We start from the raw sequence: 265,590 nt of genomic DNA on the forward strand, positions 1-265,590 counted from the left end.
CTGCGAGGCGCGGAGCCGCTCTGTGCCGCACGCGGAGCCCTGCCCGTCCCCGGGGGGTATTAAATAAAACCACCGCCTTTATTTTGGGAGTGTGACGGCGCGGCGCGGGGCACGTGGCTGCGGGAGGAAGGAGGGAAAGGCGCTCCCGGGGCCTCGAGTGGCAAGGGCGCGGGGCCGCGTTCCTACGGGGCGCCGCGCCCCACGCGGGCCGCGTCACGGCGGTGGCGCATCGACGCGGGGACGGCGGCGGGGCACCTCCGGGCCGGCCGAGGTGGTCCCGTCGGGTCGCAGGGCGGTGCCGCCGGGCAGCGGGGCGCGGGGCGGCGCCCGACGCGGGGCCGGGCTGCGTCTTGCCGTGATCCCGCCGTGCCCACCTGCGGTCACCGTCGGCGGTCGGGACGCCCGGCCGTAGCGAGCCCCGCGGCCTCGGGAAGGAAGCGCAGCGCCGAGCGGCCCCGCAGCCCCTGCCCGGTCGGGAAACAAAGGGCAGCGGCGCGGGCGTGGGGGGGGCCAGCGCCGCACCGCGCCGAGCCCCGCGGCGGCGGCACGCGGCCCGGGCAGCACCGCCCCGGTGTGTGCCACAGCCCCGCGCTGCCCTCGGCCGCTGCCCCCCGCCCCGCGCCGTGCCGTGCTGAGCCGTGCCGTGCGGTGCCGTGGCGCGGCGCCCGGACCCGCGCGGCTCGTGGCGGAGCCCCCGGCCTCAGCTGGAGGGAGCGACGGAGCTGCCGCCACCACCGCTCGGGGGACGCCGCCGGTGTGCGGGGAGGGGCGGCCCGGGGCCGGCGGCGGGACGGGTGGGAGCGCGGCGCGGCGGGGCCCGACGAGGACGCGGCCGCCGGTTCCCCGCGGGCGAGGCCGTGCCCGGCGGTGCGCGGGCGAGCGGTGGGGAGCCGGGGAAGGGAGCGGGCGGCGGACAATGGTCGGGGCAGCGCGCGGGGCCGAGCCGGGCTCGGTGCCCGCGGGGTCCGAACGCCTCCATTTTGTTGGCGCCCGCGGGCCCGACACCCGCCCGTAGGCCCCGCGCGGCGGCTGGGTGCGGTGGGGCCCGCAGGTGAGGCGCGGCACGGGCCGTGCCTGCGGGGCCGGGGCGGCCGCTGGGGGTGCGGGCCCGCAGGCCGCCATGTGCGCGGGTCGGGCCGGGCCGGGCCGGGCCGCAGGTGGGAGCGGGGCCGGGCCGGGCCGCGTCGGGGGGGGGCAGCACTGAGCGACCCGGCTCCGTGGTCGGGGGGGAGAAGGGGGGGCGCCCGCCGCGGGGTGTGTGTGGGGGAGGGGAGGGGGGAAAGCTGGGGGGGGGGGGGGCGCGCGAGCGCGCGCTGATTGGCCACCGCCGAACCCCAAGAGCGGGCGCGGGGGGCGCGCGCGCAGGCGCGGGGGGCGCGCGCCCGGCGGGATGGCGGCGGCGTCGGGCGCGCGCATGCGGGGGAGGGAGGAGGGAGGCGGCGGAGGAGCGCTGGCGGGGCCTGGCCGGGCCGGGTCGGCGCGTCTCCTTTTCGGGCCGCAGCGGGGGCAGGCGGCGGCGAGCCGGCCGCGGCGGCCGCAGGTGAGCGCTGCCCGGCGGGCGCCGCCTCTCGCCGAGCGGGCCGCGCGAGCGGAGCGGGAGCGGAGCCGAGGAGCGGAGCGAGGCCGGGCGGAGGGGCCGCGGCCCGGGCCTAGCGGCGCGGCGGCCGCCTCCGTTCTTCCCTCCCTCTCGCCCTCCCTCCTTCTCGCCCGCGCGGGGCCGCGGAGCGCAGCGGGCCCCGGGGCGCGGCTGCCATTTTGTCGCGGGCGGCCGGGCTGACCCCATTGTGCTGTCGCCCGCAGGTGGATGCCCGCCGCCCGGCATGGAGCAGGCCTGCGAAGTGAGCCGCCGCAGCTGCCTCGTCCCGTTCGGCACCTCGCTGCCGGCTGCCGAGCGCAAGGGCGGTCCGTTCGGCGAGCCCCGCGGCCCCGAGCCGCCCGCCATGCAGCTGGCGGCCGCCAAGCCCGGCTTCGGGCAGGACCCGTCCTCCTGCTACATCCCGCTGCGCCGGCTGCAGGACCTGGCCTCCATGATCAGCGCCGAGTACCTCGGCGGCCCCGCCGACGGCGCTGAGGCCCTGCCCGACCCCGGCTCGCCGCCCCCCCGCGCCCCCGCGCCGCAGGAGCCGCCGGGCGGAGCCGGGCCGCAACCCGCCGCGCTGGGCTTCCCGCTGCTGCTGCGGGACGGAGGGGACGAGGACGAGGAGGAGGAGGAAGAAGAGGAGGAGGAGGAGGAGGAGGAGGGCAACGAGACACCCGAGGAGGACGACGAGGACGAGGAGGAGGAGGACGACGACGACGACGACGACGACGAAGAGGAGCTCGAGCAGAGCCGCGGGGCCGGCAGCCCGGAGCCGCCCCGCCTGCAGCCGGCGGAGCTGCCCGGGTCGGACGGCGGCCCCGGGGAGAGCGCGGAGCCCTCCGGCAGCGCCGCGCTGCAGCTCGTAAGCGGCGCCGGGGCGGGGAGAGCGGGGGGACGGCCGGCCGCACCGGGCGGGGGGAGCGGCGCGGCTCCATCTTGCGGGCCCGGCCGGGCCGCGGCTGGCAGCTGACATCGCGGCGGCCTGCTGGCAGCCATCTTGCCGAGGGACAGATTTGACACCAGCGCTGCCGTCGTTGGGAGCCGCTGTGCCGGGCCGCGGCCTCGTCCGTCTGTCCGGCCGCCTTCACGTGCGCGGTGCGGACGCAGCTGTCACCGCCGGGCGGGCCGTGCCTTTATCGCACGGCGCTCTCACCACACGCGTTTTATTATTTTTTCCTAACGTAGGCATCGTTGCCGTCATTGCTGCAAAATTAGTTTGCTGGGATTCCCTCCCCCCCTTTTTTTTTTCTTCCCTCACTCTGCTCTCAGGGTGTTTTTTGGCAAGGTGATGGGTCAGCAGGGGACCTCTCGCATCTCTTAGCACCTGCATTGTCAGAGCTTTGTTTGGGTGTGAGGTCCCGAGCTGCAGGGCTGTCCCCCCACGTTTCCTCACCACACATTACTGTTTTTTAAATCTCTTTGTAAATGTTGCTTGCATTCCATCAGGTTCTTTCCAGACGTGCTCAACGAGCAGAAATGCTGCAGCTCCGAGTTCTGACAGCACTTGAGTGCACATGACGTATATGGAGCTCATTTTTGAAAGCGAGTAAAACTTTGGGATGGGTTTCAGCATTCCTCAGCTGAGCTCCCGGAGTTATTTATAGGCGCATACATCCGTTATGCAGCAGTTCTTAGAGATCTTCGGTGTTTTCCTCGAGTGCTTTGTTTTTAAATGCGATTTTGTTGATTTCAGCTTGCTTCACACCAGGTTTGAGGTATGATTTGATGCCAGGTGTGGAATGTAACCCATGTGACAGCACTGATCCTGCAACCGTTTTGCTCTTTCTCATTTCAGCGTGACTGCTGCTGCCAGACAGATGCTACTGCAGTATTTGTAGGGGTGCTCTCGCCCTCGTTCATTGGGGAACCTGTTGTGTTTTTGCTGCGGGAGTTGCTCTGGGGCGCTGCAGGGCACGACCCCACTGCGTGCGCCTTTGGGAGCAGCGGTGTTGTGTGCAAAGCTCAGACCCGGTGCTCTGAGGCAGAGGCTGCTGTCAGGCTGAGGTCGGTGCGTAGCTTTGTTGAGCGAAGCGGGGATCTCAGACATGTGCTCAGTGATGCGGTTGTGGGAGGGTCTCACGTTGTAAACAGAAGCGAGCAGAGGTACTTCCACTACGCTTTGCTTCTATCGGTGGCTTTGCTGCGTGCACTGCGGCGCTGCAGCCTGAATGGTGAGAATGCTTGGTGATGGAGCCCGTTATTTGGGCCTGGAGTGAAGGGCCGATTTTCAGTCCAGCTGCCGTCCTGCATGCCCTGGTGTGCCATTAACCTCACAGAACTGTTAAAAACTTTTTTTGTTGTTGTTGGCAACTTGAGATCCTTCCTCTTCATCTTCCTTCTGATAAGAGCAGGTTGTCAGAGAGGTCATTCATTTGAGCCCTGCTGTTTGTGCGGTGGGGGGGCTTTTTGCCTGTGCCAGGTTACCACTGAGAAAGAGTTCACATTTTTTATTTTGAATGTGACACAGTAGCTATAGGAATAGCCAGGCTTGCCCTCAGATGCTCTATTCATTCAGGCATTGAATTCCTGTCCCCTTTAGTTTTGGGTGTCTCTAGCAATCTTTCTCTGAGATCCTGCTACAACTTACCAGAACCACCCAAACAAACCTAACAACGAAACAAAACTCAGGAGCTCCACACCACTATTTTTAGGGCAGCCTGTCTGGCGGGGCCGCTCTGATAACCCCATTTACCCACTTTCTCCTTCGCTTTGCAGCTGGTCTTGGTCAGAACCGCTATTCCCAAACCCACTGCCCCTTCAGCTTTGCCAGCGGGACAGCATGCAAACAGCAGCTTTCGGACTGTTCCAAGCTTTCAGGATTCGCTGGCTCGTTGGGAACTCTGAAAAGGCCGATTTCCCAAGTGCCAAGGGTGCTTCCCGCAGAAGGGACAGCACTTGACTCGGTCTTTGTGGGACGCATCCCGGGTGGGCAGGCAGGCATTGTGTTGCAGGGGGCTGTTAATAGCGCTTGGCACGCCCGGCCCAGGTAGCATTCAGGTGTTAAGAGGGATGTGCATATTCCGAAGTTATCTTAACAGCCGCCTTAATCACGGTTAAGGTTTGCTGAAACTCAAAGCCGAGCGCCGGGTTTTGAGCCGAATGACAGAAGCCGTTGTTGGGCCATTGTTGGTGTGACAATGGGGCGACTGGGGGCAGCTGATGGCTCCTCCGTGGTACTGTCGGATCGTGGCTATTTACACCGCAATGGATGGACGCTTTGTACATTTTTCTGTTATCAGCCTGATGCCAGTCTGTCTACTGCAGTTTCCTGGCCTTGCAGGTTGTCCCGCGGTGGTGTTTTGCAGTCGGGTGGGCGCTGGGGCCCGAGGCTGTCCCTGTGCCCTGCTGCCAGAGCTCCAGTGCTGCGGTGTTGGAGAGGCGGTTTGCTCCTGGTGTAATTCTCATGTTGAAGTTTTGCTTTTTTACAAACGTAAGTGTTGTACCTAATTACCTTTTGCTTTGCCAGCTCGTTGTTTTCTAATTGCTGCCCACAAAGTATGTTGGATCTGCTTAGTTCGTGGTATACAGTGCTTGAAACTGAGGTATTGCACGGCGTGCAGCCTTGTGCCGTGCATTCGTGTGCAGGAGCCCATGCACACGGGGTTGGAGCTGCTGGGGTTTGGTTCTCCAGAACCGAACGGTGTGTAGCATGCTCAGGGTGCTTAAAAAACGAAGGGCCGGCGAAGTGATCTCTTTAAGCCTGGGATTAATCCTAATACGCTGAAGGGTTCTGTTGCGTTCTGTAGCCGCGGCTCCGTGCTCCTGTTACAAAGTGTCTGTCCTGCCGTTACTGTCCTGTGCGTTACTGTGGCTCTCCGTTTGTCGGCAGGCTGGAGGTGAAGGAACCCTTGCCGTTCTGTACACGATTCTGAGGGCACTGTCCTGTGCCGGCGCTCTTTCCCAGAACCCTCACTGCTGAGGCTTGTGCTGCTGGGATGATGTTGTTTCCTAGAAGCTGCAGAGCTGGACCTCACAAGGCTGTGAAACCTGCTGGGCCCTGGGTTGGGAGTGACTGCTGTCGTTCAGAAGTGCCTCCATGCTTTGTGCAGAGCTAAACTTACCCGCAGAGGGGTTCAACCATGGTGGGCATCCAGGAGAACATGGATGTTTCCATGGTTTGGGCACGGTCTTAGGCTCCGTCACAGCTTGGCCGTGCATGTTGATTTCTGCATGCCTGTGGCTGTCAGGCTGTGATGGCACAGCGTGCCCTGTGTGCGGCGTGCTGAAGGCTGTGTGCTGCAGGGCCAGGTGACAGCCGTGCCGTCCCTGTGGGCTGAACGCTGGCTCCTGGGAGCATTTATCCCAGCATTTGGCAGCGATGGCTCTTTTTGTTTCGCTTGTATTTGTTCTCTAATCTACTATTTCTGATTAGGTTCTGCTTATTCATGTGATGTTACCAAAAATAATGTGGTTTCTTGGTAAGCAGCGCGGTGTGGAATGTGTGTGATCGATGCCTTTGCAGTCCTTACAGGGCCAGGCGGGTCTCTGCAAACAGCATGACCAGGGGTTTGGTTTGGACAGTCTCAAAGGTGTGGTTTTGTGGAATAAAATGTCAAAAACCTGTCACTTCTGCTTTCGAAATTCAAATGGAAAGTTCAAGCTTAGGTAAGAGAGACTTCATTCAAGGCACGTCCTGGTTAATATGCTGTCCATAGTCATAAGTAATTAGTCATCCCTTGGTCAAGCCTTTCGTGTAGGGCTGTTGCCAGAGGAGCACAGACTTCACTCAGCATTTCGGTTCTGGTCTGTAGATGTGGTGAGCCTGGTGCGTCCTGCTGCTGCGGGAGGGGAGCAGCCAGTGGTGGCACAGGATGGGCTTTGAGATCCCGCACCCCTCCGCTTTCTGTTTGCTCGCTGGTGACCTTGGGGCTTTTGTAACGTTTTGTGTTGTTGAGAGAATGATGGTGTTACAGTTTCCTCCACAGCCTTGCTGAAACTTGTGGCGGTGGCTGGGTGCGATATTGTTACGGCAGTTCCTGACCCCAGGGCAAAATGCTTCTGTTGTGCTTGCCGTTTGTAGCCTTGCCTCCTTCGAGGGGAGCCTGCCTCCTTGCTTGAGCCTCGCCTCCTGTTGTGGAGCAGCTTCTTTAGACCTCAGTGCTTCCTGGCCCGGGAGTGGAGTTGAGCAGAGCCACATGGAAAGGTTTCGTTTTCAAAATGTCCTCACGTTAACTGAACAAATCTGTATCTCATCCAAGAGCTGTCAGCTCTGAAGGTGGGTGATAAGCTACTTAAGCCTCAGGAAAAGAAGCGGTGTTATTTGAATTATTGTTGAGATTGTGTATGTTAAAAACACCTTATTAACTTAAAAATCAGTGTTGAGGGCAGCGATTAACTCTCATTGTTGTTGCTTAGAACATAAATCAGCTTTTCCTGCCTGCGATTGACAACTTCTTGTGTACAGCCATTGGGAATGGCACGGGGACCAGAAGCACCTGAAGGAAGAAACTCAAGTTCCTGGCAAGGGCTGGGCAGTCCATCAGGAGTCTGTGAAAACATCACGTTAATGTCACTTCTGATACCAGGAAAAGGTGACAGATGTTTTGTTGTGTCTGCGCAGAGCCATCTGTGCTGCACAGCGCAGTCCTTGCCCAGTAAAATGGGGTTAAGTCCTTTATGGTGGTTAAGGCATTGCCAGGATTTCCACGTTAATGGTTGGAAAAAGGTCTGTGAGAGAATCTGCTTTGAATTAGAGCGGCAGTTTTCAACCTCTGGTGATTTGTGGACCCCTAAACACTTGCCAGGTGCAGACTCTTGTATTGTGAATTTAGACCTATCAACAATAGCATTGCTTTCTTTTGTGTAATTCTATGGCTTCGGAGCATTTTTCCATGGAGGTGAGCGTGCAGAGTGTGGAGCTGCAGAACACACTGCAGGCATTGGATTTGGTGTGCGACCATCCCGAATTTGGTGCGCAGCAAAACCTGACAGGCACCTCAGGCTCCAATGCTGGGTGTGGGCACAGCGTGCCTGCATGGAACGTTTACTGGAAGTTACGGTGTTCCTTCTCTGTTGCTGCACTGCTTGTGAGAAGGCCACTCTGGGGTTGGAACTCATGTGCAGTTGGTGCAGCACAGGTCATAGGGCTCCTTGGTGGGGTGTGCGGCAGCGCTGAGGCTGGGGATGTGCATCCCATCTGCTGGCTCTGCCCTGTCTGGGAGTGCTGTTGTGGTTCAGCTGGTCCTTGGGCGCTCCTGGCCATGCGCTGCCCAGCAGAGCGTGAGATGCTGCTGCATTGCTATCTCTCTTCTCTTTGTTTTTATCAAATTAGAAAACTGTTTCAGAGCAGCTGCTCACGGCGGCTTCTGCAGCAGTGATTGAGTGTTCCACAGAGATAAGGCTGGACTTGGTGCACAGCAATCTCTTCTGTGTCCGAAAGCGTTGATGAATCCAGGAGTGTGCTTTGCCTCTCTTGAGGGATGGGAAAGCGCTCATTGGGGCTGCCGTGTTGACTTTGTGCAGTTACCATTGAGATTGCATCGAGCTTCACTTTGTGCTTCTTTCAGAAGAACAGCAACAATAATGAGGAGAAAAGTCCTTGTGTGCCACCTTGTCCTCGTGTGCCAGCACTTGGCAGAGAGCTGCCCTGGTCATGAAGCCCGTCATGCACATCCCTAGCACAGTCTGAGCGGCCTTTTACTAATTTGACCACAGCTGCTTTGAGGTCCAGCTACAAACGAGTGGCAGGACTGATGGCCCCAAATGTCCATTCATCTGCCAGCCCCCCCAGTGCTGCATTGCAGCCATGGCACTGCTTGGATGTGCATGGGGTGGCACTTCAGGGAGTGTTCCCAGTGCTGAGCCCAGCTGGGGAAGGCAGCTGCCTCCCACTGCTGCCCCTGTCCAACCCTGGTGTGAGCAGGTGGGGTGCTCATCTGAGGAAGCAGCCTGCTTGTTGCTTAGCAAGGCTCTTTTGCATTAATTCTTGATAGGGAACTTGTTCTGTGGGTTACATATGGTGTAAGATGGTCCTGAGTGCTCTTGGAGACTGCACACGGACACTGCACGGGTCTTTAGGGAGGAAGAAGCACAACAGTTTTATTGGTAATAAAATAGCAGAATAGTTGCTGTTAACTTTCAGGTGCCTATTGAAGCACTGCACTGGGCACTTAGTTTTCACTTTTAGATATGCAGAATCAGGTTTTTGTGCACGCAAAACCCGAAGTGTTGAGCTGGAGAGCTGGAGACAGCAACCCAACACCCAGAAGATGGTGTGGGTGTTTTTAGGAAGAAATGGAGATTTTGTTTTTGTTTTGGGATAGGGAGTGCATTACTGAGTTACCTTCCCACTGCTGGTGGAGAGGCGCAAACCTTCCTGTTAGCTGATGCAAGAAGGGTGTGGAGCAGGATGGTTATCTGCTTTTAATGTTCCTTCTTTTGTCCTGGTGCTGGTCTGTTTGGTTTTCCCAAACACCTGTTCGGACTGCTTACTATTTTGGATAATGTGATGACTGCCCACAGATTTCTGATTACCAGTGAATCAATCAGGTGCTTCTTAGCTTGTTGGCTGTGCTCAATATGAGGGTGAGGGCATACAAAGCAGGATTCCCAAAGGAAGGGTTAAGAACCTTCTCAAATGCAAGTTTGCAGGACCTGACTGAAGCGTGAACTTTCCTTGGGATGTAGCTCAAAGTGCTGTGCTGGTAACAAGAGGTAATTAAGTGTAAGTCCATGTTACTGCTCGTGTTCAAAGACCGATTTCATTCTAGTAGGGAAATCTCAGCAAAAGCAACTGAAATCTTAAAATCTTCTTTTGAGTGTTACGTTTATCATCTTTCTTTGTTGTTGTTGCTTGGAAAAATGCTTCTATGGAGTTCCATGAGGATACCTGCTGGCTTTGGGGAGGTCATGGTCCTGTCTCAGCGCTGTCAGTGCGCTGTGATTATCAATGTGGGATCTCACCCCCCATCGCCTGGGGAGAATCGTAATTTCTGCACAAAAGGAAACTTGCAAGCCCCAATTAAGAGTTCATTGCTTTAAAGAAGCCCCTGGGATTAAATTAAGAAACAAAAGTGTGAGTGGTTGCACGTACACTGTGCCCCAACTGCTAGTTCTCGGTTGCTGAGTTTCAAATAGACATTCACTCCTTGCAGTGCGCACATGCTGTTCTCTGGGTCTGCATCTTCCTGGTTGCAGCCAAAGTCACAGTGAATATTTTTGTGCAGTTTGTGTACGGCTCTCATTTCGTGGGTTTTGAAATGTTGTTTCTGAAAGCGATCGCTGCGTTTATCAGATGCCTTGCTTGTAAATGGTTTGGTAGAATAAAGGAACACAGAAATACGGTTGAAAATCAGGCGTATCTGACAACCTGGTTTCATTTCAGTTGTTCACCAGTTCATGGATTGCAAGAGAATATTTGTTGGCAGTGTCTTTGTGAAGCTTAGTGAGATTCTGGTAATGCCTGCAGTTCCTCCCGTTCTTGAAACAATTAGTGTGGATTAAAGAACCCGGCTTTAAAGGAAACTTAGTTTATCATTGGAAATGCACGCGGATAAGCAAGCACATGTGGGCAGTGCCAGGCATAGTTCATCCTGTGTCAGTGCCCTGTGTCTGTGGATTTTAATTCGTTGGGTGTTGGGAGAAGTCTGTTCCCTTTCCCACCCGCTTCCTCCTCCCTTCTGCCTCTCATCTTGCTGTTGTTTGTTTCTGGTTACTGCGATGCCGAAGTCCCAAAGCTTCATAACACACTGCTGTTCTGTTCAGTTCCTAAGCAAACGTTGTCACCGTTAAGAAAGCAGTGAAAACAGATGCTGTTACCTGGTTGTCTTTCTGTCTGAGACTCCTGAACTTGAAACAGTTGCTTCAGGAAATACTCAGTGTAATGCAACCAACTCTCTTCATTTCAACCTTTTACAGCATTGCTTACATGCGTAGCAGCCTTTCCATTTATAGGCTGTACAGCCTGGGCCAGGGTATGTAAAAGCCAGCCAGAGGACACGTATCAAGGCACACACGGAGAACAGGAAGTCACCATCTCTGCAGTGTGTTCTACAAGTGAGCGCTGAATGAGCAAGTATCGAGCGTTTGTCTGTGGTGGCGTCCCAGATAAGGTCATGTGTGCTGTGGGGTGGATGTAGGTCAGGCTGCCGGAGGGCAGGCCGGGCCCTGGCTGCTGAGGTCGGTCCCCAGGGATCCTCCTGTGGGAGGACAAGCGCATCCATCGTCCCGGTGACGTGGGCTGGTTGTGGCTCCCCAGCAGGCCTCTGGTTTCCATCTTTGCGTCACCGCCTGCCGGCACGCTTGGTGCGGTGATTTCACCACGCAGGTGTTGTGGTTTGCGTGTTGTTGTGGTGCTGGTAGGTTGGTTTTGTCTTTGCAATGCTCAGCCTTCCCGTGCAGGGCTGGCCCTTCCTCTGGGCGTTCTCCAGCGCAGCTCTACCTGCACGGGTGCACTTTGACCTCTTTGTGCTTCATTCCAAACACTGCTTAAGCTTTGAAGCAGATATAATTTAATATTCCTCTTTTTTTTGGTCAGGTTTGGTTTTGATTAAGCAGAAGCTTATTTAAAAGAATCTTTTCTAATGTCGATTTTATTTTTTTTTTTACTTCATTGCAAGCAGTCATTAATTTCCATTCTTAATCTTGCTTCATCGTTGTTCTTCATTTCATCTTTTGATCTTTTCACACAACATATTCACGAGCACGGATCCTTTCCCAAGTCCCGTCTTCTCCCGTCTGCATTCATTCATTTCTCGGGGCACAGGTGCTGGAGCTGAGTGAAGTAATGAAGTTGGAGTGGATCCCATCAGGATGGGAGGCTGGAGGGAAGAGGAGGACTCTGGTAGGAGTCTTATTTTTAAACTACGTAAGAAGCAGACATCGCATAGGAATTCTGTGTGCCAGGTTTGTCCTGGTAGTGTTTCTTTGCTGGGATGATGAGCTTCAGATTCAGCAACACCAAATTCTGGTTAGAATCGGGGGAACTCGCTGCCATTCTTTTCCTCGTGTTTGGGAAAATGCTCCTGATCAGTGAGCCTTAAGGAGGAGAATCAGGGTGGGAGACAGGAGACTGACTCTCACCAAAGCTTCAGAGAGAGGCTGCTCCAGCAAGGGAGGCTCAGCGAGAGCCCTGGGTGTTGCTTCCAGCGTTGCCGTGTGCTCCAACTCAGGTCAGGGTTTCACTACTACCTGGCAGCTGCTCCTGCTATGAGATCTGCTCACAGATACCCCAGGCTGCTGCTGCAGCACCTTCGGCAGGCATCTGCTGTGCTTCAAGGAAACACGCGAGGAAATGCGCAGTCTTGCCCTGCCTGCTGTTAGTGTCATTGTTGGTACTCTGTTGTTTAACTGTTGTCTGGATCTGCCTTCTTGTGAGTTCTTCCCTGCTTTTGTCCTGTACGCTCTCACCGGTGCCAGGCCAGGCAGCATCTGTTTTTGCTGTGGGTCTGGGCTTCCTTCTTTCTTTTCAACATCTTCTTTGCATCGCCTGTCCTGCTGCCCCAGCCTTTCCAATAGCATTTTCTGTCAGTTGTCTTACTCAATAAATAACGTTGTGCTTATAGTTAAGAAATAAGCCACAGAAGGGTTCTTCTGGCCTTGGTTTTCCATGACGGCTTTCCAAAGGAGGTCTGAATGACCAGAGTGCAGGGCCGTGCTGGGTGCAGCCCTGTCAGGCTGAGCTGTTGGGGTGCACAGCACAGAAAATCTCGCCTTGTGGGCTGAGCGTACAGTTGGGTGTCCCTGCACTTTGCTGGGATGGCAGCTTCCCACTCCCACTGCTGGGACACGTGGTGCCTTTGGCTGTGCCGTGCTGGAGGTGGCAGCACAGTCGAGCTGCTCCAGGGATGGTGGGTGCTGCAGGAGGGTGCAGCCTGCAGCTTGTGTGTTCCTGTGCTTTGCACTGCTTTTTCCAGCAAGATTAATGGGTTGAACAGCAGTGTGAGGTGACAGAGCTGAGAGCGGGCATAGGACAAGCTTTGTTTTTGTTGCTGTTTAATGATGTGGTTATTTTAAAGGGAGGAAGATTGCTGAAAGACAGTTGAGGACTTAGAATATTAGAATATGTCATGAAATGCGAGCTGACGCTCAGCTTCGCTCAGCAAGTTACCGAGGCTGATGTGTTTTTGCATAATACAAATTCTGGAGATGGCTGTCAAGGCAGAAGTCTTGGTGCTGTCCTGTCATGCACCTCACTCAGGGTGGCTTTCTCGGCAGTCGGTGCTTTTCCTGAGGGTCTAGTATGGTGGAGAGGGTTTGTTTAAAGAACACCCACAATATATGCTCTTGTTCTCTCCAAAAATAACACGAAACGGTCTGAAATACTGCACATAATCTGAAGTTTAGACTGTAGCTTGTCTCATCTGAACGGCAAATGAATGCCAGACAGCTGATAAGAGAGCAGACAGCGCTCACTCCCTTTGGGAGAACGGCTGAGAACACAGACTGTAACGGTGAGTGCAGATGGTGCAGGTCGCTGTGCTGTCCTTCCTCCTGCCCGCTCACCTCCTTCAGATCTCTGCAGTGCATTTCCACTGGTGTCACAGCACGGCTCCTGCCCTCAGTGCAGCCACTCGCTGGTTTTGTTCTTCAAACATGTGAACGTTTTAATGCCCTGTGGATAAACGTTAATTATTCTGAGCACGTGTAACATCTGAAGTTGGGTACTTTGGTTATGAGTTCAGAAAACGTGGGGCTTTCTCTAGTTCATGGAAAAGTCATCCTTGCTGCAGGGCTGCAGTTCTGGACATTGGAATTTATTACCAGTTTAATCTTGGTGTAATTGTACTTAGAGGGGAATTTGTTGTCTCCTTCTGACCAAAGGAATGCATGCTTTGAGGGTTGCAGTCATCCATGGCACTGCAGTCTAACGAAGAAGACTTATACCTGGAAATAACTACTACTTTTAGGGAGGGGAGGAGCAGTGTAAGAATTCAGCCTGCATCCTCTTGATGCTTTCTGTAGCTGCCAGGGAAGGGACAAGGCAGGCATGAGAATGGCTGCGGACAGACTGACGCTGAAAAGCCTGCTGAATGCTTGGGAAGAGAGTTAAGTGCTGAAGCATTGTCTTTGAATAGCTTCTTGAAAGCCAAGTTTTCCTTGGGCGGCTGTGTTTGGTATGGGAGGGTGACAAAGCGTTGATTTAAATGCAGACTTGCCTCCAGGCGGGGCTGGGGGCGTCGCTCAGGTGAAATCAGTGTGAATGACTTGGCAAATCCGCACATAGCTGTGCTGCTGGCCTAGCTGACTGCACTGCGATTACAGTTTTGGGATGCAGGTGCCTTGTGTGCACTCTGCAGCAGGTTGCAGTTTCGTTTTGTTACAGTATGTATGCACACCTTGAAACCTGGCTTTGAAAAATGCGTAAAATATCTTGGGTAATCTTCCTTTACAAGAAGAGCATGTGCACTGATAAGGAGAAAAAGTGGGTTTGCATCTGAAAAAGCATCAATGTCTGAAGTGCCATCAGGTCTGCACCTCTGCCTCCCGTGCTCAGCAGCCCCCGCCCCGTGCCTGTTCCCACTGCCTGCCTGTTCCCACTGCCCTCCCGAGCTCTTGCTCAGAAATAAGTTATTGCATGGCTTTTGATGGCTGAGTGAGAGGAATTTCAGCAATGGCGTCTATAGGGTAATTACCTGCTTTATTTCATGTAACAGAGAACTGTATCCTTTTGTAGTCTCTATAACCACGTGGAGAGATCCCATAAAACTTGACCTGCGGTGGGATATGCTTTTTATTGGAGAGATCTGTTGTGGTTTAGCCACTAGGATGTTGAACTGTGAATTGCAGGAGATGTGCCTTAAAGAGTGGCGAGCACAATGGAAATGTGAAGTGAGAAGAAGGTGCATATTTGTGCCATGACAGCTGTAATGGGAAGCACATTGCTGATGCTTGCTGGCTAAAAAACCTGCAGCACTGCTCAGAGCTCTTATAGTACTGAAACCACCCGGGACAGGTCATCAGCAAGTGCTGGCAAACAGGAGCAGATCTGTGGGAACCTCCAGCGCTCCGTCCCGGCTCAGGGCGGCTCCAGGATCCCCAGCCCAGCCCCAGTGCTGCTGGTGCCATGGTGTCCAACCAGAAGGTTGGGAAGCAGAGGGATCTGCTCTCTGCTTGGTGATGGTGAGGCAGGAATGGCAGTAAGCAGTGTTAGGTGTGTGTTGGGTGTTTGCGTTGTGAGGTTTTGGTGTTCTCCTGATTGCTGCAGTGCCCGCAGACTTGAAGTGCTTTTGGGTGTCTGCACAGAGCTGCTCCTTGCAGGAAACAGATGGGTCTGTGTTTCACGGGGGATGACTGCACTTTTGCTGCTCTTAGGGCAGAGCAGTGGCAGTTCTGGTCATGTAAACCCAACATTAGAACAAAAGCTTTTTTTTTTTTCCTCTGTAGTTACATGAGATTTCAAATATTTTATGAGAAAGGTTTTTTTTTCCTGAGCATATGTAAGAAGTGAGACAGTCATTAGCATTGTACATACCTGCTCTTTTATTTGCTCTTCTCATCACCTCATTCCAGTCAGGAATAGGTCATTGTCTTTCATTACTTTTTCTGTACATCACAACCTCTGAAATTAAGCAGTTTGTGGTAGTGAAGTCATCGGAGCTGGTTGTGACTCAAGGTATTGCCCTGCTCTGGCAAATGGATGAACTCTGAGTGCAGTCCTTTACCAGCTTACATTCCTCACTGGAAGGGGGAAAAAAAAACCCAAGAGAAGAAAACCCAATCCAATAAAATCAAACCCTAGTTTATTGTTTTGTTCTCTCAGAAGGATCAGAAGAATGATGGTATTCTTTGAAGGTGTAGGAGCCACTAAGTAAAATCAGGACTTGCTTTTTCATGTAAATATCTCTGGTGGCCAGATGTAATCTGCATACAGGGAAGGGGGAGGCAAGGCTCTTTAGAAGCATCTGGAGCTTTAGTGATTTCTTGTGTTCTGATTTTTCCCCAAAGATCCGAGCCAAGAAGAAACCTACTCCAGTGAAGTATGAAGTTGGGGATCTTGTTTGGGCCAAGTTCAACAGACGCCCGTGGTGGCCATGCACAATTTGTCATGACCCAGTGCTGGACTGTCACTCAAAAATGAAAGGTACTGTATCTACTCAGACTGCAAGGTAGGGGAGTTGTATAGTTCTTTATTAATGAAAATAAAAAAAAGGAAGACCTTGATCTGTGAAGCAGAACTACACCAGGGAGGTGAGAGGAGGATGGGGCTAAAGCTGAGGAAGTGGCACAGGCAGCTGTTGAATGTGTAGGCTTTGGTTTCCATGGCATAAGAGGGCTGAATATCCAGAATGAGTGCAGGCCAGTGCAGGAGAAAGAGCAGCTTCCTGACAAAGATATGGAGAGGAAGGTGGATCAGAGAAGTGAGGGCAGAGTAGAGCAGTATGAAAAGGGCGGGCACACAGAGCTGGGCGGGCTCGAGTGGGGAGTGAAGCTTATGAGCAGGAGCTCCTGATTTTTTGCATGGTCTCATGGCGATAGGGCAAGAGAGAATGGCTAAAACTGAAAGGGGAGATTTAGGTGAGACGTTGGGTAAAAATTACTTACTCAGCTTGGTGTGGCACTGGCAGTGCTGGCCAGAGCTGTGGGTGCCCCATCCCAGGGGGTGCTCAGGATAAGCATCAGGATGAGCGGGATGGGATCCTGCACAGCCTGATCTGGTGGGGGGCAGCCAGCCCACAGCAAGGGTTGGGATAGATGGGTGTTAAGGTCCCTTCCAACCCAAGCCCTTCTGTTACTCGGAGAGTTGGCCAGGCTGGGGATGGGGAGGCAGGAGGGGCTTTGAAGTGGAGTTGGAGTGAAACAGCGTATCTGCTGAATGCCTTAAGGTGTTACATGGACGTGTGAGAGGAAGTGATTTTGTTGGCTCTGTTCAGCACTGGGAAGAGGGGGCTGTTTATGGGGTTATATCAGGAAAACCTTGTGATGGAGCCACATGTGTGAAAGCTTAGGACATAGTGTGTTAGTGAGACTAAGAGCCAGCTGAGTGTGAGGGAAAGGCGTGGAAGGAAATAAGACTGAGCTGCACGTTTGTGAGCGCAGGGAAGAAGAGGGTAGAGTCCAGAAAGGATGGGAGTCACACAGTATGAAGATGGAGGAGCATAGATATGTGATGAAGAGAACAGAGGAGAAGTAATTGTTTGGGAATTGCTCTTTAGTTGAAAGCTCTCACACTGCTTTTAGGATCATGTTGGCTACCATGGGGAGACTGCCACAAATTGAAAGGCTTATTTATTTCTTCCGGTTTTCCCTTTCTGGTTTGTTTTGTACTGTGAGTAATGGGAAATCCCTAGAGAATGGTGCCTTCTGCATCTGACAGCTCCCCAGCCCAGCCTAAGAACCAACTGCTGGGAATGAATAGACCTTTCTGCTGACCACAGACTCGGAACTGTCTGCTATTTCTCTAGAGGCATGAAGTAGCTTTTCCTCTATTGTGCTCACGTCGACTGCAGGTTTGGTTGCCGTAGTCTTTCTTACTGGTTTTCCAGTTTCTTCTTTATCTTCTGGGAAGCATTCATCCTATTGTAGATAATACTGAGTGTGCAGGTGTAAACAGTCCCTTTTGAGCTTTCAAATTACCATAAAGGATGTTGCCTGAATCCACCTATGTTGTCCTGTGTCCTACCACCCACCATGACATTATGGACAGGATTTAATACGTACATCTGTCCAGCAATCCCCTCTCAGCCTGTGCACAGTAATTTCTAATAAAGGAATTCTGCAGGGAGGGAACATGCTATTAACAAATTCCAGCACAGTCTACTCTCCAGCTATGTAATAGAATCTCCCGTTGTGTTTTATCTATGTTGAGATGAAGAAAGCTCCGAGGAAAAATTTCCAGTTGTCATTCTTTGTAACCTATTCATCTCACCTCCCTGAGTGGTGCATGGCAGAACAGGTGGATCTGAACTCAGGTGCTCTGGGGAGCGGGGAGCTGTGGGGTTCTGCACACACTGTAGGAAGCATGGTCCTTCTGCCTTAGTTCTATCTCGTTGTCATGGGAACAAGCCCTTCAAAATAAGGCAGGTTGCTTCAAACTCATCACTTGTGCAAAAAGCTCCTCTCTTCCTCGTTTGAGGCGTGGTGTTGTGTTTAAAGCAGCTTGCCTTTTCTTGACAAGCTCTTGAGTGATGTAGAGATGTTTGGAGCTGGAAAACCTGAAGCTCAGACAGGGGCTTGAGTCCCAGTTCTGCAGATGGATTTGGTATGTCATCTTTGTCCTTGGATTGATTTTTGCCCCAGTCAGCATTCGTCATCCTTTACCTGTTCTTGGTCAGAGTGTCAGGGCTGGCATTGCTGGGTGCCATTGCGGGCGCCCCGGGAGGAGGCAGCACAGACAAAAGGGGCTGCAAAGCTGGGGCTGCACGTTGAGCTGGTGAAGGTATTCCCAGGACAGCAGGAAGCACACGTGGCAGAGAGAGGTTTATATCTCGTGTTCAAGCCTTGTTGGTGCTGTTCCAGCTCCTGAAACGTGTCCTCTTTCACCAGAGTACCTTGTACCGGTTCAGTTCTTCATTGCTTCATGCCCATGAAGTGCTCTTGCTCCGGAAACGCCTCTGAAAAATCTTGGAAGTTGTTGTGATTGTGCCCTTATGGTTTTCTTCCGTGGCTGTGCATCACAGTGCCCACAGCAGAGAATTAACTTTTTATAAATGACTCTTTGTCACGATGCACGTACTGCTTGCAGTGTGCAAGTGCGTGCATCTGGGCGTTTATTTAAACACTACTGTTAATGTCTTATGTCCAAAATAAGGGTTTGTATGGTAACAAAGTATGGAGCAAGATGTGGAGGGGGAGGTACGGCCTGCACGGGTAAATGCTATCCAGCAGGATCCTATTTCTGGGAGTTGCTGGTGCACCATTTCCTCTTCCCAGCGGCCAAGCGGATGGGCTGTGCAGTCATTCATCAGAGAGGAGCACAAGAAGTGGGCTGCCTCGTGTGTTACCTCTGTCGAGGAAAAAAAAAAAAAAGCATTTGGATATTTTCCCATTTTATTTTGCAGCCAGACTGCAGTCTTTGCTGTAGGGAAGCAGATCATCTTAGCCCTGCTAGTCACTGTCAGAAAGCGATGAATTGAGCAATGCAGAAGGATCTCCCTGAGTTCTGACCAGGAACTGCCAGAACTGGCATTCCCGTGGAAATGTTACTAAGCAAAAAGCTTTGTGCAAATAACTGATAGACTGCTACTGCTTTCTGTGATTGATTTTTGCCTTTGTTTTGCTGTGTGCAAGGGGTTAATTCTGTTACATTTTTTGGAATAGTTTCCAATCGGAGGCCATACCGCGAGTACTACGTGGATGCCTTAGGAGAGCCTTCAGAGAAAGCCTGGGTTGCTGGAAAAGCTATCGTTTTGTTTGAAGGAAAACATCAGTTTGAAGAGCTGCCTGTTCTTCGGAGAAGAGGAAAGCAAAAGGAAAAAGGCTACAAGCATAAGGTGAAAGATCTGCTTTCTCTGTTTTTGATTTCCTGAATCTGCACAATAAAGATCATTCCTTTGTGCCTGGAGTTGCACTTTGACAGTTTGCTTTTGTGACAGTGACTGCTGCAGCAGGGCCAGAGAGCGGTTCTTTGCATCCTTGTAGCCAGCAGAGCGGACCAGCAGCTGGGAGTTTCTAGGCTATCTTTTATGTTTATGTAGGGGTGTGGCCTGTTGCTTTTGTTGCCCTGCAGAGCTCTGAGAGGCAGAGGAGTCAGGTCCCTGTCAGCATGAGGTTTGTTCTGCAGTAAGCCCTCTCCTCATGCCAATTACGGTCTGCTTTCAAGTAACTTCCTTTGTTCTCTTGCAGTGTCTTTTGGCTGATCTGAGGTAGAGGTGGAGTTATGTACTTCAACTAGATCATGGACGGAGATAAAGCAGTGGGGGTTTTAGTCCTGCTTCTCTTTATGGAAACCTGTTAGGACTTATAATTTAACTTGGAAAACATTTTGTCAGTGAGCCTGTAGGAATGAGTTTTGTGGCTCGTTGCATCATCTCCATTTCCAAGCATAACAGCCCTGAGCAATTGTAGCCAGCGTAACGTAACATGACACAGAGTTCCCTGTCTTTAGAATCATAACTGGAGAAATTCACATTTAAAAATGGTTGAAATGAAGCGAGCAGACTGAGCATTCCTGTGAGAGCAGGTAGGCACACAGTACTAACAGTGTCCTTGCCTTTTTTCTAACAGCACTTAAGTGTTAGTGAGAAGCCGTTGCATTAAACGCGCTCTTGCACATGTGAGCTTCCTGGGTGTAGTGCTCTCTTTCTGGCTTGTCTGCTTCCAAGGGAATGCTCAGTAGCTTTTCTGAGGGCTTTGTTACCTGTATTCCCACCTTCCCCTGCACTTAGTCACATGCAACCAAGAAATGTTTCTGCTCCCAGAAATTAAAATGCTTCCCTGCTAGAATCTCCCCCTGTATGTAAATTGCAGCACCGGTGTGGCTGCAGCAGAGGAAACCAAACATGTGTAGCTTGCATAAATATCCAGGCTTGTGTACCTGGAAGCCAAGACCTGCTGCAAAGCTGGGAGTATTTTGCTGCTTTGCTACTGGACCCTGTAAAATTGTGTTAATCTGCTAAGACAATCATTTGTTGCTTTGCTGTGGATTTAATTTTTTTTTTTAAGGGACAAGAATCAGAAATTTGAGTTGTTCCTGCTGCTGTGGAATAGATTTTGGTTTTTAGGAGTGTTGTGAATCCTCTGTTTTTCTGTTGTGCAGCCAAGAACGGTGTGTGCAGATAAAAATCAAGTTTGTGGCTTTGTTGTTTTTAGATGTTTAGCAGGGGTTCCCGTCTGGTATGCAGCATGCCCTTCGTTTTATGCTAAGGGTGGAGTTGAAGCTGTGAGAGTTCTCTGTAAAGGACACGTTGAACCTGTTACAGTGTAATGTGGTACAGATTTTATGTTTGTACCAAGGTAAGTTGATGAGAGGGAGGGTGGAGTTGTGCCCCAATTCAAGGGATGCAGGAAGAAGCAAAGAACAAGCAAAGCAAACGTGGCTGTTCAAATATTTTGAGAAAATGATGTTGCAGTTGTGTTGAGAGGCCTGTTGGCTGTTAACGTGCATTTCTGTGCCAGGGATCCATACCATGTACGTTCCCCACACACACGTCGTGTTTGGGATGCGCTGACGTGCTGGGATGTTCGGTCACCAGGACGCCAGTGTTTGCAGGGACTGTTGTGGTGTTTGGGGAATGCACGAGGATTTTCACTAGGCTTGATAGGAGTGCAGGCTGCTTACCCAGGAGAGCTGTTTGCTGCATCTCTGGGCACAGCCTCTGTCAATCTGTTGTCTTGGAGGTGCAGAATGCAGGGCTGTCACTCTGTTCCGTGCCTGCTCTGTCTCTATCTCGCTTTTTATCCTGTTGGTTACCCCCTCATTTTTTTTCTTTCTTTCTTTTTTTTTTTTTTTGTCTCCACCAACTTTAAGGTTCCCCAGAGGTTTATGGCTAAATGGGAAGTCAGTGTTGGACAGGCAGAAGACATGCTTCTCGGGGGGCCAGAGGATCAAAAGTGCAGCCAGAACTCCAGCGAGCTGGACAGCGAGAAGGAAGCGCAGCCGGAATACTGTTCCAATGGCCCTGGAGCCAAAAAGGACAGGCAGCTGAACGGCTGTTTTAAATCCTTGGCATTTGACTCCAAACACTCAGCCAATGAAAAAGGAAAATCGCACATTAAGCCACACGTGAAAAAGAGCTCAGAGAGCAGAAAAAGGACTAGAGTAAAAAAGAGTGGCATGAGAGAAGAAGCTTCCAAGGGAGAAATCAAAGAAGAAACACCAGAGAGCATAGTTAACAGTATGATTGTCGGGGACCTACCAGAGAAGCATGCATCTCATGAACTTCGCCGGATTGCAAAGAGCATAACAGCATCCAACAGCACCAGGGAAAACCATTTGCTCTCCTCCTTTGGAGAAAGGCGTTTTGAAAATATAACTTTAAAGTCGGACTATGGGAGTCATAAAAGCGATGCCCTGAAGAACGTGCTCCAAGGGGATTTGTTTTCCAACTCATCTTTGGAGAGAGAGAAAAGCTCCCTGGGCATTCTGTGCAGTTCCAAGCTACAAATACACTATTCTGCATCTGAGGCTGGTGTTGAGAAAAAGCAAACTGAATCGGATTCATCCTCTTCCCTCTCAGATGGTGGGAACAGTGATGTAGATACCGTGGACCAAAGTTCAGAGAGAGCCTCTAGCACTCTTGAAGTTAGTGATTCTTCAGATAAAATGGAGAAGGAATTTCCTATGACGTCAAGTGGAAACATTAAGCTTTCCATGTATTTTTCCCAGAAAAGCAGCAGGAGGGCCAGGAAGAAGTCATACAGAGATCGCAAACCTCTGGGAGGTTCGGTGACCAGCAGACTCGATGCTGAATTTGCACACGGGGAACTTGAAGGAGGCTCCTCTGATGCTGAGATGTCACTGACAGCTCTTGAGTGCTCTTCAGATGTGAGAAATGACAATCTTTCCCTAGCAAACAAGCACGCTACTCCCCAAAGTGTTTCCAAGGACGGTTCCTGGTCTGCTGTTGCAAATCAAACAACCTTAAAACTGAAAAACATGAAATTGCCTCGGATCAGGAGTATAAAATGCAAACATAAAGAAAAGGTTGCTGGGTTGGAGCCTTCTCTTGCAGAAGAGGAGGGCGGCCTGAATCACCGTTCTTCTGATACCAAAGGTTTCTCTGGCCTTCAGAGAGATTCTCTTCCGAGAAGCGGAAAAGTTGATGGTCAGAAACTGTTAAACAACGTGCACGAGAAACCCAGGGATTCTGCTGAGATAGAAACAGCTGTGGTGAAACACGTCCTGTCAGAGCTGAAGGAGCTCTCCTATCGATCCATCAACGATGATGTCAGCGACTCTGGCGCGCCAAAGGCCACAGTACCCTTACTTTTCTCTTCCGCCTCTGGTCACGGTCGTTTGCCCATTGAGCCAAATTACAGATTCAGCACCTTGTTGATGATGTTGAAGGATATTCATGACAGTAAGGCGAAAGAGCAGCAACTGATGACTGGTCAGAACATAGTCCCGTATCGAAATACCAGCACAGCAGATGGTTCTGGAGGCAATCCTGCGAGCGGCCTGACATCCCTGTCTATCGTAGGCCCCCCGTTTAAAATAGAAAAGAATGGAGATTGTGCCCAGGAAACGGTCAATCCGAACTCCTCCAGTATAAGCAACTCCTCATTTGCACGCAATCCTCCGACCAAGTTACCGGGGATTGGTACTGGCAAAAGGGAGCCCGCCAATGCCGCTGGTCCTGGGACAAATGGCACGAATTGTGTGCCCAAACGCAACTGTTCAAAATCTAAGCAGTCATCAAAGCTTGGAGATAAAACAGTTTCAAACAGAAAGGACTTAAAACCAGGAGGGCCAAGTAAGTTGTTAAGTCGGTTATCCAGAGATTCAGGAGAACATGCATTCCGCGTGCACGGTTCGGTTCCCAGTCCTCTAGGTAATGAAGCAGAAGATACTGGGAGGAAAGAGTCTGTTGATTTAACAGAACATTCAACTGATGAAGACTCTGCCTGTTTATCTGATGACAATTTAGGTCGTATTGGAAGGAGACCCGAAGCTGGTAGAAATACTGAGAGATGCACTTCTGCTGAAAATGGGGAGAGTCCAGACTTGGATTCAGAGGCAAATAGTGAGAGCTCTCTTGGTGATGAGGCTAATGATGTAAATCACGTAGCACCTAAAAAGCGATGGCAGCGTTTTAACCAAAGCAGTGCTAGATCTAATAAGCACATCAGTAGATCTAGGGAAAAAGGAAACTTGGAGAGTGCCTTTGGCCTGAATTCTCATGGCTTTTCACTGAAGGGAAATGAGTGCTTGGGACGTAGGCATTCCCCTCATTCAAAGGTGCTTGAGGCAGACCTAACAGTTCAGGACTATGAGAATCGTTTAGACTTAGTTGAGAAACGTTTGAATGTATGTGGTAAGCCAAACAACAGTGTGATGGACTCAGAAACAAAGCTTGGCAACTTTGCTCCCCAGTCTGAATTCTCTACACAAGGTAAGGGAGCTGGACTTGCGCCAGAATGTGTATTTGTATACATTTTATAATTTTCCATTTAAAGTATAAGTGTACAGAATTGGGGGCTGTTTGACAACGTGGAGGTGTATATGTTTCTGTGAGCTGAAGAAAAAGAGATGCGGTGGCTTTTTTGGGGGGACTTTTCAAGCACAGAGAATGAAAGATGGAGTGATGGCGGAATGTTGCTCAGCTTTTGGTTAGAGTTTAAATACATAACATCAGTAGTTCCCCCACAGTGAAAGGTAAAACTATCAGAAGGATTTTTTTCCTTCACTGTATCCCTTCATACAGCTGTTTTTTTGTTTGGTCCTAGCCAGATAAATCAGCTCTAGGAAGTTTTGATTGAGAGCGTAGGATTTCGTTAAGACAGCACTTTTCTTTTTGCTGTTTGTTTTGTTTTGTGTTTTAGTATGGAAGTTTATTAGCTGCTAATAATGAAGTGAGGAACCCCACACGTTCTGTAACTCGTGGCACTGGTGGGGCTGTCTGAGGGTAAAGGGGAGAAGACGGGGACGGCTGCAGGGAGCCTGGGGTGCAGGGGAGGCAACCTCATCCAAAGGGAGGTGGCTGTGGAAGAAAGAAGTGAGGGTGCACAGGGTCAGCCTCTTCCACAGAGATGTGGGTGAGTTTCTTATGGGTACTGAATCTGGAAATTTGTTTGGAAAGCAAAAACAAACAAACAAAAGCGCAATGAAAACTACTTCCCCCCGCCCCCCCTCAACAAAACAAACAAAACAGTGAACACAGTGAGGGAGAGGACTAGGTCAAGCAGGACCACATTTAACACGTGCCATTCTCAAAGAATCTAGGGGGGCAAGCCTTCGTGAAAACACTAACGTGATTTTTTTTACAAAGGTTTTGCCAAACAAAATTGAATTGTTTACCAGTAAACGAGTGATGGGCCTCATGCAGAACCTGGGCGTGCTTTGTCACTGCTGTTCCCTGTGTGCCCATTCCGATGCGTTGTGCCATTAGCAAGTGGTTGCTGCACACCTGTTTCAGTACAAGGAAGTCAGCATCTGGCTTTCATGGTCACAGGACCAAGGCATGTCACAGCAGGCACAGAAAATGAACCCACAGGGTGTAACACCCCGGGTAAAAATCCTGTTTTGAAATCATGGCAAGCTTAATCATTTACTGACTACTCTGGCCATGGCTGTGTGTTTTTGAGGACTCAATGCTTTAGAAAGGCAATGGGAAGTGTGCTTCGTTCTGGGATGGAGCTGCATGGAGGAGCTGTGCCCCCTGGAGTGAGCTCCTGGTGTGCACGAAGGCACAGCTGTGTTCTGGTGGCTTCCAGGTAGTTTGGAGTTGAAGCATCCCTGCACGCTGGTGAGAGGTGAAAAGTGCGAGTCTGTAGAGAGCTGGAGGAGAGCTGCTAAGAGGCAGCAGCAGCACTAAGAGAAAAGGAGAGGAACTGCTGCAGAAGACAGGTGGCTCCCATTGCAGCACAGAACGGCTGGGGCTGCTTGCAGGAATGGCAGGTCAGCAGCTGTGGTGCAATCTGTGCCCCTGCCCTCAGCACACCTGTGAGGAGCTGCTGTGACATCCCCGAGGCAGGGCTGACGGAGCAAGTGAATGCTGTGTGTTTCCCTGGGTGGAAACGTGTCTTCCTCCTTTTGTTTTGGACAAGGCCTGTTATGTGGGGAGCAGGGAGGGCAATGCAGACGTTAGAAGTGCTGCTCACAGAAGAGAGTGGCTTTCCTCCCTGTGCCAGCACTGTGAGGAGACATGACTAATCCTCCTCCTACGCAGGCAGGCGTGGAAGGGGCCACAAAAGATCGCATTCACGACTGTGTAATTTGTACTGAGCTCCATCAATGCAAGTCCTCGTCGCAGCTGAAAGCAACATCCGGCGTATTTTTGATGCGGAATTGGTAGTGGGGCTTAGACTAAATAAGGCAGAAGCGAGGGCTGCTCGCGTCTGCTGACTGAGAACTTGCACAGTGACAGCCTCTGAAAGGTGCCTGGTTTGCCACTGCCGTTCAGGCTGTTTTGTACAGGAATCATTTGAGGGGAAGAACAACGCAGTCAAGCCTCACTTTCTGCAGTGCTGTGTGTGCTGCTGGTTGGTTCTGGGATGCTCAGTAGTCACTAATGAAGATGCTAGGCCTAGAACTGGCTGTGTGTGCCAACGTGGGTTGCACCTGGACACCTGTGCAGGGGGTTATTAGCAGCTGAAATTAGTTGTGTTTGGGTAAGGTGGTTCCTTTCTTCTCTTTTGGCCAACTTTGCCATTTTCCTACTTGTTTAACCACAAAGCCACAATAAGGTGTAGCAATCTTGTCCAACATCCCAAGTGTTGCACTGGAATGCTTTTTTTTTTTTTAATAAAATGTTTCTGCTCAAAAAAGAAAAATCCACCTCCTGCATGGGGAAAGGAAGTAAAGAGTAGAAAACTTACTGTAACCTTCCAGGAGACCACAAATGTTGGTGTGGCTAGGAGGAGTCTTCTGGAGTAAGGCAGAATAATTGTGAAAACCAATAAAGAAGAAAAGTCACAGGTATTTGAGAAAGTTAAATAAGCATCATCTTGCTTCTGCAGCTTGCTGAGTAGAGGTGACAATGCCAGGGCCCTTCCTTGGAGCTCTCTCTGGTTCTGTTTGTGTTGGGGAAATAGATGGTGCCAGGCTTCTCCCTTGCAATGGTGCAGTGCTGTGCAAGTGTAAAGAAAAAGATGTCTGAGCCCTGAGGATCTTGCAGCCTCCTCGGAGGACAGTTAGCTCCCTCATCACGTCCTGATCTGAGCACAGAACCTGTTGTTGGGAAGCAAAAGGAATAAATAGGCTTGCAGTAGCAGATGGGGAATTCAGGGCTCTTGAAGTACATGAGAAAATGTGGTAGGGAGGAGGGAAGTGAAGGAGCTGGACGGACACGGCGCTGGTAGAGCCAGCAACCAAAGTGTGTGAGAGAGAGCAGCATTTTCCCATGTCCCTGCACGTAAACCCATGGGAGTTTGGATTAACAGGAAAAGTAGAGTGACAAATCTGAGTTTCTAACAGATGTAGGTTTTGGGGAAAGTACTACTAGATGGCTAAGTGTACGTAGTGTGAGGTGATGTTGGGTCACAGTGCTAGGAGCCTGTCAGGTGTCTGAAATGCTTGAGGTCGCCATGGTGCTTAGCAATCCCACCTGCCACGTCAGGGCTGGGGAAATAGGGAGCACGAATATTACAAGACTGTATTAGGGATCTTCCTGTATGGAGTCTGAAGGAGAAGGCAGGAGCAGCTCTTACCTGCGGGTCATGAGGAGGATTTTTTGTTGTAATAATCTCAGAAACACAGTCTTGAAGCTGCTTTCCTTTTTCTTAGTACATTCAGAGAGGAAACGCCTTAGAAAGCCAAGTAAACGGCTTCTGGAATATGCAGAAGAATATGATCACTTATTTGCACCCAAGAAAAAGTCAAGGAAAAGCCAGGAGCAATTGCAAAAGGTAGGTTAAGGCAAATGTGCTCTTCATGGCTATTACTGTTGTGCTCCAGTTTACATGCCTTTGCCTGGTCTTGCTTGCTGAGCGCTCGTGCTGCATGCAAGGCTGTGCAGGGTGAACGTTTTCACCAACGTGTTTTGCTGTGTTAGGTGAATTCTGTTGCAAGGTCTGGATTTGAAGGAGGTCTTCCTGCACAGCGCAGTCCTGACAGAGAGACGCAGCGGGGGCCCAGTCCTTTGGTTTCAACTCCATTTTCAACCAAAGAGTCCCCTCCCATCCTTGAAGCTGAGTGCTCCTTCTCAGAACTGGAGCCCCATGCCTCTGATCCTGCTGAGCAGCTCTTAGAAGGACAGTCCAATTTCCCAGAGCTTGTGCTGTCTTCCTCTGGCGTTTCCGAAGTTTCTGCTTCTCCAGATGCAGAGGAGAGATTCCTGAAATCAGGTAAGTGGGAGGTTGTGTTGTTCTGCTCCCACAAGTGAGCGTGTCAGGAGTTCACTTGAAATGTTTCTTCAGCCGAAGTAAAAAGGTTAGTAGCTGCTGATCTCCGTTTTGTTTGCTTTGCTTTATTCAGAGGCCATTACTGGTGCTAGGAGAAAAGAGGGGCAGGTGAGATGTGTGACCTGGTGAAGTGGCTCATTGTGATTCTGCAGTTACTGTTCTGTCTAAAGGCTTGTCCAAGGTCAAAGCTCCAATGCTTTGGCTATGTAAGCTTGTAGAGAACGCTGTTTCTGTTCTGAGAGGCCAGTCATTTTGTTTCATTGTTTAAAACGTGTATTTGTAAATATTTATGTAATTATAAATGTAGATAGATAATATATGTAGGCACACTTATGTGCGTGTAATAATAGACCTGCGCTCAGCGAGAGGTCAGAGTCTGTTCTTTGTGGGGCACAGGGGTGACAGGTAGAAGCAAAAAACCTGCAATGACTGAAGGAGGGAAGCTGAGCTTGGAGATGCAGTGCAGCAGTGGTTGCAGATGTGCAGTGCGCAGAGGCAGAGCATCTCTTCCCACTGCTGGGGCCCACAGAGCTGTGGCAGGGAGCAGTGATGTGCTGTCCCTCCGCAAGGTGGCTGAAGTCTTTGTTGCTGCGTGCAGAGCTGTGTGTTGTAGGGAGGACAAGGCCAAGCTGATTAAGGGTGCGAATGAACAGGGTAGGATGGGTAACAGGCTGTTTCCATGGAGCGCCTTGCACACGGCACATCACAGTTTCCTGGTTGTTTTAAGGGTTTACTGCTGCCCACCTCTTGCACCTTGTCTCCCCCCTTGTCTCCCAATGGCTAGCACAAAGTTTGAGCTGGAGGCTGACTCCTGCAGCTGGATTCCTTGGGGCATTTTGTCCCAGGAGGTTCTGTCTGAGAGCACGCCTTTCAGGCTGTTCACTGTGTGCAGCGTGAATGCTGATGTGGGTGCTGTGGGAATGGGAGCAGGAAGAGGCAGGGATGTGTTTGTCATTATGGAAGGGCTGGGTTATGCTGGAAAAGCAGTTGTGAAATCACGATGTGAATTGCACTGCCGGGATGGTTGCCTACTGGCTTTAAGTTCATGGTCTCTATTCCATGGATGGATTTTTTAATACTATATAATTGAGGTATGCCTGAAGGTGGTCCAAATGGAGGTCTGTTTCTGTGCAGGTTGTAGAGGTAATTGTTTCTTTTCCCTGGGGAGCTTGTGCTCCAAAAGACAAGGTGAATTTGATTGTTCAGAACCGCTGGCTGGCGTTTTCTTAATGGTCTTAGTGTGACTGAAGCTAAGAAAATCCCCATTTATCTAACAAGAATTTTATTGCAGGAAACTTTGAGAGCAAGCGTCAAAGGAAGCCCACTAAAAAGCTCTTGGAATCCAATGATTTGGACACTGCCTTTATGCCAAAGAAGGAGGAGTGGACTCCCCCAAAGAAGGTATTTTTCTTCCAGTGCTTCTGGAAGTCAGATAGAAATGAGCCTGGGCAGCAGGCCCTGCTGAGCAGGAGGCATGGAGCAGTGAGCTGCGTGTTGCTGGCTGTGGCCCAGGAGTGAAGGTCCACCCTTCCCAAAGGTGCTGGTTGCTGCGTTATGGTGAAGAAATCTGCTAAATACAGAGGTGTTCCCCACCCTTTCCCACTCGTAATGGGGACTGGGGAGTTTTGGCTGTGAGGTCTCCTCTCTCCATTGATTTATATGGAAAAATGAGTCATCTGGATACAGGCTGGGAAGCTGTGGGCAGAGCTTTTCTGTCACAGGGAATTGCTGTTATGTTACACTGTAACTTGAACCTAAGGCTTTCTCCTTTTCTGTCAGATGCTCTCCGAATAGTATTTCATTTGTTACATTCCCAAGTTGGCTGATGGGTGGTAAGTAAGCATAGAACTTGTAGCAGGGTAGAGGCTGGAGTTGTAACACATGTAGCATGCAGGTCTGGACTCAGGTTTGGTTTTTTTTAAATAAATTGCCGATCTTTTCTGCTAAATGCTCAAAACCCAGTGACATGATCTGGAAAAAGCAGGTAACAGACTAATGTTGGGCATTGTACATGCACAAGACATAGCAACGCTATTTCTGAGGTTGGTTAATAACAGTTTTCTTGCCTTTCTCATTCTCTCTTTCTCCATGGCAGTCTTAATACAATCATTGTGCTTGAATAATACAGAGACCAGATCAATTCAATCATAGGCTTCATAAAAATGTAAAACCAGAAGAGAGTCTCTATTCCCAGCAGCTTTTGGGGTGTCAGTAGCCTTTTGGGAAGCGCTCAGGAAGCAGTGAGGGATGCTGGAGAGCACGAGACCTGGCAAACTCAGCATTCGTTCCTCCTTGCCTGACTTTTCTGTGTGGGATCTGTCAGACAGACAAACCAAATGTCTTGTTGAGAAGTTGCTAACTATTGATGAATTCATGCTGTGAAGTAGTTGTTGAGGTCATTTGTAAGGAGGCTTAGTGGCTGAGGAGTGTGCACCTCTGATTTGCAAGTGGTGAACTGTGATTTGTGTTTGTAGGGCACTGGCCCTTCGGAGAGCGACAGCTCGGAGCTGTACTCACCGGCCCACTTCCCAGACCTGGGAGAAGGTAAGAGAATGCAGGGCAGCGGAGGTGCATTGATGTGATCTGCATCAGTGCCTGTGGCTTTAGAAGGAGTTGTGTGTGTAAGGCTTTATATGTCCTGGGCCTTAGCTGAGGCAGTGGCAGAAGAAATAGGTACGATCGTTTATCTGGAAGTACTGTTAGATATATTTTCTTACTTCCCTATGGAAAATGGAGGTATTGGGTCCGTATTTCCATGGGAAGATATTCACTTTCCATTCTTAGTCTGAATGGTTGTAGGAAAGTCGTCACCGTGTACCAGTGTGCCTGATGGCATGCTTTGACCAGCTCAACACTGCCTGCTCTGCCTAGTGGACAGTTGTGCAGTTGCTCTGTATTCCCTTTTCCACGTGCCTTTATGTCACATTGGTGTCAACACGAGGGAATTTGTATTGCATAATGACAGGAGGAGGTAATTAGCAGCATTTGAATAGCAATGTAAGCTTTGTGTTGACAGCATTTCTTCTTTTCTGCTGGGGGGCTGTCTCAGGAAACTGACAATGACGACGATTGCAGATCAACAAAAGAATTCATACTTGGAACCATTATGAGTCAATGTTATCCAGGCTCTCTGATGGCTGCAGGACAAAGGGCAGACCTGTCTTGGAGGCTTGCATTGCCCCAGGCTTTATGCCCTCAAAGAAAAAAGGAGCCAGACTGAAGCAGTCAGGGTGTGGAAGTGGTAGCAGGCCAATTGTTATTTCTGCATTTTTCTTGAATGGTCTTTCTGTTGCATCCCAGCTTCTGAAAAGCTCTTGGAGAAGCAGCGCAAACGGAAGAGGCCGCGCCATTCCTCTGCTGCAATACATTCCAAGAAGGAGAAAAACGGGGAGAGGCTGGGGGAGACCCCACGCTCTGAGGTACCGTCGAGTTTTCCTACACTGTCATTCCTTCAACCTGTCTGCTACTTCCCAGGGTGCTGTGCACAGCCTAAGCCAAGTAGTCTTTGGCTGGCTGAATGCAAGATTAGTGTCTCGGCTGGGACTTTGTCTCCCTGATGCAGCTGCATGAGCTGGGGTTGAAGCTGGAGGTATCACCTTGATTAGTAATTATTTTGTGATGGCTGCTTAACTCAGGCTCAGTTTTTCAGCTGCTGCTCTGCTAGTTCTCCAGGAGAAAGGCTGTTCTGATATGACAGAACAAAGATTTGACTGGCATTTTGCTTTGCATGTCAGGAGGCCTAACTGCTGTGAAAGGTCTTGTCTTCTGGTGGTGGGTATTTTGCCCTTTTGCACACCACTATGAAGTGCAAGCACTAGATGTGGACTTCAAACTCTTCTTCTATTTGCCCCGCATGCCAGGGTGAGCTCAGAGCCATGTCAGAGGGGATGGAGGGGGAAACTGTTCACAGGAGCCTGATTACTTTCTGCCATCCAGCAGAAAGGGGTAATCGGGGCAACTCCTTCTACTACACCATAGCGAAGCTGGCATACAAATATCTCTGACAAGCACGTTTTGCCTTTTAGGAGTGAGCCAGGTATCACCAAGTGTAGGGGAAGCAAGACTTTTCCTGAGAGAGGCGGGACGCCTCTGGGCCTCTCACAGCATCGCCTCTCACTTCCAGTGGCCCAGGTTCAGCAGCAGGCTGTTCTGTCAGGATAGTCAGTATGTATTTCAGGAGCCAATTATAGACGTATACTGTTATATTTGTTATTGTTATACAGCTTCCAGCAGAGCACAAACACCACACCGGTTGTCTGAGCAGTGCCAGCTACCCTGAGGTCTGCTGCCACTGGTTTTTGAAAAGCATTTCTAATGGGGGTGATAAAGTTTGGGGTAATGCCCCTGGGCCCTATAAACCTTCCTGTGCCTTTTTAAGAGCACCGGTCAGTTGTTTCTGAAGTGTGCTCACCTGGAATCGTGTTTCAAAGAAGCCTGTACAAATACATCTGCCAGTGCTGGAGGGTAGTTAACACTGTCTGTTGTTAGGCACCCTCTGAGAGGCTGGCTCAATCTGGAGCTAGTAAATTCTCTGCACATCTTTTATAGCAAAGAAACGAGGAGGCAGTTCAGAGCAGCAAGGCAGGTAGGCCACAGCTCTGAATGTCACACACTGCTCACTGCAGAGGAAGCCTAGGGAGTCTTAACTGCCTCCAGCCTTAGATATATGTTGAGTGAAGTTATGTCAATACTTGGCACCTTTCACCAATGTCCCTTTTTCTGTGATTGTGTTTCTTGAGATGCTGAGGTGTGTGTTCACCCCTTGGCTTTGGTGAGTGAATGGATACCGGTGAGTATTGGGCTGCTGTAGAGATGTGATTACACTTTCACTTGGCATTCACACCACACTGGTCCTTAAGTGACTGTCCACATACCAGGCAGGAACCTCATTTTCTTCTGAGTGGTGCTAGAAGAAATAGATGTTTGGATGATTCAGCACAATAAAACCTTGGATCCAGCTGCTTTCAGAGGGCAGAGGAAAGCCTGTCTCCCTGGGCTGAACTAGGCAGCTTTCTCTGCCCTTCCATTTATCTGGAGTCAGGAATGCAAGTTCACAACATCGGGGCAGCAAGACACCAAGAAAAGGGATGGAAAATGCTGTTGAAATGGTTGTCAAGGTTGTGAGCCAAGGTCAGGCTGTGCCAAAGAACCGGCCAGGCTTTTAAGGATGTGCCAGATACAACAGCAGAAATAGCTCTGGAAGAAGACCGGCGATGAGACCTGCCCCCTGTAGGAGGTATGTTGCTTCACAGTGCTCATTCTGGCAAGGGGAAGTAGAGAGAATGGTGTGATTGATCCTTCTGAGTGATGGTCTTGTAGGGTGATTCCCCTTCTCCCTGTTCACCAGGCATAAATAATCTGGCCTTGCCCACCCTGTCCAGCTCTGACATTCCTTTCTCTTTGTGTTTCTGGGAGGACTGATTAAAAATACACTAAAATCCTTGACGTGTGAAATGCATGGCTTGGCCAGGTACCTGTGTAATTAAAAAGGATATCTTGAGGCTGAAAAGATAAGGCCTGGAGCATGCTGTGCCACTCTGGATGGTGTGGGCCCAGCTGTTAAGATTTTTGCTAACAGCAAGTATTTGCAGCTCTGAGAAGAGGTCCATGGTATGTAACTTAAGATGCACTTTAGACTGTCATTCCAGATAGCCCGTGAAACATGGTCTGAGTTCACTACAAGCAGTTCTAGCAGCTATGGTAGAAAGACAGAGGGACCAGTTCTAAATTGCTCTTACCTCTAGCAAATCTAGCAAATCTCCTTCCAAAACTCTTGACATTTTTTATACAGTAGGAGGGTAGTCATTAACCATAGGAGTGGTGCTTGTTAACCAGTGCCTTGCCCCTCTGGAGGGATCCTCAGTGACCGTGAGAGGGACAAAGCTTGCTTTGTGTTGTAGCACTGGGGTCCCAGCGCAAGGTAGGAGCTGTAACTGACATTGTTTGTCCACACCGGTAGTTGATTAACTCTGCTCTTGTTCTTCCTTACAGTGACCCCTGCAACCCTGAGGTCACTGCTGAGCTGAGCAGAAGAGTGAGCACCTATGTGATAGGAATAGGAGGATCTGAGCTGTAACCAGTCCCTGGAGCACTGTTACTGGTGCTGCTCCTGGAGCATTCCAGGAGGCCTTTCTTGTGGCAGACTACAGCATTCTTAGCAGAAATTAGCTGCAGACCAGAAGTATCAGAGGTAGCACTTAAGATGCCATTGTATGCAGAGGCAAAGGCATCTGTTATGTTGTAGCTGATGGTTACCAACGCTGCAGAGACCTTTCCATCCCCTCTGCCTGGGCTGTAGTGGCAGGAAATGATGTGCTCCATCTCAGTATTCCTGCAGGCTGCATCACTGCCAGCCCTCCAGCATGTATGTGATGGTAGTCTGCAAGGCTGTACACTAAATGGTATGTTGGATTGTCACTAGTTTGTAGCCGGGAGTTTTCTTTTTTGTGCTCAATAAAGCAAACTTACACCATTCATATTTGTATTGTGTGCTTTAATATTCTGTCAGTGCATTTGTGCATGGTTGCTCTACATGGTTTTAAAAGGTTCCCAAACGAAAACATGCCGGTGCATTCAGTGAATGAAGAATTAAGCAAAGGAAGCATCATCATTACCTGATCAGAATGCTGGCTTCATGTTCTTCCAACTTAAGGACGTAAAGCTTTCCCGGAACTTCTTTTGCCCACACTAATAAGGTGTGCAGAGTGCATTCAGTTGACATTAGGAACTTGAGTGGCACCACAACTCAGATGGGTGTTCTCGCATACAGAATGTAACTCAGAGCTCCCTCTCCTGCCTGTTAGTTGGACACCTGGCCCTGAGCAGGCTCCAGGATATGAGTGGTGGCTGCTGCTTCTTCTAGGAGTCTAAATTCCTAACAAGGTCTTGAAAGTGTACTGCCTTTTTTTCTGGGCATACAGTAGGGATGGCTTTTTGACCCAAGGAAGAGCTGTGTGCTGAGATCATTCAGCTGCCTGCAGTCAGCCAAGATTTCAAAAACAAATAAGGCAGAGTATTCAAGTTCTTGCTTGAAGCATCTGGTTGGTTCCTAAAAGCAGTGTGTTGGTGCAGCATGAATGGCTCATAGGCCTATGTGCTCTGGAGAGGCAGCTGGGCTCCCTAGTTTGCTGCTTGCTAGCTAGCAGCTGCTAGTTGCCCGTCCTGACAACTGTGAAGTCTACAAGTGCATGCTGTGAAGAGCATAAAGAGAACTCTGACTTACTTGCTAAATGAAGACTACAATGAGGATTGCTTGCAATCTTTCTCTAGTATTGTCAGTGCAAGCAGACATCAGCATTCAGGATGCTTCTCTGGCACTGGTGGACATGATTTTCAGAGTATGCAATCTTGCCTGATGCATTTCTATGAATAACAATACTGTTCTTTCTCAGCTCTGACTTTCCTTCCTCAAAGAGGGGTTATGCACAGGAAAAAAAAAAAAAGTGTTCAGTGTGTATTTATAATGATCTAATAAACTGAGGTGTTCTTCCTTTCCTTCCTTGTAAACCTTTTGGTGGAGCCGTATGAGAGCTGGTTCTCTCCAGGGTGGGTAACACTGGCTGCCAAACTTTGATGCGCTTGATGGCTGGATTTGTGATCTGCAGGTCAGGATGGGAAGCACCAACAGCCCCTAATTTTGAATTTCCTTTTAAAGGGGGAGGCATTGGTTCATGGGACTTCTACAAGCCCCAAAGGGGGACACGAAGAGGGGTCTGAGAATGACCATGGAGTGCCTTCATCCAAAAAGATCCAGGGGGAGCGTGGAGGAGGAGCAGCTCTCAAGGAGAACGTGTGTCAGGTACCCTTTTGAGGAGATCTCTTGATAACTTTGCTTTTCTAAGTATTTCTAATGTTAATATTAGTATGCACCTGTAGTAGCCCAGGTGGCTACTAGGTGTTCTTTGGGGGCTGTGTGATTCTGAGGGTTTTGACAGCAATTAACTAGTAGCCTAATTGAACTGAGTCTTACCTGTGCGATTGCCTCTTATCCTGCTGGAGTTTAAGGATGTTGGGAAGACGTGACCAACATACAATTCATTTTAACTGATGTATGGTAGCAGGGATGGGGTAGCAGACGGCAGTGGTGACGTGCTAATCGCCTGATCTTACTGACATGAGGAGAATGCTCATCTTTTTTTCTTCAGGGGCTTGCTGACAGTTATTTGGGCTGGGTTGGAAAAGGGGTTGCTCAGAGCTGATGGTGTCCTTCCTTCCCCACAGATCTGTGAGAAGCCAGGGGAATTGCTGCTGTGCGAAGCTCAGTGCTGTGGTGCTTTCCACCTGCAGTGCCTTGGGCTCTCTGAGATGCCGACAGGCAAATTCATCTGCAATGAGTGTTCCACAGGTATGGAGCTTTCCTGAGCGCCTCCTTAACTGGCACTCCTTTTGCTGGAATGATACACCTGCTGTAAGGCTGCTACCTGGCTGTCACTTCTCAGTTTGACGATCGTTTTCTAATTAACTGATTTTACTGTTTTGAGGCAGGGTGGGAATGTTCAGACCGTGATGGGCAAGAAATGGGTGCTTTTTCAGTCTAGACTTACAGTGAAACTCTAGGGCTGCAGAGACCTGTGGTTTGGGTTATGTGTGGCAGGCTGGGGCTTGTAGTGTGCTGATACGTCTCCTGACAGAAGCGACGTGTTTTTATTTGGCCGTTCTGTGTGCTGCTCTTTCTCTAGGAGTCCATACCTGCTTTGTGTGCAAGAGCTGCGGGCAAGATGTAAAACGGTGCTTGCTGCCCCTCTGTGGGAAATATTACCATGAGGAGTGCATTCAGAAGTATCCACCCACGGTCACTCAGAACAAGGGCTTCCGATGCTCCCTGCACATATGCATGACTTGTCATGCTGCCAACCCAACAAACATCTCTGCATCTAAAGGTACTGGAATCTTCTCACATGGTCCCAGGGAAGCATTTAGAAGCCTTTTTTGGTTTCGTGCCCACCTGCAGTGACCTGGTCCTCTAGTTCTTTGTTTCTCTGTCCTTTCCACAGCCTTGATGCAACATTTGTTTCTCTCAGGGTGGGAAGGGTGCTGTGGGTGGGCAGGGCTGCTGCTCATCAGCACTCCTGATGGTCAGACTGAGCAACTAAAGTGTTCCTGCCTGGCCACGCACTCAGATGCCTGAAAGTCGAGCAAGGCCACGTTCCTCTCAGTAGAGCTGCATGAACACTGGTTTCTCCTACATGCCTCTCGCTGGCTGCAGCCAGTGCCTGCTTAGCAGCAGTGGCTATCGAGGCAATGGCATAGAGAGCAGTGTAGTAAAAACTGTAATTGCTTTATTTCTTTTCTTTTTCTTTTTTTTTTTTCTTTTCTTTTTTTTTAAATTTGAACTCTCATGATTTGCTTTTAAAACTGCTTTTTTATTACTTATGTTTTAAATCTTCGGTATCTCAGGGTGAGCGATGATGGTATCAGCTGTATTCTTACCCTCAGGCTGTGTGTTAAAGTCATCTTGCACATGTCGGTGCTTGAAACAGAAGAAGCTGTTGGGGCATAAAGCCTGCAGCTGACCCCTTCTGAGCTGAACATTTGCCTTATGGACCCCCTCTGGTGGTTGTTTTTCAGTGGTCATATTTACTCCTTTCTTTCCACCTCTTCTCCCTGTCAGCAGTTTCCTGGGAGGAACTGAAAAGGTGCTGAGCAATCTTGGACGAAGTAAAGCCTTCAGGCAATTCTGAGTTCTCCTTTCTGGAATTTCAGAGTAAACTCTGATACAGTGGAGAGGCAAGCACCGTTGTTTCCAGAAACTTCCTGGATTGTTTTCATTGCATTCAGTTACGCACCTGGAATACCCACTCTCTAATTACTGTTTGCACTGATTTACTTGTTATCTGTGTATGATGCAAAGCAGTCCTGATCTGTGAACTCTTGAACTGTTTCTGAACAGGGTGCAGGTTTTTCACTTGCAAATAATTTGATTTCCTATATACTACCTACAAAGGCAGATCTATTTTTGTATGTATTTTCTTGTATTAACTCGATAGAAACACAGGCATTATGCTGCAGATGGTCCGTAGAAATGAAAAGTCAATTTCCATTTCCGAAGATCACCCATGGCTAGTTGTTTTCAGCTCAGATACCAATAGAGAAAGGACTGAGAGGAAGTGGAGGCTCGTTCTTCTCTGGAATTCACCACCGTTCTGACGTGTTCCTGTGGCAGGTCGCTTGATGCGCTGTGTGCGGTGTCCGGTCGCGTACCATTCCAATGACTTCTGCCTCGCTGCTGGCTCTGTGGTCCTCGCCTCCAACAGTATCATCTGCCCCAATCACTTCACGGCGCGGAGGGGCTGCCGCAACCACGAGCACGTCAACGTCAGCTGGTGCTTCGTCTGCTCGGAAGGTGAGACAGCGTGCGCAGGGTCCCCGGCGCTGTGTGAGGCCCTGACAGAAGAGCAACAGATGTGCTATGGGAAGAGATCATTGCAGCAGGCTTTGTCTGCGTGGAGTGTGCCAGTGAGAACTGCTCAGAACAGCTTGCCTTCCTATCCGTCCCCACTTAGATCCCAGGCTAGGGCTTTTTCTGGTTCTTTGTGCTGCGTAGGTAGAGCATGGGCTGTCAGAAAAAAGGTTGTAAAAGAGCACTGTGCTGTTTGCCCAGCTGTTAGTGTTTGGAATTGTGAAGTCCAGGGCTTCTGCATAGGGACCCTGATAAATTCCTTCCTTCTTTGCAGGGGGCAGCCTTTTATGCTGCGAGTCGTGCCCGGCTGCATTTCACCGTGAGTGTCTGAACATTGAGATGCCAGAGGGAAGCTGGTATTGTAATGATTGCAAGGCAGGCAAAAAGCCACACTACAAGGAAGTCGTCTGGGTGAAAGTTGGGCGCTACAGGTAGGTGAAGGTAGAACAGAGTTGTCCCTGTTCCCTCTTCAAGTGATGATCGTGGTGATTGAGATGAGAAGCTGCTTCTCTCTGCAGGATACAGTGAAGCAGCTTCTGATATTTTTGCATGCATGTAGCAGCTGAAGCGCATGCCTTCCTCTTCTTCCTCCAGCCTTACTGGGAGCCTTCACAATTTTCCCCATCTCTATGCAGCATTGTGCTTCTGGGAGCATGGGAACTGGGGAGTCAGATTTTTCATCTGCCTTTCCCTCTGCTGTGTAGGTGGTGGCCAGCTGAGATCTGCCATCCCAGGACAATTCCTGTCAACATCCAGAAAATGAAACACGACATCGGCGAGTTCCCTGTGCTGTTCTTTGGCTCCAAAGATTACCTGTGGACCCACCAGGCCCGTGTGTTCCCATACATGGAAGGTGATGTCAGCAGCAAAGACAAGATGGGGAAGGGCGTAGATGGCATATACAAGAAAGGTAATTTGTCTTCATCTGGGAAGGTACATGTTCTGTTTCTCTCTTCCTGTCTAGAGAAGATATTCTTGTAACAGAGGAAAATATCATTTTGGAGTTAAAGCTGAATTAAATTTGAAGAATGAATAGCTATTGATCTATCTTCTTGCACACCTGGAATGTTGATTGGTCTGAGTTTACATAGATGGACACAGGTGTGCATATCCTGAATACTTTTCAGCTCCAGCGTAGCTCCTCTGCTGCTGTCAGCTTCCTTGTACCCAGTACAGTCATTATCTGTGTATAAAAATACTCTTAAGAGTTATGAATTCACCTCTTCCCAAAAGCAAGGTGAAGCTAGCTGACTGGGTGTTTCCAAAACGTTTCACCTGCAGTCATTGTTGTTGGCTGTGACTGCTCTGTTGCTTTATCACAGTTCTCTTTATGAATCTCTGCCTCTAAAAGTATTCTGCTAATGATGTTTGCTTGTGGAGCTGTGACTGCTGGATGTACTCTGGCAGCCCAGCTCTGTGTAAGCAGAGTGAATTCCTCATAACACACCCTGTTATTTCACTTAGCTCTTCACGAAGCTGCAGTAAGGTTTGAAGAACTGAAGGCACAGAAGGAACTGAGACAGCTTCAGGAAGACAAGAAGAATGACAAGAAACCTCCCCCCTACAAACACATCAAGGTGAGGGCAGGTTGGGGGGAGAGGAGAAGGGTGGGTACAGAAGTCTTGAGCTATCAGTGCAGGTGAATTACAGATATACAGAAACATTTCTACCCTTGGGACATCTGGCTGTATTCAGTCATCCTCCACAGAAACAATTCATGTGTCTGTAGAACTGTGTGGAAGCTGAACACCAGTACTCAGGTGTTCTGCAGCAGACCTGGATTGTCTCTGTGCTGTTCCGTGTCAGCTGTGTGATGTGAAAGAAGAGTCTCTGCCTGTCTGGGGGTTTGTGGGAGAGAGCTGGCATCACCCAGTGTGCTCAGATGTCGAGCGCTGCTGGTGGCAACTTAGTGTGGGATAGACAGTCAAGATACAGCAGAGCAGAGAGGAGGATGGTAACCCACAGTGGAGCATGGCAGTCTTTCACTTCTGTTTTTATTTTGTTTGTGTTTTGTATCGATTGAACGAAAGTATGAAATTTAGATATGTGTGCTAGAATATCAAACTTTTTGTGGAGCTTTGAGGATCTCCTCAGGCTTAGGGCTGTCTTTGAGGTAGAATTGGAGCACTATTTTTTTCAAGGATCTCCAGCAGGTGTGAGGTGATCCGAGTGAAGAGCTTGGGCCAAGTGGGTGCATAGGACAGAGCTGTGGGCCCAGAGGGATCAGAAACCAGTGACTCAAGGACTGTGTTCCTCTTTTTCATTGCTTCCCTCTGCTCCTTCCCATTTTTATGTTTCCAGCTATGAAAGCTTAGCTGATTGCTGGCACTTTGTAGCTAGGATTTTAAGGTAGGACCACCTGAGCTCTGTGTAGTCACAGTGATACAGGAGAGGGACCCTTTGCAGCCTTTCCCTCACTCAGTGGATGCAGAATACACAAGGTGGTGCTGTTGGGGGGGATCTGTCTTCCTTAACTCTCTCACCTAGGCGCTTACCTCTTCCAGTGGTGTGCTCAGAAGCACACAGGTGCCTGTAGGCCTCTTTTACCCCTTCCTGTCACCAGCTTGCACTGCAGCCTGTCAGCTCGTAGGCAATGATGGGGCATAGGAGTGTTGTTTGTTGACCTGTTCTTAAGCAGCTGACGTCCTTCTCATGCATTCAAGGTGAACCGGCCGGTGGGCAAGGTGCAGATCTTCACTGCAGATCTGTCTGAGATACCACGCTGTAACTGTAAGCCAACAGATGAAAACCCATGTGGCCTGGACTCTGAATGCATCAATCGTATGCTGCTCTATGAGTGCCACCCCCTGGTCTGCCCGGCAGGAGAGCGCTGTCAGAACCAGTGCTTCTCCAAGCGGCAGTATCCCGAGGTTCAGATCTTCCGCACGCTGGCACGAGGCTGGGGCTTACAGGCCAAAACAGACATCAGGAAGGTACGTGCTCTCTTTTACATCAGGTTTCCTCCTGCTGCTTCTCTCTTGCTCATTGTCTGTTTTCATAGATGTGAAAAATTGCCTTCTGTAATTTGGAAGGCTTTCTTGCCACTGAATGCCGTTTAGGAAAGAAATGGATGAATGTGACTTTTGTAGTCTTGACAAGCACGTTTTGGCTCAGCTAAAATGCCTTGTATGTTAATGATCCACAGGATAAAAAAGGTGATTGCTTGGTCTGCCTGCACGGGTGGTTGGCTTTATGAATTCACCAGAATACTGAGGTAGGAGACAGGGCTCAGGTTTTCCAGACAGGGATCAGTGGTTATGCCCACCACCTCCATTCTTGAGTAGCATGAGTTCTCTAGCATGAGAATCTTGTATCAGAAACTGAGGTCAGGCTTGAATCTTACAAAACATAGCATCTTAGAGATGGCTGTGATTACTGTGGGAAGTACTACCTTGGAGACAGCTAAAATGCTTGCAGATAAGTTTCAGATCCAGAGAGTAGTTATGGCGTGGGCACAGATAATGCTGAATGAAGAAAAAAGCATTGCAGCTAAGAAGAACCTCAGAGCTAAGAAAGAGTGAAGTGAAACAGAAAATTAGATGGCATAGTAGGAGAAGAGTTTCTGAGAAAAACCATGGAGACAACATACTGTTGGGGGGGTTGATATCTAGGAAAATTGCAAGCCTGTCCTTTTTAGGCTTCACTGCCTGCTGTGTATAAGTTAAAGGATTTCTTTGCCATTTTATGCACCTTATGTTTGACTTTTAACAGACAGACTGGAAAGAGCAGAACTCGATTATTTAATGGAGGCACCTGTTGCTCCCAGGGAAGCAGAGCTGTGGTTCCCTCGGATGGTCTCTGTAGTGCTTTCACCACAGGTGAACTCCAGAAATACATTGCAGAAGCAGGTGCTCTGGGTGCGTCGTGCTGCTCAGTGTGGTTGGTCCCTAGAGGGATCCTTTTCCTTCTGGAACACAGCTGTGCAGTGCTTTGAGCTTTGCAGTGAAGAACTACCCTTATGCTTTAGCTGTGCTGTTCCGGAACATTGGTTCTTCCCACCGTGCAAAGAATGATCTGATAGCTGTTGTTGATGTATTTAATTTATGTCAAGTGATTTGTTGTGTGTGCTAAACAGAATTATAATTAAGGACTGTTAATAGAATGATAGCTCGAGCTGACTGCAAAGCAGAGGGAGGTTTTTTTGAAGAAGTTTCCACAAAGAAAACAGGAACCATATTGTAGCACAAAGGTCTTGGAGGGAATTTGTCACGTCCTAGCAGCCTGGTTTTGTTTTTCTTCTTTGATGCAGGGTGAATTTGTTAATGAGTATGTTGGGGAGCTAATTGATGAAGAGGAGTGCCGAGCCCGAATCCGTTACGCCCAGGAGCATGATATCACCAATTTCTACATGTTGACACTGGATAAGGTATATGGAAGGAAATTCTTTTGTCAGGAGTGAAGACAGAGGTAAAATGATTGTAACGAAGGCACAGCGGTGTTCTTCTCCACAAAGCAAAGAAATGTTAGCTTCTGTTGAGCTGGTCTGCATTTCCATTGAAGTGAAGACTAAAAGAGTAACTAGAATGTGCCTTGGAGAAGCTTTGGGCTGGATTTTAGGATTAGAAACAAAGTTTGAGCCAACTTCTTTGGAGTTTATTCAGAAGAAGCCAGGCAATAGTTTGTCTGAGGGCAATTGACTGAGAATCAAACGTTGCCCTTCCACATAACACAGTAGATTTTGTAACCTTAGGATCCCTCCCAGCACCTGAGCCACACAGGGTCCTGAGGTGGGCTGGTGTGTGCCATAGTGGGCAACAGCCTTCAAGTGTAGAAGCAGCAGGCACAATGAGACTGTCATTGAAGTTGAAATCTCAGGTCTTGCAGATCTGTGTAGAGAGGTGAGGTTTGTGACACTACAGGCTCCTCAGTGGATTCTGGAGGCCAAGGTGGTATAAGCTCCTGACTCCCAGAGGTAAGTAGTTTTGTCAGTGTCTTCTGATACCTTGTATCTCAACCTTGGAAAGACTTGAAGGGAAACCATTAGGAAAGGCATAAGAAAAAAACAATGCATGGAACAGCATAATGGTATGGCTGCTTTCTGAGCTTCCCTTCATCTTGCTGGAAATGATCACTGGCTGTATCTTGTTCTTGTATCTCCCTTGTTGTGACAAAACCAAATGTCAGTTGCAGCTTCCCTCTTCTCTCCAAAAGTCGACAAAAGCCAGTATACTGTAGAGCAGTGCACCTCAGGTTATGTTTTGTTCCTGTTTTCCAGTTATACATTGAAGCGTAAGAAATAGGAACTGATATTTTATGGCCTCACGTTACCCCAGGGAACATTCAGGTTGGATTTACGAAGTACTGCTCTGAAAGAGTGGTCAGGCAGTGGAATGGACTGCCCAGGGAGCTGGTGGAGTCACCAAACCTGGAGGTGTTGTGATGTGGGACATGGTTTAGTGAGAACTATTGTAGGCAGATGGTTGGACTGGATGATCTTGTAGGTCTTTTCCAACCTTGGTGATTCTAGGATTCTCTAATTTTGCTCTTAAGCAGAAGTCGGGGTCTGGAATTGCAAGTGCCACCTTTGGGGTGTGCTGACGTGGTTCCAATACCAACTTACAGAAGGAGCTGATTTCCTGCCTGCACTGAGCAGAGATACCAGCGTGTGGAAATGGATGAGCTGTTTGTTGATTGTCCAGGCAACACAGTGACACCTGGACTTAACGCTTGGTTAAAACATAAACTCACATTCTGGTGCTTTGCAGGATGTCCTGATGTCCAGCGATGAGATGCTACTACCAAAAAAATGCTTTCTTGGCGTGCTGGTACCTCTGCTTGTGTGGGCTGTGATGGTTACTAGATGTAGTTTGTTGCTTTAATTTCTTTTTTCAATTCTAGGATCGAATCATTGATGCTGGTCCCAAGGGCAATTACGCTCGGTTCATGAACCATTGCTGCCAGCCGAACTGTGAGACTCAGAAATGGTGTGTGAACGGCGACACGCGGGTCGGGCTCTTCGCAATTGTAAATATCAAAGCTGGTAAGGAACCCAGTTCTCTCAGTACTTGCAGTTAAAAGCATGGGAGCCTTTCTGTAAGGAAGAGAGGGATGGATGGTTTGCAGCCCACGGGAGGGAGATGCTTCATTTTTCTATTTCCACATTTAAATTCTTCTCATTTCACGTTGGCTGCAACATCAGCGCTGCCGTAGTGAAACAAGGTCTGTGCTATAGATAGAGCTTTGTGGATCTAACTCACGGGGTCCAGGAAAGGAACTAAGCGTCCTAAAGCATGGAGTGGAGTGCGCTGTTTGTGGATGTACTGTGTGTGGAGTGGAGCTGAGATACATTCTCAGTCCTCACAGGTCTCTGGGGGAGTAATAGGGTACCCGTATGAGTTGGGGCAGCCATTTGGGTTACTTTCAAAAGTGCTTCGACTCTGGCAGTAGCAATAAAGGCGTTCTACCGCGTAGTTTGTTACAGCTTGTTTGGTTATTGTCTGCTTTTGTGCCAGGGACTGAGCTGACTTTCAACTACAATCTGGAGTGTTTGGGAAATGGAAAGACAGTCTGCAAATGTGGTGCTCCAAATTGCAGTGGCTTCCTAGGAGTGCGGCCAAAGGTACGATGCCTCCCGTAAGCTTTCGTTCTTCCAGATGAGCTCTTTGCATAAGTGTGATACGTCTGTTGCAGAGACTTGAGGAAGGGCAGTTCACTTTCAGCGTGGCCATAGGAACATTGCTGGTTGGATTTAGGCCAACATTCAAATGGAGTGTGCAGATTTTAGATCTGAATTTACTAAAGAATTGCTACAAATCTTGACAGGAAATCGTATTTTCCAACTGAGGGATAAATACAAGATTTTTTCCAGAATTTTCTGCTCATCATGGCGATTTCCATCTTCATAGAGTGCCAAAGGATGAGTGCATGGGAAAGCCTTCTGTCAGATCACCAAGAAACTTCAGCTCAGCCCATTTCTTTGTGAAGGCCTGATTAAACTTTGAGAATGTGGAAGGCCAGCAAACTGCATTCCTTTAGATCAGAGTTGCTTTAGAGCTAAGGCTCCTGCATCTTCCCTGCAATAAGAGGAAAGTTGCTGTTTTTTCCCCATTTTTTGTTTAAGCAACTGATAAGTGCACATCAGACAGAAGTAATAAATTTGCCACGTCTGTAGTAGAGAAATCACTGCCTGTTAGAACTCACTGACTTCTGAAAACTTTGGTTTGTAACTGCGGTGTTTCAGTAACAGGAATTGATTTCAATTACGTCCTTGTGTGAGCCGGTTCTCAGGGGGAAAAGGAACTAAGAGAAGCAGTTGGCTGAGTTCCCAGCTGTCAGCAGCTAAATTTCAGCTGTTAGTTTGTTTCCAGAGTTTCACCACATCAGTATAGAACCCCTTTGCTCTGGTGTGTGGACACGGCTGTCTGCAGTTAGGGGTTAACAGCTCCAGTAGCACAGTTATGAAGGCCTGTCAATGTGTGGGGGAAGTTCTGTGAAATTTCCAGAGAGCTGAGTTCTGCAGATGAATTAGCTTTTAAAAAATGGATGTCTTCAGAGGTTGAGAAGTGAGGTGAATTATGAGGTGAGGTGAAGGCACCTGGTGCATTCAAGTTCTTTTTTTTTTTTTTTGGTTGCAATTTAAAGTTCGATATATTACATGCTGCTCCTCTGTTATACATGGTTTGACTACCATCGTTTTTGCCCTGAAATTACAGGCTGCATGATGGAAATCAAAGAAAAGTGCCCTTAAGTTGACATTAATGTGATGGATGAGGTGATTCATTCCATCCTGATGAGATGGGCTAAGAAATAAATACCCAAGCAAACGGTGCCTTTATTTTTGGCGAATTCATCCCACAAAGTATGCATTTTTAAATCTTCCTGAAGATGCAGGAAATCAAAGTGTCACTGGTCAGGCAGCCTGATCTAGCTGTGGTGTCCCTGTTCATTGCAGGGCACTTGGACTAGATGGCCCTCAGACGTCCCTTCCAACTCTAGGAATTGTAAGATTCTACACTCACGTTGTCCCATATTAGTAATCTTTCTAACTGAGAGTCCTTAAGAGAGCTTGGGAGACTGTTTTGTTGCAGTGAAAAACAGAAATGCTAAGGTTGCTCAGATAATTCAAATGATCTGTGAAAGGTCTTTCTTGTTCTCTTTTAATTAGGTGGCCAAAGTGCTAGACAGTGAGAATAGATGGAATAGTTTAGGTGTGGCTTCTGGATTCAGTGATTTCATTACCTGTGTTTACAATGATAAGACGGGTCTGACTTGTGGAAAGGATGGTGTAAAAACAAATATGTGAAAGGGAAGCAAACATCAAGAAGCTGGCGCCCTGCTGAGACACAGTGAGCGAGTCAACACTGCAGAATTCTGAAATTGTAGCCTGGAGACCAAGAGTTTTAAATGCCTTTGGTTTGATCTTGGTGGAAGAATGACAAAGATGGTGCCTGATATTTATGCAGTGCTAAAGCCACCACATCTCAGCATGCATCTCAGCAGCCTGCAGAACACGCTTTTGGACACAGAGATTAATGGAAAACTGTAAAATTTAGCTTGTGTCTGTTTATGTCAGCTGTACTGGTCGTTCATTGATGAGGCTGCTGGCTGGGCATGGGAGGTGCCATTGCTGGGTATCTGGTACACTGGGAGGCTTATCCTGGGCTGGGTGAGCTCTGGGGATTAGGAGGGCCTGGCCTGAAAGGCTGTGGGGGGATGTGCAAAGAGGACACCTTATGCCAAGGCCAAGGCTTGGCAATTTAGATGCCAATCTTTGGGACCCGTGGCAGAACTGCCTTTAAGACAGCTGTTGAGAGCATTGTAGCTTAAGCTTCCTGTGGTAACAAAAAGATGTCTGGTGCCATCAGTGCTGAGAGGATCAGCAATTGCAGAGGAGTAGCTGGGTGCTGGGAATGGGCTCTGGTGTAGCGACTGGAGTCAGTACAGGAACAAATCTGCAATAAGATCATCAGTGTGCAGCAGTTGTGTTGAGAAGGGGCTGCTGTGTCCAGCGCCAGCATGCAGCTGGGAACGCAGAAACAGGTCAGGTGCGCTGTGAGGTGTGAATGTCAGCGTGCAGGGGCCTCTGAGACACCATCTGCAAGTCGTGTTGGGGAGAAATGACCTCAGCAGAGGCAGAAGACCTGTATGTAGCCCGGCGGTGAGCACAGGGAGGGAGAACCGCTTCTGCAGGGAGAGAATGGCCTCGCCACAAAGCGATCCCCGCGTTAACGCCTTGTCTTTCCCACAGAGCCAGCCTGCCCTCAGCGAGGAGAAGTCCAAGAAGCTGAAGAGAAGGCCGCAGATGAAGCGCAGGTCGCAGGCGGAGGTGATGAAGGAGAGGGAGGATGAGTGTTTCAGCTGCGGGGACGGAGGGCAGCTGGTTTCCTGCAAGAAGGCGGGCTGCCCCAAGGTGTACCATGCTGACTGCCTCAACCTGACCAAGAGGCCCGCAGGTCAGTGCAGCGCAGCGTGCAGGCAGGGATCCCAGGTCTGCTCTCCTTGTGCCATCTACGCGTTTAGGTTTAACTCCAAGTCAGAAAGGTAAAAGCCTGACTCGTGTCTTGTAGGCTAGTTAGGCTGACTTCTGCCAGACAAGGAGGATGGAAAAACCAGTATGGGATTGAGTACCAAAGAACTGAATGATAAGAACGTAAGCAATACCAGATAATTTTTTAAGTGGAATAACTCAGCAAAACACTAAATTAGGTTTGACGAGATTATGAATTCGGTTAATAAAGACAACTGCATTGAACTGATTGGCTTAGGGAGCTGTAACTCTTTACTACTGTCATGGTTACAAATTCTCTGTGCAGCATTCTCTGACATGCTTGAAGTGAGCTGGGCGTGTGTAACAGGAGGGCTCTGGAAGTGGCTGTTAGTGTGACAGAGCTTCTGCCAGAGCTCCTGGGGAGCAGAACTGAGGGTTCAGCACCTATAGCTGCAGCTTGACAGAAAGTACACAAGTGCTGGAAGCATATTTTGTAGATGGCAGAAAGCATGTGTTAAATGTAGGAAGGAGAATCCAGCATTTAACCTGTTCTCTGGCTTCCTCTTTGAAAAGCTTCTCCTAACAGCCTGACTTGAAACAGCAAACAGCACTTCTGATACCATTCTTTTACATTCTGGAGGAATGCCATCTCCTTAGTTCTTTTCCAGATGAAACAGCCTTTTCTTCTGCTCTTATTTTCTAGAATTATTCTTGGTCTGTACTGAAATGTGTTCCATTTGCCTGCATATATTTTAGAGTGTGGTAAGGGGTATTTTTAACATTGTTGCAAGTGAGGCCTAATTAAGATCGACAGAACAGAATAATTATATTTTGAGTTTTACATAAAATTTCTCAGGAAATGAGATCAGATTTGCTCTGTAAAAGTAACTTCTACTTAAAGTCATTTTGTATTTGCCCTGTCGTCGCTGAGTCCTCTTGTCTTGTGCATCTTCCCATACTTATTTTATTTCTTCCTCCTAGGGTCCTTCTTTGCCCTGGCCGTGCTTTATTTGACTGCACCTTGTTGGTACCAGCATTTGTGCAGTGTATCAGTGTCTTATCAGTGTCACTGTGAGCTCCGAGCCTCTCTAACCAGATACTTGCAGTTGCTCACAGCCTTGTGTTATCTGTGGTTCTGTAAGAGGACTTGCTATTCTGCTTCAGATATTACAATAATAACTAAAACAGACTTCTGAAGGACCTCGTTTGAAAAACCCCTCAGTTTGGCGGAAGATCTTTAATAGCTGGATCTTGAGAATGATTTGCAGCCAGTTGTGGCCATTTAACTGTTCTTTGTGTAGGCTGTTAATTTCGTAGCTTGCTCCTTTAGAATATCATGCAGGACATCAAAGGTACGCCAATCTTTACTTCAAGTATTTCTTCTGTCATGGGCATTGCCGTTCAGTAATTGGAATTTCCTGCTTGTTTGCACGTTACTGATGGTGTGATCCCTCTTCCAAGAGCTCCTCAGCTCAGGGCTGTCCCTGGAGAGTCGGCTTGTTCGTTAGCCCTTTTATTCTGTCAAAGACCGTTAGAGTGGTTTGATGTGATTTATCCTTCCTGAAACATACTGGCAGGTTTCACTGACTTTATTTTCCATCTGTACGAGTGACCTCTCTAATAACAGGCCCAGAATCTTTCCACTGGGCAAAGTGGCTGCTCAGAGCAGCTGTTCTGCTTCAGCAGCAGTGCACCAGGAGAGCTCACCGCGTGCTGGGTGGGAAGGGGCTCGAGATGCAGGACCGTAGGGAAACGGGGAGCAGTGGTAACTTGGGCTGCAGCACTGTGAGCCTGTGACGGGGGAGAACGCATGTGGTTTTAAACAACCATGCCCTGAAAATGATGCCAGAAAATTGGAAAAGCACAAAAAAATCTATGTATGTATTTTGAGACCGAAACAGAAGCCTTGGACTGGCTTCAAAGCAGGGGAAAAACTTACTGCATGTTCTCTTCAGCCCAGGGGAAAAAGCAGCATGAGAAATTGGGGGTGGAAAGCTGATGTTGCACAAGAGCGTGGAGAAATGACCACAGCTGCTCAGCACAGAACTGCAGTCTTCTGCCTGTCTGGAAAGAAGCTGCTAACCAAAACCACAGATGAGTGGGCTTGGTTCAGGGAGGTAGGAAGGGCTGTGGCCTGGCTGGCGCCCACGGCTGCCCTCCAGCATTGCCTGTGCAGATGTCTGTTTCTCCATTTGAGGTGCTGGGGGTGCTGCCCTGCAAGGAGCTGCTCTGAGCAGCGGCCCCAGGAGTGTGGGGCACCGTGGGGAGCACAGATGCAGGAAAAGCATCTTTGGAAAAGCAGCCACGTTGATCCTGTAGTGTGAGCTCAGAGCCTCTGTGTTGTGTACTCTGGATGCAAGTGGTTCTCTGTGGCTTTAATGCTATGAACTGTCATGTTGACTTCAGTTTTTTTTTGTTCTGTTTTGTTTGTCCATGATGGTCTTCATACTGTGATAGCATTATAGGTTCAGTGTGGATACTGAGCTCCTCAAGGCACAGCTTGGTTTTATGATAGGCATTTTTATCACAGCTGTACACAAAGTAAGGAAGATGCCTCTATTTACAGAGACAAAAGAAATATACTCCCTGATGTCCACTGCCCTCTTCTACTTTCTGATAAACAGGAAGGGAGGATGTTGGCTTAGAACTAACAAAGGCTTAGATGAACCTGAAACATCTACTTAAACAGTCTGTTGTGCATTTCTGCTCTGCAATTCCTGCTCTTGCCTGGAAGTAAGAGAGACAAAGGTGTGCAAACCAGGGTGTTTACTCTTCTCTAGAAACTTGTACAGGTTAGTGTCACACTTGAGCCAAATGGACTTTTTGGTATGACCTGACACACCACAATTATGACAAATATAAGCTGCTTCATGTTGCTTCCAAGGATGCAGCTTCCTGTTAACTGCCCTTCAAGCCTAGAAGCTATGGCGGGTACTGAGAAGAACATGTAGGATTACACAGGAGTATTACAGAGGTGTTACCTCTGTACGGGAGGGATTCATCAAGAAGCATGCATCTTCTCTTTACACCATTCGTAAGTTATCTTGTCTTTTCTTCTCTGTTTGTACTGTAGGAAAATGGGAGTGCCCGTGGCATCAGTGTGATATGTGTGGTAAGGAAGCAGCTTCCTTCTGTGAGATGTGCCCCAGATCCTTCTGCAAGCAGCACCGGGAAGGCATGCTCTTCATCTCCAAGCTGGACGGGCGTTTAAGCTGCACAGAGCACGATCCCTGCGGGCCTAACCCTCTAGAGCCAGGAGAAATCCGTGAGTATGTCCCTCCCATGGGAGCACTGACTAACGGCGATGACACCCAGCCACCAGAGCAGCCGCCCGCAGATACAGACCCGAGTATTCAGCCTTTGGACAGGCTGCCTCAGTCTGTGGCCTTCAAACTGCAGTCACCAGAAAAGCCCCCCGCAACACTAGCGCTGAGGCTGCCACCGTCAGAAAAACCCCCCACCACCTTAGCCCTGAGGGTGCAGCCCTCAAACAAGCCCCCCACCACCCTGGCCCTGAGACTGCCTCCACCGGACAAGCCGCCTGCTGCCCTGGCACTGAGGCTGCCACCGTCAAATAAGCCCCCCACGACCTTGTCACTGAGGCTGAAGCCATCCAACAAACCCCCCACCACCCTGTCGCTCCGGCTGCAGCCCTCGGACAAACCTCCCACTACGCTGTCACTCCGCCTGCAGCCGTCAGACAGGCCCCAGGCTGCCCTGTCCCTACGGCTGCAGCCGGAGAAGCAGCCCATCATTTTAGCGCTGAAGCCTGAGCAGCCTGACAAACCCCCCACCAACGCGGTGCTGTGGCCTCTGGATGAGTCTTCTGGCGATGTCTCGGAGCCTCATCTGCAGAGCAAATCTCCTCCAGGAACTCCGCATTCATTGGACGGGTCGCTGGTTCCTGCTGGTGCCCTGCTCCAGCTGTCAGATGAACCTCCAGCCATCGCTGAAGTTTTGGAGTTATCGGACAAGTCTCTCATTGACACCGAGACCCAGGAGATAGAGCTGCTGGATGAGTTTCCTGCAAAATGCCTGCATCCGCAGCTGTCAGACAGACTTCTCGCCGCGGCGGGGACCCTGCAGTCCCAGCCGGTGGATGAGCCTCCTGTGGCCGAGCAGCCTCAGCTGCTGAGCAAAGCTTCTGCCCAGAGTCCGCAGCCTCAGCCCGTGGAAGAGTCTCCCGGCTCTGCAATGCCGCACATCCCAGCATCAGAGGAGATTCTCAGCCCTGATGTTGAGGTGCTGTGGCCTCTGCCCATTGAAAACGTCCCCACCTCCCCAGTGTCACGAATCCTGCCCATGGAGAACGCTCCTGGATTAGGTGTGTTACGACTCCCATCTCCAGAGAAAGCTTCCTTCTCTGGGGCAGTGCGAGTCTCGGCCGTGGAGAAGGCTCCCAGTTCTGGGGCACTCCATGCCTTCGCTCCAGAGAAGGCTCCCGCCTCAGGGATGCCACGGATCCTGCCCACAGACAAGGCTTCCAGCTTAGGGGTGTCGTGGGCACTGCCTCTGGAGAAGGCCCATGGCTCCCGGTCGCCGCATGTGCTGCCCTCAGACAAGGCTCTGGGCTCGGGGGCTCTGCGGATCCCACTCATGCAGAAGGTTCTCAGCCCCGGGGTGCTGCGGCCCCTGCCTCTGGAGAAGGCTGCCGATTCTGGGGCCCTGCGGCCCCTGCCTCTGGAGAAGGCGCTCGGCTCTGGGGTGGCCCGGCCTCAGCTCTTGGAGAGGCCCCCGTCTCTCACAGCCACGTGGCCTCAGGCATCAGACAAGCTGGCCGCTGCTGTGGCTCCTCGGCCTCAAGTTTTGGACAAAGCCCCGGCTGCCTCAGCTCCGAGGCTGTTGCTGTCGGAGAAGGCGCTGCGGCCCGTCGACCAGAACGCCCAGCCCAAGGAGAGGGGAGCCCCTGCTGCAGAGCTGAGCCCCCAGCAGAAGGAGAGGACCATGTTAGCTGGCGAGCAGATCTCTTGGTCTGCTGGAAAGGCTGTGGCGCATGTTGGACAGGTACCTTGGCCCACAGAGAAACTACAGACACACGAGCAAACCCACTGGCCCGCTGCAAAAGTCCTGACACCTGCAGAGCAGTCTCCCCGGACAGCAGAGAAGCTACCAGAGCCGACACTTCAGCCTAGCTGGGAAGTGGCCTCGGTCCCCACAGAGCAAACCCCTTGGACATCAGAGAGATTGTGCGTGTTTGAGCAGACTCCACGGCCTGCCAGGGAAGCACCAGTACCCCAGGAGCAGACACAGTGGATTGTCACGAACATTCAGACAATTGAGCAGATTTCTTGGCTGTCTGGAAAAGTACGTATTCCTCGGGGGCAGGACCCTTTGCCTGAACAAAACACAGCGCTAGCTCATAACCAGGATTCTGTCTGTCACGAATTGGCCGACTCAGAGCCAAAGTGAGGTTGGTGAACGTGGGAGGCAGGTTCCAATCTTTTAATGTTTAGGGAGGGGGAAATTCTTTGTTTCGTTTTTTTTAATCACTTCCCAGAGCCCAGCCCGTAACCCGTGCACATCCCATCCGTATTCTCTCGTGACATGAGCAAGGACATTCACTTAAGTCTGAGTGTGGCCCAGCCAAAGGGAGAGAGCATCCGTGACCTTTTCCTCTTCCTTATGCAAATGGTAAAGCTGAAATAAAGAGTCCACTCTGGGTAAAATCTCAAATTCCACTGAAATGGTCACGTTACTGATCCAGCGTGTTCAAGCTCCAGGTCCAATTCATAGGCAGGTTCCCCAGAACAGCGAGGGGCCTCGCTCTTGTTGCTTAGAGGAAGCAGATCAGTGAGGCTGCCCTGGGGCCGGAGATGCCACAGGGATGGGTGAGCAGTCACGTGTACTCTTGCCAGACTCTGTAGAAGCAGGGACAAGGTTTACGTGCTGTCTGCCCTGCAGGTTTTGCTGTGTGAGGTTTGTCCGTGTGTTCGCTGGGCTGTGCCACGTGTGCAGTTCACTGGAGGACAAGCATCGTCTCCAGCTGATGTTCGGAGAGGAGCCTGCTGCACCTGGCCAGTGCAGTTTTCCAGCAATATGCAATATCCACGTAGGCTCCTTTACACGACTGCCCAGGTCCAAGAAACAGGGAATCTGAAGGAAGTTAGGGAGAAAAGAGATCTTGGAAGAAGCCATCTGGCAGTTTTTTCCTTCTTGCGTCTTAATCCCTTAGCACAGGACATGCAGAGTGCTTCCTGTACTTGGCAAACATCGCGACCTATAAAGCAGCAATAGCAGTCAGGCAGAGCGAATTCCCCCTGGTGCTGTGCATGGCCTGCACAGGGTGCCGCTGCTCCCTGCGAAATTTCCATCCGCTCTCAACTGGTCACCGTGAGCCAGCAGATTTCACAGTCTTCTCTCTCCTTGCCTCAGATGTGTGCAGGAGGTGCTTGCGTCACACCAGGTCTTCCAGCAGCACCATGCGCTGCGGAGCTGCGAGCGAAGCCTGTGTTGTTTGCTCTGCAGCACAGAGGCGAAGGGGCCGTGTCTGTACCGGGATCCACCTCAACACCTTCCCCTGGGTGACTTCTGGCTTAACTCGCCTACAACCAAAGGAGACTTGAATTAACTGGATTATGTTGGTGTGTGTGTGTGTGTGCGTGTCCTTCCGACCCAATCGTAGTTCTCACACTGGAACACAGTGGGCTCTAGCAGCTGGCTGGCTTGCTTCTCGACTCTTCTTCCTTTTCCAGTTGAGGAGCTGTTTTGTCACCTGGTGGGTGCCCAGACTAGGCCTGCTGTGAAAACAGCTTTCTCAAGCATTAAGGCAGCAGAGCGGCCGTGTGCAGGAGCGTCCCGGTGCACGCTGGAGCAGTGTGTGGTGGGCAGTGCTGCTGAGGGAGCCTTGCTGAGCCTGTGTGCCCTCCTGCTCTCCATCACCTGACCTCTGCTATGCCTGAGCTCTCTGGTCAGGTAGCACCGCCGCTCCGCGGATCCTTCTCGTTGGGGCAGGTCTGCAGGGCGCTCAGGAAGGGGAGGCTTCTGCTCCGGCCTGACCCTTTCCTGCTGACGTGGAAGCAGGTCCTTGGTCGCTCTTGGTGTGCCGGTGCTTGCTGCTCCCAAAGCGTGCGGTCACAAGCTTTGCAGTTTTCTTTGAGGGGAGGAGGCAGATGCTTGTGCTGAGACAAATCCTGACCCGTTCTCCTTTGCTGATGCGTGCGCCCCACAGCAATGCCCTGCTGCCAAGGCCAGGCCTGCCTGGCAGAGCGGGACGTTACCAGTGAGTGGTGCATCTCTTCTCTAGTCCGAATCATTTCAGATCCTTTATAGAATAGCTAGCAACTTCAAAAAGCTTTATGGCTTATGGAAACTTAATGTTTAATGATGTTTTTTTCCGGGAAGACTGGCAGGTCCATTCCTGCTTGCTGCTGAAACGGGAAATGCAAGCAGCTCGTGTTTCTGCACGACTCCTGCACAAAGGGAATCAGGACAACTCCTCAGAGCCATTGAGAGAGAAGATAATCTAAGGGCATTCAACTTTTCTAAACAAAATTAAAAAAAAATGGTCATGAGGATAAGTATATTAAGTATTTATCTTGTGTGAGAAGGAAAATAAACCTTGAATTCGCATTTATAGGCCTTCCCATGAGCTGGACGTAGTCATGTAGATTGTGTGAGTAGGGTTACCTCCGTGCCAGCCGCCCCGCCAGCTCCAGCTGTAACCATGCAGGTATCTGCGCTGCTCTGTCCGACTCCGCTTTGCTTTGTCACGTGTTAACTAGTTATTTGTTTCATGAAAAATAAACTGTGAATATTTTTGGTGCAGGCTTTTTTAAATCTGTAAAATGGAGGAGTTCTCGATGAATTCTCACAAGCGCAGGTTTGAAAAGAATCACTTCTGTGAATCGTGTGCTCCAACAGTAGGGTGAGGGCCGCCGCAGCAGCGCCTTTCCCGCAGCGAGCAGTGTTCTCCAAGCTTGTTTTTCAGCAATGAATGCAGACTGAACTGTTGCATGGCATTTCAAAACCACGGCCTTACTCCTTGCAGCAGACTGCACCCTGCCTCTCTTCTTCTCTCCCTTAATGCCTTTTCCACGAAGATCCAAGCTCCCACCTTACTGCCTTCCATCTACATCGGAACATTGACTTCAGTGAGCTCCCTTCCCTCAGCCCAGACGGTGATGCGTCAGATCAGCAGTGCTTCTCAGACATCCACAGGGCTCTGGATGTTCGTGCTTTTGGGAGTGACTGTGCTGAGTCACCCCATAAAATATCCTGACCAAGCATGGGGAAAGGTCCCCTGCTGCTCCCAGCCTGTCCTCACCTGGAGGTGGTAGGAGGTGGTGGTTGGTAGGAGGAGGTGCCTCTCGCTGGTGGTGGCAGCTGGTAGCACAGCTTTGGAGGCGTGTACTGAAGCAGCCGGGTTCATTTCCTGCAATTCTTTGCTGCCTTGCAGAGTTTAGCCAGTTTGAATCATGGAGTTAGGAAAACACGTAGCCCTGGTTGGCTGCTCATGCAGGAGGAATGGCTGAAAGTCTGCTCCAGCCTCCCGTGATGCTGCAGGTAGAGGCTGGCCAGCTTTGCTGCAGCGTGGCAGCTCCTGTGGTCTAACAACTGCACTTTTTTTAGTGAGAGAGATCTGATAATGAGGTGAATCCGGGGCAGCTGCTCCTTCTGTGTTCCAGGATGGAGCTCCGTGGCAGCGCATTGTAGGTTTGGCCTCACTTCCCATTGCGCAAGGGGCTGGAATCTTTGGCAGCCTTGCACGTGCTTTGCCTGTGTGCTTGCTGGTGGGCTGGGCTGCCCCTGCTCCAAGCAGAGCATTGGGGGCAGCTGCTGTGGCCTTGATCTCACAGCATGGCCCCATTCAGTGCCCCGCAGTGGGCTGGTGAAGGAGCTCCTGTGGGCAGGATCCGCCTGCTGCGCGGTGCTGGAGGCAGTGAGCAACCTCCTGCTGGGCTCAGCCCTTGAGCTCCGGGTGGTGGGGCTGCGCTGTCTGCCAGGGCTCTGCTGAAGCTGGTGGGAAAGCAATGCCATAAGGGATCACTCCATACCATCCTTCAATGCCTGCTAGCTCAGGTAGCTTTCCGTATTGCTGCTTTCAGCTTAAACCTTTTGCTCTTTACAAAACAAAACAAAACCAGAATGACTTCCATGCACAAACTATCCAGCTTGTACTGTGGGTGCATGCATTACAATGTGGCATTAACCCCCCCAGGCACAGGCACAGCTTTACAGGTGTGCCCACAATCTGGGAGGTGAGATGTGCGATTAAAGCTTCAGAACAGTCCTGTATCGGGGGGTGAGGAGATGCAGCTTAGGATGCTGGAGGAGCTGCAGCCGTGTTGCATGGGGGAGAAGAAGAAAAAAGCAGACTTAAATGTAATGCCTGGTCAGCTACTTTAACCCGAGCACGCCGTGGTGTGAGCTGCTTGTGCTGATGGTGTTACAGCAGGGTGTTGGTGTGAGCAACCTCAGACCTTCAACGCTTTGTTTATTTTTAATTTCAGCCTTAACTTGATTTTGCTTGGTGTTTGGAATAACCGTACTTGTAACCTGCTTGTAATGTGCTTTGCCCTAAACTACCGATGAGTCTTTGCCAGCGAGTGAATGTTGAAGCAAAGTGGCAAAACGTGCAGCAGCTCTGAAAGGAAGCGACGGAGGCGGCCGCCCGCGTCCTGCGAGCGCTTGTGCTGTGCTTTGGCCACCAAGGCTCCGTGCTGATGGTTCCTGCAGCAGCGATGCCAACAGGGGCTGCCGGGGGCCGTGGGGTTGGGGCCGCCCCTCAGGCAGCTTGAGGGGGGAAGTTTCTCCAACAGCCATCCCGTGGGGGCCCGAGGGCGGTGGGATGGCGTGCGCCTGGGCTGGGAAGCGGCAGTGATGGACAGTCCCTACAGCACTGAATCTACCTCCTAGGGAAATCTGAGAAATGGGTGTTGCTATGTCCTATTTCAAGGTAAAGTTTTAATCAGTTTGCCCTTGGTTAAGCTCTTGGGCTATCGTGGTGCTATTGTAAATCGTTCGGCAGCTTAGCACAGTAGGGCTGAACTCACGGCTCCCAGCCCGTGGGCCGGAGGCTGTCGCTGGGGCTGGGCTTTGGTGTGTGCGACCAAAACAGGACAAGGCACGTCTCCTGTGCTGGGGGACACCGCGTTCCTCCCATTTGTGGTGGCTCTGAGGCTCGCAGCACTGAGCCCCGTGAGTGCAGGGAGCGAGTGGAGCCGCGTGAAGCAGCCAGGCGTCCGCCAACTGCATGTTCTGTGTGTCCGTTTGGTACTGAGCTGGTTTCAGTTTTTGTTTTTCTGATGTTTCCGAGTTGTTGACTTCAAGGAACTGGGTTTTGTGTTGGTTTTTTTTTTGTTTTGTTTTGTTTTGTTTTTTAAGACACTGGGAACTTCTGAGGAGAAGCAGCAGCAGCAGCGGGGAGCTCAAGGGGAAGCTGGGCTGGAGCTGGGGGTGGCCCTGGCAGGTCGGGATGAGAGTGGCTGTGTCAGATACTGTGTTTGGTTCCTAGCATGCTCTGTCATTAGCTGGTGCTCCCGGGGAGTGCGGCCCCATGCCAGCTCCGAGGGGATAGCCCTGGGCATGCAGAACCAAGGGAGAGGATGCCCTTGCTACCTGTCCCCATCCCTTGCTGTCAGGGAGGGTACGAGGGGTGGTGGTGGGCTCAAGGCCGGGCTCTGCTGCCTGTGGGCTGCTGGTGGATAGAGGTCTGCGGCCCTCAGGCCCCGCTGAAGGGAGCAGTGGCTGCAGTGGGGGTGCCCGTGTGGGGGGCTTTGGGGTCGCGTGGTCACACTGAGCTGCCCGGGTCTCACGTGTCAGTTCGAAGCGGGAATGCCAGAGCGGGTGAGAGAAACCTACATATTTCCAGCATGTATATTATTTTTAGAAGAGGGAGAGGGGAGAGTCTTGGACCATTGATTACTTTCATTTTGCTCCCCTTAGACTGTTGGCTGTGTATGTGAAACTTATAATGAAAAGAGGGTTGCCCTGCCCAGGTGCTCCCAGAACATGTACTGTAATTCTTTGTATATAGAAGAAAAATTACTGTAAAGTAAAGTTTAACTTTACTCTCGATGTCCTCCTGTGTTTTGTCTTGATGAGTTTGGGCAGCAGGTGAGAGCGGCTGGGCCGCAGCCACCAGACCCGGCGCCGGCATCACGCCTGTGACCCGGTCTCAGACCACAATGCATTTTATTTACATTGTACACCGTGATAGAAGACGCTTAAATAATCCGCAAAGAATCGGGCGACATCTCCAAGAAAATAAGTTATGGATGCTGCTGGGTCTCTGCCAACAGGCAGCAGGGGCACCTCGGTGGGCACCTGCGGCTCCCAGCACCGCGCAGCTCCATACACCGAGGCCAGGGAGCAGAGTGATCCGTGGGGCTGCGCTTCCCTTGCACACAGCTTCTCACACAGCTAAAATACAGCAGGTAAAAAACAGACGGAGTCCAAAGAGCGGCGGGCAGGCAGCCCGCACCAGCAGTTCCCTTTTGGCTGAAGATCTCAGTGGTGGCAGCAGCTGTACAGGTAGGAACTGCTTTTCTGGCCCAGGTCAACACCTTTCTCCTCTGGAAGAGAACGGAGCAGGAGGCTGCTGACAGTTCTGTGCAGTGATGCTGAATGTAGCCCACCCAAAAGCCCAGAGAGAACATCCTTCCCAACAAAGCTTACAGAGACAGCAAAGGAGAAAGGGACCTGTGAGCCCCCCGTTTGTTCTCTGAACCTTTCTTGCGAGTCCCCCTGCAGTGGGTGCTCACCTGTCATCTCCTGGAAAGCAGTGAAGTGGACGTAGTCCTCAGCCACCTTCTGGAACAGCTCATCTGCAGGGATCAAGGAGCAGTGTGGGTGCCCACAGTTCCCCACACACGGCCACTCATGGCACTGCTACGGCATGGGGCTACTCACCCACGTTCTGTCCTGTCTTGCTGGAGGTCTCAAACAGCTCTGCCTTGACCTCTGAAATAGAGGTCCAGATTAGCTGTTGCTGTGGGCACAGCACATGCCCGCAGCTCAGCTGTCACCAGGGCCACCCCTCAGCTGTGGCTGCTGCCAGTGCACTGGCAGGGGCCCAGGACACAACTGTGCACTTCCCCAGGCTCAGCTGGCACCAGCCCTGGCCCGCACGCCGGGCCATGCCATGCTGAGGAGGCTCCTGGCAGAGCCAAAGCCCCATTGCCCAGGGAGCCCCCACAGCCCCCAGAGAGGGGCGGATGCAGCATCTGGGCCCTGTGGGATCTGGGCGGTGGGAAAGGCCCTACCATCGGCATAGTCCTGCACGTCGTGGAAGTCAACGTCTCGCTTCCTCCGGTCCTCCTCCAGCAAGTCACTCTTGGTGCCACACAGGTAGATCCGGCAGCCCTACAGTAGCACAAGGGCAGCAGGCACTGCCACCACTCCCTGTCCCCAGCCTCTCCATGAGCCCCCACCCAGAAAACAACCCCAACACGGAACTCATCCTCAGTGTTACCTCCTCGCAGTTCTGCAGCTCGTTCACCCAGAACTTGGCGCGCTGGAAGCTGCTGCTGTTGGTGAGGTCTGGGAGAGAGGTGTCAGGCCCTGCCCCAGGCCCCAGTGTCCCCCCCAGACCCACTGTCGCTGTCACCAACCCCGAGCCCTCACCGTAGCAGACGACGGCCGCTCGCGCCCCACGATAGTAGATGCGGCTCATGGCCTCGTAGCGCTCGGAGCCCGCTGTGTCCTGGGGGAACAAGGGGGAACGGTCAGCAGTGGGGGGTCAGGGAGTGAGCGGGGACGGTGCTCTGTGCTCAGCACTCACCCAGATCCCCAGTGTCACCGTCTGCTCCCCCACAGACAGCACCTTCGCCACGAACGCAGCCCCGATCGTCTGCAAAAGTGGTGGAAGTACGGTGAGGCCGGGGGGGGCACAGAAGGGTCTGAAATGGGGACAAAAGGGGAACCCACGAGTTGGGGATGCGGAGGAACACGGCACTGGGGTGGGGACACGAGGACTCGGCGGAGGCCGGCACAGAGGCACGGGGGGTATTTGGCCGACGGAGGTGTGAGAGACGCTCCGGGGACGGCAGGGTGACAATGGGGGATATAGAGGCGCGCGGGGAGAGCGGAGGCGTGGGGGCACCGCGGGGACCCGACTCGGGGGGACCGGCCCGGGGACGTGGAGGGGAAGGAGAGGGCAGGAGCACACGGCGGGGAGGCCCTGGGACACCCGACCCGGGGACCGCCGGGGGACGCGGAGGGGACAGTCGGGCCGCAGCCGCGCCGCGGATCCTCACGTTCTGATAGGGCCCGGCGCGGAAGCGGCGGTGCACGCAGCGCTCCACCAGGCTGCTCTTGCCCACGCCCTCCTGGCCCAGCAGCACCACTTTGGCGTCCACCCGCCGCCCGCTCATCCTCGCCCCGCGCCGGGCCGGGGCGGGGCCGAGGCGGCGGAAGTGGCGGCGCGAGGGGGCGGGGCCTAAGGCGGAAGTGCACGGGGGCGGGGCTTAACGGCGGAAGTACGTGCGAGCGAGGAGGAACTGCGCGGCGAGGGTAGGGGCCGCATGGCGGCCGCCCAGCAGGCGCGGGCCGGAACGGGCGCGGCGGCGCGGCCCTGAGCCCGAGCCCATGGGGAAGTACTGCGCCAGCCTGGGCGTCCTCAAAGGGCCCTGGGACCAGGTCTTCGCCGCCTTCTGGCAGCGCTACCCCAACCCCTACAGGTGCGCCGCAGCCCCCGGAGGTCCTCCTTCATCCCCCGGAGAGGCCCCGAGGAATCCCTGTCCCGGGGCCCCGCAGGCCCAGCGCCCTCCGCTCCCCCCAGCTGGTCCCGACGTGCCGCCTCCCGCGCCGGGTGGGGCCCGGATGGCCGGGAGCGGACTTTGACCATCGTTTCCCCTCTCTCCGTTTCAGCAAACATGTCCTGACCGAGGACATCGTGCACCGGGAGGTGACGGCGGACCACAAGCTGCTCTCCCGGCGGCTTCTGACCAAGACCAACCGCATGCCGCGCTGGGCCGAACGCTTCTTCCCGGCCAACGTCGCCCACTCCGTCTACATCCTGGAGGACTCAATCGTGGACCCCAAGAACCGAACCATGACCACGTTCACCTGGAACATCAATCACGCGCGCCTGATGGTGGGTGTAGGTGGGTGGGGGTGGGTGCGGGTGGCCGCCGGGCAGCGCTCACAGCTGCGCTGTGCTCTCTACAGGCAGTGGAGGAGCGCTGCGTCTACCGGGTGAACCCTGAGAACAGCAGCTGGACAGAAGTGAAGCGCGAGGCCTGGGTCTCCTCCAGCCTCTTTGGCGTCTCACGGGCAGTCCAGGTGAGTGCTGCATAGAGCCCCTGCTGTGCTATCTCTTTCAAGAGCTCAGTCACTGCTGTACCCATGCCCTGTGCTGGTTTTCCCCCTTTCCCAATCTTCATCACTTCCCAATCTTTGTGACCTCTTGGGGAGTCCAGAGCCACCAAATATTTGGGATTGCTCAGCCTGGGACAGAGCCTGAGGAAGGATCGCTGGTTGCACCTCCATAAGTTTTTCTGTTGCAGGAGTTTGGTCTGGCCAGGTTCAAAAGCAACGTGACCAAGAGCACTAAAGGATTTGAATACGTGCTAGCAAGGATGCAAGGTAAACAGCCGAGGGTAGGGCAGGGATGGATAGGACAAGTCTCTGGGAGATGCTGGTCATGCTGGCATCACTCCAGTCCATGCGTAGGCCCCAGCTTGAGCTAAACTGACTGTGACATCTTTGCCCCTTGCCTTTGCCCTCACAAGAACAACTGCTCTTCCGGAGTGGAGCTGCCAGGCAGTACAGCCAGGCCCAGGCTGTGCTGTGCGGAGGCTGGGCAGGGGTGGAGCATGGACAGAAGGGGGAGCAGAGCAGCAGTTGTCACGTGCCTGGAACTCACTGGGACGTGCTGTAATGCATGTGGGTTGGGAACACAGGGCTGGGTTTCTCCTGTGTGGAGGAGAAGGCAGGACATGGTTCACCCAGCTTGTTTCAGCTGGGGCAGTGCAGAGGCAACTGGGGTCGGGTCAACAACTTGTGTGTTTCAGGAGAAGCTCCATCTAAAACCCTGGTGGAGACAGCAAAGGAAGCAACCGAGAAAGCAAAGGAGACAGCTCTGGCTGCTACAGAAAAAGCCAAGGACCTAGCAAGCAAGGCAGCCACCAAGAAGAAGCAGTTCGTGTGAGGAGCTGGACACAGGCAAGAGCTGGGCTACACCAGAACAGATAGGAGCATCCTTAGATTTTATATTTTTAACTGTAAAAGTCTGACAATCAGCTGCTGTTAGATCCTAAGATGTAATTATCATTAAAGAGTCGACTTCCACCTCTGACTTGGCTGAGGGCTGGGCTTTTGGAGCAGAGCTCTGGGGCTGGATGCAGGCAGTGAGTCCTGTCGGCCGCAGGCAAGAAGCAGACACAGTTTAACCAAGTGCCTTTACTGCAATAATAGTGTCGGTATATACAAGAGAGAGGAGTCGGGGTATGGTGGGGGCACGAAGCATTGCTAAGCATGCTTACTTCCCCTTCCTGGCTCCAGCAGGGCTAGCCTGTAGCTGCATCTGGGGGGTGGGCACTGCCCTGCGTCCACTGTACACAATCACAGCACGTCCCCACTGGGGCCAGGCTGTTTGCCAGTGCCTTCCACGCCCCCCAGTACTTTGCTGTGCAGAGTGGGGCCCAGCACCCAGCTCTACTCAGCCACCTGGGGTAGGGATGCACCAGGCACCCGATGCCCCCCACAGCCCCGGGTCGATGTGGCGTGTGTCCTGGAGGACAGCGCTGTCAGGACCAGGGGCTGCGGGGGCTGGAGTAGCTGTGGTCTTTCCCGGTGCAGAAGCCAACCAGCGGCTCCGCACCGAGCCCTGCACCCTCGACGTCGACCTCGGCTTCCTCTGCGCAGAGGGGCAGGGTCAGCGCCCAGCGGCCGCCCAATGCCCCCCCCCATCACCCTCATACAGACCTCCGTCTGAGCCCGACTGCTCCGAGAGCTGTGACGAGTCCAGGCTGTCGGCACGGCTCCGCTCGGCCCCGCCGGGGCTCAGCAGCTGCTCCAGCCGCTGCCGCAGGCTCTGCTGCCGGCTCCGCAGGCGGTCCTTCACCCGGCGCGCTCTCACCTCCTGCTCCTGCAGCCGCTGCGGGACCCGGCGGGCGGTCAGGTTTGAGGGAGAACGGAGGGAGGCGGACCCCTCCCCTCCACCGGCGCCGGGCTGAGCTCACCTGGATGTGCAGCCGAGCGCGGTGCAGGAGGCTCAGCGTGGTGGGCCGGGCCGGCCCCGAGCCCAGCGGCACCTGCTGCTTCAGCTGCTCCAGGCAGCGCCGGAGCTGCGCCCGCCTGCGGCCGGGACGGCGGTCAGCGCAACAGGGCACGGCCCGGCCCCGCGCCCCGCTCCGTTCCCCCGCAGGTACCTGTGCTTCTCCAACGCGTTGTGCACCGACCTGCGGGAGCGCGCGGGCCGTCAGCACCGGGACCGGCACCGGGAGGCGGTGACGCTCCCCCCGCGCGCCGCTCACCTGCCGCCGTCCCCGGCCTGGCGGAGCCGCGCAGGGCACGGCGAGGCGTACCCGTGTTCGGCCTCCGCCAGGCACGGGGCGATCCGGTCGCGCCGCTCCCTCCGCTCCAGGAACTCGGCCGCCTGCAGCAGCACCTGGATGCTGGAGGCCGCGCGCTCCATGGCTGCGGCCGGGCCCCGCCGGGTGCGGGCGCCGCGGGAGGTGGCGGCGGGGCCGGGCCGGGCGGCGGGAGCGCCCATTGGTCGCGCGCGGCCCCGCGGGGCTGACGTCGGCGCGCCGGGGAAACAACTTCGGGCGGGAAAGCTCGTGCTTCAAATTTGAATCGGAGCGGGGCGGGGCCACGCCCCCTCGCGGCAGGCCACGCCCCCTCGCGTTCGGCCCCTCCCCGGCGCGTAGGAGCGCGCGGCCGTCACGTGGGTGCGCACCGGGTGCGCGTCTCTGCGAGCGTCGTGAGCGTGTGCGCGTCCGGCCCGCGCGCGTCGCAGGCGTGCGTACGTGGCGCGCGTGTGCGCTGAACGGGCGCGGATGGCACGTGCTTGCGTGCACGTGGACGCGCGGGGCGGCAGGCGCAGCCGTGCACCTTCGTGTGCGCCCCTGGCTGCGCCTGCAGGCCGCGCGCACCTCTGCAGCCGCGCTGCGTGAGCTCCCACCCGCCCCGGCGCGGCACTCGGCCCGGCCCACGCGGCTGTTCCATCTGTTTATTAAGATCCCGCCGGTGTCGGAGCCCCCCGAGGGCCCGGCCCACATCGGCCCCCGGGCGGTGCCGTCACGTGAGGGCTGCTCGCGCCCTTCTCATGACGGTCCCCGGGGGGGAGAGACTCTGCCCTGGGCCCGACAGCAGCCAAAGTTCACCTGCAAAAAAACAGAACGAAGCAAAACCGCAACAAGGCGCGTTTTCAGCCCTGGGGATGGAGCAGCGCCAGGCTCTGCGGGCACGGGGCGAGCGGTCCTGCGCCCACCTGGCCCCACGGGCACGGGGTCTGCCCAGCAGCCCCACAGCCGCGTCCCGCAGCCAGGGCCCCTCAGCGGGTACGGCTACGCCAGGACGGGAGGTGCGTGGCGTGGCAGTGCGTGCAGACACGCACAGGTCTGGGCTGGCCGTAGTGTGGCAGCGCAGCGGTGTGCGGCGAGCAGCGGGCGCAGAAGATCTGCAGAGAGAGCGGCACCGAGTAGAACCACGGCCCTGCAGCCCCGCACCCGGCCCAGCCCCCCCCCACCCCGTACCTTCCCACAACTGCGGCAGTGGTGGCGGCGGCGCAGCAGGGTGAAAGGAGCACGGCAGGCAGAGCAGTGGCTGCTGCTGCTGTCCGGCACCCATTCGGGCCGTCTGTGCGCTCCTGCTGGGGAAATGTGAAGGGGAAAGCAACGGGAGGGTTACCAGGGGTCCCTGCCCCGGTCAGAGCACAGCCACCCAGCTGGCACCGCCCTCCAGCTCCACTGCCCCTTACCTGCCCTTTGGAGCCCGGTGGCATCTCTGGGGCTGGGGCACAGGGGGCAGTCATCCACGTGGGGCACATCACCTGCACACAGCTCGCCGTCCTCATCCTCTGTGGGGACAAAGCTATTTATCTGTCTGAACCGGGGCAGGGCTCAGCCCCGCGAGTGTCCCCGTGGGTGGGACATGTTGCACGCCATGGCTGCCAGCATCCCCAGCTGGGCACTGTGGCTATGCTGTCCCCACGCTGTTATCACAGCCCCATTTCCCCGGGGACAGGAGGAGCCATGCCCCGTGCCAGCCCTGTTACGCACTACTGCCGCCTGTCTCTTCTGAGGTTTCTGCTGGTGAGGCTACGATCTTGAAGACGGTTTTCAGGATGCTGCGCAGATCACTGGCAAAGTTGGTCTGGAGCTGATCAGCCACCCCTGTATGGGGATGTGAGCTCAGGGCACTCTGTGAGCGTGGGGTCGGGAGGGGGACGCAGCACTCACTCACCAGAAATACAGACGAAGAGGGTGTGCAGCATGTCCTCAGTGCTGCTGTAGTGGGAGCGCAGCTCCGAGCAGCGGGAACCCAGCGTGGTCTCCAGCCGTGGCCCCGGGGGGTGCTGGGGGCTGTGTGTGGGGAGGTGATCGTCACCCACCGCATGGAACAAAAAAGCCCTATCCCACCAGGCAGGGATCAGCACACCCCATCCGTGCTCCCTCCCAAGCAGACCTCCACGTGCCTCTCTGTGCATGGGTTGTCCACTGCACCCAACCTCCCCATAAAACTGTGGTGTACAGGGGTGGTGTGGGGACTCTCCAGGAGACCCCACAGAGCAGGGGGTGCCACTCTGGGCACTGCTTCCCCCCAGGCTGGTGGGGTAACTGAGCTGCAGGGATCCTCTGCTTCAGCTGCACAAAGGCTCTTCTCCAGCAGGCACAGCTCCTCTGCTGACAGCACCCACAGCAGATCCCTGCAGGAAGGGGACAGCGTGACCCCATGTCATGCCCACACTGCTGCCCCCTACTCTGCTGCCCACATACCTGATCTTCATCAGCAGATTGTAGAAGGGGCTGAACACCCGTGACATCTGCTCAGGGCTGCGCTCCAGGCTGAGTGGACCCTCAGGGTAGATGAGGAGACCGCTGTGAGGGGACAGCATGGAACACAAGGTGGAGGGATCAGCACAGGGCACCCCTGGGCACTCCTGGTGGGGCAGGGGGCTGCACGCACCTGATGATGGCCAGGCGAGGGATGGTGAACATCAGCAGTGGTTCGTAGCCATCAATCATCTCCTGGGTCAGATAGCCCAAGCGCAGGGCTCTGGGGGGCACACAGCCTTACAATGGGGCTGGGGTGATGCCAGGAGGATGCCTCATGCCCTCCCCAGCACACCGTGTCCCCACCTCTCCACTGTCTCACAGAAGAGCACAATGATCTCCTGCTGCCTGTAGATCTCATCAGGGGATTTCACTGCCACCAGCGAGGACACGTAGCTGTAAAGTTGGGGGTCAGTGAGGTGCCACTGGACTCCACTGAACCCCCACAGCCTCAACACCCAGTCCCCACCTGAGCTCAAACTCAGCAAACAGGCGGTCAAACTGGATGAGTGCAGCCCGCACGGGCTCAGGGTAGGTGCTGGGATGGCTCAGGCTCTGCTCCCGCAGCAGTGCCCGCACCAGCTCCAGGCTGCACAGCAGGTTCCTGGCACGCGGCCTCAGCTGTGCCCCATCCGCCTCCTCCACCTCAAGGAAGGTCCCTGCCAGAAGACACTGCCGGGACCAGGGATGTGTCAGGAACCGGGACCAGGGGAAGCCAGGGGACAGAGCCTGGAGCTCACCCCCAGCTTGTCATCCCCTCCTCAGGGGCTGACCTCGGCAGCAAACAACATGTGGTTCCCCAGGTTGTCCACCAAGAGCTCCTCAGGGAACTTGACGAGGTAATCACGGCTGTGCCTCTGCGTGGGGATGCACTCCTCCATGATGTGCTCAATGACTGCCAGCAGCTGAGCCTGGTGGGAACAGAGACGTCACCGCGGCCACCCCAAGAGCCATGAGCCGTGCGCTGAGGTCACTGTGCCGCACCTGGCTGACGTGGAGCTGGTTGAGGAGCACCAGGTACTGCTGCGGGTCCAGCTCAGCATCCAGCCCGTTGATCTCGGCCACCACCCGCGTCACCCGCTCATCGGCGAAGAAGAACTGCGAGAGCAGCCGGGGGTCGGAGCGCTGCAGGCAGAGGACAAGCGATGGGGCTCACACACGGCGGGGCCCCAGATGGAGCCGCCCCGCTGTCCCCACCCATGGCTCAGTTTCTCCAGAGCAGAGCAGGACGAACAAGCTCGCCCTCATCCCGGCAGTGTGGGCACAGATCCATACAGGGCCGTAAACACGGCAGCGGGTGAAAGGTCTGCAGGAAGGCTGCGGGTAGGGAGTGCAGGGGCACCGGTAATTCACCCCCGCCCGACCGCTCCTCAGAACTCTCCCGTGGCGGCCGAGGCTGCGGGGCCGGGGTTGCCGAGGATCGGTTCCAGCGATCTGGGGCGGCCCCGGAGCTGCCCGGTCCTGTCGGGCTCCCCCGGCACCGCCACACTGTGAGTCACCGGCCGGGCCCGCGGCACCGCTTCCTCCTCCCGCCCTGCTCCGTGAGGGCCCGGCTCTGCTTCGCTTCCTGCGAGCGCCCGAGCCCCGCCACCCATCTCCGGTACCCCCGGGACCGCTCCACAGCGACGGGGCTCCGCCTCCCCCCCCCCGCCGATTCTCGGCGCCAGGTGCCCACCGGCAGCAGCGCGTGGGCAGCGATACTCCGGGTATGGCGGCCGCCCCGTCGGGGCTGCTCGTGCCGTACCGGGAACGGGGAACAGCCGCCGCTGCTCTCACCTTGGGCCGATGCAGCCATCTCCGGAGGGCGGCGGGCAGCATGGCGTGACCAGGAGTTCTGCCGCCGCCCGGCTCCCCGCGCCCGCCGCTCGCCAACGGGGCGGGCCGGCACCGGGCACCGCCCGGGGGCGGGTCGGGGCGGTATCTGCCCACCTCCGGGACCGCGATCGCCGAAACCCGGCGGGACGTTCCCTGCCCTCGGCGGAACCTGGGGACGGCCCGGTGCAGGGAAGCGGTCGCCACCCGACGGACCGGTTTCTCGCCGCTTTCTTACCGAGGGCGGATCCCCGTCGGGCAGGGCGCGGTGCCCGGTGTGCCCCGTGTGGGTGCGCCGTTCCCGCTTCCCTTCCCCCTCGATCCCCGGGGCTCCGTAGGTGCCAGCCCCACCGCTATCCATGGGGCGCAGCGAGTCTCTCCGTGGGACGGTTCCCGGCTGCGACACAGCAGGTCTTCCTCCTGTGCTTCTAAGCGGAGTTGCAGACGCCGATAATTCAGAAGCCTGAAAGCCTGACGGGCGATTCACGGCCAGAAAAGTCCGCTCCGTTCTGTCAGCTCCACCTCAGGGCGGAGGACGTCCCTGAGTCACGGCCGCTCCCCGGGGCCAGGGGGGCTCGGCTCGGCGGCGGCCGTGTCGGTGCTGAGAGCCGGGATTTTGTTGCTGCGGTGTGCCACAGCGCTGGGGGCAGCCCGGGGCTGCGGGACGTGGGCTGGGGAAGCCCCACTCCGAGCTCGGGGCTGACCTGCACGGGGTTCTGCGACCTCCCCCGTGCTGAGAGCAGGGCTGCACGGTCGGAAGGCCGCCAAGGGATGGGGGTAGCGCCGTCATCCCGGGAGCGGGGAGCGGACTGGGTGCGAACCCACTCGTGTCACAACACCTCGAGGAAAACCCGCGCGGCCGAGATGGATCAGCGGATCGGCAGCCTGCAGGTGGTGCAGAGCCGCGTGCCCGGCGCTGAGGATCGCCGCCGACCCCGGAGCTCCCACGCGTGGGCGCGGCGCAGGGACTCGGGGGAGCCTCCGCGCGCGGCCGCCGCGCCACCTCCGGCCGCCAGGGGGCGCCACAACGTGCGGCGCTGCCCGCTCGGAAGATGGCGGCGACGGCTTCGCCTCGCCGGGCCGCCCCCCAGGCAGGGGCCGGACGGGCCGCGCCGCCATATTGGCTGTTGTCCTGTCTGCGGCGGGCCGCGCTCGCCATGACTCGCAGGCGGAACAAGGTGGCGGTGGCCGGAGGCGCCGCGAACCGCCGAGAACGTCCGGGAGGGGCCGCCGGTCCTCCTCCCGCCCCTCCGCCGCCGCCTCCCCCGCCGCCGGAGCCGCCCGCCCCGCCCGAGGCGGTGGTAGCGGCGGGCGGCAGCGCGGAGCCGGGCAGAGCCGCCCCTCAGGTACCGGGACGACCGCGCGGCTCTGCGGGGCGGTTCCGAGGGGCGGCCGTTGGGTGCGGGGCCCGGGCTGGCAGGCAGGCGGGCCTCGCGTCGGGCCGTCCGGCTCCGCGCCGTCCCCAGGCGCACTCTCGGGTCGCGACGGGCGGGCAGGGCCGGGCCCCGTCCGCGTGGGGCGCGGGGACGGGAGCGGGCCGCGGGGCTCCGCGCTGCCGTGCCGAGTGGCTCCGTGCCGGGGCTCCCACCGGCGTGTGCGAGCGGGGGGCGCGGCCCTCATCCCGCGGCGACGAGGGAATTGCCGCGGCGGGGTCTGGGAGCCCGTCTGCCGCCGCCGCTCGCCTTGAGCCGCGGGAGATAGGGCGGCTCCGCCAGCCCCATGCCCGGCCCGCCCCGCGCTGCATCCCCGCTGCTCCGCTCGGGAGGAACCCCGTGTGCCCTCTGCAGGGCAGAGCCCCGCGCCGGGGGCTGCCGTCTCTCCCCTAAGCGCTACGGAGCGCTGCGAGGATGTGCTCCCAGACCCTGGCAGGGGATCCAGCCCCGCCGCAGGTGAGCGGAGCAGCGGCTGGGCGGGCTGCGGGGTGCTGCCCGGCACCCATCCCCGGAGCACGCTGCGGGGAGCCTGAGGCACAACCCCCCCCGTCTTCCGGGGCACGGCTCCCCCCCCGGGGCACAGCCTGCCGCTCTGCATGCTCTGGGTGTGCTGGGAAACGCCATCGCATGGAGCAGCAGCTGCACTTGCTCTTGCTGAAACATGGGATGGCCTAATAGCCCCCAGGCCGTGGCTGCCTCACTGGGCAGGGGAGCTGTGTGCCCCCCTGCACTCTCCTTGGCCTCTGACCTTTGCTTCACCTTGAGCCTAGGAGACACCATCTGTTTCATGGCAGCAGTTAAATGTGCGCTCATTGTTGTGGAGCCCACCGCAGTGGCAGACAATGGGGGCTCTCATGTCGTGCTGGGCTCGTCCTGGCTGCGGGGCCTCCGGTGAGCTGAGGGTTGGGCTCCGGTGCGTGCAGTGGCATTGGGCTGTGAGCCCTGGCCCTGCCGCTCTGTGCGGGGAGAGCACCACCCTAGTGCATCTCTGCCACCAGCTGCACAGAACAAAGAGGCGGGCGGGAGGACCTGGGATGTGTGAGCGCTGCCGTGGGGTTCTGCAGTGGATGAGCAGGGAGCGTTGTGGCTGAGGGCCCCCGTGTCAACCCTGCCTGGAGACATCTGTGGGTTGCGCTGTGCTCTAAGGGTCCTCTTGGTGCTGCTGTACCACAGGTGCACTGGGAGTTGCTGGTGGCCTCACGGGCTGTTGTGGTGCTGGCTGGTGGTTTAGCATAGCCTGGTTCTCCCAGGGGTCTGAAATTCCCACAGCTGGCACATCCTGGGCTGACAGCAGCTGGGCAACCCAAGGCTGCTCTGTTTTACTGGGAGAAGGTGCAGACCCACATACAGCCTGCAGTCAGCATCCTGAAGTCTTTCATGCACCTGCGCTGACCCGATGCCCTGCAGCAGGTCCTTCGGGTGACTTGTGGCCTGTGTGTCCCACTGCAGGTGCTGCCCACCGCCAACCAGTCCGTGCAGACGTGCTGCCTGCTCTGCCACCGCGAGCGCAAGGACTGGGGAGGCCCGTCCCACAATGGGCTGGTTTCTCCGGGTGAGAGGCTGCCACCAGACTTCGTGCCAACGCTCGTGCAGAACCTCCTGGGAGAAATGCCGCTGTGGATCTGCCAGAGCTGCCGGAAGAGTGTGGAGGAGGAAGAGCGGCGGGCAGTGCAGGAGCAGGCCCTGGCGGTACGCGGCCGGGGAGCAGTGGTTGGGAGGGCTGGGGCTCCCGGGAGCGTGGCCTTGCAGTGCTGATTGTCCTGTGGCGTGAGCTGGGTCTGCGGGCCCCTTGCTCGCTCCAACCTTAGCTCCTCGGGTGTTGCTCAGAAGGGGTAGGGGATGATGCAGAGGCTTGTCTGGCAGCCTGTGCGGTGTTGGAATTGCCTACCTGGCAGAGCTGGCAGCTCTGCTGCTTTGCCAGCCCTGCCACACTTTGCTTTGTGCTCCTCTTGCACTGGCCCTGTGGCAAGCTGCCCGCTGCCTGGCTCTGTGCTGCCACGCTGGGTCTTGCCAGAGCTGCAGTTGCCAAGGTGAAAGGGGCAGTGCATGGCAGGGCGGATCTTGCCCCTGTGCAGAGCTTGAGGGCAAAGCAGTGACTTCCTGTGTGCCTTTGTTTAACCCTGGCCCATGCTGAACACAACTGGAGCAGCACGTGGCCTTTGACATCCACCTGGCTGTTGGCTTGGGCTCTGGGAACCAGGCTGCCCATCTGCTGGATAGAGGCAGTGAGAGGAGCAGGGGCTTGGGGTCAGTGGAGAGGGTCTTGGCCCCAACATCCTGGGGCAAAGGTCTCCTGCCTCACCCCCACCCTGCTCCTACTTCACTCTGTGTTTTCCCTGCCAGGTCTCGTTATCCCATACATCCTGCAAGTCGCAGTCTTGTGGGGGTGGTTCCCACTCCTCTTCCTCTTCCACCTCCTCCTCTTCCTCCTCGTGCCACGGGAACTCAGGGGACTGGGACCCCAGCTCTTTCTTGTCTGCTCACAAGCTCTCGGGCCTCTGGAACTCGCAGCATACCAACGGGGCCACACAGGGCAGTCCCCTCGGGGCCCCCCCTGCTGCGTTAGGTGAGTTGAAGCCAGTCGTGGGGTCGAGCAGAGCTTTCTCACTGGTCTCTGGCTTAGGCTGTATCCTTACGAGCAACTTGACTGGTGGGCGGGGGCAGGCAGCAGAAGGCTTCTACTGCAGCAATGGCAAAGGGTATTGGGACATTGAAGCATTTTCTTGCTTTGCTGGGAGCGTTGCTCCAGCAGTGTCAGTATGCCACGCTGCAGGCAGGGTGGAGTGGGGTGGCTGCAGGCAGAAGTGCTGTGCTGAAGGCTGCAGTGCTTTTCCCACCGGAAATGGCCGTGAGACACTCAGCAGTAGCCAGGCCCTAGCTTTGCTTTCCTTGCAGGTGAAAAGCACTCCAGCCTGGCTCTCTCTTCAGAGTGCATCAGCCAGGCTCCTGCCATGGTGGCGGGGCTCAAGGCCTGTCCCTATGGCCATACAACCTCCCCCGCCACTGGCAGTGCTGCCCCAGGCTCGCCTCTGCCTACCTCACTTGACTTCTGCAAGACGCTGCCGAAGCAGTTCAAAAGCATGTGCCGGAGGGCCACCCCACCAGGTGCGTGTACCAGGGGTAGGGCTGGCCTCATCCTCCCGGCCCACTGCCTTCTCTGCCCCTGTGCCTTTCCCCGTGTTTTGCCCTTTTTGTCAGGGCACCTGTGGGGCAGATGAAGCTGCTGAGGCCCATTGCAAGCAGAGATGACTTTTGGCTTTTAACCTGAGTACCTGGGTGGGGAGGACAGGGTTTGTCACTGTAGAAGAAGCCCATGCAGATGTGCTGTCTGTTCTGCTTCCTCCGGAGCAACCCGATCCCCATGCATTGCCTTCCGGCTGAAGTTTGGTGCTACGGTACCTCTTGGTACTAGTAGAGACCTGGGGCAAAGGTCTTCTGCCTTTCTCTAGGCTGGCCTAAGCTTGAGATCAGGGACCCACGTGCGTTTGGGCTGCAGGATTATCTTTGAGTGTGGCCTTGTCACTTGACTGTCTCTGCTTCTGCCTGTCTGCAGGTGAAGCCTTCCACTCCTCAGAGCATCATCAGCACTCGGACCTCACTGCTCCTCCCAACAGTCCCACTGGGCTCCCCTCCCAGCCACCAGCGCTGGTTCCCTCCAAGCAGATGCCTGCCCACCCAGGACCCTTCGGCTCCCCTCCACACGTCCCGCTGGGCACCACCCCGCAGGCTGCACTCTTCCCTGCACCCAGCGTACAGGCAGCAGCCCCGAAGCCAGCATCAGAGTCCCCTTCCAGCGGCGCAGTCTCGCACAGCCCAGGGTCGTGTAAGAGCCCTCACCTGCCCCCCGCCAATGTGCCGCTGCTGAAGATGCCACCTCCTCTTTCGGGCTGCACTCATCCCTGCAATGGGCACTGCAGTACTTCGCTCATCCCTCCGCCTGCCTCCCACCAACTGCCCGGCACAAACAGGTGAGTGGATGAGCCCTGCATGTTTCCAGCCTCTCCTCACTGGGTGATACCACCCCTGCCAAGGATGCAATTTCCCCTGTGGAGGGATTGACTACTGTGGAATGGTGGTGCAGAGAGCCTGTGTTTATGGGCCAGTTCTGCTGTTGTAGACCCCTGGTCTTTAAGGGTTAAGCTGTTTTTCTCCCTACATGTCTTCTCTGTGCGGTTGTCCTTTAGTACTGTGGTGCAGAAGAGACTGCTTGCTTGCTTACTGCTCCTCCAGCTAAAAGACCCAAAGAAACCGCCTGGTCAACCTGCTGTTGGCCAACAGGACCCATGTCAGTGAGACCCATCGAGCAGCTGAGGCACTGGGCAATGGTTTTCAAGAAGATGAAGCCTGTGGACTGGTGGTTCTGCTCGCCTGCTCCCCTGGCCCTCTTTGGGCTACCTGTGCCTTGGAAGAGAGCATGCTGAGTCGAGGGTGTTGGTTCCTCTCTGCTGATTAGCCCTCTCTGCTGATTAGCTCTCCCTGCGGAGGGCCAGACGAGTCTCGAGCTGGAGCTAGAGGAATGGTGCTGTGGGCCGTGCCCTGGCTGCCCTGTCCCTGAACTGGGTGGTCTGTGCCTGTGGGAGTCGGGCCTGCCTGCACGTGGGGATGTCTGGCAGCTGCATGCAGTTCCAGTGTTTCTCACCTGTGCTACCTGCCACCCCCAGTGAGTACCGCTCCCTGCCCTGGGATCAGCTCGTGGCCTTGCAGGGGACACTGCTTGCTGGAACTCTGGTGGGCCAGCCTTCTGCCTGTTAGAAGTGCTGGGGGGTGAAGAGTTAGGAATACCTTCTGTCACGGGCTCCTACAGCACTGCAGAAAGAGGGTGCAGGGGGCTGGGGTTTGTCTGCCCTGCAAATCCTTTTGCTCTGGCACAGAGTGCCTCGTGAAGGGTGTTCTTATACACCTAGTGGGATGATTTTGAGCTCCTTTGCTTGCACTCACTTCTCACCATTCTCCTCAGGGACCCGTCTTGCAAAGGACACAAGTTCCCGAATGGTACCAGCTGCCATCCGCCGCAGCCGTGTGAGGCAGATGAGGGTCTTGGGGAGGATGAGGACAGCAGCTCAGAGCGCAGTTCCTGCACCTCCTCTTCCACCAACCAGAAAGATGGGAAGTTCTGTGACTGCTGCTACTGTGAGTTCTTCGGCCACAACGCGGTGAGTGAGACCACTCTGCAGTCACCTGTGGTCTTTGTGTTCTGCTCTGTGGTGTAACGTTGGTGTGTGGAGAGCATGCAGGTGGGAAGGTGTGGCCACAGCTTTTCTCTGCCATTATGTGTACCCTGTTGGATCAGGGTGCTTCAGGCCTCTAATCGTCTTTGTGGCTGTGTTGGAAAGGAGTTCAGTAAAGGTTGTGCTGGGGACAGGAGTGGCTGGGGAGAGCGATGGGTGGCTAGTGTGGAAGCTGGGGCTGCCTGCGTGTCACACTGGTTCTGGTGCCTGCCAAGCTTGACAGCTCTCACCTCCCACAGCCACCAGCCGCTCCCACAAGCCGCAACTACGCTGAGATTCGGGAGAAGCTGCGCTCGCGCCTCACCAAAAGGAAAGAGGAGTTGCCTCAAAAACTAGGGCACAACAACAGCTCAGGAGAGCCTGCTGTGGACCACCGCAATGTGGATGAGCTGCTGGACTACATCAACAGCACAGAGCCCAAGCCCTTGAACAGTGCCAAGGCAGCCAAGCGGGCACGGCACAAGCAGAAGAAGAAGGTGAGGCTGGGCAGAGGGAAGTGCTGCTCTGTCCTGCCTAGCTAAGCAAGGCGGGAGAAGTGGGCAAGAGGGAGGCCTGTCCTACTCCTTTAAGAAGGTCAGGGCAAGACTGCTGCTGGTGAGGCTTTGCATTCTCTCACTTCGTTCCATTTGGTTTCTTGAGCTCTGTGCCCTTTGCTGCCCTTCTCCTGACTTAGCGTCAGTGTCTAGTTCTTTGGGGACTTCCCTGCATCTCTACCTAAAGCATTTGGGGGGGAGGCTAAGCTGCTCTGTTGTGTGTTGTAGTTCTGACAAGCAGTCTCTGTAGTGGAAAACTGTGCTATGAAGGCTTGTGCTGTTCACTGGTGCCTCGTGCCGAGAGTGGTGTCCTCTGTGCAGCACGGTTGCTTTTGTGGTGCTTGCAGGGGATGTATGACAGTTCAGCAGTTTGGGGATAGTGGAAGGCTTGGGAAAGCCATGCTGAACACTGGCTGCTGGTTTGCTGCCTGGCTAGGCTGGTGTGTGGCTTGCACACATCTTCCTGGCCCATCTGATCTTCACTTGTGTTGCAGGAGGAGAAAGCCCAGCTGGAGGCAGAGGCCCAGAAGCGTGCAGAGCGTGCCCCTGCAAACAGCCAGAGCAGGGAGCCAGCCGAGGAGAAGCTGCTGGAGTGGCCGGAGCTGGAGCTGGAGCGTGTGAACAGCTTCCTCAGCAGCCGGCTGCAGGAGATCAAGAACACCATCAAGGATTCCATCCGGGCCAGTTTCAGTGTCTATGATCTCAACCTAGATGTGAATGACTTCCCCAAGAAGGCAGCTGTCTTGGAGCAGAAGAACCTGATCTCCCACCTCAATGGCTCCTCTGACCTGCAGGACATAGACCTGGCCCTCGCCCCACTCAGCCTGGGCCCCACCAAGAGCCACACACTGCTGCGGGGTGAGCTGGGCCCTCGATGGGGTGATGGGCCAGGGGAGCTGCCGCTGGCCCCGACGGCCACCGAGAACGGCGTGGTGAAGCGCCTCAGCGCCGTGCCCAGCCTGTCCCGCATGATCTGGGTGCAGTCCAAGGCTGCGGACTCTGCTGTGGACTGTGGTGGGCAGAGCCCAGAGCCCAAGGAGGGACTGCAGCCCAAGGAGCCAGAGCCATCAGAGCAGGTGCTGGCAGGGGGTCGGCAGCGAAAGAACAAGCGGCAGAGCGGGCAGGTGAAGAAAGGGGACGGTGCTGTGGTGCTCAGTGGCCAAGCCAGGCTGGAGAACTCTGGTGTGAAGGGGCAGGTGCTGGGAACCAAGCACCCTTCGAAGCCCAGCACTGCAGAGCCACAGCGGGTGGGTGGCTGCACTGAGGTGGAGAGTGGCAAGGGGCAACCCTGGGGCTGCGGCACTGCCAGACCGGAGAAGGAGAGAAGCAGCGATTGGAAAGGTCGGAGGGGAGAGGGCAAAGCTGAGCTGCCAGATCTGGTGCAGCTGCCCACTCCAGCAACTGGGGACCGGCAGCTGCCTCCCCTTGCTACCCTGGGGGGATCCCCCCAGCCCAAGGGCAAGAGCAGGAAGAACCGCAACAAGGTGGAGAAATCCAATACCTCTATCGGTGAGTGCCTGCAGCTCTGCCCTGCCGTGCTCTTGCTGCTGTGGCCCCTTCCCCAGCCCTTGCCCTGCCTGCTACCAGGTTCCTTCCTGTCCTGCCCTGGTGTGTGTGTGGGGGTCCCATCCCTGGCACTGTCCTGCTGGGAACAGCTGGGTTTTAGGGGTGTTGCTGTTTTGTGGTGACCTTGTGCTCTGCTTGCCAGATGACGTGTTCCTACCCAAGGACTTAGATAGTGTAGAGATGGATGAAACTGACCGGGAAGTGGAGTATTTCAAGAGGTGAGGCAGCATCTCCTGGCAGGGTGTATGTGAGGTCACCCTGCCTGGGGTTGGGTCTGAGGTTCTGGGGGCTCTGTCGCTCACTGGGGCTCCGTTCTCTCCCGGCCAGGTTCTGTCTGGACTCTGCCAAGCAGACGCGGCAGAAGGTGGCCGTGAACTGGACCAACTTCACCTTGAAGAAAACCACTTCCAGCGCAGCGCAGTGAGGTGCGGGGCCGCCCCCCCCTCCCCACCCTCGGCCGCTCCGCTCTCCTCACTGTGCCCCGTCACTCCCTCCCGGGGGCCCCCGGCTCTCCTCTATGGGGTCCTCCGTTACGGGGACCCCGGTGCTCTCCTGCCCCGCGGGGCCCCCGGGGCTCCCCCCACCTCCTCCTCCCCACCGCGGGGTCACCCCGCCCCAACCGTCCCCTCGCCCTCTCCGCCCGGCTCCCTGCGCCGCGGGGGAAGGCCTGTGCTGGACCCAATAAAGAACTTTTTAATTTTTTATTTTATTTAACCCCAGCCTCTGCTGCTTTGTTTCGCGCCCCGCGGGCGGGGCGTGCTGTGCTGTACGCATTCCGCGGAAGTTTGGTCTCTGAGGGGATCCGTAGGGCCAATTCTCCCGCGCGGGAGGAGGTGATGCCGTGTTGCTAGGCGACAGTACGCTCGTTTTACGTCACTTCCGGCGCGTCCGTTTTACATCCGGGGCAGCGAGGCGACTGGGTGGTGGCGACGCCATGGAGCCGGGCGCGGAGCGGAAGGTGAAGCCCAGGCCGCTAACGGCGAACCCCGGCTCCGCGCCCGCTCTGCTCACCCTACGTCTCCCCACAGAGGCAGCGCGAAGAGGCGGCCGACGGATCCGATATGTCGGGAGAGGACGACGAGGACTACGTGCCATACGTGCCGGTGAAGCAGCGCAAGCAGCAGATGGTAACGGCGTAACGGGGCTCTGGGGGTTGGGCTCCGTACCGGTGCGGCGTCTCTCAGCCCGCGGTTCTCCTCCAGCTGCAGAAGCTGCTGCAGATGCGGCGGAAGGTGGTGTCGGAGGAGGAGCAGCGGGACAGCGGCAGCGAGCAGCGCGGGGATGAGGATGACATCCCCCTGGGGCCGCAGTCCAACATCAGCCTCCTGGACCAGCACCAGCACCTCAAGGAGAAGGCAGAAGGTGGGGATGGTGTGGGGCCGGTGTGGGGAGGGGCTCTGCTGGGAGCTGTGGGCGCTCTCTCACTTTTTTCCTACTTCTCTCCAGCCCGGAAAGAGTCAGCCAAGGAGAAGCAGCTGAAGGAGGAGGAAAAGATCCTGGAGAGTGTGGCAGAGGGCCGAGGTGAGCGCTGTCATCCCTGTGTCCTGTAGAGCTGTTGGACAGTAGTACAGCCTAGGACTGGAGAAGGAAATCACAGTGAAAATCCTCAGTTAACAGCCAGCTGCCTGACTTTGCTGGGACTGTGCAGTTGCAGGCCCCAGGCTCCAACAGGCTGTCCCAGAGGTGCTGCCTGGATCACCTTGCTCTGCTGTCTGTGGGCATGGAGACTGAGAGATCTCACTAATCTTATTGGCTTTGTTTTTGCAGCATTGATGTCAGTGAAGGAGATGGCAAAGGGCATTACATATGATGATCCAATTAAAACCAGGTGTGTTTTGCAACGTGGGGGTTGTTTTTCTCAAAATATCACTTCCTTACAGCTGGCAACAGCTGGAGGCCATACAGACTGGTAGGAAAAGAACTCCTCTGTGGTCTGAGTTATACTTGCTTGGCTTCCTTACTTACTACTCTTTGACTACTTACTACTCTTTGTAAATTGAAAGACTGATGAGTCAGTTTGGATGTTATTTCCCATGCAATGAGATTTATGTATGCATTTATGTAAAATTTAAAGGCTTGAGCTGAGTCTTCAGACCTTGAGGGAGACAAAGAGAATGAGAGAGGGAGAGCCCAGGAAGTTCAAGACAGTATTATGGAAATAATGAAAATGAGTCTAAATGATGTTGGCGTGTTTTACCCATTATCCAGGGGCTGCTGTTATCTGTTGCTTTGAGGCTCCTTACTTGGACTCTGGGGAGATGTTGTTGTGTACGACTGGTTTGGGTGTCCTCATTGCTCATGAAGCCCCTTGAGGTCACCTGTTTTCCTTTGCGGGATTTCAGAGCGCGTCAGGGAGTTCTTGTCATCCTTTGTTGGGTCAGCTGGCTCTCCCTAGCACAGTCTGCACTCTGAACTTCTGTTGCTTTCTCAGCTGGAGAGCACCTCGTTACATCCTGGCCATGTCAGAGGCTCGGCACGATCGCGTGCGCAAGAAGTACCACATCCTTGTGGAGGGAGAAGGCATCCCACCTCCCATCAAGAGCTTCAAGGAGATGAAGTTTCCAGCAGGTGGGATTGGGAGCAGCTTTTTCTGGGGAGACTCGTGTCCAGCAGTGAGCGAAGCTGTTGCATCCTTAATGTTCTGTTAGCAGGGTCCCAGCTTAAATCCCCACAACAGGGATTGTATCAGCTGGCTGCTGACCCGAGGGTCATTCCTCACTGATCAGAGGGCTGTGGCTGAAAAATGAGTTGGAGGGAAAGCAGGTTGTGAATATGTGTCTTATGTTTTCTAACAGCTATCCTGAGGGGCTTGAAGAAAAAAGGAATCCAGCAGCCAACACCCATACAGATTCAAGGCATCCCTACAATGTGAGTGCTTTGTGTCCCAGGTTAGGCAGTGTTTTGCTGCTTCCAGCCCACCCAGCAGCACCAACTGCTTGCTCCCCTCTAGCCCTGTTCATCCTGCTCAGATCTGGAGCTCTGAGCCCTCCTGTACTGCTCCTGCTCACCATTGGCCTGTTTCTCTGATAGCCTCTCAGGAAGGGATATGATTGGCATTGCCTTCACTGGCTCTGGGAAGACTCTGGTGTTCACCCTTCCAGTTATCATGTTCTGCCTGGAGCAAGAGAAGAGATTGCCATTCTCTAAGCGAGAGGGACCCTATGGACTCATCATCTGTCCCTCTGTGAGTTCTTGGGGCACAGTGGAACATGGGAGAAAGCTCTCTGATGTTCAGTGACGGTTTCAGGTGCTCCCTGTGTGGGGAATTAAGGTGTTTTTTTTCTCTGCAGCGAGAGCTGGCCCGGCAGACCCATGGCATCATTGAGTACTACTGTCGCCTGCTGCAGGAGGACAGCCTGCCCCCGCTGCGCTGTGCCCTCTGCATTGGGGGAATGTCTGTTAAGGAGCAGATGGAGACGATCAAACAGTAAGACCTTGTGGGGAGGGTCCTGTGGGGCTGAAGCTGGGCTCTTTTTATTTCTAGCAGGGGACCGAGGGGTGGCGTACTGGCTGGATGGCTCTGGGAGGTGTAGGGGTGAAGGCGATGTGCCAGCTGGGTGTTATCAGCACAAGCTCTGTAAGCCCTTCTGTATACGTTTCTGCACGGGAAGAAAACTGGGTGCCCGACTGTGCCTTTCTCATCACACAGCGGTGTGCACATGATGGTGGCAACCCCTGGCCGCCTCATGGACCTGCTGCAGAAGAAGATGGTGAGCCTGGACATCTGCCGCTACTTGGCCTTGGATGAGGCTGACAGGATGATTGATATGGGCTTCGAGGGAGACATCCGCACCATCTTCTCCTACTTCAAGGTATGGGGCTGAGAAGATGTGAGCACTGTTAAGCTCAGTCCCTGCACCCACCTTTGGATGAGCGCTAAATCCTTGCCTGTGCTTTGCTCCCTGTGCAGGGCCAGCGGCAGACCCTTCTTTTCAGTGCAACAATGCCTAAAAAGATCCAGAACTTTGCTAAGAGTGCCTTGGTGAAGCCTATCACCATTAACGTTGGGCGAGCAGGTGCTGCCAGCCTGGATGTTGTGCAGGTGAGGTACTTGGGAGCTCCCCCACACTATGGGGGAGGCCTCCATAGTTTGTGAGAGCAGCCAGTGCCTCCCCCACAAGGTGCTTGGTCCTCCTTCTCAGCAGGTCGTGGCATACCATGCAGTGCTGGTTTCTCTGCTGTCTGCTTGAACCTTCTCTGTGCTTCTTCCTAGGAAGTGGAGTATGTGAAAGAAGAGGCCAAGATGGTGTATCTCCTTGAGTGCCTGCAAAAGACCCCACCGCCTGTGAGTAAATATGCTTTAGCTGCTCCTGCAGTACATCTGGGGGCAGCACTGCAGCTCTGTAGCACAGCTGTAGAGATGGCAGTGAGGATGCAGCTGCCGGGCTCTGCTCTGTACTGGGGTTGGTGAAGGAAGGAGCTGTGTTCTGTGTGTGTACAAGTCCTGGGCACAGAACTGTTGTGGCCTCTGTTCAGCAAGAGGAAGTGGGTTTCTCTGGGGATTGTGCTCTTCGTCAGCACACAAAAAAGCCACTCTTACATGATATGTGTGTCGTGGCAGGTGCTGATCTTTGCGGAGAAGAAGGCAGATGTTGATGCGATCCACGAGTATCTTCTTCTCAAGGGTGTGGAAGCTGTGGCCATCCATGGAGGCAAAGGTCTGTGAGGGTGCTGTGGAGGTGTGGTCCTGTCTGATCCCACTCCTTCCTGGCGTGTGAGCATGGGAGGTCCCAGCACGTAGCTGTTTGTCACTGCGTGAGGATGGACTGGGGCAGTGTCAGGACCTCTGGTAGGGAGTGCAGCTTTACTTACTATCATAGCAGATGTAAGCACCATACAGCTAGCTCCCTGCGGGACCTGCGAGTCCCTCTGCTGCTTCATCTGGGAAAGGACGTGTAGGTTTTCACACAGGAGAGACTTAGACTTTGTAATGCTCAGCTTTAAGGCTGCAGTGGTTGCTGCAAGAGGTAGGACTGGGAGCTCTGACCTACTCATCTTCTGTGCTGGATGTTTACAGATCAGGAGGAGCGGACAAAAGCCATTGAGGCCTTCCGAGATGGGAAGAAGGATGTTCTGGTTGCCACTGATGTCGCTTCTAAGGGCCTGGACTTCCCTGCCATCCAGCACGTCATCAACTATGACATGCCTGAGGAGATTGAGAACTACGGTGGGGAACGGGGCCAGCAGAGGCACTGAGGGAGAGTAGCTGGGTGGCCACAGGCCAGGAGGGCTGTGCACCCATCGTGGTGGTCAGTGGGACAGGGGTGCCATGTTGCATTTGTCCTGGCCTCATCCTGTCTGTTTCTTTGCAGTTCACCGTATTGGGCGTACAGGTCGCTCAGGCAACACTGGTATTGCCACCACCTTCATCAATAAAGCCTGTGGTGAGAAACTGCGTGGGATGGGGGGAGCCTGCGGGGTGAGCTGCACTGTGTGATGCAGCTGGACAAAGAGCTGCTGCTGCTTGGGTGTGGGTGGTGTTCCCCTGCAAGCAGGGGAAAGTGGTTACGGTTCACAGAGAGGTGGTGGTGACATGGGGCATTGTCACCACTTGGGTGCTGGCCTCAGGGCCCTGCACATCATTCTTTGCACTCTTGTGTTGGGCTTCTGCTAGGACTGTATCTGATCTGTGTCTCTGCCCCCAGATGAGTCGGTGCTCATGGACTTGAAGGCTCTGCTCCTGGAGGCGAAGCAGAAGGTGCCCCCTGTGCTCCAGGTGCTGCACTGTGGGGATGAGACCATGCTGGACATTGGAGGTGAGGAACCCTGTGCTGGGATGGAGAACTTCTGTGGGACTCTTAGAGTGACACGGGCTGCAGACAGGGTCCCAGCTCCCGTCGCTTCAGGCTCATGGAGTGGCTCCTGTCTCCCTGCCTGCTGGGTGCCTGCTTTGTCACCTGGCCTGGCACACAGCTCAGCCTGATCTCCTTCTTCCCATTGCAGGTGAGCGGGGCTGTGCCTTCTGTGGTGGCCTGGGCCATCGCATCACTGACTGTCCTAAGCTGGAGGCGATGCAGACCAAGCAAGTCAGCAACATTGGCCGCAAGGACTACCTAGCTCACAGCTCTATGGACTTCTAGCCTGGGGACTGTGCTGTTCAGTGCTCCCCTGCGCAGGCCAGGAGAGGAGGTTGGCTGCTTCTCTTTGACCTGGGGTTCACATTCTAAAACCCAGACCGACCTTGTACCACAAGACTCTCCTGTACTTCTGTGACCTGTTTTTTTGGGGACTGTCAACTGCTCAGCCTTCCTGAGCTCCTGCCCTAGATGGAAATGCGTGGAGCTGTGCTGCAGCAGCCCGATACCTCACAGCAGTGTGACACTGACGTGCTGAGCAGGCAGGGCGTGGTGGGGGAAACTCTAGGTGGGACGACTGGTTTGTGGCTGGTGGGCTGCTGCCCATGCCTAAGGACTTCTATCCAGCCCCTCCAAAGCCTCACAGTCTCCTTCCTCTCACCTTGATCTGTTCATCCTAGCTGTTCCTGTTAACACCAGCGGTGCTCTGGTGCAGCCAGGGCTAAGCCAAGCACGCCGTGCTTATGTCAGGTTGTCCCCTGAGAGCTGCCTGTACTCTCACAGTATGCGTTCTGCCCCGCTGCAAGGGGTGGGCGGATGGACACCTCCTGTGGCCCAGCCTTTGCCTGTCATCCCACACACCAAAAAGGGGAAGTGTCAGAGAGAAGGAAGTCTGCCCTATGCAGTTGCTTTGGCTGAAGCAGTCACATTTCTGTGCTGCCAGCGGCCCAAGCCCCAGAGCCCTGTGTTGGCTGCTGGGGCAGTGCTGGGCCCATGGAGAGACCAGTGAAGGATGGCATCCTCTACGTCCAGCACTGCAGATTTGGAAAGGTAAAGGGCAGAGGGGGGATTTGTGGCTGGATATAGGGTTTGTACTGCTGGCATGCTGCTTGGTCTGGGCCTGAGCCCCCCACCATCTGGGAAGGGAGTGAGCAGAGCTGGACCCCTTTAGGCTCCAGCTGTAGTGGTGGTGCTCTCCCACTGCTGAGGGATCCATCTGTGCGTGCACAAGCTTGTGCTCACCCCTAAGGGCTGTGACCTTGCCTGGTCATTGCGTGGCGTGCAATGAAACAATAAAGGTGTGTTACTGAGGCACAGCTCCGTGTGCGTGCGAGTGGGGGAACAGGAGGATTGCTGGGTTGAACCTGGTCCTGGGGCAGTGCCGTGGGAGAAGCGATGGCTTTGTGTGCTTGGATCTGTGGGGACATCATGGGTGACATCATGGCAGCCCCTGGAGCTGCGTGTTCACAGACTGCCTCCTGCTAGCCTTCTCACGGCGCAGAGTGCTCTGTGCTCACTGTGTGTGCGGGGTACACAGAGTGTGCTAACAGCTCTGCTCCCACCTCGGGACTCCATGAGAGCCAAGTCCTAGAGCTGAAGCGCGCAGCCCCCACGTGCATGGGGCTGATGCTCGGCCATGTGGGAGGTCGATGGGTATTTTGGGTGCTCTGCCACACATCTGTTTTCCAGGGCGGAGGCTCTGCTGTGCACTTGAGGTAAGTGGGGGCTTGCAGCCCCTCCATCTCGTGATGGGCTGGGAAGGGACGGGTGCTGCAGAGCCTCCCCTGGGAGGAAGTAGGCTGCAAGCTGCAGGGCCTGGCTGTGTGCAGCAGATGCGAGCTGCCAGCAGGAGCACGGCAGCTCAAAATGGCTTTCATTTGCATGGCGGTCCAGCATCGGAACAGATTCTGTGCCCTGTTGCAGTGCGCATCCTCATAGGCAGAGACCCCTGCGTGCCCATTCCTAAGCCACATGGACGTGGCAGACAGCTCCCTGCTGTCACTTTTTCCCCGTATCCACACCCTGCCTCCATTCCAGCGGACCTGGAGGAAGATGCGAGCACAGCTCTTTGCTGCCAGCCCCTTTGGTGTGGCCCGCATGGAGAAGTTTGATGCACGGGATGAGGGCACAGTGCCTGATGCCTCCCTGTGGCGCTGCGCCCGCCGTGTCATCCGCCTGTCTGACTGTGTCTCCGTTGGCCCCATGGGCACTGAGAGCTGCCCCAAAGCCACTGCCGCCTTCTACCTCACCACCACGGAGAAGAACTATGTGCTGGCAGCTGAGCATCGGGATGAGTGGATCGAGCAGCTCTGCCAGCTGGCCTTTCAGGTACGCCCAGCATCTTCCCGCTGCTTCAGGCAAGGAGAATGAGGGTGCTGGGGGGGGGGGCCGCATTCACCTCCCTCTGTTCCAGGTCAAAAAGGAAGCAGCACAGAGTAGCGGCACCGGGCTGCAGCCCATCCCTATGGAGGAGAACTGCCTCTACTCCTCGTGGCAGGATCGTACGTGCTGCAGTGTGGCTGGGGGTGGGGGAGAGGGCTTTCCCCTGGCTGTGCAGCAGGACTGACCTCACTCTGCTTCCACAGTGACAGAGTTCCCAGTGCTGGTGCTGAGGACGGAGGCAGCCGCCCGCTGCGAGCTGCACGGGCACTACGTGCTGGCAGCCCTGCCCCAGAGCTTGACGCTGAAGGATGCGCAGTCCCAGCAGCCCCTGCTCACCTGGCCCTACCCGTTCCTCCGCAAATTCGGCCAAGATCAGGTAGGTGCACCCTCCCCGGGGGCCTCCACCTGCAGGAGTAGCAGGTGCCAGCCCCTCACCCTGCCCTCTGTCCCAGCAGAACATCTTCTCCTTTGAAGCCGGCCGCCGCAGCGACTCGGGCGAGGGCACCTTCACCTTCAGCACCCCGCGAGCCCCAGAGCTGTGCCGGGCCGTGGCCGCCGCCATCGCCTGTCAGCAGCAGGGCCGGGAGAGCCCCCAGCTGGCAGCCCAAGGTCTTGGTACCCAACCCTGGGGGCCAGAGGCTGAAGACCCCCAGCACAGCCCGATGCTGGGCCGGCCGCAGCCAGGCTCACACTCGGCCTCGCATCCCTCGCCCAACCTTCTCCGCTTCCCCACCGTGGAGCCGGAGGCTGCTGGCCCTATATTGTACGCCTCCATCGCTCGCGGCCAGCAGCCCCACTTCGGGCCGTGCCCGGCCAAGCCGCTCTCCGAGCATCTCTATGAGAACATCTTCACGGCCCAGCCTCGGCCTCGGGCGGAGGAAGAGCAGGACGAGGAGGAGGAGGAAGGGCGCTGGGAGCTGGGCTGTCGCCAGGCCCCCGAGGGCCACAGCAGCGAGGCCGCCGCCCCCTACCCCGCCAGCAGCGCCCCGCAGCCCCACAGGCAGCGCTGGGGGCCGGGAGGAAGCAGAGGCGATGCGGAGGAACACTCCAGGCCTAAGGCTCAGCGCACCCTGCGGGCCAAACTGGTGCGGCTGCTGAGTCGGGACGGCCCCGGCGCGCGGGACTGGCCGTGAGCGGGAATAAAGGCCGTGCACCGCCCGACCCCGGGGCCGCGGCCGGCCGCCAGGGGGCGCCGTAACACCCTCCGTCATTGGTGTAACCGAGCGGCGGCTCCGCCCCGCCCCGCTCCTGTATAAGCTCGCGCCGGTCGGGGAGGGGGCGGTGCCCGAGTTCGAGTCCCCCGGCCGACTGCTCCGCTCGCCCGTTGCGCCGCGACCAGCTCGGCCCCGCACCGCCGGGCGGCCCTGCCCCGCCGCGGGTGAGTGAGTGCGGGCGGGACCGCGGCGTGTGGGGAGGAGCGGGGACCGGGGCTGAGTAGTGGGTCGGGGGTGGGAAGCCGATTGCTTGGGTCAGTGGAAAAGGAGGCTGTGTGGGGCGGGTGGGGCTGGCTGGGGCACCGGACCCCCCGTGGGGCGAAGCTGGAACGGGGGTCGGGGCGTGGCTGCGCTCCGCGGGACGCGGGGACCCCACGGGACGTGGCTCTGCACATCTTTAGATAGAGGGCACAGCCTCCGCTGGAGGGGGCTTCTGTCTCGCCCCTCCTCTCGAACAGACCACGGCCCGGTGCTGCCGCAGCCCTCGGAGCGGGGAGCCCCGTCGGGGCTGTGCGGCCGCTCCGTGCTGGGGAATGTCTGACACGCAGCCTGCGCCCAGCGAGCGGGGAGCAGCGGGTGTCAGCTTACACGCCTTATATAGCCCGGGCCGGCTGGGGGAGCGGGGGCACCGCGGGCTCCGGCCTCGCAGCTTCTCTGCCCCATCGGGGCACGGGGAGATGTCGCAGAGCGGGGCCTTTGCCTGCCACGTAGGGCTCAGGAGGTCCTCGCGGTTCCCTTTAGGCGAGGTACAGACGCGTGCCCCGTGCCTGGGCCGGCTGACAGCTGTCAGTGTGAGCACGGGGCATCCATTCCTCCTGCCCAGAACCCTGCGGAGATGGGCTCACACCCAGGTACAGCTGCTCGACCAGCTGCTGCTGCTGCTGCAGCCCAGCTGCTGTGCCAGGCGGCTCCGGTGGCACTGTGCTGCTGTGCTGCTCACCAGGCAAAACGCCTGTGGCTGCCATCCCTCCGTGCTGCTGCCTCTCTGCTGCCTGGAACAGCTCCTAGCAGCTCGAGGTTCTGTAACAGTGCTGCAGAGCCCGTCCTGGGCTTGGGATGGTTGAGTGTCACTGTGTGCATTACTCTGGCCCCTCGGCTCCAACGCCCCTTAGGAGATGCTGATGGATGTGGGGTGCGTCCCTAACCACGCTGTGGGATGGTCAGGGTGGAGCTCCTGCTGGCAGTGTGACCTGTCTCCTCCTGCCCAGTCCTGCTGGGCCCCCTCCTCGCCTGCTCCCCATGTCGTTCCCATGCAGCATGATGTCAGGATCACACCCTCTTCCATTTTGCAGAGATGGGCGAGATGGAGTCCTATAAGGTGATGCTGAACGGGCCGGCGCCCTGGGGCTTCCGGCTGCAGGGAGGGAAGGACTTCAGCATGCCGCTCTCCATCTCCAGGGTAAGAGGCGCTGAGAGCTGGTATCGCCCACCCTCCTGCTGTCCATGGGTGGGAAGCTGCAGCTGTGTCCAAGCAGCTGAGGCAGAGCTGTACGGGGGATGTGAGCAAGCTGGGCCTTGGAACACTGGTTCTCACTCTGCTTTAACCCCCTTAGAGCCACCCAGACCCTTATCAGCTCTGGTTTGGCCAGAGGGAATATGTGCTGGGGGTGTTCCGGGCAGGGAACTGCAGCGGCGATGTGAAATGCTGTGCAGGCTCCTCAGTGTCACGATGCGGTGGGAGGCAGGGGGGCCTCTTCCGGAGCCAGCCCTGTGCAGGGGCAGCTCTCTGTGCGTGAACTGCAGGACCGGCCTGGTCTGCACTGTGATACCAGGCTCGGTGCCTCGGGGCCAGCTTTGTGCAGGCACTGTGCCTGACACTGCACTCCCACTGGTCCTGGGACAGGTCCCATCCGTAAAGCCAGCCCGCTTCTGAAGCAGAGGCATGTACAAAATGTGCTGCCAGCTGCTTACAGCTGGGGCACCTGGTGGGAGATTTTCATGTGATGCTTACCCAGGTCGAAGCTGTCTCTTGGGTTTGTGTGGCTCCCCGTCCTTGGGTGGCCTGCACCACGGGTGCTTGCAGCAGCTCCAGCTGCAGAATTGCCTTATAAGCCTTGGAATGTGTCTGCACCGCCCGTGCTGCTGACGCTGGGGCAGCTGGCACAGGGCTGTGGCTCTGAGCACAGCACTGGGCACAGCGTGGGGCCTGCCCCCCGCACTGTGTGCACATCCCAGGCCACGGGTCTCTGCAACACCCACCCCAGGGGCACCGTGCAAGGCTGGAGTCACCCATGCCACTGCCCTGGGGCCGACCAATCTTTGCAAGGAACAGAGACGGCTTCAGCAAGTTTATTCTCTAAAAAATGTTTCTCTTGGCTGCAAGCCAGGGCTTAACAAAGGGTCTGATCAGGCGGTGGAGCCTCCGAGAGCCTGGGGCTGGGGCCTCATGGAGCAGCAGCGACGTGTGTGCAGGCCAGCCCCGCTGCAGGGCCTGGAGAGATGCTGCTGGCAGAGCAGGGCAAGGCTCAACAGGGTCCCAGCACCTTGGCTGCACAGTGCCAAGGAGGATGCTCCCTTGTGCCTGCCTGCCACCTCGCTGGTTGACTTGGAGCCTTGGATGGAGGTATCCAGCCGAGGTGGCACTCTGAGGTGTGAGGACAAAGGCCCAGCTGGGCGGAGAGGCAAGGAAGGAAGCTGCGACTGGTGGGGCTGGGCAGGAGCCTCAGCCCACGGTGCAGGAAACGGGAAGGCTGGAGCAGCTCCTGGCTGGAATCTGTTGAGCTGGCACCTGCCGAAGGGCTTTCCTGGCGCACTTGGGTGCGGCGGCGTGACGCAGCCTGCCATGCTCCCCCCTGCCCAGGCAGCCATGTGAAAACCTCTCCCAGCTCCTACTGCTGCCTTAAACCCATGCTGCTTCCCAGCCTGAGGGGCAGCAAGCTGGGGCTTGCAGGAGTGGCCGGGAGCCGGCCAGAGCTGCTTGCTGCCTCCAGCATCCTTCAGTGCCAGGTAGTGCCAGAGGTACTGCAGGGGATGCTGTGACCCTCTGGGAATGGCAGTGGAGCCAGGGTACCTGGTGCTGTGCTCAGGGCGGGCTGGGCTCTGCGCATAGCCATGATGCTCGGTGGCAGGGATTTTCCAGCCCTCTGACAGTGCTGGGAATCTGGCTCGCTCCTTTTATGTTCATGTTGAACAGGGCTTGAGGAAATACTTGGTCTGAATCCAAACGCCTCGAGTTGTTCTGTGCTGGAGGAGCAGGAATGGCTGCAGCCTGCCCACGTCTGTCTGTCTGAGTGTCTGTCTGTCAATACCTGAGAGCTGTGTTCAGTGGTGCAGGGGCTAGGGACTGCTTATCTCCAACAGAAATAGGGGTGTCCGGGGGTGGTCCAGGCATATCCCAGCCCCATTGCTGGGCTGGATGAAGGGAACAGACAAGACAGGAGCACAACATAGCTGGAAGATACAGGGGGCTCTCCCCGCCCCTGTGAAGGCTGGGAGCATGCCTGTGGTTTACAGCCCATGGGGTGAGCTGTGGGCTGCATGACAGGCCCTGACTCACCCTGCTCGCTTCCTGCCCCGGGACCTTGGGGCCGGCTCCATGACCTCCTGCTGCAGCTGAGCCAGCACAGCCTCTGCTGCTGGGCATCGCCTCAGAACGCCTGGGCTGTCCCCGGGCCACCTGTAGGGGTGGTGCTGGCACATCTCCCAGCAGTGCTGTGCTGCAGTGTGGTGCCTGGGGCAGGGCTTAGCTGCTACAAGGAAGAGAGGCTCTCTGGGATAACAAACTGGGGAACACAGGGAGCTCTGGGGGTTCTTGCATCAGGCACAGTGTGTTTGGGCTGCAGTGGCACTGTGCTGCGGGAGCTGCCCGGTAGCGGGGTTAGGAGCTGTTCAGGGTGTGCTCAGTGGCCCTCTCTGTGGCTCTGGGCACAAGAGCATCACTCCATTTACTGCTGGTTTCCCTGACACTCTCTGTTCTGCAGCTGACTCCAGGTGGAAAGGCTGCCCAGGCCGGTGTGGGAGTGGGCGACTGGGTGCTGTACATTGATGGGGAGAGCACCAGCGCCATGACGCACATCGAGGCCCAGAACAGGATCCGCGCCTGCGGGGACAGGCTCTGCCTCACTCTGAGCAGGTAGGATGTGTGGATCCTGAGAACTTACGGTGCTGGTGCAGCTGGAACAAAGCTGTGGCCCTGTACCCGTCGCCTCCCCGAGCCCAATGGCCCTGCTGCCATGAGGCAGCATCACTCATCTCCCGCAGCCCTGGCTGGATCTGAGGGCTCTGCACGGCTGGATGGGGCTCATCCCATCTGCGGCAATCCCGGCTTTAAGCCGTCACCTCAGACCGTGGGTTAGTGCTACCTGGCTACAGTTCCTCAGTGTCAGCATGCCAGCCATGATGGATGCTGGGCACGTGCAGATCTGCCTCACTGTGTCCTCTCTTGCAGAGCCCAGAACCACCTGGGGAAGCCACAGAAGGTAGGTGTTGCTCCAGCACTGCTGGCAGCTGCTCAGCCGTGGGCTGGGGGTGGGGAAGTCTCTGAGCTTAATCAGAGGAGCGGACTTTGCTCCTGGGGCCCAAGGGCTTCTTGGGGACCAGGATGTGTTTAGAAGGCTTGCAAATTCCCCGCATGTTCAGCAGCTGCAGCACAGCCTTCAGGCCCCATGTTCGCTAGTGCTGGAGCTCGCTCTTGCATGGGGAGGCAGGGCTGGGGCCAGTGGCTGCTAGGCAGAAGCCACTTGCATGCTTTCTGCTTTGTACCTTGGGATGGTTGTGAGCAGTGTGAGTGCATGCAGAGCCCCACCACGGGGCACTTACTAATCCTCAGGCTGAGTTTGCAGCCTGGTGTCCCTGGGCGGGATGCCCCGCAGAGTGGGGACCTGGCTGGCAGAGCCGCACGTGCTGTCAATGCCCATGTGTCACTGCGAGGCTCTGCGGGCAAGAATGGGTCCAGCATTCCCACCTGGCTGCCTGCTGCGCTGCCTGGCCCAGGGCTGCCCCTTGCATGCTGCTTGACGTGTGAGCCCTTGTCTGTGTGTTTTGTCTCGCTCAGGACTCACTCCCCTGCTCTGAGCCCCTGAAATATAACTTCGCTCCCAGCACCGCCCTCAACAAAACAGCTCGGCCCTTCGGGGCCGGCTCGCCTCCGAACCCACGGCCCGGGCTGGTGACGAAACCCGTGACGTACGTGCCCCTGGCGCCCGCCTGCACCCCCCAGCACAATGGGTATGTTGCTGTCCATCCTGCTCTCCAAGAATACCAGGGAGCCCGCTGCCCGGCCCTGCTGCACCTTGCATGCCAGGCACCTGTGGGTGGGAGTGGGCAGTGGTTCCCGTGCTGAGGTGCTGAGACTGAGCAACAGGACTGTCACACGTGGGGACACACACACACGCCTCTTCCTTGCTCGGGGCTGTGTCCTCCTGCACTGGCCTTTGGAAAGCGCTGGAGGGCATGGCACAGCAGCTGCAGGATGCTCGCTGCTGTCTCTGCCAGCCCTGCGACAAGGGGCAGGAAGGCTGCGGTTGCAATCAGCAGCACCAGCCCAGGGCCACGACACAACGCTTCCGGGACGTGCAGGACAAAGGGAAGCCATAGAGCCCTGCACAGTGCTGCCCATGCCAGTCCTGAGCCCTGTATGGATGCTCCAGTCTGCACATTGTGTACTCTGCTGCTGTGTGCCCACCCTGCTGCCGCTCCTGCCCACAGGACCCTGGAGCTGGTCAATGGGGCACATGGCCCTGGCTGTTCTCTGCACCCGGTGGGTGCGGAGTGGGGCTGAGGGTGGCATGATCAGATCTGTTGTCCCTGCAGCCCATTGTGCTCTCAGCCATGGGTGAGATGGGCACGTGTCGCAGGGGCAGGGAAAGTGGTGCAGGCTGTAGGTGAGCTCTGGAAACTTCTTGGGTTCTGTGGGTCTAATTTCACTTTCCTTCTCTTTCTTTCTTTTCTCCCTTTCTCTTTCCCTCTCTCCTACAGGTGCAGAGCCTTGACAAGTCAGTAAGCCTTTTGCCTGCTCTCTCTAGCCTTCCTGCATGCCTCTTGCCCTGTTAGTGGCCCACTGGTGCCCTGTTCTCTGGGCAGGGTTAATTAGCCCAGGGGTTCAGCGTCCCCAGGCTGACAGCTCCTGGCTGCAAGCTGTCCTTAGCCTGAAATGCAAGTGCTGCTGACTGCAAGGGTGTCAGGATGTCCTTACACCAGTTCCTTCTCCAGCACAAGAAAGGCTGTGCTATGCACCCTTCTTTCAGCATCACTGGTGCTAATCGAGCACCATGCAGTTCACCTGCGTGTGATTTGGATCTTGGCTTATCCTTGCCCCATTCTCTCTCCTCCTGGCCTTTAGGGCTGGGCTCAAACTGCAGAGATGGGAAATCTGTCCTGAGAAGACATCCTTAGTGGCCCCTTCCTTTGCTGATGGTGTGGGGTGGGGAGGAGGACAACGTATGATGTGTCAAATGTGTGCTGTCGTGCTACTGCTGTGAGCTTGAAGAGATGTGGGATGGCCCCAGGGGGGATGCTGTGGGGATCCCCGTGGGTCTGTGGGGCAGTGGTGTGTGCCGGTCCCTGTGCCACCAGGCAGGGGCAGGACAGTGCTGGCTGAGCACCTGCCCCTGTTGCTCATAGGAAACCACAGGAGCACCCCAGTTCCCCCAAATATGACCCCAGCAAGTTGCATCTGATCGAGGATTCGGAGGACTGGCAGCCCCGCAACACCAGCACCCAGTCCCGTTCCTTCCTCAAACTGGCCCAGCTGACGGGCACAGACAGCTGTAAGTCCCTGCCGGTCTGGGGCTGCCTGCGGGTTCCTGGAGTCAACCTGGCTGCGGGGTGAGGTGGTGGCGCTCTGACTGCAGTGGCCCTGTGTGTGGCATGGGCCATATGGGGGCATACGGTGGTGTCTGGGGCGCTGGTATGGGGGAAGCAGGGAGGGGTGCCCAGTTCTCATCCCTTCGCACTGTGTGGGGCCGTGCTGCCGCCGACTGACTCTGTCTCCTCCTTTCTCCCTGCTGCACTCAGTTGAGGACCACGAGGACGAGCTGGTTAGGAAGCCCAGGTAAGGGGCGGCACAGGGTGTACCACGGCTCCTGGCTATGGTGCTGCAGCGGTGGGGCTCAACCCCCCCTGTTGGCCTCACACTCATGGCTGGTGGCGAGTGCAGCTCCTGTCCTCTGCTGTCCTGTCCTGTCACCTCCTGCTCCCTGTCCCTCTCTGTCCTTTCACTCTCTCTAGAGCTGAGGTATTCATGGAGATGCAGCACCTGCACTGCTCTCGCCTCTGCGATGGGCACCGCCAGCACTGGGCCACAGCTGTGTCCGTCCTGTTACGAGGGTCCTGCCTGGGCACTGTGCTGCTGCTGTCCCCAGACTGGGCATCCCCTGCTGGACCCTGGGCACTGCTGGCACTGGGGAGGCCAAGCTGCAGATGCAGCGGGTTGATGGGGCCTGCTGGCACTGGTGTGGCCTGACTACTGCTGTTGGGAGGTACTGGGCTTTATTTGGGCCTTGGGTACAAGGTGCTGTGACTGTGGTGTGGGGCTGGAGGGGAGCTGGACTGGTATGAATGCTGCTGCATCACTATGGGGCTGGAGATAAGCCATGGGAGATGCTCCATACTGTGTGCTGGTGATTCACCCTTGCGTCGCCATTTTCTCGCCGCCACAGGGGTCCCCGTGTGTCATTTTGGGGTACAGAGGAGGAGTGGTGAGTGCTGGGCCGTTACAGGGGTTCATGTGGGTTCTGCCCCCTGCTGGCAGCTGGACAGGACCAGGTCCATGGTGCCAGCTGAGCGCCTGCCCCTGTTGCTCACAGGCAGTCCATGCACCCCCCCGGCACCCCCACGTGTGACCCAGGCAAGCTGCGGCTGATGGAGGACGCTGAGGACTGGCAGCCCCGCACCGGCACCTCCCAGTCCCGCTCCTTCCGCAAACTGGCCCGGCTGACGGGCACTGATGGCCGTAAGTCCCTGCCGCTGCCTGGAGCTGCCTGCTGTTGTGGGTCGAGGGGCACCGGGCCGTGGCCGTGGTGGCCCCACGTTATCCCTGTGTTTGGTGCAGGCTGAGTGGGGCTGTGGGAGCCCCGAGTGTGCTGTGGGCCGTGCGGGCACACGGTGGTGCTCGGGGTGCTGGTGTGGGGGAGCAGGGAGGGGTGCCGGTCCTCATAACTTGTGCTGTGTGGGGCCATGCTGCCGCCGACTGACTTTCTCCTCCTTTCTCCCTTCTGCACTCAGTTGAGGATCGCGAGGATGAGCTGGTTAGGAAGCCCAGGTAAGGAGCAGGCAGCTCCTCTCCTCTGCTGTCCTGTCCTGTCGCCTCCTGCTCTCTGTCCCTCTCTGTCCTTTCCCTCTTTTGAGAGCTGAGGTGGTCACAGAGCCTCAGCACCTCTGTGCTGAGCCACAGCTGTAGCCATCTCATTTCGATGGTCCTTCCCCAGGCACTGCAGTGCCTCTGTCGCCAGACAGTGTGCCCTGATGCTGGGCTGTCCCTGGCAGGACCCTGGGAACTGCTGGTGCTGGGGAAGTTGAACTGTACCACAGCATCCCAGACACGGCACGTTGGTGGGGTCTGGTGGCATTGGCACAGGCTGACTGGGGATGTTGGGGGGTGTGCAGCAGCACTGGAAGCTCAGCCCATGGGGCTTTTTGGTGGCTTTTATGGAGCAAATGTTGCCAGCACTGTTGTTGCGCTCAGAGGTTGGTGGGGCTGAGCTGTAGGAAATGCCACGTACCAGTGATTTACTGTTGTGCCGCAATTTTCTTGCACTGCAGAGATGCCCGTGCGTCCTTCTGTGGTACAGAGGAGCAGCGGTGAGTGTTGGGCTGTGGCTGGGGTTGATGTGTGTTGGGCGTTCAGACAGTGCTGCCCCATGCTGGCAGCTGAGCAGGGCCAGGCTCAGGTCAGTGCCAGCTGAGTGCCTGCCCCTGACACTTACAGGCAGCCCCCATCCCACGTGGAGCCCCCAACAACCCCTGCATGTGACCCGGGCAAGCTGCGGCTGATGGAGGATGCTGAGGGCTGGCAGCCCCGCACCGGCACCTCCCAGTCCCACTCCTTCCGCAAACTGGCCCGGCTGACGGGCACTGATGGCCGTAAGTCCCTGTGGGTCTGGGGCTGTCTGGAGCTTCTTGAAGTTGCGGGTTGAATTGATTCCAGGCTGTGGCTGTGATGGCCCCACGTTATCCCTGCATGCAGTGTGGGTCCGTGGAAGCCCTGAGTGTGCCATGGGCCGTGTGTGGACATAGAGTGGTGCCCGGGGTGCTGGTGTGGGGGAAGCAGGAAGGGGTGCCTGGTCCTCATCCCTTTGTGCTGTGTGGGGCCGTGCTGCTGCCGACTGACTCTGTCTCCTCCTTTCTCCCCACTGCACTCAGTTGAGGACCGTGAGGACGAGCTGGTTAGGAAGCCCAGGTAAGGAGCAGGCAGCTCCTGTTCTCTACTGTCCTGTCCTGTCCTGTCACCTTCTGCTCTCTGTCCCTCTCTGTCCTTTCCCTCTTTCTAGAACTGAGGCAGTTACTCATTGTGATGGTCCTGCCTGGGCATCACACTGGTACTGTCCCCTGCTGCTTTGCCCTGATGCTGGAATGTCCCCAGTCTGGGCGTCCCTGGCAGGACCCTGGGCATTGCTGGCATCAGGGAGGCTGCACTGCACCATGGCATCCCAGACACAGTGGGTTACTGGGGTCTGGTGGCACTGGCAAAGCCAGGGCAGCACTGGGACCTCATGCAAGGGAGCCTGTGGGGCTTTGTGGTGGCTAATTAGGTCCAAGTGCTGCCAGCGTCTTCACTGGGGTCAGGCTTCTGTGGAGCTGGGGGTCAGCTCTGCGGAGGTCTCCACAGCGTGCCAGTGATTTACCATTTTCCCACCATTTCCTTGCACCATAGGGATGCCCGCGGGTCGTTCTGTGGTACAGAGGAGCAGTGGTGAGTGCTGGGCTGTGGCTGGGGTTGATGTGTGTTGGGCATTCAGGCAGTGCTGCCCCATGCCGCTGGGTGGGCAGCGCAGGGTCAGGTCCGTGCCAGCTAGCTCCTGCCCCTGTCACTCACAGGCAGCCCCCGCCCCACGTGGAGCCCCCCACAACCCCTGCGTGTGACCCGGGCAAGTTGCGTCTGTTTGAGGATGCTGAGGACTGGCAGCCCCGCACCGGCACCTCCCAGTCCCGCTCCTTCCGCAAACTGGCCCGGCTGACGGGCACTGATGGCCGTAAGTCCCTGTGGGTACCAGAGATGGCTCCGGCTGTGGGTTGATGTGGCACCTGGTTGTGGTCGTGGCAGCCCCTTCTGTTCCTGTGTTTGCCATCTGTGGGCTGTGGTGGTGCCTGGGGCATTGGTTTTGGGGTTGAGAGGGAGTGGGTGCTCGGTCCTCATTCCTATATGCTGTGCGGGGCCACGGACTGACTCTTTCTCCTCCTTTCTCCCTGCTGTGCTCAGTGGAAGAGGTGTTTGTTAAGAATCCCAGGTAAGGGACTGTGAGGCGCAGCATGAGCTCTGGGCTGCATGTCCTGGGTAGGGCTGTGGGCACTGCTGGCACTGAGCTGGGGCAGTTGAGCTGTGCTCTTGGGACGAACAGGAGTGTGGTGGCACTGGCAGACCTCGCTGTGGGTGTCGGAAGGCACTGGGCAGCGCTGTAACAGGGTGCTGAAACCCAGGGGGCTGCAGGGGCCAGACAGAGCTGCTGCATGCTGCTGGTTGCTCTGTGGGGCTGGGCTGTGTGAGGAAAGGAGCGGGGACTATGGGGGAAGGCTGTATCCCTCTGAGCTGGGACAGCATCTGAGTGCTCCTGCTGGGGGCAGCTCTCCTGCCTTCCCCTTCTGCAAACCCTCCTGCTTTGGATCAGTGTGTGAGTGCTGGAGCTGGGCAGCTGCCTGGGAGCACTGCTGTTGTGACCAGGGGCTGGGGATAAGGCACAGGGAACACTATGCCAAGTGCCAGAGATTCACCATTGTGCTGCCATTTTGTCACTGCAGCAGGGATGCCCGCGGGTCGTTCTGTGGTACAGAGGAGCAGTGGTGAGTGCCGGGCTGTGGCAGTAGTCAGGGTGGGCCAGGGCCTTGGCCACGGCTGCCCCGTGCTGGCAGCTGGACAGGGCCAGGTCCACGTTGGTGCCAGCTGAGCGCCTGCCCCTATCACTCACAGGCAGCCCCCGCCCCACGTGGAGCCCCCCACCACCCCTGCGTGTGACCCGGGCAAGTTGCGTCTGTTTGAGGACGCTGAGGACTGGCAGCCCCGCACCGGCACCTCCCAGTCCCGCTCCTTCCGCAAACTGGCCCGGCTGACGGGCACTGATGGCCGTAAGTCCCTGTGGGTCTGGGGCTGCCTGGAGCTGCCTGCTGTTGTGGGTCGAGGGGCACCGGGCCGTGGCCGTGGTGGCCCCACGTTATCCCTGTGTTTGGTGCAGGCTGAGTGGGGCTGTGGGAGCCCCGAGTGTGCTGTGGGCCGTGCGGGCACACGGTGGTGCTCGGGGTGCTGGTGTGGGGAAGCAGGGAGGGGTGCCGGTCCTCATAACTTGTGCTGTGTGGGGCTGTGCTGCCGCCGACTGACTCTGTCTCCTCCTTTCTCCCTTCTGCACTCAGTTGAGGATCGCGAGGATGAGCTGGTTAGGAAGCCCAGGTAAGGAGCAGGCAGCTCCTCTCCTCTGCTGTCCTGTCCTGTCGCCTCCTGCTCTCTGTCCCTCTCTGTCCTTTCCCTCTTTTGAGAGCTGAGGTGGTCACAGAGCCTCAGCACCTGCGCTGAACTCACCTCTGCGATGGGCACCACTGGCACTGGGCCACAGCTGTGACCGTCTCGTTGTGAGGGTCCTGCACGTTGGTTCTGTCCCCGGCTGCTGTGCCCTGATGCTGGGCTGTCCCCAGTATGGGTGACCCTGGCAGGACCCTGGGCACTGCTAGCGGTAGGGAGGCTGCACTGCACTTCAGTGTCCTGACACAAAGAGTCAGTGGTGCCTGGTGGCATTGGCACAGCCTGGCTGTGGGCATCAGGAGATCCAGGACAGCGCCGACACCTCAGCATGAGGGGCAGCAGTGCTGGGGTGGGACTGCAGGGGAGCTGGGAGCTGGGAGCTGGAGGAAGCAAATTTTGCTGGCATAACCGTGGGGCTGGGGACAAGCCGTGGGGAATGCTCCGTGCTGTGTGCCCGTGATTTATCCTTGTGCCGCCGTTTTCTCTACACCACAGAAGTCCCCACGTGTCGTACTGTGGTTCGGAGGAGCCGCGGTGAGTCTGTGGCGGAGGTCTGGGCATACGAAGCCCTCGGGCAGTTCTGCCATCGGGGCAGGGCCAGGGTCAGGTCAGTGCCAGCTGAGTGCCTGCCTGTCAACCGCAGGCAGCCCCCGCCCCACGTGGAGCCCCCCACCACCCCTGCGTGTGACCCGGGCAAGTTGCGTCTGTTTGAGGATGCTGAGGACTGGCAGCCCCGCACCGGCACCTCCCAGTCCCGCTCCTTCCGCAAACTGGCCCGGCTGACGGGCACTGATGGCCGTAAGTCCCTGTGGGTCTGGGGCTGCCTGGAGCTGCCTGCTGTTGTGGGTTGAGGCGGCACCGGGCCGTGATGTTCCTGTGCTGTTTGTGTGTTGGCCGTGTGTGTGTGGTGCCCGGGGTGCTGGTGTGGGGGAAGCAGGGAGGGCTGCCCGCTTCTCGTCCCTTCGTGCCGTGTGGGGCCGTGCTGCCGCCGACTGACCCTGTCTCCTCCTTTCTTCCCGCTGCATTCAGTGGAAGATGATGATGTATTTATTAAAAAGCCCAGGTAAGGGGGGTGCAAGCATAGATTCCTGGACTGTATATCCAGGCCTTTGGGCACTGCTGGCACTGCGCTGGGGTGGTTGAGCTGCACTGTGGTCTCTTGGGCAGCTGGGGTGAGGAGGAGTGTGCTGGCACTGGCAGACCCTGCTGGGGGTGTTGGGAGGTGCTGTGCATCTTTTAGAGATCAGTGGGTGAGCTCCTGAGGCTCGAGGCCCTGCATGGAAGCAAGGAAGGACACAGGCTAGGGCTGTGGCACAGCTTTGCCTTTCCACCATCCCTCCTGCCTTCGTGCCGTGACCAGATCTGCCTGGTTTGCTCTGTTGCAGTTAAACACTTGTGTTTTTATAGCTAGCTCCTTCTTGTCCTTGCCCTCAAGAGGCACAAAGGCACTGGCTTTCCATCTGACACTGTCCTTGCTCCTCTGGGTGCTGCTTGCCCTGGCTTCTTATAAGTCCAGTGCTGGCAGGGTGCAGGGGGGGCACAAACTTTGTCCCCTGTTGTACCAACTCATCCCTGCTCTTCCTGGCTCTGCTGGAGCTGGCCCAGGGCTCCCCACACTACCAGATGCTGTGTGTGAGGTGGAGGTGTGCCTGGACACTGTCACACTGGAGCGAGTAGTATTGTGTGTGATGCCCCAAGTCCTTGGCCAGCCCACAGCACCTCAGCATTAGGGCACAGTGGTCCTGTGCTCCCACCCTGCTGGGTGCCACAGACCTGGGGATGCTGTGGGGCTGAAGGCGCTTGGCTCGATGCCCAGCACCAAACTAGCTACTGGCTGGGCATGTGGACTTGGCCAGCTCCTGGCTGCAGAGTGGGGGTCCTGCCTGCATGCACAAGCCAGCCTGCGTCCTGGGGGTGAGTGTGGCCAGCAGGATTAACTGGTTGTTTTGCAGCCAGGTCTCCGTACCGGACCCGTCCCCGGGAGCAGCAATGAAGACAGAACCAGGATTGGGTGAGAAAAAATGTTTTCTCTGAGTTTGGGGCAAGGGGAGTGGGGATATGGGTAGGATTGGTTCTGGTGGATGCATCTTGCTTACCAATGGATACAAAGGGCTTGGGAACATCATTCAAGAAGCTTCTGTTTATGCAGCCTCCAGGACCCCTGCTGCCACCCCTGGCCCTACCAGCCGCCCACCCTGGGCTGTGGACCCCTCATTTGCTGAGCGCTACGCCCCAGACAAGACGAGCACAGTGCTGAGCAAGCACAGCCAGCCGGCCACGCCGACCCCCATGCAGAACCGCAGCTCCATCGTGCAGGCAGCTCAGCAGGCCCCTGAGGGCCCTGGCCGCACCCCCCTCTGCTACAAGTGCAACAAGATCATCAGGTGAGCCCTGGCCTCTGCAGCCCTGCCGCCGTCCTGGGCACTGCCAGGCCCCGCTGTGGCTGATGTGGCTCTGTTCCACCACAGAGGACGCTACCTCGTGGCACTGGGACATTATTACCACCCCGAGGAGTTCACCTGCTGCCAATGCAGGAAGGTGCTGGATGAGGGTGGTTTCTTCGAGGAAAAGGGCTCCATCTTCTGCCCCAAGTGCTACGACACGCGCTATGCGCCCAGCTGTGCTAAGTGCAAGAAGAAGATCACCGGGGTGAGTGTCCCTCAGTCTGCCCTGCACCTCCCATCCCTGCGCCCTGCTTACCCGTGTGTCCCCAGCTCTGTCCCTTCTCGTCTTGCCTCAGGGATCTCCTGTTCCTTTCAGCCTTCTGTGGGGGTTCCCTGTGGTGTGGGGTGCTCCCTCCTGGCTGATAGCAGTTCTCTTCCAGGAGGTCATGCACGCGCTGAAGATGACCTGGCACGTGCAGTGCTTCACCTGCGCAGCCTGCAAAACTCCCATCCGCAACCGTGCCTTCTACATGGAGGAGGGACAGCCCTACTGTGAGAGAGGTAGGACCAGGGGAGGACCCACGTCACCCCACGCAGCCCCGGGGTACTGCCCACCGGTAGGACCGAGGATTGAATTGCTGTGGAGCTCTCCCCAGGATTCAGGGAAGGGAGGGGACCCCCGTGAACCTTCCATTCCTCTCCTCCCTGGTGCTGGATGGTGCCATTGCTGGCGTGTTGCCATGGTGATGATGGATGATTTACATCAAATATGAATGCTGCATCCTGGCTGGGGAGATTCACTTCCTCCCTGTGGCCCAGTGGTGGCAAGGTCCACCTTTCCCCATGTGCCCAGGGCTTTCGTGTGCTTCAAGTCCTGGAAGCAAGTTGTCCCGGGGGTGTGCTGCAGCCCTGCTGCACAGGAATGAGGGGTTGCAGTCTTGGAGGAACCACTGACCTATAGTGCTCTGCCTATGCTCACAGACTATGAGAAGATGTTTGGCACCAAGTGTCGTGGCTGTGACTTCAAGATTGATGCTGGGGACCGGTTCCTGGAGGCGCTGGGCTTCAGCTGGCATGACACTTGCTTCGTCTGCGCGGTGAGCCATGTGCCTACCTGCTTCCCCCTGCTGTGAGCTGTGTCTCACATGGGGTGCATGCTGCCGTCAGGTTTCCCCCACCTGGCTCTGTCCTGGTGGCTCAGCCTGTTGCTCCCTGACATCTGTTCTGGGCTGATGGCTAGGGCTCAGCATGGGAGAGGATGTTGGAGGCTGGCTCAGCCCTCCTGACTGCCTGTGCTCTCCTCCCCAGATCTGCCAGACCAATCTGGAAGGGAAGACATTCTACTCCAAGAAGGACAAGCCGCTGTGCAAGAGCCATGCTTTCTCCCATGTGTGAGGGGCAAGAGTTCAGCTGTGCCCATGCATGCCCCTGTTCCTGCATGCTCCTTTTCCACCCCTTCCCCTGACCCAGGGAGCCAGGCTGAGACTTCACCCCTTCCCCTTGCTCCTGACTCTTTCCTGGCAACTCCTGGCCGGGCCCTGGCAGAATCAGCACTGGCCCCTTCCATCTGGCTGGCTTCTTTTGTGCCCCCCTAGCTGACACAGGAGCCTGGGGAAGGGGATGCCACATAGGTCTCCTGCCCTGAGGCTGCACAGCACAATGCTTGTGCTGAGGCTGTGGCTGGGGAGGGTCTGGTTGCAGCAGAGCTGCTCCTTTGCTTTGATGGGGCCCAGCTGCCTTGGCACTCAGCACCAGGGCAGGGATGCTCCTAGCCCCCAGCCCCTGCCAAACTCTTCCCTCACCTCCCCAGCTTCATACTCAGCGCATGGGACTTGAGCACTGGCTCTTCTCCCCCTGCCCACAGTGACCCCACAGCCCAGCAGACTGCTGCCGTGGTTTCCTACCCAGCCCCACATGGCTGCACGCCATGGGGCTGGGGGGGCCGTGGGGCTGTCCAGTGGCAGCACCACCGTGCCATGGAGCAGGACTGTGTGCCATGCCTGCCCTGGCTGTGGGCTGGGAGTGCACACCAGCCTCTGGCTAATGGGTTCCCATCAGGCTTGAAAACTGCTTCCTACCAAAGAGCGTGTGCCACCGCTATCCCAGCACTGTAAATGCCTCTCCCAAACCCCCACCCTCCGTTTGGGCTGCATTTGATGTAGCCACGGTGCTTTTAGTGCCTTGAATAAACACTTTTTTGCGAGTGCCCGCTGTTTGGGGACTGTGGTTTTGCCTGAGCGTGGTGTGGTGGGGCCAGGAAGGTCACACGTGGCCCTCACCCTGCTCCTGCCTGGAGCTCTGCCCTGTGGCCTGACTCAGCTCCACCGAGCTGCTAGAGAAAGCTTTGTTTCCTGGGGTTTCTCCTCCTTTGGCCCCTGGCAGAACCCGTGCCCCTGGGTTGCCCTTGCCTGGTTTCAGCAAGCAGAGAGCAGGGAGGCAGTAATTAATCCAGACAGCAGAGCAACAACAGCGCTGAGCAGGAGATGGTGCTGAGCTGCGACCCCACAAGGGCATCCCCACTTACCAGCGTTGTCCCTGTGTCCCTGCCGTGCCTCAGCGCCCATGCAGGGGTCGAGTCACCGGCACGAGCAGCTCGAGCACAGCGCTTCTGGCCGTGCTTCGGCGTAGCGCAGCCAACCGTCCGCCCGTTAGCACAGCTGCTGTCCCGAAGGACGGGCGCGAGGCACCGCCGCCCTGGATCGGGCTCCGGAGCAGTGCATGTGGGGACGGCCGCTCCCAGCGCTCCGATCTGACAGCCGTAGCGGTCAGTAATAAAGCGATGAGCAACGGTAAGGAAAATCGCCTCGCTCATCCGTCGGAACGTTCTGCTGGGGGCAGGAGCCGGAACCCGAGCTCGCCCTTCTGCAGGTGGCGAATCCCCCCCGCACCCGGCGGCGCTTCTGCCCTTCCGCCGCCTCCCGCTCCCTCCTGACGGCCCCCGCCCTCACCGCGCACAGGAAGGAGGGTCGCGGGTGGGCTGCGGAGGTGGAGCCCGGGGAGGGGCCGCGCCGCTCCGCTCCGAGAACAAAGCCCCGCGGCTCCGCGGCTCCCCGCGCCGCCCCCACCCCCACCCCGAGGCAGCCGAGCCGCTCGCAGGGCGGCCCCGGCCGGCAGCTGCTCGACAGCTGCTGCCCAGCTCCCGCAGCCTCGCAGGGCGGCTCCGGCTCGGGAAGTGCTGCGAGCGGGGCGTGGGCAGGGAGCAGCGCTGCGTCCCGCTGCGCTGAGGGGCGCGGGCTGCGCCCACGGGCACGGTGCCCTGACCTGCAGGGACCCCGTAGTTCCCTGCTCGGGCTTCTGCGAGCACGGCCCCTGCCTGGGATGGGGACGTGGGACGGGCAGCGGGAGGCCGTGTCGGTCCCTCGCAGGAGGACGCTGACCCATGTGAGAGCAAATGGGGACCGCTACACCCCGGAACCACAGACGGGGTCAGCTTGGAAGGAACTTTGTGGGTTCACGCAGAGGCACAGCTTGGGGGAGATGATGTCCGTGTCGAGGGCTGGAGGGGCCCAGGGTGGGTTGGGAACAGAGGGATACATTTGACAGCAGCTGGAATGAGAAGGGATGGAGGGGTCCCCTTCATCCTATTGGCAACCCCACAAAGGCTGGGCCCGGAGAAGCGAGGGCACAACGGCGCTCACGGGGCAGAGATGGCAGAGCGGGGTCTTCGGAGGTGAAAGCTCCGGGGCTGTGGGCGCCCGGGCTGCGGGAAGTTGAGGCCACGGGGATCCCGGGGCAGAGCGGGACCGAGGGCGCATCAGCGGAATTCGGGGTGCTCAGAGGGAGCGCAGCCTGAATTTGGGGCCATAGGTGCAGAGCAGCTCCTCTGGTCGAGCTCAGCACCCCGTTCCGGGAGCTCTGCCCCGCGGCGGGTGCTGGTGGGGGTGCCCCAGGGGTCGCCCCGGGGGAGCAGCGGGGGCCGGGACGGGGGCGGGGGCCGGGGCGGGGGCCGGGGCGGAGGGGGGGCCGCCGTTCGCGGCGCTAGGACCGGGCGCGGCGGCGGGCGGAGCCTCCCCGCCGCTCGCCCCTCCGCCCGGCCGCTGCGGCAGTGTCTCGGAGGCGGGCAGGCGGCCGGTCCCTCCGGTCCCCCGGCAGCATCCCGGCCCCGCCATGGCTGGCGTCGGCTTCGCGGCGCACCGCCTGGAGCTGCTCGCCTCCTACCAGGACGTGATCGGCGAGGACAGCCCCACCGACTGGTGAGCGCGCCCGCCGCCGCCGCCGCCCCTTTGTCCCCGCCGCCCGGGGCCCTTTGTGCGCGGAGCCGCCCGGTGCACCGAGCGCGCCGCCGCCGCCACTACCGGGACCGCGCCCCGCGCTGCGCCCCCCGCGCCGCCCTGCCGCCCCCCGCCACCTGCGCCGGGCCCGGAGCCCCGGTACACAAAGGCGGGCGGGGCCGGCGGGACGGCGGAGGGGGTGTGCCCGGCCCGCCGCCCCCGGTGCCCGCACCTGCCCGCCGCATCGCACCGCACCGGGCCGGGGCGCGGCCCCGCTTTGTCTGCGCCGGGCGGCACGTGGGGGCACCGGGGGCCCCGCTCCGAACCCCCAATCTCCCTCCTCTCGGCGGCACCGCGCGTGGGGAGCGGCGGGTGGGAAGGGCCTGGGGGACTTTCGGTGCTGGGCCCGGTACTGGGATGTGGCGGAGTTTTGCCATTGTCTGGAACCGCTGGTGGGTTGGGGGGGGACGGGGAGCCCTTAGGCTGGTCCCGGCAGAGCCAGGCCCGCAGCTGTGAGGGAACAGGGGGCCCCACTGCTCCCGGTTCCCACAGCCCCGGGGGGAGCTCTGGGTGCCTGGTCCCCGGGAGGGCCGTGCAGGGTGCCCTGGGGCTGGGATGCGGTGGGCAGGGGCAGGGGATGGGGGCACCCTGGGGTGTTCCACCTGCAGCCCGATCCCTCTGGCAGCCTGTGCTGGGAGCCCGGTGGTTCCAGGCTACAATGCAGCTTTGCTACGGGAGCAAATCCCACCACTGCCCCACTGCTGCCACCTCCCAGCACCCAGCTGCCTTCCAGGACCCCCTGTCCTTGTCCCTCGGGTGCTCGCGTGGGGGTGCTGTGGGCAACACAGAAGCTGGTACTGGTGTGTGCCATGCGTGCTGAGCTCCTGCCAGGCTGCGTGCGCTCTCCTGTTGGGTGTCCACTGGTGTGGGCCTGAGCATTGCCTCCTCCCCACCAGTCCCACTTTCCAGGTCCCCACAGCCCTGGTTGCGGCACAGTGGCTGAGTGTGGTGCATGTCGGTGGCCAGGAGGCAGCTGTCAGCCCAGGGTACATCTGGCTTCCCAGCATCCGCTGCAAAGCTCCCTGCCGGAGCTGCTGAGAGCAGCAGAATTGGTTCCCGGGGAAGGCAAGCGCTGGGAGCAGGCCACCCCTCTTCCAGCACTGAACCCCATAGCTCCTTTGTTATGGCTGAGCCCCATGCTCCCCATCTCCTCCAGTCCACCATCACCAGTGGTGCTCGGTGCCAGCAGCAGCAGCATCCCCACTGCAGGGCCTAGTGTCCACCCTCAGTGAGGGATGGGGAGCGGTGCAGGGGGGCCACATGCCCATCGTGGCTGGTGGGACTGTCCCCAAATGTTGGCACTGGCCAGGGTGAGCTGGGGCTGTGAGGACACTGTGCTGGAGTGCAGTTCTAGGCTGGCTCGGGGGATGCCGGGATCCCCGTGGCCAGGGGATGTTTAGTCTGGGATTTCCCCCGCCCCAGCCCAGTCCTGGAGGGTCCGAGGCTCCCCTCCCCCTCCCAGCCTCGCGGAGGCTGCTGGGGCCCATTACTCGATAGGAAAGGAATTTGGTGCTGCTTTCTGAGCACGCTGACTCCCTGGAGCTCGCAGCCACATTGGAAACACATGTGCCTGGCTTGGGGCAGGCAGAACAGGGCACCCCCCGTTTCTGACCCCACATGGGGGGCAGGCAGCTGCGGGAGAACCGCTGAGGTCTGGCACAGAGCGATAGGGGCTGCAGAAGGGCAGTGGGCTCTGCCCCCTTGGCAGTGATGGGGAGATTCCAGTCACGAGCATCCCTGCTCCCTGCCTGTCCCTACATCACCCGTGGGTGATCTCACAGCTCAGGTGCTGGGGAAGCTGCATGGGAGGATGGAAGCATGGGAGGAGGTGGTCCATGGGGTCGTGGTGCTGTTGGTCCCTGCTCACGGTGATGCTCTGGGCTCTGCGCGGGGCTGGGGACACTGGAACTGTCCCTCCTGATGCAGGAACAGGGGCTGTTCGAGGGCAGTGCCCACAGTGCTGAGCCCCAGGAGAACTTCTGGGTGCCAGCAGCAGCGTTGTGCTCGGGGTGCTGCCCTGCGTGGGAGAGGCTGGGGGTGGGCGGCAGGCAGCGGGTGCCCTGGCTGCTCTGCCTTGGCTGTGCCCTACTTTTGCATCCTGTTCCCTCTGCCTTATGAACCCCCCGGTCCCGCCTGCAGCCCCCCACATTGCAGCCCTGTCCCTGGGGGAACAGAGCAGGGCCAGGGCTGGAGCTGCCACCTTTTTCAGAGCTGTGAAGCCGCCCTGCTGCCTCCAGCCTGGGAGCCGCGCTGGCTCAGGCGGCCGATTAGCGGGATTTGGATGTGCGGATTAAAGTCAATCTTGTTGGTGCAATTATCTGTGGCTCACTGCAAGAGCAGGGCTGGGAGGAGATCAGGGGCTATGGGTGCTGCAGGGTGGAGGGAGCCTTGTTTCGTCCTCTTTGTTAGGCAAGGCCCTGAATTTCCATTATTTCTCAGCTGGAAGGAGGCAGACAAGGCCCAGGATGGAGCTGCGTGGCTCTGGTGTGGGGCTCTGCCCGTGGGGGGCACCCGCTTCCCATTCCTGCTCCCATCCCTGCTTTCCCTCACCACTTCCCCTTCCCATCCCCAGTCCCCATCCTCTTCCTGGAAGCCACCAACTCGTGGGCTCCTCCTTCCCCAGCACCGCAGGGATTTTGGCTCTCCATTGCTGCTGATCGGCAGAGCTGCCCGCCCACTCTGCGAAAGGATTATGTGGGGGGGAAGGAAGGCGGGGAGTCCAGCACGGTTGGCCCCTGCCCCCCGGGCACAGCGCGTGACAGTGGTGGGTTTGGGTGCCCGCCAGGTCACCGCTGCCTGCCTGCCTCCCCCGCTCCCCCCCACTAATCACCTCGTCATCAGGGCGAGCTGCATCCCAGCTGGGATGGGGGTTGCCATAGTGACGGAGGATGCTGGTTGCCTAGCAACAGCCATCCCCTCGCCCACCCGCCCTGGACCAATTCAGGGCACAGCGTTCTCCCCCCACGTTGCCGCCTACCCACACTTGGGGACGTGCACGGGGTCTTGTGGAGCCCCAGGTGGGCTCAATGGGGCACAGCGGGGGTGCGAGGGGGTTTTCCCAGCTGCGGGGAATGGTTTCCAAGGAACAGTCTCCATGACGGCCCCAGCACACCCCGGCGGCACATTGATTTGCTGCCGCTGGAGCTCTGGCGTCCTCCCCCGGCCTGGTGCCTGGCGGGCCGGTGGCTCACGCAGCCGGGAACGTGAGCGGCCCCATGCAGGCGCGGGGCTGTCCCCATAGCCAGCTGACCCCATGGGATTGCGGGACAGGGATGGGTGCGTGGGCAGCTGGGAGCACTGCGTCATGCGGGGTGAGTGCGGCAGCACCCAGCTGGTCCTTGTGCCCAAGTTAGCCCTCTGTCCCTGTCCTTGGGAGCTCACTCCATAGCTGTGGGCTGTGGGGTGGAGAGGAGTGCCCTGCCCCACGTTCTGTGTGCAGGAGAAGTGCCCTGCGCTATGGAGTCTGTGCTGGACTCTTTGTGTGATGGTGGATTAAGGGACCTTTGGCACTGCCACTATCCCCAAACCTTGCCCCGGTCTCAATGTCAGCAGCAGAAGGGAAGGTGGGGAGGCTGCCTCGTGTTGTGCAGAGCCATTCTCACCCCCTGCACTCCCCAGGGCCCTCTACACATACGAGGATGGCTCCGATGACCTGAAGCTGGCAGCATCAGGAGGTAAGGCCTTGTCACACAACCCCCATCTCGGCCAGGGCTCCTGGTACAGGGCAGCCGTGTGCTGAGAGTGCTGTGCACTGTACCAGGAGGGGGTCTGCTGGAGCTCTCTGGGCACTTTGAGATCCAGAAGGTGATGTACGGCTTCTGCAGCGTCAAGGAACCCCAGGCTGTGCTCCCCAAATATGTCCTCGTCAATTGGGTGAGTTGGGCAGCGTGGGGACACCTCCTGCTGAACCCGGGGTCCTGTGCTGGGGCCATTGGCACAAAAGAGTGGCCACGGGGGGTGCAGATTGCCAGAGAGGTGGTGGGGGCACACATCCCCTGGCTCAGCATCGCCCTGGCTGATGTAGGTGGGTGAGGATGTGCCTGACGCCCGCAAGTGTGCCTGTGCCAGCCACGTGGCCAAGATCGCAGAGTTCTTCCAGGTGGGTAATGCCAGGGATGGGGAGTGGGCCTGCTGGGAGGGATCTCTGATGGGTTTTGCCCCCGTCCCTCCCAGGGTGTAGATGTTATCGTCAATGCCAGCAGTGTGGAAGACATTGACCCGGGGGCCATCGGGCAGCGGCTCTCCAACGGGCTGGCGCGTGTCTCCAGCCCTGTGCTGCACCGCCTGCGGCTGCGCGAGGACGAGAATGCCGAGCCCGTGGTAATGTCCCCATGGCCACGTCCCTATGGCCAGGGTGTCCCCCGTGTTGATCCCAGCCCTGTCCCTGCCACCCTCTGACTCTGCTCCGACTCAGGGCACGACCTACCAGAAAACCGACGCCACCGTGGAGATGAAACGGCTCAACAGGGAGCAGTTCTGGGAACAAGCCAAGGTGGGACAGCGAGATGGGTAGAGGGCACGGGGTGTCCCTGGAATAGGCTGATGACCCCACGTCCCATCCCTGCAGAAAGAGGAGGAGTTGCGCAAGGAGGAGGAGAGGAAAAAGGCGCTGGATGCGCGGCTGCGGTTCGAGCAGGAGCGCATGGAGCAGGAGAGGCTGGAGCAGGAGGAGCGCGAGAGGCGCTACCGGGAGCGCGAGGAGCAGATCGAGGAGCACAGGCATGGGGCGAGCCGGGGGTGTGGGGTGTCAGGGGGGCTGGGGGTTGGGGGTTGGGGGGAGCCACGCTCAGCTCTGCTCCTGGCCCCATCGCAGGAGGAAGCAGCAGAGCATGGAGGCGGAGGAGGCCCGGCAGCGTCTGAAGGAGCAGTCCATCTTTGTAAGTGCCATGTGGAGCTGGGAACCGGGTGGTGCTGCTGGGGGTGGTGGTGTCAGGGGTGATGGTGCTGGGGTGATGGTGTCGTATCTTTGCAGGGGGAGCAGCAAGAGGAGGATGACAGGCAGCAGCTCCGGAAATCAGAGTCAGAGGTGGAGGTGAGCTCAGAACCCAGAGCTGTTTGGGACCCTGTGTGGGACAGCTGCCTACTGCCCAGACGGAGGGTCCCAGCCTTGCTTCCCCCTGCAGGAGGCCGCTGCCATCATTGCCCAGCGACCCGACAACCCTCGGGAGTTCTTCAAGCAGCAGGAGCGGGTGGCATCGGGCAGCAGCGACGCCATCTCACCAGGCAGCCATAGGACAGGTGAGGGGCTGAGGGGCACAGAACACACGAGTTCAGTGCCACTGGGGCACTCGCACCTCATCCACGGAGGGGTGGGTGTCCTCTGCTGCCACTTGCTGTGGCTCTGGGTACTGGGAGGACTGCGGTCATTCTGCTTGGCACCACCACTGCCAGAAATCCTTGGTTGGCCTGCGCCTGCTGCCACTGGGATAGGGCTGTAGCTGCAAAGAGAAGGTCCTGCAATGGGGGAGCTCAAACTGCTCATGGTTGGGTGCCCTCTGCACCTCCTGGCAGCATGGTCCAGCTGTGGTGGCATCTTGGGGACTGGGTGCTGGCTTGGGAAGGAAGCTTTGACAGCTGAAAAGGGCAGAGGTGGGGCTGGGGCTGTGTGACTGCAGTGGGGCTGATGTGGGGCACCTGGTGTGCCCCTGGCTGGATGCATGTGGCACACATTGTGTACACACAGTGTAGGTGCCCAAGGGTCCCTGGTGCCAGGGCGATTGTACGCAGTGGGCAGGATGCCCATTCTGAGTCTGCAGTACCTGCTGGCCCTGGCAGCAGGACCCTCTGTAGAGTTCCGGCTGTAGGATGGAGTGGCTGTTGAGGGGTGCTGGGCTGCCCCACAGTGTAGGGTGCAGCCCGGGGGATCTGCTTGCAGCTCTGGGGCCTGGCTGTTCTGGTGGGTGCCTCTGCCATGGGGACACGCTGTGGGGCTGTGCTGTGGATCACGCTGTGGGCTGTGCTGGGGGCTGTGCTGGGGTGGAGCTGTGCTGTGTGTTCCTGCTGTGGGGCTGTGCTGTGGGGTCGTGCCTTGGAGCAACACTATGGGGCTGTGCCTTGGGGCAGCACTGTGTGTTTTGCTGTGGGTTGTGTTGTGGGTTCCTGCTGTAGGGTTGCGCTGTGCCTGAGCAGACAGATGGCCCCGAGGCTGTGTCTTGGTCCCTTTGCCCACCCGGCCTTGGTGCTGCTTCCCGTCCCGCCGTCCTTCTGTCCCGCCGTCCTGCTGTTCTGCCGTCCTGCTGTCAGTGCTGTCAGTGCTGCTTCCCTGCCGTCCTCCCCCATCCCGGTGCCTCGGTGTCCCGGCCCCGCCATGGCCACTCTGAGCAGGGACTGACCCATCTCTTTGCTCTCTCTCTCTCCGTCCGTCTGTCTGTCTTTCTCTCGGCAGGTCGTCTGCACTGTCCTTTCATAAAGACAGCTGACAGTGGGCCACCTTCTTCTTCCTCCTCCTCCTCCTCCCCCCCGCGGACCCCCTTCCCCTATATCACCTGCCACCGCACCCCAAATCTCTCCTCTTTCTTCCCATGTAGGTAGCTGGGAGCCCCCGGGCATGCAGCCTCTTGGCCCTGCACCCCTCCCCAGCCCTGCTGCTTGCAGGACGGGGGTGCAAAGACAGAGCTGTGGGATCAACAGCCAAGCACAGGGGACCAAGGGGCACTTCCTGTGCCCCGCAATGCACCGAGAGTCAAATGGGGACCGGCAGAGCCGTGCCCAGGAATGTGATGCTGTGCCTGTGGGGCAGTGAAGGATGGATGAGGTTGTGTCCAGGACCCTGTGGAACTGTGCCTGTGGGGCGGAAGGGGGCACATGGTGCTGTGCCCCTTCAGCCAGAGAAAGGGGGCACCGTGTGATGCAGAGAGCAGAGGTTGTGCCAGGGCTCAGTGGGGCAGTGTATGAGCAGCGCGTGCCACAGCAGGGGATTGCAGCTTGTGGGTTTGCCCAGAGGGGCACAGGGCTTGCTTGCTGCACCAGGCCTCCGTCCTGCTCAAGGCAGGGACTCAAGTTGGGGGTGGGTACATGGCGATGTGCGTCTCACAGCTTTTGGCCAGACTGGTGTGGGGCACCGCTGCCTCCCCGTTCAGGTGTTCACCCCCCAGTGCAAGCATTTCCCCCCAAGCCGTGTCTCCGTTGTCTGCAGGCAGCCAGTCCGACTACCGAAAGGTTTCGGCAGCAGGCTGCAGCCCCTGTGAGTCCAGCCCGGCCTCCACGCCGCTGGGCGAGCAGCGCGCCCGCGCCCCGGCTGAAGAGACGCCGGCAACGCCCAAAGGTGGGCGAGGGGCTGGCGCTGCCTGCTGCATCCTCCCTCATCAACCTGCATCCCCTGCTGCTGCATCCCAGGGTCCCCTTTGCACCTCTCAGTGCATCCTCGCCGTATCGCCCGGTGCATCTCATGCGTCTCTGTTTGCGTTCCCGCCGTCTGTGCTGCATCTGCGCCGCATCCGCTGCTCCCTGCTGCTGCATCCCCACCACCACTGGTGCATTCCCCTCATATATCTGCTGCATTCCTCAATGCGCCCCTGCTGTCTCTGGTGCAGCCCATGGTGCATTCCCCATTGTCAGTGCCATGTCACACTGGTACATCCCCACCATGGCTGCCACGTTCCCAGTGCTTCTCTGCTGGATGTGCCTCATTCCCCAGTGCATCCTTCTCTACATCCCCACTGCATCCTAGGGAACACACCTGCCCTGCCGCACCTTCTGTTGCAATCTTTGTTTCCTTTGGGTCCCCCCATGCATCCCCGCTTTCACTCTGCACTTCCCATGGCACTCCCATCCCTTTGCCTCCCAGCTCCCAGCCCTCTCCTCTGCCTCCCCAGCGCTCCTCTCACCCCGGCCACGTCCTTCTGCCTCTTCAGAGAACGCCATCGCTGCCCACCCACCCCACCCGCCCTTCACCATCTCCCAGCCCAAAACTCCCCCCATCCTCACCCATCCTCAGGGTGGGCTCTGACCGCTGTTCCCCCCACCCTTGCAGACTCCCCCAGCCCCAGCGCCCAGGTGGCAGAGCCGGCGGTGACCGAGCAGCACTGGCCCTTCCCCGGGCCTGAGGACAAAGCCGCAGAGCCACCGGGGGCCGAGCCCGACCCCGAGCCCAGGCCGGCGTGGACAGCGGGGGCTGACGTGCTGGGGGACCTGGTGGCCCTGGAACCCTCCGAGCCGTCCCCAGCGCCCGCCGTGCCCGACCCCCAGCCCGTGGGGACACCCGGCGCGGCCGAGCCCCTCCTCGAGCTGTGGCAGAGCGACGGTGCGGCCCCCGCCGCCTCCGGCACCTGGCCCCCGCCAGACACCCCTGCGGGACCACCGGCCCCCCCCGAGGAGGGCACGCTGCTGGGCCTGGACGAGCTGCCTGAGCCCCCCGCCACGTTCTGTGACGCGGAGCAGCACGAGGAGGTGGAAGAAGAGGAGGAGGAGGAGGAGGCCACGGCGGGCGGCCCCCATCCCACCGGGCTGGGCTACCAGGAGGGCTACCAGGAAGGCCACGAGGTGCCCCCCATCACCAACGGGGAGATGGGCCCCAAGGACGGCACGGCGGGGCGCGGCGAGCAGGTGAGGGCCGTGGGGTCACAGCACAGGGCTGGGGTGCGGGCACGGGGCCTGCAAATGGCGGCACCCCAAATCCCGCAGGCCAGCGAGGGCTACTTCAGCCAGTCCCAGGAGGAGGAGGCCCCGCCGCCCGAGGAGCCGTCGGCCAAAGCCCCGCAGCCCATCTTCTACAACAAGCCGCCGGGTGAGTGCGCAGGGCAGGAATGGGGGGGGCTGTGCGAGGTGCCTGCTAACCCCATCCCCGCAGAGATCGACATCACGTGCTGGGACACGGACCCGCTGCCCGAGGAGGAGGAGAGCTTCGGGGGCGGCCTGTAGGCCCAGCGCAGCCTGGAGGCCCCGCCGGCGCGGGGTGCGAGCGGCCGTGGCCGGGGACCCCTCTGTGCTGGGGCCCCGCAGGATGGGAGCCGGGGGGGCCGCCCCGCAGCACCCCGGGGTGCCTTTTACAGCCCCTCCCGTCTCTTTCTCTTTTATAAGTTGTCAGTAGGAGACGTGTCAGCCCTCCCTCCCCTCCCCCCCCCCCCCCCACTCCCCACCCCGTGAACCCCTCGTAGGCCCCTCCGCACCCCAGCCCCCCATCCTGGGGGGGGAAACACGAGACCCCCGTGGTGCCCGGCTGTGGGATGGGGGCCCCGCTCTCTTTTTTGCCCCCTCCCCTCCTCCCCAGTACTTTGCACGAGTTAAAAAAAAAGGAATAATAATAATAATAATAAATGAATATGGCAATAAAGTGACCCTACCGAGGCGAGGCTGTGGCCGGCGGTGCCCCCACCCCAAAGCACTGCGGGGATGCGGGGCCCCCTCCTCGCCAGGAGCCCCCGGTGCAGGGCTTGCCCCGTCCCCATTTCCTTCTCCTCGCTTCACCCCTCGCTTGGCCCCCCCTCTCCCCCCCCCCCCCCCCATACAGTATAACTGTTTTTTGGAAAGCACAAGTTCTGTAACGGCGGCGTGCTGATGTATGTTAATAAATAAAGCGACTCCCATAGGAGCTGCTGCCTGCCAGGGGGAGGGGGCTGGAGCAGGGATGTGGGGGGAGGTCCCTTCTGCCCTATGCGGCAATGGATCCGAGGCGAGCCGGATCCACAAACTTTTATTCTCAAACTGTAACAAACAAAATAAGAAACAGAGCAGAGTCCGAGCCCGGCTCCAAGCCCCCCCGGCCACGGGGGTGCCAGCAGGGGATGACAGGTGGGGGCGAGAGGGGGAACCAGCCCCTTCCGCGCTGGCGGCGATGGCCCGCGCCGGGGATGGGGTACCCATGGAGGGCAGCTGAGTGCCCCCATACCAGAGGGGGACCCTTGGGTAGCTGCGGCCCCTCCCTTAGACAGCCGTAGTCCTGCCGAACAGGGGCATGGAGACCGGGAGGTGCCACGGCCCCGGCTCGAAGGTGTCCCTGCTGCTGAGCTCCGAGTCCGTCCAGCTGGGGAACATGCGTGGGGAGCACTCTGCCTGCAGGTAGAGGTCCGGGCAGGCCGGCCCGGGGCTGGCTGAGCGGGGCAGGTGCAGCGCAGAGCCGTAGCCGGTGTCCAGGAAGAGGGGTTTATAGCTGGGGGGCTGCTCCTGCTTTTCCAGCCGCTCGTGGCTCAGGAAGGGCGCATTGATCTTGCGATAGAGCCCACGCGTGTCCATCAGCACCTCGCTGTAGGGTGGGGGGGGCTCGGCCATCAGCAGCGCCTCTTCGTAGCACGGCGGCTTCGACAGGTCCGACTCTGCCGGGCAAAGCCCCCCCTCGGCGTCAGCGTGGCCCCCGTACCGCCGTGCTCCCCACTGGGGGGGACGCGCGCTCCGCGGCCGCTCCTTACCGTGCCGGCAGCTCCAGGGCCGGGGGGGTGGGATGTGGGGGTGGTGGTGGTGGTGGTGGTGGTGGTGGGGCTCCAGGCGCAGGCGGTGGGGGACGGCCATGCCGGGGGGGCTGCCCCCATAGCCCTCGTAGTGCAGCGGCTCCAGCTCCAGCGCACGCAGGCTCTGCTCCCGCAGCCGCTCCTCCTGCTGCCGCTTGACGCGCCGCCGCAGGTAGCTGCAGAAGCAGCACAGCAGCACGATGAGCCCCCAGATGAGCCAGAAGCCGGCGAAGCAGGTGAGGAAGGTGTAGGTGCCCTGGGACATCACCATCTTTGCCGCCGGCCCGTGCGGGAGGCCCCCGCCTCTCCCTGCCCTCGGGCTTGGGGTCGGGGTGCTCAGGGTGGCGGTAGGGACGATGCGCTCAAGGCGGCTGATGGCCTCCCCATGCCGTGCCCACCGCCGTCTCCTCCTGGCCCGTGGGCACCCGCCGTCAGGGCTCCGTCCTCGCCATGGGGCCGCGGGGCTGGGTCAGGTGTGGGGGCACGGGGATGGCGCGGTGCCCAGCCCAGCCACTGCCCATTGCTGGGAGGGGTCAATGCGGGGACGGGGTGGGGGGAAACCCTGCAATGAGACAGACACTCATGTGAGCATTCCCACGGTGACTCACTCCACAAGTGTAGCCGTGCCTGGCCCCACACACCCCCCTCACATCTCCCCAGCATACGCTCTGCCATGGCTGGGCACCTGGAGCAGGAGTCAGATGCCCTCGATGCCCTCGAGGCCACATGGCATCCTCACGTGCGCTGTGCCCCAAATACATGGCTACCCAGTGCTGACTGCCCTGCAGCGTCACAGCGCTTGCGGTGCCCATAGGGTGCCATGGGGAGCCCCAGGGAGGGGTGAGCAGCTGCATCACACGGCACATGGAAGCTCATGCACCACAGGCATTGGTGGCCTTGTGGCTGCAGGGGGCACATGACAGTGTTGGGGACATCTGGGTAGAGGTGGCACTGGGACTGTTGCCTCAGCGCAGCGCTTGGCTCTAGGTAGGCTGACAGCTCGGTCACCTTCAGCTGAGTGCTGTGCCCAGGGGGGCTGCACACAGCAGCCAGCAGCACCCATGGGTGCTGGCAGACTGGCACGTAAGCACCCGTCAGGGTTATTATTATCGCGGTGTGGGAGAAAACACAACGGGGGAGCGGAGAGATGCGCGAGTGCTGGAGCAGCAGCCGAGGACAGGGAGAGTACGGCGGTGCCACGTGCCTCTGCTCAGCAAAGGTTCCTCAGGCAGCACAGAGCACAGCCAATGTGCCCAGCGAAGGGACCACGGCGGGGACACTGCGTGCCGGGGAGCCGAGGGGAAGCGGGCAGAGCAGCTGGGCCAGAGGGCCGAGCCATGCCGGAAGGAAGGAGGGAAGGGGAACGGAGGGGCTGGGGAAACACACTCCATCCCTGTTCCGGGTGGTGGGGGCTGCTCCATTGCTCTGCCGCGGGGGCAGAGGCAGCGTTTTGCGAGAGCAGAGTCCCCTTCCTAGGCAAACGCGAGCTGGCGTCGCCGGCTAAGGGCAGCACGGTGCGGGAGCAGCTCGCTAGACCCGGCTGCAACAGAGCAGGGAACGGCGGCGGTGGCAGGGCCAGGGACGGCGAGAGATGGCAGCTGCTAGGGACCGGGGGCGGATGTAGCGGGGAAGGCGGTGGGAAGGGAATGTCGGGGCCGGGGGTGTTCGGGGAGCGGCGGTGCCGTGTGGTCTGGGGGTGCCGGGGACACCCACGCGGCTCCCTCGGCGCGGAGCGGGAGCGCCGGGCGGCGGCAGCGCGAACCGGGCCAGACCTGCCCCGTCCCCTTCTGACCTCGGCCGGGCCCACCTCGTCCCCCTCTGACCCCGGCCTGAGCCCCGGTGCCCGGCTGCATCCCCGCGCGGTGCCTGCGGGGGGCGGGATGGGGACACCCGGCGGGGACCTCCCCGCTGCCGGTGCCGGGCGCGGCGGCCCCCTCCGTCCTCCTCCTCCTCCCCCCACCGGGTGCGCGCGTTTCCGCCGGGGCGGGGGCGCTTCCCTCCTCCTCCTCTTCCCGATGCCGACGGCCCCGCGCGCGCCCGCCCCGGCCCCTCTCCCCTCCCCGCCGCGCAACAGGCGGGGGCGCCGCGCCCGCTCCCTCCGCGGCTCCCGTTACCGGCGGCGGCGCACGTGGCTCAAGCTGCGGGCGGCGACGGCTCCATAGGGCGGCGGGGGAGCGGGGGGTCCTGGTGCGCGCCCGGTGCGCGGCGCCGCCGCCGCCTCCCGGCGCAGCCTTTGTCTCCGGTGAGCGCTCCCGCGCCGCCGCCGCCGCCGCGCGCCGCCCCGCCCGGGCTCCCGCCCCGCCGCTCCGCCCCGCCCTCGGCTCGGGGAGGGACCCGGCAGCCGGCGGAGCCCCCCGCGCCTCCGCCCCGGGACCCGCGGCCATCGGCGGGGAGTGATTGGGACCAGACGGGGGGAGGGGGAAGGGGAGGGTGGACTGGCGCCCGGAGGGGATCCTGCCATGGGTGCCGGGAGCCCCGGCTGAGCCGCTCGACGCGGGTTGTGGCAGCCCCGTACCGTGGCAATGCCATCGTCCTGGGGTGGTGGCCGTGGGGGGCCGTGGGGTGCCGAGGGATGACACCCAACCAAGCCCTCACATCCACGGTGACAGCCGCGCAGGGACAGTGGCAGCACAGGGGCAGCCACCCCGGCCGTCCCCCCGCCGCTGCGTGACCCACGGTGGCCGATGGCGGCCTCTGTGCCGGGCGGAAGGTGCCGGCGTGGCTCCGGGGTCAGAAGTGGCACTGGGCGCTGAGGGCTCTGTGCCCCCTTTCCCCTCACTGCATCCGAGCGCCGTCCCCCTGCTGTGGCCCTTTGCCCCCGGAGGGCTGTCACCAGCTGTTCCACGGCACGGCCAAGCCGTTGTCACAGCCACCCCAAGGCACGAGAGCTCTGCTATCACCGTGCCCGGGCAGTGGCTCTGCTGGGAGCCCGGCAGCGTGGGCACAGGGCAGCGGCAGCGCCGGCACGAGGCCACGCGCCCTCCGGCTGCCCGGATCCGAGCACGAGGCGGTGACACAACGCGGGGGTGCCCGCGCGGGCCGTGACACCGCCGCCGCTTCCTCCCCGTGGGCGCCGCGCACTGAGCGCGCTGTCGTGCACGGCCCGGCCGGAAGGACATCCTCCTCCGTGCTGGCCGAGGGCCGAGCTGGGAACGACGGGCACAACCGCCGTGCCAGGAGGGAGGCCGTTCTGGCGTCGTCCCCGCGGTCCCCATCGCTGCGGCCATCACTCACCTCGCTGGAACCCGGCTCCGGCGGCGGCTCTCACAGCGCGGCACGGCTCGGTGGATGCAGGGCAGCGCTGGGGGTGGGCGGTGGGGCTGGGAGGCTCCCCACGGGCACGAATAAGGCGAGGGGCGCGGCGGGCATCGTCAGACGAGGATGAGGGTGGGTGGTGGGGATCGGGCGCCGGTTTTGCGTTGGGAGCCGGGCCCGCGGCCCCGCCAGCCCCGGGGCCGGGAGCTGCCTTCCCCACGGCGGCGGGAGGGTGGGGGGGGGGGGAAGGCAGGCGGGGGAGCGCTCCCTGAGCCACATGGTGGGCTGGAGGAGGAGCCGTTGCCCAGGCAACAGCTGAGAGCATCCTTCACCCCTGAAAATCGTGCTCGGCGCTGCCTCCACCACCCCACGGCTCAGGGCAGGGCACTGGGCACCCCACAGCCCCTTGCCGGCCCCAGAACGGGGTTCTGTTCCTTGGCTCTGGCCCACTGAGCCGGGCCTTTTCCAGGGGCTGTGCAGCAGCAAGGGCATTGCACGATGCTCCCTGCCTGTGGGCACGTAGATAGGGGCAAGGGACCCCCAAGCACTGGGCTGAGGTGCTGCTGGTCAAGGCCGAGCACTTTTGTGGCTCTGTGGGATGTTCAGTAATGCTCACTGCTCCAGCCCTGCCCCAGAGCCACAGTGCCCACCAACAAACTGTGACCCCAGGACTTTGTGCCTGGCTGCTGCAGGCCAGACAGTGCCCACTGGCAGCAGCACCAGCCTTTCCCATGGGTGCAGCTCCCCCCACCCCTCGCCCTGCCTTCCTTTTTTCCAGAGCTGCAGAAATTTCCTGGATTTTACCCCAAGATGCCCCCTCTGAGTGTGAGAACTCCTCCTCGGCCCGCTCCCATGGCAACTGTTCCCTAGCTACCGATCCCTACTTGCTATTCTCATCCCTGCACAGCTGTGAGCGGCCACCCCGCGCTGCGCACGAGGCCACCACCAGCCCCGCTACTGGCACTGGGTTCCCAGCCCACCGCCTGCCTTACCCCACATGGCTCCAGCCAGGACACCCCCCCGCATCCCCTCCTGGCAGCCGTGCTGGCCCCAAGCCCTGGGCGTACCTCTGCAGGGAGTGGGGACCTTGGAGATGCTGTCCCCCCTCTGCCTAAGGGGGACAGCAAGCAGCGCCTTGCTTCAGGCATAGTGGGGTCAGCTCTAGGGCTGCCCTGGGGACGTGTTCCAAAGGGGATGGCAGCACACACACTTGGACAACCAGTGGTGCGAGGCTTTGTGCCCACTGTGTGCCTTGTGATGACCTGAACTACCCTGCAGAAGCCAGAGGACCATCTGCAGTCTCCACCATAAGCGAAGCTCTACCCGAAATGCAACAAGCCCAGTGCTTGCACTTCTGGCTCAGTCCACCTTGACCCAGCAGCAGCACAAGGCACAGCAAATCTTACACTTAACAAAAGGTTAAAAATGTAAATACTTTCAAACTTTAGTGCAAGGCAAGCAAATGATACCACAGGTCCAAGTTGGTGCTCAGCCCTGCCGTGGGGCCTGGCTCAGAACGAGCACAGGGCAGCAGCACACACACGTACACACACATACACACACAAGACCAATTATTGCTAGGAACACAGCTGGGACACATATACACAGGACAGGACATGACATGGAGGACAGAGGCAGGAGAGCCAGGCTGAGCTCCCTGGGTCCACACAGGACCCCCTTGGAGGCTCAGGCCCCTGTAGCAATGCCCTGCCCTCAGGCACAGCTCTGCTGGCTCCTGCGCGCTGGCCCTGCTCCCACTATGACTCCCACAGGGTCATGGCCCTGGGCAAGGAAGTCTCTCTGTCACAACTTTACACTCAAGAGCTCAGCCATCAAAACCGAGCCAGGACTGGGGCTGCTTGTGTCCCCAGCAAGCCAGCCGAGCTGGTGGGGCTGTGCTGGGTCAACTCTGCAGTACACAGGGACAGGGCTATCCCTTGGGTCCAGCTTCCGGCCAGGTGCTGGGGAAGTGGCCATGTCCTGCTGTGCTGCAGGCAGGCTGCCAGCAGGCTGAAGAGGCCAGGATCAGCGCCCAGGAGCTGGCAGCACGTGTGAGACAAGGCAGGAGAAAGCAGGTTCCGGCAGGCAGGGAAGCAGGGATGAGGCAGTGACAATCTGCTGCCAGGATGCAAAGGGAGATGCTTTGGCATAGCATTCTCCTGTGCCTCAGGGCTGAGCAATGGACTCCTCTGGAGCCAGGGACGCCTCAGCAGGGCCAGAAAAGTCCAGGAAAGATGCTTTAGGCATCTCAAGGCACAGAAGGCCTCTGCCCAGGACTCCCTGGTACATAGCTGGGACTGTCACTCCCCCCATAGGAGGACATTTGTGCCTGTGACAGAGTGGGGGCAGTGCAGGCCCCCACCTATAGATTAAAAATTGACATGTGATATGTACAGACCGACATATATAAATATACACCAAACCTGCAGTGCCACTTGGACACCATGGAATGTGTCAACAGAGCTGCTCCAGCCCGGCCTTGGCCCACACCAGCACAATCCCTCCCTCCTGCCCTTGGCCCCAGAGGGGGGCGGCAGTCGGTGGGCAGCAGCAGCACCATCCCCAGCAGCACTCAGAAGCGTCCGGTTCTGTCCTGGGGACGACGGCTCACGCACAGCCAGAGGTGCCATGTGCTGCTGCCAGCGCTGGAGCCATCCTCACAGTCTTCAGAAAAAGACATGTAAAGTTGTAAACAAATCCACCTCGTGGGGCCACTGCTACCTTGTCCTTCAGGCTGGGCTGTTGTTCTTCTGGGCACCCGGAGAGGCAAGAGGGTCCCAGGAGACGGAGAACAGACTGTGCTCTACAGCCGGGTGGGCTCTTCCTCACTGTCACTGCAGTTCCCACAACAGTCCTGAAGTCAGAGGGGCAACGAGGAGGGAGAGAGGAGCACAGCAAGCAGAGGGTAAGCACAGTCACACAACCTGGTCTACAGCTGCCCTCTGGCAGAGAAACAAAGCTGCACTTTGGGGCTCAGCTCCTAGCAGGCATGTTTGTGAGTGCATAGCTGACTGGCTCAGAAGCTGGGAGGAAGACGGGCTCCATAGACTACAGCCACCCAGGGAGACAGCTCAGTGCCAGCGCATACAATCTGCCTCACTCAGGACTCATCAGGTCACAGAAAGCAGCTGAAGCCCTGGGGAGGGAGCCTGAGCATGGGACAATGCCAAACTCTTCACAGTATCTCAACTCTTCTGTGTATCCAGGACATCCAAAGGGAAGAGAGAGGGGAACCCTGGCCTCCTCACAGCCCCCTGGGAGCAGAGCTCCCAGCTGCAGCAGTACAGGGGCAGCTTTGGCTCAAGCTGAGGGTAAAGCTTCCTCCACAGTGGGGAAGGCAGCAAGAGCAGGGAGCAGGATTAGCGGCTCAGGGGGCAGTTAGAACAACAAACAGCTTATGCTCTGCTGGGGGAAAGGGTTAGGCACCGAAGGACAACACTCCTCTTTCCCAGATCTTGCCATGTCCGTGGGCCACCAGGTATTTCCCTGAGCAGAGCAGCCAGGAGAGACTGCTCACCTCTGGAAAGAGAAAACGTGGCAAATCACAGCTCAACCCCTGCATGAGGCAGCCCATCTTTGGGCAGGTCTTGCCTGCCCACGGAAGAGCTGTGTCTCCCAGCAAGCACAACAGTTAAGCACAAATGGGAACTCAACGGGGAAGTCAGAGTCAGCACCGGGTGACTGGGAGTGGGTCCAGAGCAGGCTGGAGCCAGCCATGCTCGAGTGCCACAGCTGCTAGCAGCTGTTGAAGCAGCAGCCCAGAATTTGCCAGTCCTGGAAAGAAGGCAAATTCTGTTTGGCTCAGTGGAGACATACAGGCAGGCAAGCCCACAGCAGATGCATGTTTCTGCTCTCCTCATCCCTAGAAAGCATTACTCTCTCTGTCTGCTCAAGGCCTAGGAGAAATGTCCCAGACTCCAGGAGCACACACAGATCACAGCAAGATGAAGGTCTTCTTCAGGGATGGTATTATTCATGTAGGAAGGGAGAAGACTTGCTATTTTAGTACCGTCAGCACCTTCACTCTCCATGCAACTGCAGCGTGTTTAGCCAGGACACTCCATACCAGCCCCCTCAACATGCAGCAGTGTGAATCAGCCAGGCAAGGGTAGGCTCCTTGCAGCCCTGCATGGGACTTCCTGAGAGCCCTGGGATTCAACCCAGCATGGGGGCACATATCTGCTGCCCCTACATGCCCACCTTCCTGACAGTTCTGCATCAGTGAGAAAGGGCTCAGGGTTGTGCAAGAAATACTGGGCAAGCACTCATACCTGTCTGCTGAAGAAGCGTTGGAGTAACCCTTTCTTGGGCTGTGGTGAAGGCTGCCCTTTCCAGTCCAGGTCTGGGGGCACCGTGCCATCTGTGCTAAACACATTCAGCTCCTTGAAGCAGTCTGTCTCTATCATCTGAAAGAGGGCAAAACATGGCTGCAGCAACTGCAATGCAAAGCCTGTCACCGACGGCCCAGCAGAGCGCAAGGGCAGCAGCGACAGCAGAGTTCCTGCTGCTTCCCCTGCAGGATGCTGCACCCAGCTACAGTGAGCACAAGCAGGGGCAAAGACCTGTCCTGTAAAAAAGGATTGGTGTACGTGCTAGTTCCCACCCACCTCATTCTGCCAAGGAATGGGCACACTTCCAGTAGCAAACTTCTGGTAGAAGTCATTGTCCGTGGGCTCCAGCTCCACTCCTTTCACTGTGGAGAACTGCTCGATGTCCAGAACATCCTTGCAGTAGATGGCCTGGGGCTAAACAGCACAAATATTGCTCTAATGCCAGGCTGCACAATGATAACACCCACTGAAACCACACGGATACTGGCCAAGCGTAAGCCCCTTCTACCTGCCTGCCTGAGCTGTGTTCTGCCACACAGGGAGCACTGGTCAGACCCACTTGTGACCAGCAGCCCACCCTCAGGTGAATGGCCAGAGCAGCAGCCCCAGAAATAAGAGCGATGGACCCCATCTCCTCAGGTGAGCCAGTGCAGGGCTCCCTCTTCCCTTGAGAGCATCGGTGACTGAAGAGGTCAGGAGGTGGACAGGCACTTACATCTGGCTTGAAGGGTGGATCCAGCATGCCTGCTTCCAGCCTCCGGAAGTTGAGGTGTTTGAAGAGGGGGTGCTCCTTCACCTCCCTAGCCCCAGCTCCTCGGCAGCCCAGGCGCTCCAGAGGGTCTTTGCACAGGAGCTGTAACATAAGGAAATCGGTGTTCCAGGCAGAGCAGTTCAGGCAGGAGCAGCCCTGAGGTCGGTGGACTCCTGCAGTACGTCTCCAGGAACGGCATGTGATCACAAGGCATCTATGAGTGAGGAATTTAGGCGCTCTGGACCCTCCTGTTACCACTGTCAGAGCAAGGGAGCCTCATTCCCACCCATGCCTCTACAGGGAGCGGTCCTGACGTTCGGCTGCTGTGTGCAAAGGGGCGGTAGGGGACAGGGCTGCACTCGTACCATGGTGCAGAGGGAGCGGGCACAGGGCGAGAACTTCTCTGAGTACTCCTCCTGCACATCCTTCACCAACCGCTCCACCTCCTCGCGCTTGATCTTCTTCTTGCGCTGCTGGAAGGGGGACTGTCCCTCGATCATCTCATACACCAGGCAGCCCAGTGCCCACCAATCTGGGCTGAACGTGTAGCGCTCATTCTTCACCACCTCTGGAGCTGTGCAAAGCAGGAAAATGCGAGGTCAGGGAGAGCACAGCGCAGTGCAGCACAGTGCATTCAGAAGCTACTTTTTAATTAAACCAGCATCGCTTCTTACCCATGTAGCCAACTGTTCCCACACGCCCCTTGATTGTTTGGCCCTCAGGCACGTGCACAGCCAGCCCCAGATCCGAGATACGAATGTGACCTGTGCAGAAAAGGGCACAAGTTAGCAAATCAAAGTCATGAGATAATATTTTAAGCTGCCAAGAACTTGGAGCAACTCTGATTCAAGCATACGAAGGGAAAAGGACCTGGGCTCTGCACTCACCATGGTCATCCAGTAATATGTTCTCAGGCTTCAGATCCCTAGGAAGGAAGAAGCTTGATCAAGAAGGAGCCCATTATGAAAGCAAAGGACACGGGGATCAGTGACATCTCAAGAAGTCACAGGTAAACAGCAGAGGGATGCAAAGCCCTGCTGTAGGTAGCCCTCAACCTGGAATTAGCCCTGAAAGATCCCCCTTCAGCCCTCCACCAGGAGGCACTGAGTCTACATCTACTTCCTTCTCTTCAGGTGCACAACTCCAGATAAGGCAGGCCATGCAAGAGAGGAGCAAAATGTCAATACTGGTTGTGAAGTTGAGCACCCAAGTGCATTCTCTGAGGCAATCACAAGCACTCGCATCCTATTAGTGATCTTTCACCAGCACAAGGCAGCCAGGCTGTGCCTTTCTGCATCTCCTGTGAGATCAGCTTTCCGTTCCTGATCTCCTCTCACCCTGCTCTATGCTGCTTTCAAGCGCAAGCTTATTTTCTTGAGCAGATGGTCCCAGCTGTGACAGTAAGGGCAGCAGGAACATTCTTGCTCCTGCAGCCAGTGCCCCTGCTGCAGCCAGGCAGCACGCACCTGTACACGATCCTCTCCTGGTGCAAGTCCTCAAGGCCACAGCAGATCTCAGCAGCATAGAAAGCTGCCCGGGGCTCCTCGAAGCCAGCCTCTCCCATGTGGTAGATATGGAACTTGAGGTCCCCTCCATTCATGAGGGTCAGCACTAGGCAGAGAGCATCTTTAGTTTCATATGCATAGGCTAAGCTCACCTGCAATTCAGGGCAGAAAGGCTGTTAGAAGACACAGCTGGAAGAGGGAGACACCCACACTCTGATGGGTACTGTCACCCAAAAAGCCAGGATATGGGCAGCAATAGGATGGGCTTCTGTAGAGCAGACAGTGGATTTTCAAACCCAGGGAGGATCTGGAAGTGCCCAGTAGCCCCTGTACACCCCCAGCTTTCCTCAGACAGGAAGGATGCTCATCTCTCTGAGCCAGAACCACTCCCCTCTAGGGGCAAGCAGCACCCAGCAGCAACCCTGGGGCACCATCTGATGAATCCTTCATAGTGGGAAGTTTCAGACAGTCCACACCTCTGCATAGCCAGGGAGAGAGCTGTCCACCACACAGCACAGGGCTAGGCTTCTGCCCATTTGGCAGTCTGGAGGCATTCAGGTCATTTTGTGGAGGCAGTGGAAGGTCCTGCCAGATCCCAGCCTTGTGACAGGGACCCTGCTCCATAGGCAGTGCTCCTGCCTTTCCACACAGTGTGAGGAGCACAGAAGAGCCAGGCCAGCTGACTGTGGGAAGAATCAACCACTGCAGCAAAGTGAGAGCAATTCCTATGTACTTACTACAAACCTACTGTTCACTTTTTCCAGGATCTGTTTCTCATTCAGGGCCATGGCTTCTCCCTTCCGCTTTTTGATCCGTTTCTTCTCCAGTTTCTTGCAGGCATACATCTTCCCCGTGGCACGCACTTGGCAGGCACAAACCTGGAGTGGGAGACAAGGCTCAGCACCTTCCCACTGCTGTTTCCAGTGGGAGTCTAGGTTCTGCTCTTGAAGTGAGGCACAGAAAGGTGAAGATTGTCCTGGTTTCAGCCCCATCCTGAAGTGAGCAAGGACCACAAAGACACAGGGAACAGCAACATCTCAAGGTGCCACAGGAGCAGGCTGGTGCCTGCAAAAACAGAAGGCCACACTAGAAACAAAAAGAAGCCTGAAAGAGCAGCAGTTTTCGGGACTGCAGTTTCCCCTGTCAAGAGACTGCGGAGAAAATTATTCTCATCCCAGGCACCAAAAGTACACGCTGCCTACTTTGTGCAACCACCTTCTGCATCTCCCATGTCTGCAAGATGGGAGCTCTTGTCTATCATAAGGGAGCTGAGATAATGCAATGCCCAAAGCACAGCAGTGTCCGGCACAGAACATAGATGAACATCTCAGAAAAATCCCACAGCTGTTAGCACCTGCCTCCCAGTGCTGGAGCAGCTTACAGCACCCCACCTGCCCACCCCAAATACAGAGGAAATGCTGGCCACTCACCTCTCCAAAACCACCCTTGCCTAGCACGCGGTATTGGCGGAAAGTGTTTTTGGTCACCGGCTGCCTGTGGAGCAAAGGAAACTGTTGTGAGATGGAAACAGGAAAACAACAGGGGCTGAAACTCAAACCACCCCCACACCCTGGCCTGAGAGTCACTGTGAAACCCCTGCTTAAGAAGAACCTGCTTCCCTGCAAGCAAGCAAGGCTAGGGCAGCTGATAGAGGCTCCTTGTGCCAACAGGGGGCCCTGAAGGAAAGGAATTGCAAAGGCCAGGTCCTTGGCCCAGCAGCAAAGGAGCCCTAGGGACCCCTCAGGCAGCCCAAGTGCTGCAGGGTGCAGGTCCCCCAGCGATGCCAGAGGATGTTACCGTTCCAGCCATTTCCACTGCAGGAAGCGGTTGAAGTACAAGCTGTCGAGGTAGTCAGCAAAGGGAGCCACACTCAGGTAGTCGTGGATAAGCCTAGGAGAGAGCAGAGCCAGCAAGACAGCTGAGAGCTGCTCACAGCCACACAGCAGGAGGTGAGGAGCCCCAGGAGCCCCGTGTCTTTGCCATCCCCTCACCCAGCACCGTGCTGCACTGAATCACCCACACACCCTGCATGGCCCTGACCCTAAAGCCCACCCTCTGTGCTAAGTCTTGATCCAAAAGGAAGGTGCGTTGGAGGCACAACTGCGACGAAGGCAGCACCCTGGGACTGCCTTCTGCAGGACTGGCACTGATCATTGTGGCCTCTCAGCAGCAGCCATGGCTGTGGGACAAAGGGGGGCGATAGGACTCTTTGCAATTGCCCCTCACTGGGCAAATGCATGCACAAGGCTATAATCAGTTGCTGAAAGCTACTAGCAACATTCAGTACCAGGCACTGAGTTGTTCAGTTTCAGATGAATATCCAGCACAAAAGGCCACAGGGGATCCTGCTTGAGAGCTAACTGCCTCAGAGACTGGTGCCAAGGCTGCCCAGCGGAATAGAAAGCCTTAGACTTAGTGTCTAGACTGGAGACATGCATCAAGGCAAAGCGGATGGGCTCTTTCCCTTTCAGAGCCTGCCAAGGGAAGGCAGGGCCCAGCCCGGAGGCTCTGCATTCAGGCAAGGACACCAGTTACCACACACAGAGTTAACGTTCCCCAGAAGACAGCAGCAAACCCATTGCCACAGCCCTGCACTTGATTAGGCAATGTGCTGCTGCTACTGTTCACAGAGGGGTGGGGGCTGTAAGCCCAGTTTATCTAACAGCTTCCTCTTCTCACCCAGAGCCATGACCTCGGACACTGTTTCTGTGATGAGCTCAGGGAGCAGAAGTGACCTTAGATTGCTGTAGCAACAGCTACCATGATCTAGCCACAACAGCCACATCTGTGGTCAGCGGGAGAGGACAGCTGGCACTGAAACTGCTGCAGTCAGCTCTGCACGATGGGTGCCCACCAGATCCAGGCACAAAACTAGAAATAGCGTGGCCAGCCTCTGAGGCTTCCTTGGTATGGTATCTTCCCAAGTGGCAGCTCAGACCCATGACAAACTGAGAGGAGTGACAAAGGTTTCCGCTGCAGCTTGGATTCCTGGAGCTGTGTTGCACGTTGCAAGCCCCAAAGTACCCTGGCCCCATCCCACACAGTCCCAGCCCTGGCATCAATCTCTGACGTCCTGGAGGAACGGAGTGGACGAGGTGAGCTGGCTGCAGCACCCAGCACTGTGCTGTGACGCAGCTGCAGGATTGGCCCAGCCCTCCAACTCACTTAGTGGATTCTTTGAAGAGCTCCTTGGAAGGTTCCTGCTCCAGCCTCTCACAGCAGGCATCCACCAGCTGGGAGGGGACTTCAGGCACATGGTCCTCACTCTGGGGACAAAGGGACTGAGTCAGTGGGCAGCAGAGCCCAAGGGTCCTGTCAGGAAGGAGAAGCCACAGGAACAGCACGCAGGTGCTCATCTGCTTCAGAACAAGTGGAAAAAGCAGCACAGGCACTTGCGAGGTGGACTTTACCCTCACGATCCTGTCCAGCACTGCAGCAGGACACGGGTAATGACAACTGTCAGCTGTTCTACTACTGCAGGCAGCACACACAGCCCTCTCACTCACCTTTGGCTTCAAGTACTTTTCAATCAGGTGCTGCCCGCATTCCTTCCGCTTCTCATCTGGAGCTACTTCGTACCCAGCCTGCAAAAAGCAAACATGGTCAGGGACAGGCCCAGCTGGGAACCAGGCCGGGCTACCAGGCAACAGCTGCACAGCAGCAACACCCTGCCCAGGTACCACAACACTGCGCCTTCCTGGAGAACCAGATCTCTGGCAAACACCTCCCTAAGCAAAGGCCCAGCCCTATCTCAGAGAAAATGCAACTCACAGGAAAACTTCCTTGCCCACAAGTAGCTGGCAATAGCTTGAACACCCAGAGCCAACCGAACCGTGCCCAGGATGCCAAGAACACCCCTGCCTTCTCGAGGAAGCCTGACAGGCTTTGCTCTTACCACAGCATCCAGGAACTTGACGCAGCGCGACAGCTCAGGCCGTGTCTCACAGAACTGCCGAAACAGCATGCGCCCGATGGGCTGCTTCTCACACAGGCTGTGGTAGTCCCGCTCTGCAAATGGGGAGATCACACACTGTCAGCCTTCCTCCCGGCCTCAAGGAGCAGTGATGAGGCTTCTGGCTGCTCAGGGGCTCCACGGTTCCCAGGAGACAGAAATGCACCCAGCTGGGACAAGAAGCCACAGGCTGAGCTTTTATGACCCTCTATGGAAGGTTTTCCCTAACAGATGTTTGAACTGCTCTTCCGTACAGTACCCCATCTTGTTTTAAGCAAGGGATCTCAGTATCTCCTGCTTGGCTAGAGGCTCTCTTCTTTATCCTCTCTCCATGGTGATCAGATACATAACTTTCCCTGGGCACTGTGGAACGCACTGAGCTTGTTTGGAGGCAGAACTCCCAGGCTGAGGGCTGCTCCGATGACTCTCACAAATCACTCTGCTTCACAAAGCCTGCTGAAAGCAGCGGCGCCAATGTGGGGGGAACCATTTCCAGCCATGTCCCGTTCATGCTGCACAGCACCATCACACATCCCTGCTCCATGGAACAGCCACCTCTTTGCAGTCGAGTCCCACTGCCCCCATGGAAATTGGTATCTCCCAATGATTCCTCCTACCCATCTCCCCACAGTCTTCTGAACCAGGCACACACACCTCTGACTATGCAAAGCACTTCCAGTTCTATGCTTCACCCTGCCCTGGGCTCTTGGTGCTCCTCGGTGCTGATGGCTTCCCCCCACCATGCTGCAGCTTCTCCTGAGGAAGCTATGGCTTCCTGGTGGTGCACAAGCATGGAGGGGCTACGATCCTGCTTGTGTTCCCCCCCCCCCTCCTCCCTCCACTGCTGTGGGGGCTGCTTCACCATCCTGGCTGCCCCAGCTGGTTTACTCATTTGCAGGGGAAGGAATTCCCCACTGCTGTAGAGGATGGGAGCTTGCTGCCAGCAAGACTGGGGGCTTTTGGTCACCTTGCTGCTGCCTAGGCACACATTAGGTTGCTCTCTGTAGTCACGGCACACAATCCCAATTCTGCAGCAGCACCACCGCACTGGTGATCCTGCCCAGCCTCTGCAACAGGAAGCAAACACACCTCTATCTGGCTGCCAGGGGACAACAAAGCCACCAGAGCATAGGGACTGGGGATGTCTCTCCTGGAGGGAAACCAAACAAGGCAGCCACCACCTGCGAGAGCGCTGCCCTCATGGCTCTGCAAGGGGAACTGGGCATCACTGGTGAGAGCACAGGCTGGGAGGCGCCTCCACAGCATCACGGGACAGCGGGACAAAGGAGATGGACAAACCACCAGCAATCAGCACCAGCAAATGGGCAGCACAACAAAAATGAACATCAATGCTAGAAAACAGATCATGACACCTACAGAAGGGTGGCTGTGCAGAACACAGCCCATGTCAGAAACACCTCAGTGCTCAAGGCCCGCTACAGTGAGGCAGCATGTCCAGTATCAAGGCTGCAGTTTCCAGCTGACTGCAGTGACTTGTGGAAAGAGCCACGAAGGTGGTGCCCAAAATGAAGCAGCTGAACTGGGTGTTGTGGGCTTGGAAGTTATATCTGGATGATGGAGGTTGTTATTTCAAGTGCCATGGTCCTGTGTACCTTCAAATGGAACCACTTTGAGTGACTGCTAGGACCTTGTACCAGGACCTGGAACACCTGCGCAGTGCAGAACTGGGGACTGGAGCTGCAGACACATCCCAAACCCAGCCAGCCTGGCGACACCCGCTCTGAAACAAAGTCAACACTGCCACTCTCCAGCTGGCAGATGAATATGGAGCAACAACTTAAACAAGCTCTCCCCCTCCCAGAAAGCAGATCACTCCCACCTTCCAAGTCAACTCCTCAAACAATCTTATACAATGTCAGGACCAAACCTGCTGCACAAACATTAAAATCATGAAGAGTACAAAGTGCAGAATTAAAATCACAGACCTAGCCCTACTCAGCTGTACAACTCTCATCCATACTGCACAGCAAGAACCCAATTCTGCTCAAGTAAAGTCGCTGCTTTAATTTTAGAAGCTGAGATCTGCAGCGTAAGGCTGAACATCAGCCAAGAAAACAGGAAGATGTTAGCAGGACCTTTGTAATTTATGCAAAGGCACTCCTGAGCAATGCTCACAGCAACGGGCAGGTTTGTTTGTGCAGAGGACACATACCTCTACTGAATCTTCTCGCCATCTAGAAGGCTTGGGGGTATATCAACAGCAAGTGCCACACAGCTGTGACTTACCTGCCCACTGTTCCTTCCCCGCACTCTAAATTGCGTTGGCCAAATCCTTGGCCAGGATTTGTGCCCTATTACCCGTCTCTGGCCCTCCCACGGCTCACCTGCATTCAGATCTCCTGTGATCTGACAGGTCGCAGCCACACAGCTGCCCCACAGCCCAACGCCAGAGCCCTGCTGCTCACCAAGGGCTTGTCGAAGGTCCTCGCAGAGGCTGATGTGTGGGAACTGCAGCATCTGGCGCCATTTCTTACTCTTGCCTTTCCGGTTTCCGCCACCACCTGCAGGGCACACAGATTCGGCAGGATGAGTTACGAGCGAGGGACGTCCGACTGCAGATGAATCTTGTTGCACCGGGAGCCTGGGCAGCACCAAGAGGTATCGCTGCCTCCCAGCCAGAAGGACAGGAACCCTGCAGCCTCAGCTGACTGCCAGAGGAAATGGAAGGACCGACTGCTCCGGCTGCTCAAAAGGCAGAACAAAGCAATGACAGTAAGGTCTTTCCTCTGGACATTTCAGTCATATTTAAGATGGGAAAATCACGGCAGAGGGAGGAGTGCCTATAGCCACAGGTTGCTCTGTGCCTTGGCTCCCAGGCCCTTTTGAGGCCAAACTGTGCTTGGTGTGAAGCTCTTCGCTGCCGGTTTCTTGCTGTAGTTAAGATTCATGCCACCTACTCATTCCAGACTGATTGCTTACTGCAGGGAGGGGCTCTCAGAGAAAGGACACGAAGCTGGGAGACAGGAATTCCTGCTCTAATCCCAGCTCCACAGAGAACTCACTGCATTGCCCCAGGCTCATCACTTCAGTTTCCCACCTGTGAAGTGGGGACACTCCCACTGTTCTGCAGAGATAAGCCAGCCTCAGAAAAGCAAGATCCAACAATTAGATATTATTCCATCTTCAGGTGCTGGAGTAAATGCCCAGTGCTGTAGAAAAGGGTGGGAAAACTCTAGATAGACCAAAAAATTTACATCATAGCAAACACTAAGTACTGGAATACTTGCATGCCTGATTGCTCAGATCAGCCAACCTCTAGGGATTGTGCTCCTCCTGCTCAGTGCCAACAAACACAAAAACTCCCCCCTGACTCTGGAAATGCGTTAAACCTCACTGCTGAGTCGGGCCAAAGGCACAGCACTCTGAAATCCATGAAGAACACCATTTTTCAGCTCTTGAGAAACAGTTTCATAATGCTTTCCTCCACCGCAGATGCGATTCGATCCTCAGATGTTCCCTGTACCCACGCTCCGGGTTTCCAGCACCTACACTACAGGCATGTAAGTGGGCTGGGATGGGATGCGACAGGATGGCTGCAGCCATGAGCCTTGGCACCGCTGGGTGGCTGTGCTGCATCTGCCCCCCGTGGCAGCTGGGCCGCACGACTGTACAAACTCAGGAAGGAAGTGACTCAAGGGTAAGCAGGGGTGGAAGAAACCAGCAGCGCCGACACCTTGTCAGCCACAACTCCCAGTCACAAACAAGGACAGGGACAATCGGTAGGTGAGAGCACAGGAGTGTAGGCACTCTCACAAGCATGTAGGAGAAGGCAGAGTTATGTCCCATGACACACTGAAGATGCAAATTTGTGCTCCCCTGCAGGTAATACAGCAAACAGCTCAGTGGGGACCTGCACCCCCATGCTGCTCTGTCCCAGCAGCACACAGCAACCTTCATTTAGAGGATAGGGCAAGAGAGAGGCAGGCCTGACCCAGAGCTTGTCACATTTCTGAGGTTGGTCACATCCCATCTGCCACAAGCCAGCAGACAAAGGGAACAAGAGGGGAAAGATCCTTCCAAGAGAAATCACCATCCTGTTGTGCCCACTGCTGTCCACACCCTGATGGCACACACTGAGCACAGGCGCGTGCATGGGCCTTATTGCACCGAGTGCTCTCCATCAAAGCAGAGAGGAGCACCTCAAAGCAGGGCAGCAGCTGTGCCACACCTCTCACACAGCCCCACACTCCACTTCAGCCACAGCACTGCAGAGGCTGTGCTCCCGGCTGCTCCGTGTCAAGAGGAGTTTCACGTCCTGAAGTTGTGAGTGCTGCTCTTTGGTTTTGTCTGGGTTTGACTTCAGCTAAACCACAATGGCAATGGTTGGATTTCCCACTCGCTGCTTGACAGCCTCCACGCCTGAAGTATCTGAACGAAGTCTGATTTCCAAGCAGTTCAGAACTGTCTCTGCCCAGGGAAATTTAATTTCAATGCTCTTTGCTCCCATAAATCTAATCTCCAAAGCCCTCTAACTGGATTTCAGCGAGCCCCTCGGGCTCAGAAACTACTCGGCCCGGCCAGTCGCACAGCGCGGCCCTTCCACAGCCGCAGAGGGGCCGTGCTTCCCCACCACCCCACACAATCTAATGAACCTCCCTGCAGAGCCAGACCCAGGCAGCCGTGGACGGAGCTCCCGGTTCTCTCTCAGCTACTCGAGATGTCCCGGATCGGCTCAGCTCCACGTCCCTCCAGCACCAGCTGCGCTTCGCCCCGCTCCACGCGCTGCACTGACGGAGGGCCGCGGGCACGCGGCTCAGCCCTGCGCGGGTACAAGCGGTCGCAGCGCGACGTGCCGGCCCGAAGTGAACTTTTTTACCTCTTTGCCCCCCGGGAGGAGGGATACGGGCAGGAGACGGGCAGCAGCCGCGGCTGCAGGGCAACTTCTCTTAGAGGCGCAGTCCGGCCGTCCCACCGCGGCTCTGGGCCGTCCCGGCGCGGCGGCAGGCCTCGACCCCACGCCCCGGGACGGAGCGCGGCCCTCCCGGGCCTGCCACCCCACCTCGGCCGCCTCCCACTGCTCAGGAATCGCTCACCTTCTCGGGCCTTGAGCAGCACGGTGTTGGCGACGATGTTCTCCAGCTCCATGGGCCCGGGCGGCGCCGCCACCTCCCGCGCGGCTCCGCGCCGCTCCCCTCCGCTCCGCTCGAGCCCCGCCGCCGCCGCCGCCCCCCCGCTGCCGCCGCCGCAGCTACGCCCCGCCCCCCGCGGCCCAACCCACCAATGCCTGCCCACGCTCCTCCCGCGCCGCGCTCCCATTGGCTCGGATCCCCCCAAGGAAGCCTCGCCCACTCCGCTGCGCCCCTGCCCGAGGAGGGCGGAGGTGTGAGGGGGCGGGCCGGAGAGAGAGAAGAGCGCGTCATGCGGCGGCCATTGGCGGAGCGCTATCCGGGGCTGAGAGTGGGCGATGATTGGAGGCACAGGTGTCAGTCAGAGAAGTGCACGGCAGAGCCGGGCAAGGATTGGGCAAGCTGTAACTGCGCCCGCCACATTAGGGTCCCGCCTACTGTGGCCCCTGATTGGGTTGTAGAGCTGCCACTCTGCAGCGGACTGGGTCATGATAGGAGCGTAGTTTAGGGGTGGGGTCAAGAGGCTGCTTATAGCGCAGTGCTGAAGTGGGGCTCGGGGCAGATGGTGGTGCGGGTAGTTGGCGTTAATGTGCTGCGTATTGTGGTGGCTCATTCTGTTCACTCAGAGGTCTGTTCTCGCTGCCCTTCCATTAGCTGTGGGCTCTGAGTGAATGAAGGCTGCCTTACGGCAGGCTGCTGTACGCTCCGCTCACCGACGAGTCACTGTGGGGCAGTCACTGAGCGCTCGCGGTGCTCCGCGTTTCTGTGCTTCCCCCCAGCACAGCACTGTATGACAGCTTTCCTGCAGCCTGTGCTCTGGGGGCCGGCCCAGGCCGCCCTGCCGGCGAGCAGGAAGGAACCGGTTCCTGTTCTCATTATCTCTCCCGATAATAAGGCATTATTGCGAGCGCTCGTTGCCTGTGCGATTTGTAATGGCTGTGGTCTGCTGCATCCTCCAGCATCTGCTGGAGATCAGATGTTGCATCATTGGTTATGTCTCCACAGCAATAACGAGGATCTCCGGTGTCAGTCCCCACGTCAGCTCACACAGAGCTTCCCCCTTTCAAAGCTCTTCTGCTTTTAAAAGTGACATACGCTTAACCCGAGCCTCAAACGCAACAGCTCTGTTTGCGTGTGTTTGCATATGGGTCCCGTAGGTAGCAGCTTTCTTTCCTCAATGGCGTTTTGCATCAGGGCAGGCACAGATATCCTGCTGCTGGTGGAGCTGGGGCTCTGCTTTGGGCTCTGCAGAGGAGCTGAGGCTGCAGGAGAGCTCTGCAAACCCACGCTTCTTGCAGCACAGAGCAATCGTTCAAACTAATCTGGACAAATGTGAGAAACAGCCTGAAAATACAGGATGCAATTCAGCTCTGGCAAGCACAAGTAATACGTGGAGGCAGGGATAATCGGTGCTCGCAGGGGATCACCCTTCCAGCAGTGCTGCTCAGCAGCTGAGCGGCAATAAGGGTGATGCTGCTGGGGTTTAAACTGACTTAGTGAACGCTGAATGGAAGGGGACAGAGCAACCCATCCAGGGTGTCACAGTGGGTTACGAAACATCGCTCCCCAGCTGAACCAGCTATGCCCCCATCACGTTCATGGGTATTTTTAGATGCAAAGTGCTGTTTAATTGTGCAAAGGCTGAAGGCTGGCTGCGGGAGGGAAGCAGGCGGTGCCGATAGGGCAGCTCCTTCCGCGGCAGGGCCAGTGCTGGGCCTGTCCCACAGCATCCCCACGGGGAGCGGGGCCATGCCGTGCCCTGACTGGGGCCATGCATCCCTCGCTGCACCCCAGGGCTGGCCCTGGGCCGGCGTTCCTTGGGCTCCGGCTCCCAGGCGCCGGTGGCTGTTTTTAGCCAAGCAAAAGTTTAATGTTTTCAGATTTTCTATTTTGAGCTGTGAAGCTGGAAAAGCCGAGCCTCCTCTGACCCCTGCGTGTCTGTGTGGAGCAGCGGGGCTGGCCTGCCCTGCCCAGCACTGGGGCTGTGGTTGCCCTCGGTCTTCACCCTACAGTTGCCCCCTGCCCCCTCGTGCCCTGTGTTTCCGTGTGGAAACATCTACACTCTCTCAGGACAGAACAACCTCTCCTCTTGAAGCCCCAAGCAGGCTAGGTGGCATCTGTGGTACTCCTGCAGCATGGCATAGATTATGCTGGGGGGCTTGGCCGGAGAGCCCCAGCAAAGGCACTGGGCTGTGCTGTGGTGCTGCAAGGCACAGGAGCTCAGTCCAGTGGCCACAAGGTTACTATCTGGGGCTTTGGTCCTGCAGCAGCTGCAGGGTCTGTCTCTGTGCTTTGTGCCAGAAGTTACTCAAGTGGATGCAGAGGAACTGGCATTTTCTCAGTCTCCAGCAAATCCAGCCAGGGTGAGGTGGCACAGGTTGCTGGTACTCAATGAAGGTGCCACCCACTGAGAAGTCACCCATGGCTGCCAGAGACAGTGGGGATAGATGGGGTGACCTGGGAGAGGAGCAGAGCTGAGTGCTCCTGGGATGCAGACACCAGCCCTGGGCGTGCAGTTCTGCCTTTTTTTATTCACCGCCCTGCAAAACCCTGCACTTCTGGAAGTACCTTGAGTTCAGACCCCAGCAGCACAGCCCTCCATCCCCCATCTCTGTCACAGCCGCCCCGGGGGTCCCTAGGAGCCGTGCCGGACCAGGGCAGCCAGGAGTCTGCGGAACGCAGCGCGGAAATCCCTGTTGAAGACAGTGTAGATGATGGGGTTGAGGCTGCTGTTGCAGTACCCGATCCAGAAGAAGAAGCTGAAGAGGGGCTTGGAGACGCGGCACCCCTCCCCGCACACAGCCTCCAGGCTGTAGGTGAAGAAGAAGGGGAACCAGCAGAGCACGAAGGCCCCCATCACCACGGCCAGCACGATGGTGAAGCGCCGCTCCCGCACCCGCAGTAAGCGCCGCCGGCACAGCGACACGCTCTGGTTCTGGCTCCGGTGCCGCCGGGTCGGTGCTGCAGCCCATGACGCCCTCCTGTTGGCATCCCCAGGGCACGGGGCCGAGCCGCGGCGGGCGGCGAGCACGGCGGCACTCCGACGCATGGTGAGGCGGTAGATGCGGCAGTAGACGGTGACCATGACGAGGCACGGCGCGAAGAAGGAGGCGACGCAGGAGGCCAGCACGTACCACGTCTCGTCGATCAGCTCGCACTGCCGTGCCCGCGGCCGGGCCTTGAAGAGGGGTGGCAAGGCCACCAGGGCGGCCGCGGCCCACACCGCCCCGATCATCCCTTTCACGCGGCCGGGGCTGCGCCGCAGGTTGAGCCGTGCCGCCCGCGTGACGGCCCAGTAGCGGTCCAGGCTGATGGCACAGAGGTGCCCGATGGAGGCTGTGCACAGCAGCACATCCAGCGCCAGGTAGAGGCTGCACCACAAGCTGCCGAAGTACCAGTAGCCCATCACCTCTTTGGCTAATGAGAAGGGCAGGATGAGGACGGCCACCAGGATGTCCGCTGAAGCCAGGGACACCAGGAAGAGGTTCTGCGGGGCGCGCAGGGCCCGGCTGGTGGAGACGGCTGCCACTACCAGCGCGTTGCCCACCAGCGTGGCCAGCAGCACGGCCAGCACGGCCAGCAGGATGAGCCCGGTGGCCGCCGGCGAGTGTGGGGGGCTGCCGGCCTGGCTGCTGTTACTGGAGGCGTTGGGTGGGGTGATGGCAGCCTCCATGCTGCACCGATCCCTCTGATGACCGAACCCCCATGGGGCTGCCCCCCGTGCACGCCCTGCTCACCGTCACTTCTTGCTGCTCGACCCTTCCATCACCCGATCGCTGCGGCTCCTCTCGAGCTGACCCGCTATCAGTGGGGCCAACCCACTGTCTCCCTTGCTGCTGCCTTCGTGCCGTCCCCGCAGCGGCTGCACCGTGGCTCTGCAGCAACCCCGCTCACTCGTCCCAGCCCCAGGGAGGAGGGAGGGCGGGAAGCAGGGAGGGAGGGACGGCCGCTATCGCTGGCAGGAGCCCAAGCATCTGTGGGCAGTGGGAGAAGTGGTTGTAGCCAATGCTTAAAGGGCTCCTGCCGGGGTCACTGGGGCAGGTGAGCTTCCACCGGGGTGTTGGGGCACTGTGGTGCTATGTTGTGCCAAGCCAGTATTCTGCTGAGCCCCAGCAATTACATTCTGCCATGACACTGAGTGGAGTGGCACCGAACTCATCCCTGCAGCTCAGCTTTCCAGGGATAAGGGATGCAGTGATACTGCCAGCAGGACAATGGCAAACTGCAGAGCACAGTACAGGTTTTGGCTGCAGCATCGCTGTGCCACTGTGATGCCAAGCATCGTGCTTGGTGCTGCCCCAGTGCTGGACACCATGGGCTGCGGGGCAGTGCCTCAGTGCTGCATGGACACAGCAGTCAGGATTTGCAGGACAGGGACTAAAGATGTGCAGCTGGGACACAGCTTTTATTAGACACCGGGGAAAGTAGAAACGGCTAAAGGCGGGTGGCACCGTGCGGGGCCAGGTGTGGGGAGCCCACCCGCAGCACGGGGCTGGGCATCTCCTCAGGGTAGGAGAGCACAGGGTTGTCCAGCCCCAGCCTGGCCTTGTCACGGGCAGCAGCCTCACGCTCATCCCAGCCTTCAGGGCTGCGGCAGCGGTCGGTGCAGCAGAGCGTGGCACGTGTGATGAGGCTGTCGAGTGGCTGCAGCGAGTGCATCCAGGCTGGGAGGAAATCCCAGCTCTGCAGCCACTTGGGCAGCCGGCCGGGGCTGCGCGCCTGCAACATGTTCACCAGCCCCACAAAGAAGAGGAGGCCGAGGAAAGGAGCGCCCACCCCTACCAGCACCTGCCAACCCGCCATGGAGATGCCAAAGATGAGGGAGGGCAGCAGGAGGAAGCAGATGATGAGGTACAGCACGGCAAACCAGCGGTACTTGGCCGTGCGCTCGCCCAGTGCCTTGGCCATGCGGATGGGCAGGCGGGTGAAGGGCAGTGGATACCACAGCAGGATGCCAGAGATGTTGAAGAAGAAGTGGCAGAGGGCAATCTGTGGGGATGGCACTGGTGTCAAGCTGGGCATAGGGGCACATTGTTTTCTCAATGTCTCCTCACAGCCCCCAGTCCATACCTGGAAGGAGCTAGCCAACTTGTCCCCAGGGCTGGCCAGCGCGGCCAGGATGGCGGTGGTGGTGGTGCCAATGTTGGAGCCCAGGGTCAGCGGGTAGGCACGCTCAATGCTGATCACTCCCAGGCCTGCGGGAGAGGCTCTCCTTGGCATCACAGCCCTCTCCCTTGAGGCACATGTCCGAGCACCCAAATGACCATGGGCCATTGTAGCAGGGACCGGCACGTGTCTGGGGCTGACCGATCAGGGGTGTGATGGCTGAGGTGAAGACGGAGCTGCTCTGGACCACGAAGGTCATCCCAGCGCCCACCACCATGGCGAAGTACCCGGTGAGCCAGCTGAACGGGTGTGGGAGGTCTGCCATGGCACAAGACAAGGGCACAGACATGGACATGTCAGCTGGGATCGGCCCAGAGCCGCTACCTGGTGCTAGGGAGAGAGCTGTGGGATCGGGTTCTGGGTATAGGGCCAAGCTTGGGGCTGCAGGAGTCTGCTGGGCAGGATGGATGGATAGATGGGAAGGGGGGTGTGGGGGACACCAAGAGGATGTGATGGGCATAAATAGAGCAGGGGCAGGTAGGAATGGGGCCAGGAGTTCATGCAAGACTGGGGGTTAGAGGTAGGGTTAGGATGGGGGATGACAGGGGTCAAGCAGAGAGGACTGGGGCTGTCAGGGTCCCATTCCACAGTCCCTGTCCCACTCACCAGTGTTGATGACCTTCTGGATGGCTTTGGCCACCTGCCCCTTGAGCAGGGAGTTGAGGATTTTGACCAGGAGGATGAGGCAGGTGCAGAGCACGACGAGGGACCCGGCCAGCAGAACCAGCCCCACGGCCAGGTCCGGCAGCGGCGTGTCCGTGAAGAGGTGCTCGCCTGCCCCACAGCACGGCTGGGCGAGGGCCTGGGGCCTGCCCAGCCCCGCTCACAAACCTGTCCCCACCAAGCAGCCCCGCACAGCCCCACAGCATCACCTGGCTCTCCTTCAGCCCTATGCCCGGGGCTTCCAGACCCACAGCACCCCCAGCCCTACAAGCACCCCCTCCAGATCCACTCACACTTTTGCCTGGTGACGTTGTGGAGGATCCCAATGCCATTACTGCTGCAGTGTCCAGAAGCCGTGCAGTTTGGAGACACTCCTACCGCACTGGCAGCTGTCTGCAGGGAGCGGGCAATTCTGTGGGTGAGTCCATAGCATCCTCACCAGCCTCAGCCCATCGCCCTCCATGGGGTGCTTCTAGGGGGAATCTGGCTGGCCAGCCTCCCCCTCCCAGCGCTGTAGCAAGGCCCTGAGCCCCTTACCTGGGGAGGTGCGGGGTCGCACCACATGCGGATGAGGCTGCGGTTGCGCAGGCTCTCATCCCCTGTCGCGATGCCCGTGATCACCGACTTGTCCAGCTGCAACAGCACATTGGAGGGGATGGCACTGTGGGGCTGGCAGCATCCCCAGGCTAGGGATATCTACACTGTGATGGGGATCTTGCTGCCAGCCTTTGGCAGAACTGCCACTGTAGGGACATTGGTGCTAGGGGCACTACTGCTAGCATGGGAACCCCAATGCTGGAGGAAAACCGCTGGGGACAACACAGCCAACCCAAGGAGACCTGGATGATGAGCTTGGTGAAGGGCTCCGTGATGATTTTCAGCAGGTCAGGGGCATCCTTCCCACTGCGGATGTTGAAGGTGGCTACCACCAGGCGGGTGACGTGGTGCAGGTACCCGCTCACCACCTCCAGTGGCAGCAGGACCAACACCGACAGCCAGTTGAAACAGTCATGCACCGTAGCACCAGCAAAAGCCCTGCATGGTGGAGTCTACGTGTCAATGTGGGATGGCCCTCGGCCCCTCCAAGTCCCTTTGCCCCCATTCATGCTCACCTTTTGAACTCACTGCGGTCACCAGCCTGCATGAGGGCCACGATGGTGTTGGTGACTGAAGTGCCAATGTTGGAGCCCATGATGATGGGTATGGCAGAGCGCACCTCCAGCACTGTCGGCAGAGAGACCTGCTAGCCCCACGTCCTCCTCATCCATCCTGTCCCCAGCCCTAGGGAGCCCCACGGGTGCACTCACACCCCGAGGAGACCATGCTGACAATGATGGAGGTGGAGGTGGAGGAGCTCTGCACCAGCACAGTCACCAGGATGCCCACAACCAGCCCGGCTACAGGGTTGGAGAGGATGGCGTTGTCCTTGAAGATGTCCCCTGCCACTTTGCCTGCAAGAGAGCGTGAGGGCAGGGCACTGGAGCCAGGGTGCTGCTGGCTGCCCTCTGCCCACAGCCATACCTCCGGCCAGCTGGAAAGCAGAGCTGAGCACGTCCAGGGAGCAGACGAAGAGGTACAGGAAGCCAAACATCAGAGGCACCTTGAGAAGGGAGACACAGATGGACTGGACCCTCACCCAGCAGCCCAGCTCTGCGCAAGACAAGAGAGAGTGTTACACGCCAGGCACGTGTCCACATGCCTGGCCATGTTCGTGGGTCCCCTCCACCTCCTGCTCTGCCTGCAGCACCACGGGCACTGAGCATCTTCCACACCTGCTGCCCTCCTTGCTGGGTGCAGTGCTTGAAAACCTCACCTGGCTTCTGCAGCTCCTCCAAGCCCAGGCGAGGCCCCTGCCAGGGCAGTGCATCCAGCTCATAGCGCTCCCGACTTTCCACCAGCCGCCCCGGGGAGCCAGGGCACAGGAAGCCATGGTCAGGGCAGGTCACCGCTCCCACGGTGAAGGGGCAGGCGTGGGCACCCGGCAGCCTGTGCAGAGCTGGATACAGGCATATCCAACAAGCATTATGGCCATGTCCTCTCAAGGTGCTGGGCGTGGAGCCCGCCTGGTTTGGGAAAGCAGAGCTGAGCTCTGCATGGAGAGGAGGGTGGTGAGGATGGGAGACCTACCTGGGGGGCTGGGGCAGTAGGCAAACGGGGTCCCATGCACCACCCTTCCTCCCCGCACCGGGCAGCGGGGCATGGTCGGGCTCTCCCTCCGGTATGGCAGCATCGCTCCGGCTGAGTCTGAGCAGAGGCAGCCACACGTCACTGTGCTGGGGCCGCATCTGCACTGCTCCAACCACTGCCGCCCCAAAACCACGCAGTGGTGGCACCGCTGAGGAGCGCTGTCCCACTGGTCCCCTTGGCCACCCGGGAGCCTGTCCTGCCCCGGGGTGCTGCTCACCTGGTGCTGGCCAAGCACTCAGAGCAGCGCCATGTCCTCATGCCAAATCCACGCGTTCCTCCGGCAAAGTGGCCCACGGGGCACCAGGGCCCTTTATATGCACGTCAAGAGCAAAGTCTAAGGAGCCCAGTGTTGCCCCTCGCCTCTGCTCACTGCTCACCTCCTCCCCAGAAATTCCTGCAGTTAATGGGTAACCCCACAGCATCCCACGTCAGCCGCAGTCCTGGGGGTGGCATGGGGCACACATCCCTGAGTACGGTGCCTTGCACAACCTGTGCACCCCACCTCGCCTGCCTGAGGCTCTGCATCACCTCTTGTAAAACAGCCTCACACCATACGCTTCATCCTCTGCAGGAGAGGAAGAGGATGTCTCACTGTTGGAGCTTCCTGAACCGGAGGTGAAGCCATACAAGCACCCACCAGCATCACAATCCCAAGTGCACAGCTCTGCTGGCCTGGCCCAAAGGTGGTGGCAGTGGTTGCATCAGCACTGTGGCATGATGCTGCCAGCAGGACAGGCACTGGTGTGGACCCTGTGTCATCAGTGATGGTGGCATGCCGCCCACACCAGCGCACCACAAAGAATGCTTTATCTCAGCATGCACGATGCCAGGTCGAGTGGAAGGGGAGCAGTGCCAGTGTGCTTGTCACTGCGCCTCAATGCTGTGTATTATTACCCCTCAGTTACACACCTCTGCCAAGTTTCCATCCACCCACGTGGTGCCTGGCCATCTCGTGCCCATGGCAGCCAAGGGCAGAGCTGGGGCCAAAGGCCCCTCCGGTACAGCTGCAAGGGAGCAGGCACAGAGGGGCTGCATGGCCATGCTGCTTCTGTTTCTCTGGAGCTGGGTCCAGCTAATGCCACATGGCTGCTGCCCACGAGTGCGTAAGGGCACCCACTGTGCCCTCGACTGTGCCTACTGGAGCATGGAGCACTGTGTGACCTGTGCCTGGGTCACCTTGGCAGCACGTGCTGCTCCCTTGGCGCAGCAGGGTCCGGGGGACACGTGTGGTGCTGGATGAGATACCCTGGGCCAAGCAGGGCACGCAGCTGGGGAGTAGAACTTCGTCTCCATTAGTCCATGGGTTCGTGCCATGGCAGATCTGGAGGGGACAGTGACGCCATGCACCAGTGCTAGCAGTGGGATGAAGTTGTGTGAGGAAGTCATCATTTGCAGAGTCCTTGCAGGCACCCAAGGTACAGACTGTGCTGGGGGACAGCCTGCGGGTAAGTCTGCAAGAGACCCCCTGCCCCTTACCAGGCTGTGTCCTCTCCAGAACACAAGGGGCATGGAGGTCCCTTGGCCAGGGGCTGCAGCCAGGGAGCACCCCAAGGCCCCTGTGCCCAGCTCTGCCAGCGAGGGAGACTGGTGGCTGCATGTGCCCTGTGCCCAGAGGATGCGATGGCCGCTGCCTGGCTGTCCCCACAATCATTAACCCGCAGAGGCCCTGGCAGCTGGGCTGTCACTCATTGACAGCCTTGGGGCTGAAGTCCTACCAGCCCCATAGTTTCCCCTGCATCATTAGCAGTACAGGGAAAACAGGCTACTGGTGCTGGTCCTTCCTGCAAGAGCAGGATGGGCATCAGGCAGGGTTGTGGGGAACAGCTCTAGTGGGCTGTGTGGGTACTGGGGTTCAGGAGAGGGGATGCTGGAAGAAGCTACCTCAACATCCCTCAGGAGCTGAGCACAGTATGGATCCCCAGCAGAGAAGGAAGGGAGGAGAGGGAAGTGATTCCAGGCAATGCTCTTTATTTCCCCTGGTTTCACACCACAGATAGGACTGAGCAGCACCACGGAGACACATGGGGGCTCTGAGCCAGCCCTGGGGGCTGTGACACCTGCCTGGGGGAGCAGAAGGCTGCCCTGGGCCAACGCTCTGCCTGTGACTGGGCAGTGGGGACTGAGCGGTGGCCCAGGGCACTGCTAGGGTAGGCTGAGATGCTGAACACTCAGAGGTGCCGCACTGATCCAGCACCTCTAGCACAGGACAGACTTATCCCCAAGAGCTGAATGTCCCCAGCTCCAGCAGGGACCGGGCAGGGGCTGTGGGTGTATGCCCTGAGGGCCGTCTCTGCAGCCTCCCATGCAGAGTCTCACACTGCTGCTGCTGGGACAGGGCCTGATCTGGGCCAATGCACTCTGCTGTCTCTGCCTGTCCACAGCACTGGGGCCGAGGTCTGCTGCCTGCTCTGCCACCCAGTCTGGCCACGTCCTCTCTATCCTGTCCTCCCTTGGGCCAAAGGCTGTTTCCTGCGGGTCTGCACCAGCCTGGTGCAGGCAGGATTCTCCCAAGGGCAGGATTTGCCTAGGGGCAGCCCTGCTCCAGGGCAGAGGCACCAGGCAGGAATAGTGCCAGACGTATGTGGGATGCTGCAAAGTACTTTGCAACAGGGGTTTGACCTATATACAGGACTCCCTTGACGTGTACTGGGGTACGGCCCCACTGAGGGGCATGGCAGCTGTTGAACCACTCACAGCAACACAACATGAGGCTGGGACAGGACATGGACGGATCTGTGGCCTGGGCCGTGTTGGCGGCTCCACACGCCGGCACAGGTGTGGAGCAGGGCTCACCGGGGCTCACGGTCAACCGCAGGCTGAGCCGGTGCAGGTTTGGCAGGAGCGGGCTGGCCGTTCCCTGGGTGAAGGGCGCTGGATGGCTCTGGCCCCCGGCAGGTACCATCATCCTGCCCTGGCAGCTGGAGGAAGTCAGGTAGGACCAGGTCCTCCTTGGAGAGCAGCCCACGCTGGTCATTGGCCCGGCAGCTCTGCGCACGGTTCAGCAGCTCTACCAGACCTGGGGAAAATGAGGACACGGGCCTCAGCCACCCCATGGGGATCCTGCACCCATGGGACCTCACATCCATCCCTGGTGCACAAGGGACCCGCCTCCCCTCAGCCCATGTTTTGCCCCAGTCCTGAGGATTTGCGGTACGTCAGCTTTCACCTTCCAGGTCGTATGTGCGGCGGTTCAGGTTGCTGGCAGCTGATGACCGTAGTCTGGAGGAGGTTGTTCCCCATGGTGTGTCAGACTCTGCTCCCGTCGGGCTTCCCTCCTGCAGGAAGCAGCCATGTCTCAGTGCAGGGGCAAGTAAGCAGTGCTTTCCCTGCCCCTGCCTTCTCCCAGGGCCCACAGTGGGGTACAACTTCCCCACAGGCACTCCTGGACTCACCTCACTCTGGAGAGGGGAAGGGGCAGCTGCAGCCTCAGCACTCTCTGTCATTCGCACGTCTGCAACATAGAGAAGAGCAATGCTCTGTGCTCACCTAGGGAGCAGAATCTACCAGCAGAAAGCAGCAGGAGGGACTGGGGACACTTCTGGGGGCAGTGACGTGGCTCATGGCAGTAACAGTGCTTGGGAGGAGACAGCAGACGTTACCTGCTGGCATTTCCAGGACGAGTTTCTGTGCGGCCACTGTGGTAACCAGCTTGTCCATGTCCAGGGATGCCTGCTCACCTTGCTGCAATGGGGAACACCAGTGTCATACACAGCACGTAGTGAAGGTGGCCGGGTGGAGGGCCTGTGTCTATAACATCAGCACTCACCATGTCGAGGGCTACCCAACATGGAGCACCCCCCAGTGCTGCTGCCCACTCTGGCCCTATACAGATCACTGCCCCACCACCCTCACCCGCCGCAACAGTGCCAGCTCCATGTTTATGCTGTATTTCCCCAGCACAGGCTGCAGCGCTTCCCGAATACGCTTGGTGGACTTGGCTGTGATGCGGATGGTCTTGTTGAGGGAGGAGATTTCCAGACTGCAGAGAGAAAGACAACACTGGCGGTCCGGGTACTGTGTGGAAGTTGGGATGGATGATGTGGAACAGATATACAAAGGCATCAGTCCTGAAAATGACACTCACTCAAAACTTATCCTGTTCTCCAACTTCACCTCCTGGTCTGCCAGCACACAGCACTCCTGGTCCAACACCAGTGCTTTCTGCAAGAGCCAAAGTATCATGATGCTCCCGGCACGGACACATCCATGCCACACCAGCCTCGCTGGCAGGAGCCCCCCTGCCCCGTACCTGCTCGTTCCCCACCAGATAGACCTTGATGTCGGAGGGGCTGAAGCCGCGCTTCTCGCATATCCCAGCCAGCATGTCGCGGATGGAGAGCCCGGGCCGCACGGAGGCCAGTGAGGCTGTGCCATCAGGCAGGTAGACGCAGCAGTACTTCATGGGCTTGGCCTCAGCCTCGCTGCCCCCCAGGCTCTTGCGGTGGCCCTGTGGGACAGGAGAGCCACCATCAGCGTGGGCAGTGGTGGTGTGGGGCTGGCACAGCCAGGACTCACCTCTGCCCAAGGGCTGGGAGCTGTGCTGGCCGAGGAGAGAAAGCCCAGGTCCAGGCTGGCAGAGGAGTTCAGGGAGCCCTGGGACTCCCTCCATAGCACAGCGCTTCCGCCACCTTCTCCCCCATCTAGGACAGACAGACAGACATGGTGGGGATGGCACGAGGACAGGGACACCCAGAGCTGCCCTGCATGTCTCCTACCTGCCCAGGAGGGCTCCCGTCGCTCGCCCTTGCGGAAGGAACGGCGAGGGCTGCGGTTAGCACCACTGCCAGCTGTCTCCACGCCCAGTGGTAGAGACTTCCCCAGCTTCAGCTTTGACTTCTGGGGAAAAGAGAGGAGGAAGCTCAGCATGGAGGCTGCCCTGTCCCCCACTGTCTCCATGCCTCAGGCTTATGACTGGCCCCGGATGGGTCCGTGTTCCCTTGACACCCCACGCACCTTGCTGAGGTCTGGGGGGGGGCTGCTGCTGCGGGAGTGGGGCCGCAGGTCTGGCAGGGGCTGCCCCTGGCTCTCAGCTGTCAGGCAGGCTTGGTAGAGTGGGGACTTGACAAAACGTGTGTAGCTGTCAAACTTCATCAGATTAAAGATCTGAGGGGGGAAAAGGTGCTTGCTCAGCATCCCAGCCTGGGGGTCTGGCTCCTGCCTCACTGCTGGAGTGGGACTGGGAGTTTTTGTCTCACTTGGAGCTGCTGGAGGCGAAACATATCTGGTGAGGGAGTTGCCAGCATGTCCTCCCCGATCCAGGCCTGCCGGTCGATGTTGACGGGGCTCACCGAGTGGCTGGAGAGGAACTCATCGTAGATCCGCCGCGCCTCCTGCGCCAGCTAGGAACAGGACTCAGGATGGGGCCATGGGCCCTTGAGGTCTGGGGGCTGAGTCCCACCCAAGGCAGGACAGGCGCTGGCCTCACACCCAGTACGTCTCGATGGAGGAGTTACCTTGCCCTGGCCCCTCCTGTCCTATTCCTTGTATCTCTTTTCCCATTCCTGCTCCTGGCAGCAACACCCTCCATCCTTTTGCTGGCCCAGAGACGGGGAAGCACAGCCTGCCCTGCGCCCACTTTCTTGTCCCAACAAGAAAAACCCCATCCTCCCTACCAGCAGTCATACAAGCACCCAGGAACACAGTGACATGATTGCCACCTCCACATATCAGACCACATCCTCTGCATGGGGTCAATACCTGCTGCATGTTGCTGGCTGGGATCTGCTGGAAGCGCTCACATGCCTGCCAGAAGTAGACATTTTCAGCACTAAACTCCTTCTTGAGGAACTCCTGTGGGGCAGAGAGATGCTGGCCTGACTGCACCCAGGGCATGGGGTGCTTGAGGCCAGGACTGCAGCTGTAGTCAGCACAGAGTGTGGGCTGCAGCACTCACAGTGAAGTAGGTGACAGCCACGCGGTCCTGCAGCAGTGTCTCAAAGGACTCGGCCCAGCTGACAACAGAGCTGTGTGTATTGCTGCTGAGGGACTGCACTGCAGGCAGGCTGTTCACGCTGTGGTTGCTGCCCCTGGCTCTGGAGGCATTTAATTCTGAACGAGAGAGAAAAGGTCAGGTCTGAGTCCCTGGGCACCGTGGCCACCCTGTGCATGGGCATTCAGTTGGAGTTGAGTCAGCCCCCAAAGAACTGCTATCTGCAGCCCCCATTATCTGCCCCAAGTCTATCTGCCCCATCCTGGCTGCTCCAGCCCTGCGGGATGTGGGATGGGAGCACGAGGAGCTGGGCCGCTGCTCCATCACATCAACGTCACCGTTGGACTGAGCACAGCGATGGATGGCACAAGCTGACACCTTCCGGCGTGACAACACTCCCTCCCAGGGCTGTCACCTCACTGCTGTGACTCATCTCCTGGGAAACAAAGCTGGCGTGTGGGGAAGGCACCCAGTGGGGAGGGGAAGCAGGATGGCAGGAGTAAATGGCGGGCATGTTTCATGGAGAGAGCACGGAGGATGGCTGGAGGTACTCCCCAGGAACCATGCCTCTGCACTGTGCTTCAATTTACCTTCTCCATCCCTCCAGCCCTGACCACTGTGGGGGACACAGATCAGCCACCCAGGTCCCTAATCCTGCAGGAACCCCTGGTGAGCACAGCTGTTGGACTGGGAGAACCGGCAGCAGGAGGACAGGGCATGCAGGCAGGAGCAGCAGCATCCCGGCTGCTCCCCAGCAGGGAGGAGGCAGCTTGCTGCTCTGCCGGGCCCTGCTGTTCTCGATCAGTCCAAATCAAGGCATGACTTGGCAAACAGGCAGCATCCCCTCAGAGCACTGGGTTCAGCACGTCCCAGCCAGTGCTACAGCTCCTAGCACCCAGGGGCCCAGCGGAGGAGAGAGGGATGGGTGGGACTGCGGGGCTCCCCCTCCCCTGAAGATGCCACCAACCTCATCCCAGCACAGCAAACAGCCTTACCTCCATCTGACACAGCCGGGCCCTGCAGGGTGGAAAGAGAGGTGAGGGAGGGCAAACAGCTAGAGATACAGCCCCAGTGTTATCTACCTACAGCTGGAGCTGTTGCCCCATGGCGGGGGCAGGACGTGGGACTCCCCCAGCACAGCAAGCAGGGCTGTGGGTCTGCAGAAAGCACACTGCTGTTCTCCCACCCGCGTGCCTCTGCCGCCTTGGGTTTAGCAATTGGGAAAGGGCGAATGCTGTCAGATGTGACTCTGCTGCTACGCAGGGAGAAGCAGCCTCCCCAACACAGGAAGAGCAGGGGAGGAAGGAGAACCACAGCCCCAGGCAGGCACGGTGCCCGCTGCCTCCTGCTTTGGGGCCCGGGGCTACTGGAAATTCAGTGCCGAGGGGCTGGAGTCGATCCGTGCCCGAGCTGCTGGCCCAGGGCATCCTGCAGCATCCCCCAGGCCGCCTCGGGCAGCTCCCGCAGGGACGTGGCACCCAGGAGGATGGGCAGGGCCTCACGCTCATCCCCAGCACAGGGGTGGGCAAAGCGCTGCACCGCTTGGCGTGATTCCCCGGGCCGGTGCCCGCTGCCAGCCCCACACCCACGGAGCCGCCTTGTGACCCCCAGCCCCAAAAGCCCCACAGCATCCCCCTGCCCGGCCCTGCCGCAGCGCCGCACCTCCCTCTCCCGCACCCACAACCCTTCCGCACCCATCCCGCTGCCCACCCCCCGTCGCCCACCCCGCACACCCCATCCCCGCACGCCCCAGGCTCGCACCACACCCCAGCCCCACCCTCCCTCTCCCGCATCTCCCCGAGCTCGGTACCCAGCCGGACCCCGCTCACCATCCGCCCGTTGAGGACCGGCAGCAGCTTGCCCTTGCCCTGCATGCCTGGCACGGCCCGGCCCAGCCCGCCGGGCTACCCGCCGCCCCGCAGCATCGCGGCCCGGCCCGGCCCTCCCGGCACCCCCGGCCCCGCCGGCACTGCCGCTTTCGGCTGCCACAGGAAGTGTCGCCATGGGAACCGAGACCGCAGCCGGGGGGAGCGGAGCCGCCCTCCCTCCCTCCGCCACCGCCGGTAGCGGCTGCCCCGGGTCCGCTCAGCGCCGGGCGCCGGGAGAGCGGCGCTGCCCCGGGGCGGCCGCGCGGCGTTGGGGTGCCGCGTCCCGGCGGTTCTGCCCCGAGCGCGGGGCTCCGGCAACCGCAGGGAAAGGGTGTTTTAGGGAGGGTGTTTCGAGACGGGCCTGGAAATGATAGTGAGTGCCGTACGGACGGCAGGGCGCCGCGGTCACTGCGGGGCGGATAACGGGATGCGAGCGGGGCCGGTGAGCGCGGCGCCGAGCCGGGCGGAGGTCCGCGCGTGGCGATGGCATCGGGGCATCGCAGCTCCCCCTCCCTTTGTCGCCGCGCTGTTTGCCTTGGCTCTGCGCTGCGAGTTATAAATAAAAACTGCTCACCCAGAGTGCGTGAGTCACCGTCCTCCCTGCAGGGATAACTGCGTCGAAACACGAGCCGGGCGTGTGAGAAGCGAGCGCGTGGCTCGGCTAACCTCATCCCGTTGGCTTTGGGATGAGCACTGGCCCCGAGTGGGGCAGCGTGGGCTGCGGGGATCCCAGTGCCTTGGATGGGCCCCGTGCGGTCTGATCTGGTTTGGGGCAGGTGATGGGGCTGGGGGCTTTAATGTCCCTTCCAACACAGGCCATTTTATGACTCCATGATTCTGTGAACATCCCTGTCCTGCTCCACAGCCCGCATCTCCCTCAGACTGATGTGGCTCGGAGCAGCCATGTCCCAGCGTCACCTCCTGTCATGCTCTAGGTTGAAGGGAAAGGAATCCCGGCCACACTTTGCCCCTGCACAGCCAGCTCTCAGCTGCCCTCTTTTGTGTCTGACCCTGCCCATGGCATCCCTTGCTGGTGACTCCAACACAGTGCTTGTGGTGCCCAGGAACTGCATCCTCCTGCTGTGCTAGCATCCCCATGAGTTGGGGAGAGGGATGCTCTGTGCCCCCCATTTTAGCCCTGGGGTCAGGAGCAGGAAGAGGTAGCGGATGGGTGACAGCTGGCTGGGGGATTTACTGAGGGCATTACTTAATGCTGTGAGTAAATGGAGAAACAGTAGCTAATTCAGGAGGCCATAATCCTCTTCCTCCCCCAGGGACAGAGAGTGTGCCAGTCACGCAGATGCCAGTGCCCCAGGGATGAGCCCCCAGCCTCTCCCTGGGTGTGCTGTGAGCTGCAGCCATTCCCAGACCGTGGGTGATGTGCAAGAGGTGGGGGGGAGGATCTGGCTACATCCCTCCTGCCCCGAGCAGCTGCACTGGCATCAGTGCCCAGCTGGCTGCGCAGCACCAGGGCTTGTCCCTCAGCCTGCCAGGAGCTGCCTGGGCTCCCAGGGAAGGGGACAGACTGGGCGGATCTTCGGTGGGGCCACCCTGAACCTGTGCACCTTGGAACAAAGTCCCAGACTTTGCTCAGGCCACAGACACAGGGCACCCATGGACGACAGGGCACCCAGCTCCCCACTGCAAAATGAGGGTGCTCTGCAGCAACCCAGCACCCTGCAGGACTCTCCCAGCTCCCTGCATCCTCGGGGGCTGCTCTCTGTCATCCAGAGCCTGAGCAGTTCCCCAGGGCAGGAGCTCCGCATCGTGCTGCTGGGGCTGGACAATGCAGGCAAGACCACGCTGCTGAAGCGCCTGGCATCTGAGGAGGTCAGCACCATCACTCCCACCCAGGTACAGGCTGCTCTGAAGCACGCGCAGTGGGAGGGCAATGGGTCCTGTCTTTCTTCCCCTGGTGTGATGCCAGAGTTTGCTTCCCCTCACAGGGGTTCAACGTCAAGAGCGTCCACTCGCATGGCTTCAAGCTGAACATCTGGGACATCGGCGGGCAGCGCGCCGTCCGACCTTACTGGAGGAAGTACCTGAGCAGCACTGACCTGCTGGTGAGCCAGGGGCCATGCCCTAGCAGAGCCCTGCAGCAAGCAGAGGGCTGTGTGATGTGTGAGGAGGGGCTGCCTGCTGTTCCTTTTGTCCCCCTGGCAGATTTATGTCATCGACAGTGCAGACCAGAAGCGCTTTGAGGAGACAGGGCAGGTATGAACGGCCTGGGCAAGGGGTGGTGGTCAGGTCCTGGGCACAGAAGTGGGGAACAAGGCTGTTTTCTGTGGGCTTTCCTCATGGGGGTTGAGTTGTTCCCTAAGCTGTGTGGGAAGGGCTCATGCCCAGGGCCTCAGCACGCAGATCTGTCCCACCCCACAGCAGACCTGTCCCAAGCAGCTCTGCCCACCCTACCCTAGTTGTGGATGATGCCCCAGGGACATCTGACACAGGGTGCCTGTCTCTGATACGGCCACGTAAGAAAGCCATTTGCTCAGGTAGTGAACTGGGAGATGTAAAAGCTGGAAAGCAAAGCAAAGAATGGAAGGTGAGACAGTGTCAGCTGAGGCCATGCTGACGCCAGATTCTGCCAGGAACACAGGCGTGGGCACCAGACAGTGTGGGCTGTTAGCAGCTGCCCTTTGCCCAAGGTGCTCTGGGTGCCAGGAGTGTTCTCTTGGGCTGTGCTGAGTGCAGCTCCAGTTCTCCTCAGGGCAGATGTAGCTTCAAGGGTTCCCATCTCCCCCTTGGGTTGTAGAGACCTCATGGCAAATTGAGACTCACCAGCACCTGAGAGAGGAACACAGCTCTGTGAGAGCAGCAGCATTCTTGGGAAGGGGTTCTCTCTTGGCAGGAGCTGGCGGAGCTCACTGAGGAGGAATCTCTGATGGGGGTCCCACTGCTCGTATTTGCCAACAAGCAGGACCTGGTGACAGCAGCACCTGCAGCTGAGATCGCAGAAGGGCTGAGCCTCCACACCTACCGGGACCGAGAATGGCAGATCCAGGCCTGCTCAGCCCTATCTGGAGAAGGCGTGCAGGTAAAGAGCGAGCGGCTGCCAGCACTGCGGGTGTGTAGCAGCAGGCTGTGCTCATACCTCTCTTCCCCTCAGGATGGAATGAACTGGATTTCCAAGCAGATCATGAGCAGGAAGAAGTGAGAGCTGCAAAGTGACAGAGCTGCAGGTCACTAAGCCACAGCCAACCTCTCCTTCAGTCCCCACATACCCCGAAGGCCTGACCAGGCCCTGAGCCTTCAACTCGTGCTCTGAGGGGTTTCCACACGGTTGTTCACCACTCATCCTCTCTTCTCTTCTCATCTTCTGGGCCTCCCCCGCGGAGAGAAGCAGGGCCCACGGGCGCCGCTGCACCAGCAGGCACAGCCCGTACGCAGCGCGGGACGTGGCAGTGAGGATGTGGATCAGCGATGAGACGCAGCGCGCTAACGCGATGCGGGGACACTGTGCTGGGCCGGCAGCACGGGCACTCAATAAAGCAGCCGCTGAGCTCCGCACTGACCCCGCCGCCCTTCTGTGCTGCGCTCCTCTGTCCTCCGCGCGGCACCGCACACGACACCCGCCGCCATCTTGTGAGGCGTTACCGTGGCAACGGGCTGCCGGAGGGCCGGGCGGGTCACGTGCCCCGCGGGGAGCACGAGGCGGAGCGGAGCGGGCTGCAGCTCCCAACACACCTCGCGCTCGGGAGGCGCTATGCTGCCTCTCCCGGGTTCGGACCGCCGCACGGCGGAAGTTGCGGCCTCGCTGGTGCCGCCCCCACCCCTCCCATAGGCGGGCGGGAGTGACGTCACCCCGCGGGGGCGGGGGCGCAGCGGTCTGGAGGCCCGTGATTGGCAGAGAGGGCCGCCGCTGCGGAGTGGGCGCGGCGCGGCGGAAGGCGGAAACGGAGGATGGCGGCAGGCGCGCAGCTGGCGGCCGTCGCGCTGTTGCTGCTGGCGGGGGTCGGCCCACAGCTGGCCCCCGCCGAGCTTACGGATGGCAACAGCGAGCACCTGAAGCGCGAGCACTCGCTGATGAAGCCGTACCAGGGTGAGCGCGGGGCGCGGCGGGTGGGGGCCGGGGCCTGGCCGGGGCTGTGCGTTGAACCGCGCTCTCTGCACTTGTCGCAGGTGCAGGCTCCGCCGCGATGCCGCTGTGGGACTTCCAGGGCAGCACCATGGTTACCAGCCAGTACGTCCGTCTGACGCCTGATGAACGCAGCCGGGAGGGCTCCATCTGGAACCGCGTGGTGAGCCCCGGGGTGGGCGGCTGGCGGACCTTTCCCCGTGCCGGGCTGACACCGAGTCTGTTCCGCAGCCCTGCTTTCTGAAGGACTGGGAGCTGCACGTCCACTTCAAGATCCACGGCGCTGGCAAGAAGAATCTGCACGGGGATGGCCTGGCCCTGTGGTACACACAGGAGCGCCTCGTGCCAGGTAGGTGGCAGCCCAGAACGGCGGCCGTATCCTGGGCTGCATGAAAGGAAGTGTGGTCAGTAGGGTGAGAGAGGTGGTCCTGCCCTTCTGCTCTGTGCAGGTGAGACCTCACCTGGAGTACTGCGTCCAGGTTTGGAGCCCTCAGCACAGGAGAGATGTGGTCCTGTCAGAGTGCCACTGGAGGAGGACCACAAAATTGATCCAGGGGATGGAATGCCTCCCCTGTGAGGACAGTCTGGGAAAGCTGGGGCTGTTCAGCCTGGAGAAAAGAAGGCTCTGGGGAGACCTGACAGCAGCCCTTCAGTATCTAAGGGGGGTCATAAGAAAGAAAAGGACAGTCTCTTTAACAGGGTCTGTTGTGTTAGGACAAGGAGAAATAGTTTCAGACTGAAAGAGGGGAGATTGAGAGTGGATATAAGAAAAAATAAAGCGTTTTACACAAAGCATGGTGAGGCATTGGCACAGCTTGCCCAGAGAGGTGATGTGTGCCCTGTCCCTGCAGACATGAGAGGGGTTGGAGTAGGTAACTTTTAAGGGTCCTTTCCAACTCAAACAATTCTATGACTCTGGGTGTTCAGCATGAGCTCCATGCACAACCTGGGTTCAGCAGTGCTTATACATGTCCTGGGACAGCCTTAGAGCTAGCTCACTGCAGAGCAGGTTTTGAGCTCCCTTTGGCTACCCCAGCTTAGAGAGGAGTATTCTGCTCTGTCCATCCTGACCTGTGAGCCTGCAGCAATGCTCCAGATGCGCAGTGCTTCTCAGTGGCCATTGTATTTTTCCCCTGGGGGCTGTGTGCAGTCTGCATGAGCAGGCCTGGTGCTGTGTCTGCTGTTCTAGTGCAGATTCTGCCTCATTGGGCTATGCTTTGAGGTGAGGTAGGGCTGTGCTGCTTGTGCCAGCTGGAAGGAATCTCAGTGTCAAAGACCTACAAACCAGGGCTTCAGGATGAAGGTACAGAACCGAGCCATCCGTTTACTGTGTTCTGCCCTGTTCCAGGTCCTGTTTTTGGCAGCAGGGACAATTTTCATGGGCTGGCTATTTTCCTTGATACGTATCCCAATGATGAAGCAACAGAGGTGAGTAGTTCAGGGAGCTCACTCAGTGCTCAGGAGGCTGCTTCCTTGTGGCTTTGTGCTGCAAGTGCTTCATACCTGGACTGAGGAAAACTTTCTTTATGCAAGAACAGATTACTGTTCTTCCTGTCCTGTGAGCTGGTAAAGAGCAGAGGATGTATGTGCATTAATGGGGACAGGAAGGTGCTTGCTCCATGTCATGGTGTTGACTGCTCCTTTGCTCCCAGGGCCTTTCCCCTGCTTCTAATAAGACAGTAGACCCTGAATGTGAAATCTATCTGAAAATATATTAATCCCAGGTGTCATTTCCTGGACTTCTCTGACCGTCTCACATTGTTTCTGGCCTTATTCTCCATCTCCAGCCTGTTTTTCTAAAAGAGAAACTCCTGTGCTGGCTTTCTTCCCCAGAATTCCCCACAGCGGTTGTGATCCTTCTGTCCCGCTTCATGTTTGTGGATCTCATTATGACATGGTTAGACAATGTGACAGCGTTAGTGAGGTCTGTTGCCCCAACCACTTGGTGACACTTCAGTCGTAAATACCTGGGAAGTGACCCTATCTGCTTGTCTTGATGTTCAGTGAGTTGCTAATTCTTGCCTCCAGCTGCTCCTTACAGCACACATCACCTACTGACTACAAAATCTTGGATGTGGCTTTGCTGCTGATGTGCGGTTGCTGCCCAGTTTCTGTGCTGTCTGTAGGCTTCTGTCTCGCTCCAATTAATGTCTTACAGCTTCTCACTGGGTCTTGTGCATTCTCTGCAAGTTACTCTGGTGGGCATTGTCCCACTGTCATGAGCCTCCGCTGCTGTGTGAGCCCATGAGGGGTCTTAATGCAGATGATCAGATAAGGCAACTCTGCTTTAGGCAGAACAAGCTCTCGCTCATTTTAAGGCCAGCTTTACGTAGGAAAGGAGCTTTGATTTAATAGTTCAGCTCTCTGTACTCACTTTGTTGCCATGCAGTTGCCTTGCTGTTGTTCTGGTCTCACTGAGGTTTCTGAGCAGACAAGGGAAGTTGGCTCTCGGGTCTGCAGCTGAGAGGCTGCTTCAGACTGAAGGCACTAACGCTCTCCCTGCAGCGTGTGTTCCCCTACATCTCTGCCATGGTGAACAACGGCTCCCTGACTTACGACCACAGTAAGGATGGGCGCTGGACGGAGCTGGCAGGATGCACTGCTGAGATTCGGAACCAGAATCATGACACTTTCCTGGCAGTTCGGTACTCCCGAGGTCGCCTGACGGTGAGATGTGCAGGGAGCCTTGTTCCTTCTGCAGGGCACCTCGTGCACCGACAGCAGGGTGGTACTGGTGGGTGGGTGGTGCTGTGGCAGTGTGTGGTTTGCCACGTTGGATCTCCTGCTCCTCTGGTTCCGAAAGAAGTGCTGGCTGGGCAGAGGGGCAGCCAGTGTTCTTGGTGTGACTCCCCTGGTCCTGCAGGTGATGACAGATGTAGAAGACAAGAACGAGTGGAAGAACTGCATTGACATTGCAGGGGTACAGCTGCCCACTGGCTACTTTTTTGGTGCTTCTGCAGGCACTGGAGACTTATCTGGTGAGTGGGCTTTGCTTGTAGGATTATGTGCTGCTTGGAGCTTGGAGTATAATGCTATGGATGCGGTAGATGGTGGCTTCTTGTTCATGGGGCTTTTGAAACTGTATTGAATCGGGACACGTGGCCTGAGAAAGGAGGCACCTAAAAGCATCTCAAATTACACCTGGGATGTGAGGGTTGCTTGAGAGGGAAGGAAACCTGCACCTGGCAGAGCACAGAGCTGGGGATGCCAGCGTGGGCATTTCTCAAGGCTTCTGACAGTCCTCAGTGCTGACGGTTGCTTCCTAGACAATCATGACATTATTTCAATGAAGCTGTTCCAGCTCATGGTGGAGCATCCCCTGGAAGATGACACTGTTGACTGGACAAAGATTGAGCCTAGCGTCAGCCTCCTTAAATCTCCCAAAGGTGAGTGTCTGGGCTTCCCAAACCTTCAGTGAAGGACTTGGATCTTGGGGCTGGGCACCTAAAAATCTGGCAAAATCTGCCACAGTGTGCCTGCCAAGAGGCAGGTGCCTGTGTTATGCATTGGCGTTCAGTGGTTGCTGCCAGCAGCAGCAGAAGAGTGCATTTTGTGGGGAAAACGTCCATCTATCACTTGAGCGCTTGATCTCCCTGTTCTTAGCAGTGCTCCAGCATTGGTTTTTCCAGCAGCTTCCTGCTCAGCAGCAGGGCAGAGTTAGAGCTGAGATTCCCCCACTCTGAGGCACTGGTGGAGGTGAGGCTTGGTGAGTCTCTTGCTTCTCCTTGCAGACAATGTGGACGACCCGACGGGGAATTTCCGCAGCGGGCCCCTGACAGGCTGGAAGGTGTTCCTGCTCCTGCTGTGCGCGCTGCTGGGCATCATTGTGTGTGCTGTGGTGGGAGCTGTGGTCTTCCAGAAACGCCAGGAGCGGAACAAGCGTTTTTACTGATGGAAGAACCCGGGCTGCGGTGCCCGACCCGTTCCTTTTCTATGGGGAGCTGTACAAACTGTGGTTTCTAAAAGCTGTTTCCGAGAAATACAAGAAGTATTTTCTTAACTGTCCCTGTGGCTGTAATCCTGCTGGACGCTTGCTGTCTAGCAGGCTGGACTTGGGGGGGGGGGGGGAATGTTTTTAATTAGAGCCCACACCTGCTGCAGAGGCACTGCTCACCCCGAGAGCCGCGGTGCTTCCTCTGGGCACCCCCAGGACCCGCTGTGCTGCCCGGGGCGGTGGGTATGAATGTAGGGGTTGTTGGGGCTGGGGCTGTGAGTGGGGCATTAAAGGACTGACACCATCCGCGGCTCTGCCTGTGTCTGGGAGGGGTCGGGCGGAAGGCGGGGGGGGGGGGGGGGGTTGGGGGCTGAGCTGCGTGAGGGAAACGGAGAATGGGAGAGGAGGAAGGGGGGGGGAAATGGGTCCTAGCAGGGGAGGTAGCGGGCACGGGGAGGGTCCCGGCACGGTTCCGCCTCCGCCGGGCGGAAGGAGCTGAGCGGAACGCCGGTGCCGTGGTTTTGTTTCCGGGGGAACGGCACGGCCAGCGTGTCCCGGCGGCGGGACCGGGGTCCGCCATGGGGCCGGGCCGCCGGAGAGCCGCGCTGCGCCTTCGGGGCGGCGGGTGAGCGGGAGCGGCGCGGGGGGGGGGGGGAGGGGGAGGAGGAGGGAGGAAGGATGGGAAGGAGCCCCGCTGTGACCGCCCGCTGTGCTCCAGCTCCCCGCAGCTCCTGGGTCTCCTAGCCGGCAAGTTCTCCATCTTCCAGCTCTTCTTCCTCGCGCTGCTGCTGGGCTTCGCCTCGCTGCTCTGGTTGCAGCTCAGCTGCTCGGGCGAAGCGGCTCCCCCTGGGCGCGGGGCCCCCCGGCCGCCCTGCCTGCCCGAACCCCCCGCCCCGCCGGCCGACGACCCTTCGTGGGGGCCGCACCGCCTGGCAGTACTCGTGCCCTTCCGCGAGCGCTTCGAGGAGCTGCTGGCCTTCGTACCCTACATGCACCGCTTCCTCAGCAAGAAGAGGATCCGCCACCACATCCTGGTGCTCAACCAGGTGGACCACTTCAGGTACGGGAGCTGCAAAGCCAGGGGATGCCGTGCGGTGCGCATGCAGAGGGCGGCGACGTGAACCCGGTTCCATTGCAGGTTTAACAGAGCGTCGCTGATCAACGTGGGCTTCCTGGAGAGTGGCAATGACACGGACTACATCGCCATGCACGATGTCGACCTGCTGCCCCTCAACGAGCAGCTGGACTACGGCTTCCCCGAGGCCGGGCCCTTCCACGTGGCATCCCCAGAGCTGCACCCACTGTACCACTACAAAACCTACGTGGGAGGGATCCTGCTGCTCACCAAGCAGCATTATGAGATGGTGAGCTTAACCCCCCTCCTGCTTTGCGGTTGGGTGTACAATGAAATCTTGGTGTGTGTGTGTTGTGCCCTACGCTTTGAAAGACAGAGAAGCAATCTGTGGTTTGAGCTGATGGTGCAGTGCAGGCTGCAGCTGTGCTCGGGGCTGGGGGTGGTGGTGGTGTTTGGCTGCTGCAGGAGAGCAGTGCGGTGCCGCTCTGGTTGCAGTGCAATGGCATGTCCAACCGCTTCTGGGGCTGGGGACGGGAGGACGACGAGTTTTATCGACGCATCAAAGGAGCTGGTCTCCAGGTGAGTGTGCTCGGGGGCCTCCTTGGCTGAAGATGCTCTCCTTCTCATCCCCCTTCCTGTTCCCTGCTGCAGCCACCAGGGCTGGCACGAGGGCAGGTGGCTTTCCCACATGCGGGCAGGCTTTCAGGAGCTGTTTGGAAGCGTTTTTCTCCTCCCAGGTTCACCGTCCCTCTGGAATCACAACTGGGTATGAGACATTCCAGCACCTTCATGATCCAGCCTGGAGGAAGAGAGACCAGAAGCGCATTGCTGCACAGAAGCAGGTGAGCTGTGAGAGATGCAGGCTGTGATTGCCACGTGCCCTGAGCCCTTCCCTGCCCACTCTGCTCTCTATCTCAGCACCAGATGCTTTGCCCTGAATGCTCTTTCTTCTCAGGAGCAGTTTAAGGTGGATCGGGAGGGAGGTCTGAACAACGTGAGATACCGGATTGAGTCACGGACTGCTCTGACTGTGGCAGGAGCCCCCTGCACTGTCCTTAACATCTTGTTGGACTGCGACATGAGTGAGACACCGTGGTGCACGTTTGGCTGAGCTGTGTCTCACGTGTCAGCATGTGCTGTGCTCGTGTCAAGACGCCAGGGCTGCACCGAGCTGCTTGGAACAAGGCAGTTTTGCAGCAGGCCAGCACAGTGCTGCTGGCAGGACCCAGAGGAGCAGAAAGGGCTGAGTGCTTGAATTTGCTGGGATCAGCAGAAGAGGCCAAGAGCAGGACTCCATGGCATTGCTGTGAGTGATGCTGCTGTCTCCCAGGGCAGGTGCAGGAGGCGTTTTTCCTGTGCTGGGTACGGCTGAGCTGCCACCCAGTTCAGAGGACAATAAAGAACTATCAAGGCATCTGCTCGCAGTGACTCGGAGATCTGCTGCAGGCAGCCACAGGGAACAGAGGCAGGAGCAGCCTGTGGGAGGCAGCAGATGCACTGCCACTGTTTGCTGGGAGAGTATCCTGGGGTAGGAGGTAGGGAGTGGGGGAGAACATCCCTGCCTGGCTGCTGGGAAGGCACCCTGGACACTCCAGCTTGGATCCAGGAGTGGGGATGCCAGAAAGGTCTCTCTGCCCCTTGCCAGCTCTGGGTTCCTCCTGCAGCCTGGCCTGGCCTCTGCTTATGCTGCAAGGTGAATTGCTGCCATGCTACTGCAAGCTTGTGCTGGCACACAGGTGGTGCCATGCATGGGGCCGCTCTGGGGCACTGGCACACGTTTCAGGTGCTGCTGTCTCCTGGAGCACTTCCCTTGCTGGGTGCCTGCAGATGGAAGCTGTCGCCATCCCGGGAAGCCAAGTGGTTCCTGTCTCATGGAGACATGGCAGCTCCTGGTAGGAGCCCTGAGTTGAGGGAAGTGATGGTGATGAATCTGAGTACAGGGACTGTCAACCACAGGGAGCAGATTCTGGTGGCTCCTGCCATTATCTGCTGCTGCAGAGGAGTTGGTGCTGCACACAGCAGTGTGCTGCCTTCATGGAAGGGTCAAAGCTGTGATGAGGACCAGCCCTTGCTCCTTGCATCATCCCACGCGCAGGCAGTGCGAGCTCCTCCCCAGCTCCAGGCCTGTCCTTGCCCCAGGGCAGAAGGGGATGTGCCATCCCAGAGCCTCGAAGGCCTCTCCACCCTGGCAATTCAGTCTTGACACGCAGTCGCAGCCGTTTTTGTTCTGCATGTAGCCCACAGGTCGTTTCCAATGCATGCGTGCAGGCATCCCCAGTCCCTACAGTGTGCTTTGCTGAGGGAAGGGGAAGATGCCAGCCCATCATCACCTTTGGAAGGCCCATGGCACGGCAGCTGCACCAGCCCCTCTCCATCGCTCAGATATAAAAGTCTCTCTCCACGCTGTTCGAAATAGATGGCACAGTTTCACAGAGCTGTGCAGAAAGCAGCGAGCATATGTGCAGCTCGTACTTCGCTCAGCGCTGCAGGCTCCTCTCCCGCTGCCTGGCAGTTATTTCGCAGCTCTGCTCGCAGCCCCCTCATCCTCCGGGTGCTTTTGTGGTAGAGGCACCTCGCTGGGGACCCGGCTTCCTTTTATAGCCCTGAATGCGTTTCGGAGGTCGCTCGGGGCCGCTCTCCCCACGCACCGGGCTCTTAGCAAAGGCGCAGCGGGAAAGGCCGAGGCCGTTCCCCACCGCGTTCTACAGATGGATGACAGCCCGCTCGGAGCTGCCCGCATCCCGGAGCCGCGCCTGGCTGCGCTCCCAGCAGCCCCGGGGGAGTCAGGGCCGCAGCCCCGCACCTCGGAGGCCACGTGGGTGACGCGTGGCTTCAGGGAACACGGCGAGAGCATCGGCACCGCACCGAGCGTGCGGGGACGGCGTGTGCGAGTGGGTGAGCGCTGGCAGCACACACCGAGGGGGGAGCTGGCAGAGAGCACGGCGGATGTGGGCGGCCCCGAACCTCGGCTGGGGACGCCGCGAGCATCAACCCTCCGCGGGAGGGCGGGCACCGAGGCGCCGGGACGCGGCACGCCGCAGCGCTGCGGGTCACCCAGCCGAAAGGCCGAGGGACGCTCCGTGCCCTCGCGGTGCCGCACGGACAGCTCGACGGCGGCCGGGGCACCGTGGAGGCCACGCGGGGCCGAACCTCGCAGCTCCGCTCCCGGGGAGGCCGCAGGGCACCGCGTCCGCGCCGCCAGGCTCCGCCGCCCCTCCCCGCAGCCGCCCCGCCCCGGCGCCTCCCGCCTCCGCGCCGCGATTTGCCGCTGCCGGCTCCGCCCGCTCCCCGCGCGGCCGCGGCCGAGGGGCGCGTTCAAACGCGGCGAGGGAAGGAGCGGAGCCGCGCGTGGACCGCAGCGCCGCCGGCATGGTGAGTGCGGCCCGGCCCCGCCGCCCGTTCCCGTCCCGGTAACCCCCAGAGCCCCGTACGGTGCCCCGGTGCCGCCCCCCGCCCCTCCGCGCGGCCGCGGCGCTTTGTCCTCGGGCCGCGGCGCGCCTCGGCCGAGCGCGGCCCCGGATTCCCGCGGGATCCGCCGAGCATCGCCCCGTGCGCTCCGCCGCGCTCCGCTCCCCGCTCCCGGGGCCGATGGCGCCGCCGAGCGCCCGGGGCGCGGAAAGGGGCCTCGGCGGTGCCGTGCTCCGGGCCGGGGCCCGCGCCCCCCCGAGCTCTCCCCGCCCGCTTCCACCTCTCTCCGCGCCGGCGGTGCCCGGAGCAGGTGCTGAGCCGAGGGAGGGAGGTGACAGCGCAGGCCGGGAGCTGTCAGACAGGTTTGTGCGTGGCAGCAATTAAAAGCGGGGTGTTTGTTTACCCGGCGTGTGTGCTGAGAACCAGGGCAGCTTCCTGGGTGAGGCCCGACAGACGGGGCCTGGCGGGGAGCCTCGAGCCCCCCGGCCCTCATTCCAGGACCGGGGTTCCCCCTCAGGCTGTAATTTGAGGGTCGGGGGCCTGAAGATCCCCAGCAGGCCCTCCCCGCTGCGTGAGGATGAGGCACTGAGGCTGAAGCCTTGCTGCCCGCCTTCCTCCCCCGGGGTCCGGCCACCTGTGCAGGAAGCCTGCATTGTCCCATCTGCATCCTTCCCCTTCCCGTCCCACGTCCGGCTGTGCTGGGCTGCGGGCTGATGCGCACGTCCCAGGGAGAGGTTGAGCCAAAAGGGCTGGGACCTCCCCAGGGTCGTTTGTAGCAGCGTCCTTCTCCAGCCCTTGAGAAGGAATGGATCGGGGGTCTTGGGCATCCCTAGGGCCAGTGCTGGCCCTCGGTAACCACGGGTACGGGGAAGGGGAAGACCGGTGCTATATGGGGGTTCCTGGGAAGGGGCAGCTGGGTGCCGCCGGGCCGAGGCTGGCGCCAGGCCCAGGCAGGTGCTGCCGGCTGCTGAACTCGCCCTCCCGAACAGGCTGGGCGGCAGGTGCCTGTTCTGGTGGCAGCCCCGGCCGCGGGCGGGAGGTGGGGCTGGGTGTGGGAGGGAGGCGCTGAGCCATGGGGGGTGGCAGCGGGGAGCCCCCACCCCTGCTCTGCCCCATGCACGACAGAGCCCTGCTTGCTTGGCTGCCGACGTGGCCCTTTGGGGTCCCCCTCATTTGAGTGCTAGGGTGTGGGGCTGAATGGGCATCTCCACGCCCCTGCTGCAAGCAGGGTATCCGTGATGGGCCTGCGGTCCCGTTTACATCACCGTGCTGACTTTGTCTCTCCTTCGGCAGTGCTGGTACCGGGCTTTTCTCTGATTCTCCATGGCAGCAGCACAAGGCCCTGTGAGCTGCGAGCCTGACACCCGCGTCCTCGGCACCTACCTCTCCTCTGTGCCCGTTGGCAGCATGGGCAGCGTGGGCAGCCTGGTGGAGAAGCAGGACCTGTCCCCCCTGGAGCTGCGGGCCCCGTTGGGGGGCACACGGGGGCTTCGGCAGCCTGATGGCTTGCTGCGGAAGGGGCCGAGCCAGCGGGAGCTCTTTGGATACCTGCATGGAGCCAAAAAGGAGACCCGATCAGAACGGAAGCACCAGGCGTCAGGAGCGTGCTACAAGCGGGACTACGAGAGTGACCGCGAGAACCGGTCCCCTGAGCGCTGCTCCCGGGAGCATCACCGCGGAGCTGACTTCTCCAAAAGCTCGCTGCCTGAGAGGGGCCGCTTCGACAAGGTGAAATATGAGACTTGTCCCTAAAGCGTGTCCTGCTGTGGGGTGGATGGGGCTGGAGGATGAGCTGAATGTGCCGAGAATGGGAGGTGGGACATGGGGATTTGGATATCTGGGTGAAGGGACGAGGCTGTGAGCGTGCATCTTCTCTGAGTGGAGCTGGGCATGGTGCGTGCTGGTGGGGCCCAGCCTGATCTTGCTTGTGTTTTCCAGTGCCGCATCAGGCCCTCGGCCTTCAAGGCAGTGACTGGGAAGGGGCTGGTCTCCATGCAAGGCCTCTCCTCATCCAAGGGGCAAAAGCTGTCCAAAAGCAATGGGAGCCTGCACACGCTGCTGTCGCAGAGCACCACGGCGGCCCCACAGCATGGCCCGCTCCGCACCCACCTGCTCCACGCCATCAGCCTGGATGAAGCCTCTGACTCCAGCCACAACTCCATCCAGAGCTTCCCCTCCTATGGCTCCCGCCTCAAGCCTGCCCAGAGCCAGTTCAGTGCCTCCATGGGCCACATCAACCACATTGGAGGTTCTCTGGACAGGGTGTCCCGGAGCCCCAGGGACCCCCTGGCTCCTGAAAAGGCGCCCTTGTCCTGCAAGAGCATGGCCACGCTGAGCCGGCTGCAGAGCCCTGGGGAGCCCCCACCGCCCTATGAGTTCACCTACTCCCTGGAGGATGCGGTGAAGCAGCTGGAAGATCGGCTGAAGGAGACTGGGGGAGAGCTGCGGCAGCTCAAGAGGAGCCTCAGTGAGACCGAGGACCCCTTTGCGCAGGTGAGAAGTGGGGCTGGCTGCTGTGGGGAGGTGGTGTCTGGATGGAAGGAGCTGTGAAGGGCCTGGTGCCCTGCCATGATGGCTGGTGGGCGCCCAAACATGGGAGAACTCACTGTCACGGCCTGTGGGGCAGCAGCATCTGCAAAATCAGGCTGGGAACCTCCTACTGAAGCTCTGTTCCTTGGGCCTAGCTGGGGATGTCCTGGCAGCAGGATCTCCTGGGATCCTTCCAGGTACTGTCCCACACAGGGGCAGGATGTGGACCCTCACCAGTGTCTCTCTGTGCCGGCAGGCATTTGAGGACAAGCAGCGGCTGTGGCTGGACGAGCTGGAGGACCTGAAGCAGATGTACATGGCCAGGCTGCAGCAGGTCACACAGCAGGCACAGCGCGGCCAGCGGGCGCTGCAGCTGCAGCTCTACAAGGCACAGCAAGAGAAGAAGCGGCTGCAGGAGGAGCTGAGCATGCAGCAGTGCCAGTGCGAGGAGACCAAGCTCCGGCAGTCCCAGGGTGAGCGTGTCAGCCCCAAACTGGAGGAGACCAAGTGGGAGGTGAGTCCCCTGCTATCCCTCTCTGTTGCCACCCTTCAGGCTGTGCAGCCAGGATGGGGCAGTGGTTCTCTGCTCTGTCACTTGTGGACTTGTGGATGGGGGGGAAGAGCCAGGCATGATTCTCACGCTCTCCCAGTGACGCTGTGTTGACAGTCGGGGGTGCTGCCACCCCTGAGATCCCGCTGCTTCCTCACTGTTCACTGTGCCTTGCAGGTGTGTCAGAAGGCAGCAGAAATCTCCCTGCTGAAGCAGCAGCTCCGAGATACCCAGGAGGAGATGGCTCAGAAGCTGGGTGAGATCTTCAGCCTGAAGACGCAGCTGCGGGAGGCCAAGGCGGAGGTCCAGGCCAGGGACTCCCAGCTGGCACAACTGGCTGATTCCCTCCAGAGCCCCCCGGAGCCTGGCGCCTCGCTGCCGCTGGGCGATGACCCCATGCCGGCATGCCAGGACTTCCCTGGCTGTGAAACGGATGACTCCAAGTGCCGGGGCCTCCACAGCGACTCAGCGGAGCCCCTGGAGCGGCAGGTGGAGTGGCTGTGGGCAGAGTTGCTACGGGAGCGGCGCCAGGGCCAGCTGCAGGCTGTGAACTTTGAGCTGGAGAGGAAAACCTGGCAGGAGGAGAAGGAGAAGGTGCTGCGGTACCAGCGGGAGCTCCAGGCCAGCTACATGGAGATGTACCACCGGAGCCAGGTGTTGGAGCGCGAGCTGCGGCAGCTGCGCTCGGAGCCCAGGGATGTCGGGGCCGACTCGCCATGGATTGAGCGGGTGGAGTCCTCGAAGATCTGAGCAGCACGATGCCTGTGGGACCACGAAGGGGGGTCTCTTGCTGCTGCAGTGGATGATCTCAGGGGCTGCACAAGGACTCGCCGCTCATTGCCGCCCTGGGAAGAAGGACTGATCACGACAAGGGAACTTTTCCTTCTTGCAGTGCTTCGGGCCCATCAGGGGTGGTCGCTGGAGGGGAGATCATCTGTACCAGGGGTCTTGCATGTGCCCCGTGCTCTGACTCCAGGATCATTTGCCCTGCACTCCCTTCTACCATTGGGGGCGTAAGACCGAATGCCCTGTGAGCCATTCCCCATCCCTCCTGCTCCGTTCCCCTTTTCCCTTCAACCTGTAACTTAATATCATGCTAGAGAGAGGCTCGAGCGCTGTCCCCATCCCCACGGCCCTTTTGTGGGTTCCAGCGGGGTCCTGGGAGCAATCAGTGCCCTGGGTCTGGCCGAGGTGGTGCTGCTGCTGCTGCTGGGAAGGCCCTGGAGGAGCTGCGTGCAGGGAGAGGGGGAGCTGCCCCAGCACTGCAGCTGAGCCCTTTCCGTGCCGTGGTGCTGGTGGGATAAGGGGTGGTTAATGCAGCTCCCCAGCACGGAGTCCTGGGGCTGAGAGGAGGCAGCGCCACGGGAGAGGTGGGAACAGGGATGGGGCCTCCCCGTATCTCCTCCGAGGGCACGGGGAGAGGCGTGGAAGAAGCCCTGGGCCGCGCTTGTAACGTCCTCGGCCTTTCCTGCAATAAACCTAGATTTCGTTCCTCCGAATTCTGCTTCCTTTGAAAGCCGCGGCTCTGCAGCCCGGGCTTCGGGCCCCGCTCCCTGTGGTCGCCCCCGCTCCGCAGCTCCCGCCCGGCTCAGCCGGCGCGGCAAGGAGGGAGGCGGCGCGGAGCGAGCGGCACAACCGGTTCGGGCATCTCACCGCGTTGACTCACGGCGGCTCCGGGGCCCGAGGGACAGGCCGAGCCCCGCGGGGCGGCTCCGGGGCCCCGCCGTCGGGACGGGCATCGCCTCCCGCCCCCAGCAGCGGCCCGAGCCACGCGCGCGCGACGCCGCGGGGAACAACAGCCGCCCCCAACTTCCGCCGTGCAGCAGCCGGCCCCGCCCCCCCGCCCCGCTCCCCTCACGCCGGGCGCCCCCTTCCGCGCGGCGGACCCCCACCCCAAAGGGCACCGGGCGCCGCCTTACAAACATCCCAACAGCTTTATTCACCATCAGCGCCCCCCCCCCCCCCCAACCGTAGAGACGGTGCCCCCGGAGGTCACAAGGGCAGCGGCAGGGATTCCACCTCCCCCAGGCACTCATCGTAGGCCTCCTGGTACTCCTCGTGTGGCTTCAGCAGGATGACGCAGGTGGGTCGCTTTGAGCCGGCCGCGGCCCCGAGGTCCTGCAGGAGAGCAGAAGGCTGGGGGTAGAGGGCAGCCCGCACAGACAGAGCCCGACACCCTGCAGGGACACGGGAAGGTGGCCCTGCAAGCTCCTGAGAGCAGGCAACTCAGAACAGTTGCATTGGAAAGGACCTTACAGCTGACCCAGTCCCAACCCCTGCCCTGTGCTGGCAGCCCCCCACCAACTCAGGCTACGCAAGGCCCCATCCCAAGTGGTCCTGAGCACCTCCAGGGATGGGGCACCCACAGCTCTGGGCAGCAGTGCCGGTGCCACGCCAACCTCTGTGCGATGAATTTCTTCCTAACGTCTCCCTTTACCCCTTGTGCTATCACTATTAAATCATGTTAAAAGTTGGTCCCCCTCCTGCTTATAAACTCCTTTCAAGTACTGCAACAAGGCCACCCCAGAGCCTTCTCCAAGTGAAATAAGCCCAGCTCCCTCCACCTTTTTTCGTAGGAGAGGTGCTTCAGCCCTCTGAACATCTTTGTGGCCCCCCTCTGGAAAAGCTCCAACAGCTCAGAACCCTTCTTGTGCCGAGAGCCCCAGGCCTGGATGCAGCATGTGATGCCTCATGAGGGCAGAGCAGAGGGGGACAATCACCTCCCTTGCCTTGATACCACTCTTCTGCTGATGCAGCCCAAGAAGATTTCCTAGTTTTGCCCAGCAGGGCTGACATGTGCCATAAGTGCCTGACATCGGCCTCTTGTGTCCCACTCCTCACCCGGAGCAGAGAAGGCAGTGACCACCTCTAACCCTTGGTCTGAGCAGGGAGGGACATCTCCCAAAACCACACCTTGGTCAGTGCTTCCTTTCTGCATGCATCCAGGTCCCAGTTCAGAACTAAAGGAGAAAAAAGACATCTGTCCTGGCTCTGCCCCAGAGAGCTCCACTGGGGCAAACAGTTCTGGGGTCCTGTCACAAAACAGCTCTACACCTGGACTGTGGCTGTTTGCTCCCCTTATGCTCTGGCGCTGCTCAAGCACAGGGTGCTTTGCTGGGCACCCCACGTATGCCTCCTTCCTCAGCACAGCCCTGGCACAGAGCAGCCCAGCTGCAGCCAACCAGCACGGGCTCCTCCTTACCGACTTGGAGGGGACGTAAGCGTAGGGCAGATTCCTGTCTTCGCACATGATGGGGATATGGCAGTACACGTCGATGGGCAGCGTGTCGCCGGCCAGCACCGTGATCCTGCAGGAAAAACCCGTGTCAGCGGCCGCCTCGCGCCGTGCCGGAGGGTGAGGGCATGGCTTACCCCTTTTCGCCTTTGTTGATGAACTTCTGCACCTCCTTCACGCCCCGGCGGATCTGCTTGTGCTTGGCCGCTGCGAGAGAGGCACCGCGTGAGGAGCTGCGCGGCCCCGGCCAGCCCCCCGCCCCGTTCCCGGCACCCACCACACCTTTCCTGATACACTTGTAGAGCTTGCGCGTCAGCTTGCGAGAGGCGAGCGGCTGCGCGATGGGGTTCAGGTGCTCGAGCTGCTCCCGGTACGAGAACTCGGGAGCGGCCTCCGCCGCCGGCTCCTCCTGCTTCTCGCGCGCCATGCTCGCGCGCTGCCGGCGGCCGCTTCCACTTCCGGGGCACGCAAGGCCCGGCAGCTCGATTCACGACCGCCGCGTGAGCGCCAGCCAATGAGCGCCGTTCCCCGTGGCGCCTTAACCAATGACGAGCGGCGCCCGGCCCCGCGCCCCGCCTCTCGGCCCGCCCCGACGCCGAGCGCGGCCCGCTGCCCGGCCCCGCGGCGCCCCGCTACCTGCGGTGCTCCGAGCGGAGCAGGGCCTCGCCCAGCATCTGCATCTGCTCCAGCACCTCGCGGCGCATCTCCAGCGCCATGCGGTGCACGTGGTGGTTGGCGGCGTTATACATGATGGCGTTCTGGAACATGAGCATCAGGCTGCACTGGAATTGCGCCAAGGAACGGATGTGGCCCTTGGCCAGACCCCTCTTGATGCTGGTCAGGTCCATGGGCCTGCAGGAAGGACATGGAAGGAGAGCTGAAGGCCCTCTGCGTCGTGGCCCTAAGGCACGGCTCTCTGCAATCAGTTTTAGCGCCTGGGGCTACGTGGGGCAGTGAGAAGCGTTTGTTTCATTTCAGTTAGACAAAGTTCAGCCAGCGTGGTCCTTGTCATCCAGGCCATCGGCTGCCACGTCTAACAAATGTCATGAGGAGCTGCAGGGAATTCAAGAGCGATCCCATTAGTCCTCATGAAGTCAGCCCAGGTCTTGGAGGAGAAAGAAAAGTTGCTAAAATAGGGATCTATTAAAACCCCTTAAAATCAAATGGTGCCACTAGCCAAAATAGCACCGCTGATAGGGGAACGTGACGGGGAATAAATATGACTTCCCTTATTTTGACACAATGAGAAAATGAATGGCTGCAGAGAGGATGACTGTGACCAGAATAGAACATGATTCAGCTCTGAAAAATGCCCTTAATCTATCTGGGAGATATTCTTATAACCTACTTCTCCACTGAGACTACATCTGGGGAGAAAGCAGAGTGGATACTGACAGAGACGCAGGTTTCCAACATGGAAACTGCTGGGCTACAGAGGCTGAATCCCCAGCTCAGGCAGGGGGCACAGCTGCAGAGCTGAACTGCAGTACATCAGTCCATGCAAGGCCAGCAAAGGGCAGGCACAATGCATGTCAGCACCATGGTCACTGCAGACTTCCAGGCCCTGGTCACCTGGAAGGGAGTTTTGATAACAGAAGTCAGTCAGTGGGAGATGCTGATGGCAGCCAGACTCTGTGGGACAGAAGGAAGGAAACAGTCCCATTAGTGTTTTGGAACCAGGGGTGACCCGAACCAGTTGTTGGGTGCCAGAGGAAGGCGGAGAAAACAGAGAAATCAGGTAGTGAATAGTTCTTGCACAAACTTACCTCTTCACCACCTCACTGTATCCAGGAGCTTGTTTGTCTGACACTGCCTTCAGGAACGGGCCACTGCATCTACAAGGACAAGCACAAAGAATGACCTCTGTCTGCCCCTGAGCAGGGGCCAAAGACAACGTGGCAGCAGGACCAATGCTTGTCTCCTACTGATGGCCATGAGGGCCACAGCCCATCAGCAGCTTCTGCTGTTCAGCAGCTGGCACAGCCAGGCATGGGAGGAGGCTGAGCCCCTTGCTGAAGCTGTCTTTGCCAGCTGTGTAGGAAGCAACACTTGGACTCTGGCATGTTACACAGAGGAAATAAGTATGCAGTGTTCTCTCAATCTTCGCAGCACACAGCTGTTCTTGTTGCAAGAACAGCCAGAAGCAAAGCCATGTAGAGACACACCATCCTGTGGTGTCTGTTGTGGAAGGGAGGACAAGGTGACATAGGATCTGGCACATAATATAATGTCAATTTGACCCTTTGCCCCTACATACCTATGACTGGCTATCATCTTCCAGATGGACAGGACAGTTCTTTTGAAATGAGAATGCTGCATGGGGTTATCCCAGCTCAACTGCATCCTGTGGAGGGTATATAATGCCAGATTGTTACACTTGAGACAAAGCATGAATTGGTGCACCCACCACATCCAGATGGATAAAGCCCAGAGATCTTTTTTCTTTAGCTACACAAAGCAATGGTGGAAGTATTCTGCATCTGAACATACAACTAAGCATCCAGAATGCAGGAAGATGCAGGGTGGCACACTGGAACAAAGATAGAGCTGAGCAGCTCTAAGGGACAAGCTGGACAGAAAAGCTCACACTACTCTGAAGCTCGTTTTTAAACTCAGATTCCTATCCCATGAAATTATGGTATTCCTTCTAAAGACAGCCCAGGTAATCATACAAGTGGTAAAGCCCATGTGTGACTGACAAGCCTGTGCTTGCTTAAAGGTAATGCCTCTCTTAAGAGCTGGACTGGACATTACCTAATAAAGCACAACGCCAAGCTTAAACAAAGCCTAGCTGCCTTGAAGAAACATGTATTTCCCAGTTAACCTTATTTATCCACTACTCTTATTACTTACTTTTGGGGTAAGTGCTAAAAAATACTGGCAGACCCATAGAGACAGTACAAGTTAGCTCCTTCCCTCCTGCTCTCCATGGGTATCTCACCTTCCTGGAGGTGACCTGTGCCATATACATCTTTTGATGTGAATCAAAGGAAACAATTGTTCTGGTACACCTGCAGGAGTGCAGACAGACTTACAGCTGCGGGTTGGCAGGGCTTGTGGAGCCCAACGTGGGGTCTGCAGAAGCGCAGTCGCTATCGTCTTGATCCTGGGCTTGGTTAATCTCCTGTGAATCTGGTTCACACAGAGTTTTTTCTCCAGGTGCCTCTTGAGTCTTGTCCTGCAGAGCACAGAGGAAAATGGAGATCTGGTTAAAATGGCAGCTCACCACTTGAATCCCTTAAGCAGAAATCAGCCTGCTGCATATGCTCCTACAGCATCCAACCTCAGACGGGAGCTACGTCTCTCTGTATTATTCTAGAAGATGATGTTTGACCTTATTCAGACCTTCGTTGTGCTGGCCAAGACTCCAGTAACAGCTGGGTTTGATCTCTTGGATCACAACCACCTCCAGCTAACACAAACACTGTGGGGATGACTGGTGCCCAGAGGTGTGTCTGTCTTCTTTTCTGGGAAGAGTTGTGGATATACAGAGGGCAATCAGGAGCTGAGGTAAGACTGCCTCAGGCTTGTTAAACCTCAAGACACAGAAAACAGGATCCCCAAGAGTACAACAGGGTTGTTTCCTCAAAAACTCCCACATGAAAATGACAGAGAATAGACTCAGCCAGGAAGGAGAATTGTGCTGTTGGCACAGTGATTTTCCAATAAAATGGAAAAGGAGATGCAGGAAAAGACACTTCTGGAGTCCAGAAGTGGGACTCTTGAGAATTGCCTAACATGAGATCTGAAGCATAGACCAGACACCTCAGAAAGAACACAGACACTGCTATGTATGGCTTTGACCGCTGGGCAGACCACAAGGGAACTGCTCAGAATAACCCTGTTCAGGCTTAACAGGTGAAATGTGAAACCCTTAGAGAACCAAGGTTGGAAAACATCTCCCACATCATCTAATCCAACCATCCACCTATCACCAGTACTTCCCCATTAAATGAAGTCCCTTGCTACAGAATCACAGAACAACCCTGGAAATCATTTCTGCCTCCAGTGTCTAAGTTTGCAAGGCAACAAACCGAGCACTGGATTGAAAAACCAGGCACTGTTCTTCCACTGCTGTGATATTATAGCTTGTTCCAGCAACACCTCGCAGACTGGTGAGAGCTGAGTGTCCCCCAGACACAGGATTAGTGCAAACACAGGCTAGACAGTGCCTGCTTCCAAGACATGACGGTCTCCTGGGGCAGATGGTTGTTGGTATTGCTTGTACATCCACGTGGGCCTGAAACCAGCCAAGCTGTGTGCTGCATAACACAGTAATTAGAACAAACCAAGTATTCCAGTCTTGCATTAAACCTGAGAGCAGACTGCCAGCTCTCATGAGTCACCTTTGTATTGCCAAGGAGCAATTCCTCCAACTCACATCTGAGGGTTTGATCTGTAACAAGCTTCCTGTTCATAAAGATGCACATCCATACACAAAAACCATCCTTCCCCTCATACATTTCCTTTGCATTCACCTCCCTGCTGTCTCCTCTTCTGCGTTGCTCTCTCCCCAGCTGGAACATGGGACTTTCCCAGCTCTGCTAGAGATCATTTCCTTCACCACCTCACCTCTCTTAGGACCACCTCTCTCCTACCTCTCTTCCTGGGAAGTGTTCTTTTTCATCTTCTGCCAGGACACGTGGCTGACTTTCCTCTGCTCTTGAGACAACTGTCCTGGTGGTCTCTTCCTGGCATCTTAGATCTTCCCCATCATCCTGCTTCCCAGAGCCAGAACAATCCCATAGAGTCTCTGCTGAATCTGTGCAGCTGACGCGGAGAGGTTCCAGCAACTGGGTTATCTGTAATGCAGAGATTTATTGCTTCAAATTGTGAAGGCAAAGGGAAGAAAAAATAAGCAGCACAAATGCTATTTTTGCTTTCACTCACTCACTTCTTTCCATTTTTAGGAATCCTTGCAAAATCTTCTGATGAAGCCCTGTATTGTTATTTCAGTTTCAGCTCAGTGACATCTCTGTGCTTTAGGGTGAGCTGTGTTTTGGCAAAGCAGCTGCTTGGCTGCTGTGCCAGTTTTAAACGAGAGCAAGGACTGGGCTTGGAATAGGGAGCAAATTAACTCTGGGCACCTGCGTTTCCCCCAAAATATTTCCGTTGTCAGAAGGTGGAGAGACTGAAAACTCTATTATTTCAAGGCCAGAACTATGCAGCCCACTTTGCTGTCATCCAAACAGCCGTACCTCTGAGAAGAACTCGAGAAGACTGTCATCTTCATATTGCCTCTCTGCCTTTTGGAAGTCTTCACTATCATCCTCCTCCCAGAGAGAATCACTGAACTCCAGCCTGCTGTCTGTCTCTTGGCTGCTTTCCTCTGGCTTCCCTATAGCCACCTCTTCAGTATCCCTCCAGTTTCCCACCTCCAGATCCAAACTTGAATGCCAGCTGAGAAGAGACTGCAAGTCACTGTCCTCTGACTCCGACTCAGAACTGCACCACACCCAGGGATGGCCCATCTGCAAACAAACACAAAGAGAGAAACAGCAATTTCTTTGTACCCTGATCCAGAACTACAAAGCCCAGTTCATTTCCTGACTTACTCAGAGAGCCAAAACATAGCAAGAACTTCACGAGGCAAGCAGCCTTCTCCTAAGCCCACACTTAACAGCACACAGCAGGGCTGTAGCTCTGCAGCACAAACTGACATTTCAGAGCAAGCGAATTATGATTTTCCAGTGCTTTTGCTGTGCTCTCCCCTGGCTGGTGCTCAGGGGATGCTAAGCTACTTTGGAGCATTTGGCTTTGTCTGATGCTACACGTTTAGGCACCGATGACAGGCAGCAGCAAGTTCAAAACCAAGTCATTGCTGCTGACAGCTGTGAGCCAGCGGTGACTCCAAGGCTCAGCCACTCACTGGAAGTTCCCTCGCTGTACCATAAGAACTTTTTACGTTGGAAACAACTTATTGCAAACACCACAGAACCTTTGTGTTGAAAACGACGGACGTGATTTAACAGCACTGGTGTACCTGAGCCAGAACTGGAACCAAACACACTCATCCACTGACGGATCAGTTCTGCATGTTTCATAAAGTTAGCATTCTTGTAAGATGGAAGAAACCATTCCTTTCATCTCCACTCATTAATCCATGCCTAAGCCTCTTCCAGAGTATGAGTCCAACATGCTTTCTCTGCAGTCTCTTCTCTGCAGGGGAACCTGCAGAATCACCCTAACAACAGTAAATGGCTCTTAAAAAAATCTGTATCTTGCCAGTGAACTCAGCTACCTGGATGAGAAAGCCATGGAGAATTCTACACATTCATTAGCAACCTCTTCAGAGTTTTCAGTTAATTATGTACAACCTAATCTTTCCAGGGTCTTGAACAAGCACATTTCTCACTGACTTCCTTTTGCATTCTCAAGACTGCTACCACAGCAGCAAATGCAGCCTACGGTGCATAACTGGGAGAAATAAAGAATCCAATGGGTTTGGGATGAGCATATTAGTTTTTCTTTTATGCACTTACAGTGAGAGCTGGCATCTCACTGGCCTCCCTTCCGAAACCTATTTCAAAGTTGACTTCAGCAGGAGCAGATAACATTTGATGAGGCAGGAGATAACATTACCTGCTCTCAGCTTCCAGCTAAAGGAGTTGGGCAAACTGTGATTTCATCTGACGACTACCAGTGCCCAAAGCACTGCACCATGGGCAGAGCAGGCTGCACACGCATAACCAGTCACCACAGCTCTGCCAAGGAACAGAAAAGCCTTAGGCTAGGGTAATCCAATTGCTTGTGATCATCTTTCTGTACTCCAGTCCAGAGGGATAACCATCTAAAACCAGGAAGCCTGGGTAACTTGGGCATAAGCACTGATTAACAACATCTTCGGCCTTATGTTCAGCTCCACTAAATCTTGGAAGACTCAAGATGCCAGAGAGCAGAACAGCAGCATTGGTGCGAGACAAGCGGGATGAGTGAATTACAGCCTGCTTAGTCCCACACCGGTTTGGTACAAAAATAAGGGATGAAAGATAGGGAATTCAACCTCTAATTAAGGACTGCCTTGCGGACTTTACATAAGTTGCCAACAGGGAATCGTTATCAAACGGGAAAGTTTTAGTTCACTTTGCAGAGATCAGACTGCGCAACGCCTGCTGATGTAAGGAAAAGCTGTTAGTTTTAAAGAAGATGGACTTTGAAAGGGATTTACGTGTCAAAACAAGGAAAATGATAAAAGCCTGCTCTCCAGCAAATGAAAAAGGAAAGGAAAAAAAAGACAACAATTTGCTGAAGACATAAAAGCAAACAACAACAAACATCAGAGGCAGAAAGCTGCCAGATGATCAGTGGGGGTGATGCACCATCAGTGCCAAACACCTCAGTGGGAAAACAGGGTCAGGTGGAAAACCTGCATTAAACGTAATTATCAGCAGTTGCCACAGAGGAGATCACAGAAGTTGCAGAGAGACTTTCTTTTGAGATAGAGACTATTTCTAATTAAAATGTCAACAGGGGAGGTTTTAGAACAGTTGGAGGGAGGGAGTAAGCCACAGAATGACTTGGACTCGTGAGTCCCTAAGAAGCTTAAATATAATGTGACCAAACCTATACATTGTAGCTTGCAGTTTGAATTAGCCATAGCACTAGAGAAACAAAAGAGCAGTTGTTATTTCTGTCTGCAGGAAGGTGGATTAGGGAGATGCAGCATGGGCTTTGTGTTTAGATTAGTACAAAACATTGCAAAGTACGAAATGAGGAGTCAGAGCATGAGAAGGTGAATTAGGAAGGAGGCAGCAGGGCTATAGAGGGGAAAGCTGCATTTTAGATTTTTGAAGTTATTAAACAACATCATTACAGGCTATTAGAATGTCACGGGTTCTCTGAGTAGGAAAAATCCTCTAATGGTTAAAGGAAGAAACCAAGGGTAAGAATGAAGAGCAACTTTCCACAATGAAAGCAAGTTACCAGTGGGCATGACAGAAGTCCTCCCACGTGCTGGAATTTCCATTGTCCAACACAAACAAACAGAGGCAGAGGTGCTACAGAGGAGACAGAGCCAGACTCTTCTCAGCGGCCAGCGTCGAAAAGAGAGGAGGCAGTGATGACAAGCTGCATCAGGGAAATTCAGCCTATGTTTACTCCATGGGGGTGGGTAAGCACTGAAACAAGCTGTCCAAAAAGATGATGAAATCTGCATCCTTGCAGATTTTCAGAACTTGACAAGGCTCCGAGCAATCTGCTCTAGCTTTCAAGCAGGCCCTGCTCTGAGCAGCAGGTTGGACTAGATGATCCTCAGAAATCTTTTCCAGCTTACACTATTCCACAAAATATCAAAAAGTAAGAGAACCCTCGGACTTTTTGTGCCATGAGAATCTCTAGAGATGGAGGCCATAAAAATTCGAATGAGAAATCTGTTCCCAAGTTCAGCAGTGAGGGACAATGAATCAGTAAGTAAAGGACTGTACGTTTCTAGCACCAAGTACAAAGCGACCCTTGGTGGAAATACACCTTACATTAATCAAGCATGGCACACAACACAGCAGGCACAACAAACTTCAACACAAAACTTGGGAAAGTCAAAACCTCTCATTAGTTAAGCTAACAATCTCTCTACATTAACTGTAATGACTGCTTCCTGCAACTTGTGTGACAGAAAGCTGAGTCCTGCACACATGCAAACACACACACGTACAGACACCTCTGAGCTGCTGCAAACATCAGGACCATGAGATTTTTTTGTTGTCATTCTTTTCTCCTGTAAATGTAAACGGGCAAAAAATTGCACAGAAGTTAGCAGAAAATCAGAAGTCAGGAGTTTAAACTCAGTCATCTACGTTGCTAAGAACTGTAATATCCAGCTGAAAAAAAAAACAGTTAAAAGTTTCTGCTGTGAAACCAGATACAGGCATCCCTACAGCTGTGAGAAACAGATTTTCACCACAACTCATACACTCTTTTCAAATTTCTAGGCAAATAACATGGCATTCAATATACTGGTCTCTTAAGGAAAGCTCCAGTGAGATTGCAGCATTTCCACTTTCCATGGTCAGATGTCCCATGTCATAACAAGAGTGCCATATCCTTACGCCCAGGCAGCAAACCTTCCCCTCCATCCAAAGACCATGCAGCATTCTAATTATTAATGTACTGCCTCTAACATCAAAGCACTGCAGAGCTTTTAAAGGGTAACTGGAAGAGAGCTGTATTTGCAGGAACTCGAGGTCTGTACGCACATTTGTACAAAAGCAGGGCTCCCCGTCGAAGGGAGCTGTGATGCTCAGAAAACTGAACACTGTATACTGGATATTTTTTTTTCCCCAGGCTTTAATATACATACACATTTACACATCACTAGTAGAAATCTGTACACTTCACATTACAGTACATACGAGCCACCAGTTGCTAGCTAACACCAGAACACTGATGAAGCCCAAGACGACTGCCCTAGAACAGGCAGGGGGGCCAGTCTTCCCCTCCAAGGAAGTTTCTTTGGGTAACACATTCTGATGAGATGTCGCTTCCCAGACTCAAGCCAAGAAGGTGGAACAGGTCCCAGAAATGGACCTGCAGCTCTTCTGCCTCTAACAGCTTTAACAGCATCTTGCTTGCACTCCAGCTCTGGATGTTAGGTGCTGGGTTTTCCCCTCTTTCTCTGGCGTCATTTCTTCATCTTCATGTCTGCCTCAATGGCACAGCGACGCCCTCTGGTGCCTCCATCCTAAGTCACAAGGCAAACAAAAAGACTGGCGTTAGCAGAAACCAGTTATGCAACCTTAGACACAAAACATTTCCTCCAGCGTACGGAGGTAAGAAATTGTGCATCTGGCAACAACTTTTCATGCCTTCCAAACAGGAGAAAAAGGGAAGCTCTGCTAAGAAGGCCTGGGGAGGCCTGCTTGCAGACCTACCTAGAATTCATTCTGGATACAGCACGGGTGCTGGGATTTGCAGCATCTCTGCGCATTAGCAGTGGCCAGAACAGAGATGGGCAAAAAGGTTCTCACCCAGACAGATGCTTTTGGAGCCTGCAGTGTGCAGGCTTTCTCCAAAGTGATAGATTCTAGCTCGGCTCTTAAGATGGAAAGAAAAAATTGCTGACTAACCTACCTTATCAGCTGCTGATCCCTACAGGAAGTGCTCCTCCAGTTGAGTGACCCTGGCACTAGCTCCCTAGCTTCTCCGTACAGCTCCTTTCCATGAGCAGAAGGCGAGCTGAGAGCTTCCTTTGATCCGCTGCCCTCTCCCTCTGGCTGACATGCTGACTCTCCTGGAGTACTCCTCTGTCTTTAGATATATGCGAGAGAAAAAATAAACTCTCCATCTTCCTCCCCTCTCTCCTCCCTGCAACTCAGAGGCTCGGGAACACTTTGCAAACACTTCCAGATTACCATGGGCAAAGAGCAAGGTATTTCTGTGGAGTTTGTTATTTGTTTTCTGGTCCATGAACAACAAAGAGAATGCAGCTGAATCCTCACTTTCCCCAGGCCCTTTGTATAGCCTTGAATGTGAAGAAGAGGCAGCTGTGTAAGCGTGAGAGATGTCAGAACTATAGTAATGCATTATTTGGTGTGTCTTCCCATTTACATGGAAAGAAAGCAGGAGAGCAGTTGAGGAAAACAGCAAGGCAGATGACAAAATAAGAACACTTGGAACCAGAAGAAGGACTGAAGACCCACCCACTCACCCAAACCAAGAGGAAGGATCTGAAACGATTAGTCTCTACAGTTCATGGTTGTACAGACCCAAAGTTAAACACATGTTGTTGTAATGCAGAGGACGCTGTGACAGTGCAGTGATCACCCAGACAAGGAGCAGAGGACAATGACAGCAGTACTGCAGTACCTGCTGGAGCCTTTCAATACTTACAAAGAGAGAGAGAAGGAAGGCAGGAGAGCCCATTGGGACACTGTCCTGTTAAAAGGCCAAACAGAAGGATTTATCAGATATCAGATAGGGAAATGCACACACCACACAGAAGCAATAAGCCCACACGTGAGCATGGAGAAACATGTGCCCCACTCCCCTTCCCGCATGGCTTCAGTCTTACATGGCAGGAACACAAAAATGCACAGAAGAGGAATAAGGCAAGAGCAAGAATGCTAGGAAAGGGATATTTATTCCCTCACCAGTTATGGCAAGGCCCGTACCACCAAAAGAACAGCTGCACTCTGCAGTCTGCCACTCTCTCTACTTGAGCTAAGCAGGGAATCCTTGCTGTCACAATGTTATGTGTACCAGCTGAGAGCAGGTGAGGTCATGTAATCAAGCCTGGGTATCTCAGATCAGTGTGGAAGTGGAAAGTTCCATGGTGTGTTTTAAACAGCAAACCACACTCAAGTAACTCTCTGGTTCTGAAAACCTGACTTGGAAGTGAAGAACATGGCAGAGGCTAGTCTTCAATCTGTTACACCTTCCTGCCATACCACACCTCCTCCAAAATTCTACTCATTTCACAACACTTTTCATCACTTGCTCTCGAAATCATGGAAAGAAACAGAGGGGTTGCAGAAATAACTCATGATTCTCAGACCCATTCTGGGGTTGATGTACAGCTCCAGAGCTGAAGTCTAATCAATGGACTTAGTTAAAGAAAAATGATAACGATCGATTGTTCACATGAAGATGCAGGAGCTATTTCAATCTAAAAGCACATTCTGCACACCTTTGGTACTGGAACTTTGTGCAGTATCTCAAGATTCTCCAAAAGACACCAGCCACCCTTGTGCAGGGTGCAGCATTCTCACCTTCTCTGAAGCATCTTGCTTGCGAGTGGAGTCGCGCCCACGCAGGCTCTTTGCGCTGATCCCTGACTCTGATGTTTGCATGATCAGTTGTGTAGCCAGAAATTGCTGCAGGAAAACCACGCTCTGTTAAGATTCTCAAGCAAAACAAGCTCAGTTAGAGCTTGTCAGCTAATCACAAACCACAGGGCTGGGAACGATTGGGTCAGAGACAGTTTCAGTTCCTTGTTTGCTACTCAGAATAAGTTCCCCCATTCACCTCAGAAGCCACGAGTCCGGAGGGACTACAAAAATCCATTTCAAACTATGACAGCCCAGGCAGCTGGGACTTTCCACTTCAGAAGAAATTCTAAGTGATACATATTCTCAGACAGTTTTGTATATGCCTCAAGCCAGCCCAGACTGACAGTCACCAAAAGCAGCAGTTGTCATTCACCGATCTCGCTGCTTATTTCTGTTCCTGAACCACACCCCAGTTCTTGCTGGCCTAAGCATATGTGCACCTCCAAAGGAAATTAGGTTTGAAATTAGCCTGGGCTAAACCAAACATTTTGCTGTGTTTGTTTTAACAATCCAGTTCACCACAAACACCTAAGCTGGTACAAGCAGGCATAGATGGGACTTCATTTGAAGACACTGTGAGAGAAACTTTGTTTTCACTTCCAGAAGTCTCTCCTGTACCTGTGAAGCAATGCAGACACTCTGTTCTGAAACAGCCTCAGCTCAGTACTTTACCTGGATCTGCTCCAGGACATCTCGCTGCATCTCCACAGCCATATGGTACACGTCATGGTCAGAGCTATTGTACATAACTGCATTTTGAAACATCAGCATAATATCACGCTGGAACTCAGCTGTGGTTCGTATCAGCCCGTTCTCGATGTTCTTCTTGATGGTAGATAAATCCATTGGCCTATGAAATACGTTCAAAACAGCAACACAAAGATGTAACTCTCTCCCTTCTCGTTTGCAAACAATCTAAGGACTACGACATATCTAATAAGACCATCTATTTAATTTAGCAGAATATGTTCTCCACATAGGCTGCATTCCTGAGTTCAAGGCCTCAGATCAGGAGACACAGGCTGCTCAGCAGTTAACAGGAATGGAAACAATGCAGAACAGCTGCCTCAAGAGAGGCATTTGCCTTCTCCAGGCACCCTGGGCGACATAAGGGAGCCAGAGCCACTGGACTGTTTAGGTGTATTTTGGTAACTCTCCCAGAATCTGGACTTTCTGAGACAATAAAAGAGCTGATCAAGGAACCCAGGTCTTTGGAATGTCAAACCTTAAATTCAACCCTTGGACACAAACAGAGACAGTCACATACCAATTCACTGATAAAAAGCATTCTGGTCAAGTCTGTACTTCATTCAAGGGTTGGGCTGCGTACAGACTTGTATACATTACTGAAGATGACTCTTTTTCTTGGGGAAATTGAATGATGTCAGAAGAAAAGTATTTTCCAAGTTTTGCAGTCTGAACAACAGATGAAATCTAGACTTTTCCTGCTTGAAATTCTTACACAAATACACCAGAGTTTTCGTGACATAAGAATGCTGAGACTCACCTCTGCACAATGCTGTGGTAGCCTGGTGCTATATCATCAGTCACAGGCTGCAGGAAGACATTGGCATACCTAAAGGGAGAAAGACTCCACTGAATGCCCTGTCCTTGCCAATAGAAGAACAATTCTCAAATACTTGTGTCATGCTCTCGTGTTTATTTGCCTGCTATCACTAACAGTATGATTCACCCTGTATCAAGGCAGGTAAGCCACAGAGTTGGGAAAGGACAGGCTTGCCTGATATTAGTCACTTCTTTCTGCCAGTTCTCAAGACATCAAACTCACCTGTGATTAGCTGCTGCTCTCCAAACCAGCATGATGGCTTTCTTCCAGATCTTCTGAGCCTGTATTGCTTCCTGATCCTCACTGCACACTGAGCTGAGAAAAAACGGTATGATTTCCTTTGTGAATCTCCATACTGTCTTCGAGTAGAAACCTTACAGTTCATTTTGCCTTTGGCATGCTTACAGTAAACCAAGCTGGAGAGAGAGATGAAAAATGGGACCTGGCACTACAGCATTGTATGAACACCTGCACTTCTGAGTAAGGACAATCTAGTGCCAGACAAATCATCAACAAATTTCCCCACTGCATCCACTGAGCAAAACAGAAATGAGAATCCTACACTCCCCCCAGGAAACAGCCTGGGATTTGCACCTGTGTGACACAGAGCTTCACTGATACTCACAACTGCGAGGAGGCTGGGCTGCTGGGGATGGAGTCAGCTAGTGTGTGAGACTGTAATGGTGCGTTGTGGACACTGAAGCCATCGTCGCTCTCACTCACAGGGGGTTCGTTATCCATCTCTGACAGATATCCCTCACCTTGATCTTCTTCTTTGGGCTCCTCCAAACTGGCAGCCTCACTGGCACCATCCTCATCATCCTCTTCACCCTGCCCATCCTGAAACACAAGGAGTTCATAAGTCTGCACGGCCAACTACAGCAGCAACTCAAAGCCTCCAAAGCACTATGGTTCAGCAAGCAGAGTGATATTCTTACTATAGCTGTTGACAACTGTGCAGGCACTTCCACAAAATTCTGCTTACTATCCTGCCTTACTTCCCACTGCCAACAGCTTAAAGATAGAAACGCGTGTACTCAGCTGTACAGGGCCTGCAGCAATCTCCCCTTTAGTTCCCAACTTCATGCTGACTATTTCTCAGTGCAGAAAGCTGAACACAGGCTTTGTTTTTTAGTAGGTGGGAGCCAGAAAGCAGCAGCAGTGAGGTCTTATTAGTGAAACCAAGAGGACTATAGCCAATTCACAATTACCTTCATCTGACTCCTAAAGAGGGCTTGGGCTTCCTCCTTCATTGAGTCTGCGAAAGAAAGAGAAGCAGAAAGGTTATAGTTCTCTAATGCAGTCTTTTCTACAAAAGCTCCTGAACCAAAGCCTACTGTCCTGCAGTAATTACCCCTGTTCCTACATATACTTTTCTCCCTCCACCCCAAAACACCTGAACCAGATCACTGACATCTATCCAGCTAATAATGTTGCATGTAAAAGATTTCCTAGCTGTATTAAGTTACCTGACAGCTCAAATTTGTGCTGAACATCAGCCTGTGAGGAGTCTTCACTCACATTTGGGACTTGTGGAGGGGATGAATCATCATCAGGTGGGGTCTGGAGGGAAGAGAAATGCACAAATCTAGACGTTTGTGTCAGCTTACTTCAGTGAAGGTGTGGGCACAACTAATCTCGCTCTAACCTAGCTCAAGGCAATGAATTTCACTGAGCACCTTCCCAACAGCAGTTCTGCACATGGGCCAGGGGAGTTACATCAAAGTACTGCCTAAAGCAGAGAAGTTCCCTGCAGGTGGAAGGGATCGGCAGTACGACTCCCAAGGAAACAGTCAGCCACATTCATTGATGCGTCACCTTCAACCCAGCACTCATCCTTCCTCTAAACCTCTTTCCTGCCTACTACAGCTACTCCTCTTTCCCCACATCAGTTTCAGGCCTCTCAGCTCACGTACCTCAGTCTTCACCGTATTGTGCATTGTGTCTTCTCCCTTGGTCGATTCTATTTCAATTTCAGAGCTCTCTCCTGCTGCCACAGCTGCTCTTTGATCCTCCTCAATCTCTTGACTCCTAAGCTCTGGCGTTTCTGTTACTCTCGTTGTTGCTGACATGGTTTCTTCAGTGCCCAGCTGATTCTGCTCTTGCTCTGCAGGTTCTGTCTTTATTTCTGATCCCAGCTCTCCGATGCCCATTAGCTCTCGAATTCCCTTTGCCTCTGGCTCCTCACACTCCAGTCTCTCCTGCTTCACAGTCACAGACACTTGGGGTATCTGGGCCTGTTTCTCATGTTCCTGATGAATTGGGTGTTCCCATGGGCCAGGCAAAGCCTGAGGGTCATCAGTATCTTCACAGAAAGAGGACAGAGCAGCTTCCACAACTGCCGCATCCAGAACTTCGGGGTTGTCATCTACCTTTATTACCAAAATAAACACAGAGAAATGCAGACCAAGGTCAGACAGAGGGACTAAAAATAATTCACTGTTATTTGGTAGCAAGCTAACTGTAAAAAAGCTGGGTGTAACAGATCTACAGAGTTGCTTTTAGCAGAGTCCCATCACTCGCTGTGGAGTCTCAGTTTCAGTAAAAGGGCACTGACTCAAACCCTATCCAACATGAGAGAGATTTCTGTCTGTATTGTGGAGCAAAGCACCAGGCTAAATGTGGCACTGGTGTCACAGTCGCTTTCTACTGACAATGACTGTGAAAATGGGCATTTTGAAAAAGTTATTCCTTTCCTGTTTAAGCTGATTAATTTGACAAGAAGTAATCGGTTGAGATTAACCTAATTTGATGGGGAAAACAAGCTACCAGCTCTGTGCTTTGCCTGTTTACCTTGTCTTCAATGATGGCTATAATATTTCCAACAGTATCAAAGTCCAGCTCTTCGCCTGTATAGGACACTGCAATATCCATCTTCTCAGCCAAATCCAGGTCTTCTTTCCCATCAATGCAGTGATCTTTGGAAGACCCCGCAGTACTGCCAGCTCCAGAACCCAGGCACTCTTTCTTGATTGAATCAATGATCATGGATATTTCACTGCTGTCCATGGATACTGTCACTGTATGGGAATCAGACACTGCTTCCATGGAAACACAGGCTTCTGGCTGGCTCACTGCACAGGGACGAGAGCAACAATCATAACCAAATACTGCAGTGGCTAAGACCAATCACCACTCTCAAGTACCCCAGCTCCACCCATAACAGCATGGCATAGAAAAGTGCAAGACAAATACGGGTGACATGTTTGCTTTCCCACGGCAGAGAGAAAGAGAGATTCCAGGCCTGGAATCAGCCCCTGAATCACAATCCAGCAACTCCCGCCCAACAAACCCTGTTTAAATCCCATATTCACCACCTGTTTACTCCAAAACCCAGCCACAACCATCCTTTCAGAAAGGAAGGCGGGTCGGAGATGGTACAACGCCAGCTGAGAGCTTGCCGGTGCTGTGCCCAAGGCAAGTTCTGCGACCTACGAGTGCGCCGTTCAGACACGCACCTGTGACTACGCTTTCTGGAGCTGCAGCTGGTGGCACAACGGATGATGCTGACAGCGTGGGCATCATGACAATGGTTGCCTGCGACACAGGCTCTACAGGGGGTGGCAGGAGCTTAGCTGGAGGTTCGCTGGCAACAGCGGAGAAGGAAGCAAGAGGTGAGGTGAACTGCGCAGGACCAGCTTCTAAAAGCCGGGAAAGCGTAGGAGCACCTACCAGAGAGTAGAAGGGAAAAGCACATGAGCGAGAAGCAGCACCGCTGGGTTCCTCACTCGTATGGTGGCTTCCTCTGGGAGAACACACTAAATAGTGCCTACTGACAGTCCCAAAAGCTGTAAAGAAAGCTGCACCACAAACGCATGATTCCTAGGTGCAGTCAGAGATGAAATCATGCAGACTATGGGACAGTGTTCAAAGTAAGGCCTGGACAGGCTAAGCCACACATGCAGAGAGATCCCCTTCCAAAGGTTCATTCCAATATAATTACAGGAAATCTGAAAACCCGGACTGAGAGAGACACACAGGGTAAGCCAAGACAAACAGTCATCACAGGAGGTGGAAGGGAGCAGAGGGAATCTCTTTGCAGGTCTTTCTTGGAGACTTCCTTTGTTATCAGAGGTTGCCACTCAGCCGTAACTTCCAGTCTGAATTTACTGAACCATCTGGACCAAATTAAAAGGTCTTAAAGAACAGAGATGGGTAAGGAAAGTAAGATTATTCATTTGGAATTACGTATCAACAAACGGTGTAAACCCTCAGTTGCAGACAACATTAATAAATCCTTCGTTAGTATCAGCTGAGAAGGAACTTCATCTCAGGCAGGAGGTTCTGAAAGGCCTCAGTGCACAGATTCCCACACTGTCCCTTCTCACTCAGCCTATGGAATTTTCTCTAGAGCCCACAGTCCACTGCAGTCTAATTCTCAGCGCTCCCCTGAGAAGCAGAGGTAAGGTAAATGAAGTCTGCAGTTTCACAGGCAGCTGTATTTAGACACATTGAGGCTCAGACACTAGATACAATTTTCCCCAACTCCCTGTCAACTAAATCTTCATTTCTAAACTGAACTGCCAGCTATTAGGCCAACATCAAACCCAGAAAACTAGACTGGATGGACCAGAGCCAATCAAATCTATCCATTCCAGTCATTTCAGACCAAGACATACATACATACATATATATATATATATTTTTTTCCCATTAAGAATTAGTCTTCTCAAAAGGAAAACAGGGAAAGGGATAAGAGTGCAGAAATAGCAACAGATCTGGTAAAGAAGCCCCCAGATGAGGCAGGCTGAGAAATGCTTTTCGTTTCTCTCCAAGGAGAATTCATAAAACAGTCTGTGAAATTATGGCACGTAACAGCAACATTGCTAAGCCTCAGGGCCTTCTAAAGGGAGAACCGTACAGGGAAAAAAACCCTTTTGAGTTACCTGAAGCAGCAGGAGATGCAGGAACAGCACCAGGTGCTGACTGCATTTCCCCACTGTGCAGCACTGGAAGGACACTTCCTACCTCCAGCAGGACTCCTGAGCTGTTCATGTGACCAGAAGCCACTGCCATCTCATTTTCACCAACCTGCCAAAGGAGGACACAACTGAAGTTCCCGGAGATATGAACACATCAGCGATTCTCTGCCAGATATGCACCTCTGTGAGTATATCCATCATTTGCTGTCTCAACAGTTCTGTGCTTTTTGTCCAGTCTAGTCCCTGCCTAAGGTCCCCTTATGCAAGTTTAAAACTATTTTTCAACTACAATACAGCTACAGTGCAAACTCCCATTAAGGTAGGACAAAAACATCATTTGCTCTACCTCAGTTACTCAGCACAAAGATCACACAATTCCTTGCAATACCGGTAGAGTTAGCCTCTCTACCCCCTAAAATGGCAAGGAATTATCCTTTGAGTTCAGAGAAACTGACACATGAAGATGGAATGCAACTCTGTCAAGGTCACACTCTAAACCACTAACAGACTGAATCAACTGATACAAAGAAAACCCAAAGACTTCCACAGCCATTCTCTTCCCTTTGTCGTATCTTACACTGCAGCCCACTAACACAGAGCATGGAACACCTACACAAGGTAATGTATAGAAAATGCTCCAAATATGATTACTAAAAAATCATCAACAGCAATACATCTACTTCATCACACAAGCACTACTGCAGGGAATCAATGACGTGTGCAGGCTGATGGCTGCTGCTTTCTGCAGGGCTCTGATTGGAGTCAGCAATGGCTGCCCTCCTTCCTAAGCCTTCTAGTCACTAACACCAGAAGGGCCAAAATGACATCACAACTATTTTAGTAACTGGCTACAACTAGGAGAAGACTGAAGAAATTCAATATTGGTCATAAACTTCACTGAAGGACTCTCTATTCCTACACTAAGATCCACTATAAAGACTGAAGCACAAGATTACATCCTGCCAAGATGTAAGCAAGAACTGTGAGCCCAAAGGAGAACTCAACAAGAACCATGGAGACTGACCGGGATGATGCCTACTAACATGCAGCCCCAGTGAGAACCATTTCCTCTACCAAAGCCTGCAACTCCAACTCCTTACAGCTAGGGACAGCCAGTTCCATGTGCTGACACCTGCAGCCCTGGACCCCCAGTAAAGCTGGGAAAGAATCCCACCTTTGTGGCTTCACAGGGATAATTATCTCTCAAATTTCTCTTCTGCTGGGATTCTCACACAACAGTATATTTTTTAAAAGCCTTTGCAGCTCCTCCTTTTTCAGTGGAAGAGTCTGGAGCAGATTATTTGTGTGCTTGTATATATGAGCAGAGAGCTCCATACCAGCCTGGGGCTTGTGGGCAGGAGACTGCCCTTCTTCAGCAGCTCTGAGAGCAGAGGGGAAGGAGGCGGAGTTGCTTTTTGTCCTAGCATCTTTTTCTGGGGTGAATCATCAGTGACTGGGGTCATGGGGGCATCCAGGGGAGCAGAGCCTGGAGGGGTGTCAGGGATTCCAATGAAGGAGGCAACTGGGGTGCTGGGCAATGTCCCTGGAGTGACCTGAGAAAGAGAAAAACCACACTGTTCAAAGCCACACTCCACCACACCGACTAGTCCCACTTGCTCCTTCCCCCAAGAGCAGTGATCAAGAGCAGCACACCACAGACACCTACTACATTCACTCACTACACTACTCCAGGCTTTCACCCTTTCCCTGCCCTGTAGTGCCACTTCCCAGGCACACACAGAAGACTGCCTGGTCAACCCACTGCTGCCCCTACACAGCCTTTGATTCAGGCACCTGATCCTCACAGACACGGAGGAAGACACGTCTCTCGAGCAGCACTGTACATCAACCACACTACAGCACTACCACAAGGAAAAGTCTGCAGAACAAGCCAAGGGCTTCTCCCCACGCTCCTGTTCCATGAAGGATGCAGAACCCCATGTCCCAGGCTGGTCTTTCCCTCTTACCATGGGAAGCGTTCTTACCCCTGGGCTGGCCTCATCCACAGCAGGCTGAGACAGATCTCCCAGAGCATAGTCTCCCCCCGGAGAGGTTGAACCTGCAGGGGAGCGAACCATCACACCCGTTAACCTGCGTGGCGGATTCTTAATGGCCAGACGAGCTGGAAGAGAACAGAAGAGAAAGGGATTCCATGACTCCATCCATCTCGGACAGCTCCTGAGTTACTTCTGACTGGCCTAAAGAACCCTAAGAAAACAATTTATACTGTAGAAACTTCCTGCACCACACCACACTAAGATCACAGATAATACTAGGGATTGGTAATGCACCTTAATTTCATTTCCCCAGCAACTGGGTGTTTACCACATCCCACCACTGCTAGGGTAGCTCACTGCATTGCCCTAGGAACTGTGAATGGATGGAACATTCAGAACGAATTCTTACTCCTCTCACACATGTCCTTTCTACAGAATCTGTTTTCTTATCAGAACTCTTTGTGTTTTGCTGGAAAGAGAATACAAACTCTTTCTTCCACCCCGAGGGCAAAGAATTCACACCATATCATGTCGTAAGACATGATATTTTCCAGAGGTTCTGAAGAACAGAAGCACATCCCTTGGGGAGCAAAGAAGCAGCTGTCCAGCTTACCTTGATAAGCAGCATCTGTAGCCTTCCTCTTGACTTCTGCCTCCTCCTCCTCCAGCTTCTTCTTTCTGTACACAGAATAAAAATCTTGTCACGTGTTCCACTGCCCCTTAGCTTCTCCCACACAATCAGCTTACTGGCCCCTACCCCATAATCTCCAGACAACAATGAACTACTCTGTGGACTCAGCCTTAAATCCTCTGAGGAGGAAAGCAGAATCAGAGGCCAACAAGAGAATACCACGCTTCACAGGAAGTTTCACTTCCAGTAGCACATCAAAATGGTAGAAGCAAGCATCATTTTGCAAGCCATTGACAAATTTTATCCTAACTCTATCTAACTCTGGAAGATGTTTCACATCAGCTGCTGTCCCGCAGCCTAAGTTCACCCCCAGAGGCCAAAGCATGACCTATCTCTCTCAGTTCAAAAAGGACTGAACCAAAGACGTCTGCCAAACACAAAACATCAGGGACTACAATCTCAAAAGAAAACAACACGGAAATACTTAAATAACCCACATCATAATCTCATTGCACAGCTCCTCCAGTCTGTTATCCATGTGTCCAGCCTGGATCAGCTCTGCATCCTTCTTGAGTTGCCTGTAATCAGAAAATCTTCTTACTTACTTATCACCAACCAATAAGCCCAAAAAGCTCCTGTTCCATACGCTTCTGCCCCAAGCACCATCCCACTTAGGCCACTTTTTCAGGACAGGTTTTCAGGCACAGCACAGCTCTGCCTCTGCCACATACCTGTATTTCTCCTGTGTTTCTTTAATAATTTTCTTCAACTCCTCAACCCGTTCTGCAGTCAGTTTCCGCACAATGACATCTTCCACAGTTTCCACCACCTCTCCTTTCTCACCACGCTTTCTCCTGCAGAACAAGAGGAAAACAAAACAGTCATGAAGCAGAAAATCTGAGTTCTCCTTTCTTTCATGGCTGCTGCCAGCCGTTCCCAGTCTGCATTTGCTTCAGATTTTATACTCACTTAGGGGTCTCTGTAGTCTCCAAGAGCTCTGAATACTGAGATGCACAATGCTGAAAAGAAAGAAAGAAAATCAGAGGACATCAAAGAGTCAGATCAACCTACCTACAAAACCTTCAGGCCATTACTCTTCAGAGGTCTAATGCTTTATGAACAGAATTCTCCTGAGCTTCTCCCAAAGATACAATTTAGCAGACCTCAAAAGGAGGAAGCAAGTTCACTTTTTCATTCTAGCTGAATGAAACAGATTTGGCTGATTCAGAACAAAGACAAAAAAACAGACATTCCCAAAAAACAAATTAGAAAAAAAAAAAAAAAGAACCTGAACACGAACAGGAAATCTGTAACTGTAACACTTCAGTCTGTGAACACAGACCAAAAATATTTCAATGAAGAAGACAAGATAGTATTAAATCAAGCTTAACAAAACTACAGAAATAGTAAATGACATTAAAACCAAACCGAAAAAGAGACTTCTCCCTTAATTCTCTTAATTTCTCTCTGGCCCTTACCTAACAAAAATTCCTGGTGCTTGGCCAAACACTTGGACACACCAAAATATAAGGGCATCCACAAAACCCCACAGCTCAATCATGTGCCTCTTTTGGTTTGCTTTGAATCTGCCTCCTGTCAGTCCTACTTAATAGCCTCTAACTCTTCTACTGGACAAGCCCTGTTCACCACTGGCACGCTGCTCACAACTGTATGGGCATCTGTTTTCTTTTCAGTTATCTCTTTCTTACGCCAAAAGGTTCTACATTACTTTGTCATCCCTTAGAAGGGATCTTTCCACGTCTCTGATCATTCTGCTCTCTTTTTTTTAACCTTATCCAGTCTTATATCAATTCAGTTTTGTAATCTTATTGCCTTCCACACCGCATACAGAATTCATTTTTTTCCAGGACTACATTGGCAGCCTCTTACCTTTTGGGAAAACCAATCAGGCGGGCGGCCTGGCTCTGCAAAGGGTTTGATGGCTCTGCTGACTGAGACCCTGCAGGGGAAAAATAGCACATGACTGCTCACTGACCCTACCCCGACCAACACACTGTGAAAAGGTCTCTTAATGCTCATCACAGAACAGTCCCCATTAACACAATGGATTTGCCAAGATGGAGTTGTTTTTTTCTTTTAAGGAATCATTCAACTATGGCCTCCGGACTCCTGCTGCAACAGTTTCCCTTCCTTGCTTTGAAAATCATGTTCTAGTCAATTAAACAAAAACTTCCCTTTCTGGGGGGGAAACAGGCAGCAAAACCAAGCTAGGAGCACAGGAATGGCAAACACAGCTCGTACATGTGTTACCTGGACACAACTCTTCCTATTCAAGCTTGCCACGGTTCAAGAAGTGTCTGGATAACACTATCAGACACAGAGTCTGTATTTTGGATAGCTGTACGTAGAGCAAGTAGTTGGACTCAATGAACCCGGTGTGCCCCTTCCAACTCAGGATGCTCTATGATTCAATCTACAAACACGTGCTCTGCACCAATTAATGTACTTCTGTTTTCACACGCTATTCCAGAAGAAGCAGAGCCGTTTCCAGGCACGTGTTTAACACCCCTACCCGTAGCACGCCGGAAAAAGAATCGCACAGGACCAACCGCACAGTGCCAGGCCCACCCCTTACCAGTTCTGGTCGCCGCTGCGCATGACAGAGGAGGCGAGGCAGAGCTTCTCGCGGATGGACCAGGGCTCGGTGGGGCCAGCGCTCAGCAGCTTATGCTCTGCAGGGACAACGGGAAGCTCCGCACCGCGGCAACGCACCGCGGGAGCCGCTCCGCGCCAAGCCCCGCCCACACCACCCTTTGGCCCCACCCACTCTAGCAGGCCCCGCCCATTTCGACAGTTGGCCCCGCCTTTCCCCTCAGACCTCCTCAGATCTCCTCGGGCCGCTCCCCCGCCCCTTCCCGCCTCAGCACCGTGACTGCGAGCCGCCGCCGTTCCTCTGCCCCCGGCTAAGCGGTTCCCCACCGGTTCCCCACCGGCTCTCCCCACACGCCCCGCACTCACTCCCCGTTCCCGCCGCCATCTTCCCCGCCCGGCCCGAGCGAGACGGGGCGGAGCTTCGCGCACAGCCCGCCGGGAGCCGCGCGCGCCCCTCCCCTCGAGATCAGGCCCCGCCCATCCGGTCTCAGCACAGCCACTGATTGGTTAGCGCGCCGCCACGGGCTGCCATTGGCTTAGCGAGCGGGCGGCGAGGTTTGAAACCCCAACAGCAGCGGCCGCGAGGTGAGAGTGGTGCTCGTCCGGTGAGCGGCGCTTCTCGTGCGACCGAGGGCTGGGGAACGGCGGGTGGCGGAGCCCCGTGTAGCGGCCTGCGTCGGTGTGTGGGGAGGACCCGTCTGCAGGGTCGTGTGTGCGTGATGCGGGACGGGGGTATGCGCTTGTGGGAAGCGGGCGGGCCGGCTGGGCCGCTGCTCTGACATCGCCCTGTGCCGCTTTTTCTTCAGCAGCCCTGTGGGACGCCATGGAACAAGCGCTCGCCTCCCCGGGGCTGTTCTCTGATGATGACGGTGCTGCTGCGGCCTCCCCCGTTTTGGAATCCACAGCGACGGGGTTTGGAGCTGACGTGCGCAAGGATCTCCTGTCCGAGTTCTCTGCTATCTCCCCCAATCTCGAGGGCTCCCAGCAGGTGAGGTTGGAGCAGTGCTGCGTCCTGCATGCAGCACAAAATGGTTGCCCTGCACCATTGTCAGCAGGGATCTTAAGAAGAGACTGCTTTGTGTAGAGCAGCTCCTGTTACCAGCAGCCTACTGATGAAGGGCACAATTAATGGGTGCTCCTTAACGTGGTGCTCAGTTCTGGGGTTTGGTGTCACGGCTTTGGGTTCTTGTTCTGGTTCACTACATAAACCCAAGAAGTGTTCTGGTGTATGTGGAAATGTATGAAAAGATGTTCTGGTGTTTTTGGGAACCTTGGAAGCACTGGAGTGTTTGTTAATTACTGAGCAAGTCTTCAGGGAGTTGTGTGTCTTCCAAGCATTGATTCCTATTGGTGTTCTGGGCCTGGCAGATAGCTGTGCATTGCTGCTCTGGCTGCTGTGTTTAACTTGTGCAAATTTTGCAGGCTATTGCTGAAGATGTTAATGGAAAACTGAAGGTGTATCTGAGAGTTCGACCCCTGAAACCCACAGAGCTGGAAAAAGGGGAAGACCAGGTGAGATCCTTAATAAAGCAGTTGTCTGTGTTCTTACTGGGAGAACCAATTTTCCTTTGCTGTTATGTCATAACCTCTTGTAAGCCACTGCAGTGATGGGATTTTATTTTCTCTTTCAGGGTTGTGTCTGCATTGAGAATTCAGAGACTCTTCTTCTAAAAGCCCCCAAAGACTCCTTCACCATGCGGAGCACAGAACGTGGAGTGGGACAAGCAGCACATAGGTTCTCTTTCACTCAGGTATGTAACTGGACAGACAACCACAATTAACCCAATTAAGAGGGCTTTGAGCTTAAGCCAGTAATACAACTTAAAAAGCTGCCTTATTATTAGTAATACCAGTACTCTGTGTGAACTGTATTCTCTTGTACTATTCTCTACTCATTTCTGAAGTTTTCCTTATTTACATATATATTTTCAAGTAGATTCTGCAAGCTTGAGTAGCAAATGCCAAACTCTTATTTTGTTAATAAAGATCTAAGCATGCTAAAGGCTGTAGTAATATTGTATGTTACTGGACTAAGCAAGTGAACAGTCTGTTTTTATAGGGCTCTTGGACTGAAATTACTGGTAGTTTTGTGGTGGTGGAGGATGGAGGGCTCCATTAAGGACTAAGAAGTATTGTTTGAAAAATCAGCTGCAGTCTAAAAGCAGATCTTTCCTACACGAGACCATTTTCTGTGGTTTTTTTTTTGTTGCAGATCTTTGGACCAGATGTGGGGCAGAAACTGTTTTTTGATGAAACAATGAAACAGGTGGTAAAGGATGTACTGAATGGGCAGAACTGGCTGGTTTACACTTATGGCAACACCAATTCAGGGAAGACTCACACCATTCAGGGTAATGGGAGTATGAATGTGAATGGGAGCAGACACGTGAATGTGTGCTACTACATTTCTGTTGAATCTATAGCTTCCTGCTCTTTCTTCAGGCAGCATCAAAGATGGTGGAATTCTGCCTCGTTCCTTAGCTGTTATCTTCAATAGTGTGGGGGACCGCCTGTACCAAGCCATGGACCTGAAGCCTTCACTGTGCAATGAGGTGATCTGGCTGGACAGCAGGCAGGTTCGGCAGGAAGAGACCAAGAAGCAGAGCATGCTGCGGGGGGGCCTGTGGGAAGTAAGTATTTTGCTTCCAGGAGGTGTCCTAGGGAGTGAATAATGTCAGACCACCTGGTCGTGGCTTTTCTTGCTTCCTTTTTAGGAGGAGCTGTTAACACCACTGAAAAGGAGTTGCAGTGCTGAATCTCAGCTTCAGGGCGCCATCAGTGGCAGCTTTGACAGTGGAGTTGCTGGCCTCTCATCATCCAGCCAATTTACCAGCCATTCAGAAATCAGCCAGACAGAAGGTATGACTGGAAACCTAATTTGTACCTCCTGCTTATTGGAGGAACAGAGGAAGAAGGGGCAATAGCTATCTAGATGCTGTGCTGTTCAGTAAAGAAGCCAAGGTGTTACAGTCTGGATTTTTCCCTTTGAAAGATGATGGCTCCTGTAGCAGACTTGCTGAGTCATGGCCTGAAGCAGTGATTGAGCACCTGCTGGGAAGGCAGGGCCAGCCCAGGGGAGCCCAATGTGCCTGAGTGACAGAAAGGGACGGAGCCAGGACAGACCCTTTCCCAGACCTCATTTAAGGGTTGGCAGTGGAGATGAGGGCATCTCTTGCTGGAGATCCCTGCCTACTCTGAGGCCTTCCAAAGGCAGGCAGCTCTTCTCCTTCATTTCTGCATCTGTGGCTGCTGTGTTTGGGCTTGTTCTCATTTGTAGCAGCTGAAGACTTTGCTACACTGCTATTATTGTGGTACTTTCCCTCCCATCATATCATTACAGCCTCTCAGCTGAAGAACTCTGTACACTTGTCTCATCAAAATCTGAACATATGGTTATTGAGCAGGTGACTGCCATGCAGTGAGGGGTTGCTGGAAAGCAAGGGGCTGCACTGAGATATCACACTGACCACTTGTACCCAGATTGTCAAATGGAGGAACTACTAGCTGAGTAGGTATCCAGAAGCAGGGAGTAACAAGGCTTAAAACACGTCAGACTTTTTCTGAAATGTCTTGTGCTTCTTGAGTTGAGACCAAGTATATAGGAAGTCCTTGTGCATAAAGATACTGTTACAGGGAATTGAATACTGCGTGATTGGGCATAGGTAATTGCATTTGTCCAAACAGCAGGGGATATGTAGAATAGCTTGTGTCTGGGATGGTGTTCTTTCTGAAGAAGGACACTTCAGTTTTTTCCTGAACAACTCAGATCTGACCTTTGGAAGACTGCAGTCATGATTTCTTCTTTTTTTCCTCCCCAGAACTTGGCCCTCGTTGGGCTGACTTGGATCGTATTTCACTCAGCAGCACAGGAGATGTGCAGTTCTCCATCTGGGTCTCCTTCTTTGAGATTTACAATGAGTTAATCTATGACTTGTTAGAACCAGCCCTCCCTGGCCAGAACCGCAAGAGGCAGACGCTGCGGCTCTGTGAAGACCAGACTGGCAACCCCTATGTGAAAGGTATTACCTGAGAGATGTTCATAGTGGGCCTCCAGGTGGATCACACCTGAGGGAGAGAGACTTGAGGACAGAGTGGGTGGCCTAGTAGTGATATGCTGGGAAGCACAATGTCCTCTGGCCCTTCAGAAGTTTCTGATGCCTGGATAAAGAGGATGTGAAGCTTATTAAGGTCAGGGAAATGCTATGGTTTTTTAACTGCCGTGCCCAATGCATGCCTGCTTTTCCAGATCTAAACTGGATCAATGTCTGTGATGCTGATGAGGCCTGGAAGCTCCTGAAACTGGGTCGGAAAAACCAGAGTTTTGCCAGCACCCACATGAACCAGAATTCCAGTCGCAGGTCTGGAGCGGGAGGGGAGGGAGCATTTCTTAGATATACAGTTCTGAGAAGCTTTTAAATGTTACATTTCATTTTTTTTCTTTTTAAATGCCTGCATGCTTCTTTTACAGTCACAGTATCTTCTCCATTCGGATTCTGCATTTGCAAGGAGGTGGCAGTGAAATTGTTCCCAAAATCAGTGAGTAAGTTCCATGCTTTCTAGGATTTGTGGGTATTCTCTGGACTTTCTTAAACTGTTACTGTGGATCTGGGAAGTATCTTAAGGGAGATCTTGTGGGAAGCACTTAAAAGGAGTGAATCTTTCCTCTCTTCAGGCCTGGAACTGACAGTAGGGAGAGTTTCGTTGAGGAGAACAGCAAAATATGACTTGAGATTAAGCTCTTTAAAAGTAAACATGAGTAACTGCCCTTGCAGGGCTGATTTAACTGAGGCTGCTGCCTGTTTTTCAGGCATGGTTATCTGGACATGAGTTGGCCCAGTGCCTGGGAAGTGGTCTTGAGGATCTCTGAATGTGACACCAAGCTCATGTTCTTATCTCGTTTAATCCTTACACTTGAGCTGCTGCTAGACAGAAAGACCTGCCTAATTTATCCCAAAGGAGCTTTCTTTGTCTTCCTGAGGAAGCTGGGAGAGTGAGCAGGGGAAAGTGATTGCGTGGTGTCTGAATTTAAACCTGGTGAGAACAGCACAAATACGGTGGGTCAGATGATAACATCTCCATTTTTTCAGGCTATCCCTGTGTGACCTTGCGGGATCAGAGCGCTGCAAAGACCAGAAAAGTGGGGATCGAATGAAGGAAGCAAACAACATCAATACTTCCCTCCATACACTGGGTCGCTGCATCACTGCCCTCCGTCAGAAGCAGCAATCCAAGTGGGTATCTGGAGCTTCAGAGGGGAGGGTGTGGGGAGGCTGTCTTTTCCCATGGACTTACTGTTGTCTCTCCCCACAGACTGAAGCAGATTGTGGTTCCCTTCCGGGACAGCAAGCTAACCCGTGTGTTCCAGGGTTTCTTCACTGGACGTGGGCGCTCTTGTATGATTGTTAACATTAATCAGTGTGCATCTACATATGATGAAACTCTGTATGTAGCCAAGTTCTCAGCCATTGCCAGCCAGGTAAGTAACACTTAATAGCACTCTGACATGCTCAGGATTCCTCCTCCTATGGGAATGGGTCCTTTCCTACCAGAGGGCAGGCACTTCTTCCCTCTGTTATGCAGTGGATTGTTAACTCCACGGTAATTTCAAACTCTACTGAAGTCAGAAGTTTGACAGCATACAGAGAAGTGCTGTGTTTAAAGGCTATGTAGCCTCCAGGCTTTGTGGACCAGTAATGATAGTTTTTTCCCCTTCAGCTTGTTCAGGCCCCTCCCGCAAAGCTGGGACTTCCATCCATACAATCAATTATCAAAGAACACAGCAGGCGAACCAGCCAGGGTTCAGAGGCTACAGAGAAGGAAGAAGTGAAAACAGAAGACAGTGAAGATGAAGTGGATGTCTCTGTTTATGAGAGAGAGGTGGGTTGTGATTTATTTTAAACTTTTATTGATAGAAAAGCAAGAAGATGACGAAACATTAATCTGGAAGGTGACTCCTGGAACTCAGTGCAAAAGATGACAGAAAACCTCAAAGATGTGATCCTAGAACACTGTAAATTGAGAATCTATGGAAGGTATTCCATCCACAGTCATTCAAAATCTGAAGCACGTGGTTAAAAGCATTTGTCCATTTGTGGAACAAGGACAGTAAGAGCTCAGGTGCAGATCTGTAATCTCTTCTCTATAAGGGAAATCTTGATCAGAGAATTAGTAAAACAGTTGGCTAAACTGATGAAAAATAATCAGACTTTCTGGATACTCAAAGTGGGCAGCTGGAATAGCTGAAAGAGTGGGGTGGAAGAAATACAAAGATCTGAGTTGTAATGTATCAGTGTAGCAAATGCACGTGCAGCCTTTGTCAGTGCAGTATAGCAAGCTGCTTATGGAGATAGCTTCAGTTAGAGTGGTGTTTAAACCATCTCACAGGGAGGGAATTGGGAACAAACCTACCAACTTGGTTGCAGTCACTTGGAAAAACATCCTAAACCTAGATTACCCCAGCTTTACAGATACAGGATCAGCTAGTTTGTTTTCTCCAGGTCTTAATTCTGCTATGCAGTGTGAGCAAGGGAGTTTGTGTCTTGCAGGACTTGTTGCGTGCAGTGGAAGCTGCGCGAGAACTGCTGGTGCAAGAGAGGCAGGAGAAGCTACAGCTAGAAATACGCCTCCGTACAGAGATCTGCAATGAGATGCTGGAGGGCATGCAGCAGAAGGAGCAGTGGTGGAGGTACAGCTGAGGCTGATCCATCTCCCTGTGTGCAGGGTGTGCTGTGGTGCCAAGGACTATCAGACCCAGATGCAGACAGTTGTTTGTTCTCATTGTAGCCAACACATTGATGCCCAGAAGGAACTGCTGGAGGAACTGTATGAAGATAAACTGAATAACCTGAAGGAGTCACTGACTGACTATTACCAGGAAGAAATCCAGGTTTGTTCAGAGGGATGGAATGACATCGGGAAGGTGGCAGGGACTTGGGGGTACTTAAGTCCGGGAAGATGATGTTACACAGACTGAAAATAAATATTTTGGGTGTTTTTTTGTGCTGTGTTAATACATGATAACTTCATCCACAATTCTTGTTAATTTTCATTTCTTGACTATTCTGTAGTTAGTTGGACTTCCAGATTTTTTCAACCCTTAATCTGGGAATTAATGTGTGATCATTTTTATTCCTTTATTAGTCCAACATAATCCTTTGTCCCTTTATTATTTTTGCTAGTGGCTTGTCTTGCAATCTTCAAATTAACACTAGTGCTCTGAATTTCTCTTAACTGTAGTTGTGAAGGGTGCAGGCCTGTCTGTAGTTCTCATCATATGAGACTGGCCCTCTCTGAAGATGCAAATTAACATGTGTTGTAGAGAGGCTGGAGAAATAGTTTAGATTCTCAAGAAGTGGTTTCATATCTTCAGTTAAAGTGCATTAAATGCTGAATCCAATGTGTGAATGTATGATGGAGAGTGTCTTGTGGGGAAAAAGGCCCTGAAAATCTGAGGTAACAAAGGCTGTATTAAGAAAGCTGTTTAATTTTTGAACGAACTTGCTTCAAGGAGCGTGATGAGAAGATTGAAGAGCTCCAAGCTGCTCTGCAAGAGGCAAAACAAAAACTGGATGCTAAGCAAAGGGACTCAGAGCAAGGCTTGCGTCGATCAAAGCGAGTGGCTGCCTCGTGTGCTCTGCAGCAGGAGCTGACAGATACTAAGGCCAAACTGGAGCAGTGTCAAATGGAGTTGAATACAACATCAGCAGGTAAGGCAGGCTTATCTCCTAGTTCAAAATCTAAAGTTCACTTGTGTAAACCGGAAGCCTGGAAGCCTGAGCTCTTCTCAGTTTGTCTGTTTCAAGAGCAGTCCAGACTTTAAGAAAAACCTAATGTTCTGTGAATGAGCTCCTGCTCACTCATTTCTGTCTGTCCTTAGAGCTGCGCAAGTACCAGAGATTACTGGAGCCACCTCCCTCTGCCAAACCCATTACTGTGGATGTAGACAAGAAACTGGAGGATGGACAGAAGGTAACTCTATCTCTGTTAGAAACTTGCATAGCAAAATCCTTGCCAGTTAAAATGTATTTGGAGCTGCTATTTTCAAGTCTTTAAATGGTTGACAGCATTCTGAAAGCAAACCTTGAGCACAGATGTGGAGGATGCTGGTGTTACTGATCCCACTGTACCTCACTCAGATCTCCCTCAGTGCTGCATGTCTGGATTGTCTCAGAGCAGCCTTGTTTCTAGAACAGTGTTAATACAACAGCTTGCTTTAAATCTCTCCTGCAGAATGTGAGATTGCTGCGCTCAGAATTACAAAAACTTGGGGAATCTCTTCAGTCTGCAGAGAGGGCATGCTGCCACAGTACAGGTGCAGGGAAACTTCGAGAAGCCCTTTGTACGTGTGATGACATCCTGGCTAGACAGGTAATGTGTTGTCTCTTGTTGCAGTGTGGTATATATGTACTTTGACATAAGCAGCAGATAGTTGCAGCTACAAGGATCTAGGTCTATAAATGTCTTATTCTCTAGACGTGTAAATACCTGTTACTTCAAGGGAGCTATACTGTTAAATCTTCTCAGTGTCTGAGTCATACTGCATACTGAACTCTCCAAAGGAGACCCAACTGTTTCTGTTCAGCCACCTGACAGCTTGCACTTACAGCAGAATTCAGAGTTCCCATTCCTTTCTCCACTGTGCTCCATCACAGTTGCTATGGCAGCATGCTTACAGCAGGATGGATTCTGTTTTTCCCTTAGCATAACTGTTTCCCTTTTGTTACTGAACTGCTATAGTGGTGACAGGAGCTTTTTCTGTATGGCCTTACTTAGCATGCTGGTTAGTGAAGTTCAGCAGCGTCTTCAATTTATAATAACCAAGGAGTTGCATTATTGCATTTCTACACATACTGCTTTCCATTTTTCAGGACCAAACTCTGGCAGAACTGCAGAACAACATGATGCTGGTAAAACTGGATCTGCGGAAGAAAGCAGCTTGCATTGCTGAACAGTATCACACTGTACAGAAGCTCCAGGCTCCTCCCATGTCTACTCTAAAGAAACGGTTCTGTGCCAACAGGGAAAACCTACAACCTAACCAACCTCCTGGCAAAAAGCCCTTCCTGCACAACCTTCTGACACGTTCAGCTCCCCGTCCTGCTGCTACCAGGGGGTGGCAACTCCGCTCAGTTGCTCTATGACTTCTTGGAAAGGCATCCCTGCCTCCCCATTACTGGAACAGGTGGCACATCCAGTATCATAGCTTCTCTTCTTCTTTGTGTGCTTGTTTATTATTGTAGCTGCTTGAGAGCTTATGTAAACATTTCTGCATATGTATGGTTAAAAGTTTTAATTGATACCAAAGTGGACAAAATGACCTTCTGTAATTTAAACACTACAGCAAGGAAAGATTTTTAAATATCAAACAGTGCAGATGAGCAGAGCGTGGTTTAACAGAAGGACCAGCTAAAATGAGTTCTCTTCAACTGCGTTGGTACATAAAAATAAGTTCACAAGATCTCCTTGTAAGATATTCTCCCTTCCTTGAATTATAATCCTTTATTAAAGTATACACGTTCTAGTTCAGGGCTGTTCTCCTGGATCTTTGCTTGTAAGTCTGGCTCCAAGCGTGTTACAGACATAGAACTGAGCAAAAGAAACAAGTAAAATGGTTATATACAACAAGCACTTGATTCTAAAATAAGACTGAATCTCTTTAAAATTCCTGGGTTCTGAAAGTTTATAAAGAAGAATTGAGAACTCCTCATAAAGGAATCATGCTCCACCTATAAGCAAAGGACTCCCCCATTTAAGAGGTGTTAGAGATGTTCCATACCTTACAGGAACAGCTGAGCTCCTACTATCATGAAGGTAGGAAGCAAAGGAGTTGCTTAAGGTTGTTCTGTCATTAGAAGCTTCTCTTCATTAGGGTGTACTTCATAATCAATGTCTTCTGCCTGTTTTACTGTCTGATTTTATTTTGTTAACGTTTATTTCTGAGTCATCACACACAAAAGTGAATTCAGCTGCCAGATCACATAAACAGCTGCAATTTTCTAAAGCAGTCTGAGATCTAATCTTTCTGTGAAGTTGAGAGCACCAGTTAGAATCGAGCTACTGTGGTAGAGGGGTGCTCTGAGTTTGGTGCTAGCTGGTTTGCTAGCTGTCTCTGGGTAGATTTTAGCACAATCCTTTTCTATGCCAGGCGTGAAGACAGCCAAAACTGCTTTGTGCTATTCAATTAAATCAGGTGAGAATTAGGTGTTTTGGTTTTTTTTGGAAGTCAAAAGCTACTTCAATTGCTTCTTATTTTAACCAATTCAGCTCCAGCTTGCATCTTTTAAGCTACATTTGGCAGCTTGTCAACTTGTAGTTCTGACAATCACTAAATAATGAGCAATAAGTGAGTTGAATACATAAGACCCTGTTTGTACTACATACTGCAATTTGAGTTAACTTCAGTTGGAGGTAACTCAGCCAGATCTTATTCTTATCTCAGCTGTGAGGTTTTTTTGACAGGTTTTCATACTGAGGAGTTTGTACTGATGGGGGAAAAAAAAATCCCTTAAGTTGCAACTAAGCACACCCAGTCAAGTGCTGTTCTCTATAACCAGTTTCTAGCTAAAAATGAAGTGGGATCTGACCATTCTTAATGAAGCCATAACCTCAGTGGACATTAACAGGTCATGTAGACTGCATTAATAACAATGTTACTCATCGCTACCTTTCTGAATATTCTCATGTTTATCATGCTATATGAATATTGAGACTGTATGCTCTGGGAGGCAACGACAACTTGTGTCTCTTTGCAGTATCTTGCATGTGTTGAATGTCACATTAAAGAAAGAATAACGTAACAGGAATACGTACCTTTTTTGAGGAAACAGTGCACAACACAGAGGAGTTGCAAACACAAGGCTAGAGAAGACAAAAACAGGTTTACAATGTTGAGGGTGCTAAAAAAAATTGAAATTTTACAGTGTAAGCACACAGCTCTTTTGTTTTTGTTTTGGTAGGATGGTGAGATAAGGTTCAATGAAAAACAACTTCATTTCTCACTGCATTATACTGCTGAAATCCTTTGTGTATTAAATGCATAAGCAATACCCATTCATCTGATGTCCCTGCAGTGCTTTGCACTGGTGTTCGTGCAATGAGGTGCTAAACAACAGCAACTGCAACCTTCCATTAACCAGATGTTTCAAGAACTCAAGTTCAGTATTAGTTTACTTAGTTTATTGGTTATGGAGGTAGCAGCTGAAGTATCTCTTTAAAAATCAGGTTGTTTACGCATTTCCTGTCGCTTCCTTTCCTCTTCCTTACCCCCTGCTTTTTTTTTGTCCACTTCTTTAACTGCTTCCTTTTCTATGGTATTATCAGCCACAGATGTAGAAATGAAGAGCTGTAGTCTTAATTTCTCCAAACAGTGGAGGAATGTCATTTCTGAAGCTTATCTGTATTGCTTCAACATACATAGGTGTTTTTTTCTAATCTTTATACAAAATGCAAATGCTACTTTCCTCAAAAAACAACCCCTGAAGTTATGCCCTCAAAATAGCAGACAATCCAAAGAAGGCACTCACCAGAATCCGACTAATCCAACTTGAATAGGAGCACTCATCCATGGAAATCTCTGTTGAAAGTAAAATATAACACTGAGTATGCTATCTTTTATTCCTCTTCCCACCTTGGAAACTTGCACTGGAAGGGACAACCTGCACCTAAAAGTCTGTTTTACATGACAAAAGGAAAACGATTACCAGCATACCTTAACCTTGAGCTATGGCTTGAAAGCCTTATCCCAACCTCTTTCAACTAGCAAGAAAGCTCTCAGTGATATCAGCTTACACTTATTCTGAGCATCCCTTAGAAACTACAGTAGGTGACCAACTGTTTTACTTTTGAACTGATCCTGACCTGAACCTCTGTGAGTCATTTAAGCCCACAGTAGCTAGCAAGTCGAGTGGCGCTGGTGGAACGTGCTGGCAGACCTGAGGGCACAGGGAGTTTGGCTGTCGCTCTCTCCTCCACACCATCAACTGGCTTTAACTCACAACTGCCACTCTGCCTTGTGGGCAACAACCCATTGCACCTGCCGACCAAAAATGAGGGAATTATCAAGGAACTGATTGCCCTTCCTCCTGTCTTATGATACGTTACGATATGATGCGTGGGAATTTAACTGTTAAGCACCCAGCCTCATACAGCCATGTTCTGCAAGTGTTCATCTCTTGTTAAGGAAAAAAAATAGAGGGACTGGGGACAAAGCTGAGAAAGCACCCCATAATGCAGACCTTTTTTTTAATAGCATACCCTTTAGTGTTTTTACTCTTGCATGTAAACCAAGAAAGGACACAGTTTTCTTGTAGGTCTTTGAATGGTTCAAGAAATCCCTCCCCTAGCCCAGGTTAGAATTCTAGTTGAAATTGCTAATGGAATAAAACCAAATCTCTTCAAATACAGTTTCTACGTTTTGTTTTGTTACTGTAAAATCATACTGTAAAATTAAATACTGTCTTTAATAAGCAGAATGTATGCCACAAATGCTATGATAAGAAGCTGATTTTTAAACAAATGAGCTAATGAGTAAGAATGTGTTATGGTGGGTGATGTTCTCAACAATGGAGATGTTCTCCTGCAAGGGGCATTATTCAAGATGTAGAAGTTACAGGGGAAACCAGCGAACAAAAGACAGGCAGCATCTGACAGGTGAGATAGAAGGATGAAATTTAGAAAGCTCAGTGTGATAAAGCTGGTGCTAAGTAAGGTCTAAGCAGTGGTAAGCAAGCCTGGGTACGAAGCTTTCTCCAGAGTCTGAGAGAAAGAGGAAATGATGTAGAATACACTGATCCTCTTTTTTTCCTTCTTTCTGGTGTTAATCTGTAATCCAGAAACGAATGCAGAAAGAACTTCACAATTCAGCAATAAACTGCAACAATAGGTAGTAAAAGAAAAAGCAACAGTAAGAAGGGTAAAGACTGAATTCAGCTGTGCTCCATTGTTCTGACAACGCACTAAATAAACCTTTGACTCTCACTTGAAATGAACTACTCAAAATACTTTAAATTTTATATAGTGGGAGAGTTCCAATGGCAAGAGACTCCAGGCTGACAGGGGAAGATTGAAGTCATCATTCTACCTTTAGTTGGGAACACAAAAACTCGGTAAGGTAACTGGCTCCTTCATACAGGGAGAATTAAAGGAGAGGGATGCTGAGAACTGCACTGCAAGATGTGTGAAAGAAATAAAGAAATGCCCCAAACACTTCTATAACCAAAGAGACTTTAAGGGCGTCCTGATTTTGGTTTCAAGCTTTCACCTGAGCTGGTCATTATTGTGAAAAAAAGCCTATGAACACAGACAGTACTGACACCCATTTCATTTGCTGGAACACATTTTGCCAAGGTGCCTGATCTGAATTATAGCTTTTCTTTTTCAAGAGTTTTTCCAGATGGCACTAATTAAGAACAATGGTAAGGTAAAAATAAGGTGAAACACTGATACTAGAAGGTCAACGGCTGCCTAGAGAACGATTTAAAATAATAAAGCCAGTCTCAAATGCAGGCTGCACATCCTTATAAAGAGAAAACAGAGAAGTACAAGACAGCAAAAGAATTTATTCTGTTAGAAGATGTATTTAAACAGGGAAGGAGGCAATTTCAGATGAATTAGGATTTAAATTCCAGATGACTGCAAGGCATCTTTGGCAGTTAGTGCAAAGAGAAAGTAGAGAAATGATAGCAAACAAAATGGAGAAATGGAGCAAGCAAACAAAAGCCAAAAAGAAAAATCAGTTTTTTCTGCTGCTTCTACTGTGAGATCTCCAACGGTGTCAGCTCTCTCAGGGTAGCTATGACTGTTCTGAAGGAGCATCACTACATGAAACAACAGCTAAAGAAGGAAAGCATGGAATGAGCTATGGTGTAAGACATTCAAGAATGATATTTAAAAGAAAAAAAGGCTGTTCTAGTTTTCTAAGAGCTCTGAATATGTATTTTAGTTACAGACTAAGAGACTTGAAGTTTCTGAAGTCAATACAGTATGCAGAACCAGAGAGAAACAGTCCCCAAAGATGTGAGAGTGGCAAAATCAATTAAAGCTTCAGTTTCCCTTGGGATTTTCAGACATTTTTATGAGATAAATGTTTTATTTCCCATGGGGAAAGGTTATCTGAGACTAAACAAATCTGTAAACCCTGTCCCTTAGAGCAAGGTTGCTTATGGGTCCTTTTGCTGCAGCAAATGTAGCAATGATTTGGTTCCACATGGAGCTAGTCAATAAGTGCAGCATACAGCCTCATCATCGAGAGTCACTGCATTGCTTAATTCCTCAAAATGCAGTTAAAGCAACTGCAGAAATCAAAGGCAAAAGGAGTGTGTATGTAAAACCAAATTTTTAGGAGTTTTCTGGTCAAGAATTAGGATTTCTTTAACCAGCAAGTACATGTTTGTATTTTAAAAACATTTTTAAATCATTTTCTAGCAATAATTTTTGGGAATACTGTAAGCTATATTAGTGCTATAACTGAAATGCAAAACCACGTCAGAAAATGGAAATGAATAATACTACAGACCCTACATCTTATTTTAAAGATCAAAGGATGACCCACTGCCATCACTGAGACCAGCAGTAATCACCTCTACCTTACTGGAGAGCATTGCTGTATGTTCCTCATCATTTAACAGCCTTTTGACTTTCCTGGCCCTGCATGTTGCTTTAATAGGCTTTGGCAAGCTTACAAGAAGTTTTTTCCAAGAGTGCTGATGATGTGCAAAGCAAAGACTAAGAAAAATGAGTTAGTAAAGCTTGTGTGGATGGTGTTGGAATACTGCAAATGGGATGGTGCTTCCGAAACCTCGAGAGAACAGGCAGAAGCTGCTTGTTAGAAATGCAGCTCATTCCTTAAAGGCTTTAATACTAATCTCTACCAAGTGTTACCACTGATGACCTGTAGAGCAGTGTTTCGCCTCTGCTCAGTCTTTGAGGCTGTGGGGGAGGAACAGGTGAGCATGAATGGTCATGATGGTACCAAAGACCACTGAACAGTCACTGAAGAAATCACTCATTTTTGCTGATCTGAAAAATTCACAACACTCTTATGTGACACCACACAAACAACAACAGATATTTGTCTTCAAACCCTGAGAATTTTCTCAACATCTTCACAAATGTCACATGTTTCCAGTTGACTTGATGGCATTTGTGTTAATAATGTTCAAATAATGCATTCTCAAGGACACAGCAGTATCACAAGCCACTTAAAGTTATTTTGCCAACAGAGGGTCAACACCTATGGAGCCCAATCACTGCAGGGCTCCTTACACTGCAAACAAGTCAGTGTATTTGGATGCACTGCAGTTTCACTTCTTGAACGAGATAAAAGCAACAAAGACTGTAACTCTAAGATTCAAACACCACATTTCCTACTTTTTATTCTGAGCAACAGTGTTTTCTGTTAACAGGAGCAGGGGGAAAAAAAAAAAAGCAGCAGAAATCTCTTCAGGAAAACAAAACTTTTTTTTTTTTGCAATTGGGAGACACCTAGGATGTTTTCCTAATACCCCATTTATCTACTAATGCACAAGCACTTTAAATGATGCATGTAACCAGGTTATCCAACCACACACAAGAAGTGTGAAGAAATCATTTTAAGTATTTTAATGCAATATTTTAGGAAGTTTCATCATAGACAAACCAATAGAAATGGGCAATTTCCTCTGCTCTCCCTCCCAGCTGCTGCCCAAAGCGCTTTTCCAATGTAGGATTTGGAAACTCTGACCTAACAGGAAGGAAGCAGATCCACTTAGGCTATCACTCCCAGCTTGCCCAGCATGTTTCCCAGGCAGAGAGTTTGTCTGGAGCTATGCAAGCAAGTAAATCAGTGACATCAGCAGTCAAAGACAGAATTCCCTTTACTGCTGAGGACTGGTCCTGGCTGCATCTCCTCATTTAAAAATTATTTGTCCAGATCTAAGCAACTATATAATTAATTTCATTATTGTTCTTTACCATCTTATGCACACACAGTACCATGCTGGTTAGTTTATACATTTGCAGTACCAGATTTGACTTCACACCACTGGAGCAGCAATAGAATTCAGTGAAAACATCATCTTTGATGGCACACACACATCCCACATCTACCCCATGCTCACACACCCAGATTGTTTTAAAAGATCATTTGAAAAAGGCATTTTTATCATCACTATTATTTCCAAACTCAAACTGCTACCACGGCAGCAAAGCAAACTTCCTTCCAAGATATTTGGGGGGGAAGAATTACACAAGCTTTTACTATTTTTCAGATAAGCTGTATTCCAAGTCCTGGTAAGAGGAAAGTGCCTTCACTAGAAAGAACTCTGCATTTTGTGCATAACCACCAGAATAACAAAATAAGTAATTTCTTCATGTCCTTTAAGATTAAAAGAACTAAGATACCTCTATTTGTGAAAGACAAAGAAAGCAGCTCCTGTAAAGTGCACTCTACAACAATGTCCTCCAGGAGTGCTCCGGAGGAGAATACCAAGACTTAAAGTATTTTAAATACATGAAAATATTAACTTAGCATGTGAAATACATGTACACAGTTTATCTCAGACTAACCTTTAAAAAGGCTCTCTTTTCCAGTGTGTTCATTATGAAGGGAGGAATTGCTGCAAATGAGAAAAAAGATAATGCATCAACCTCGGAGATAAAGGCACATGGATTTGATCTTCTGTATAGATGAACTAACACTGGAATTCAGTTTTCACAGCTGTCTGTCATTAACTGAGCTTTCATTTCATACTGCCATTAAGAGATACTAGATTTCTATTGACATAAGTAGACTCCTCCAGTAAGTGGAACGTCTAATTTCACAGGTAAAGGTAAATTTCACAGGTAAAGGTAATTAACCTGAGCTCAGTGACTTGGCTCATACCTTCAGTAAACCAGTTCCACTCGAGCAGGATTTGCAATGATTCCTTTGCTAACTGCATGATTTCTGCACTGTTCTGTTGCACATCAGTGTAACATGCTGTGGATGTTTTTCAGTAAGAGATGCAGACTTTAACTTCAACAAACGTAAATACTATGTGCATAACTGTAAGATAATTGGGCCTCTAAGAAAATCACTTCCATAGAACTTCAGCTCTCTGTCACAGTAGGAACTTATAATCAGGAGCTGTATATGACTGAACTTATTCTTACCCATGCCAGGAGCAGCCATGAGGATCCTTGATATAACCACCTGAGTAATTGCCTGCTGAGCTGCTTTTGTTGATTCACCCAGTCTGTTTCCATTCTCATCTGTGATGGGGATTCCAAACTTGAGTTCCCTGTTGAATAAAAATAATACAACAGAGACTGACATGCATTTATCTGCTTTTGCTGGTCACGTTTCTCCTCTTTAAAACTTTTGATTGGAAGAATTATTTTATTATTCACGTTTGGAGCAAAAATTTCAAAAAGCAAAGAAAGATTTGGGGCAAAATATGCTAAAAGTAAACTGAATATTTGTCATATCAGTCTGACATCTGAGCCTGGCCTCATGTATTCTGAGACCTGTTGTTTCTGTAATACACAGAAGACAGAGGGTTCTTCAAGAAAAATCAGAATGAATAGAATTTCCTGGACTGCTCTTAAAGTAGTCTGTCCTTTCCTACTTACAACATAGGGAATAAAAGCAGATTAGTTTCATTGAACTACAACACAATTCTCTGGCATTCTAGCCTGGGTTTTCATTTCAACCACCAAGAACATATTTGGAAGCATACCAGAATGCACAAAGCAAACTTCATTTCTGTATCTGCACAATTGTCTATCAAAGCTTTAACACAATTCTGCACTTGAGCAAAGCTCACATACAGGGGAAAAACCTTTCAGAAAGCGAGAAGCAGACAGAAGGGCAAATACTCTGATGACTGCCTTAGTTCTTCTTCCCATCATTTATAGGAAAAAAAAAAAAAATACTACCATAGATTCGACTTCACCATGAACATAAATATGAAAATATTCCCTTTTTTGCTCATAACCTTGTGTTTCTAAGAGGATGGTTTTTCCCTCCCTCATTTCTATTCTTACTTCTTGCCAAGTTAGAATACATGTGAAACTTTGTTACTGAGAAAGTGCATGTTTTTGGTAGCCTCAGAAGATCAAACAGAACTCTGACTATAACATATCTAACTCCTGTATGTGGGATTTGAAGCACCACCTCTGAAATGATTACACTTTTCCAAAGCGCAGCTTGTATCGAAAGGGCCCACGTGATCAAGTCTTAAAGGACAGGTACTTCACTGTTGAGATTCAAGGCTGAAGAACTAAATAGGTATTTATCTGAAGAGAATGAGAACGTTCTATTTACACGTGTCACAGTCAAACAATTAAAACAAGACCATGCCCAAGGCTTTTGCAAGGTTCTGAAACAAGCTAAAGATAATATAATGTCCTTTTTTCAGCACCTTGCTGATCTAAGAACTCAATAACATCCTTTCTTTTAGAATGAGCAATTTTTTTTGTCTTTCCCTACCTTTGTCTCATTAGTGGAATATTAATGCAGTTAGCAGCAGCAACAGCAGCAAAAGGAACAAACCGTCCTATAAGAGGTGAGACATGCTGTGAAAAGCAGGAAAAGAAGAATTACATAATTATTTTTTCCAAAGGTCACATCAAAATGCTTCACTCGTTAATGACAGATGAGATTTCCTTTAATTTAAAGTTCAGTGAAAAAATCCCTGGTAAGGCAGAGGCAAAAGAGACACAAGTAAGACTTAAGTCATGGAGACAGGCAAAAACCACCTGAATTCAGTTGCATCATTGCAGACAAATGCCAGCTTCTGAGCACACCTATCAGCTTGATGGCAACACTAAATAGACTTTAACTTCAATATCTTCAACAGCAAGGTTACAGCCAGCAGCATTTCTAACAGCTGCTTTGCACCTAAGGACACTCACTGCATGAAGCCATTTATCTAGTCAGCGTCTCGTATGATCCGAGTTACTCTGCCTAGAATAGTATCTCTCAAATAAGGTGTCAGTGCTGCACCATGCCCAATATATCAAAGCATAAACTGAGGGATATAAAATAGTTTTTTTTTTTTTTTAAATAAACATGCTGCATATTTGTTTGAAGAATTTGAGTTTTCCATATTTAAGAGAAGCAGCTCTTCACACACTCTTCAGCCAGTCCAGCGTAGACTCCCATGTTTCCAGAAGTAATGCTGTACATTAAAAACCAGGCAAGCTGCACAACTGTGTATCAGGTCTACGTCACTGTAATTACATCCACTGCAATTAACTTTCAAGTGCTGCTAGATACTTTGAAACCTTGAAAGAAATAGCAAAAAAGGCACCTTCATGGGATACATATTGTGAATGAAAACAGCAAGGATAGGGCATTAAAAACAAATATATATATAAAATCATCTATATGGGGCAAAAGTAAGATTGGGAAATCAAGAAGGGAGCTGCCAAGGGTAATTACAACTCCATGAGGGAGCTGTGCACAGCATGACAGAGCCAGAGGAGGGGAAGTGAGCCATTTCATAGAACACCAACATCTGAATAAGAATGGAAAAAGTATCAGCAATACCTTTGTTAGTGCATTAAGTCCTAAAGCTGTCGCAACAGCACCTGTGGTAGCAGAAACATAGGCTGTTCCCAGCTGGCTAAAACAAAAATAACAATGTTTGTACATGCATCACAATTATATCCATGCCACTTTCAAAAACAACTTTCACACATGCATTAAGTTCCTTCCACCTACAAAAGTTAAAGCATATCTTGTTGCAGCAACACAGAAAGGGCTAAGGATGGAATGGTCACATGAAACCACAACTCAACCCTTTTTCTTCCACTATCAGTAAAAACAACAAGCAAGTGACATTTTAACTGTGAGCCAGGCTCCAGTGATTGTGCACTCAGGTATGGCATTTTCTCTTATGTCTGAAAGAGCACTTTGAAGGATTTCTAAGGTCAAACTCACAATAGCATTTGAAATCAAAAGTACCAAAGCCCATCTGTGTAGACCAGCTATGCTGCAAACACCCAAATCCAACCCAACCAGCCAGTCTGTATGTCCTCTAATCCACTGCCTTCTGCCAGACACCTACAAGAAAGAGAGCCTCAGAACTGATTAAGACCCTAGATTTTATCTTTAAGGGCAAAAAAGAAGGTCACATTCATCACTCTCAAGCTTCTTGACTATACATACTGTAATACTATAATGGGGTGATAATAGCAGGGTGACAAAGTCTTCAGCTACAGCAAATGAGAACAAGCCCAAACACAGCAGCCACAGATGCAGAAATGAAGGAAATGAGCTGCTTACCTTTGGAAGACCTCAGGTAGGCAGGGATCTCCAGCAAGAGATGCCCTCACCTCCACTGCCAACCCTTAAATGAGGTCTGGGAAAGGGTGCATTGCATGCACCTGAGCTCCCCTGGGTTGGCCCTGCCTTCCCACCAGGTGCTCAATCACTGCTTCAGGCCATGACTGAGCATTTCCACTACACAATACCAAACTGATGATAAATGCAGATGAACAAACTTATCTACCATCTCAAAGACCAATCATACTCCAGTCTACGAGAGAGAACCTGTGAACATATCAGAAGCATCTGTTCAGTGTCTGACCTGACTGTAATTGGGGCATCACCGCTCCTGTTTGTGTAATTTACTATAGCATTGAAGGACTGGTTAATCCACTGCCAGAAAACCACTGCTGGTGTCGTTCTTGAAAAAAAGAAACAACTATTAATATTGTTAAAAACAGAGTTGAGTCAACAGCAGAACAATGTTGGTAAATCAAAAAAAGCCTCTGCAAGCAGTAATCATACAGTCCTTGGATACCTGAATAAAGCAGTTCGGTCAAGGAGATACTGTCTTAATAATGGAAGTGCAAGTTACTTCTAAGAATCGGTTTTAAAAGGCATTGGAAATGAATAACAGTTCACCTGGGACAAAGGTTTATAATAACAGCAAAAGCATTGTAGCAAACCTCTCTACAAAAACATACAGAGGAAAAGAATGAAACTCTACAAGATCTACAGTACTTTTCCAGATTTAGTCCTCTGCAGCTCACTCCCTTCCTTCGGAAACTCCGTAAGTGACTGAGAAATGCATTTTAGAGGCAGGGTTTACTTTCTCAGTCTTCAAAAAGTTACTGTGCCCCTAATTGTTCTAATAAATCTCTGAGACATTATAAGAAGGAAAAGTGGGATATATGGATTAGGTGAAGCATCCAAGAGCATATATCACAGCTGCTTCCAGAGGAAACCAATAGTCAGTGAGGGTATGAGGGAACACAGAGAGAAAAAAGAAAAGGAAGTAAAATTTTATATTTTAGAATATTTATTATACATCTTCTAAAATGCTCTTTTGACAGTAACACTGACTTTCACTTATCTAATTTGTAGGGAAATGTTTCATGTGTTACACTGCCACTACTTACCTATAAAAGGTCATCATACAACCTGTGATAGTCATGTTCATGGGTACCTGAGCTGACATTCGGCCAATCAAGACCATCTTTTCACCAGTGTCTGGATGAAAGGCTGAATCATAGATATACTTTGCTCTCCACAGTTCATTTTCAGTCAATCCAGGTGCTACAATACCTTGTCTTGGAACAAATTGAAACCAACAAAAGAAGACAACAGCAAAAAGCACAGCTGTTATAAACATAAAATGCTGCAACTTCCAGTGAAAAAACTTAGCATCAGAGGAAGCTAATTTAATCTAGCCTTATAGTCAGCTTGTCTTCAACTATTAAACAAATTGGTGAAACAAGAAGAATTAAAACTCCCAGCAGTGGTTGTGTAGGCTGAGTTGACAACCAGCATCAAAGTTCTGTTGACTCAAGCCAGTGCTGCATCTGAGCTGGAATGGACAGCTAAAACCACTAAGCATGAAACTCTGGAAATTTAGCTTGATTTACTAGTTGATTTACTGCCCCAAAAATACATTTGAAAGCCTATTTTAAACTGTTGTTCTATTGACTATTTTCAGAACTAGACACTCCCACATTTTCAAATGCTAAATAGTTCTCAGATGACAATTCCCCCATTCATTAGTAATCTGACAGCGTTTCAAGCTCTGAAACAAGACAGAAGAGTGGTGCAATAAACACAGGGTCTTAAATATTTCCTTTTAAACCTATAACAGTGATATTCTTGTCACTGTCATGACTTTTTGGGCCAGCACTAAAAGTGGCTGTCATACCTGTAATCATGCACGATTTTTCTTGCGCTTTCCAGCTGGGCATCAGATAACAAAATATTTCGGGGGTCTGTTACAGTGAAGAAGTGAGTGGCTCGCCCAATGAAAGTGCTTTGATCCCATCGGGGCTCCTTGATATTAATATTTAACGGTAGATCTGCTGACATCTTCAGAAACTCTGCAAAGAAAACATGAACGTTTGCAATTCAGAATTCTTATTTCTTAGCATGTCTCAAACTGAGAAAACCCCACAGTGAAAAACAGCTTTAGTTGCAGGAAAAAAAAAGAGAGACATCTTGCAGAACTGAGCTTTAAAGGAGTACAGAAAGCAGATGATGTCAGGAATCATCATAGTTTTTATGAGATTGGTATTCATACAAGAAAATAAACTAACTTAAAAATTTAAACATCTACATTTTTGGGCTTGCTTCCCAAAACATTTATACATTTCATGCTTTCCTGTAAGAGTATGATTATCTGAGGATGAGTAGAATGCAAAGTATGGCAGCTCACTAAGAAGTAGATGTACTAATTAACAAGATATTAAAGAGAAATTTGCTTTACTCGAGTGATGAATTAGTGTTAGCTGAACACGTCATAAAGGGAAATTAAACTTTTCAAGAGATGCCTGAAGCAGCAGCACAGGAGCATTTAACAGAATGCACTTAACACCTCTGGCATTGCAAAGCAAAAAAAAAAAAAATTAGGATTACAAACATCAAATATTTTCAGTAAATGCTGTTTCTCCAAATCCATGTTCTTAGAAACAAAGATTACATAATGCAACAATTTGCCACATTATGAACACATGAGCAGTTCTTCTAATGATACATCAAGGATGGTAACAGACCCACAGTGACAGGCACCAAACTAACACAGCTCTGCATTTAGAGGGCTTGAAGCCCAGAAAATTAAAAATTTACTTCAAAATGACTCTGACAACTGATCTTTACCTCCAACCAACAAACCTAAGGAATGCCATAAGGCTCCTGAGGAATTGGTGTAAATTTGGTGAAACTTGTATGGTGGAGAATGTGAAAAGGAATTATCAGAAGAAAGGAACTGAGGATGCACAGCATCTTCATCATTAAAAAAACAAACAAACAAAAAAAAAAAAAACAGGGAAAAAAGGAGAGAATATTTGTGAAACTTGAAGAAGTTGTCCATCCCTCAAATGTAATTATGATCCCTCTTCTTCTGCATTAAGTGGAAAAATCTGTTAGTCACAGGAGAAGAGAATTCTACAGAAATAAAGGCCTAAATGCCTGTTTTGCTCTATGCCACATGCCTATTATGTAAAGCACTTGGTTTTCCAATATAATTGGATCACAGAATGGCTTGAGTTGGAAGGGCCCCCAAGGACCATCAAATTCCAACCCCCCTGCCATAGGCAGGGCCACCAACCTCCAGATCTGGCACTACAGACCAGGCAGCCCAGGGCCCCATCCAGCCTCCAGAATAGAGACACAGCATGACAAAAAACAAGCAAATCAGACCATCTTCTGGACTAAAATGGTGACAGCTGCAAAGGGCAGGGAAATAATTCTGAGAATACTTCCCTATCAGCTAAGTATTTGCAGGACAGTCTGTTTCAATATCCTTATAATTAAGTTATCAGTTTCATTAGGAAGGATTAAACCCACTTAGGACAGCTTATGTCAATCTGTTTAAAAGTGTCCAAAGAATGCTTAAAAAAGCACTCCATAAAAAGAAGGTCCTTGCTTTCCTTTCACACTGATCAGCAAGTGCTTTGTGTATATTACTGGGTAGTCTGTGATTTGTTTTTACTGCATACCAAACTTCTGCCATGAACCCAAATCTAAACAACAAAGATTAATTCAGTATAATTTCACTCCAAGTCACTCAGCCTGCCCTGATGGAGGTACATCTCCAGAGAACAGAGAAGGGAAGCACAGCCGTGTCCTATCCTTACCCCCAGTTAAACTGACCTGAGCACATCTGACCTTGCTACCACCACACCATCCTCCTGTGTGGGCATATCCCAAGGAACAAGATACTTTCACGTGGCTGCACGGCAAGGGTTAGCATGGCAGCAGCAAAAAGGAAAACACTTTGACAAAGGATCCTTGGCATTTGCCACAGCAAAAGTTTATGCTTGAAATCACTGTGTCTGTTTAAAAAGATGACAACAGGAACAAAAAACACTGACTTTGATAGGACTGGTCTTGACAAAGGTAAGGCAGAGCGCATGGACTCCAGTCTCACTGGCATTCACCCAGAAAAAGATTTGCTCTTGTGCAAAAAGAGATCAAAGCCTTGGGTGCCTACCATTCAGGAACACAACATTTTCTTCTCAATCACGTGATTCACACAGCTGACTTGCACTTTAATACTATCAGTAGGCACAATGCTTTTCTAAGTGAGTTTCAAGTCATAAAGACTCTGTGCATGGACAGACCACAGTGCACACACAAAGGAGCGGATGCTGTCCAATCAAGGAAGCAATAACAAGTTCCAGACACTGGAAAAATACAGTTTGGTGACACACAAAACTTGCATTGAAGTAGAAAGGTTGCTGGGTCTGTTGGTCTCGGGACTCTGAGTCACTGCTCTGCTAGAGTGCTCCTTGTCTAGGAGAGCCAGGGGAGTTCTGCATTGGAAACGTACATGACTTCCAGCAAAATGTTTTTAGCATACCATCACTTGTGTCAAACAGTCCTCAATGTAAGTTAAGCATGTCCAAGATTTAAGCTCAAATTACCCAAATATTCATAATGAAATTGTGATAAGTAGTAGTAGAGGGCTCCGAGGTTAAATCAAATTAAAATAAACCCAAGTGAACCATGAGATAAGTGATGAGTTTGTGGAAGGGGAACATAAATGCACAAATCTTCCAGAATGAAAGTGAAAAGCTTTACTTTGTTTTACATACACTATTGAGTGCTAGGGGGCTGCTGCAGGCCACCTCTTTTTTGGTTGACTAATAACTTGAATTTATTGTTCCCACACCTATCTCTATTTGGTAAGTGGTGACAGGGGAGAACACCTGCAAAATAGGAAAACTGAATTAGCAGCACCTGAGATTTTAAGGTGGAAAGGTAAACACCACAATCACCCAATCTGGTCTGAATGCCCCTCCTCCTCAAGCAACTCCATTAGCAGAGGATTTGAGAGATGGCATTAATTAAATTGCAGAAATAATTCACACTTAAACAGGACCGTGGGGTCACATTCACAACACAGGAGGATCAGCACCACATGAGTGGATAAATGACACGGATGACAACATAGCACAGTGAAGCACAATATCATGGAAAACGCACAGTAAGAAAGAAATAACATCTCTGCTGTTTCAAACGACTAAATGGGGAATATTGAACAGAATCAGATATACTTGCAAACCTCAATGTTAGCAGCACCTCATACTAGCAAATTAATCCAATAATAAAGCACCGAGAGTCCTCTGGCACATTCATGCTACTGCATTGCATTCCCCATTTCCCAATGCCACGAAGAATGGCTGCAGCGTCAGATTGTTGCAGCTGCTGTGGGCAGAGCTGTGCTCCTGCAGTTTGGCACTGCAGCTCCCCAGCACCAACACAGCGACCATCCATGTTTCACAGTGCAGCCATTTGTGCATATCAAGGCATCTTTTCAGAATGCTAACTCCAATCACGTGCTTCATCAGCTTCTCACATGGGAATGGCTGTGGCTTGCTGGAACATGCTGCCAGGAGTTCAGCTGCAGGACCAGCAAGATGATTACAGACTCTTTTGATTACAAACTCATCAAAATATTGAAGCTTTATTTATTCACAGCCAAAAATAAGGTTTTCCTTCATCTGCAGAGAAATTTTCAACTCTGTATTCTGAATAACCCTCTACAAACATCTTTCTTTGAAATTGAATCGCTTCTTGACCGTGTCTTTCAACTCCTCTTTCCAATCAGAAAGTGACCTTGAACAGAATGCCCCAGTGCTAAGCACACCTAAACCTGCTGTCCTTTGATCAGATGAAACTGCCTGCAAGTTCCCACTGTAAACTGACATTAATGGGAAGGAAAGAGGGCTTGGAATGAAGTGAGATTGGCCTCTCTTAAAAAATAATTACATAAAACCCACAAAAGCTTGATCAACAATTTTAGTACAAAGGCTGCATTTAAATTTGCTGCAGAATCAGCAGCAATAGCAGGAGACTTTAAACCTTGTTTAAAAGGTCAACAGTAGCAGTTGCAACAATCCTTAAAAATGCCGATTCAGGAGTTGTCAGTTCCACTCTGCAGCGTTCTATTTCCAAACTGCATTTCAGACAGCACACTGACTGCCACAGATCGCTTCTCACACTGCAGCAACAGTCAAAAGAGTAGCAAGGACCATCTGAGACAGTTTGGAGCAACCCAGACATTTGAGTGCTCATTTTGACATGGATGAAAAGAAACGTGGTTGAAAGCAAAAGATGAGGTTTTATAAAATGTGAACCCTATTTGTTTCTAACAGAGCACTTGAAGGACTCATAAACTAAGGGGTGAATTCAAGCTGGGCGACCCACACTCAGGCAGCAGTGCTCGAATGAGGAAACTGGCTTTGCTACTTTCCTTATGTTACTTATATCCTGTATTTTAACCCAAATCTTGAAAAAATCCATTCTGCAAGTGAAAAACTTCACCTGACACATCACTGATTTTTTCCAATATCCAACCTAAAGCTGAAAGTAGAGCTCTGAAAAAGGAAATTTCTTGATGACACAAGTGAGTATCCTGATGTTTCTGAAAGCTGTATTTGCTGTTCTGAGTCAAGAAGCATCCCTAGTGTCAAGATATCCATTCCTTGAGTGATGCAGACAGCTTCTGCCACTGCTCAGAAGAGCAGGGAGGTGATTCTGACAATGGCTAAAAGATAAGAACTGCCTGCAATTGCTGAGAAACGTTATATTGTTTGAGAGAATGTTTTGAGAGGTACTAGCCTGAAAACTCACCCAGAAATAGGCTTTCCTGAACAGATACAAAGGCCTGGATTTTCTCGAGTGGGGATCCTTTGGCAAATGCTCTCAGTTTGGATAGGATACTGCTTCACTATACAGAATTTGCTGTTCCTTTTTGGTTTTATGGGGGCCAGAGTCCAGATTATCAGCTCCAGTACCTTCCCTTATTTTAGTGGACTCTGTAAATGAGACTGGCCTTTCACCTCCCTTGCATGCAGATCCAGAAAGCAAGCAAACACCAAGCTGGGGAGGACAACAGCTTGAGAGAATAGAAGGCTGTGCCTAAAGCAGTGCAGGTGTGATAATGAACATTGCAACATCTCACATCTCAGCTCCTCAGACCAAATCATTTATAACATTACTTAGACATCATTGGACACGTGATACTCACAGAACTCAAAGTAGCCTTCGTAGAAGAAGAGAATAAAGTAGCCAACACAAACGCTGAATGAAAGATGGAACTTTCATGGTACCCTTTACCAGGACTTAGATCCCTCACTTCAGGCATTTGGGTCAGATCATGATTCACAAAATCTGCTAGGAGCTAAGTGCTCTTTTTTCAGAAAAAGGAGAACAAAATCCCTTTTCTTTCCCTCTCTGAAAACCGATTAAAAACAGAAGGCATCAGCAGTACCCACGTATCAGAATCCTATTACAGAATAGCTCTAAAGTTGGAGCCATGTGCTGCTGAAATCATTTGACGTGCAGATTCATGGAGAGAGAGAGAGAGAGAAGAGAGAGAGACAAGGTGCGACACTTTTAGGCTCCTAGATCTCCGTCCTTCAAAGCACTCCCGCAGCAGCTGGCTGTGAAAATGTCCTGTTCTGGGAAACAAGAGATGTAGGTTGGAAAAAAGCCTTAGGCTCAGAAAAGTACCAACTGCTACAAAATGGGGAGAGGAACAGCTCTCTTCTTCCTCTGCCTCATTTATAAATCAAAGCAACCACGGCCACTCGCTTGTTACTGCAGAGCTCAGTTCTCCTGAAGCACCTCTCATGGTGCTGTGATAGAAACTACAGAAAGATTCTGTTAGGCACTTTTATTCCTCCAATAACATACTGGCCCTTTTTAGGCCTTTGTTTCCCAAAGAAACCCAGTATTTTTGTTTTCCATGAGGAACACCATGAGAACAGTGGCTAGTTGGTTTAGGAGAAAAAAGAAAAACAGGAAACATACTTCCTCCTGATCAATAAAAGGTGACCCATTCTACTTTAAAATTACAATACTCTGGTAAAGCAACAGCAAAACAGCAAAAATGCAAACCCAGCTATACTCATATTTCAATTGTTCTGGCAAAGGAAGGAACACAATGAATGCATTCTCCAGGGATGTCAATCAAGCCAGGATAGTTGGAAAGCACTTCTATGTGATGGCAAAACAGCAGCTCTCAGACTTACCAGGATCATTAAGCAGTGGTATTCCTCTATTTGCACTATGCTTGCTATCGCAGTTTGACAGAAGCAGCACTGAGAGAAGTATGATGCAACACGCACCAAATGCTAACAAACACACTTGCAAAGCGTTCCTCCCCCCAAAACCTTTCCATCCAGTAAATACCTATTTAGATTACAAAAAAAATTTAAAAAAAAAATCTTTACACTACGCTTCTTCCTTCTGCAATCACAAGAACAAATTGAGCGCTGGAGAAGGCAAATCGTGGCAACGCTGCAAGATACTTTTTTGCTTATAAATGTACATCCTGTTTGTAGCCTAGCAACAGACGCAGCAGTCTGCGTTAGAAGGGTAGTGCCTGCTGCCGGGGCTCTCCTCAAAACAGCAGCCATCTTTGGCGTGTCACTTGGTGGGAGATTTCATCATTCTCTATTGAAGCCGTTTCCAGATGCCCGAGCTGCAGCAGCGCGTGCCTGCAATCTGCCATCTGTGCTCACACCGCGGGATGGATACCGCAGGGATGTGTCACACACCGACCCCTCCTCGACATTAAGAGAGAAAAAGCTAAGAAGGGTTAACTCAAGGTCTGATTTTGTGTCATTGCTGATTGCTGCGAGCTTGCCTCTACAGCTCTACGGTAAGGTGAGGTAGGATTATCAGGCCGTACCCAGACACGTTCATGACCTTCTGCCATAGCTTTTGTTACTATTGGATATATATATTTCCGATAGGAACCGCACAGCCAATTTTAAACTGCTACAAAGCCAGCCGTCGCTCCCTCCTGCTTCATCATTATAGCAACAAAATAAACACTCCTACTGAGAACCCCCGGCTCCCAGCCCTGTGACACGGCACCCGGCTCTGCGGGCAGCTCGGGGGTGCTGAGAAGGCGTGGAACCCGAGGATCCTCTTTCAGGAAACAGGGGCGAATTCAGGCTTGGGATCCTCCCAGAGGAGGACGGGGGTGGCAGAGCGGGCAGGGCGACAACCTCCACCCGCGGCCCGGCCCCGCGCCCCGCACTGTCGCTACTCACTGCGCCCCGCGCGCTGCCGGCTCCGCGCCGCCCTGCCGCCCGGAAGAGACTCGCGTTGCGCGGGCCGGCTTGAAGAGCGGCCGCCCCGCTCCGCTCCGCCCCGCTCCGCCCAGCGAGTCCGGGCGGAGAGCCGGGGTCGGCCGGCTAAGCAGTCATCTTGGGCAGTAAAACGAAGTGTAGGGCGTTATACAGCTTTGCACTGGAGACCAAGTGTAGTAGGAGGGCTGCAGGGATGCTCTCTGCCTTTGTGGGGAGAACGTGCGCGCAGGCTGAAGGGAAGGTTTGGCAGCCTGCAGCTCCTCGTGGCACCTCACGTGGAGCGGAGGGCGGCGTCGAGCTCTGCTCTCTATGGCAGCGACGGGGCTGGAGGGAACGGCGTGGAGCTGCGTCCGGGGAGGGCAGGTGGGGGTGAGGGGAAGGTCCTGCACCGGAGAGCAGTGGGCACGGAACGGGCTGCTAGGACAGCGGGCACGGCTCTGAGCTGCTGGAGATCAGGGAGTGTTTGGACAACGCCCTCAGACACAGGGTTTGGATTTTGAGTGGTCCTGTGTATGGACAGGGGTTGCATTCGATGATCCTTGTGGGTTCCTTCCATCTTGGGATGTTCTGTGATTTGGGGTTATTTGTGGCATTAAGGTGTCTGGCTTGAGCAGCTCCTTGATGGGACAGACCTGCCCTGCTCTGCTGGCAGCTCGTGGCAGAATGTGGCCTCAAGTTCTTCAGGCAGCTGAGGCTGTGAAATTACTTTCATAATTAACGGAATAAAAGCTTTTATTTCTTCTTGAAATATTATTGGCCACCTCTGTAGCAAGATGGCAGTACTCGGTTAGTGAACAAATTGGATCATCAGTCAGTTTAATAGGAACAACTTCAGAGGCAAAAGAACCATTGGCCCGAAGGCAACCTTGACAACAAAGATGGATGTTTATGGACTTTCTCATTTTCGTTACTCCTGCTTTAATAAGTATTGCAGAAAACAGCCAGCAGCAGGGAAATGCTCATAGGAAACCACAGTAACTGAACCCTTAGAAAAATAATTCACCCTCAGATCCTAATCCTAAAAAATAAAAATAGGGAAAAAAAAAAAGAAAAAAGAAAAAAGAAACTGTATTACTATGAAATTTCTTCCAGCTGATGAAAACTTTCTTGCATGTGGTGCCTTAAAAATGTCAAGTGAATGTGGATTTAAATAAATAAAAGGCCGAGGAATGGATCACAGAGTGTCTCATTCTTTTTGGTTATTATGGTCACTCCTCGTTTTCTCTTTGTACCATCTGATAGCTTCTCTGATGGTTATGAGATGTGCCGTCATTTGAGATTAAAAAAAAGGCTAGGGAAACTCAATTAGGCTGTTTCCATTCCTTCTACATCCCAGCTTCTAGATGAACACGGTGATAGATGCACAAAATGGATTGCTAGCTCATTTCACAAATCAATTAAAGCTCATTAGAGTCTCAGTTTGATAGTGTTATGATAGTTTGATAAGTCAGCAACATGTGAGCTGGTGTCATCCCCTATCTCACATTGAGTCTTTTGGGAATGGGAAAAGCGTGCTGTGATGGAGCTGTGTTACATCCCATGAATATTCTGCAAACTGTGCTAGGTTACCTTGTTGGTGTGCCAGAATAGCTCACCAACATGCAGAGGCCAAAAAACAGACACTCCATGCTCATAGACTCTTTGAAGTAAAATAAGACAGGCTGGAAGAGGCTGTGGTGGCTCCCAGCCAGCTCTGCCTTAGAGCACTGGGAGGGGAGGACCCCACGATGTGGGATGCAGCATATTGATCTGCAGCTGGGTAATACAGCTTTGTTCTTCTGAAGTCCTCGTTCCCTCCCAAAACCCTCACACAGACAGTCATATAGACTAAATCCACATGATTTGGTCAGTAAACTCAAGCATGTGTCTTCTTACACATTTTCATATGGACTGGGGTTAATTACAGGGTAAGTATTAATGGTACTTAAGGGAGCATATCTCTGGAGACTGAAATGGATGCATGAAGTCAGTGCTACCTTCGTTCCTGCTGAAGTGTTCCTTTCAATCGTCTTGTTTCCAGAAGACTCCTGCAAACCTTCAGGTGTACCTTCAGTCCTTTGTCTTTGTTGAACTACGTATGAATTTAACCCTCTTTGTGTTTCACCTGGAAGAATTTCTAGACTGCTGCAGAGCAAACCTTTCCCTATGCGAATTAGAGCAGGAACTTTTCTGTTTTTGTACAGCTGCTGCCTCATCTAAGAAATGAGTTTTACTGTATTCACTCTCTTCAAGCTTCACCGCATTCATAATATTTACATTGGACCCTAATAATTTTATGTATTTTGCCATTTCAAATTGGGGCTGGGAATCAAATGACAAAAACAGAGCTGCTGCGCACTGCTGTTATTAACACAGATATCCAGTAAGTGGCACTGCAGGACAAGGTTTTCTGCAGCCCTGTATCACAAACAGCAAGCATGGAACGTATCAAGATTTTTCTACTCCGTGAGAAAGGCAGTTGTACAGCGGGTGGGAAACGATGTGTGATGACGGCTCTGAAGGTGCAGAGCAAGGAGCTGGAGTGTGTTCAGCAGCTGGCTCTGGGGATGGTGTTAGGAACCAGCCTTGGCACCAAGCTGACTGTTATCAGAGGTTTGCCAGAAGAACCCAGCCACATTTCTGGGAACTGTTTTTAGCACTCACTTGATGGGAGGTGCGTGTGAAAGCTTTGTGCTGTGTTTTACTATCAGGAGCACAATAAGGGTGAACCATATATATAAAGCATTTCTTCTGCTCTGCTGACTTACTGTGCATTAATGTTATGCAGGAAATCCAAACCCCAGACTGGAAGGCATGTCAGTACAGTCTCCTAAATTCAAAGTCTGTTTCTGAACTAGAGATTTCTGTGAGTCCATGTCAGTATATCAAAAACCTCCACCCTATTTTCCAACAGTCTCAGCTGCCAAAGAATAAACTATTAACCAGGGAAAAATGGTCCAACAGATGAGCAACACAACGCTTTTTGATAACATAAATTGTAATAAGCCCTTATATAAACTCTAGTGGAGAATTACTTGCAAAGTCAGTTAAAGATTTTGGCTCTATTTATGGTATCTGAACCTAACTTCAGCTTACTCATGCTATATTGTGCCAAGCTAAATTGATGCATACCAAATTTTCCCCTTTACCTAGATGAAAACATGCACAGCTATGGCAAGCAAGAGGAAGAACGTGAAAAGCCATCCTGCATTTAGAAGGGGCACAGCACTACTTTTAAAGGGATAAACCAGAATTTCAAGAGGACTAGGGGCCATTTCCTCTGTGATGTGGTTATTCCAAAAATGTCTCCCATGGAATTGTCCACAGCCTGGAGCACTGCTGGCAGCAAGGCTCTCAGCCAGGCAGGCTGATGGATGGAGTATGGAGCAAGAGGAGGTGTGGGTCCCTCCTGCTTTAGCACCATCCCATGGGATGTCCCAGCTGCTTCAGCTGTGCTGGACAAAATTTTGATCATCCTTTAGGGACCAGGTATGCAGCAGCATCAGCTGACATGCACAGGAGCATGCCAGAACATGGAGGGGCATGCAGAAATGTGAGTGAAGAACAACGTGACAACACAACATGGGGCAAAATAAGACAGCACCAGACAACTCTGAATAGCATGCCATATTCTATTGCAGATCATTGGATCATTATGGTAGAAAAGACCTCTGGGATCATCCAGGATATCCCCAGCACTCCCCACCATGCCCACTGACCATGTCCCTCACTGCCACATCTATTTCTTGAACACCTCCAGGGATGGTGACTCCCCACCTCCCTCAGCAGCCTGTGCCAATACCTGATCACTCTGAGAAGAAGTTTTTCCTAAGATCCAGCCTGATAGCATCCAACAGCATTAACAGCATGGATCAACATCTCACAGCATGATAAATGTACCTAGAAAGCTGGTAGAAATACCGAGAGAGCAGTGAGAAATTCCTAGCAGCAGGAAAATTCTTGGGAACATATAGAAAGTGACAAGAGAACCATAGGAAACTCCTAGAAAGATTTTGGGAATTCCTAGAAAATTATAGGAAACTCTGGAAAAACAAATTTCATTCCTAGAAAGCACTGGGGAGAATCCTAGGAAGCAAAAAGTGAATTCCTAGAAAGTTGGCTACAAATTTTTGGAAAACTAAGAGGGCAATTTCTAAAAGGGAAGGGTGAATTCCTAAAAAGTAGTAGAGGAGTCCTAGGAAGAAATGCACAATCCTTAGAAAGCCATGAGAAATTCCTAAAGAGCGGAAGAGAACACCTGGAAAACAGGTTGGAATCACTAGAAATCGAGTACAGTTAATAGAAATCATTGGGATATTTCTAGAAAAGCATTAGGGAATGAGAATAGCTGTGCTGGTGCAGCCAAACCCTGATGTGTTCCAAGCCCAGAGCCGCTAAAACTCGCAGGGTTGGAGCGTGAGCAGCTCACTGGCTTTGAGGTCTGTTGTTGGCAACTGAGGTCCCTGATCTTGAAATGGATTTTGACAAATGGATGATAGGATGAAGGGAACATTTCCAGTCAGTGGAAGCATTGCTTGTTAAACACTGCTCTGGAGCTGCTGTTACAGCAACTTCTTTCTTTGCAACACAGGGCAGGGAAAAGCCAAGGACACAGAGGCAGGCTGCAAAGAGCCAGATATTACTGAATTACTGAGGTGAACCAGTTCTACTTGGTGCGACCAGACTGGCACAAAGGCTGGAACAGAAAAAGTATGCAGACAAGGTAGGGTGAAAATGAATTTGGGATTGTGTCATGGTTTGGGGTAATCCAGTCTGATCTCTGGGTGTATCAAAAGCTCTGGTCAAAACTGTGACAGGAGGAATAAAGAGACTAAAGCCAGAACCTTGGTTTGGATTCTTATTTTTCTACTGGCACCAGTCTGGACATTAGGACAAATTTATTCATTGTGAAGACAGTCAAACACAGATCAAACACTGCCCCTGTGCCTATCAGTGCTAAGAGGTATTTGGATAATGCTCTTCTAATAAACTTTAACTCTTGGTTAGCCCTGAAAAGTTCAGGCAGTTGGACTGGATGTTCTTTCAAGGTCCCTTCCAACCATCCCATTCCATTCCATTCCATTCCATTCCATTCCATTCCATTCCATTCCATTCCATTCCATTCCATTCCATTCCATTCCATCCCATTCCATTTCTTATTTTTTATTTTTCATATTTCCTTTAATTCTCATTAATTCAAGGATTTTTGTAGCCTGCCTATAGAAGGGCTGTAGAACATGACCATACTGGATATGCAGTAATGTGCACTTATATATACATCATCAGCTGGAAGGTAATAGTCATACTTTTCTTACCTACTCTGCTAACCATTAGAGGCACTGGGCTTAGGTTAGTGCCAACACCACTTTTCATCATCACACGTTCTGCATCAGAAAGAACAAAAGTCCTCTGATGGAAGAGGAGCAGTTCTCCAGCCACCATTCAGGGGCTATGCTAGAATATGGGAGAAGGATCCATTTAGTGCTGCTGGCTGGCACGCAGCTCAGGAGTAAATCTGCAGCTTAGGAGTCGAGTGCCACCTACCAAGCCATCTGCTAAGAAAATTATGTTATCTGTAGCTTGATCCACTGCTGCTAAAAATCACTGTAACACTCAGCTGTGAAGAGTTTTGCTGCTAATATATCCATTTGGACTCTTTTTATTTATCCACTCGGAATTCATTATTTCTCAGGTTGATTTCATTCTAATGAATCATTCCGTAGCGCTGGCTTTATTTCATTTCTGAGGTACGAATTAATGTGTCAAAGCCATCTTTGACATTAAAAGCGCTGTCATTTTTGCCGTGACTTCTCTTTTGATTCATATATTCAATTTTTCTGCCCGTCCATGGAGTGAAAGAAAAAATGCAAGCCATACACTATAAAAAAAATGGTGCACGTGCAAATAAAGCATACATCAGTGGAGAGGGGACAGTCCATATTTTTGGGTTGACGTGCTGGTTTTTGTGTGCTGTTTCAAACCTCAGCAATCAGCTGTGGAGGGATCCTGCTGGTGGGCTATGGGGTTGTTCAGCTGCTGCCCTGTCCCCAGGGTGGATATTTCCCTTTCATTTCTGTCTTCCTCTTCAGTCCAAAAAGAGCTTGTAAAATCTCAGAGGCTGCAGCTGAAATCAGCCAGCTTTGGTTTGGGTTTTACACTAGAAATGTAAGGAAGGATTGATGATGTGGGTAGGGGATGTGTGAACAGAGCCTGGACTGACTGCTCAGGACACGTGGAGATGGAACATTGTTCCTTTTCTTTTACAGATTATGGTACTCCAAAATAAATGAATAAATAAATAAATAAAATAAATCCACACAGTAGTGAATATTTAGGCCTTGTTATCAGTGTTGGGGGACAAGAAATCCCTTCTCTCACTGACTCTTTCTCCCTACTGATGGGTCTTCATCATACAAGAAGGAGCTCGAGACCCTGATGTGTGGGTTGGTTTTCCTATTTTCTGCTTCTCATCTTTCCCTCGTGTTTCGTACTCACTGCTGTGCTTTTCCCATGGAATGCCCAACCGTGACACTACCAGTTCAGCCACGTGCTTCGCTGATCTTCTAAGAGAGTTCAGAGCTGCTGCTCCATTTCCAGAATCTCTTGATTTTTCCGAGAAGGTTAAATTGAGGCTAAAGTTATCTTGGTTTATTAGTATAACCAGTTATTTAGAAACTTGACAGCTCTTTCAGACATTATTTCTGCTAACCCACCTCAGCTGTTTTGATGTTTAATACATGCCATGCATGCAGACTCAAGACGTCATCCTGAGAGTGACGTGAGTACAGTTTGCATCCACAGACTGTAATATTATTTTGTAAATCAAGCCGCCTTTCCCCAGCTTTTGTCTGTGTGCTGTTTGATAGATTAAAGCACACTTATCTCTGAACGCAAGCTTTGGATTTCGTTCAGCTCTGGCTCAGTCTTCTAGCAGCTAATTACTGTTTGGATTAAGATCATTTGGATCAAGGTGCTACTCTATGTGTATTTTCTAATCTTCATGCCAACCCAGTGGGCGTTTCTCCAAAAAGAGTCTCAGAGGAGCAACGGATGTTTTGTAGGGTGGTAGCAGAGATACACGAGATTTCCTTTCCTGGGTATTGCTTTGATTTCAGCAGTGGTTGAAAAGCATTAAACAAAATCAAGCAGCTGTTACATGTGATGGCATAGGGAAAATTAAACCAATTTTCTGTGTATTTCTGGGTCTCACACACCTGCACCGTTGTCCCATTGCTGGCAGCTTTGGGCAAGCTCTGATCTGGACGTGAGCTGATCCTTCAGCGCTGTATGAGGGCACATCAGCTGGAGAGCAGCAAAAAGCAAATCCAACCCATCCTTTGCAGAAATGGCTCCCAGAGCTGTGCCAACTGGCTGCCTGATCCCACCGCTACATTTACCTGAACAGCAATAAGGGTTTAATGGATCTCACTTTTGTGCCTCACCGGGGTATGACTGTTAAGTCATGAAAGTTTTAAAAGCTCACAAATTAGCTGAAGTGGCAAACGAGCACAGCAGGGTGCCCTGTTTGAAAGGGGAGGGTTTGTAACCTGCAGAGCGGTTTAAGGGGCTTTGCGGCGCTGTGATGGCCTCAGCTGAGCCAGACCTGAATTTCATCCACAAAATGATCACATGAAATTAGGGATGAGATATGAGAAAGACTGGCTGCTGGAATGAATATCGAATTAAATGAATGGGGAATGTGAGAATGTTCTCAGTGTCTTCTTATGAAGGCGATGTTCCCCTCGTCCCAGGGTTTCTGCTCCAAAGCAGCAGTGTGCTGCATTTTCAGAAGATAAGTACATGCAGTAAATCTCACCTGTGCTGTGCTTTGAGGAGAAAAGGAGAAAAAGCCCCCTCAAAATTATAAAAGGAAAGCCCAGAATGACTTTCATTAGGCATTGCTATTACTGAAAAACAAAGAATTCACTTTTTGTCTTTTTCATCCTCCTCTGGGGATGAACGATGATTAAAGAACAGGATCATAAGAAGGAGGGATGATACCTGCTGAGAAGGAATTAAAAATGAGAGAAAGAGAGAGGGGAAGGGAAAGCAAGCATCTTAGTTAGCTAGTCAGGGTTAGTTTAGCACTGTATCCACACTAACTGACATTATGAAAAATTATAGCTGGCATATAAACAACTTCAGTAATGCTGAAACCCAGGAAATGAATCCTGACAACTTAGTGAACTTATTTGTTCTTCTCGGGGGTTTCAACCCCCCCACCCCGTGATGTTTATCTTCATTTTCTGATACATTTGTTTGAGGTGAGGTTATGACACAAAGGTAGCAACTTGCAAATCATTGTGTTCATCTGCTTTCGTTGGCTCTCGCGGCTCAGGTAAGACTGAAAAATCCCTTCTGTAGAACGAAAGGGCTCGAGATGTAACCGCTCTGCTTTTCAGTCCTTACTGCTGAACCGGAGTGATGTTTGTAAAGAAGAAAACACGATCTGAAACGACACATTTTTGCGGGCAGGTGAACTGCTCTGCGAGGAGTTTTCTCTCGCAGACAGAAGGGGATCTGCCCAGAGCTGACATCTGCCGTCAGGAGGTGCAGCTCCGGGGTTGTCGGCAGCTCCAGAGCCGCGGCTCTGCTGTCCCCACTCCTGCTCTGGGACATCGGTCAGGACCCGGCTCCTCAGGCACCGGAACGGCCTGGGGAAACCGCCCTTGAGGCGATATGTAGGGACGGCGATGCCCTCCGTCTGCTACAGAGATCCAGGTTTGAAGTTTGCTCGTGGATTTTCTCTGAACCTCTTCAGCGGTGATCTCAAGGACCCGTTTCTCGGAGCCGCTCCCTGAGGTTCCTCCCGGTCCTCTCCCCGCCGAACCGGCCGAGCCGTCCGGGGGAAGCGGCGGGGCGGGACAACAGGAGCATCCCTGCCCCGCGCCCCTGGGGCTGCCGTGCGCTCCGCTCCGACGGGGGGGCGCGGGGCCGCGGCCGCCCAGGAGAGGGAGCCCAGTGGCCGCGGCTGCGCCGGGAGCCGCGGGGGCGCGGGGCGGCGGGGAGGTGGCGCGGAGCCGAGCGGGGGGGGAGCGGAGCGAAGGGGAGCGGAGCGGAGCGCTGCCCCTGCTGCCGATCGCCGTCACCCCGGGCCGACCCGAGCATCCCGCTCCGGTGAGTACCCTGCTTTGCCGGGTGCCGAGTACGCCCCGGGCTGTCGGTGCTCCCCGGGCTATCGGTGCTCGTCTGGGGTGCCTCGGCCTGCAGCCCGCCGTCTGCACCGCTGCGAGCATCGCCCAGCCATAAGTTGGGTGCCGGTACTTACTTTACTCGTCAATGAATGGGGCTCGGCTGGCTCGCAGCGCCGAGGCATCGCGCAGCGTCCCGCAGCTCGGCGGGGCAAAGTGATCCCGTGTGCGCTCAACGCCTGCAGCCCGGCTTTGCTCAGCGTCCTGCTTATTCCCCGAGAAAGCGGAAAAATCGGGGAGAAGCGGCCCAAGGAAAGCTGCGTCCGAGCGACGATGTGAAAGCAGGAGAAGGGGGGCTGCTCTGTGCCCTCTGCGTGCCTTCACCCTGTCTTCCTCTTGTCTTAATCCTTTAGGAAGGAGACGCCGGACGGACAGAGCTCTCTCAGGGGCGATGCTGCCGAGCCCTGCCCCCGGCAGGAGGAAGTCTGTGGCGCCGGGGCCGCCCTCCCGGGCGAACGGAGGAAAAGCCCCCGGCACCGGAGATGCGTGGCCCGGGAGAGCGTGAAAAGCTGCTCCGCCTGCATTGTTATTAAAGGGAAAAGCATGCTGGAGCCGGCTGCTCCGACGGCCGGAGCGCAGCCCCTCTGAGGAGGAGGTGAGATTATCCCGTGCTGCCATGGAGAGCTGTAACCTGGCAGAGAAGCACTAAAGCCACTCGACCCTGCTGGAAGAGGAAGCACTCTTGGCACCACCGCCTTCGTGCAGAGGAGAGCTCACTCAGGTCCTTCCTCCTCCTCTCTCCCTTTTTTCACCCTTCAGAGAACGACAGAAGAAAGAAAGAAACAACTGCGACTTGGCTCTTGCTGGTGCTGGGAATACTGTGCCTTTTGCCTGGGATGATTCCTTCTGATGGGATGTACAAAGCGCCACCGGGACCGAGCCAGCCAACAAAGTTTGCAGAGCAATCTATGGGGTCCGTGGGATGGAGGTAGCTGGGCACACACTGATGAGGTCTGTCACACACTGCCCACCAACGCTGCTCCACTGCTGGCTGCAGGACTAACTCCTGGGGACTAAACTTTTGCAGCTCATCCTTTGCCGATTGACGCTTTCAGGGAACAACACATGCCTGCACCTGATGCAATGCTGGGTTTGTTTGTAAGATTTGCTATGCAATTCCAAACCTAAATGAGGAGAAGAGGCGGCCCTGCATCCCAGAGCAAACAGAAACGAAGCTGAAAGGTAGGAGCCAGAATTTCTCGTTTCAATAAAACTAAATAATCTGAGCTACTTCTTACTGAAAATCTTTAAAACACACCTGCTGTATGCTTATTTCCTTTGTCTCTGGAAGTGTAAAACTTGAAACAAAGTGAAGAATTGCTCGCTGATGCTGCCCAGAAGCAGAGAACTGGTGGATTTTGTAAAGGAGTGTGCTGAGGAGGAAAGATGGGGTGTTTAATCAGTGAGACATTTAGGGAACCAAAGCAGAGGAAAAGCACCTCATACAGCACGCATCAGTAAATATGAAGGGCTAGTGCAATGGACGCTGGAAACACTCGATCAATAGTCTATTTAAGTGGGAATATGCAAGCATGAAAAAGTGATTGCTTTCCTGTCTGTGGGGTATATTCGCAGAGGACAGCAGCAGAACATTTGCAGGTGAGCTGTCTGAATTAAGCTGCTTCATGCTGGGGTGGTGCACTGTGTTCTTGAAGGGATTGCTTAAAAACCCCTCTGTGGAGGTGACTGTATTTGTGCATTTTCAGTTCCTGCTTGTAGAGCTTTCAATGTCGTTCAGGGAGATTCAGAGTGGATGAAGTCCATCTGGGCTTGAGGGGACCATAACCAAGAGCCTTTGGTCTGTTCGGACATCTCGTGTCTGCTATCTGTAAGGAAAGGAGCTGATGTCGTCATGAAAATCATGATGTGATTTTCCCTCAGGAGAAACTATGACTTGGAACGACACCACTATGGATGGGGAAGGGTTGCTTGTGGAAAGGGACTCTTCCTTTCGGATCCTCACGGGCTGCTTCCTCTCGTTGCTGATCCTCTCCACGCTGCTGGGAAACACGCTGGTCTGCGCAGCTGTCATTAGGTTTCGCCACCTCAGGTCCAAAGTGACCAACTTCTTTGTCATCTCCTTGGCCGTGTCAGACCTCTTGGTGGCGGTTTTGGTCATGCCTTGGAAAGCTGTGTCAGAGATCGCTGGTTTCTGGCCTTTTGGTTCATTTTGCAACATCTGGGTGGCCTTTGATATTATGTGCTCAACAGCCTCCATCTTAAATCTCTGTGTCATTAGTGTGGACAGATACTGGGCCATCTCCAGCCCATTCAGGTATGAGAGGAAAATGACCCCCAAGGCAGCCTTCATCATGATCAGTGTGGCGTGGACTTTGTCTGTGTTGATTTCCTTCATCCCTGTGCAGCTCAACTGGCACAAGGCTACAACCACGAGCTTTTTGGACCTGAATGCCAGTTTAGAAGGTATAAGCATGGACAACTGTGATTCTAGCCTAAACAGGATGTATGCCATCTCCTCTTCTCTAATTAGCTTCTATATACCTGTGGCCATCATGATAGTAACCTACACAAGGATATACCGGATTGCTCAGAAGCAAATACGACGAATTTCAGCTTTGGAGAGAGCAGCAGTGCATGCCAAGAACTGCCAGAACACAAGTGGCAACAGGAGCAGCATGGACTGTCAGCAACCTGAGAGCAACTTCAAAATGTCCTTCAAGAGGGAAACAAAGGTTCTAAAGACTTTGTCGGTGATCATGGGGGTGTTTGTGTGCTGCTGGTTGCCATTTTTCGTGCTGAACTGCATGATTCCCTTCTGTGAGCCCACCCAACCGTCCAAGGGAGCAGAAGCTTTCTGCATTAACTCCACCACCTTCGACGTTTTTATTTGGTTTGGATGGGCTAATTCTTCCCTAAACCCCATCATTTATGCCTTCAACGCTGATTTCCGCAAGGCATTTTCCACCCTGCTAGGATGCTACAGGCTCTGCCCGATGTCCGGCAATGCTATAGAGACTGTTAGCATTAACAACAACGGAGCAGTTGTTTTCTCAAGCCAACATGAGCCCAAAGGCTCCAGCCCCAAAGAGTCGAATCTGGTTTATCTGATCCCACATGCAATCATCTGTCCGGAAGAAGAACCTCTAAAAAAGGAAGAAGAAGGTGAACTATCTAAGACCTTGGACAAAATGTCTCCAGCACTGTCGGGTATTTTGGATTATGAAGCTGATGTTTCTTTGGAAAAGATCAATCCCATTACACAAAATGGGCAGCATAAAACCTGAACAGTAAGGTGTACCCAGCAAAACATAATAGTGTACAATGTGATAATCTTTAACAACAAAAAAAAAAGATACGGTTTTTTGTATGAAACTAAGCTCTAGGGAGAAGTACACATCTACATAAAGCCCTGAATGAATTTTCCTGGCATTAAATTTAATATTTAAAACACTAAACAGCAACAAGGTACTGAAAATTGGTTAGAAAGATGGATGTTAAACCGTGCTGTTCGTACTGAGGAATATACACAGGTTTGGATACAGTGCAGTGATAAAATAATACTGCTTCTCCTCTGCACCTAGAGAGGCCAATTTCTTGCTTGAAGTGAGGCAGAAGATAAATGTTAAGTATTTAAAGATTCATGTTTACTAGAATATAAAGGATTGCTGTGTCTTGTGATAGTGGGTGTTAACAGGTCCTAATTAAAGGCTGAGGGATTGTAAAGGGAGGTAGAGGCCTTCTTAAAATTATTTCTGAAAAAATAATTGAGCCTTATAGTGAGAATGGTTATTTTTAAAGCTTTGGGAGTTAACATGTTGATACTGGTTTTATTTATTTATTGTTTTAAATTGATATTTTTCATATGTTATTACAGATCTAGCTTTATTTATGTTATTTAAGATGTCTAAATGATGGGATATTTTTGGAGTGTCATTACTGCGTTGTGGCCAGACAACCAGTCAGCACTTTGTGAAAGCCCCGATGGCCTCGAGAGCTGTGAGGGATGGAAGAAGGCTGAGAAGCTTAGCGAGAGACCAAGGAATCAACAGAACTGATGTGGAATGGAGCTCGTTTCCTTACAGGCTTTGGTTTTCAAGTGGGATTTCTTTCAAAAGATAGGATCAGCGTTGACTGAGTTGTGAATTCTCTTCCCTTTTACAAATAACAAGAAATTGCTGCTATTTATTTTTAAAAAAGTTTCATGTTACAGAGACTTTGCTAGAATGTCAAGTTTGTGGATCTGTACAGACCTTAAGTATGGCTACAACCTTAAGGAGAATCCAATTTGAGAAGAAAAGCTACTTAGGTAACAATTCATAGTATATAACGTTTTGTATTAATGTAAGATAAACAGCTTTCTCAGACTTTTCTTATTCCAAGTCTTGGATATCTTTTCCAAACAAACACAATTGGTTTCATGGTAGTAAACATGCCAAACCTCGTTGTCATCTGTATTATTTCTGGCAGCACCACTGGGATCATGCTGTCTGCTCTCAGTCTGAGTTCAAGAGGGTATGCAGTGCTTTACTTTGGAGGCCAGGAGGATGTTGCATTTTAGTAATTCCCACATCAGTAGTCCCTTCAAATAAGGAATAGTGCCTCATTACTGATTTGAATTAAGACTTTTCTAACTATGGACGGAACTGCAGCCCCCACCTCAAAAACGCCCCGTGAGCTCAAAAACAAAGATGCCTGTGTTTAATTCAAAAACTGCCGTGGCCCTTCCCTGCTGCTTTCCCTCTGTAATGCCCCAAGTGAGCAGTGAACGTTAGCAACAGGAACACTGGGAGTCAACATACAGCAGCACTCCAGGACAGAGCTCTGCTTTCTGAATGGCACAGATACCCTTTGGAGAAACTTTTCATAATATATATATTAAAAAAAAAAAAAAACAAAACACAAAACAAAAATGTTGTCAGGAAAAGAGAACTGAGAGGAAAAAATCTCAAAGTCTAATGAACTATATACATCCTGCATCAGGTCTGTGTATTTATGTATCGTGAATGTTTTCATAACTTGATTGCCTGTAAGCTGCTTTCATACATATAATAAAATTATTTTGTGAAGAGAGGGTCAAATAAAGCAATCTACATGGCATTTGTTAAATACATGCAGTTGTATCGATCATGTTAAAGGCGGGGATGGCTTCTGCTTTTCTGTTTGCCCTCATTTGGGATCACACCAGGGAGGCAGATGGGAATTCTTATTAGAAGCAGGAGAAAGTCCTCAGTGCTGTGGGAGCTGCCAGTCCTTCTCTCAGCTGGGGTCTGAAACAACGACGTCCTGCTTGAATGTGACCAGGTGAAATGTGCAATGGTAGATTTATTGGTGACTCTTACTTTGGTCAATTTGCCTTGGTTTAATAGACTGGGGGACTCTGTTTATAACTCTTATTGTTGCTTTTTGAATTATTTTTTCTTTTTGAGCCACTTGATAGAATCCCACCACCGGTGTTCTGGATCAAGAATGAGTTGTTTTAGGAGTGACGTGCTGGAAGGGCTCAGCCAAAGGACAGAAGCATCAATTTGTTAACAGCAGCCTGGCACTTTGCTTTCAGCTTTGTCAGCAGGTTCATTTTGAAATGAAGAAAACAAAACCAAACCTACATGAAAAAAACTGTGGTTGCTTCTGCATTACCAACATGATGCAGCTGGGATTGGAGTGGGTGCAGGGGCTGCAGTTGTGCCCCTCCCTGGTGCAGAAACATGATTTAAGAAGAGCATGTAAAGCAAGATGCTGGCTTCGTTCCAGCTGGTTCAGGGCTGATATATGTTCTGTGATTTAAGCAGGGGCCATCCCAGCACCTCCCTGCCTGTGAAGGAAGAGGAGGACAGATCTGTGGGGAACATTCTTGTTCCGCTCAGTACTATGGGCCAGGTAGGATGGACTCTTCTGCATTATTGCTTTCTGTCCCTCTATCTGAACAATATTTGCTTCCAACTCCTTTCTCCTGCATACATTTTACACTACCAATAATACGTTTGGATCTTCATTTATCATCATACCCCTCTTTTCCTGCTCCTTTTCAGGTCCCTTTACCTGTCACCTCCTTTCCTCACACTCCTGCCAGAGCCCTCCTGCCACCCTCCTTTGGCTCTGTAATGCTTTGCTAGGAGAAAGTCCATCCCCACACGCTCCCCCAGGACTCCCCTTGCTGCACCCAGCAGTGCCTCCTACCTGCTGCAGAGTCGGCGATCAGGGCCAGGACCAGCAAGAAGGACCAACCTGCTGCCACCCTTTTTATGTGTGCCCTAACCCTCGTTAACTGCCCCACAGCTGTAACCTGCTGCTTGGAACCGGTGTAACCTTCCCTTCTGCACCATTTCCTCGTGACTGAAGGTATTTTTCTGTTTGTAGATAGAAGAGGTTAATGGTTAACCCCACGGCCTTGGTGAAGGAGCTGTTAGTATGAGTGAGCCAGAATCACTAGATTAAATCTGAATACATTTCTCCCATCCCTTGGCAAGTGTGTTATGCTAATTTGGGTCTCTGACTTCACAAACTGTACAAAAGATAGGAGATGGGAGAGTAAATGCCTTTGCTGATGAACAGCTTTAATAACATAGTTACTGGGAGACGGTCCTGGATTATTTCAAATGAATGATTTGCAGAAGCACCCAAATCTGATTGCAATCTCAAACAACCGCTTCAAATCTCGCCAGGCAGCTCTTTCCAGTAATACTTTGGTTTTTAGCATAATGACAGTACAACATGTTCTCGGTGATGTCACTTATGTGGCCACACAGCAACTGTAACTTGAAGAATAAGAACAGTGCCATTCCATAGCTGTTCTGTTCCAAACATGATCCCGTAACTCTCAAAAGATGAAAGCACATTATGTGGGGTGTCCCAGGTTTCCATCAGATTTCTTGTATCCGTCAAGTCAGCAATTTCCCTTTAAACCCGCTGGATTAAAAGTGATCTCACCCCACACAAATGAAACCGCTTTTGGGCTCTGAAACTGCTGCTCAGTGAAAGGTATTCTAAATTAATGTATTGCGCCAGGCTGAATGGGCCCTGGGCAGCCTGATCTGGTGGGGGGCAACTAGCCCAGGGCTTTGATTGGGGTTAGGGGGCTGTGAGGTTCTTTCCAACACAAAGCCTTCTGTGATTCTATGATTTTGCTCATGTAAAAAAGTTCTCCACAATAAGAGGATGAATTCTGCTGAGAAAAATGTCACGCAAAAACTTTCATCCCTATTTCTTGCTTGAGGGGATGTAATGTAGCAAAAGGCAGCCTGAGAAGCATATAGCAGTGGTAAAAGCACCTCCCTGCAAACAGCGGGATGCAGACGCAGATGTGCTCCCAAAAACCTTGAAACTTCAGCAATTTAAACCTGGGTTTTTCACTGACCTTTCAGAAGAGCAGCTTTCTGTATCCAGGCTGCAGTGCTTTCCTTCCTGCCTGCTGGAGCCTCCTGCAGCTTTTCAGCAAATTCCTTCTTCCTCCTTCCACAGCACTCTATACAAGTTGTCTATTCTGCCTCACTTTCCCTTCCAGATTGGGATAAACTGTAGGATGTGATTTGATCTGAAATAAGAAACACTTTTCACCCCCCTAGCAGCTCCATTCCTTGTCTCCACCCCACCTGTCCCGGTGCAGTCATGCTTCAGCAAATAGAACATAAACAGTAGTTATCAAGCTTGCCATCTGGGGAGAGAAATGCCATTGGGGCCGGATTCCCACCCTCCTGCAGGGTGTAGCCCAGGACAGGAGTGGTGTAGGGGTGGATAAGAGGCCCTGCAGAGCCCCATTGCTGCTGCTTTGCAGCGGGACAACAAGGGGAACGCTCTGCATGCCACAGGCAGCAATCAATGGAGCGTTGAATATTTCAGTCACTTTCTTTTGCAAAATGACTGGTGATTCCTTCCCACCCCCATTGGCTGGCTGTGCTCAGAATTAAACACAGGAAGAGATCACCAGGGAAACCCTGGGGGCTGGCAGCAGCCAAGGGCTGGCTTGGGATGGCTGAGGAGAAGTTTCTCTCTTCCCCCAGCTGGTAGGGTTTCTGTCATTCTGGAGAAGCTATTTCTGGGCTCTGAGGTGAGGGTTTCCTTTCTTTGGGCCTCATTTCTTGCAAAGGGCTCCTTTAGTTTGAGTCTATCGTGCTTTCCCTCCTCAGGTGGCAATAACCAGGCTGGATGAGGCTCTCAGCACCTGATCGAACTGTAGGTGTCCCTGTTCATTGCAGGTGAGTTGCATCAGATAACCATTAAAGGTCCTTTCAGCTCAACCTGTTCTATGATTCTATAAATTTGGCATCCTCTTGCTATGCTGCTTCTTCAAATAGATTGATCCATAACTCCAGTACACTAAGCAGACTGATTGTTTCAGCAGCTAAGTTGATCAAAATAACACTTATACCTTTACTCCTTAAGGAAGGTAAGAGAACAATGTGTGATGCTGCAGAGCATTTCTCAGTGCTGAAGTTATCTGAGGTGGGTATGAGCCACACTTGCTGTCTGCCTTGTCTGCATACACAAGCTGTCTGGCTTGTGTATGCAGTGCATGGAAGTGCTGTGCAGGAAAAAGAAACAAGTCAATGGGTCTCATGATGTATGGTCTGCTCTGGATAGACCTGAATATTCACAGTGCTAAGGCAAACTTAAATGCCAGGTTTCTTCCTGGCATTGTCTCCCTGGATAACAGGAGCTATAGCAGGAGCTGATACTGGAATATCGCTGCAAGCTCTGATTTTATTCCTTCTGCAGCCAAAATGAGGCCATGGAGGCTGCCAGGAGGCATACTTTTTGGGTTTGACACACAGAGATTGCATTTTTAATGCTGTAAGTGCTGTTCCTTACCATTGGACTCCCATGTGATAGATAACTGCAGTCAGAGCTTTGCAGTAAAACATTTGCTTTCAAGGAGGACGTAATAAAATACGACAGTATTTTTTGTTAGAACAAAAAATTATTCCTTTTAATTGGCCAGTCTCTGACTTTTCTTAGATCTGAGCTGACAAGCAGTAATTATGTAATTAAGTATGGAACTGAAGAATAATTTTCTAATCTAAACCACTGTTTACCACTGCAGGACAAGTTGTGTGTTGAGACACGGATGGGAGCATTCAGGTGGAGCTAAAGACAATTTGGCAGAAATGAAGATCAGCTTTTTCTCTCATCCTGACCATCCCGTGGACTGCTCTGATTGTAGAAGAGAGCTGTGACTGTGAATAACTGTGCAGGCTTTGAGAATTTGAGTTCTGAGTTTGGTAGAATAGACTTAATACAGTAAACTACACCCAAATTCCACCACCATGGGAATCGCAGGGTGAGGAGAACCGTATTCGAATCTTGGATATATGGGATTCTTTGCAGTCGTCCTATGAAGGCTAATAATCACAATCATTTGAGAAAGAAAAGATTAAAGGTGATATTCCTGCATAAATACCCACTGTGCTCCAGATGGGAGAGCAATTCTTCCCTTCCTATCCTTCAGAATGAATCTTTCTTGGGCCTGACCTGTGTCCAGCCCTCATGCAGAAGGATTAGGAGCATTAAACCATTGCACTTGGCTTTGCTTCTCCATTTGAAATGCGACCTGGGACCAGAGGTGTTGAGGGGCTTGCATGAGCAAAGGGAACAGCAAAGTGGTTGGGACAGTAGGTCCTATCTTGCCGCTATCCCTGGCTCCTGGTGGGACACTGCTGATGGCAATGAATTAAAATCCAAGTAATTATATGCCCATCTGTGTTGTTGTACCCCTTGCTTTCCATTGCCATGTGAGGTAGTGAGTGCTTGCAGAGTATGGACAACTGATCCCTTTCAGGAATAACACAACAAAGCTTTTTCAGGAGATAAATACAGAGGAATGAATCCCCTTGAGCCACAAGGAGTTTTTGTTCCAGATCTTGAATTCTAGTTTAACACTTCTTTCCATATGGGGCCATGATTACATATCTGCATTCATCTGAGACATGAAGCCTTGTCATGGAGCAATTGTACACATTAAGCGCTTGAAATTCTGCCATTGAGCAAAAGGCATGGGTTGCTTCCCCATTTCCTGCTTACAGAAGTGTTCCCTCCTGTGGGGATGCATTAGCAGGGAAGAGGCTGTGCACAGAGGAAAGAAAATTTGGAGTCGCTCAGGGACAAATGTTGATCTATTACAGCTGAATAAATCCACAGTAGTATAATTTATTCCCTGGGATGTGCATTAGTTTTATCCTGGCGTATATGAGATCACAAACTTCTGCATGCATGGTTCCCCAGCTGATATTAGCACAATGCTATTCTGATGAAATTCCAGACTACCTTAAGTTTGATGTTTTCCTTAGAAAACCCTTTTTTTTTCCTTTTTTTTCTTTTTTTTCCAGTTGCTTATCTCTTTGGCTAACCTCAACCATTTTGATAGAGGTTTTTCTATGCTGAAAACGTGCCTCAGGCAAATCTGCAAACTTTTAAAGTGTCAGTCAGAACAGTGAAATCAGCTCAGCGTGAGACAACACGAGAAACAGAAAGTTGCTTTTCCCACATGAAAATTTATGGCTTTTTTTAGGGAGCAACTCCAAAGTTGCTGTGCTTTGGAGCTGCGCTGGCCGGATCCTGGCTGCCATTGGTTGTGATAAGGAATCCTCGCAGCTCCTTGTAAGGAGCACAAAGATATGGCCACAAAACCTAACAAAATTGCTGAATACTCAAGTCCTCAGCACTCCACAGCCTGCCAGGGTTGGGTGTTACCAGTGTGTTTTGTCCACCCATCTTCTCCCATCCTGCCTGGCTCCAAGCCTGCTTTCCTGGCCTACCACTGACAACCACAGCCACCAGCTCCTCTCTGCCTGGACTAATGGCTAATGGGGTCTGCTGATTTACCCCTGGACCTTATCATAGAATATCTGAGTTGGAATGGATTTGTAAGGGTTGTTGAGTCCAACTCCTGGCTCCACACAGGACCACCCAAAAGGCAGACCATAATGGGCAGCTTGGAAACAAAGGGAAAGGAAGGGAGCCAGGCTAATGTAGAAACTGGTGTCTCACACAGTGAGAAAGAAAAGGAAGAAGAGAACAAGATGAGCCTTTGTGTTCCTCCAAATCACATTCCCTCACTCATTTTCAATGAGTACAATATTTCTTACTGCTATTCACCCATCTCCTTGCCGTGCAATGGGAATATTTCTATGAGTTAGAATATGCAAAGCTCCAGCCTGCTCATGCATGGAGCACTAGGATATGTTTGTTTATGTATAGATGTCATAGAATCATAGAATGTCTTGGGTTGGAAGGGATCTCAAAGGTCACCTTATTCCAAGCTCTGTGCCATGGGCAGGGTTCCTAACAACTAAATCATACACCAGATCAGGCTGCCCAGGGCTCCATCCAACCTGTCCTCAAATGCCACCAGAGATGGGGCATCCGTGTCCTCATGCTTCATCAAAAGAAGCATTTCCCATGAGATGTGTGAAGGACCAAATTCAATCCCAACCTGTGGGCAGCAAATTGAGGCTGCAACAGCTGCAGGAGGTCTTGGTGATGAGAAGCCTGGGGGAAGGAGGGAGGTATTCACTTCTCCCTCCTCCCAGCTCAGCAGATACAGCCCTGGGTTGCTGGCCCCTCACTGTCCTGCTATGTTGGCCCAGTGGGGTTACGGGCACTGGAGACACCCAGCAGGCACCAGATGGTGAGCGTGGTACCTCGCAGGGGAGTCAAATCACAATTAAAAAAAGCTTCATCAGTGATTTGGAGGGTAATAAGATAATGTTTCTGCAACACGAGAGAGCTGGGATCATAAAAGCAATCACTTTTGGATAAGTCCTTCAGCCATTTAACCTTCTTAGCATCTGAGAAATCCCTGGTAATGGACTCATGCTGGGCAGTGCCTGCGGCCCATGGAGCAGACACAGTAAAGGCACTGTGTCAGCCTTCCCTGCACTGCAGCCAGTTAACCACTGTTTTCTCTGTTAGATAATAACAAAGCTGATGTGCGTTTATTGTGTTCAGACAGATTGCTCTGTAAATGAGAGGAAATAATTCCAGTTTCATGTCAGGCTCCAGTGAAGGAAGAAATGAACATAGAAACCGAGTACCCCCTTGAAGTGTTTGTTCCAAAAGCAAAATTTATTACTGCATGCGGCATGTTTGCTTTTCACCAATGTTTTTGCACAGTCACACTGACTACACATCGATTGTCATGGCTCCACTGGTTTTATAGCACTGCACTTACAACCAGTGCCTGATGTTGGAACAATCATTGGGAATTAAGGATATTTAAATACAGGCATGAGCATGAAGAACCTGCAAAACGGAACTTCTTGCTGGAGCCCATTAATGCCAGCTTGCTACTTCATTTCTTTAACTTTTCTCCTATTTTTCTAAAGGAGGGAAGATCTGCAGAGAGCTGCTCCATTGCCAAGCCACCCCCACAGGCAGTGTTATCTTCCCTTCCATATTGTGTTACCCATCATCTGACTTTTTTCTCTCTTATCCCTGCAGCAGCTCTGTACAGCATGTGGGTGCAAATGAAGAGAAGGTGCCAGCTTGGCTCAGGGCTCTGCTAGCTGCATGCAGTTCCCTTTCTCCCCAACTCTTTTGCCTCTGCTCTGGCCTGGGGGATGCTCAGAGAAAACATCGGGGAGAGCATAGCAAATGCCAGTGGTCTCTTTCAATGGGACCTTTCCCACTGAAGGACAAACAAAGGGCTGTGCTTGTTCCCACTTACCACAAAGGGTTTGTATGGGCACGGCTGTGTAGACAGTGTGACATACATAGTTTGTGCTGTGGCAAGCCCAAATTCCTTAAGCTTTCCCAACCAGGTGTTATGTGCATCTTTCACTTTTGTTTTAATTATTTTTCACTTTCCAAACAGCAATGTATGTAACTCTTCAGTATTTTTTGAAAGCAAAACAACCCAACCCATATTCTCTTCCAGTCAGCTGCTCGTTGTTTGTTTATTTCCTTCAGAAATGGCTGTTTTCAGATTTGAAATACAAATCTTAGCATATGTACACTATGGTAAACATCTAAAGAAAAGGCAAGCAGCTTGTGGTTGAGAACAAGCCATAAAACAAATTCCCTATCTGGAATCCCGTTGTCTGCAACACGCTGCTGCCTTCAGGCGGGCTGTGATCCATGCTGGGGGCTGCATGCTGGGATAACACAGAGGGAATATTTCATTCTGAGTGGTCCAACATCTCTGATCAGAGGTGTATTTAGCACTGTCTGCTCAGGTGGGACCGCAGGGTGATTTGTTTCCACTATACTCTCTTCTCAAGGCTTTCCTTCATGCTGACAGCCGATGAAGCAGGCATGTCTGATAGATGGCTGTCTTCTGATGGGACCAAGAGCTTCAGAAGCTGAACAGGATGCCTGCTGGAAAGTGTACTCCAAAAAGAAAAAAAAAAGCAGCAATTTGTCTCCTGAAAAGCCTGATATTTGCAGTGATGTCTGCTTAGTCCTGGAAGGCATAATATGAGAGAAGGGCGGAATGGTGCATAATAAATATCCTCTCACATATATAGATGTATGATGGGGTTAACTGTGTGCTTAAGACATGGAGAATGGCAACCTGCAGGGAAGGCTTTCAGAAAGAAGTGGACTGAGACAAAAAATTAACTCTGTTTTCAAAAATAGGTCAGGGACAGTGCATCTTTACTGTATCATGGAGAGAAATTAAGAAGCAGCCCAAAGTCAAAGGAGAACAAGACTATAGTGTGTGACTCACAGGAACTCAAACACATGCCTGAGAGGTAGAAAGTGAGCTCAGCTACTCAATCATCCTCTCCAGGCAGGAATGAGTCAGGCAAGCCGACATTTGATGATGCTCATTCCAGGCAGGAACGAGGAGGTTGGCAATGGGAGCAGTACAGGCAGTGTGTGAGCTCTGCTGGTTTGGGAGTACCAGACCCAGTGCAGGGAAGTGTTAGTGGGTGGCTGAGGGCAGAGCAGTGGCTGCTCCAGTCCCATGGTGCTGCTGTTACAAAGGCTGGGACAGAACCCTCATCCATCCATAGAACTTGTTGTTCTGGCTCTTATACTGTGCAGTTTGCCCCATCCTACAAAAATAAAACCCATTCCTATTGCCTTATTGCTTGAGCCATGCTTGCTTCACTGCAGACCTTCAGGTACAGGCTTTAGGGCTGATTTACCTCTGCACTGCCTGCTTAAAACAGCAGATCAGCTCTGCCACCGAGCATCCAGCCCAGCCCCATGGCAATCCCACAGGGAGGCTGGATGGCTGCAGATCAGAACTGCACACCCTGCCCTGTGCTGCACAAAGGATGTTGGGGGTGGATTTGCTATTCAAATGCAGTAACTATTACACACGTTGTTGATGAAGGACTTTTATATGGGAGGCTACTTGGGAAAATGAAAGGTTAGAGACCTACACAAACACATGGAACAGCTTGGCTTGTCCCCGTGCTTGCTTTGAGCAGGATTTGGGGGAGGTTTGTGCATAGAGTGAGCCAACTCTTCCTTTGGTTCCATGCTGGTCATCCCTTCACAGCATGCGATGGGCTGTGCAGGATGCACCAGGACTAGATGCTCTGGGCTGAGGGCATCAAAACTGCATATTCCTGGGAAGACTGAGGTGGAAGCCCATGCTCCAGTCTCCCATCCGCTCCCGGGTGCTCATCCCCCAGGCCCTGCTCCCACCCACCCGCAGCACAGGGACAGGAAGCACCACCTCGAGGTGAGCATCTTGCTTTTCCCCATCTCCAGGAGCATGAGGTTGAAGCAGGATCACAGTCATGCTAATGCTGCACCACAGAGACCATTTGTTAATACGAAGTGAATTCTTTCAATCTGAGCCCTTTCAAAAAATTTTCCCACTATCAAAACACTTTTACAGCAAGAACTTTCCCCCCCCCACCCCTTTTTTTTTCCCCCTCTCTTTTTAAGTGGTTCAAAGAGAAGATGCTATATTACATAACTCCTGTTTTTTTGAAATATAAAAAGCCACCAGCAAGAGAGATGCTGCTGAGTCGGTGCTGGTACAGGTGGCTGCGAATCAGGCAGTGCAGTTTGTACCCTGGGCGAGGAGGTGAGTGTGCATCCAGATGTGGGCTATGGTGGGGAAAAGATGCTCTCTGCCCCAAGTGCTGAAGGAGCTGAGGCATTTTCCGCTCCTTCCACATCTGTCCCTTCCTTCTGCCAAGGTGTCCTCTGTTAGGGATGTGTTATACGCAGCTGGACAGGCAAAGGGCACTCTCAGCAATCAGTGGTTTTCCTCTTCTGTAAGCAAAGTGTGCACGTGAGGCATCATCTTCTGTGTACCCTGCCCCTGCCTTGGGAAATTTTTATGTGATTTCAGGCTCTGAGTTTGGATGAAGAAATTCACCTCCCACAGGAATTGTAAAGATAAATCATTTGGCTCTAAAAGCGTGAATTCTTATTTTGTGTGAATATTCCCCTGTAATAGAAGAGAGAATTATAAAACCTTTTTGCCTTAAAACATGGAGCTCTTTCACAAAAAGAGAAAATAGCATTAATTCATTCAAAAGCCTTGGGACTGTTTTTTAAGCATCTCTTGGAACGCACAAAATACCTGATTTAATTACAACAAAATACCTGAGATAGGAGTGGTTTTGAATGAATGTCCCCAGACACTCAGAGTAGGGCTGCTTTGGTGACATTTCCACCTGGAAGGTGCTATTTCCCAAGCAATGTTTTCACAGGATGTTTTCTAACCTGCTTATGTGTGAGAGTAGCTATATGCCCAGAGTGCAAATTCAAAGCTGTAGCAAGCCAAACTACAGCCTCCGTGGCTTTAATATATATCTAAAAATAAAGGAAAAGAGTCCAAACTGGGAAAAAATAGAAAGAAAATTTTGCATTCCAGTTTATCAGTCAGATGAAGGAGGGGCTGCACAATTTGCAGAGACTTTCAGCTTTCATAACCCCCGAGCTCAGTTCTCCCTCGTTCCACTCCTCCTCCGCTGCACACACAGCTCCCCTTCCCTCTGCCTCCCCCACTTCCAATGCCTGTATTTTCCTTTACCACAAGGGAGCTCTACTGCTGTGCTCTGCGTGCTGGCGGGGACATTTGGTCATGGATGTCACTGGCAATCCTCACTGTGAGATGGAGCTGCCACAGAGCATTGCTCCCTTTCTGAGGCTTGAACAGCCACAGAACCCCGGCACCTGGTGGCAACCTCACTCCTTGGGCACACATCCCTGAGCTCTGCCATGCACAGACATCTTCCATTCCATGAAAGCCTGGGCTGTGTGATAATCATGTTAGCAAACCCACACTGTAACTGGAGCAGCGCATTTGCTCGACTGCTGGGTTCAGTCAGGACACAGAACTGCCTGCATCCCTATCGCTTCTCAGTTCTGTCACCAACAATTCCAGCGCTGATTAAAGCCTTTGTTGAAGCAAACTCAGCTCAGACAAAAAATGGGATTTTTAGTGGCCCTGATCATTAAAGTTTAGGTAAGATGCAGCTCGTTTAGGGCTATTCATTTCTAAAAAATGAATCAGTTGCAATGATTCCTGAGTGTATTGTTTGTGACTTGGTCTATTTTGTCTAAACGACTCTACATTCAAAATATGTATATTTTTTCTCAGAATTCTGAATGTCTTGAGGACAAATTTCATATTAATGTCCCTATTTATTGTCCTTTCCAGCACAGTTTTCTAAGAAACTGTCTGAAGACTGATCCTTTTATCCTGCCCCTTCTGGGCTGAAGTAATGCTTCTTACAATGTAAATCATTCAGTGCAAACCTGCTTGGGGCAAGAAGGGAGAAATTATCCCATATCTATTTAATTTGAAGGAGAATCTGAGGCAGAAAGCATTTAAACTGCACATACTGAAATTCAGATGGGAGATATACTCTTTACTAACTGTTGGATCTTTACTAAGATATATCTTTGCTGTTCTGTTCACACAATGAAGCCTAACACAACCTAACATGATGATCAAGAGCAGGACTGCAGCTGATTCAAACAATGACCAAGTAGTGGACATTTTACGTTTCCTAAACTGAAGCTGCATAATTTTCTTTAAACTTATTTAAACATGAGAGTTCTGCCAAGATCTTGCTTAAGGTGCACTGATAGAATGAGATCAGAGCCTGTTTGTAGGTATGCATGGATGTGTGGGTTTGTAATCTAATATTCAAGTTTGCCAATAGCCAGTGATGCCAATGATGGCAATGATGTAGCTGAAGTGACAGTGTAGGAATGAATCCTGCAATCTAGCAAATACAAATTAAAGCTTGACTGCATCCTAGCAGCATTCAAGAAGTTGCTTTGATGTGTGTATTTGTTTTTCCACCAAAAAATGACATATATTCCTTTGCCTGGCGTTCTCTAACTCTTGCTGTGAAGTCTTTCAAGATGCCTTATTTTAGAATTTTCTCCTGGTAAGACAATTTGCAAATGAAAACATGAATTACTATGCCAACAAACTTCTTGAGATGGGCAGTCTGGAGGAAAATAGCAGACTCATAGCAGAAGAGCCATCATGAAAAAAAGATGCCAACCTATGAACATTTCATGTCTGCTGTGTGTTCAGATGTATTCCCCAGCAGTAGAATTGAGACAGAACTATGAGATTGCCAGTAGGGCCATCTCAATACATCTTTACCACACAAAACTACCCCTATATTAAGAAGTGATCTTGCTCATGTCCACTTATCTCACCTTGTTTCAATGGCTATGGTGCTGCCTGTAATGTAAGGTAGCATAACTGCTGTCAGCAGTTGTGTTAATATCCACACTGCCCTGTATGGAGCGATGCTGTCAGTTTTCAATATTGCAACACAGATTGAATTTGTACGTTTTCTTTTCAAGGCAAAGTTCTGCCAAAAATATCTCAAGAATTGAATGTTTCTTCCACAGAAGAGCTGGCTGGTTGGGACCAGGTAGTTCCCGGAGCCTCCCTGGGTTCATTGCTGAGAGGGATGCTGCCCTTGACCCTACAGACTACAGCTGCCCCATCAGTGTGTGCCTGTGAGTGGATCTGGATTGTGGTACATCATGGCTGTGGGTATGAGACCCACTCAGCTCTTGCCCAGATACTCAGGGGTTGCATCCCTGATCCTATTGTCTGTCCCCCACAGAACAGCTCACCATGTCCCCTCCCTGGTCCCCTGTCCCCTGAACCAAGCCCTCAGACCTGGGGAAAAAGTGAGGAATGGTAATAATGTTTTCCAAAGGCATAGCTCCTCTTAAGTGCAGCTCTTTTGTCAGCACATATGGCTGGAAGAGATAGCTACAGAAATCAGTGAGAAAGCACAGGTTAGGAATGTGTTAGTCCTGAAATGTGTTAGCCAGTTTATAGCCAGGAAGAAGAAAATCTCCAGCTCTTGTCTCATTAACAGTGCTGTCTTGGCAAGAAAAAAATGCAATTCAGAAATTCCATTTTTAAAAGCTGGCCCTGTGGAAAGAGAAAAGACAGAGACTCAGAGAAAGCACATAGCTACCAAGCTGGGGAAAGTGTGGTTTTCTCTGCTTTGAGAAACCTTATCCAAAGCATTTGGATGTTCCCACCTCACCTCATCTGTTGCTTCTCTCCCTCCCTGGGTTTTGCAATTGGTTGCATCAAGCACCATCTTCCAGCAGAACTGAATGTTTCAGGCAATGCAGCCAAAAAATCCCCACCACCAAAAGCCCAAATGAAGGACTTATCAGCACGGTTTGCCCTAAGGAGAGAATTCTTGACCCACAGAAAAGGTGTGAGGTGCTGAAGGCCTGCTGGAAGAGATGCAGAGGTGGAAAGCCACCTGGACCTGGAGAGCAGAGAAAGCCTTACAGATCCCCCTCCTTCCTGACGTGACTGCTGGGGGAGGAGGGTTGGCTGCCTGGGATAAACACCCAGGGAAGGGAAGGGGGTAAAGAAATTTGCTTCAGATGTAAGTTCACTTGTGTGAAAAGAAAGAGAAAAAAGAATGTTAGATAAATACTGGCACCATCACTGTCAGAAATGATGTGGTTTTTTTTCCCCAAAGCCGCCACAAATTCATTCTGAGCCTATTTTGCATTCATTTTTGAAACACCTGCATTCAAAAACTATGCTTCATCTCAATTCTGTCAACTTGCCTATTATGTGCTAATCATTTGCATGCTGAAGTGCTAACATAAAATAACTTTGTTTCATCGTAGTTGTAACTCTTTTTCTTTTTTTTTTTAATTTAATTTTCCTGGGAATTTATAAATTTCTGTTTGGATTCTTTATTTTGGGAAAAAGGAACGTGATGGAAAGACATAAAACAATGCCTGATTGGTGAGATAAGCTGATGAGAAACTATTCTGTATGTCATAGCATGTGAGCAAAGGGTCTCTGGGAGGTGGGAAGCTGCTGGAATAATTCCCAGGGAATAATTTCAGAAACTCGCTTTGCAGTAAGCAGCCATTGAAAATGGGAATTTAGACAAGAATTTCAAAATGTGATGCTTGTAGGAATATCAAGAATATTTCATTTTCATCATTGAGCACCATCAGAATTTTGGAAAAATGATCTGCCTTTGTGCATTTCATTGCTTATGAGCACCATCAAACACTGAACTGCTGCCTTAGTCATAAACTGACATTAAAACCAGATAGATACTGTCTGAAGCCTTTAAATTGTTGAATAATGGACATTTCAGTAGATGAATGGTTTCATTTCTGTCCTTGGTGGCCACATCTGGGTGTGTAAGTACAAAGACTGAGGTGGAGTCATTGTGGAGAAGCATTAGAACTCTTCTTGCTGTTTCTGTGGTATTGCCATCTTAGAGAACACAGGTCTTCTGTCTTATTCTGACACAGGAAAAATAAAGGAAAAACATTTGCAATATCTCCAGAGATCACTTGTCACTTTAAATTCTCACATGGTTCTTTTCTGCTGTCAATGTACTTCCAGCTATCCCAGAGGAAGAATTAAGGGCTGAAACTCCAATAGCTCCTCAAATAATACTCAACAAGCCTCAAATAACATGGGGACAGAAAAGGAACAAGGGCAAACCACCCTACTACTACAGAGCTGGTGAAAGTTCAAAATATCCTAAAATCACGAAATGCTAAAAAATTGAGTTGTTTTTGTTCTGATTTGGTAAGAAAACCTTTTTTTAAGGGAAAAATAAGACTAAAATATGGAAAGCATCTTCTGCAAAAATCTTTTATCCAAAAATAGTGTTTCAAATCTGATTGGAGTAGTTTGCATTCTCTGTTTTTCATGTTGGCCTCATTGTATTTTTACCACTACGTCAATAACTGAGTATGACATGGAATATTTTGAAGGCACCTTAAGAATTTGGCATGAAATAAAAAGTCAAATAGTCCACAATGCTCATAGGATCATAGAGTCACAGAATGGCTTGGTTTGGAAGATCAATTACAGGTCAAAGATCATTCTCTCCTGCTGCAGGCGGGGTTGCCAAGCACGAGATCATGCTCTACTCTGTTTGCACAGGGCCCCATCCAACACGGCCTTGAACAACTCCTTTTCAGAAGCGATGATGGCAGCTTGGTGCTTTGACCACCTGCTTCCTGGATACCTACTGGAGGCATGTTTTCATACTTTCAAATGATTTGAAAATCACTATTTCGAACAACAGATAAGCATAAATGAAATATGGTAAGCAATCTTTGTGCACTTATACTTGGGGGTGTTGGTCCTCACCTCCTGTTACTACACATTTAAATATCCTGCCTGACCATGTCGAAAAACTGAGCTTTGAAAACTGTCAGCTTCTGCAAGAACTTGTAATGTGAAACTCGATGTCGTAAAACATCCCAGCCTGCTCTTACTGTAATCAGGTGAAGCAGAAAGAACTGCAGGAGCAGTGCTCTGACCCTGAGTTTGGGAGTGGGCCCTTTGTAACCCTACCAGCACTGACTCTTGTTAGAAACCTTACGTCTCATTAAACTAGCAGAAAACTTGTCGTGAAAATGGGAGTGTCGTAAATGCAATTTTTGTAGCTCAAACTTGATTCTCGCTTGTTACAAACATGCTTACAACTTTATATACTTAATGTAAATGGAAATGAAACCATCTGTTGAATGGCTTCCCACTACAGAACAACAGATGCACAAAGCATGTGCTATAAATGGTGCTGGTGGTTTTGAACCTACTGTGGGAGTCCCAGATTGTTTTCAATCTTCTCCCACAGTGACTGATTACCCTCTGGATATTACTCAAGTGGCATGTTCCACTTTTTAGCTAGCATGAGGCAAAACTGAGAAAACTGATAAACATTATAAGGATGTAATGCATGAGTTCAGCATCTCCTGGACTTCCCTTCTAATACAGCCCACGGAACCATATGCAGTGGTTCCTGATAAATGATTTTTCAGCTGAAAGAGTTTGATAATTCACCTTTGGAAATGTGAAATGTAAGCCATAACAAGGCAGGGTTATTTTAACAGCTCTCCTTGCCCATTTCCTTCACACAGAACACGTAATAGATAGGATGGAGAACAGTCAGCCTCTGGTGTATCTCAGTGGAGCCTTAGTTCTCTCATTATCACACACAATTGGCTCTTGAACAAATTTAGTTTAATGACATTTTGTGTTGGGATAGACAAATATTCCTCAAGAGCTCCATAGCAGGATTTCTTTCAACATACATCACTCCCCCAATCCCATCGTCCTTCTTTGTTCCTCACTGAAAGTACTGTTTGCTGTAAAACATTTCACTAGTTGCAGATGTGCAGAAATTCAGATAATATTTCTTACAAAGAAACTCCTAGGGCTTTTTAAATATGTGAATACAAGTAACCGAGTTCTTTGAAAATGATTTTTGGTCTGCTGAGGCTCATAAAAATCACTGAATATTTATAACAACCAGCACAACAAAAGGAAAGAAGAAAGGTGTCAAGTATAAACTAGAAGAACTGCTTTAAGAGGATCATCTCTTTGGGAGCGATTTTGAATGTAGTTGTCAAAGGAACTTTGAGGAATTAGGTGCTCAAATTTCATTAAACTTCATAAGGATGTTGTCATCCTCTTGGTCTTTTAAGTAGATCCAAATGATGATCTGAATATAGTTACAGGAAAAGCTCTTCTAGAAATTAAAAATTTTTTTGTATCTTTAAAAAATAAAAGATCATTTGATCTCCTCCTCATTGGGAAGATTAATTGCAGTTTTAATTTTTAGATGAAGAGCTTCATAAATCATAGTTGGGCTATGATAGTTGGCCATGATACCTCCTTCCTGCCTGCAAATTGCACTGGAGAATAACCCATAGGATTTTTACATTTATCCAGCATCTGAAGCCCAGCTGAAATGCTGAGGAAGAGCGCAGAGGCTGTGGCACATCCAGGGCCCAGGATGAGTTTAAGATTATTGGCTTTTGAGCAGGGGAATGACCATGTGGGTGACCAGATGGCAAATAATTAAGTTTAGCCTGGAGGATAGCAAGAACCAATGGATCTGGTGAAAGGCAACTGTGGGTCTCACTGCTATAATCATTTGGGATAAATCACAGCCTGAAAAGATGACACTGGTACAAAATTAGGTTTTGTATAGGAGCATGATTGGCAGGCTGTTTGTTTCTGACCCTGAATTCTCCGAGAGAAGTGAACTGGTTTTTGACTGGAGCTTGTTACTGCGCCGGGCCATCAGCCTGCCTAAGTAGATAAATTAATTACATTCAAAATCTGATTTGAGTGGAAGAAAAAACACAGGGAAAAGAAAAATTTGGATAAAAAAATTACATCGGATTAAACTCTTCAACAATGCACTGATGTTTTTATTTCATTTGGGAATGATTCCATCCCTAAAAATGTATTTAGTTTAACATCAACATAGTGCTATTTAACAGAAAAGAAAAGCCATTCTTTTCAGTTGGAAAACTTTAGAACTTTTTTTTTTCAGTTTTGGCATTTCTATTTGAGGGTTTTTTTTAGCCAAACTACGTCAATGACTTTTGCTCATGTATCTGTGAATGGTTTCAGTTGATGTAGATGATGGGTTGTTTTCTTTGACTTGGTGTAGTGCTGAGTAGCAAAACTTGCACAAGGTGGTCTTCATCTGATGAGTTAAGAAATTAGGCATTAGTTCATTGGTTTTGCCTCTCAGATTCCCACAAGTAATATCAAGCATCAGATCCTGCAATAATGGTTGGCATCTCCAAGAAGCTGGGTGGGCAGTGCTGTAGAGACACTCTTTATCTGGGCTGACCAGCCGAGATGCAGCAGTAGGAGATGCAATATATCCCTCTCCACAGCTCAGCTGACTTCTTTTGCTTGTTCTCATTGTTTTGTGACACGTGACATGGTACCACGCATTTGTCCCAAAGCTCAGTACTTTGTGAACACACCGTCTTCAGCTTCCCCTTATAATCTTCCATGCAAGATGATTAAAAAGACCAATCCCTATCTCCTCCAAAACCAAACAACCCAAAGGAACTGTATTCATGTAAATATTAATCAACATTATTATACGTTCCCGTATTACATTTGGTGATGCTATTATTGTTAATGCTCAGACACTTGGTACTCATGTGTCTTTGAAGAACTGCTCAATGGAGGTGTTACCAGCAGCATGACTTCAAGGTGAGCAATTTCTGTTGACATTATTTGCATAAATACTTATAAGTATAAGCATTACAGATTTTATATGCATATTGCAAAAACCTCTAGGCAGTTAATGTACTGTGATACACATACACATATATATGCATAAAATATTTATGTATAGGTGATGAATGAATAGTTGCATTAATCTCCTATTTTGGATTTGCAGGAGGCTGATACGTGAGTTCCTATCTAATGTGTCAATTAGTAAGCTCTCGTTCAGTCTCCTATTTGCCCTTCTGTAGATTTGTCCTGCATAATAGATTTCACACTTTTCAGAAATTTCAAATTCTTTTTTTATCATCCTCTCCTCTTTATCCCTGTCACTGAATTCATTGTTCTTTTTCCTGACATATCTACTGTGTTGAGTCCTATTCTGATTAACTTCAAATCACACTAATCAAAAATATTACATCCTCCTTAGATCCTTATTTTAGCTTTGTGAGTATCTCAGTTCCTTATGTTCTCATCAATAAACATAAATTTCCTTTGATCCATCGGCCAGAAGAGACTCAGAGCCTTTGTTTCGTCTCATATTTTGGCATTTGGGGCTGCCCTGCTCTGGACAGAAAGGAGGAAAACTGGTTGTCATTTCACTTGCGCTCTTGTCCTAACACTAAAGGAGAAAACTTCTATAGGAAAAGCTTTTCTGCATCCCTCGCTGTTGGTAAATCAAAGTATAATGTAGCTAATAGGAAGGTTTCATTTACATCAAATTACTTCCTTGAAATCCCTTAGGAACTACCATTACTGCCCACACACTCATAACTGATTAATGGAACCGTTTATCATGTCCTTTTGGTCTGGTGTACAAGCCTGTGATGTGTTAATTCATGCAAGGCCAAATTCTCTGCTTCTTCCAGGATGGTTTCAACTACTAAAGTAGAAATGTCAGCTTCCCGAGACTGCCCTGAAATACACACATAGGCTTCTTCATTAAGTAAGCCCCAAAGTTTAAATGAAACTTTTTCAAGATACGCTCTACACGTTGTGGTATATCCATATCTTACACATTCTGTAACATTACAGTCTTGTCCAAGAGTAAAGAACCATGTATCCAACGCTGTGACATGACAGGGCAAAGAATCCCACATCCCTGCCAATCTGAAATAAAAACATGCGCAGTGTGAAAATACCAGCAATCAATAATTCCCAAACTGGCTTCCATCAGTGCTATCCAAACGTATTGTACTGCCTGAGGTCAATTTCCTGCTGGAAACCCGGCCTGAAACAAATGACGAAGTGAACAAGTGATGATAATGTGCTCTGAAAGTTAAGCCAGGGGTGATTAAATATCTGCTGGTAATAAACAGATTTATAAGCGTTTAGGAAACAAAGCTCAACACCAAACATGACTCGAGCATGGTGTGTCAGTGCAAGCAAAAGACGTGCATTTGTCAGACTGCTGGCTGGCACAAGATGATGGTTGGATGTGAGGACCTGTCTGCTCAGCTGAGTGCTGTTTTCCGCACTCTTTCAAAAGCCTCCTGTAAGCTGAGTGCTGTGGAAGAGCCATTTAGCCTGCCAGATGATACCTTCATACATTTCATATTGCAGCTCTGCTTTCCTGCCCTCCAAAGTCTTTTTGATGAGTGCTATTTTGAAAGGGATAGCTTAATAGGGAGAGAATTTGGCTCTTCTGAAAGAGAGCTTGCTCTGTCACAAGCACTGTGATAGATTTGACTTGGAGAAGCCCCTGAGTGTAGAACTAAAACATACCTGCTCACATTTTGAGCCATTCACCTGTGTCATATTTTCAGAAAGTAAATGATAATAATTCAGAATGTAAACTTTGATGGCTTCAATTGCTTAGCAACAGATTCAGCAAGCCCAGATTGTTTCAGCCATGAAATTGAAAGAACTACTGGGATCTGGAAACAAATGATGTTGTAATCTGGCTAATTTCACCCTTCTTTCCCTTCCCCTTGATTGCAGAATGACAGATTAGCTAAAATCTAGTACAAGCTGCCACTATAGGCTTAAAAAGCAAAGTGGTTCGTCCCTTAAGGAGGCTGTTGGCAAAAATGTCTCCTTTGGAACACAGAAGTGGTAACACAGAGTTTTCAGGAAATAATCTTGGAGACTGGTGTAGCTCTACACAGCAAAAGGTCTGAATCAACAGGTCCTTATTGTTGTCAAACAGATCTCCTGATTAGTGCTAAAACAAAATCTATTCTGTGCTACTAGATAGAGTCAGCTGAAGCCTGAGGATTTTTGCTATAAATATTGACACACCCCCGCAATTGCAATTCTGACTCATTCTGTTTCCTGTTCCCTTCTTTGGCTTCAGTTTCACGCTAACGTTACACTTCTTACTCACCAAATGGCAGAGTCACTGCCTGCCTTCAGCACAACCTGAAAGCCCTGACTTTCCAATCAGAAGATGCAGTCTGACTGATCACCTTCGATTTTGTGTCTGCTTGGGAAATAGGGCTTGGCTGTACGCAGAGCATACTTGGAGGAAAGCTCCCTGCATCCTAACGTGGGGTCTGAAAGTGCCTGGGTTGAGGAATGGGAAGAATCCTATATGGCACAATCTCCCTTTTACTTCTGTTCTTTAAGTGGTTTACCCCCAAAAGAGCCAAAAGCAATTCCAAAAGAAGCCACAAGTGGATAAAACAGTTTTTAAAGGAGAGTGTAATGGCCCTGCTTGTGGCTGAAGGATGCTCAAAAAGCATGGCAGGGAACGCTGAACACCGTGTAAAGAGATGAATGGATTTCATGGCGTTTCATGGCTCCTCTCAATCTGCTTTTGGAGATTTGCAAAAGTACTGTCCATTCACTTTTCCAGTCTTAAATTTAAGCCAGCAGATTTTCAAGGTGCTACAGCTAGATGCTGCATGTATTCTGACTGTCCACCTACCACCAATATTGCCCACGGAACTCAGTGCCACATCTCCATGTTTCTTGAACAGCTGCAGGGCTGGTGATTCCACCACCTCCCTGGGCAGCCTGTGCCAATACCTCACCAACCAGAGACCTTCAGACTGAATTCTAGGAACCTAATTCCCATCCCTTCCTATCTCTAGCCTGGAACCAGCTCACTCCAGCCTGTTTTTCAGAGCATTATTCTGGAAGAAGTATCCTGACCTTCGCTACTGCATTTCTCATTGCCTACATGTTGATGGCCATGTGCTGTTTAATTGTGCAGACATGCTGGGTGGTGGCATCTGCCCTGTCTTGTCATGTCCATGTGGGTGGGTGGTTGCCCTGCTCTTCTCATTGCTTTCCTTGTTCTTTGCCTACAAATGGAGATGTCAGTCCCCACAGCTGACAGCCGTGCATCCTCCAGCCTTGTGAAAGTAACTTTTTAAAAGTGACATGGATCGAACAAGTAAAATGTTAATAATTTTCATGTAAATTCCATCTCTACTCTCCTGAGTCTGGAGGTGTCCAAAATTTGAGAAGCAAAAAATAGAAGATTCTAAAAGAAACATCAAGCTATTTGGTAGCTTCACTGTTTAAAAGGCATTTAACTGTGCAGTGTTCTGAGTCTTTAAATACTGTGATTTGGATTTTATATTTGTATCTTTTAAGCTTTTCTCGTGATTCATATGTCAATAAGTAGAGCTGCATTTGTTGTCTGAGTACTTTTCCTTTCTGTTCCTCAGAGTAAGTGCTGTTACAGAGCTCTGTCATTTCCCTCTGTTTGCCAGCTGACCAGGCAGTGATGGTGCTGGCTCTCAGCGCACATGGCTGTGCCATCCAGATGAGGTTTGCTTTGGAAGAGTTGATAAATTATTGCTTTGGAGTGCTTATTTATCTGTTTTAAGTGAGCAGGACACTGCAGGATAGGAAGATGGAGATGAATGGCCTTTGCCATCAGTGCATGCAGCAGCTCATATCCACTCACAGTGGATCTGCAGTGAAACAGCACTGCCCTTCCTGCAGAGATGCCTTAGAGGAGATGCAGGAGACCTCAGCGGTGCTTACACTTATTCACATACTCCTGGTTAAAAAAATTGATGCACTGGAGCCAAAGGTCTCGGTAGAGTAGAGCAGAGCCAGGCAGGAGCACCATGGGTACTGCAGGCAGAGCAGCAAAGACTTGCTGGGCTGTTAGATGTCCCTCTCAGAAGACCATTTTCCAAGTTTCCAAAAATGGAGATGAAAATACGTTCTTTTCTCATCTCTGAAAATATTTCTGCTATCCTTAAGGCCACTCTGTCTGCACATCCAGATTATTCCATGCCCTTCTGTGCACACCCAGACTTTGGCTCGGTCTATGGGGAGACTGCAAGACAAAAACAGTGCCCCTATCTGTACATTACAAACACAGTGCTCCTACCTCTACTTCAATTTGGTGCTGGCTTAGAGAAATACTGAAATGGGATTAGTGCTGAGAGGATGTGGTTCATGCAGTGTGATTACTGAATAGTGCCAGAGAGGTGAATGTATTTACAGTCAGAAACCTGAAACAAAGAGGCAGAACAGACCAACCCTGATGCTTTGATGTGGGATGAGCTAAGGAATAATGGCTGAGCAAGAGGTGAGTGTTTGGGTGTGATGGGTCAACTCTGAGGCTGCTAGAGAGTGACAGTGAGGTTGATGGATTGATTCAGAGAGTGCTCTGCTTTTCTCCAACATGACAGCCCATGTGCAGCAGGTTTTCTACCTCACACTGAGCACTAGGAGTCTCCTCTGGGGGTTTTGAGCTGTCTCAGGAGGGCTGGAGATGAAAAGGTGACTCTGAGAATTTCTTTTGTCTTTTTTCTGGCTGCAAACTGCCTGCATGAAGGTCATCTCAGTTCTGGCTTTTTTTTGATTGCTGCCAACATTGATCAAATGGCTCTGGTGAACAGTGCTTGGTGTGTGACACGCTGTAAGTGCCTCACAGTCCTTACCTGGTTCACAATGTCAGATGGCAAAATACTCCTTTTTATTGCATAATTATAATATAACATATTTTTCTTCTTCTAAATCTATGGATTCCTAAATATGCAGAAAAGCTCTCCTGGGGAATATTGTATCATCCTAATTTTACTTTTGTTGAAAGATGTCCAATCTCTGCTGAAAATTCCCAGTTCTGATGGGTATTCCAGCTGGCAAACTAGAACAGTCACAGTAAATTCATTTCAAATTGCAAATTAATATTTGCCAAGATGTACTCATTCTCTTTGCAGCATTCAATCAGCTCTCCCTAAAGCATAATGGGAGGAGAGACTGAAATGGATGAGAAACCAATTGCAATCCACATTAATGTTACTAATGGGAGTTCTAAATGAGAATTGGATCAGGCACTAGATGAATTAATATGTCTCTCTAGTACTTAATTAATCAGTCAGTTTATCAGTAATTATGAATATAGCACTTCTGGTCTTCAGGAAGAGCTCACCCCCCTCCCAGTAACCATGCACAGCTGATTTTTTTGATTGGGAAATGTACATTTGTAAGTTCACTAAAATTCTGTAAATGTATTTCTTTTGTAATTAAGAAGTATCTTGCTTATTTCTGCTTATATTAAATGGGCATTTTCAAGGAAAGCATACACTCCCACTGGGGGATTTCAGTGAAAAAAAGGCTTTTATCAGAAAAAAAGTCCTATATGAGAATTGCTTTAATTGTTTTTCCAATCAGTTGCACAGTTTACAGATGCTGAGGGTCCCCAGAAACCCAGGTGGGACAATTTACATTTAGTGCAGTATTTGCTGCTGTTTCTTATAGAAGCCATCTTTATTCTCAGATGATTTGAGATTATATTCCTTTATGATATCTAGGACAAACTCTCACACCAGTGTTTCACTGTTATGTTGCTATGGCAGAACATTTCAAAAATACTGCTACATTCAGTACAAAGCAATGGCTTGTTTTGTGACCTGAAGCTGCAAGGATGTTCTGAACAAACTTGAACAGATGTGCTGGATGAAAGAAAAGAGATTTTCAAGGTGCAACCTGTTCAGATCCTGACAGTTGGATCAAACCAACATTTCTTTTTTAGGTGCTTGGTTATGGATGGGTTGTTCAGTCCCACTGACAGTTTTTCCAGGAAGTTAAGCTTTGAAAGACTTGCAGTGAGGTTAGCTTTGGTGGGATCTTGGACTCGAAGTGCTGGCAGCAAAGTGGATCTCAGTGCCCCGGCTTTGTGCACCTGAACTGTGGTAGATATACTGAGAAGGAAATGGAAATGAAGATGGACAATCTAGAATTCTTGGGCAGTGGTTGAGAGTGGAGAAAATGACTTTGAATACTAGATCCAAAAAACCTGTAGAGGTGATGGTCTTCTCTGCCATTGGTTTCTCTGACTGTCTTCTCATGTGTGTCTCCACTCTAAATGAAACATGGCATCTCTGAGGTCAAAGCAGTTCAAGGTTTCTGTTGCTTCCAAGACTTGAACTTTTTGGGGTATTTTTTAACAGTTTCCTGGTCTTGGTTGATTTATTCTGCAGATCTTCTCTTTTGGTCTTTGTTGGAGCAGGGTATAAATCAGGACTCAGACATCTGGGAAGGAGTGCAGTACAGGGTACTGGTTTAAACTCAGGGACTGTCATCAGTCTCTCTTTTATGGATGATTAGTGGAAGAATCGAAGAGAGGCATTTCAGACACTCCATGTGGGTAATTTGAATAACCGTGCTACCAGCTGCCAAACTAATTTTTTTGGTTTTGTAGTATTTTTATCATTCAAGTTGTTCTCTCTTTTCTAAGTTTGAAATGCATTTTTCACTTGCAGAGATGGCTGCATTTTCAATAGAATAGCCAAGTTTTCTGAAAAGGGAAAATTAACTCAGAAATATTTGTTTCACTTGAAAACTTGAATTCTAATTGTTTTTCTTCCAAACTCCCTGTAAAGTCAGCTCAATTTCAAACTTTTTAATTTGGATAGTTGTAGGATGTATTAAAATATTGAATGCAATGAAGCTAAGTGGATTTTCTTTTTTTTTAAGTTAGAAATGTAATATCTCCCTCAATTTCCATCCATATTGAATTGAAAGTAGACTTGCATTAAGCAGCAAATTTTTCACACCCCAGTAATCTTCCTTATAGGCCATTCTTTTTCTATAAATATTGAAGTTTATATTGAGTTTATATTGGATAGCAGCAGAGCTTTCCAGAGGTGATAACAGTGTGCCCTGGAATTGCTCTATGCATTGATTGCGTGGAGATGTGAGGGTACTGAAGTAGTCTGAAAAAGCAATCTTATTCAAGCTGACAGCATGCCAGTCATAGTTCTCTTTCTTTGTTCTCCTCTTTCTTCAGAGCCGTTGTGGCCTTTGGGGTTGTAGAGAGTTGCTCCCTCGTAGGTCTTTTCCAGTCCCCCAAGCTTGCTCTCTGCCTGGCTGAGCCAATGGCTTCACTGCTTTAATGAGAATGGAATGGCTCAGTAGGTTCAGGCATAAAAATGTTCATGTGCATTGTACATGTAGGCTGGAAGGAAATCCTTTAATTAGAGAGCTGAGAGGTCAGAGGAGTTGTATGGGATGAATGGACTCAGTTAATTTATGGGTATGTGTAGGAATATGCACAGATTCAGTGAAGGGGTGAAAGTACAGTGAAACAATTCATGCAGTGAAAAAAATTAAAAGATGAAGAGGAAAATCCAGGAAGGCTCTCTGCCAAAATCATCAAAGTGGGAACAGAGCAGAGATCGATGTAAAAAGCAGACACATGGCCAGACTCTTCTGCTTTAGAAATCTCTCAAATCACTGTTTGCTTGATAAAAGCAAATTCTGCTCTTAGTTTCTCTTTGAGTATGTTTAAGTATTCTTACAATATTTAAAATATATATATTAAATAAATGAAAGGGAGAGGAAGATATAAAGTTACAGAAATTTATGCTGATACAGCTCCCTGATAATGCAAGGCCATATTTATGAATTAGCTGGTGATTTTGGAAGCATCAAACATGTATGTCAGTGCTGAGGAATTTAGTGTGCTGCAGGGTTTCTGGGGCTGTGTGATGGAATGGCACAACAAACACTGCTTTTTGTACAAAGAGCTCTTCCAGATTTCCCCATTATTCACATATCATTCCTTGGCTCCACTGCTTCCCACCCTACCCACATATCACCCTACCTTTTTATGACCCATATCCTCCTGTTAATTATACTGATGGATGCAACCACTGTTGTTGATTTATGGATCAACAGAAATTTGACCCGTTCTTGACCACTGCCTGCAAAAATAAGCTTTTTTATATTCCTTCAATAGCACTGAACAGGTTCTTTGTGTCCAGTCCCATTTCTTGGCTCTGGTAAGTATGCTCCACTGGCACATTTCTCCACGGATTTGCATCCTTTTCTATATACTTAGAGCATCCCCCTGCATGGAGTCAGTCTACTGGTCCCCACTCTGCCTCTTGCTTCGTTTTGCTCATTAATTCATATGGAATTAAATGTGCATTGCATCAAAAATAACGAATAAGTAGGGCAGGGCAGTGAGTTAAAAATAAGCTGTGCTATGCTTCAAGGGTTCCTTCTGTCCAGTTACATCTGATTTCTGCACTACTTGCAGTGGCCACTGTCACAACCATTTCCACGGCACTGTGAGAAAAGCCAATGCAGCAACTTCCGTACCGCTGGGCTTCGCTGCAGAGGGAAATGCAGAGCTCCACTACTCTACCCATAGCATGTGATAGGAAACAATTTCTGCTGGTAAATCCCATTTTAAAATGCCATAATGAAAACATTACTGCATCGTTTAGAAGGAGTAGGTGGAGCAGACCTATTGCCACTGCTATTAATCTATTACAGTTGCTTCAAAGGTTTTCAAAGACAGGCTCGTCAGTTACTAAGAGATGCTATATTTTATTCATTTGAGATGAAAAATATATAAGATCTGATATAATACTGCTGAAACTGAACGAAGAGGTTTTCAGTATGTTGAGTCATTGCCAAGGAATTAGGTGAAATTATGAACTCCACATCTTAGGGATGTTTTTCTGCACATTCTTTGAATGGACTCTGCTGTCCATGGGGCAGTTCCCGGCGTGCTGCCATGTTGTAGCAGTGGATGTCTAAAGAAGATGGGGCTGAGCTTTTGGGCTGTCATTCATCATGGACACTGAGGCATAGTAGGCTGGGACAAACCGTAGCCCCTGCGCAGGGCTATGGCTGCGCGTTGGTGTGGGGTGGAGGAGGAGAGCATAGCAGCACAAACATTTCCCACATGAATTGGGCTGTAGCACAAGATATGTTGTGCTGATGTGAGGATAGAGACATTTTGCTATGTTCATAAAGTCACCCTTGCCCACAAGTGTGTGTAACCCAGCAGCTGAGTAATGGCATTGCTTTTAATGGATGAAGTTTGCTCAAGGTTGACAGTTCTGATGGACCAGATTCCTGCAGCAGTGGAACAAACACTGTTGATATTAGTGCTCAGAGACTGTGATGAGTGTGGTGCACTTTGGGGCTGACACCTGTACAGGGCTGGTTAATCCTGGATTTGTCCCATTAAGACGCAATCATGCTGTCATTCTGAATGTGGCTGTTTGCTGCACAGGCATGCACAGAACTGAAAAATCTTTTTCATTCCACTCCAGTTGCCTGGAGGAGATAAATCCTATCTATATCTTAGTTCCCTGCTTTAAACCCACCAGAAGTAGGAACCCAGTACACAGATACCACTGGGGCATCACTTGTTAAAGAGTGATGCATATAAATACAGGACTGTGGATGGATTCATATCTTGTAATTTGCCTTTGCAGATTCTATTAAGATGACTTTGCAGAATTCCTTCCTTTGCCATTTCTTGAGAATTAGTGATTTTGTTGTGCATCTGCAGCCCAGCAGAACTGGCCCAGTTTCTCATCTGTTCCTGAGGGTTAATCCAGTATGGACATTTTCCTAAATGGTAAAGGCAATGGATACTTGGTTTCTAGGAAGAATAAAGTATATCATCAGGTAAGATGTTGATACCAAAAATAGCTTCACAAACACACTGAAAACTAAGAAATAATACCTGTTAATCCATTGGTAAAGTTCTACTGGAGACATCAGTATCCTGAGAGAAAGAGCTCAGCAACATTTGGATATTGGCAATTGCCACTCAATTGGATGTGTGAGCAAAAACTCCTCCTGCCATATAGATAGGACAAATATTTGAGGAAATGAGGACAAAGAACATTCCTTTCTTTGTCATTCTTCTCCATTTTGCCACTGTGTTTGTCAGACTGTCTTTTGTTTGGGAAATACATTTCATGCTATCAGATGACTAAAGAGTAGTGATTATAGCCCGCAGCACGAGAAAAAAATGAGTTTCTGACCCAAAAAGTTTTCCATTTGCTGAGGCTATTATTTGCAGTCTTTCTGTTCTGCTGCCATTTGAAACACTCAGGATCTTTTGTGTCACAGACAGAAATAGAAACTGAAGCAGGAATATAATGTTGGTGCAATCTTGGTTCACCCAAGGATCCACTTTGTGCCATGGTCACACTTGAGAAGAGACTGACTTTGCTTATTAACTTAATGTTTGTATTCCAATGCAAAACCATGCTGTCTAGTGAGGCAAGATGTGAGGATGGAGGTGAACGGTAGAAACCCCTGCTGAGATGAGCCTCGGAAAGATGATGATATTAAATATTTTTTCCATCTGTGACAGCAAAAATAAAGATCACAGAGTGAATTTTGAAGGATAAGAGGCAGATAAGTACCTACCTACAACTGAGCATCACTGAGAGTTAGTCACTTGCCAGCTGTACACAAGCAGTAGGTAAAAATCAAGGTGGAATAGCCTAGCTAAATTTAACTTCCAACCTGTGTGTTATTACAGAAGCTTTGCTATGAGATGATTAACACATGGGAAAGGAAATGCAAAAAAAAATCCAAACCAAAACCAACAAAAATGAGAAAAGTTGTAAGGAACTCATGCTTCTAAATTCATGGGTACTTCAGATCATTAGAAGAAAAAGCACTTTTTCCAAAAGACCCGTTTTAGCCCCTGGAAAATTGTTAATGGAAGTTTGTTGGTGGTGTTTGGCTTCTTTTCCCCCAGCCATATGCATATACATGCAAGAAGGCATTAAAACTGTTACCATCTGTGGCTGATAGTTTATAAGCCTTAATTAGTCAAAGTTTATCCTTACACTGAACACAACCAGTGTGTTTAGCAGACAGTAGGCCCACACATGTCAGCAAGAAGATTTCCTCTAGATATGCCATCATCCATGCCAGAAGAGTGGGAAGGGAGCTTTGAGGAGACAGCTACGAATGACTGCAAAGAGAGACGTTTCCCTGTGGTATTACAAGGACAAGGTTGACAATCAATTTCCAATGCCCCACAGAAATCAACTTCTCTGTAACTTATTAAAAATTATTTGAACACTTCCATCAGGCATTACTACTGCAAATCTTTAATTGAAAAGGATAGCATAGAGACAACTCATCTTGATGATACCTGGAGTATCCAGCACTGTCACGGAAAGATGTTACAGTCTAAAAACACAGTTGTGAACATCATCAGCCTCCTTTGAATTGTGATCAAGATCAGACTTGGGTTGGAATTCTTATAATCTGATTTTATCCAGTCTTGGCAGCTACTGTAATGTAATCGTCAGTGATTCTCCTCATCTTAACATCAAACAAGTGAGATGAAATATCCATCTCTTTCCTCTGGCTAAGTGACTAGTTCTAGTCGAACTCTGTTCTTTTATGAGTAGGTGAAGGAAAATCCTTTCCTGTAGAGGCACTTTGCATTTCTCTCTATTGCTTTCCCTCTAACT

At 52.9% G+C, this 265,590-nt stretch overlaps 24 protein-coding genes and 2 long non-coding RNA genes across 98 annotated transcripts; 13 read left to right on the forward strand and 13 right to left on the reverse strand.

Annotated features, from left to right (window-relative positions):
- Positions 1–1,451: 1,451 nt before the first annotated feature.
- On the forward strand, positions 1,452–58,299 carry NSD1 (nuclear receptor binding SET domain protein 1). 2 transcript variants are annotated; one of them, XM_052684425.1, is made up of 23 exons: positions 1,452–1,540; positions 1,801–2,441; positions 15,464–15,599; positions 18,776–18,948; positions 20,925–23,508; positions 26,841–26,962; positions 27,109–27,400; positions 28,749–28,858; positions 29,932–30,001; positions 30,758–30,876; positions 35,112–35,255; positions 35,678–35,801; positions 36,136–36,336; positions 37,620–37,799; positions 38,131–38,287; positions 38,561–38,766; positions 39,321–39,433; positions 40,520–40,789; positions 42,106–42,222; positions 43,695–43,836; positions 44,309–44,415; positions 47,044–47,248; positions 50,357–58,299. In XM_052684425.1, the coding sequence occupies exons 2-23, from the start codon at positions 1,821–1,823 to the stop codon at positions 52,690–52,692; spliced, it is 8,529 nt and encodes a 2,842-aa protein (XP_052540385.1). In that variant the 5' UTR covers positions 1,452–1,540; positions 1,801–1,820; the 3' UTR covers positions 52,693–58,299. The 2 variants fall into 2 exon arrangements, with proteins under 2 accessions (XP_052540385.1, XP_052540386.1); XM_052684426.1 differs by lacking the exon at positions 1,452–1,540 and having other exon boundaries at positions 1,759–2,441; positions 20,925–22,869.
- A 100-nt stretch (positions 58,300–58,399) lies between these two features.
- Positions 58,400–60,639, reverse strand: RAB24 (RAB24, member RAS oncogene family). Its single transcript, XM_052684427.1, has 8 exons — positions 60,480–60,639; positions 60,005–60,073; positions 59,848–59,926; positions 59,696–59,763; positions 59,487–59,586; positions 59,134–59,184; positions 58,986–59,048; positions 58,400–58,796 (listed from the first exon to the last, which is right to left on the reverse strand). Exons 1-8 carry the CDS (start codon positions 60,594–60,596, stop codon positions 58,732–58,734), a joined length of 612 nt encoding a protein of 203 aa, XP_052540387.1. The 5' UTR covers positions 60,597–60,639; the 3' UTR covers positions 58,400–58,731.
- Positions 60,640–60,725: 86 nt separating this feature from the next.
- On the forward strand, positions 60,726–62,521 carry PRELID1 (PRELI domain containing 1). Its single transcript, XM_052684836.1, has 5 exons — positions 60,726–60,902; positions 61,093–61,318; positions 61,393–61,506; positions 61,731–61,809; positions 62,238–62,521. Exons 1-5 carry the CDS (start codon positions 60,811–60,813, stop codon positions 62,372–62,374), a joined length of 648 nt encoding a protein of 215 aa, XP_052540796.1. The 5' UTR covers positions 60,726–60,810; the 3' UTR covers positions 62,375–62,521.
- Positions 62,522–62,610: 89 nt separating this feature from the next.
- MXD3 (MAX dimerization protein 3) lies at positions 62,611–63,902 on the reverse strand. Its single transcript, XM_052684837.1, has 5 exons — positions 63,702–63,902; positions 63,597–63,626; positions 63,408–63,522; positions 63,151–63,322; positions 62,611–63,082 (listed from the first exon to the last, which is right to left on the reverse strand). Exons 1-5 carry the CDS (start codon positions 63,860–63,862, stop codon positions 62,973–62,975), a joined length of 588 nt encoding a protein of 195 aa, XP_052540797.1. The 5' UTR covers positions 63,863–63,902; the 3' UTR covers positions 62,611–62,972.
- Positions 63,903–64,385: 483 nt separating this feature from the next.
- Positions 64,386–68,102, reverse strand: LOC128081528 (lateral signaling target protein 2 homolog). Of its 3 annotated transcripts, XR_008207216.1 has the most exons (14): positions 68,001–68,102; positions 67,209–67,349; positions 66,998–67,135; positions 66,694–66,896; positions 66,531–66,620; positions 66,358–66,447; positions 66,168–66,269; positions 65,867–66,097; positions 65,635–65,753; positions 65,451–65,564; positions 65,150–65,248; positions 64,926–65,041; positions 64,661–64,849; positions 64,386–64,553 (listed from the first exon to the last, which is right to left on the reverse strand). XR_008207216.1 is itself a non-coding variant. In XM_052684848.1 (13 exons), exons 1-13 carry the CDS (start codon positions 68,040–68,042, stop codon positions 64,724–64,726), a joined length of 1,608 nt encoding a protein of 535 aa, XP_052540808.1. In that variant the 5' UTR covers positions 68,043–68,102; the 3' UTR covers positions 64,386–64,723. The 3 variants fall into 3 exon arrangements, 2 of the variants coding, with proteins under 2 accessions (XP_052540808.1, XP_052540807.1); XM_052684848.1 differs by having other exon boundaries at positions 64,386–64,849; positions 64,926–65,038; XM_052684847.1 differs by having other exon boundaries at positions 64,386–64,849.
- A 986-nt stretch (positions 68,103–69,088) lies between these two features.
- Positions 69,089–77,619, forward strand: FAM193B (family with sequence similarity 193 member B). 2 transcript variants are annotated; one of them, XM_052684994.1, is made up of 11 exons: positions 69,089–69,382; positions 70,919–71,158; positions 71,813–72,035; positions 72,365–72,574; positions 73,023–73,437; positions 74,427–74,622; positions 74,937–75,173; positions 75,725–76,739; positions 76,939–77,014; positions 77,124–77,221; positions 77,517–77,619. In XM_052684994.1, exons 1-10 carry the CDS (start codon positions 69,089–69,091, stop codon positions 77,218–77,220), a joined length of 3,003 nt encoding a protein of 1,000 aa, XP_052540954.1. In that variant the 3' UTR covers position 77,221; positions 77,517–77,619. The 2 variants fall into 2 exon arrangements, with proteins under 2 accessions (XP_052540954.1, XP_052540955.1); XM_052684995.1 differs by lacking the exon at positions 72,365–72,574.
- On the forward strand, positions 77,138–83,907 carry DDX41 (DEAD-box helicase 41). Of its 2 annotated transcripts, none has more exons than XM_052685075.1 (17): positions 77,138–77,221; positions 77,825–77,923; positions 77,999–78,158; positions 78,243–78,317; positions 78,564–78,624; positions 79,228–79,364; positions 79,592–79,664; positions 79,827–79,980; positions 80,087–80,223; positions 80,446–80,608; positions 80,707–80,838; positions 81,010–81,081; positions 81,358–81,454; positions 81,814–81,963; positions 82,109–82,180; positions 82,442–82,552; positions 82,740–83,907. In XM_052685075.1, the coding sequence occupies exons 2-17, from the start codon at positions 77,858–77,860 to the stop codon at positions 82,874–82,876; spliced, it is 1,797 nt and encodes a 598-aa protein (XP_052541035.1). In that variant the 5' UTR covers positions 77,138–77,221; positions 77,825–77,857; the 3' UTR covers positions 82,877–83,907. The 2 variants fall into 2 exon arrangements, with proteins under 2 accessions (XP_052541035.1, XP_052541034.1); XM_052685074.1 differs by lacking the exon at positions 77,138–77,221 and adding an exon at positions 77,654–77,754.
- On the forward strand, positions 83,335–86,173 carry DOK3 (docking protein 3). Of its 2 annotated transcripts, XM_052685087.1 has the most exons (6): positions 83,335–83,641; positions 84,281–84,306; positions 84,629–84,919; positions 85,005–85,092; positions 85,177–85,349; positions 85,429–86,173. In XM_052685087.1, exons 1-6 carry the CDS (start codon positions 83,335–83,337, stop codon positions 86,104–86,106), a joined length of 1,563 nt encoding a protein of 520 aa, XP_052541047.1. In that variant the 3' UTR covers positions 86,107–86,173. The 2 variants fall into 2 exon arrangements, with proteins under 2 accessions (XP_052541047.1, XP_052541048.1); XM_052685088.1 differs by lacking the exon at positions 84,281–84,306 and having other exon boundaries at positions 83,524–83,641.
- A 71-nt stretch (positions 86,174–86,244) lies between these two features.
- On the forward strand, positions 86,245–102,385 carry PDLIM7 (PDZ and LIM domain 7). Of its 48 annotated transcripts, none has more exons than XM_052685011.1 (28): positions 86,245–86,351; positions 87,480–87,586; positions 90,108–90,259; positions 90,575–90,605; positions 91,181–91,353; positions 92,749–92,894; positions 93,142–93,178; positions 93,786–93,824; positions 93,933–94,078; positions 94,351–94,387; positions 94,888–94,926; positions 95,054–95,208; positions 95,488–95,524; positions 95,999–96,037; positions 96,163–96,317; positions 96,545–96,572; positions 97,081–97,122; positions 97,250–97,404; positions 97,687–97,723; positions 98,288–98,326; positions 98,436–98,590; positions 98,822–98,855; positions 99,745–99,803; positions 99,942–100,176; positions 100,261–100,441; positions 100,617–100,737; positions 101,158–101,273; positions 101,485–102,385. In XM_052685011.1, exons 2-28 carry the CDS (start codon positions 87,482–87,484, stop codon positions 101,569–101,571), a joined length of 2,580 nt encoding a protein of 859 aa, XP_052540971.1. In that variant the 5' UTR covers positions 86,245–86,351; positions 87,480–87,481; the 3' UTR covers positions 101,572–102,385. The 48 variants fall into 48 exon arrangements, with proteins under 48 accessions (XP_052540971.1, XP_052540972.1, XP_052540973.1 ...); XM_052685012.1 differs by having other exon boundaries at positions 97,084–97,122; XM_052685013.1 differs by lacking the exon at positions 91,181–91,353 and adding an exon at positions 92,104–92,120.
- A 1,796-nt stretch (positions 102,386–104,181) lies between these two features.
- DBN1 (drebrin 1) lies at positions 104,182–113,492 on the forward strand. Of its 3 annotated transcripts, XM_052685070.1 has the most exons (15): positions 104,182–104,369; positions 108,066–108,121; positions 108,208–108,320; positions 108,472–108,546; positions 108,621–108,767; positions 108,862–108,939; positions 109,015–109,166; positions 109,261–109,324; positions 109,420–109,479; positions 109,571–109,685; positions 110,833–110,970; positions 111,583–111,711; positions 112,420–112,991; positions 113,070–113,172; positions 113,236–113,492. In XM_052685070.1, the coding sequence occupies exons 1-15, from the start codon at positions 104,284–104,286 to the stop codon at positions 113,304–113,306; spliced, it is 1,959 nt and encodes a 652-aa protein (XP_052541030.1). In that variant the 5' UTR covers positions 104,182–104,283; the 3' UTR covers positions 113,307–113,492. The 3 variants fall into 3 exon arrangements, with proteins under 3 accessions (XP_052541030.1, XP_052541031.1, XP_052541032.1); XM_052685071.1 differs by lacking the exon at positions 110,833–110,970; XM_052685072.1 differs by lacking the exons at positions 110,833–110,970; positions 111,583–111,711 and having other exon boundaries at positions 104,183–104,369.
- Positions 113,493–114,062: 570 nt separating this feature from the next.
- PRR7 (proline rich 7, synaptic) lies at positions 114,063–115,214 on the reverse strand. The gene is made up of 2 exons (XM_052685106.1): positions 114,791–115,214; positions 114,063–114,697 (listed from the first exon to the last, which is right to left on the reverse strand). The coding sequence occupies exons 1-2, from the start codon at positions 115,098–115,100 to the stop codon at positions 114,309–114,311; spliced, it is 699 nt and encodes a 232-aa protein (XP_052541066.1). The 5' UTR covers positions 115,101–115,214; the 3' UTR covers positions 114,063–114,308.
- Positions 115,215–119,510: 4,296 nt separating this feature from the next.
- Positions 119,511–133,804, reverse strand: GRK6 (G protein-coupled receptor kinase 6). 3 transcript variants are annotated; one of them, XM_052685080.1, is made up of 16 exons: positions 133,678–133,804; positions 131,050–131,145; positions 128,567–128,679; positions 128,178–128,255; positions 127,837–127,937; positions 126,469–126,561; positions 126,102–126,165; positions 125,420–125,549; positions 124,633–124,777; positions 124,054–124,091; positions 123,841–123,930; positions 123,532–123,740; positions 123,131–123,268; positions 122,692–122,829; positions 122,356–122,490; positions 119,511–120,938 (listed from the first exon to the last, which is right to left on the reverse strand). In XM_052685080.1, the coding sequence occupies exons 1-16, from the start codon at positions 133,727–133,729 to the stop codon at positions 120,888–120,890; spliced, it is 1,671 nt and encodes a 556-aa protein (XP_052541040.1). In that variant the 5' UTR covers positions 133,730–133,804; the 3' UTR covers positions 119,511–120,887. The 3 variants fall into 3 exon arrangements, with proteins under 3 accessions (XP_052541040.1, XP_052541038.1, XP_052541039.1); XM_052685078.1 differs by having other exon boundaries at positions 124,633–124,823; positions 125,409–125,549; XM_052685079.1 differs by having other exon boundaries at positions 119,511–121,603; positions 124,633–124,823; positions 125,409–125,549.
- A 2,446-nt stretch (positions 133,805–136,250) lies between these two features.
- Positions 136,251–137,657, reverse strand: LOC128081638 (alpha-2Da adrenergic receptor-like). Its single transcript, XM_052685093.1, has one exon. The coding sequence runs from the start codon at positions 137,381–137,383 to the stop codon at positions 136,346–136,348; it is 1,038 nt and encodes a 345-aa protein (XP_052541053.1). The 5' UTR covers positions 137,384–137,657; the 3' UTR covers positions 136,251–136,345.
- A 439-nt stretch (positions 137,658–138,096) lies between these two features.
- Positions 138,097–142,084, reverse strand: SLC34A1 (solute carrier family 34 member 1). Of its 2 annotated transcripts, none has more exons than XM_052685068.1 (13): positions 141,944–142,084; positions 141,667–141,783; positions 141,353–141,535; positions 141,061–141,189; positions 140,847–140,990; positions 140,652–140,763; positions 140,379–140,574; positions 140,077–140,172; positions 139,833–139,932; positions 139,483–139,650; positions 139,018–139,134; positions 138,781–138,905; positions 138,097–138,699 (listed from the first exon to the last, which is right to left on the reverse strand). In XM_052685068.1, exons 2-13 carry the CDS (start codon positions 141,767–141,769, stop codon positions 138,145–138,147), a joined length of 2,028 nt encoding a protein of 675 aa, XP_052541028.1. In that variant the 5' UTR covers positions 141,770–141,783; positions 141,944–142,084; the 3' UTR covers positions 138,097–138,144. The 2 variants fall into 2 exon arrangements, with proteins under 2 accessions (XP_052541028.1, XP_052541029.1); XM_052685069.1 differs by having other exon boundaries at positions 141,667–141,841; positions 141,944–142,081.
- A 1,593-nt stretch (positions 142,085–143,677) lies between these two features.
- RGS14 (regulator of G protein signaling 14) lies at positions 143,678–149,624 on the reverse strand. Its single transcript, XM_052685077.1, has 15 exons — positions 149,485–149,624; positions 148,651–148,672; positions 147,620–147,774; positions 147,424–147,516; positions 146,922–147,065; positions 146,680–146,829; positions 146,442–146,562; positions 146,242–146,366; positions 145,976–146,173; positions 145,811–145,887; positions 145,579–145,705; positions 145,326–145,407; positions 145,119–145,177; positions 144,893–145,001; positions 143,678–144,742 (listed from the first exon to the last, which is right to left on the reverse strand). The coding sequence occupies exons 1-15, from the start codon at positions 149,527–149,529 to the stop codon at positions 144,516–144,518; spliced, it is 1,734 nt and encodes a 577-aa protein (XP_052541037.1). The 5' UTR covers positions 149,530–149,624; the 3' UTR covers positions 143,678–144,515.
- Positions 149,625–150,608: 984 nt separating this feature from the next.
- On the reverse strand, positions 150,609–152,709 carry LOC128081661 (uncharacterized). Its single transcript, XR_008207313.1, has 2 exons — positions 152,618–152,709; positions 150,609–152,468 (listed from the first exon to the last, which is right to left on the reverse strand). It is a non-coding gene; the product is annotated as an uncharacterized LOC128081661 (long non-coding RNA).
- Positions 152,710–153,404: 695 nt separating this feature from the next.
- Positions 153,405–157,601, forward strand: LMAN2 (lectin, mannose binding 2). Its single transcript, XM_052685094.1, has 8 exons — positions 153,405–153,565; positions 153,646–153,764; positions 153,833–153,950; positions 154,950–155,029; positions 156,107–156,268; positions 156,465–156,579; positions 156,868–156,987; positions 157,333–157,601. Exons 1-8 carry the CDS (start codon positions 153,427–153,429, stop codon positions 157,491–157,493), a joined length of 1,014 nt encoding a protein of 337 aa, XP_052541054.1. The 5' UTR covers positions 153,405–153,426; the 3' UTR covers positions 157,494–157,601.
- A 472-nt stretch (positions 157,602–158,073) lies between these two features.
- On the forward strand, positions 158,074–160,024 carry B4GALT7 (beta-1,4-galactosyltransferase 7). The gene is made up of 6 exons (XM_052685104.1): positions 158,074–158,160; positions 158,254–158,595; positions 158,674–158,899; positions 159,106–159,189; positions 159,348–159,452; positions 159,566–160,024. The coding sequence occupies exons 1-6, from the start codon at positions 158,114–158,116 to the stop codon at positions 159,719–159,721; spliced, it is 960 nt and encodes a 319-aa protein (XP_052541064.1). The 5' UTR covers positions 158,074–158,113; the 3' UTR covers positions 159,722–160,024.
- A 1,866-nt stretch (positions 160,025–161,890) lies between these two features.
- Positions 161,891–166,596, forward strand: N4BP3 (NEDD4 binding protein 3). Its single transcript, XM_052685076.1, has 5 exons — positions 161,891–161,982; positions 163,312–163,746; positions 163,957–164,511; positions 164,804–165,061; positions 165,275–166,596. Exons 2-5 carry the CDS (start codon positions 163,342–163,344, stop codon positions 165,845–165,847), a joined length of 1,791 nt encoding a protein of 596 aa, XP_052541036.1. The 5' UTR covers positions 161,891–161,982; positions 163,312–163,341; the 3' UTR covers positions 165,848–166,596.
- A 416-nt stretch (positions 166,597–167,012) lies between these two features.
- NHP2 (NHP2 ribonucleoprotein) lies at positions 167,013–168,812 on the reverse strand. Its single transcript, XM_052685112.1, has 4 exons — positions 168,615–168,812; positions 168,470–168,539; positions 168,300–168,405; positions 167,013–167,215 (listed from the first exon to the last, which is right to left on the reverse strand). The coding sequence occupies exons 1-4, from the start codon at positions 168,757–168,759 to the stop codon at positions 167,090–167,092; spliced, it is 447 nt and encodes a 148-aa protein (XP_052541072.1). The 5' UTR covers positions 168,760–168,812; the 3' UTR covers positions 167,013–167,089.
- Positions 168,813–168,910: 98 nt separating this feature from the next.
- LOC128081640 (bromodomain-containing protein 8-like) lies at positions 168,911–177,481 on the reverse strand. Of its 2 annotated transcripts, none has more exons than XM_052685095.1 (6): positions 173,531–177,481; positions 172,931–173,134; positions 171,368–171,510; positions 170,590–170,676; positions 170,099–170,167; positions 168,911–169,184 (listed from the first exon to the last, which is right to left on the reverse strand). In XM_052685095.1, exons 1-6 carry the CDS (start codon positions 173,801–173,803, stop codon positions 168,965–168,967), a joined length of 996 nt encoding a protein of 331 aa, XP_052541055.1. In that variant the 5' UTR covers positions 173,804–177,481; the 3' UTR covers positions 168,911–168,964. The 2 variants fall into 2 exon arrangements, with proteins under 2 accessions (XP_052541055.1, XP_052541056.1); XM_052685096.1 differs by having other exon boundaries at positions 169,067–169,964.
- Positions 177,482–177,593: 112 nt separating this feature from the next.
- Positions 177,594–192,310, reverse strand: BRD8 (bromodomain containing 8). Of its 5 annotated transcripts, XR_008207293.1 has the most exons (23): positions 192,191–192,310; positions 191,808–191,904; positions 191,102–191,171; positions 190,181–190,230; positions 189,943–190,065; positions 189,709–189,789; positions 189,194–189,258; positions 188,569–188,705; positions 187,921–188,136; positions 186,548–186,692; positions 185,120–185,329; positions 184,455–184,735; positions 183,578–184,033; positions 183,131–183,224; positions 182,873–182,919; positions 182,287–182,501; positions 181,884–181,976; positions 181,602–181,670; positions 180,767–180,944; positions 180,035–180,139; positions 179,157–179,201; positions 178,398–178,574; positions 177,594–178,008 (listed from the first exon to the last, which is right to left on the reverse strand). XR_008207293.1 is itself a non-coding variant. In XM_052684997.1 (22 exons), the coding sequence occupies exons 1-22, from the start codon at positions 192,207–192,209 to the stop codon at positions 177,949–177,951; spliced, it is 2,856 nt and encodes a 951-aa protein (XP_052540957.1). In that variant the 5' UTR covers positions 192,210–192,310; the 3' UTR covers positions 177,594–177,948. The 5 variants fall into 5 exon arrangements, 2 of the variants coding, with proteins under 2 accessions (XP_052540957.1, XP_052540958.1); XR_008207295.1 differs by lacking the exon at positions 187,921–188,136; XR_008207294.1 differs by lacking the exon at positions 185,120–185,329.
- Positions 192,311–192,355: 45 nt separating this feature from the next.
- Positions 192,356–202,620, forward strand: KIF20A (kinesin family member 20A). 6 transcript variants are annotated; one of them, XM_052685007.1, is made up of 19 exons: positions 192,356–192,409; positions 192,631–192,812; positions 193,247–193,336; positions 193,456–193,575; positions 194,037–194,175; positions 194,267–194,454; positions 194,539–194,683; positions 195,643–195,843; positions 196,071–196,182; positions 196,293–196,364; positions 196,912–197,055; positions 197,135–197,300; positions 197,540–197,701; positions 198,370–198,509; positions 198,608–198,710; positions 199,332–199,530; positions 199,701–199,792; positions 200,054–200,191; positions 200,692–202,620. In XM_052685007.1, the coding sequence occupies exons 2-19, from the start codon at positions 192,648–192,650 to the stop codon at positions 200,962–200,964; spliced, it is 2,649 nt and encodes an 882-aa protein (XP_052540967.1). In that variant the 5' UTR covers positions 192,356–192,409; positions 192,631–192,647; the 3' UTR covers positions 200,965–202,620. The 6 variants fall into 6 exon arrangements, with proteins under 6 accessions (XP_052540967.1, XP_052540966.1, XP_052540965.1 ...); XM_052685006.1 differs by having other exon boundaries at positions 192,404–192,503; XM_052685005.1 differs by lacking the exon at positions 192,356–192,409 and adding an exon at positions 192,411–192,429.
- On the reverse strand, positions 201,287–221,441 carry SFXN1 (sideroflexin 1). 5 transcript variants are annotated; one of them, XM_052685100.1, is made up of 12 exons: positions 221,324–221,409; positions 216,851–216,964; positions 213,961–214,135; positions 213,191–213,361; positions 212,374–212,472; positions 211,332–211,407; positions 210,270–210,355; positions 208,952–209,079; positions 208,367–208,416; positions 203,347–203,396; positions 202,634–202,681; positions 201,287–201,409 (listed from the first exon to the last, which is right to left on the reverse strand). In XM_052685100.1, exons 3-12 carry the CDS (start codon positions 214,122–214,124, stop codon positions 201,313–201,315), a joined length of 969 nt encoding a protein of 322 aa, XP_052541060.1. In that variant the 5' UTR covers positions 214,125–214,135; positions 216,851–216,964; positions 221,324–221,409; the 3' UTR covers positions 201,287–201,312. The 5 variants fall into 5 exon arrangements, with proteins under 5 accessions (XP_052541060.1, XP_052541059.1, XP_052541063.1 ...); XM_052685099.1 differs by lacking the exon at positions 216,851–216,964 and having other exon boundaries at positions 221,324–221,441; XM_052685103.1 differs by lacking the exons at positions 216,851–216,964; positions 221,324–221,409 and adding an exon at positions 220,295–220,422.
- A 10,829-nt stretch (positions 221,442–232,270) lies between these two features.
- DRD1 (dopamine receptor D1) lies at positions 232,271–233,780 on the forward strand. The gene has a single exon (XM_052685089.1). It carries the CDS (start codon positions 232,422–232,424, stop codon positions 233,775–233,777), a length of 1,356 nt encoding a protein of 451 aa, XP_052541049.1. The 5' UTR covers positions 232,271–232,421; the 3' UTR covers positions 233,778–233,780.
- A 2,541-nt stretch (positions 233,781–236,321) lies between these two features.
- LOC128081658 (uncharacterized) lies at positions 236,322–241,577 on the forward strand. The gene is made up of 4 exons (XR_008207309.1): positions 236,322–236,370; positions 236,523–236,832; positions 238,617–238,685; positions 239,531–241,577. It is a non-coding gene; the product is annotated as an uncharacterized LOC128081658 (long non-coding RNA).
- Positions 241,578–265,590: the final 24,013 nt, after the last annotated feature.

The sequence above is a fragment of the Tympanuchus pallidicinctus genome, unplaced genomic scaffold (genome assembly GCF_026119805.1).
Source record: "Tympanuchus pallidicinctus isolate F22 unplaced genomic scaffold, pur_lepc_1.0 scaffold21, whole genome shotgun sequence".
NCBI classification, from domain to species: Eukaryota; Metazoa; Chordata; class Aves; order Galliformes; family Phasianidae; genus Tympanuchus; species Tympanuchus pallidicinctus.

What these genes read in the sequence shown, in the direction of transcription:
- NSD1 (XM_052684425.1), top strand. Translation starts at nt 1,821, where the DNA reads ATGGAGCAGGCCTGCGAAGTGAGCCGCCGCAGCTGCCTCGTCCCGTTC. An exon ending in CTTCCCAGACCTGGGAGAAG is followed by an intron (nt 30,002 to 30,757) that starts GTAAGAGAATGC and finishes GTTGCATCCCAG; the next exon opens with CTTCTGAAAAGCTCTTGGAG. An exon ending in ACATGTTGACACTGGATAAG is followed by an intron (nt 42,223 to 43,694) that starts GTATATGGAAGG and finishes TTTCAATTCTAG; the next exon opens with GATCGAATCATTGATGCTGG.
- RAB24 (XM_052684427.1), bottom strand. Translation starts at nt 60,596, where the DNA reads ATGAGCGGGCGGCGGGTGGACGCCAAAGTGGTGCTGCTGGGCCAGGAG. An exon ending in GCGCCGGGCCCTATCAGAAC is followed by an intron (nt 60,074 to 60,479) that starts GTGAGGATCCGC and finishes CCACTTTTGCAG; the next exon opens with ACGATCGGGGCTGCGTTCGT. An exon ending in CGGTGACACTGGGGATCTGG is followed by an intron (nt 59,927 to 60,004) that starts GTGAGTGCTGAG and finishes TTGTTCCCCCAG; the next exon opens with GACACAGCGGGCTCCGAGCG.
- PRELID1 (XM_052684836.1), top strand. Translation starts at nt 60,811, where the DNA reads ATGGGGAAGTACTGCGCCAGCCTGGGCGTCCTCAAAGGGCCCTGGGAC. An exon ending in GCGTCTCACGGGCAGTCCAG is followed by an intron (nt 61,507 to 61,730) that starts GTGAGTGCTGCA and finishes TTTCTGTTGCAG; the next exon opens with GAGTTTGGTCTGGCCAGGTT. An exon ending in CGTGCTAGCAAGGATGCAAG is followed by an intron (nt 61,810 to 62,237) that starts GTAAACAGCCGA and finishes TGTGTGTTTCAG; the next exon opens with GAGAAGCTCCATCTAAAACC.
- MXD3 (XM_052684837.1), bottom strand. Translation starts at nt 63,862, where the DNA reads ATGGAGCGCGCGGCCTCCAGCATCCAGGTGCTGCTGCAGGCGGCCGAG. An exon ending in CAGGCCGGGGACGGCGGCAG is followed by an intron (nt 63,627 to 63,701) that starts GTGAGCGGCGCG and finishes GCGCTCCCGCAG; the next exon opens with GTCGGTGCACAACGCGTTGG. An exon ending in AACGCGTTGGAGAAGCACAG is followed by an intron (nt 63,523 to 63,596) that starts GTACCTGCGGGG and finishes TCCCGGCCGCAG; the next exon opens with GCGGGCGCAGCTCCGGCGCT.
- LOC128081528 (XM_052684847.1), bottom strand. Translation starts at nt 68,042, where the DNA reads ATGCTGCCCGCCGCCCTCCGGAGATGGCTGCATCGGCCCAAG. An exon ending in ACATGTTGTTTGCTGCCGAG is followed by an intron (nt 66,897 to 66,997) that starts GTCAGCCCCTGA and finishes TGGTCCCGGCAG; the next exon opens with TGTCTTCTGGCAGGGACCTT. An exon ending in TTTGCTGAGTTTGAGCTCAG is followed by an intron (nt 66,621 to 66,693) that starts GTGGGGACTGGG and finishes CCAACTTTACAG; the next exon opens with CTACGTGTCCTCGCTGGTGG.
- FAM193B (XM_052684994.1), top strand. Translation starts at nt 69,089, where the DNA reads ATGGCGGCGACGGCTTCGCCTCGCCGGGCCGCCCCCCAGGCAGGGGCC. An exon ending in GGCCCCCCCTGCTGCGTTAG is followed by an intron (nt 72,036 to 72,364) that starts GTGAGTTGAAGC and finishes CTTTCCTTGCAG; the next exon opens with GTGAAAAGCACTCCAGCCTG. An exon ending in AGTTCTTCGGCCACAACGCG is followed by an intron (nt 74,623 to 74,936) that starts GTGAGTGAGACC and finishes CACCTCCCACAG; the next exon opens with CCACCAGCCGCTCCCACAAG.
- DDX41 (XM_052685074.1), top strand. Translation starts at nt 77,731, where the DNA reads ATGGAGCCGGGCGCGGAGCGGAAG. An exon ending in CCTCAAGGAGAAGGCAGAAG is followed by an intron (nt 78,159 to 78,242) that starts GTGGGGATGGTG and finishes ACTTCTCTCCAG; the next exon opens with CCCGGAAAGAGTCAGCCAAG. An exon ending in CTTCATCAATAAAGCCTGTG is followed by an intron (nt 82,181 to 82,441) that starts GTGAGAAACTGC and finishes CTCTGCCCCCAG; the next exon opens with ATGAGTCGGTGCTCATGGAC.
- DOK3 (XM_052685087.1), top strand. Translation starts at nt 83,335, where the DNA reads ATGTCAGGTTGTCCCCTGAGAGCTGCCTGTACTCTCACAGTATGCGTT. An exon ending in AGCACTGCAGATTTGGAAAG is followed by an intron (nt 83,642 to 84,280) that starts GTAAAGGGCAGA and finishes TCTGTTTTCCAG; the next exon opens with GGCGGAGGCTCTGCTGTGCA. An exon ending in CTACTCCTCGTGGCAGGATC is followed by an intron (nt 85,093 to 85,176) that starts GTACGTGCTGCA and finishes CTGCTTCCACAG; the next exon opens with TGACAGAGTTCCCAGTGCTG.
- PDLIM7 (XM_052685011.1), top strand. Translation starts at nt 87,482, where the DNA reads ATGGGCGAGATGGAGTCCTATAAGGTGATGCTGAACGGGCCGGCGCCC. An exon ending in GCTGACGGGCACTGATGGCC is followed by an intron (nt 95,209 to 95,487) that starts GTAAGTCCCTGT and finishes CACTGCACTCAG; the next exon opens with TTGAGGACCGTGAGGACGAG. An exon ending in GAGCTGGTTAGGAAGCCCAG is followed by an intron (nt 97,724 to 98,287) that starts GTAAGGAGCAGG and finishes TCTACACCACAG; the next exon opens with AAGTCCCCACGTGTCGTACT.
- DBN1 (XM_052685070.1), top strand. Translation starts at nt 104,284, where the DNA reads ATGGCTGGCGTCGGCTTCGCGGCGCACCGCCTGGAGCTGCTCGCCTCC. An exon ending in GAGCAGATCGAGGAGCACAG is followed by an intron (nt 109,167 to 109,260) that starts GCATGGGGCGAG and finishes GCCCCATCGCAG; the next exon opens with GAGGAAGCAGCAGAGCATGG. An exon ending in CTTCTACAACAAGCCGCCGG is followed by an intron (nt 113,173 to 113,235) that starts GTGAGTGCGCAG and finishes CCATCCCCGCAG; the next exon opens with AGATCGACATCACGTGCTGG.
- PRR7 (XM_052685106.1), bottom strand. Translation starts at nt 115,100, where the DNA reads ATGGTGATGTCCCAGGGCACCTACACCTTCCTCACCTGCTTCGCCGGC. An exon ending in GCCCTGGAGCTGCCGGCACG is followed by an intron (nt 114,698 to 114,790) that starts GTAAGGAGCGGC and finishes TTTGCCCGGCAG; the next exon opens with AGTCGGACCTGTCGAAGCCG.
- GRK6 (XM_052685078.1), bottom strand. Translation starts at nt 133,729, where the DNA reads ATGGAGCTGGAGAACATCGTCGCCAACACCGTGCTGCTCAAGGCCCGA. An exon ending in TCAAGTTCCTGGATGCTGTG is followed by an intron (nt 128,256 to 128,566) that starts GTAAGAGCAAAG and finishes TGCTTTTTGCAG; the next exon opens with GCTGGGTACGAAGTAGCTCC. An exon ending in AACGCTTCTTCAGCAGACAG is followed by an intron (nt 120,939 to 122,355) that starts GTATGAGTGCTT and finishes CTCTGACTTCAG; the next exon opens with GACTGTTGTGGGAACTGCAG.
- LOC128081638 (XM_052685093.1), bottom strand. Translation starts at nt 137,383, where the DNA reads ATGGAGGCTGCCATCACCCCACCCAACGCCTCCAGTAACAGCAGCCAG.
- SLC34A1 (XM_052685068.1), bottom strand. Translation starts at nt 141,769, where the DNA reads ATGCTGCCATACCGGAGGGAGAGCCCGACCATGCCCCGCTGCCCGGTG. An exon ending in GGAGGAGCTGCAGAAGCCAG is followed by an intron (nt 141,190 to 141,352) that starts GTGAGGTTTTCA and finishes TGTCTTGCGCAG; the next exon opens with AGCTGGGCTGCTGGGTGAGG. An exon ending in TCACCAAGCTCATCATCCAG is followed by an intron (nt 140,173 to 140,378) that starts GTCTCCTTGGGT and finishes GTGCTGTTGCAG; the next exon opens with CTGGACAAGTCGGTGATCAC.
- RGS14 (XM_052685077.1), bottom strand. Translation starts at nt 149,529, where the DNA reads ATGCAGGGCAAGGGCAAGCTGCTGCCGGTCCTCAACGGGCGGATG. An exon ending in TGGCTGTCACCTACTTCACT is followed by an intron (nt 147,517 to 147,619) that starts GTGAGTGCTGCA and finishes TCTGCCCCACAG; the next exon opens with GAGTTCCTCAAGAAGGAGTT. An exon ending in CCCCCCCAGACCTCAGCAAG is followed by an intron (nt 146,563 to 146,679) that starts GTGCGTGGGGTG and finishes TCTTTTCCCCAG; the next exon opens with AAGTCAAAGCTGAAGCTGGG.
- LMAN2 (XM_052685094.1), top strand. Translation starts at nt 153,427, where the DNA reads ATGGCGGCAGGCGCGCAGCTGGCGGCCGTCGCGCTGTTGCTGCTGGCG. An exon ending in ACAGGAGCGCCTCGTGCCAG is followed by an intron (nt 153,951 to 154,949) that starts GTAGGTGGCAGC and finishes GCCCTGTTCCAG; the next exon opens with GTCCTGTTTTTGGCAGCAGG. An exon ending in ACTCCCGAGGTCGCCTGACG is followed by an intron (nt 156,269 to 156,464) that starts GTGAGATGTGCA and finishes CTGGTCCTGCAG; the next exon opens with GTGATGACAGATGTAGAAGA.
- B4GALT7 (XM_052685104.1), top strand. Translation starts at nt 158,114, where the DNA reads ATGGGGCCGGGCCGCCGGAGAGCCGCGCTGCGCCTTCGGGGCGGCGG. An exon ending in AACCAGGTGGACCACTTCAG is followed by an intron (nt 158,596 to 158,673) that starts GTACGGGAGCTG and finishes GTTCCATTGCAG; the next exon opens with GTTTAACAGAGCGTCGCTGA. An exon ending in GCATTGCTGCACAGAAGCAG is followed by an intron (nt 159,453 to 159,565) that starts GTGAGCTGTGAG and finishes CTTTCTTCTCAG; the next exon opens with GAGCAGTTTAAGGTGGATCG.
- N4BP3 (XM_052685076.1), top strand. Translation starts at nt 163,342, where the DNA reads ATGGCAGCAGCACAAGGCCCTGTGAGCTGCGAGCCTGACACCCGCGTC. An exon ending in AGAGGGGCCGCTTCGACAAG is followed by an intron (nt 163,747 to 163,956) that starts GTGAAATATGAG and finishes TGTGTTTTCCAG; the next exon opens with TGCCGCATCAGGCCCTCGGC. An exon ending in TGGAGGAGACCAAGTGGGAG is followed by an intron (nt 165,062 to 165,274) that starts GTGAGTCCCCTG and finishes TGTGCCTTGCAG; the next exon opens with GTGTGTCAGAAGGCAGCAGA.
- NHP2 (XM_052685112.1), bottom strand. Translation starts at nt 168,759, where the DNA reads ATGGCGCGCGAGAAGCAGGAGGAGCCGGCGGCGGAGGCCGCTCCCGAG. An exon ending in ATCAACAAAGGCGAAAAGGG is followed by an intron (nt 168,406 to 168,469) that starts GTAAGCCATGCC and finishes TTTTTCCTGCAG; the next exon opens with GATCACGGTGCTGGCCGGCG. An exon ending in CTTACGTCCCCTCCAAGTCG is followed by an intron (nt 167,216 to 168,299) that starts GTAAGGAGGAGC and finishes GCTCTCCTGCAG; the next exon opens with GACCTCGGGGCCGCGGCCGG.
- LOC128081640 (XM_052685095.1), bottom strand. Translation starts at nt 173,803, where the DNA reads ATGGGCCATCCCTGGGTGTGGTGCAGTTCTGAGTCGGAGTCAGAGGAC. An exon ending in TTCTCGAGTTCTTCTCAGAG is followed by an intron (nt 173,135 to 173,530) that starts GTACGGCTGTTT and finishes TCTGCATTACAG; the next exon opens with ATAACCCAGTTGCTGGAACC. An exon ending in AGCCCTGCCAACCCGCAGCT is followed by an intron (nt 170,677 to 171,367) that starts GTAAGTCTGTCT and finishes TACCCTCCACAG; the next exon opens with GATGCAGTTGAGCTGGGATA.
- BRD8 (XM_052684997.1), bottom strand. An exon ending in GAGACTACAGAGACCCCTAA is followed by an intron (nt 190,066 to 190,180) that starts GTGAGTATAAAA and finishes CTTGTTCTGCAG; the next exon opens with GAGAAAGCGTGGTGAGAAAG. An exon ending in AGCAAGATGCTTCAGAGAAG is followed by an intron (nt 179,202 to 180,034) that starts GTGAGAATGCTG and finishes GCCTTTTAACAG; the next exon opens with GACAGTGTCCCAATGGGCTC.
- KIF20A (XM_052685007.1), top strand. Translation starts at nt 192,648, where the DNA reads ATGGAACAAGCGCTCGCCTCCCCGGGGCTGTTCTCTGATGATGACGGT. An exon ending in ATTACCAGGAAGAAATCCAG is followed by an intron (nt 198,711 to 199,331) that starts GTTTGTTCAGAG and finishes ACTTGCTTCAAG; the next exon opens with GAGCGTGATGAGAAGATTGA. An exon ending in AACTGGAGGATGGACAGAAG is followed by an intron (nt 199,793 to 200,053) that starts GTAACTCTATCT and finishes TCTCTCCTGCAG; the next exon opens with AATGTGAGATTGCTGCGCTC.
- SFXN1 (XM_052685099.1), bottom strand. Translation starts at nt 214,124, where the DNA reads ATGTCAGCAGATCTACCGTTAAATATTAATATCAAGGAGCCCCGATGG. An exon ending in ATTCCACTAATGAGACAAAG is followed by an intron (nt 209,080 to 210,269) that starts GTAGGGAAAGAC and finishes TTTATTCAACAG; the next exon opens with GGAACTCAAGTTTGGAATCC. An exon ending in GCACTGTTTCCTCAAAAAAG is followed by an intron (nt 201,410 to 202,633) that starts GTACGTATTCCT and finishes TCTTTTGCTCAG; the next exon opens with TTCTATGTCTGTAACACGCT.
- DRD1 (XM_052685089.1), top strand. Translation starts at nt 232,422, where the DNA reads ATGACTTGGAACGACACCACTATGGATGGGGAAGGGTTGCTTGTGGAA.